This window comes from Hemicordylus capensis, chromosome 3 (assembly GCF_027244095.1).
Source record: "Hemicordylus capensis ecotype Gifberg chromosome 3, rHemCap1.1.pri, whole genome shotgun sequence".
Lineage (NCBI taxonomy): Eukaryota > Metazoa > Chordata > Lepidosauria > Squamata > Cordylidae > Hemicordylus > Hemicordylus capensis.
This window is the reverse complement of record NC_069659.1, coordinates 283,921,048-284,208,520: the sequence shown is the minus strand read 5'-3', so window position 1 is coordinate 284,208,520 and position 287,473 is coordinate 283,921,048. Positions and strand designations below refer to the sequence as shown.

At 45.3% G+C, this 287,473-nt stretch overlaps 4 protein-coding genes across 13 annotated transcripts; 2 read left to right on the top strand and 2 right to left on the bottom strand.

Moving 5' to 3' along the window:
- Positions 1–65,984: 65,984 nt before the first annotated feature.
- Positions 65,985–67,444, bottom strand: C3H10orf95 (chromosome 3 C10orf95 homolog). Its single transcript, XM_053310024.1, has one exon. The coding sequence runs from the start codon at positions 67,363–67,365 to the stop codon at positions 66,718–66,720; it is 648 nt and encodes a 215-aa protein (XP_053165999.1). The 5' UTR covers positions 67,366–67,444; the 3' UTR covers positions 65,985–66,717.
- A 20,666-nt stretch (positions 67,445–88,110) lies between these two features.
- On the top strand, positions 88,111–112,590 carry MFSD13A (major facilitator superfamily domain containing 13A). Of its 5 annotated transcripts, none has more exons than XM_053310019.1 (10): positions 88,111–88,261; positions 93,713–93,818; positions 98,807–99,078; positions 101,268–101,347; positions 103,865–104,314; positions 105,720–105,837; positions 107,264–107,360; positions 108,096–108,267; positions 109,098–109,291; positions 110,365–112,590. In XM_053310019.1, exons 3-10 carry the CDS (start codon positions 98,914–98,916, stop codon positions 110,616–110,618), a joined length of 1,530 nt encoding a protein of 509 aa, XP_053165994.1. In that variant the 5' UTR covers positions 88,111–88,261; positions 93,713–93,818; positions 98,807–98,913; the 3' UTR covers positions 110,619–112,590. The 5 variants fall into 5 exon arrangements, with proteins under 5 accessions (XP_053165994.1, XP_053165997.1, XP_053165998.1 ...); XM_053310022.1 differs by having other exon boundaries at positions 98,792–99,078; XM_053310020.1 differs by lacking the exon at positions 88,111–88,261 and adding an exon at positions 88,513–88,658.
- Positions 112,591–115,000: 2,410 nt separating this feature from the next.
- On the bottom strand, positions 115,001–136,871 carry ACTR1A (actin related protein 1A). 4 transcript variants are annotated; one of them, XM_053312339.1, is made up of 13 exons: positions 136,397–136,871; positions 135,603–135,813; positions 132,571–132,984; positions 129,152–129,216; positions 127,972–128,047; positions 126,283–126,408; positions 124,226–124,350; positions 123,108–123,324; positions 122,319–122,411; positions 121,645–121,819; positions 120,749–120,810; positions 120,021–120,061; positions 115,001–119,200 (listed from the first exon to the last, which is right to left on the bottom strand). In XM_053312339.1, the coding sequence occupies exons 3-13, from the start codon at positions 132,616–132,618 to the stop codon at positions 119,098–119,100; spliced, it is 1,131 nt and encodes a 376-aa protein (XP_053168314.1). In that variant the 5' UTR covers positions 132,619–132,984; positions 135,603–135,813; positions 136,397–136,871; the 3' UTR covers positions 115,001–119,097. The 4 variants fall into 4 exon arrangements, with proteins under 4 accessions (XP_053168314.1, XP_053168316.1, XP_053168315.1 ...); XM_053312341.1 differs by lacking the exons at positions 132,571–132,984; positions 135,603–135,813; positions 136,397–136,871 and adding an exon at positions 131,793–131,890; XM_053312340.1 differs by lacking the exons at positions 132,571–132,984; positions 135,603–135,813; positions 136,397–136,871 and adding an exon at positions 129,578–129,628.
- A 50-nt stretch (positions 136,872–136,921) lies between these two features.
- SUFU (SUFU negative regulator of hedgehog signaling) lies at positions 136,922–234,775 on the top strand. Of its 3 annotated transcripts, none has more exons than XM_053312337.1 (12): positions 136,922–137,364; positions 150,625–150,759; positions 167,945–168,081; positions 175,414–175,556; positions 179,091–179,176; positions 182,308–182,380; positions 183,676–183,829; positions 187,317–187,428; positions 204,524–204,658; positions 205,260–205,398; positions 223,360–223,428; positions 228,566–234,775. In XM_053312337.1, the coding sequence occupies exons 1-12, from the start codon at positions 137,210–137,212 to the stop codon at positions 228,653–228,655; spliced, it is 1,428 nt and encodes a 475-aa protein (XP_053168312.1). In that variant the 5' UTR covers positions 136,922–137,209; the 3' UTR covers positions 228,656–234,775. The 3 variants fall into 3 exon arrangements, with proteins under 3 accessions (XP_053168312.1, XP_053168311.1, XP_053168313.1); XM_053312336.1 differs by having other exon boundaries at positions 183,673–183,829; XM_053312338.1 differs by lacking the exon at positions 136,922–137,364 and adding an exon at positions 138,051–138,085 and having other exon boundaries at positions 183,673–183,829.
- The last annotated feature ends 52,698 nt before the right edge of the window (positions 234,776–287,473 follow it).

Genomic DNA, 287,473 nt, shown 5'->3' with positions numbered 1-287,473 from the left:
GCTGGGGAGCTGAGCTGAGCTGAGCTGCTGGGGTCCTGAGCTCTGCTGCTGAGCTGCTCGGGTGCTGAGCTGCTGGGGTGCTGAGCTGAGTTGCTGAGCTGAGGTGCTGAGCTCTGCTGCTGAGGTGCTGAGCTCTGCTGCTGAGGTGCTGAGCTCTGCAGAGTTGAGCTGAGCTCTGCAGAGTTGAGCTGAGCTCTGCAGAGTTGAGCTGAGCTCTGCAGAGTTGAGCTGAGCTCTGCAGAGCTGAGCTGTGCTGAGCTCTGCAGAGCTGAGCTGTGCTGAGCTCTGCAGAGCTGAGCTGAGCTGAGCTCTGCAGAGCTGAGCTGAGCTGAGCTCTGCAGAGCTGAGTTGCGCTGAGCTCTGCAGAGCTGAGTTGCGCTGAGCTCTGCAGAGCTGAGTTGCGCTGAGCTCTGCTGAGCTGAGCTGCGCTGAGCTCTGCTGAGCTGAGCTGAGCTGAGCTGCTGAGGTGCTGAACTCTGCTGCTGAGGTGCTGAGCTCTGCTGCTTAACTCTGCAGAGTTGAGCTGAGCTTTGCAGAATTGAGCTGAGCTGAGCTCTGTAGAGCTAAGCTGAGCTGAGATGAGCTGCTGAGGTGCTGAACTCTGCTGCTGAGGTGCTGGGTTGCTGAGCTGCTGGGGTGCTGAGCTGAGTTGCTGAGCTGAGGTGCTGAGCTCTGCTGCTGAGTTGAGCTGAGCTCTGCAGAGTTGCGCTGAGCTGAGCTCTGCAGAGTTGCGCTGAGCTGAGCTCTGCAGAGTTGCGCTGAGCTGAGCTCTGCAGAGTTGCGCTGAGCTGAGCTCTGCAGAGTTGCGCTGAGCTGAGCTCTGCAGAGTTGCGCTGAGCTGAGCTCTGCAGAGTTGCGCTGAGCTGAGCTCTGCAGAGTTGCGCTGAGCTGAGCTCTGCAGAGTTGCGCTGAGCTGAGCTCTGCAGAGTTGCGCTGAGCTGAGCTCTGCAGAGTTGCGCTGAGCTGAGCTCTGCAGAGCTGCGCTGAGCTGAGCTCTGCAGAGCTGCGCTGAGCTGAGCTCTGCAGAGCTGCGCTGAGCAGAGCTCTGCAGAGCTGCGCTGAGCAGAGCTCTGCAGAGTTGAGCTGAGCTCTGCAGAGCTGAGCTCTGCAGAGCTGAGCTTTGCTGAGCTCTGCAGAGCTCTGCTGAGCGGAGCTGCTGGGGAGATGAGGTGAGCTGAGCTGCTGGGGAGCTGAGGTGAGCTGAGCTGCTGGGGAGCTGAGCTGAGCTGCTGGGGTCCTGAGCTCTGCTGCTGAGCTGCTGGGTTGTTGAGCTGCTGGGGTGCTGAGCTGAGTTGCTGAGCTGAGGTGCTGAGCTCTGCAGAGTTGAGCTGAGCTCTGCAGAGCTGAGCTTTGCTGAGCTCTGCTGAGCTCTGCTGAGCTCAGATGAGCTCTGCTGAGCTGAGCTGAGCTCTGCTGAGCTGAGCTGAGCTCTGCTGAGCTGAGCTGAGCTCTGCTGAACTGAGCTGAGCTCTGCTGAACTGAGCTGAGCTCTGCTGAGCTGAGCTGAGCTCTGCTGAGCTGAGCTGAGCTCCGCTGAGCTGAGCTCCGCTGAGCTCCGCTGAGCTCCGCTGAGCTGAGCTGAGCTGAGATGAGCTGCTGGGGAGCTGAGCTGCTGGGGAGCTGAGCTGAGCTGAGCTGCTGGGGAGCTGAGCTGAGCTGCTGGGGTCCTGAGCTCTGCTGCTGAGCTGCTCGGGTGCTGAGCTGCTGTGGTGCTGAGCTGAGTTGCTGAGCTGAGGTGCTGAGCTCTGCTGCTGAGGTGCTGAGCTCTGCAGAGTTGTGCTGAGCTGAGCTCTGCAGAGTTGAGCTGAGCTGAGCTCTGCAGAGTTGAGCTGAGCTGAGCTCTGCAGAGTTGAGCTGAGCTGAGCTCTGCAGAGTTGAGCTGAGCTGAGCTCTGCAGAGCTGAGCTGAGCTGAGCTCTGCAGAGTTGAGCTGAGCTGAGCTGAGCTGAGCTCTGCACAGCTGAGCTGAGCTGAGCTCTGCTGAGCTGAGCTGCTGAGGTGCTGAACTCTGCTGCTGAGGTGCTGAGCTCTGCTGCTTAACTCTGCAGAGTTGAGCTGAGCTTTGCAGAATTGAGCTTAGCTGAGCTCTGCAGAGCTGAGCTGAGCTGAACTGAGCTGAGCTGAGCTGCTGAGGTGCTGAACTCTGCTGCTGAGGTGCTGAGCTCTGCCGAGCTGAGCTCTGCTGATCTCTGCTGAGCTGAGCTGAGCTGAGCTCTGCCGAGCTGAGCTCTGCTGATCTCTGCTGAGCTGAGCTGAGCTGAGCTGAGCTCTGCTGAGCTGAGCTGAGCTGAGCTGAGTTCAGCTCTGCTGAGCTGAGCTGAGCTGAGTTATGCTGAGCTCTGCTGAGCTGAGCTATGCTGAGCTGAGCTCTGCTGAGCTCTGCTGAGCTGAGCTCCGCTGAGCTCTGCTGAGCTCTGCTGAGCTCCACTGAGCTGAGCTCCGCTGAGCTGAGCTGAGCTCCGCTGAGCTGAGCTGAGCTCCGCTGAGCTGAGCTGAGCTCCGCTGAGCTGAGGTGAGGTGAGGTGAGCTGAGCTGAGCTGCTGGGGAGCTGAGCTGAGCTTCTGGGGTCCTGAGCTCTGCTGCTGAGCTGCTGGGGAGCTGAGCTGAGCTGAGCTGCTGGGGAGCTGAGCTGAGCTGAGCTGCTGGGGAGCTGAGCTGAGCTGAGCTGCTGGGGAGCTGAGCTGAGCTTCTGGGGTCCTGAGCTCTGCTGCTGAGCTGCTGGGGAGCTGAGCTGAGCTGCTGGGGAGCTGAGTTGAGCTGCTGGGGTCCTGAGCTCTGCTGCTGAGCTGCTGGGTTGCTGAGCTGCTGGGGTGCTGAGCTGAGTTGCTGAGCTGAGGTGCTGAGCTCTGCTGCTGAGTTGAGCTGAGCTCTGCAGAGTTGAGCTGAGCTCTGCAGAGTTGAGCTGAGCTGAGCTCTGCAGAGTTGAGCTGAGCTGAGCTCTGCAGAGTTGAGCTGAGCTGAGCTCTGCAGAGTTGAGCTGAGCTGAGCTCTGCAGAGTTGAGCTGAGCTGAGCTCTGCAGAGTTGAGCTGAGCTGAGCTCTGCAGAGTTGAGCTGAGCTGAGCTCTGCAGAGTTGAGCTGAGCTGAGCTCTGCAGAGTTGAGCTGAGCTGAGCTCTGCAGAGTTGAGCTGAGCTGAGCTCTGCAGAGTTGAGCTGAGCTGAGCTCTGCAGAGTTGAGCTGAGCTGAGCTCTGCAGAGTTGAGCTGAGCTGAGCTCTGCAGAGTTGAGCTGAGCTGAGCTCTGCAGAGCTGAGCTGAGCTGAGCTGAGCTCTGCAGAGCTGAGCTGAGCTGAGCTGAGCTCTGCAGAGCTCCGCAGAGCTGAGCTGAGCTCTGCAGAGCTCCGCAGAGCTGAGCTGAGCTGACCTCTGCAGAGCTGAGCTGAGCTGACCTCTGCAGAGCTCCGCTGAGCTCTGCTGAGCTGAGCTAAGCTGAGCTCCGCTGAGCTGAGCTGAGCTCCGCTGAGCTGAGCTGAGCTCCGCTGAGCTGAGCTGAGCTCCGCTGAGCTGAGCTGAGCTCCGCTGAGCTGAGCTCCGCTGAGCTCCGCTGAGCTGAGCTCCGCTGAGCTGAGCTGAGCTGAGCTGCTGGGGAGCTGAGCTGAGCTGAGCTGCTGGGGAGCTGAGCTGAGCTGAGCTGCTGGGGAGCTGAGCTGAGCTGAGCTGCTGGGGTCCTGAGCTCTGCTGCTGAGCTGCTCGGGTGCTGAGCTGCTGGGGTGCTGAGCTGAGTTGCTGAGCTGAGGTGCTGAGCTCTGCTGCTAAGGTGCTGAGCTCTGCAGAGTTGAGCTGAGCTCTGCAGAGTTGAGCTGAGCTCTGCAGAGTTGAGCTGAGCTCTGCAGAGCTGAGCTGTGCTGAGCTCTGCAGAGCTGAGCTGTGCTGAGCTCTGCAGAGCTGAGCTGTGCTGAGCTCTGCAGAGCTGAGCTGAGCTCTGCAGAGCTGAGCTGAGCTGAGCTCTGCAGAGCTGAGCTGAGCTGAGCTCTGCAGAGCTGAGCTGAGCTGAGCTCTGCAGAGCTGAGCTGAGCTGAGCTCTGCAGAGCTGAGCTGCGCTGAGCTCTGCAGAGCTGAGCTGCGCTGAGCTCTGCAGAGCTGAGTTGCGCTGAGCTCTGCAGAGCTGAGTTGCGCTGAGCTCTGCTGAGCTGAGTTGCGCTGAGCTCTGCTGAGCTGAGCTGAGCTGAGCTGCTGAGGTGCTGAACTCTGCTGCTGAGGTGCTGAGCTCTGCTGCTTAACTCTGCAGAGTTGAGCTGAGCTTTGCAGAATTGAGCTGAGCTGAGCTCTGTAGAGCTAAGCTGAGCTGAGCTGAGCTGAGCTGCTGAGGTGCTGAACTCTGCTGCTGAGGTGCTGGGTTGCTGAGCTGCTGGGGTGCTGAGCTGAGTTGCTGAGCTGAGGTGCTGAGCTCTGCTGCTGAGTTGAGCTGAGCTCTGCAGAGTTGCGCTGAGCTGAGCTCTGCAGAGTTGCGCTGAGCTGAGCTCTGCAGAGTTGCGCTGAGCTGAGCTCTGCAGAGTTGCGCTGAGCTGAGCTCTGCAGAGCTCCGCAGAGCTGAGCTGAGCTGACCTCTGCAGAGCTCTGCTGAGCTCTGCTGAGCTGAGCTGAGCTGAGCTCCGCTGAGCTGAGCTGAGCTCCGCTGAGCTGAGCTGAGCTCCGCTGAGCTGAGCTGAGCTCCGCTGAGCTGAGCTGAGCTGAGCTCCGCTGAGCTGAGCTGCTGGGGAGCTGAGCTGAGCTGAGCTGCTGGAGAGCTGAGCTGAGCTGAGCTGCTGGGGAGCTGAGCTGAGCTGCTGGGGTCCTGAGCTCTGCTGCTGAGCTGCTCGGGTGCTGAGCTGCTGGGGTGCTGAGCTGAGTTGCTGAGCTGAGGTGCTGAGCTCTGCTGCTGAGGTGCTGAGCTCTGCAGAGTTGAGCTGAGCTCTGCAGAGTTGAGCTGAGCTCTGCAGAGTTGAGCTGAGCTCTGCAGAGCTGAGCTGTGCTGAGCTCTGCAGAGCTGAGCTGTGCTGAGCTCTGCAGAGCTGAGCTGTGCTGAGCTCTGCAGAGCTGAGCTGTGCTGAGCTCTGCAGAGCTGAGCTGTGCTGAGCTCTGCAGAGCTGAGCTGTGCTGAGCTCTGCAGAGCTGAGCTGAGCTGAGCTCTGCAGAGCTGAGTTGCGGTGAGCTCTGCAGAGCTGAGTTGCGCTGAGCTCTGCAGAGCTGAGTTGCGCTGAGCTCTGCAGAGCTGAGTTGCGCTGAGCTCTGCAGAGCTGAGTTGCGCTGAGCTCTGCTGAGCTGAGCTGCGCTGAGCTCTGCTGAGCTGAGCTGAGCTGAGCTGCTGAGGTGCTGAACTCTGCTGCTGAGGTGCTGAGCTCTGCTGCTTAACTCTGCAGAGTTGAGCTGAGCTTTGCAGAATTGAGCTGAGCTGAGCTCTGTAGAGCTAAGCTGAGCTGAGCTGAGCTGCTGAGGTGCTGAACTCTGCTGCTGAGGTGCTGGGTTGCTGAGCTGCTGGGGTGCTGAGCTGAGTTGCTGAGCTGAGGTGCTGAGCTCTGCTGTTGAGTTGAGCTGAGCTCTGCAGAGTTGCGCTGAGCTGAGCTCTGCAGAGTTGCGCTGAGCTGAGCTCTGCAGAGTTGCGCTGAGCTGAGCTCTGCAGAGTTGCGCTGAGCTGAGCTCTGCAGAGCTGCGCTGAGCTGAGCTCTGCAGAGCTGCGCTGAGCTGAGCTCTGCAGAGCTGCGCTGAGCAGAGCTCTGCAGAGCTGCGCTGAGCAGAGCTCTGCAGAGCTGCGCTGAGCAGAGCTCTGCAGAGCTGCGCTGAGCAGAGCTCTGCAGAGTTGAGCTGAGCTCTGCAGAGCTGAGCTCTGCAGAGCTGAGCTTTGCTGAGCTCTGCAGAGCTCTGCTGAGCGGAGCTGCTGGGGAGATGAGGTGAGCTGAGCTGCTGGGGAGCTGAGGTGAGCTGAGCTGCTGGGGAGCTGAGCTGAGCTGCTGGGGTCCTGAGCTCTGCTGCTGAGCTGCTGGGTTGCTGAGCTGCTGGGGTGCTGAGCTGAGTTGCTGAGCTGAGGTGCTGAGCTCTGCAGAGTTGAGCTGAGCTCTGCAGAGCTGAGCTTTGCTGAGCTCTGCTGAGCTCTGCTGAGCTCAGATGAGCTCTGCTGAGCTGAGCTGAGCTCTGCTGAACTGAGCTGAGCTCTGCTGAACTGAGCTGAGCTCTGCTGAACTGAGCTGAGCTCTGCTGAGCTGAGCTGAGCTCTGCTGAGCTGAGCTGAGCTCTGCTGAGCTGAGCTGAGCTCCGCTGAGCTGAGCTCCGCTGAGCTCCGCTGAGCTCCGCTGAGCTGAGCTGAGCTGAGCTGAGCTGCTGGGGAGCTGAGCTGCTGGGGAGCTGAGCTGAGCTGAGCTGCTGGGGAGCTGAGCTGAGCTGCTGGGGTCCTGAGCTCTGCTGCTGAGCTGCTCGGGTGCTGAGCTGCTGTGGTGCTGAGCTGAGTTGCTGAGCTGAGGTGCTGAGCTCTGCTGCTGAGGTGCTGAGCTCTGCAGAGTTGTGCTGAGCTGAGCTCTGCAGAGTTGAGCTGAGCTGAGCTCTGCAGAGTTGAGCTGAGCTGAGCTCTGCAGAGTTGAGCTGAGCTGAGCTCTGCAGAGTTGAGCTGAGCTGAGCTCTGCAGAGTTGAGCTGAGCTGAGCTGAGCTGAGCTGAGCTCTGCACAGCTGAGCTGAGCTGAGCTCTGCTGAGCTGAGCTGCTGAGGTGCTGAACTCTGCTGCTGAGGTGCTGAGCTCTGCTGCTTAACTCTGCAGAGTTGAGCTGAGCTTTGCAGAATTGAGCTTAGCTGAGCTCTGCAGAGCTGAGCTGAGCTGAACTGAGCTGAGCTGAGCTGCTGAGGTGCTGAACTCTGCTGCTGAGGTGCTGAGCTCTGCCGAGCTGAGCTCTGCTGATCTCTGCTGAGCTGAGCTGAGCTGAGCTGAGCTGAGCTGAGCTCTGCTGAGCTGAGCTCTGCTGAGCTGAGCTGAGCTGAGCTCTGCTGAGCTGAGCTGAGCTGAGCTGAGTTCAGCTCTGCTGAGCTGAGCTGAGCTGAGTTATGCTGAGCTCTGCTGAGCTGAGCTATGCTGAGCTGAGCTCTGCTGAGCTCTGCTGAGCTGAGCTCCGCTGAGCTCTGCTGAGCTCTGCTGAGCTCCACTGAGCTTAGCTCCGCTGAGCTGAGCTGAGCTCCGCTGAGCTGAGCTGAGCTCCGCTGAGCTGAGCTGAGCTCCGCTGAGCTGAGCTGAGGTGAGGTGAGCTGAGCTGAGCTGCTGGGGAGCTGAGCTGAGCTTCTGGGGTCCTGAGCTCTGCTGCTGAGCTGCTGGGGAGCTGAGCTGAGCTGAGCTGCTGGGGAGCTGAGCTGAGCTGAGCTGCTGGGGAGCTGAGCTGAGCTTCTGGGGTCCTGAGCTCTGCTGCTGAGCTGCTGGGGAGCTGAGCTGAGCTGCTGGGGAGCTGAGTTGAGCTGCTGGGGTCCTGAGCTCTGCTGCTGAGCTGCTGGGTTGCTGAGCTGCTGGGGTGCTGAGCTGAGTTGCTGAGCTGAGGTGCTGAGCTCTGCTGCTGAGTTGAGCTGAGCTCTGCAGAGTTGAGCTGAGCTCTGCAGAGTTGAGCTGAGCTGAGCTCTGCAGAGTTGAGCTGAGCTGAGCTCTGCAGAGTTGAGCTGAGCTGAGCTCTGCAGAGTTGAGCTGAGCTGAGCTCTGCAGAGTTGAGCTGAGCTGAGCTCTGCAGAGTTGAGCTGAGCTGAGCTCTGCAGAGTTGAGCTGAGCTGAGCTCTGCAGAGTTGAGCTGAGCTGAGCTCTGCAGAGTTGAGCTGAGCTGAGCTCTGCAGAGTTGAGCTGAGCTGAGCTCTGCAGAGTTGAGCTGAGCTGAGCTCTGCAGAGTTGAGCTGAGCTGAGCTCTGCAGAGTTGAGCTGAGCTGAGCTCTGCAGAGTTGAGCTGAGCTGAGCTCTGCAGAGTTGAGCTGAGCTGAGCTCTGCTGAGCTCTGCTGAGCTCTGCTGAGCTCTGCTGAGCTCTGCTGAGCTGAGCTGAGCTCTGCTGAGCTGAGCTGAGCTCTGCTGAGCTGAGCTGAGCTCTGCTGAGCTGAGCTGAGCTCTGCTGAGCTGAGCTGAGCTCCGCTGAGCTGAGCTCCGCTGAGCTGAGCTCCGCTGATCTCCGCTGAGCTGAGCTCCGCTGATCTCCGCTGAGCTGAGCTCCGCTGAGCTGAGCTGAGGTGAGGTGAGCTGAGCTGAGCTGCTGGGGAGTTGAGCTGAGCTTCTGGGGTCCTGAGCTCTGCTGCTGAGCTGCTGGGGAGCTGAGCTGAGCTGAGCTGCTGGGGAGCTGAGCTGAGCTGAGCTGCTGGGGAGCTGAGCTGAGCTGAGCTGCTGGGGAGCTGAGCTGAGCTTCTGGGGTCCTGAGCTCTGCTGCTGAGCTGCTGGGGAGCTGAGCTGAGCTGCTGGGGAGCTGAGTTGAGCTGCTGGGGTCCTGAGCTCTGCTGCTGAGCTGCTGGGTTGCTGAGCTGCTGGGGTGCTGAGCTGAGTTGCTGAGCTGAGGTGCTGAGCTCTGCTGCTGAGTTGAGCTGAGCTCTGCAGAGTTGAGCTGAGCTCTGCAGAGTTGAGCTGAGCTCTGCAGAGTTGAGCTGAGCTGAGCTCTGCAGAGTTGAGCTGAGCTGAGCTCTGCAGAGTTGAGCTGAGCTGAGCTCTGCAGAGTTGAGCTGAGCTGAGCTCTGCAGAGTTGAGCTGAGCTGAGCTCTGCAGAGTTGAGCTGAGCTGAGCTCTGCAGAGTTGAGCTGAGCTGAGCTCTGCAGAGTTGAGCTGAGCTGAGCTCTGCAGAGTTGAGCTGAGCTGAGCTCTGCAGAGTTGAGCTGAGCTGAGCTCTGCAGAGTTGAGCTGAGCTGAGCTCTGCAGAGTTGAGCTGAGCTGAGCTCTGCAGAGCTGAGCTGAGCTGAGCTGAGCTCTGCAGAGCTGAGCTGAGCTGAGCTGAGCTCTGCAGAGCTGAGCTGAGCTGAGCTGAGCTCTGCAGAGCTCCGCAGAGCTGAGCTGAGCTCTGCAGAGCTCCGCAGAGCTGAGCTGAGCTGACCTCTGCAGAGCTGAGCTGAGCTGACCTCTGCAGAGCTCCGCTGAGCTCTGCTGAGCTGAGCTAAGCTGAGCTCCGCTGAGCTGAGCTGAGCTCCGCTGAGCTGAGCTGAGCTCCGCTGAGCTGAGCTGAGCTCCGCTGAGCTGAGCTCCGCTGAGCTCCGCTGAGCTGAGCTCCGCTGAGCTGAGCTGAGCTGAGCTGCTGGGGAGCTGAGCTGAGCTGAGCTGCTGGGGAGCTGAGCTGAGCTGAGCTGCTGGGGAGCTGAGCTGAGCTGAGCTGCTGGGGTCCTGAGCTCTGCTGCTGAGCTGCTCGGGTGCTGAGCTGCTGGGGTGCTGAGCTGAGTTGCTGAGCTGAGGTGCTGAGCTCTGCTGCTAAGGTGCTGAGCTCTGCAGAGTTGAGCTGAGCTCTGCAGAGTTGAGCTGAGCTCTGCAGAGTTGAGCTGAGCTCTGCAGAGCTGAGCTGTGCTGAGCTCTGCAGAGCTGAGCTGTGCTGAGCTCTGCAGAGCTGAGCTGAGCTGAGCTCTGCAGAGCTGAGCTGAGCTGAGCTCTGCAGAGCTGAGCTGAGCTGAGCTCTGCAGAGCTGAGCTGAGCTGAGCTCTGCAGAGCTGAGCTGAGCTGAGCTCTGCAGAGCTGAGCTGCGCTGAGCTCTGCAGAGCTGAGTTTCGCTGAGCTCTGCTGAGCTGAGTTGCGCTGAGCTCTGCTGAGCTGAGCTGAGCTGAGCTGCTGAGGTGCTGAACTCTGCTGCTGAGGTGCTGAGCTCTGCTGCTTAACTCTGCAGAGTTGAGCTGAGCTTTGCAGAATTGAGCTGAGCTGAGCTCTGTAGAGCTAAGCTGAGCTGAGCTGAGCTGCTGAGGTGCTGAACTCTGCTGCTGAGGTGCTGGGTTGCTGAGCTGCTGGGGTGCTGAGCTGAGTTGCTGAGCTGAGGTGCTGAGCTCTGCTGCTGAGTTGAGCTGAGCTCTGCAGAGTTGCGCTGAGCTGAGCTCTGCAGAGTTGCGCTGAGCTGAGCTCTGCAGAGTTGCGCTGAGCTGAGCTCTGCAGAGTTGCGCTGAGCTGAGCTCTGCAGAGTTGCGCTGAGCTGAGCTCTGCAGAGCTCCGCAGAGCTGAGCTGAGCTGACCTCTGCAGAGCTCTGCTGAGCTCTGCTGAGCTGAGCTGAGCTGAGCTCCGCTGAGCTGAGCTGAGCTCCGCTGAGCTGAGCTCCGCTGAGCTGAGCTGAGCTGAGCTCCGCTGAGCTGAGCTGCTGGGGAGCTGAGCTGAGCTGAGCTGCTGGAGAGCTGAGCTGAGCTGAGCTGCTGGGGAGCTGAGCTGAGCTGAGCTGCTGGGGTCCTGAGCTCTGCTGCTGAGCTGCTCGGGTGCTGAGCTGCTGGGGTGCTGAGCTGAGTTGCTGAGCTGAGGTGCTGAGCTCTGCTGCTGAGGTGCTGAGCTCTGCAGAGTTGAGCTGAGCTCTGCAGAGTTGAGCTGAGCTCTGCAGAGTTGAGCTGAGCTCTGCAGAGCTGAGCTGTGCTGAGCTCTGCAGAGCTGAGCTGTGCTGAGCTCTGCAGAGCTGAGCTGTGCTGAGCTCTGCAGAGCTGAGCTGTGCTGAGCTCTGCAGAGCTGAGCTGTGCTGAGCTCTGCAGAGCTGAGCTGAGCTGAGCTCTGCAGAGCTGAGTTGCGCTGAGCTCTGCAGAGCTGAGTTGCGCTGAGCTCTGCAGAGCTGAGTTGCGCTGAGCTCTGCAGAGCTGAGTTGCGCTGAGCTCTGCAGAGCTGAGTTGCGCTGAGCTCTGCTGAGCTGAGCTGCGCTGAGCTCTGCTGAGCTGAGCTGAGCTGAGCTGCTGAGGTGCTGAACTCTGCTGCTGAGGTGCTGAGCTCTGCTGCTTAACTCTGCAGAGTTGAGCTGAGCTTTGCAGAATTGAGCTGAGCTGAGCTCTGTAGAGCTAAGCTGAGCTGAGCTGAGCTGCTGAGGTGCTGAACTCTGCTGCTGAGGTGCTGGGTTGCTGAGCTGCTGGGGTGCTGAGCTGAGTTGCTGAGCTGAGGTGCTGAGCTCTGCTGTTGAGTTGAGCTGAGCTCTGCAGAGTTGCGCTGAGCTGAGCTCTGCAGAGTTGCGCTGAGCTGAGCTCTGCAGAGTTGCGCTGAGCTGAGCTCTGCAGAGTTGCGCTGAGCTGAGCTCTGCAGAGTTGCGCTGAGCTGAGCTCTGCAGAGTTGCGCTGAGCTGAGCTCTGCAGAGTTGCGCTGAGCTGAGCTCTGCAGAGTTGCGCTGAGCTGAGCTCTGCAGAGTTGCGCTGAGCTGAGCTCTGCAGAGTTGCGCTGAGCTGAGCTCTGCAGAGTTGCGCTGAGCTGAGCTCTGCAGAGTTGCGCTGAGCTGAGCTCTGCAGAGTTGCGCTGAGCTGAGCTCTGCAGAGCTGCGCTGAGCTGAGCTCTGCAGAGCTGCGCTGAGCTGAGCTCTGCAGAGCTGCGCTGAGCTGAGCTCTGCAGAGCTGCGCTGAGCTGAGCTCTGCAGAGCTGCGCTGAGCAGAGCTCTGCAGAGCTGCGCTGAGCAGAGCTCTGCAGAGCTGCGCTGAGCAGAGCTCTGCAGAGTTGAGCTGAGCTCTGCAGAGCTGAGCTCTGCAGAGCTGAGCTTTGCTGAGCTCTGCAGAGCTCTGCTGAGCGGAGCTGCTGGGGAGATGAGGTGAGCTGAGCTGCTGGGGAGCTGAGGTGAGCTGAGCTGCTGGGGAGCTGAGCTGAGCTGCTGGGGTCCTGAGCTCTGCTGCTGAGCTGCTGGGTTGCTGAGCTGCTGGGGTGCTGAGCTGAGTTGCTGAGCTGAGGTGCTGAGCTCTGCAGAGTTGAGCTGAGCTCTGCAGAGCTGAGCTTTGCTGAGCTCTGCTGAGCTCTGCTGAGCTCAGATGAGCTCTGCTGAGCTGAGCTGAGCTCTGCTGAACTGAGCTGAGCTCTGCTGAACTGAGCTGAGCTCTGCTGAACTGAGCTGAGCTCTGCTGAGCTGAGCTGAGCTCTGCTGAGCTGAGCTGAGCTCCGCTGAGCTGAGCTCCGCTGAGCTCCGCTGAGCTCCGCTGAGCTGAGCTGAGCTGAGATGAGCTGCTGGGGAGCTGAGCTGCTGGGGAGCTGAGCTGAGCTGAGCTGCTGGGGAGCTGAGCTGAGCTGCTGGGGTCCTGAGCTCTGCTGCTGAGCTGCTCGGGTGCTGAGCTGCTGTGGTGCTGAGCTGAGTTGCTGAGCTGAGGTGCTGAGCTCTGCTGCTGAGGTGCTGAGCTCTGCAGAGTTGTGCTGAGCTGAGCTCTGCAGAGTTGTGCTGAGCTGAGCTCTGCAGAGTTGTGCTGAGCTGAGCTCTGCAGAGTTGAGCTGAGCTGAGCTCTGCAGAGTTGAGCTGAGCTGAGCTCTGCAGAGTTGAGCTGAGCTGAGCTCTGCAGAGTTGAGCTGAGCTGAGCTGAGCTGAGCTGAGCTCTGCACAGCTGAGCTGAGCTGAGCTCTGCTGAGCTGAGCTGCTGAGGTGCTGAACTCTGCTGCTGAGGTGCTGAGCTCTGCTGCTTAACTCTGCAGAGTTGAGCTGAGCTTTGCAGAATTGAGCTTAGCTGAGCTCTGCAGAGCTGAGCTGAGCTGAACTGAGCTGAGCTGAGCTGCTGAGGTGCTGAACTCTGCTGCTGAGGTGCTGAGCTCTGCCGAGCTGAGCTCTGCTGATCTCTGCTGAGCTGAGCTGAGCTGAGCTGAGCTGAGCTCTGCTGAGCTGAGCTCTGCTGAGCTGAGCTGAGCTGAGCTCTGCTGAGCTGAGCTGAGCTGAGCTGAGTTCAGCTCTGCTGAGCTGAGCTGAGCTGAGTTATGCTGAGCTCTGCTGAGCTGAGCTATGCTGAGCTGAGCTCTGCTGAGCTCTGCTGAGCTGAGCTCCGCTGAGCTCTGCTGAGCTCTGCTGAGCTCCACTGAGCTGAGCTCCGCTGAGCTGAGCTGAGCTCCGCTGAGCTGAGCTGAGCTCCGCTGAGCTGAGCTGAGCTCCGCTGAGCTGAGCTGAGGTGAGGTGAGCTGAGCTGAGCTGCTGGGGAGCTGAGCTGAGCTTCTGGGGTCCTGAGCTCTGCTGCTGAGCTGCTGGGGAGCTGAGCTGAGCTGAGCTGCTGGGGAGCTGAGCTGAGCTGAGCTGCTGGGGAGCTGAGCTGAGCTGAGCTGCTGGGGAGCTGAGCTGAGCTTCTGGGGTCCTGAGCTCTGCTGCTGAGCTGCTGGGGAGCTGAGCTGAGCTGCTGGGGAGCTGAGTTGAGCTGCTGGGGTCCTGAGCTCTGCTGCTGAGCTGCTGGGTTGCTGAGCTGCTGGGGTGCTGAGCTGAGTTGCTGAGCTGAGGTGCTGAGCTCTGCTGCTGAGTTGAGCTGAGCTCTGCAGAGTTGAGCTGAGCTCTGCAGAGTTGAGCTGAGCTGAGCTCTGCAGAGTTGAGCTGAGCTGAGCTCTGCAGAGTTGAGCTGAGCTGAGCTCTGCAGAGTTGAGCTGAGCTGAGCTCTGCAGAGTTGAGCTGAGCTGAGCTCTGCAGAGTTGAGCTGAGCTGAGCTCTGCAGAGTTGAGCTGAGCTGAGCTCTGCAGAGTTGAGCTGAGCTGAGCTCTGCAGAGTTGAGCTGAGCTGAGCTCTGCAGAGTTGAGCTGAGCTGAGCTCTGCAGAGTTGAGCTGAGCTGAGCTCTGCAGAGTTGAGCTGAGCTGAGCTCTGCAGAGTTGAGCTGAGCTGAGCTCTGCAGAGTTGAGCTGAGCTGAGCTCTGCAGAGTTGAGCTGAGCTGAGCTCTGCAGAGTTGAGCTGAGCTGAGCTCTGCAGAGTTGAGCTGAGCTGAGCTCTGCAGAGTTGAGCTGAGCTGAGCTCTGCAGAGTTGAGCTGAGCTGAGCTCTGCAGAGTTGAGCTGAGCTGAGCTCTGCAGAGTTGAGCTGAGCTGAGCTCTGCAGAGTTGAGCTGAGCTGAGCTCTGCTGAGCTCTGCTGAGCTCTGCTGAGCTCTGCTGAGCTGAGCTGAGCTCTGCTGAGCTGAGCTGAGCTCTGCTGAGCTGAGCTGAGCTCTGCTGAGCTGAGCTGAGCTCTGCTGAGCTGAGCTGAGCTCTGCTGAGCTGAGCTGAGCTCTGCTGAGCTGAGCTGAGCTCTGCTGAGCTGAGCTGAGCTCCGCTGAGCTGAGCTCCGCTGAGCTGAGCTCCGCTGATCTCCGCTGAGCTGAGCTCCGCTGATCTCCGCTGAGCTGAGCTCCGCTGAGCTGCTGGGGAGCTGAGCTGAACTGAGCTGCTGGGGAGCTGAGCTGAGCTTCTGGGGTCCTGAGCTCTGCTGCTGAGCTGCTGGGGAGCTGAGCTGAGCTGAGCTGCTGGGGAGCTGAGCTGAGCTGAGCTGCTGGGGAGCTGAGCTGAGCTGAGCTGCTGGGGAGCTGAGCTGAGCTTCTGGGGTCCTGAGCTCTGCTGCTGAGCTGCTGGGGAGCTGAGCTGAGCTGCTGGGGAGCTGAGTTGAGCTGCTGGGGTCCTGAGCTCTGCTGCTGAGCTGCTGGGTTGCTGAGCTGCTGGGGTGCTGAGCTGAGTTGCTGAGCTGAGGTGCTGAGCTCTGCTGCTGAGTTGAGCTGAGCTCTGCAGAGTTGAGCTGAGCTCTGCAGAGTTGAGCTGAGCTGAGCTCTGCAGAGTTGAGCTGAGCTGAGCTCTGCAGAGTTGAGCTGAGCTGAGCTCTGCAGAGTTGAGCTGAGCTGAGCTCTGCAGAGTTGAGCTGAGCTGAGCTCTGCAGAGTTGAGCTGAGCTGAGCTCTGCAGAGTTGAGCTGAGCTGAGCTCTGCAGAGTTGAGCTGAGCTGAGCTCTGCAGAGTTGAGCTGAGCTGAGCTCTGCAGAGTTGAGCTGAGCTGAGCTCTGCAGAGTTGAGCTGAGCTGAGCTCTGCAGAGTTGAGCTGAGCTGAGCTCTGCAGAGTTGAGCTGAGCTGAGCTCTGCAGAGTTGAGCTGAGCTGAGCTCTGCAGAGTTGAGCTGAGCTGAGCTCTGCAGAGTTGAGCTGAGCTGAGCTCTGCAGAGTTGAGCTGAGCTGAGCTCTGCAGAGTTGAGCTGAGCTGAGCTCTGCAGAGTTGTGCTGAGCTGAGCTCTGCTGAGCTCTGCTGAGCTCTGCTGAGCTGAGCTGAGCTGAGCTGAGCTCCGCTGAGCTGAGCTCCGCTGATCTCCGCTGAGCTGAGCTCCGCTGATCTCCGCTGAGCTGAGCTCCGCTGAGCTGCTGGGGAGCTGAGCTGAACTGAGCTGCTGGGGAGCTGAGCTGAGCTGCTGGGGTCCTGAGCTCTGCTGCTGAGCTGCTCGGGTGCTGAGCTGCTGGGGTGCTGAGCTGAGTTGCTGAGCTGAGGTGCTGAGCTCTGCTGCTGAGGTGCTGAGCTCTGCAGAGTTGAGCTGAGCTCTGCAGAGTTCAGCTATGCTGAACTCTTCAGAGTTGAGCTGTGCTGAGCTCTGCAGAGCTGTGCTGAGCTCTGCAGAGCTGTGCTGAGCTCTGCAGAGCTGTGCTGAGCTCTGCAGAGTTGAGCTGAGCTCTGCAGAGCTGTGCTGAGCTCTGCAGAGTTGAGCTGTGCTGAGCTCTGCAGAGTTGAGCAGAGCAGAGCTCTGCAGAGTTGAGCAGAGCAGAGCTCTGCAGAGTTGAGCAGAGCAGAGCTCTGCAGAGTTGAGCAGAGCAGAGCTCTGCAGAGTTGAGCAGAGCAGAGCTCTGCAGAGTTGAGCTGAGCTGAGCTCTGGAGAGTTGAGCTGAGCTGAGCTGAGCTCTGCAGAGTTGAGCTGAGCTGAGCTGCTGAGGTGCTGAACTCTGCTGCTTAGGTGCTGAGCTCTGCTGCTTAGCTCTGCAGAGTTGAGCTGAGCTTTGCAGAGTTGAGCTGAGCTGAGCTCTGCAGAGCTGAGCTGAGCTCTGCAGAGCTGAGCTGAGCTCTGCAGAGCTGAGCTGAGCTGAGCTGAGCTGCTGAGGTGCTGAACTCTGCTGCTGAGGTGCTGAGCTCTGCTGAGCTGAGCTGAGCTGAGCTCTGCTGAGCTGAGCTGAGCTGAGCTGAGCTCTGCTGAGCTGAGCTGAGCTCTGCTGAGCTGAGCTGAGCTCTGCTGAGCTGAGCTGAGCTGAGCTGAGCTGAGCTCTGCTGAGCTGAGCTGAGCTGAGCTCTGCTGAGCTGAGCTGAGCTGAGCTCTGCTGAGCTGAGCTGAGCTGAGCTCTGCTGAGCTGAGCTGAGCTGAGCTCTGCTGAGCTGAGCTGAGCTGAGCTCTGCTGAGCTGAGCTATGCTGAGTTATGCTGAGCTCTGCTGAGCTGAGCTATGCTGAGCTGAGCTCTGCTGAGCTTTGCTGAGCTGAGCTCCGCTGAGCTCTGCTGAGCTCTGCTGAGCTCCACTGAGCTGAGCTCCGCTGAGCTGAGCTGAGCTGAGCTCCGCTGAGCTGAGCTGAGCTCCGCTGAGCTGAGCTGAGGTGAGCTGAGGTGAGGTGAGGTGAGGTGAGCTGAGCTGAGCTCCGCTGAAGTGAGCTGAGCTGAGCTCCACTGAGTTGAGCTGCTGGGGAGCTGAGCTGAGCTGAGCTGCTGGGGAGCTGAGCTGAGCTGAGCTGCTGGGGAGCTGAGCTGAGCTGAGCTGCTGGGGAGCTGAGCTGAGCTGAGCTGCTGGGGAGCTGAGCTGAGCTTCTGGGGTCCTGAGCTCTGCTGCTGAGCTGCTGGGGAGCTGAGCTGAGCTGCTGGGGTCCTGAGCTCTGTTGCTGAGCTGCTGGTGTCCTGAGCTCTGCTGCTGAGCTGCTGGGTTGCTGAGCTGCTGGGGTGCTGAGCTGAGTTGCTGAGCTGAGGTGCTGAGCTCTGCTGCTGAGTTGAGCTGAGCTCTGCAGAGTTGAGCTGAGCTCTGCAGAGTTGAGCTGAGCTGAGCTCTGCAGAGTTGAGCTGAGCTGAGCTCTGCAGAGTTGAGCTGAGCTGAGCTCTGCAGAGTTGAGCTGAGCTGAGCTCTGCAGAGTTGAGCTGAGCTGAGCTCTGCAGAGTTGAGCTGAGCTGAGCTCTGCAGAGTTGAGCTGAGCTGAGCTCTGCAGAGTTGAGCTGAGCTGAGCTCTGCAGAGTTGAGCTGAGCTGAGCTCTGCAGAGTTGAGCTGAGCTGAGCTCTGCAGAGCTGAGCTGAGCTCTGCAGAGCTCTGCAGAGCTGAGCTGAGCTGAGCTCTGCAGAGCTCTGCTGAGCTTTGCTGAGCTCTGCTGAGCTCAGATGAGCTCTGCTGAGCTGAGCTGAGCTCCGCTGAGCTGAGCTCCGCTGAGCTGAGCTCCTCTGAGCTCCGCTGAGCTGAGCTCCGCTGAGCTCCGCTGAGCTGAGCTCTCCTGAGCTGCTGGGGAGCTGAGCTGAGCTGAGCTGCTGGGGAGCTGAGCTGAACTGAGCTGCTGGGGAGCTGAGCTGAGCTGCTGGGGTCCTGAGCTCTGCTGCTGAGCTGCTCGGGTGCTGAGCTGCTGGGGTGCTGAGCTGAGTTGCTGAGCTGAGGTGCTGAGCTCTGCTGCTGAGGTGCTGAGCTCTGCAGAGTTGCGCTGAGCTCTGCAGAGTTGAGCTGTGCTGAGCTCTGCAGAGTTGAGCTGTGCTGAGCTCTGCAGAGTTGAGCTGTGCTGAGCTCTGCAGAGTTGAGCTGTGCTGAGCTCTGCAGAGTTGAGCTGTGCTGAGCTCTGCAGAGTTGAGCTGTGCTGAGCTCTGCAGAGTTGAGCTGTGCTGAGCTCTGCAGAGTTGAGCTGTGCTGAGCTCTGCAGAGTTGAGCTGTGCTGAGCTCTGCAGAGTTGAGCTGTGCTGAGCTCTGCAGAGTTGAGCTGTGCTGAGCTCTGCAGAGTTGAGCTGAGCTGAGCTCTGCAGAGTTGAGCTGAGCTGAGCTCTGCAGAGTTGAGCTGAGCTGAGCTCTGCAGAGTTGAGCTGAGCTGAGCTCTGCAGAGTTGAGCTGAGCTGAGCTCTGCAGAGTTGAGCTGAGCTGAGCTCTGCAGAGTTGAGCTGAGCTGAGCTCTGCAGAGTTGAGCTGAGCTGAGCTCTGCAGAGTTGAGCTGAGCTGAGCTCTGCAGAGTTGAGCTGAGCTGAGCTCTGCAGAGTTGAGCTGAGCTGAGCTCTGCAGAGTTGAGCTGAGCTGAGCTGAGCTCTGCAGAGCTGAGCTGAGCTGAGCTGAGCTCTGCAGAGCTGAGCTGAGCTGCTGAGGTGCTGAACTCTGCTGCTGAGGTGCTGGGCTCTGCTGCTTAACTCTGCAGAGTTGAGCTGAGCTTTGCAGAATTGAGCTGAGCTGAGCTCTGCAGAGCTGAGCTGAGCTGAGCTGAGCTGCTGAGGTGCTGAACTCTGCTGAGCTGAGCTGAGCTGAGCTCTGCTGAGCTGAGCTGAGCTCTGCTGAGCTGAGCTGAGCTCTGCTGAGCTGAGCTGAGCTGAGCTGAGCTCTGCTGAGCTGAGCTGAGTTATGCTGAGCTCTGCTCAGCTGAGCTATGCTGAGCTGAGCTCCGCTGAGCTATGCTGAGCTGAGCTCCGCTGAGCTCTGCTGAGCTGAGCTCCGCTGAGCTGAGCTCCGCTGAGCTCTGCTGAGCTGAGCTCCGCTGAGCTCTGCTGAGCTCTGCTGAGCTCCGCTGAGCTACACTGAGCTGAGCTGAGCTGAGCTGAGGTGAGCTGAGCTGAGCTGAGGTGAGCTGAGCTGAGGTGAGCTGAGCTGAGCTCTGCTGAGGTGAGCTGAGCTGAGCTCCGCTGAGGTGAGCTGAGCTGAGCTCTGCTGAGCTGAGCTCCGCTGAGCTGAGCTGAGCTCCGCTGAGCTCCGCTGAGCTGAGCTCACTGAGTTGAGCTGCTGGGGAGCTGAGGTGAGCTGAGCTGCTGGGGAGCTGAGCTGAGCTGAGCTGAGCTGCTGGGGAGCTGAGCTGAGCTGCTGGGGTCCTGAGCTCTGCTGCTGAGCTGCTGGGGAGCTGAGCTGAGCTGCTGGGGAGCTGAGCTTAGCTGCTGGGGTCCTGAGCTCTGCTGCTGAGCTGCTGGGTTTCTGAGCTGCTGGGGTGCTGAGCTGAGTTGCTGAGGTGCTGAGCTCTGCTGCTGAGGTGCTGAGCTCTCCTGCTGAGCTGCTGGGGAGCTGAGCTGAGCTGCTGGGGAGTTGAGCTCTGCTGCTGAGGTGCTGAGCTCTGCTGCTGAGGTGCTGAGCTCTCCTGCTGAGCTCTGCTGAGCTGAGGTGAGCTCTGCTGAGCAGAGCTGAGGTGAGCTCTGCTGAGCAGAGCTGAGGTGAGCTCTGCTGAGCAGAGCTGAGCTGAGGTGAGCTCTGCTGAGCTGAGCTGAGCTGAGCTCTGTTAATATGAGCTGAGCTCTGCTGAGGTGCTGAGCTGAGCTGCTGAGCTCTGCTGCTGAGTTGCTGGGCTGAGGGGCTGAGCTCTGCTGCTGAGGTGCTGAGCTGTGCTCTGCTGAGCTGAGCTGTGCTCTGCTGAGCTGAGCTGTGCTCTGCTGAGCTGAGCTGAGCTGTGCTCTGCTGAGCTGAGCTGAGCTGTGCTCTGCTGCTGAGCTGAGCTGAGCTGTGCTCTGCTGCTGAGCTGAGCTGAGCTGTGCTCTGCTGCTGAGCTGAGCTGAGCTGTGCTCTGCTGCTGAGCTGAGCTGAGCTGTGCTCTGCTGCTGAGTTGAGCTGAGCTCTGCTCTGCTGCTGAGTTGAGCTGAGCTCTGCTCTGCTGCTGAGTTGAGCTGAGCTCTGCTCTGCTGCTGAGTTGAGCTGAGCTGAGGTCTGCAGAGTTGAGCTGAGCTGAGGTCTGCAGAGTTGAGCTGAGCTGAGCTCTGTCGCTGAGCTGAGCTGTTGAGGTGCTGATCTGAGGTGCTGAGCTCTCCTGCTGAGCTGCTGAGCGGGGGTGCTGAGCTGAGGTGCTGAGCTCTGTTGCTGAGCTGCTGAGGTGCTGATCTGAGCTGCTGAGGTGGTGAGTTCTGCTGCTGAGCTGCTGAGCTGCTGGGGTTTTGAGCTGAGTTGCTGAGATGAGGTGCTGAGCTCTGCTGCTGAGGTGCTGAGCTCTGGTGCTGAGCTCTGGTGCTGAGCTCTGCAGAGCTGAGCTGAGCTCTGCAGAGCTTTGCTGAGCTCTGCTGAGCTGAGCTCTGCTGTGCTGAGCTCTGCTGTGCTGAGCTGAGCTGAGCTGAGCTGAGCTCTGCTGTGCTGAGCTCTGCTGTGCTGAGCTGAGCTGAGCTGAGCTGAGCTGAGCTCTGCTGAGCTGAGCTGAGCTGAGCTCTGCTGAGCTGAGCTGAGCTGCTGAGGTGCTGAGCTCTGCTGCTGAGCTGAGCTGCTGAGGTGCTCAGCTCTGCTGCTTAGCTGCTGAGCTGAGCTGCTGGGGTGCTGAGCTGAGGTGCTGAGGTGAGGTGCTGAGCTCTGCTGCTGAGTTGCTGGGCTGAGCTGCTGAGCTCTGCTGCTGAGGTGCCGAGCTCTGCGGAGCCGAGCCGCGCCGAGCTCTGCGGAGCCGAGCCGCGCCGAGCTCTGCGGAGCCGAGCCGCGCCGAGCTCTGCGGAGCCGAGCCGCGCCGAGCTCTGCGGAGCCGAGCCGCGCCGAGCTCTGCGGAGCCGAGCCGCGCCGAGCTCTGCGGAGCTGCGCCGAGCCGCGCCGAGCCGAGCCGAGCTCTGCTGAGCTCCGCCGTGCCGAGCTCTGCTGAGCTCCGCCGCGCCGAGCTCTGCTGAGCTCCGCCGAGCCGAGCTTCTGAGCTACATACAAAGCCAGTCCCACATTGCAAAATTCGAGCCTGGAGGTTATCACCTAATGCACGACTGTTTTGATATCATTCTCTTCAAGGAATGGATGCAGCTGTTGAATCAGCCAAAGTTGAATCAGCTAAAGTTGAATCAGCTGTTGAATCAGCCAAAGTGCTCCTGGCCATAGCCTCCACCTGAGATACCAGGGTGATGTCTGGGTCCAGGAGTATCTCCCAAGTTGTGCACCTGCTATTTCCAGGGGAGTGTAAGCCCATTCAGCACAGGAAGATCTTACTCATCCCCCAGATTCTGAGTCCCTACAATGAGCACTTCTGTTTTGCTTGGATTCAACTTCAATTTATTCTCTCTCATCCAGCCCATTAATGCCTGTAGGCAGGCATTTAGGGAGTGAATGCCATTTCCTGATGATGATAAGGAGAAATAGATTTGGGTGTCATCAGCATACTGATAACACCCTGCACCAAATCTCCTGATGTCTTAACCCAGTGGTTTCATGTAGATGTTAAAAAGCATTGGTGACAGACTGGAGCCCTGAGGGACTCCATATAATGGCTCCCGTTTCGATGAGCAACTGTCTTCAAGCTCCACCATCTGGAATCTGCCTGAGATAGGAGTAGAACCATTGAAAAGCACTACTTCCTATCCCCAACTCCCGCTGAGCTGAGCTGAGCTGAGCTCCGCTGAGCTGAGCTGAGCTGAGGTGAGCTGAGCTGAGTTCCGCTGAGCTGAGCTGAGCTGAGCTGAGTTGAGCTCTGCTGCTGAGGTGCTGAGCTCTGCTGCTGAGGTGCTGAGCTCTGCTGCTGAGCTCTGCTGAGCTGAGGTGAGCTCTGCTGAGCAGAGTTGAGGTGAGCTCTGCTGAGCAGAGTTGAGGTGAGCTCTGCTGAGCAGAGCTGAGGTGAGCTCTGCTGAGCAGAGCTGAGGTGAGCTCTGCTGAGCACAGCTGAGCTCTGCTGAGCTGAGCTCTGCTGAGCTGAGCTGAGCTGAGCTGAGCTGTGCTCTGCTGAGCTGAGCTGAGCTGTGCTCTGCTGAGCTGAGCTGAGCTGTGCTCTGCTGAGCTGAGCTGAGCTGTGCTCTGCTGAGCTGAGCTGAGCTGTGCTCTGCTGAGCTGAGCTGAGCTGTGCTCTGCTGAGCTGAGCTGAGCTGTGCTCTGCTGAGCTGAGCTCTGCTCTGCTGCTGAGTTGAGCTGAGCTCTGCTCTGCTGCTGAGTTGAGCTGAGCTCTGCTCTGCTGCTGAGTTGAGCTGAGCTGAGGTCTGCAGAGTTGAGCTGAGCTGTTGAGGTGCTGAGCTGAGGTGCTGAGCTCTCCTGCTGAGCTGCTGAGCGGGGGTGCTGAGCTGAGGTGCTGAGCTCTGCTGCTGAGCTGCTGAGGTGCTGATCTGAGCTGCTGAGGTGGTGAGTTCTGCTGCTGAGCTGCTGAGCTGAGCTGCTGGGGTTTTGAGCTGAGTTGCTGAGATGAGGTGCTGAGCTCTGCTGCTGAGGTGCTGAGCTCTGCTGCTGAGGTGCTGAGCTCTGGTGCTGAGCTCTGCAGAGCTGAGCTGAGCTCTGCTGTGCTGAGCTGAGCTGAGCTGAGCTGAGCTCTGCTGAGCTGAGCTCTGCTGAGCTGAGCTGAGCTGAGCTCTGCTGAGCTGAGCTGAGCTGCTGAGGTGCTGAGCTCTGCTGCTGAGCTGAGCTGCTGAGGTGCTGAGCTCTGCTGCTTAGCTGAGCTGCTGAGGTGCTGAGCTCTGCTGCTTAGCTGCTGAGCTGAGCTGAGCTGCTGGGGTGCTGAGGTGAGGTGCTGAGGTGAGGTGCTGAGGTGAGGTGCTGAGCTCTGCTGCTGAGTTGCTGGGCTGAGCTGCTGAGCTCTGCTGCTGAGGTGCCGAGCTCTGCGGAGCCGCGCCGCGCCGAGCTCTGCGGAGCCGCGCCGCGCCGAGCTCTGCGGAGCCGCGCCGCGCCGAGCTCTGCGGAGCCGCGCCGCGCCGAGCTCTGCGGAGCCGCGCCGCGCCGAGCTCTGCGGAGCCGCGCCGCGCCGAGCTCTGCGGAGCCGCGCCGCGCCGAGCTCTGCGGAGCCGAGCCGCGCCGAGCTCTGCGGAGCCGAGCCGAGCCGCGCCGCGCCGCGCCGAGCTCTGCTGAGCTCCGCCGTGCCGAGCTCTGCTGAGCTCCGCCGTGCCGAGCTCTGCTGAGCTCCGCCGTGCCGAGCTCTGCTGAGTTCCGCCGCGCCGAGCTCTGCTGAGGTCCGCCGAGCCGAGCTTCTGAGCTACATACAAAGCCAGTCCCACATTGCAAAATTCGAGCCTGGAGGTTACCACCTAATGCACGACTGTTTTGATATCATTCTCTTCAAGGAATGGATGCAGCTGTTGAATCAGCCAAAGTTGAATCAGCTGTTGAATCAGCCAAAGTGCTCCTGGCCATAGCCTCCACCTGAGATACCAGGGTGATGTCTGGGTCCAGGAGTATCCCCCAAGTTGTGCACCTGCTATTTCCAGGGGAGTGTAAGCCCATTCAGCACAGGAAGATCTTACTCATCCCCCAGATTCTGAGTCCCTACAATGAGCACTTCTGTTTTGCTTGGATTCAACTTCAATTTATTCTCCCTCATCCAGCCCATTACTGCCTGTAGGCAGGCATTTAGGGAGTGAATGCCATTTCCTGATGATGATAAGGAGAAATAGATTTGGGTGTCATCAGCATACTGATAACACCCTGCACCAAATCTCCTGATGTCTTAACCCAGTGGTTTCATGTAGATGTTAAAAAGCATTGGTGACAGACTGGAGCCCTGAGGGACTCCATATAATGGCTCCCGTTTCGATGAGCAACTGTCTTCAAGCTCCACCATCTGGAATCTGCCTGAGATAGGAGTAGAACCATTGAAAAGCACTACTTCCTATCCCCAACTCCCCCAGGCGAGCCAGAAGGATACCATGGTAGATGGTATCGGCCAACGAGAGTGCCAAAAGAACCAACAGAGTTACAGTCCCCCGTCAGCTCTTTGGTAAAGGTCATCCATCAGGTTGAACAAGGCAGACTCAACCCCATAGCCCATTCTAAAGCCAGTTTGAAATTGTTCTTGCTAATCGGTTTCCTTCAAAACTGCCTGGAGCTGCTTAGCCAACACTCTTTCAATCACCTTGCCCAACCATGGGAGACTGGAGCCTATAACTATCCATCACTGAGGGATCTAGGGAAGGCTTCTTAAGAAGTAGTCTAATCATTGTCTCCTTCAAACAAGGAGGCATCCTACCCTCCCTCAGCGATGAGTTAATTATATTAACTAAGCCATCTCCAACAATCTTTCTGCTAGAAAGAAGCAGCCAAGTCAGGCAAGTATCCAGAGAACAAGTGGTAGGCTGCACTGCTCCAAGCAGCTTGTCCACGTCAATAGGCATTACAGATTGAAATTGATGCAATCTAATACTGCATGAGGGCTTCCTGGACACCACCTTAATAGACTATGCAGAAACAGTGGAGTCCAAGTCAGCCCGAATACAAGATATTTTGTCTGCAAAGAACCCATTAAAAGCATCACAGCAGAACATAGTCTTCGGGGACTGGTTCAAAATGGAAGGAGCCTGAAGCAAACTCCTCACAACCCAGGACAACTCTGCTGAATGTGAACCTGCAGAAGCAATGCATGCAGACCAGAGTTGGGTTTTTGCCGCATGCACTGCTTAATAACCTTCGAGTGGGCTCTATGATGTGTCCTGTCACATTCAATCTTGGTTCTCCTCAACTTGCGTTCCAGTCGCTTACTTTGCTGCTTCAGCCCCTGCAACTCCTGTGTATACCACCATTTTTATAGCAGGTCGGAAGGGACGCTTATGAATGATCATGTCTACTGCCCTGGTGAGTTCACTGTTCCAGATTTCCACCAAGGCCTCGACAGAAGCACTGGCAGCACCAACATTAAAACTCTCCAAGGATTTTTGGAATCCTACTGGGTCCAGCAGCCATCTTGGGCGGACCATCTTAATAGGTCCTCCACCCCTGTAGGGCTGGGTTGTGGCTGTGAAACCAACCTTAACCAGATAGTGGTCCATTCATGACAATGGGGAAACCACAGGATTCCCCCATCCACAGAATACCTCCCTGATCTGAACAAAAGACCAAATTGAGTGTGTGGCTAGCAACATGAGTTGGTCCTGAAACTATCTGAGATAGGTCGATTGTTGTCATGGCCACTATGAACTCCTGAGCTGCACCAGACAAGTCAGCCTCACAATGAATGTTGAAGTCCCCCAGCACTAAGAGTCTGGGTGACTCAGAGACCAGCTCCGTCAGCTCAGTTAGGGAGTTAGTTGGGCAGCGGGGTGGATGGTACACCAACAGAATCCCCCCACACAATATCAATCAACTGTCTCACAGGGACCCTGTCAAGGGGAATAGTATTCGTATGGACCACAGCCACTCCACATCCCCGCCCGCTTCCCCTAGCCTGCTGCACAACAGAGTAACCTGGTGGGAGAAGCTGGGCCCAAACTGGGCCACTAGCATCCCCCATCCAGTTCTCAGTTATACAAGCCAGGATTTTCCTAGCCCAATTTTTGTGATCGTAAGAATAGCCCCAGAATCTACCTCCCTCTCCAACCTTCCACTGTTGCATAGTTTGTCATAAAGCTGTGGTCATTCATATGGCCACCCATAACAATGTGTTTTCCCAGAAGGGACTGTTAATATTGTTATTAAGACTTGCTCTCCTACTACCCCATTTTGGGCCAATGGGGTCATGGGGGACAATGACATGATGAGATACTTTTTCTTTCTTTTTTGCTTTTTTCTTGGTGGCTTTGCGCAAAGCCATCTGCAGGGGGAGCAGTCTTTTCTAGCTTGGGCAAACTTAATTATTCCTTGCCATGGCTGATAATTAGTTTTTTAAATTAACAAACTCACTGGCAGAGGCTGAAACGGGAAAGGAAGAACAGAAAGAAACAACCACAGAAATATAAAAACAAATATAATCACAATAGGTTTAACATTAACAGAGGAGGGGGAGGAGCGAAAAGCAAATAAAAAGGAAATTGCACTGTTGCACAAGAACACCCAGGAATTATTTTTTTAAAGGATCACTTCAAAAGCTGAGAGGATAAGATACTGAAACGTCAAATTGCTGAATGAACTCTCCACATTACACAGTGGAATCAGCAAGACAGCCCTCCTAAAATGGGAAAATATAGCTATTTTTTTGAATATACTGTACATGCAACGTTGTTACACTAAATCGTAATGATAAAACCCAGAAGAAGGCTTCCAATGTGTGAATGACACCTTGCTGTCATCACACAGATGGCGGTGTCAAAACACAGTTAGTACGGCAGGGCTGCCAAGCGCTGGTTTGGGCCCCGGTGAAAAGATTTGTGGGGGGGGGGCAGCAAGGGCAGAGCAGCTATAAACTACTCTTCCATCATCAAAAGGATGACTTCAACACATTCTCCAGTGCAACCTTTAGCTTCTACAAAATTACCCAAGGTGATGGCTGCAAGTACCTACAGATTTACAGGTGAAACTCGGAAAATTAGAATAGGTCCAATATTGTTCTATTCTTCAATCCTTGTCTTCTTGGTTCCTTGTAATATTCTAATTTTCTGGGATTGTGGATTTGGGGTTCTCATGAGCTGTACGCCATGATCATCACAATTATAACAAATTAAGGCTTGACTTATCTCGCTTTGCATGTAATGCGTCTGTCTCATATATCAGTTTCACCTTTTAATTTGCATTACTGAAATTAATGGACTTTTGCACGATATTCTAATTTTCCGAGTTTCACCTGTATTTGTTTGGCAAGGGAATACATATGTTGCCGCTGATTATTTTTGCGAATATATCAAATTAAGCACCCCATCTGTGTTTGGACTACAACTCCCATAATTTCCAGGCACCGTGGCCAATAGCCAGGGATTATGGGAGTTCTAGGCCAACGTCTATAGGAGGGCCGAAGTTGAGCAACCCTGCTGTAGCAGGTTCTTGTACTGAGCAGGAGGTTAACCAGAAGCCCTCCAAGGTCCCTTCCGACTCTAAAAGTCTATTACACTAAGAACATTTGGGTACATAATGGTCACTGCTGGTGCACATGCAGGAGGCCTTAAGAACATAACAGCCCTGCTGCATCAGGCCGGCCCCCATCCCAGGCCTATCTAGTCCAGCATCCTGTTATACACAGATGCCTCTGGGGTGCCCACAGGCAAGAGGCATGTGCATGCCCTCTCTCCTGCTTTTGCTCCCTGCACTGGTATTCAGAGGCATCTTGCTCTGAGGCTGGAGGTGGCCTAAAGCCACCAGACTAGTAGCCATTGATAGACCTGTTCTCCATGAATTTGTCTAAGCCCCTTTTAAAGCTATCCGCACTGGTGGCCATCTCCACATCCCATGGCAGAGAAATCCATAGGTTAATTATGTGTTGTGTGAAGAAGTACTTCCTTTTGTCGGTCCTAAATTTCCTGGCTTTCAGTTTTATGTAATGACCCCTGGTTCTAGTGTTGTGAAAGAGGGAGAAGAATTTGTCTCCGTCCACTCTCCCCATTCATGCATAATTCTGTACCCCTCTATGTCTCCCTGTAGCCTCTTTTCCAAACTAAAAAGCCCCAGATGCTGTAGCCTTGCCTCCTAAGGAAGGTGTTCCAGGCCTCTGACCATCTTGGTTGCCCTCTTCTGCAGCTCTTCCAGTTCTACCATGTCCTTCTTAAGATACACTAACCAGAACTGCAGCAGTACTCTAAATGTGGCCGCACCATAGCTTTGCTGGTAGTCTGCTTGGTACAGGAAGGATAAGAATTTTATTGCTTCTGTACTTCTTGGAGGTCTGCCTGGAAAGGACCTAAAGATACATGGGGACAGTAATGAGGAATGTTTAGCAGATGCAACATAGAGTGCCTCTGGACAGATGCTCGGCAGGTGGTAGTGAGCAAGTGAGGGAGACAGAGTGACATCATCTCCCAGGCACTTGGCCTCTTGGCATCCCTCTGCCATCCATGGAAATCTATTTGTTCAGGGTAATCATTGCAACAATTCTTGCCCAACCCATGTAAAGAGTAGCAGCGGCATGCTGCTGGCAATTTGTTTTTGCTCCATGTTCCAAAGCTCTGTTCTTTAAAAGGTCGTCAGGAAGTGGTTGGCAGGAGTGGAGGACCTGGTATTATTCACTAGCAGAGATTTTACTTGCATGTGTGGACTCGTAGTAGCCACCAGCCCTGTGGGACTCTCCTATATCTGAGACACTGCTACTATTCATTGAGGGTGGAAGGACTGTTTAGCCAAAGCACTGTTTCACCATTGCAGAGAGAAATTTGCAACAGCTGTATTGCATGGTATTCCCCACCACCACTTAATTAACTGTGCAGGGTGTGTAGTCCTTGCATCCTCAGTTGGAGAAGTGGAGTTGAGGTCCCTTTTGAGTGTCCCTACCTAGAATTCTGAGGCAGGGCACCTGGTTGGATTCTTAGAAGAAGCATTACAATTTGCTCTATCAGGATTTGCTCAGACCCAGGCTAAGGTTCACTGCTACACGAGGTAGCGTGGTGAGCTGTCCGCCAGCACACTGAGCCCCACCAATGTCTCCTCCCTGCACCCTCAATCTCGTACTTCCCAGAGCTCTGTCTCTTTAAATCCCTTGGCATGCATGCCATCATCCAGTTTCCAGCCTCCCGCAGCTCTCATCTCTCCCCCAAGCCCACTTCCTTCAGTTCTGCCCCCCAACCCCATGTCTGTCTTGTCTGTATGTAGAGTTAGTTTAGTTAGTTTGTGTATGTATATACTGTCCCAAACTTGTGTATCTGGGCAGTTCGCAATAAAATAACATAACTTAAAACATTAAAGATTAAAACAATTACAGATTCTATGCATCTAATTAAAAGTCTGGATTAATAAATTGTCTTCACAGCCCTTGTAAAAGTTGTCAGAGATGGGGAGGCATTTGTTTCTGCAGTGAGTGCGTTGTGTGGTGTTTTTGGTTAACCCATTCCTTGATACAGGCCAGGCAGCTTTTGAATGGGGCATTTGCAGGGGCGTAGCTATAATTGGGCGAACAGGTTCAAAGAACCCGAGCCGTGCCCAACCAGGAGCCGCCATTAGTGGCCCTGACACGCCCCCCGTGTCTGATGTCAGACACGGGGGTGGGAGTTTAGCTCCTGAGCAGGGGGCCGCGCGGCCCCTTCGAGAGCTAAACAAAGGCTGGTGCTGCGTTTGCAGCATCAGCCTAACTAGCTCCTGAAGTGGCCGCCCGGCCCCTTCAGGAGCTAAGACTAGTGCTGCATTCGCAACGCAGCCCAGAAGCGGCTCTTTCCTGCAGGGAAGAGCCGCTCCTGGGCTGTGCTGCGGCCTTTGTTTAACTGCCGAAGGGGCCACATGCGTCTGACGTCAGATGCAGGGGGCGGGGCTATTGGGGCGCCTGCCGTGGTTGCACACAGGCCACCGGCGGCCTAGCTACGCCCCTGGGCATTAGTTATCTATATTCCAGTCCTGGAGATGGGAGCTAACAAATAGCCATCAGCAAGAGCACTAAAGGCAGCCTCTCTGTACATAATATGTATTTCAGTCAACTGTTAATATTCCTGATTCAACTTCACTGCCTTCTCCTTGCATACCACAACTCTTTCCCTTGGATTCTACATGTTGCAAAACCTCAAGGCAGCAAAGGAAAAGGCCCATCCCTGAGTAGCCACCAGACAAGCTGATGACGACTCTGAAATATCCTGGGCCTAAGCTGTTTAGAGCTTTTTATCTGGTGTTTGGCAGTGGCAGCCATTATGGCTCAAGCTCTTCTCTTCCTTCCCATCCTGGCACTCACGGTGGTCCTGCTTTACCTGCCTTTTCAAAAGGCAGGGGCAGGAAATAGAGCAGTAGCAAGTGTGAACCCACATTTCCTATTGCTCTGTTCTCTGCTCCTTAGGCAGGGAGAGCAAGACCAGCAGAGGAGAAGCAGGAAAAAGGAGGACAGGCCCAAGCTGTGATGCTGCTACTGCTAGATCAAGCAGAGTGAGGTGCCACTACCTCCTCCAGTCGGCTGCCTGAGGAAGTCACCTCATTGGGACATATGGGTGGGTCAGCCCTTACAGGGCTTATCTCCTGTGCAAAGTGCCCTTTCACTATCACCAAAGTTTCCCTTGTGTGGTCTAAATAACTTCAGTCATTATTTTCCAGCTTAACCTACTCCACAATATTGTTGTGGGGCTAATCTTGTATGCCGCTCTGTGCGCCTTGAAAATAGAATGGGATCAAAACGTAATAAATAATGATAGCTCCGTGCTATGTGCCTGTCAGGAACAACTTGTGTAAAAGTTGGGAATCTGAGAACCTGCATACTGCTGCCCCATGTGGCAGCCAGCTGAACTGCAGCAGCAGCCTTGCCAGGAGCATCAAGTTTTCTGGCCCTGCTTGCCCAGGCAGACTGAAGGATATACAGGCTTCCTGCCTAAGCTTCTGTCTTAGTTGTAAAGTCCTGGTTAGGTCTGTTTGTGGATCCTGAGTCCTGCTCAGCTTGGCTCTGGCTTGTCTCATGATTCTGGTTTGTCTGCTTAACCTTGATTCCTGGCTTGCATCCTGGCCCCTGCTGTGGTCTTGTTCTCTGCTGGGCCCTCCTATACCTGACTTCAGGCTCTGATCTACCCTCCAGTGGCTACCCCCCATGACCTGGCGTGGTTTGCAGGATTGTCCCTAGGGCAGGGGTGTAGCTATAATTGAGGAGATGTGTTCAAAGAACCCGGGGGGTCCAACTCCACCCCCCTCTTCTTAATTATCTCCCTCATTCTAAGGGGCCACCGAGGAGAGGGGCAACACCTAGCTCCCCTAGCTACATCCCTGCCCTATGCATTTATGCAGAGAAGTAAACCAAGCCTTCTGCTTGGAGAGGCCCTGTAATGTGCTGGCCTGCCCACGGGGCTGGAGGCCACTGCTCGCTCTTGCTAGCCTTCCCCTCCTGGTGCTTATGCTCTCCCACCACTGCTCTTGAAGTAGCAGTAGTAGTGTGCATCTGTTGGTTGCTTAGCCCGCTTGGGGTCTGTGTATTGCAGCTTGCCTCAGCACTGCACTTGTACAGCTTTGCTTCCTTCATTCCAGCATCCCACTGTCCTTTCTTCCGTGGAATGGATGGAATGAAGCAAGTGCACTCCTGGGGAGAACAATGGAGCGACAACGGGAGAGTGAGTTACTGCTGCTGGAGCAGCCAGGGGTGATGAGTCAGATGGACCCCATGCAGGTAAAGCAGTTAGATGTACACACTGCTACAGCTAGAGCAGTGCCCAGAAGGAGGGGGAGGCTGGTGAAAGGGAAGTGGGGTGGCATCAGTGGCCTCCAGCCAATGAAGCTGAAGCAGGGGGGGATATTTTTAATTGTATGCAAAGGGCTGATTTGTCTTGGGTCCTGTAGGGACAGCTCTGGTGGGACAGCTCTGGTGGACAATGACCTATCATTTGTCATGGGTGCTTTGGCAGGGGTTTAGATACTGCTGTGGTTGGCTGCAGGATTGATCGGAATCCTGTGCTTCATAGTGGCTGTGTAGGCTGAGTGGGTGGGGACCATGACTTTTGGTTATTGGTTAACTTTATTGCTTTCCAGGTGGGGGGTTATAACAACTGGACTCCAGTCACAGTTGCTGGTTGTTGTTGTGGGTTGATGATTGGCCCTCCAACCTGCAAATACCAGCAATGAAAAAGTAGTAGTTCTGCAGGGTTGTGAGAAGGTATTGTGAAACATTGAGGGTGTGGGGATTGCCAGTGTGTGCTACCCCTTTTGTGGCTGTAGAACTCTGCTATCATTTGAGGCAGGTCTGAGGGAGTTTAGGATTCCAAATAAGTGCCATTCTGCCCCAGATGCCACCCACCTTTTGCTTCTGAACGGGTGGTATTGCCCTGCTGTTGGGATTACATTATTGTAACCCTGGTAATATGCCATGCTTGACTTTAGGCTATTGTATCTTCCAGATCTGCTGACTTCATTGGAATCCTACAGTTCTCTAGCCAGCATAAATGAGGCATAGATTTACAGAGTAAATATCTGTTTAAAAGTAATGTCAGCTTTTTTGTGGCTTTAAGGAATGTGATGGGAATTGTGCTTAAACCAATCATATCTTCTGGAAATATCTGTGTGTCTACTTTATTCTGTAAGTTGCCTGGGATAATTTTCTAAGGTTAATTAATGTTATGGTTCTATAATCTCATCAGCATAATGGTAGGTAGAAGCTTCTACCTTTTGGCTTGGCCACTAGAGAGTGGTATAATGCTATATAGAAACAAATTTCAAAAAATTAAGCAATTATAGCAACTTCCCCCTTAATTCTACCAAGGCAGTAACTAATGGGCAGTGGGAGCTTAATAATAATACCAGCATAACTTCTATTAATCTTATGGATGGTTTTTCTATAAAATGTAAAATAAAACATCTTTTACAATACATTAAGAGCAGCAGTCATAAAATACCCATTTTAAAATCAGATTTACTTCTGCCTTCCTTGTAAAATTCCTTCCTAAAAAAAAAAGTGCAGTACTTTAGTTTTCTTTTGAAACTTTATTTTTTGATTTTAATGGTCTTTTCACTTATTTTACTTTTCAGTATTATAGCATGTTCTTTCTTATTTTGAGTTTGACTATCGGATAATGTAATCAATATTTCTGGTGTTTTTTTCCCGTTTTTTCTTTCTTTTTTCTTTCTTGAATACTTTATTGTTTATATTTTATTGTTTAATTATTTTGGATGTTTTCGTCTGTTTTCTCTATTTCTTCCTATTTTACTAATTCTTGTATGAGGGTTTTTCTTTTATACTTTGACATAATTTTATTACTTTGTTATTTGGGAGTTTGGCGACATGATGGCTTTGTAATTCTTAATGTCATTCTGTAATACTATATGCAGTCAAGGTAACTTGGAAATTCTGGATTTAATCATGTTTTATTTTAATTTCCTATTTAAAAAAACATTCTAATAATAATTTTTTTAAAGTGCTGTAGAGAAAGTGCTCTAAAGTGCTGTAAAGAAAAGATTACAGGAATGGAGGTTGGCAAATGTATTGGGACAGAAAATACTGTAGGGAGGGTGCCACAACCATGTGAGTCATATTCTGGCCCATCTTCTAACTTGAGTAAAGGTGAGAATGGGGAGTGGTCAGAAGGGAGTGTTGAAGTGATTAAAAAGACCTCTTGCTGAACTGCAGTGGCTTCCCCTAATTTCATATGAGTCTATGACATGTTGAAATTTACTATGCCAGAAGTTGCTTGTGATCAGGTCTAATCATAGGAAGTTGCCTTCTACCAAGTCAAATAATTGGTCCATCTAGTTCAATACTGTCTACAGTGACTGGCAGTGACTCTCCAAGGTATTAGCCAGAAGTCTTTCCCAGCCCAACCTGGAGATGACAAGAAGTGAACCTGGGTTCTTCTGTATGCAAGAAGATGCTCTACCACTGAGCTACAGCCCCATCCCTTAAGCGGAATATCTCACAGCAGGCAGCACTCACATGTTGTCACACATCCAAATGCAAACCAAGGCATACCTTGTTTTGCAAAGGGGACAATACTGTTGGAAGTTAAAGGGTGTTTGCGCTGTCTCTTGTCTCAGACAGTGGAGGACAGACTAGTAAGTCAAAGGGCTAGAAGGTCAAGACATTGGTCACCCCTTCTCCACTGCTCTGACACTATCCCTTTGAAATGTAGATTGCTACTCTTAGGGATTAACTTCCTTCCTCTCCTCTCTTCCCTACCTGCCCTTCTACCTTGCAACATGGCAAGCCTCTCTCCCTGCACCATATGTGCAGAGAAGATGCAGAATCCATCTACATCCAGCTAGATAGATAGATTAGAGATCCTAACTCCTCACTTTCCTATCTAGAATGGAGTTCCTTAATAAATGCCTTATATATTGATTTGAAACTATGAATTGGCTCCAAGTTACTTTACTCTCAGCATACACGCATGCCTAACTAAATTCCGCTGTGTTGTGCCTCTGTGCACTCTGCTATAATGAGAAAGGGATTTTCTCACCACAGAGAATTTCCAAAAATACAGGCTACCACAAGACTGGGTTATCATCCCAATGCAAAGGAAAGTTTTAAAAGGCAGGATATAATTTTTTAATAAATGTCCTGGAAAGCAGAGGATGTTCCATTCAAAGAAAAATGAATTCTTTCTTTAAAAGACGATTGAACACAGCTTGAGATTATTATTTAATTACTATTGAAAACAGCTTGGAAGAGAGAAACTGAATGTTGTAACCCAGGGTTATGTGTGCATATCAATTTGTGCATGAAACAGCATGAACAAGTTTTTGAGAGATCGGTTTATTTCCAAGTTAACCAGCCTTCTGTACTGACAGTTTCCAAACTGGTGGACACACATACATGTCAGTATGATGGAGTTCTTTTAATGGGCTTTATTATAGCACTGAACAAAGTCCCAAACAGAAAAAAGGCGAAGTGTGGCAATTTCTGACAACTAGAAAACCAGGATTCAGTGGAATGATTCTGTTGGCCTATTCAGAAGTAATTGGCAGACACCAACCACTACAAGGGTCAACAGATTTATCTTATTTTGACCATAGCTTGTAGCAAAGGCAAAATATCATTTTTAAACAAATGTAAAATGAATATTCATAGGATTACTTTCTTAATTTTCATACAAAAACAAAATCTTTCTGCTTTTCACCTCAGTGCATTCTCTTTTGGTTGTTGTGCTTGCTGTCCAATGAACAGGTGGGCACACGTGAAAAATCTAGAAGCTAGACAATCACCTATGCCATCAAGGACCTTTAGCAGCTGCCCTCCAGGACAGCAGGGTCTCCCTAGTCTGAGGCCAACAAGAAATAGTTTTTCTTATTTTCAGAATATTTAGGCTAACTGGCTTTCTCCTCCAGAATCGAATTTTAAAATTGCATATGAGCTGCCAATGAATTGGAACAATGAAACAAATGAGGAACATCCTCTCCATAATTATTATCATAAAGGCAGAGGTGAAAGTCATAAGGTATTTCCCTGAAATGGCCAATACCCACTATAAACACCTAGAGGTCTGCTGGGCATTTTTCACACGGCAGGCTTTACTGCAAATTTAGTGCAAGGCTTTACAGTGAGTTCGAAGTTGCCCCCCCAAACTGATGCCATTCAAAAAGGTTTTTTTTTAATCCTGGATATAAATTGGGCTACACTCTAATGCGCAATGAAAAACCCAAATCATTTGAAGTGCTCCCCGATAGCGACCAAGGAGTACGAGGTAAATCTGGCCAATATGTGAATGCACACTCTCCATTCCAGAGGAGGTGCGAATTAAAAGCCCTGTGTGGAAAAATGCCCTCCAGTATTCTACCAAAGACAACCGGGGCGCACCAAGCAATTCGGATGCCCGGACTGCCCAGTTGCGGGGCCCCCAAGATCTCCTTGGGGGGGCCTGCCCTGCCAAAGTTCCGCCTTTTTTAAATGCTTACCATGGCTAAGGGGTGGCTGCAGAGGGGAGCGGAGCAGTCTTTCTTCCTCCTCCCCTCCCCCGGCTGCAGCAACGGCAACCAGGAGAGACACTGGACCCATCCGTTTGGCCAGCATCTTTAAGAAACTGCAAGGCATGCCTGCACAGAGGAGATCATCGCAACTTGTGACACTCTCCTCTGCGCAGGCGTGCCTCGCAGTTTCTTAAAGTTGCTGGCCTGAACGGATGGGTCCAGTATCTCTCCTGATTGCTGTTGCCGGGGGAGGGAGAAGGACTGCTCCACAGCCACCCCTCAGCCACAGTAAGATTTTTTTTTTTTTAATGGAGCTTTGGTGGGCGCGGGGCGGCTTCCAGAAGCCCCCAGCCATTTGGAGGCTCCCCACCAGACCTTGGAGGACCAGACCTGGTTCCCAAGGTCCCGGGGTTAGTGCGCCTCTGAAGACAACCACAGGGCTCTGTGGTCATCAGGAGTCGACACCGACTTGATGGCACACTTTACCTTTACCTAAACTGCAGAGCAATAGCTGATGATTGCTGCAAGGCAAACAGTTCTGGTGTTCTTGTGGAAGCAGCTCTTAATCTTCATTAAGATGCAATGGCTTAGTAAGATATTTGTGGACCGAAATGGATCTTGACCAGTGTTCCTCCTAATTTTTTTCATCTGTGCGTAGAATGAGTTTTCTGCATCATCAAGGCAGTGTGTGCACATGTGTATTCAGAATGGGGACTTCCTGATTCAACCTGAGCGGGATCTAGAGTGAATCTCTAAGTAACTTACACTACTTTATGAGTAAGATTATATTTTGCTTTGCTACTTTTCTGTGACATCTTCAGGTGGCACCATCATAGTGTTCAAGTTTGTGTGTTATTAAATCCTCCCCTTCAGAAAATCTAGAAACAATTTTTCACTGAAGTGGCCCAGCTAACCACACCTTGGCTCTTTCTCCTGACAGCTGACTTATGTTTTGGTCTTCTTGAGTCTGACACATGTTTGTACTTCCTAGTCCTGTACATAGTTCACCTAAAGTAGGGGCGTACAACTTTGGCCCGCCAGTTAGATGACAACTCCTATCATCCCTAGCCACAGCAACCAATAGAGATATTGGGAGTTGTAGTCCAACAGCACCTGGAGGGCCAAAGTTGTGTAGTCTTGAATTAAAGGGATGTTGTGGAAGAGGTTAGTTAGAAAAAGCTTCCAAATGTGGGCATATCAATCCACCTTGAGAGGAAGATCTATACCTGTCACTGGCTGGAGTGATCTTGCACTCCCAGGGCTGGGACCCTCCTGGATTTCAGCAAGGCTGGGCCTCTTCCAGCAAGAAGGAGGAATCTGAGGGATTAGATGAAATGGTGATTTGGCAAAGGAAGTCAGGATCAAGCCCATGCAGATCTAGAGAGAGAAGTAGGTAGTAGGATTAGCAGATATGGGGAAGTGGAGAGGAGAGCTTACACAGCCATTACAATTGCAGTGCAAGTCTTCTAGGTGTGAAGTGATGTGGTGCAGCTTCCTATATTCACCTTTAGCCTATTTAACCATTAATCATTTTTGATGAGCTATATATCCACCCCACCCAATACAATCCATTTCTTTAATTTTCCTCAAACAAAACAAAGCCCTACTGCAAGCTGCCTTGTGCTATCTGTGGTGTGCACACACTACTTTTGGAAGGTGTGAAAAAGACATCATTCTTTCCATGTTGCATTAGGAATAACAATGCCAATAGGGGTTCTTATGGGAAAGGAGTAGGTAGATATGTTTCCTAGAAGATGTGGTAGCCAGGAGATCAAAAGAGAGAGGAGTTTTTCCTGTAAAATTTTAACAATTTAAAAATGTACCATTTGTGCACAACTGTGCCCTTTGCATGTGGGTAAAAAAATTGTCATATGTTGTGCTATAGGTCGTACACTGCCTTGAGGCTGCTGAATGAAAGGTGGTTTATAAGGGCAACTATAAATAAATAAAACTTCTTCCCTCCTGGAGCAGCAGAACTTTTTTACAAAGAAACAGGGGGCAAAAGGAATTCCCTGAGCAGCAGTGGAAAAGGGTCATCACTGTGGATAGGTTGTGTAATTCTCCCCCTCTCCCCACCCCCTTCCGCCATTGTTGTGGTTTGGAAGCACCCCAAATCCTCTTATATAAAGAGGCAATTCATATTTAGAGACAGGAAAGGCCAGTGGCCATTCCCAACGCATGGGTTGCAGCCAGGGACGAAGCGAAGTTGCAGTGGGCCCTGGGACTAAAAGTGAAGATGGGCCCCTCTCCTCTGCCTTTTTCAGAGAGGTGGCCGGGAGCGGAAGAGCAAAGAGCAGGCTGTCCTCCGGCCAGGGGTGTAGCTATAATTGAGCTGATGGGTTCAAAGAACCCGTCAGCTCCTGAGGGGCCCCCAGCTCCACCCCTCCCTATTTTATTCATTATCTGCCTCACTCTGAGGGGCCACTGGGGAGAGGGGCGAACACAGGCCCCCTCTCCCCTAGCTATGCCCCTGCAGTGGGCCTCACCTCAAGAGGCCCAAGGACCTCTGAGCAAGACGAGGGACAAGTGTAGCCACACTCCTGACTCCAGGAAGGTAAAGGAGAAGGACTAGTAATCTAAGGTCTTTTCAGGAAGATGCAGATCCTCAAAGACTGCATTTGCAGCTCGCCTCCACTTCTTGGAGGCCTGCAGTTTGAGTCAGCTTCTTGTTAACCTCTTGGTGGCACTTGGCAGCTACAAGTCATGTTGATCCAGTAGAGACAAATCCAGTTACCACAGGAGAGAAATGAAACACCTTTATTAAAACCAGCTAAAAGTCAGAGCCGTGAGTGAGCTTGAGAGTTCTCCAGGCTGGGTGTGAAGCAAAAAAGGTGTTGGTGGGAAAAGAAGATGAGCATGCTCTTGAAGCCCCAAAGTTTGCTAGGTACAGAATAGATTCCATGTGGCACTGAGGGCTGCTGAAACACAAAATGACTGTTCCCCCATTTTTTAAAAAACACATTGAATTATTGCATTTTTAAAAAACACATTGCATTGAATTATTTATCTCCGTCCATCACTAAGCAGAACACACGACTCCCTTGTGATACAGAGAGCAGAAGTAGAGGGAAATCTGGTAGTCTAAATAAAGACTCAGTGTTCTGGAGAACTCAAAAGCTTGCTCACTACTTTGTGACGTTTTGGTATTATCCTGCTATGACTCAGAAGTTTAATGTGCCTTAAAACCACTCTACATTTTATGTTAAAGCTGGGGAAAGTGTATATATGATTGTCAAAGCAAAAGTGTTTTTTCTGTAATGCAGAAAGTACTTCTTGCTATAAAAAGCAAGCATGACAACTATAGTTCTATTTAGACACGATGTACAAGTGTACAGATGTTTGTACACACACCTTTTGTGTGTGTTAATAACTGTAGGTCTATTCACATGTTATGTTCAACACTTGTACAAGTGTACAGCATCTATCTATATATTTAATTCTCTAAGGAATACCCATGGCTAATCCCATGTGTGGCAGCTCTCGTGAAAGTTTGCGAGCAACTGCCAGATAGCTGAAGGTACACCACCAAGCACCATTGCTGGTCTGGCCAGTGGCAAGGGAAAGCACCAGCCAGGCCTGCGGGTGGGGAAGAAAAGCGCTGGGCGTTGGCCAGGCCAACAGGTGGGAAGGGAAAGCAGCCTGGGAGGGAGAGAATGGACTGGGGTTGAAGGCGGGGGGAGGACGGACTGGGGCTGAAGGGAGGAAGGAGAGACAGGGAGGACTAGAGGCGGAGATGCTCTGCGCCAGGTCTGCTAGTACAACAATAATTAATATGTTATGCTGAAGGTACAGAAGTACACTTCCTATCTGTACCATGCATTTGAAAGGCCTGTATCCAGGTTCACATCTAAAATGAACATAGGTACAGTAATTAAGACAAACATATGCACGAGTGTATAGACATCTGTACACTTGTACAGCATAATATCTGAATCATGAGGCCCATTCACATGTTATATTTGACCAGGGGTGGAAGCCACTATTGAGCGGTAGGGTTTAAAGAACCCAGGATGCCAATCAAAAGAGCAATGCAAGCCCTCCTTGCCCACCTGAGCCCTCTGGAGTGCGTTTCCAGCCAGTGTTTGCTGGCTGGGTGCATTTCTTTCCCTTTCTTTCCTTTGCTGGAGGGAGAGGAATGGAAATAAATGCACCCAGCCAGCAAATGTTGGTTGGAAATGAGCTCTGGAGAGCTCACACGGGCTTTCTGGATCCTGGGCCATGCCCCTTTTGTATGTGAGACGTCCTGTGGGTGTGGCCTGGGCTCCAGAGAGCCTGTGCAAGCTCTCCAGAGCTCATTTCCAGCCAGTGAATCCATGTTGTTAACAATCATGATTGGGGAACCAGATTGGTTCTGAGATTAGGCATTATCAGAGTACAAAGAGATTTATTTCTGATCATGGTGTAAAAATCTTTATACCCCTTTTGAAATTCTGCAGAACAAAGATTGTTCCTAGACTTGCTTGTCTCAGCAGTGGGTTGGCTTCAGTCTGCTGTGCCTGTAGTTGAGGCTTGGCAGAGCTTTGGATGGCTCAGGCAGGCCCTCCTGTAGAGGCATATCTAGGGAAAATAGCGCCTAGGGCAAGCACTGAAATTATGCCCCCTGTCCAAACATCTGACACCCATCTTTCAGATAACTTTACCATAATATCAGCTCAAAAAAACAATTCAAGCTCATTAATCTTCTAATATTTCAAAAAACTTTCAGCAGTGGATGTAGCCAGACCAAAAAATGCTAGAAAACTACAAATGTCAGTATGCTGGGGCTCCTAAAAAAAAATTACCTGTAGCCCCTTTGGGCAGCTTCCTAAAGGCCATGGGGGGGGGGGCTGCAAAGGTTCCCCCTCCCCCTACCGGCTTCTTAATTCACCACCGCAGCCCATCCCAGGCTGATTTCCGGGCCTGTTTGGGCCTGCAAAGATTGGCATGGCGGCCATTTTGGAGGCCACCATGCATGCATGCTCAAATGTTCTCTGTGTGGCCTGGCAAGGCCTACAGCCTCACAGGGACCATTTGAGCATGTGTATTGGCCATTTTAAAAAATATATATTTTAAAAATGGCTGCCAAAACCAAAATGGCTGCTGCACATGCTCAAATGGCTTCTGCGAGGCCTGGCATGGGATAGGGCCTTGCAGAGGCCATTTGAGCATGCATGGTGGCCATTTTGTTTTTGGCAGCCATCCATTTTTAAAAAAAGAAATTAATTGTAAAAAAATGGTGCCCCCCCTTCAAGTGGCACCTGGGGCATGTGCCCTGCCTGCCCTACCATAGATATGCCCCTGTGGCCTCCTGTGATTGGGCCATGCCCACATGCACGTGATGTCATGCACACGGAGTATCACTGGTGTGTGCAGCCGCCGCCAGCAGGGCTGAATATGTGCCGCCATTCCCCTGGCTCCACCACTGTGTTCAACACTTGTACAATAAATGTACACAGGTACAGATCTGTACACAGGTGTAGCCATTCACATATTATGCTAAACGCAGGTACAGAAGTACACTTCCTATCTGTACCATGCATTTGAAGGGCCTGTATCCAGGTTCACTTTTAAAATGAACACAGGTACAGTCATTCACACAAACCCATGTACAAGTGTTCAGACATCTGTACATTCATACAGCATAATGTCCGAATTGGGCTGTGATTGTACCTACATTCATTTAAAAAGTGAATCTGGGTTCAAGTCCCTGAAATGCATGGTACAGATAGGAAGTCTATTGCTGTACTTGCATTCAAAATAACATGTGAATAACTGTACCTGTGTAGAAATCTGTACACGGTATACTCTTACGGTGTTCAACATAATGGCTGAATAGGGTTTTGGCATTCAGCTATCAAATCGTTATGGATAGCTTTGCCATCAGCTGAAGACAGCATCGTTCAGAAAACAAATAATTGTGAAAAACATTCATTTTAAACTTGTAGGTGATGTCAATCATATCCCATCTTGTTGCTGCCTGTAAATATTCTGGTTCTGTAAGGCTGTGACAAACGCAGACCATCATCTTGAAGCAAGAGCATCACTCCACAACATCTAACAGACCCTCCCTTCACCAATTAGCTAATCTTATCTGACACAGGAGATAGGGCCACTTTGCATCTCACCACCCAGAGGGGAGGAAATTAGAATACCTTTTGATCTACGGACAGAGGATGACAGACAGGTGTGAGACCCACAGTTGCCTGGACCCAGCTCACGCCCTCCATAATTGCTTTAAAGCTGGAGGACAAAGGCCTGGCTGGTGCTCACCCTTTTCCCTCTGCAAATGGGTTCTCCATGGGAGAAGCTGTAGAGATTAGCTCTCTCAGTCAAGGACCTGCCTACTGATAGACTAAGGTAAAACTCAGTGCTAGTCAGTTAGTAAATGCTTTTTGCATTTTCTTTTGAATTCCTGTGTGCCTTTCTTTACTTCTAGTTTCAACCTATTTCCCCCCAATTCCTTATTCTGTGTGCAACCCTTGTTTCTCAATAAAGTTAATATACTTAGAAGTGGCTTCAATCTGATTCAACAGGTTCTGGAGGATTACTTGCAAAACTCTTTCCCATGTGCCTCATAAGGTCATTTGCTACTGTTGAGTTGTTTTCAAAATAATATCTTGTCTAGAGCAGGGTTGTGTGGACTCCGGCTATACAGTGCCTGTAAGTCCCAAGTCAGACAGTTCTAGGTTGTTGAAGCCATGTCTAGGTCTGGTCATTGGCGTTAGATCAGTCTTCAGCTGGTTGCAGCCTACCTTGAAGGAGCAGTGTGCTCCTAGATTTGGGATCAGAGCAATCTCTCTACTGAGGGTAGATCCCAGGAAAGCATAGAGTCACCTCTGTTTTGTCACAAATGCTGATGGTATCTGGATCAGTTGCAAGTTGTGCCTTACAGAGTGCTTGCACTCAGAAATAATGTGCCTTAGGAACAAAAATCTAGGCAGCTTTCAAAACAGAGTTATGTGCAACCAGTGATTGAAACTGCAGTCTAGTCACATAATTGACCCACGTGGAGGAGGAAGGAAATAAGTCAACGGTTAGAATGTGTCCCAATTGAGACTCTCCTTCCCTGAGACTTGTTTATGTTACTTGCCTCATGACATGATGTCTTGTAAAAGGTTTATTTGTAATTCCTTCCAGAACGATGACCTGGAATGTTCACTGTTGTGGTTTCCTTTCCATTAATTTTTACAGTTCATTATTGGTTCTTACGAATTCCTAGTCTGCTCTTTGTAATGGTGGGTGGTATACTATTGACCATGGCCACATCAGAGGTCAGGATTCGTGAGACTGCTATATAGTGTTCAGTATAACTTTACCCTGACTCATTTAAAAAATGAAAAGCAGCTGTTAAGACACTGCAATCTGGAGAAGAGGAAGGGTGTGTGGGGAGGGTGTTTGACCTTGCTGGTCATTTTCCTTTGGCTGCTCCCGATTGCAGTCTCCAAGAGCTGCTTTTCACTTTTTCAAAACAGAAGTTACACAGAACTCCATGTATAATGTGCAGTTCTCTTTAGGACTAAGGTCCATTTAATCCAGTGTCCATTTACAACAAAGCAGGGGTGTAGTACAGTTGGAGTGGGCCTTGGCCTGGGACAAAAAGATAATAGGGCCCCCTTTTGCCCACCACTCCCTCCTGCTGCCTTCAGAAGTGTGTGTGTGTGTGTGTGTGTGTGTGTGTGTGTGTTTGAAGAGGGTAGCAGGGCTTCTCTTTCACACAGACCCAGAGATATTTGTGTCTCCTCCCTGCTCCCTTTGTTCAATAATAGCTACATCTGCCTCTGTAACAGAGGCCAGAGCAAGGTATACACAAAAGTTAATATCCCTCCCCCACGTCCTTGTGCTGTGTGAAGATCCAGGGCCTAGTGCTAGTCAAGTTCTTATTTTCTTTGGAGAAGAAAGTGCTGAAGACTGGTTTTATTTACCAAGCGTATGGGGGGTGGGGGGAGCAGTATGCATGTTCCTAGCTAGGGATGTGCAGAACAGTTTGATCACGAACCAGACATACACAAACTGGGCTGGTTCAAGTGGTTCAGTCTCAAACTGGTTCAAGCTGGTTCGCCGAACTGACCAGCCAGGCCAATCAGTTCATCTGATCCGGTTCGCATACCAACAGTTTGGTCCATATTCAAACCGAATTTGGACTGAACTGTGCCAAGCAGTCGGTGCACACTCCTACTCCCAGCAGCCACCACAACTGCCTCCTCCGAGAGAGGGACCCCACATTGGCCCACAAGGCTACTTCACTCACCATTCTCTTTCACACACACACACACACACACACACACACACACACACACACACACACACACACCCTCTCCTCTGGCTAGGATATGTCATCTTCCACAATCTATGATAGCTTTCCTGTTCCAAATAGAATGATCACGTATCAAATCATGTTCCAATAACTGTTTGCCATAAAGTGACATCAACCAACTTTCCTGGACCATTAGCTACTGAGCTACCTGACAAAGGAATGGGTGTCCATTACCTATTGGTCCTATTTATCGATCACAGCTAATAAACACTGACTGTACGGAGGGCATATCTCTAGCCTTTCATAGGCTCCAGTAATCAATCATCAATTATAAATAGAAACTTGAATACAACATTCCTTGACACGTAATCCCCTGTGAGAGTAGGGAATTCCTGTACCCATCTTTCAGAGTTAGCAGCTAAGAAATGTAGAAAGTGTGTCATTTCTTTACCTAATCATCATAGAACTGTAGAGTTTGAAGGGAATTTGCGGGTCTTCTAATCCAGTGTTTCTCAATGTTTTTGGAGTCATGGACCAGTACATTATTAATGCGCAGTTTCCCAGACCAGCAATTAGTAAGGGGGTTGCCCCTCTCACCTCCATCACACACACACCCCAGGGCCCCCCCCCCCCCAAAAGCAATTTCAGGCTGCTCTCCGGAGCTCATTTCTAGGCAGCCCTCATTGCTGGACAATGTTCATTTCAAGGAAGCAAAATGAACGTTATCCAGCAATGAGGGCTTCCTGGAAATGAACTCCGGAGATCTCCTGCTGGCTTGAAATTGTTTTTTGTAGGGGCTGATTTTTATTAGTGATGTCTCACGGACCGGCACCGGTCCACAGACCGGTGGTTGAAAAACACCGTTCTAATCCGACCTCTGCTGTTACAGCATCCCTGACAAATGGTGGTCCAGCTTCTGTTTGAAAACTTCCAGGGAAGGAGAGCCTCCCTCTGCACAAGGTCAACTGCTCTACAACTCTTACAAGTAGGAAATGCTTCCTAACATCTAGCCTACATTTGCTTCCTTATAATTTCAAGGAATTGTAATTTCATTGGTTCTAGTCATCCCTCAGGAGCAACAAGAACAAGTCTGTTCTATTGAAGGAATGGAATATTCCATCACTATAGTCGACTACAGGAAATGCGTCCATCACTACACAAATATATTGTTTACAGGAGGTTTTACATATATTAAAGTGCAGAAGAGAACTCATGAGAAAGAGGCAGAAACTTCACAAAGGGAACCTGAATAAAAGCAAGATAGACATTTTGGTACTTGAAGCAGAAAATTAAAATGGCACCCTCCCCCCACCACTTATTAGAGCTTAGGAAGCTCCCTTATACCGAATTGGACAATTGGTCCATCTAGCACAATATTGTCTACACTTTTTTTGCTTTTTATTTCAATTTATTTACATGATGATATAACTGTAGTGATCAAACTCCCCCCCCCCCCCGCCCTAAAGAGTTAACAGGGAGTGAACCCTTGTCTTGACTGACACACTCGTGAACTCCAGGGCAGCCAATCAGTATACCAGGTACGTGGGAACTAGAGAGCGGTTGCTGGGAATTCAGGGAACAGTCTTTGTTGGAGAGAAGCGTGTGTGGAAAGGCTTAGTGAGGGGCAATGGAATTTTCTCATGGTCGAAGCCAGCATGGAGGTTGGTGCAATCACATTCTCAAACAACTAGAAGCTATCAGTTTTCTCACCACATACTTGCCCAAGAGCAAAATAAAGAGAGTTTTCCCTGGGATACCACCCCAAGCCCAGGGAGGTTCAAGCTCTGTCGATAAGAGAGGTGGTGGCAGCATTTAAAACCTACTGGGGATATAGAATAGTTTGTTTTAGGAGAAGCCTAGCCAGGAAGCTCAAGCAGGGATGATTCAGCATTTCTTTCCCTCGTGAGCTTGCTCTGAGACAAAGGTTTTAATCTGCTACAATAACCAAGAATAGGAAATACATATAAGTTATGAAAGAAGGGGGTGGGAATAAAAAATAAGAAATCCCTTGAACATTGACATTGATGTGATAAACTATTTGCCAAAAGGAAAGAGAGAGGAAATCTTTATGAGGATATATTTCTTCAAAATAGGGACAATTCATTAACATTGGGCCAAATTGCTGAAAATTCTTCTTCATGACCATTCCATCAAAAAACCTCAGTCTAAATGCTGACAGGGAACACATATAGGTTATCCAAAGCTTTAACTCAGAAGTAAATTTGTCCTTTCAGTGCTGTATTATGATCCTTTTGGCAACTGCCCATGCATGAAGAATCTATAATTTTTGATGTAGCGCTAGATTCATTTGCTGAGGATCATGTACCCCAAAAGAACATCCTAGACAAGCAATTATTGCTGCAAAGCCATGTTAACACTCTTATGGATTTCAAGCCAAAATTGAACAATAACTGTACAAAAATAAACCATATGTGTGTTTCTTCATATAAATTACACCTCCAATATCTAGGAGTCTGCAAGCAACCCTTATTAAACATTATCTGAAGTGCCCAATAAGCATGAAATAAAATTTTCTGCTGTATTAGCCTCATTTTAAGATCCAAAGAGGCATGTGTCACTGCATTCAATGCTACCCATCATTGATTTAATATAATGTGGTATTCAAGATCATTATTCCAAAGATCGTGGATGTAATACATAATTATAATAAATTATAATAAATTATTATAATTAATAATTAATGAAGATATATACTATCTTCAGTTCACTTCAGTGGGCTTGCTCTGGGTCAGATTGGTTTGTCTTCCACGTTGATTTTTTCAAAGGTAAAGTGTGCCATCGGGTCAGTGTCGACTCCTGGTGACCACAGAGCCCTGTGGTTGTCTTTGGTTTTTTTGACAACCCAAATGCGCTGCTTTTAATGGCTTCTAAGATCTGCTGCTTAAGGCGTTCTTACAGCAGGGTCAGCTGTGGAGGAAACGAAATTATATTAAGAATTCACAAAATCTTCATAGGTTCACATGACCAAGTCTATGATCACCCCAAATGAAAGACATGTAAGCAGAGAGCTGCGAAGACCAATCCCTTTCCCTATTACTTTTGGTAAACAGTAACCCTTCTTAGTTTAGAGATATTCATTAAGCCAGGGGTTCCCAACCTTGAGTCTCCAGATGTTGTTGACCTATAACTCCCATGATCATCCCCAGCCACAATGGCCTTGATAGTAATCCAACAAGGTCTGGGGACCTAAGGTTGTCGATCCCTGCATTTAGCCTTAACTGAGTTTCATGTGTGTTTCTCTTCAGCTACAGCATGTCCGGACCTCGCTCAGTATTGCTTCTTCATAAACTGAAATAAAAGCAACCATAACAGGAAAAAATGGGCACTTCTGCTTTTTGTTTTTAATCTGTGGGTGAAAATGTAGCATCAGAAAGATACTAGGAAAGCCCCCATTCTTCCCCTTCTGCTCAATGCAGAGTGTAATCTTTGCAGTAAATGTCCTGTAACCTTCTGCTTGTTGCGGCAAGGACTAATTCTGTAAGCCATTTCCTTTCAAGATGTCAAGAATCTCCTTTTCCACAGAATAAGGACAATCATCTTGGTAGCTAGTGATGCTAATCCTACAAAACAAGTGAAGTCATATTATTCTGAATTAGGTTGTGCAATGATATCCTCTCATTGATTAAAGTTTGCATAATGGCATTGGTAATCAACTGTGACTAACTGAGTACCGGATCCTGGCAGTATTTCCTCAAAAATCTCCTTCCAATAGGGCTATCACGTATGCACATTTAGGATTAAAACCTTTAAACAATAGGTTGACATGCAGAAATCTTGCAGGTGAAACTCCCCCCCCCCATGCATGCTATTAAAATTCAAACCTGATTATTTTCTAAGTATCAAGCTGCATTTAAAAGCATAGCAGCAAGGCCAATTTAAAACAACAGAAGTGGCAATCCTAGCTACACCAGAAGCTCTAGTATCATAATGAGTTAGAGAGGGATATCTACATTGGAACAGAGAGCAATATGGTCCCTTCAAGACAGAAGTCCAGGGCCTCCACACCCCCTGGAAGGGCCCCAAATCTTCTTTAGTCTGTCCTGGGTAGTGTGGTCGGCACACCGCACCGCACCGACGGCTGAGTGTGACCGCTGCTTTAGACACAAAGCAGGGAGTGGGGAAAGAAATATGTGGGATGGGATCAGTTGTGTGTTGAAATGTTTCCACTGATGCATATTTGCATAAATTTACCTGTTTTATATTTGTTCTTTCTTGTGAATTCAGTTGCCTTTTGAGCCCTCAAGAACCCATATGTTACAAATAGTGTATGTGTGTGTGTAGGGGGATGATGCTTAACTTGCAGTAGGGTGGCGTGCCGGGTGGTGGCGGCTCCAAAGGCCTTTAGGTCCAGGCTCCAAAATTACCTAGGTGCACCTCTGTATATACTATGGATATATATGCTATACAGCAACTGGATACTGGGGAGATAATATTCCCTGGGGAAAGTGATAAGATTCAAGCAGCAGATTTACACACTCCTCAAGCACTGTTACATACTCCTCACTTCTGAACAGTGAAGTTTCAGGACAGCATTACATTCATACAAATATGTACAGACGTACAGACATCTGGAGCCCCTGGTGGCGCAGTGGTAAAACTGCCGCCCTGTAACCAGAAGGTTACAAGTTCGATCCTGACCAAGGGCTCAAGGTTGACTCAGCCTTCCATCCTTCCGAGGTCGGTAAAATGAGTACCCAGAATGTTGGGGGGCAATATGTTAAATCATTGTAAACTGCTTAGAGAGCTTCCAGCTATAGAGTGGTATATAAATGTAAGTGCTATTGCTATCTGAATGCAGGTATAACAATGTCTGGATAGGAGTAGTGCCTCTGTGATTTTTCCTTTTTCCTTTTTCTTTTTTTTCCTTCTTTTTTTTTTTTTTTTTTTTGCAGATATACACGCAGAACATGTTGGAAGCAAATAGGCACTCAATTAGAAGGCAGCAGATCCGGAAAGAGCAGCTTGTGCAACCCCCTACCCATACCCATGGCACACACCCTGCTTCCACCTAGACACTCATTGCCCACTGAAAGCTATAAGAATAAAACCCCTGATTTTTCTGCTTCTTCTCTTCTCTGATGGCCATCTGATTCAAAACACAAAGATTGATCTCCCCACTTATCAGAAGACCATCTCCTAAGCATTAGCTCCCACTGATACCTCAACTGTCTCTTTTGGACTACAGTATTACCTAGCAATCTTAAGAAAATAAGAACATAAGAACAGCCCTACTGGATCAGGCCCAAGGCCCATCTAGTCCAGCATCCTGTTTTGCACAGTGGCCCACCAGATGCCGCTGGAAGCCTACAGGCAGGAGTTCAGGACATGCCTCTCTCCTGCTGTTACTCCCCTGCAACTGGTACTCAGAGGCATCCTGCCTTTGAGGCTGGAGGTGGCCTACAGCCCTCCGACTAGTAGCCATCGACTGACCTCTCCTCCCTGAAGTTATCCATACCCTTCTTAAAGCCATCCAGGTTGTTGGCTGTCACCACATCTTGTGGCAGAGATTTCCTCAAGTGGATTATGCGTTGTGTGGAAAAAGTACTTTCGTTTGTTGGTCCTAGATTTACCGGCAACCAATTTCATGGGATGACGCCTGGTTCTAGTGTTATGTGAGAGGGAGAAGAATTTCTCTCTATCCACTTTCTCCACACCATGCATGATTTTATAGACCTCTATCATGTCTCCCCGTAGTCATCTTTTTCTAAACAAAAAAGCCCCAGGTGTTGTAGCCAAGCCTCATAAGAAAGGTGCTCTAGGCCCCTGATTATCTTAGTTGCCCTCTTCTGCAGATTTTCCAGTTCTACAATGTCCTTTATTAGATGTGGTGACCAGAATTGTACACAGTACTCCAAGTATGGTCGCACCATAGTTTGTATAAGGGCATTATAATATTAGCCGTTTTATTTTCAGTCCCCTTTCTGATGATCCCTAGCATGGAATTGGCCTTTTTCACAGCTGCTGCACATTGAGTCGACACTTTCAACAAGCTGTCCACCACGACCCCAAGATCCCTCTCCTGGTCCGTCACCAACAGCTTGGATCCCATCAGCATATACTTGAAGTTGGGGTTTTTCGTTTCAATGTGCATCACTTTACACTTGCCAACATTGAACTGTATTTGCCACTTTGTCGCCCACTCCTCCAGTTTGGAGAGATCCTTTTGGAGCTCCTCACAATCCCTTTTGGATTTCACTACCTGAAAGAGTTTGGTATCATCTGCAAATTGGGCCACCTCGCTGCTTACCCCTCCTTCTAGATCATTTATGAATAAATTAAAAAGCACCAGTCCCAGTACAGATCCCTGGGGGACCCCACTTCTTACTTCCCTCCATTGTGAAAACTCTCCATTTATACCTACCCTCTGTTTCCTGTCTTTCAACCAGTTAGCAATCCACACATGTACTTGTCCCCTTATCCCATGACTGCTAAGTTTCCTCAGGAGTCTTTGATGAGGATCTTTGTCAAAAGCTTTTTGGAAGTCCAGGTATACGATGTCAACTGGATCACCTTGATCCACATACTTGTTGACACTCTCAAAGAACGCCAAAAGGTTGGTGAGGCAAGATTTACCTTTGCGGAAGCCATGCTGGCTCACTCCCAGCAGGGCCTGTTCTTCTATGTGCTTTACAATTTTATCCTTGAGGATGCTTTCCATCAATTTGCCTGGAACTGACATTAAGCTAACTGGCCTGTAATTTCCCAGATCACCCCTGGATCCCTTTTTTAAAATCGGTGTTACATTTGATACTCTCCAGTCCTCTGGTACAGAGCCCAATTTCAGGGATAAGTTATATATTTTAGCAAGGAGGTTGGCAATTTCACATTTGAGTTCTTTGAGGACTCTTGGATGGATGCCATCTGGCCCTGGCGATTTGTTAGTTTTAAGTTTTTCCAGACAGTTTAGATCATCTCTTGTCACTTCTATCTGACTCAGTTCTTTAGCCTCCATCTCTAAAAAGCCTGGTTCAGGAACAAGTATATGCTCAGTATCCTCTGCTGTGAAGACGGATGCAAAGAACTCATTTAGCTTCTCTGCAACCTCCATATCCTCCTTAATAATCCCTTTCACTCCCTCATTGTTTAATGGTCCAACCGCCTCCCTGGCAAGTTTCCTGCTTCTGATGTATTTAGTTTTTGTTATTCCCCTTGATACTTTTGGCTAAATGTTCCTCAAACTCTTTTTGCCTCCTTTATTGTCATCTTACATTTCTTTTGCCAGAGTTTGTGTTCTTTTCTGTTATTTTCATTTGGACAGACATTCCAATTTCGGAAGGAAGTCTTCTTCCCTTTTATAGCTTCCTTGATGGTACCCGTTAGCCATGCTGGCATCCTCCTGGACTTAGTGGTACCTTTCCTCCTTTTGGGTATACAATCTAACTGGGCTTCTAGTATTGTGGCTTTGAGTAAGCTCCATGCACTCTGGAGCGAAGTGACTCTCCTGATTTTCCCTTTAAACTTTCTTTTCACCATACTCCTCATTCTGGAGAAGTTTCTTCTTCTAAAATTCAAAGTGTCTGTGTTAGACTTCCATGGTGATTCTCTCCCCGCATGTATGCTGAATTTGATGGCATTATGGTCACTGTTCCCTAAAGGGTCGATGACACTGACATCACGCACCAGGTCCTGGGTGCCAATCAGAATTATGTCCAAGGTCGCCTTCTCCCTAGTTGGTTCCAAGACCAACTGTTCTAGGGCACAGTCATTTAGCGTATCTAAAAATTTGACCTCTTGGTCCTGACCTGACTGTGAATTTACCCAGTCTATGTGTGGGTAATTGAAGTCACCCATTATTACAGCCCTGCCTCTCAGGTGCGTAACTATAATAGGGCAAGGGGAGACAGTTGTCTGGGGGCCCACTGCCTTGGGGGCCCCCCCAGAGGCAAGACACACGACTGACTCCCCCAGCCCACACCCACCTGGGCTTTCTTCGGTTGTATTCATCCTCCGAAATTGATGTGAGTGTTAAGACCTGGAGCTACCAGAACAGCATGTCTTTCTCTAGTACCATTAAATGACTTGCATCATCCACAATTTACAAAACCTTTAAAAAAATTATTTAGGATGATGTTCTATTGTGGCACATAGGTTATATATATTTATACACACACACACACACACACACACACACTTTTTTTAAAACTATGTTTATTCAGCCTCATTTAAGATTTCTTTATTTCATGAGCTGAGCTTCAGTGAGAGGGGGGCCCATTTTAAAATCTGGTCTCTGGGCCCACTCCAACCTTGCTACACCCCTGCTGCCTCTCCTTGAGGCCTCCCTGATTTCCTGCTGCAACTCCCAGTCACTGTTAGCATTTTGATCCGGAGGGCGATAGCACGTCCCGAGTAGCACATTCCCTTTCAGGCCTTGTATTGTCACCCACAGGGTTTCTGTGGAGAACTCCAGTCCACCTAGGTTTTCTAGCTTGTTAGATTCTATCCCTTCTTTAACATACAGTGCTACTCCACCTCCAAGGCACCCCTCCCTGTCCTTTCTATAGAGTTTATATCCAGGGAGAACAGTGTCCCACTGGTTCTCACTGTTCCACCATGTTTCTGTTATGCCCACTATATCTATTTCTGTGTTAGCAACCAAGCACTCCAGCTCACCCATTTTGGCTTGGAGGCTTCTGGCATTGGCATATAAGCACCTATACACTGAATCTCTCACCTGATGTATGCTATCTTTCTTTTGACTCTTTGGCCAACTGGCACAGGCTCCTGTCTGCTCCTTATGTGGTTCTGCTCTGCCCCCTTCTGTTTTATCTGAATCCTTTGCACCCTCACACTTTAAAGAATGGCTTTTGCCAAACGGGATACTGCCCAGCTCCCATCGGCTGTTCCCCGGGCATCATTTTAAAAGCTGCTCTGCAACCTTTTTTATTTTAAGCACCAGCAGTCTGGTTCCATCTTGGTTCAAGTGCAGCCTGTCCCTTTTGTACAGGCCTTGCTTGCCCCAAAATGTGTCCCAGTGCCTAACAAATCTAAACCCCTCCTCCCGGCACCAACATCTCATCCACGCATTGAAACCCCTCAGCTCTGCCTGTCTCACTGTACTTGCGCATGGAACAGGTAGCATTTCTGAGAATGCTACCTTGGGGGTCCTGGACTTCAATATGCCACCTATCAGCCTAAATTTGGCTTCCAGAACCTCCCAACTACATTTCCCCACATCGTTGGTGCAGATGTGCACCATGACAGCTGTCTCCTCTCCCGCACTGCCTAAGAGCCTATCTAGACGCTGCATGATGTCCACAACCTTCACACCAGGCAATAAAGTCACCGTGCGGTCAACACGCGGGTCACAAACCCATCTCTCTATCCCCCTAATGATCGAATCACCCACTACAATCTTCCTAAACAAGGAATGATCTGTCAATTGTATCAACATATTTGTTTGTTCTTTTTTTACACCATGATGTGGGTACCATTTGTTTTTTCTACCTCGGGTATCACTATGGTTTGGACCATCCCTGAATGCTCACCACAAAAATATTTCCAAACTGCCTTTCACCTGAAAATGTTTCATAACCTCGTGGCAATATAGCAAATGATACAGTATTGGCTCTGCAGTGAGCTACCTTGAGACCGTATGCAGGTGTGGGAAGAGATAGAAAAGGACCGAAGTGAGAAGTAAAGATGCAGCAGTGCAGAAAACAGTTTATATAAATGTGGAAGGGGTTGGGAAAGAGAGTCTGCTGCATCTGATGAAGTGGCAGGAGTGTAGCAAAGTTAGAATGGATCTTGGGACAAGAAGTGGAGATAGGCCCTCCTCCACCACCTTCTTCTCCTCTCCCTCCCCACCCAGGGGCGGAGCCACCATTGGGCGAACAGGTTTGAAGAACCTGGGCTGCCACCAATCAGGGGCCTCAAGCACCGCCCCAGACATGCCCCCTACATCTGACGTCAGATGTAGGCTCATTATTTCGGTCCCCAACAGGGCTGTGCGGCCCCGTTTTGAGCCGAAATTGGCCTGCACTGCATTGGCAGCACAGCTGGAGTGACTCTCCCTGCCTTAAAGGCAGAGAGAGCCGCTCCTGGTCTCGCTGCCAGCGCAACAAGGTTGATCGATCTCCCTCCCAAACAGGGCCCAACGCAGCGTGGGCCGATCTCCTTTCCAAATGGGGCCATGAGGCCCCATTTGGAAGGGAAGCCACGCCCCCACATATGACGTCAGACGCTGGGACGTGGCTCGCCAGGAGCATCTGACGTGGGGCCAGGGGGCTGCAGCGGCCGCACATGGACTGCCGTCAGCCTCGCTCTGCTCCTGCCCCCGCCCCTCCATCCTTGCTGCAGAAGAATATTTGGCATGAAATGTCTTTTGCTCCTATGCAAATAACAACGCACTCCCCGTGCACACAGACACTTTCACACATACACTTGCATGCATGCATGTTCCTGGTTCAGAAACATTTGTTTAAACATATATACCTACTACAATCACCTCATATATTCATACAACATCAATAGATGCTGAAAAGCAAACTATGACCCAGCCGGTGGGCCCTGCACCCTTAGAGGCCCAGGGACATTTGTCCGCTCCCCCCGTTCAATTATAGCTGTGTCCCTGTGGAACATAGGAAGTCAGACCATTCCATGTAGTTCAGTGTGGCCTGCATTGTAAATGCACTGATCTATAAGGTCCCGTTTTGTTATTTTTGCAGCAACAGATTAATAACATGGCTACCTCTGTGGAAGCAGCACAACTACATTTCACCGGAGATTTCACAGTTTTTGTTCTAAAAAATATTCCTCTAATATAATAATTCAGCCTATCTGGATGTGATTGTGCAGATCTGTCAAACCCACACCTCCATTATCAGAACCACGATACAGACTGCTATGAGGCCTCTGCGTAAGGGGGGGGGGACGACTGCCATTTACATCTCCATTTGTCTCTGGAAAATCATAGCAGAGGTGCAAGGGACAATATTATTTCTAGCATAAACATCATTGCAGAACACCAGAGCTCACTCTCTCTGGAGGAACAGCTCTTCCGTCGATCTGCCAACCCATTATGAACTCCTCCTCTCTCCATTCAAACTGCTTTTGCACTTCCTCCTAGCCAGATTCCAGGAAATTTCTGGCTTCCCTTTCTTGATAAACAGTGAGCTATTGTGCTTCCTGAGGGAGGCTATGCAAGGGGATTCTTTTTGCCGTGGCTGGAGAAGGAATGATTGATAGGTGTTCAGGAATTAAAAATAAGAGATTGACCAGCAAACAGACTAACAGTCCTGGAGTCGAGTCCTGTTTGTAATACTTTACTTTTGGCAGCAATTAAATTTGCAAGCAAGTGGCTGAATAATCTAGCCAGATAAGAGGGCTAGAAGTGTAATGCTGAGGTTGAGACTCCATTATATATGGGCCTCACTGAGTAGCTTTGAGCAGGTCATTCAATTGGTGACTGGAAAGCAGAGTGATAAACAGATTGTAGACATTTTGACGGCAGTTAAGTATTTAGTAGATTTATATGCTGCCATTTCTCAGGATGGGCACACAATATTCTCAGGAAGGGCACACAAGAAGACAAAACCAATAACAGGATACAACATTAGTACTAATTTTGTTTTTAAATTGCCTATATTTATACCCAGAAGAAAAAGCTAAAGCAGACATGTGAAGGAACTAGTCTAATTCTATTTCAAGCAAAAAGTACACATTTTTATTTATTTATTTTTACATTTATATCCCGCTCTTCCTCCAAGGAGCCCAGAGCAGTGTACTACATACTTGAGTTTCTCTTTCACAACAACCCTGTGAAGTAGGTTAGGCTGAGAGAGAAGTGACTGGCCCAGAGTCACCCAGCTAGTTTCATGGCTGAATGAGAATTTGAACTCGGGTCTCCCCAGTCCTAGTCCAGCACTCTAACCACTACACCACACTGGCTCCTAACTGTGGACTTCTTAAGTTTCCACTCTACACCGCAACACTTTGAATGCTACAGTCAGTATGGAACAGCTACATGCAGGAATGTAGCTATAATTGAATGGGGGGTGGGCAATGTCCCTTGGCCTGAGGGAGGGGGTTAGTCCCTCTAGGGCAGGGCTGCTCAACTTTGGCCATCCTGCCAATGTTGGCCTACAACTCCCATAATCCCTGGCTCTTGGCCACTGTATCTGGGGATTATAGGAGTTGTAGTCCAAAAACAGCTGGAAGGCATAAGCCGAGCTGGCCTGCTCTAGGGATTTCCAGATGTTGTTGATGACAACTCCCAGAATCCCCAGCTGTAATGGCTTTTGCTTGAGGATTATGGGAGTTGTGGTCAACAACATCTGGAAATCCCTGTTGGAGGGAACACTGGAGGGGGCCCCACCAGCTGAGTGACAGCTTGCTCTTTGCAGTCCTCCTCCCATTTCTTTGAAGAAGGCAGGGAGGTGCGGAGGGCAGGGGCCCATCTTCACTTCCAGGGCTCACTCCAGACAGCTACATGGGCAGCGGACATTCAACAGATGCAGCTTTCTTCCTCCGCTGCATCCCCATGTCAAAAAAGGCGGCGAGTGTCAAATTTCTTCCTCTGATGAAGCTGTTAAAGCCACAGCAAAGCAAAAAGATAGCAGCCCTTGTTTCTATGTGAAAAAGATCCATGGCTGTAATATATCTCAATATGACACTGGTACAGTATAATGTAGTAGGTGATCATGACCTTTGTGCATCCACATAGTACTCACAATTGTGGTATTATTATCCAGGATACTGCATGTTGTGCAATTCTGCATTTTAACAAGTATAAATATTGTATTGTTCTCAGAGTGCTGGAAAAATGTAACATTTCCATTATGACAAAAGTGACCGTTTTAGAAGATTTAAGGACACCCCACCACAGATGTGTAACAACAGCAGGTCTGGTTTTGAAAAAACCATCTCCTAGAACAGTATGTGAGATGAGAATAAATATGTTAAGATGGAAGATGCCTCTTCTGTGTGTGAGACAGTTACATATCTTTCTGCAATTATGTCTATAGAGGTGTACATACCTGAGCAAGAAACTGCCCAGAGATGTAAGTTGTGGGCAGTATAAAAATATGTTAAATAAATTTTTAAAAGATGGTGAAAAGTAGATATGTGAAGGCCAGGGGTGGGGGATGATGACACCCGGGGGGGGACAGGGTTCCCCCCCAGAAAAAAGGGGGGAGCTCTCGCCTGCCCTGTCCCGCCTCCCCGCCGGCTTTCACATCTCTAGTGAGGAGTCTGGAAACCAGGTCCTGTGAGGAATGGTTGAAGGAGCTGGGTATGTTTAGCCTGCAGAAGACAGGACTAAGGGGCGATATAATGGCCATCTTCAAATATCTGAAGGGCTGCGACCTAGGAGAAGGAGACAACTTGTTCCCTGTTGCTCCTGAGGGCAGAACTAGAACTAATGGGTTGAAATTACAATACAAGGGAGCAGATTCAGGCTAGACATTAGGAGGAATTGCCTAACTGCAAGAGTTGTTTGATAGTGGAACAGTCTGCCTTTGATGGTGGTGGACTCTCCTTCTCTGGGGGCTTTGAGACAGAGGCTGGACACAGCCATCTGTCAGGGATGTTGTAGCAGTTTTCCATACCGAGCATAGGATTGGACTAGAAGACCTCCAAGGCCCCGCCCAACTCTAATATGCTATGTTTCAATGTCATATGTTTGCATCTGCTTATGGGATCCACTTCCTGCAAGCATGAATTGCCCCCTTTGCTAAGCAGGGCCTGCCCTAGTTTGCATTTGAATGGGAGACTACATGTGAGCACTGTAAGATATTCCCCTTAGTGAATGGGGCCGTTCTGAGAAAAGCACCTGCATGCTTGCATGCCGAAAGGTCCAAGTTCCTGCCATGGCAGCTCCTAGATAGGGCTGAGAGAGACTCCTGCCTGCAACCTTGGAGAAGCCGCTGCCAGTCTGTGTAGACAGTACTGAGCTGGATAGACTAAGGGTCTGACTCGGTAGAAGGCAGCTTCTTATGTTCCATTATAGTGGCAACTGCTGTTTGCCATCAAGCAGGGGCGTAGCAAGGTTGGAGTGGGCCCAGAGACAAGATTTTAAAATGGGCCCCCCCCCAAAGTCCAGGGCCTCCGCACACCCCAGGCCCCCAAGGATTTAAGTCTGATATTCCAAAATAAGTATGCTGCCTGCAAATACATTTCACTGAATACACACAGACACATCACAATATATAGTGATATACATTGAGTACTATACATTTGTATTACTTTTAATGCCTAGAACACACTAGAAAGATGAATTATTAAAATGGGCCCCTCGCTGCAGATTAGCAAAGGAGACTTTCACCCATGCAGGGTGAACCTATGTTTGTTTTCTCAGAATTCTGAACAAATTCAGTCAAGTTTGATTGCAGGAGGTTTTTCACAGGAGGCTTTTAAAGCCCTTTAAGACACATCTCCTCTGGAATGGAGGTGCTGCATTCACATGTTGGCCAGATTTACCCTGAAGTCCCTGCAAGTTATTGGGGAGCAGTTCACACACAAGAAAAATAAAATAAAAGCACCACACATGCTTCACAGTTCTCACTCAGACCTTCTGGGTTGCAAAACAACTTGAACATAAGTGCATTTATAAATGAATGAATGAATAAATAAAATTAATAAAATACTGTTCCAGAAGTTTTTGCAATTTTCTGCCATGAAACAAGCCACTTATAGGACTTTTTAGATAGTTTTTTTTAAGTCAGCAAATTTTCCAAGCTGTTTCAAAATAAATATTCAGAGACTTCTCAGTCCCTCCCCCCCCCCATATCCAAGCCCTATGGCAAGCAGATCCCTATATATGGGGGGGGGGCGGGAAAGGTAACCACAAAAAGGAGTTCACACTCTACCTGGCAAATGCTGGTCTGGGTTAAGCAGGGCAGCAAGGGGTCTTCTGCTGCAGAGAACACTCTGGCTGCCTCCTCCTTCCTGGCTTGCTTGGGCCCTACTCGAGTTCAGGCTTCACTGCGGCCTACACGGAGGCCTCCGTGGAAGCCCCGCCCACCCGCCGATCAGCTGAGAGGCGGGAGAAAAGGAGCTCTTGGCAGCTTGCCTGCTGCTTCGATTGCGGGCCAGCAGAACAAGCAGGAGAGACGGCAAAGAGGGCAAGTGGCTGAGAGTCTATGGGGCTGGGCAGGGGGCAATGGGGAGTCACATGAGGTGCCTCTGGGGTGCCCCTCCAGGCAGTGGGGCCCCCAGACAACTGTCTCCCCTTGCCCTATCATTGTTACGGGCCTGCCATCAAGTGTACAGACAAGGGCAGGGGGAGGCGGGAGGCTAAGCTCAGTTGCCTGATAAGTATATCTCTGAAAGATAGACATGTTTACAGAGGTGTTTGGAAGGAACCTCTCTATTTTCACAACAGGAAAATAGGAAGTAGAAAATAGTGTAGGAAGCTTGTAAATTGCCATATGCACTAATGCCATGTTCTAAGAGGTCATTTCCTTTTATGTGTTTGTATATAATAAGTACGTGATTAAAATATAATGTGTGAAGTAATCTCAGCTTCGAGGACCGATTCACACGATCACTGCGTGAGCTTGTCTTACTGGGCAGACTTGTTATATTCAAGCCTCCTGGTCTATGACAAAGAACATGTGTGAATCTGTCGTGAAAAGCGATTTGTCACAAGAAGCAGCGACATCATACCTGGGATGAGCTGTGTAGATCCACCCCACCTACCCAAGTATCTAGGAGTCTAAACAAGACCCAGAGTACCAAAGCAGTACACAAGAAGTGTTCTCTATAGTCATGGCTGGCCCTAGAATAAATAGCACCCTGGGTGAGGAGTGCTTCCAGCAACACCATCGGCCCATGGTTAGTTTCAGTATTGTCACTTTTTGTGGCTTGTACAAGCTCAGCTAGGCACCCTGGGTGACCGCCTGCCTCACCCACCACTACGGCTGATTCTGCATGTACCAGGCAATAAGGAATATAAGCATAGCATTCTGCAAACACTGCTAAATTCTGAAGGAAGAATGCCCTGACTGCAGAATCCATCAGATTTCGCTTCATCTATTTTTCCAGTCAAGCACAGCAGGCAAAAATGCAGCCTGGGGCAGCAGTGGGTCCTTGTCCTCCTGCTCACCTTTCTGTTTCAAGCGTGCTGCTCTCCTTTTTCTGGGAAGAGGCAGCTGCAATGACAGGTCCAGGGAATTTCTTGAGAACTGGATCTTGGCAGACTCTCTTTTGCGGGATGCTTGACTTGCCCTCCCACGCTTTCCTCATTTCTCAGAAAAGCCTGGAAACCAAAAGGTTGAGAGGAGGAGGCAGTGGAAACTGCTCAGACCATGTGCATGCCTCAGCAGTCCAGGAAGAGAAGTGAGTAAGGAGCCTGTCACATTTTAAATGCTTCTGACTGTGTCCCCTGTGCAGGCTGGGAACAAATCGCTGGAGCTTCTGAAGACAACAGTTGATAGGTAAGTGACTGTTTTCATAGCACTCTTTGTAATGATGTGTTGAGATCCATCTTTGGGACAAGAGGCAGGCACCCCAGGGGGAAAAAAAGCCCTGTACTATGAACATCGATCTTTCTAATCTTATATGAACCAGATTTTTTCCTGTGTTTAAAATCTGAAATGTCCTTAAATGTAAACTTTAGCAAGTAATCCCTCTGCTAGCTTACATTCCTTCAAACTGAAGCAACATACAAAGAACAATTGTGGTTGTGCAAAAGTTAGACCAGCTTGCAAGGCTCAGAGGAAGATATGAGAGAGTTAGTTGGGTGTGAGAAAGGATCTCTAATTTCAAACTGCTAATATTTCTGTGTATTTTCCTTTGTTGTGTTTTTAGTCAAGGATGTGTTTGAGTAACAGAGATCTATTATTCCCCGTGGGCAGTAAAGGAAGGGCAAGAAGTGATTTGTTTAAGATGTAGGAAGATGGAAAGTCTAGGTTAATTGGCGGGTGGGGTGAAGGGTGGGGGGAGAAACTTCCTGGCTATAGAAATAGTTAGACAGTGGCATAATTCATGAATGACGATGCAGTGATTTGTATAAAACTACTAACTGGGAATATCTTGGATATAAGTAAACCCTTGCTTATTGTAGGATGTAAGTAGAGCCTAGTGGGAAGAGGGATATGGACTTGGTTCAGAGTTCAAATCCACACGTACAGAGGAATTGACTAGGTTTGTGTCAGTAAGCCACTCCCTAGTCTCAACTGCCTATCTGTAAAGGGTGTGTGTGTGTGATTATAAATTAAGTTCTCCACAAAAGGATAAATAATAATTTTTATTTATTTAATTTATATACTGCCTGACTAATCTAGGCGGTTCACAAAAATAAACACAACAAAAACAAAATAAAACAAGCTGTTAACATCTTTGAGTATTTTAAATTGTTTTATCTTCTAACCTGGAGATCCTTTAATTTGCACATAGATCTATTACATATATAGGGTTAGGTGGTTATGCAAATGGAACTGCTAAGAGTATTCTCTTTTACTACAACATACTGTATATAGCTTTGCTGGCTTGAATATTTGGGTCCTCCTAAAATGCTGAAAGGCATCATCTCAGACTGCATGGGAGATGGCAATGGCAAACTCCTCCTGTATTCTACCAAAGACAACCACAGGGCTCTGTGGTCGCCAGGAGTCAACACCGACTCGGCGGCACACTTTACCTTCTAATTTTAATCTTTATGGGTTACTAGAGGGAGGATATTGGGGTGAGGTTATTCTCAATAAACCAAACAAGATTTCTTTGAAAGGATGCCCCAACCCCTTTATTCTTGTGCTCCAGTTCAGCAAGGGATGTGGGGATACTGCGAAGGAAGAGGTAACTCTAGTGTAGAGCTGCTGTGTAGAGGCAAGTCGTTAGTAAACTGAGGAAGTGTACTTCCTCAGTATGATCTTAATAGACTTGGAACTAGCACCAATACAAGGAAAATGTCTTTGATCTGCTGCACACTCTCTTCTCCAACTCACAAAATGGGCCTCTTTCACAAAGCGGTTTGGGCCTCTTTCACAAAGCTGCAGCCATACTTGAGCTGCTTCTGAATGATGCCCACCACATCTGTATGGAATAGTATGTGTGCATACCACAGCCACATAGGCTGGAATATATATGTGTTTTTCCCATGCAGTTGGCTCTGGAGGAAAGACCCAGACAATCAGTCTTGCCCATACAATTGCAATATTCACATACATGCTACAGAAAAGTGGCGCCTGTATGACAGCAGATGTGCAAGAACAAGAAGGGGGCCTTAGTCTGCACTTGAAAGCACTAGACCCCATCCATATTTTAGGTTAGCAACCAGAGGTGCACCTAGGTAATTTTGGAGCCTGGACCACAAACAAACAAACATTCATTTATATACCACTTTTCAACAAAAGTTTCCAAAGCGGTTTACATAGAGAAATAAAAAATAAAATGGAGGTCTTTGGAGCCCGCCCCCCCCCCCCCGCCCACTCCCCACTGCAAGTTATTCTTATTCTCTACATTTTATATCCCGCTCTTCCTCCAAGGAGCCCAGAGCGGTGTACTACATACTTAAGTTTCTCCTCACAACAACCCTGTGAAGTAGGTTAGGCTGAGAGAGACGTGACTGGCCCAGAGTCACCCCATCATGGCTGAATGGGGATTTGAACTCAGGTCTCCCCGGTCCTAGTCCAGCACTCTAACCACAGGTTCCCTTTTAAGCATCATTTAACAGATAGGTTCTTGAGAGTAGAAACCACACCACACATGGTAGACTAAAGAGGATTTGGGGGCCCCAGGGGGTGTGGAGGCCCTGGACTTTGACCCCAGAGTCCAGGGGTAAGAGCGCCTCTGCTGGCAACTTCCAAGTGCTTAACCTGATATGCCAGACTGGACCGAACTAAGCATTTGATCTAAAGATGCCCTTCCACATTCATCTCCCCCCCCCCCATATCTATATATTTAATTCTCTAAGGCATACTTGTGGCTAATCCCACGCATGGCAGCTCGCATGAGAGTTTGAAGAGCTGCCGGATAGGCTAGCCACAGGATGGGTGGGAGGGGAAAAAGTGGCAGCCGTGGCCAGGCAGCTGGGGCGGGGGGTGGGAACGGCACCAAGAAAATGGCGATGGCGGGTGGAAGGAGGCAGCAGTGGGTGGGCGGAAGAATGAGGTGGCAGCAAGTGAGAGGAAGAAGGAGGCGACAATGGCTGGTCAGGGAAAGACGGAGGTGGCAACAGGAAGGTGACAAAATGGTGATGTGGGGGCCCGCGGCAACAGGCAACAAACTAGAGGCGCAGATGCTCTGCGCCCAGCCTAGCTAATTTATCATATTTAATATGAAGAACCTGTCTTCTGCTCATGGAAGGGCTGCTTTCTATTTGGCTCTAGAACAGGGGTTCTCACCCTTGTGTCCCCCAATGTTTTTGGATTACAATTCCCATCATCACCATAGATAACATTGCACAAGGAAAGCAAAACTAAATCTCAAGATGCTGTTTTGTTTGCAAAAGAACTCTCACAAGCTGAATCATGAAAAGTACAATGGTTCTTAAGTGATTTAGCACTCCATGAACTCTTGTGCAAGCTCTGGTACAAATGTTTGCAGAACAGCACTAGAAGGGCTTTTTTCTTTTTCTTTTTCTTTTTCTTTTTCTTTTGTTAAGGACTTGCGATTGTTCTGATCTAGCCTTATGCTTGTAAGGCAGTTCCTCTGAGTAGTGTATGACCTCAATAATAAACTGAATGCCACCAGATGAACTTACTAGTAAATCTTGACAGTTTCAGTTTGGAAGGTAGGGATTGCCTGTCCTAATACAACATAGCAAAATGAAAGGAACATTGCTATAGACTTTAGTCATGCTCTTGCATACATGTATGTCCTTAGACTCATCCTCCTAGACTCACCAAGGCCAAGCCACCTTCCTAACTCTTCCATCATAATCTATTGTACTGAATAGGTTTAGACCCTACCATCCAGCTGTTAACAAAATTTACCATGCATGTGTGTGCATGCGTATCACTGAATCCAAAGTATCCCTTTGGCAAAAAGAGAGAATCCTTCCTCACAATACTTCAACACAGCTGAAAGAAGAGCTGTTCAGGCAGAGAGACTAAAAGAACAAAACTCCCATGGTTCCATTATTTTCTGAAGTATCCTGGTGAACCTGGAAATTTGTTTCTGCACTCTGCCACCAAGACAATTTCCATCTTGGAATTATGCTTCATAAACCCCATCCCAGGCCCTCCTCTACTTGTTTTTGAATTTCTTGGGAACATGTGTGGGTCTATGGAGGATGGCTGCTGGAAGTTCTGGTAGCTGGTGGAGCGGGGACCCTTTAGTGTCACAACAATAGTCCTGTTCAGGTGCTGGGTGCAGAGGGTACAGTAGCTAATGTTCTGGATCACAGGGAGAAACTTTGTCCAGATACAACATTTGTCTGCAGAGACAAACCCTATATGTAAGGAAAGCCAGGGGCGGAGGAGGGGGGATGACCGGTTAACATACTCCCATTCCTCCTGTACCCAAAGTATACCACCACTTGAACAGGGCTTTGTAGTGATCATTACCGGACAAAGATTGAAATACAAAATCAGTATACATATGCTAGCTTTTAATACATTCGGTTGGAAAGGTTGTGCTGTTGAGTCACTGCTGACTCCTGGTGACCACAGAGCCATGTGGTTTTCTTGGTAGAATACAGGAGGGGTTTACCATTGCCTTCTCCCGTGTAGTATGAGATAGTGCCTTTCAGCACCTTCCTATATCGCTGTATATTAGTGCCTAATATACATGTTTCCCATATTCTGGGAAACACACCAGTGTGGATTTGAACCAACTGCTTCCTGTGCTCTAAGCAAGTTACTTTCCCACTGCACCATTAAGTGGCTTTTAATACATTACCTGTTCTTAAAGTACTGAGTAACATCTAGCTTTAACTAACTAGTGGTTTTCAGAATGCTTGCCAGCATTTCCTATATATTGCGCAAGAAGAGGTTCCCCCCACCCCCGGTCGACATGTTCAAACTTGGGACGTTATTGTATTTTTGCTTTCTCTGACAGATGGCAGTTTCAACCACAAGGAGTCCTACATGGCTGTTTGGCTCTGAGAACTGAATTCCATAGGCTTTGGAATCATTGAAACGCCCCGTGGATTCAGTTCTACAGCTAGACGGCAACTAAGCTCCAGGAAGCTGCCGAGTTTAGCCTCATGTATCCACACATCCCCAAGAGGACCCCTCAAGAGTGACTATTGTATAGATCCATCAATCGGGACATGTTCTTGCTATCCATCTTAAGCAACACCTGCTGCTCCTAAAACAGCTGAAGTGGCTCTCATCAAGCGGCTACCTGCACATAACAAGTCACTCCAGGCCTAGATAAGCCACTGTTCAACACTTGTACCCTTGGCACTAGTTTAGACTTTCTATAGAGAACCACCACCCATCTGGTTGTGGGAAGGTCAGGGCCAAATTCCAGTCTCCCTAGCCTCAGCCATGAAGTAAACTGTGTGGCCTTGAACGAGTCACTGCATTTCAGCATATCCCTGCCTCAAAGGGCTAATGTGAGAATAAGTGTGGTGGATTGTAAGTTACCTTGTACATTTTGATAAGGCAGGATTTTACCTTAGCAAATCAGCCCCAACTGAGCTGAATCACTGATCATACCTGCTTTATGAATCATGGAAGACACGTCTGTGTCGTGAACAGAACATAGTAGGAGACTGTCTGCATGTAAGTTAAGGCAGAAAACTAAGTGCCTAGAAAAGTGCCATTGTTCAATGAAGTAGCAGTACCTTGATGTGGAGATGAAGTGTTGGGGATTAGAAGTGGGCATACTACTGGTGCTTCAATGGCTTCTTGTGGTATAAATTGGTCATGACTGTCTAGCTCAACTCCACACTAGCTTATCCTGAACAGCATGTATGGACCTATATGCTTTTATAGAACAGGATAGAATTCAGGCTCTTGCATCTCCCTACATTCAGCACCACCACCAGTAATCTGAAGACTGTATTATGGCGGGCCCATTGGGGGCTTACAGACCTTGCCCACCTACACTGCCTCACCTCCAAGGTAGGCACAGCCACTACTGGAGAGAAATGTAAACATCTGTGCATGCCTAGGAGATGGGAGTGGTTCTTTTATAATTATATTTGCATAACCTCTGCTCTTTCAGCAAGGTGTAGAGTATACAGTCATGTCTTCTCTTATCCATCTGAACAAGGCGTTGTTCACATGGAATGCCTTACAACAATTGGAATGCCTTACAAAAATGTCTATTAAATGTCTAACAATTATAAAGGTAGTGCACCACATCATAGGTATCAATAGCTTCTATACCACACAGCTTTGTGACAGTCAGTATTAGCTACAGGTTGAGTATCCCTTATCCGGGCATCTGAAATCCGGAATGCTCCAAAATCTGGACACCATACTGTAACAAAAAACAAAACGCCTCAGCTCACTCGCAGATTTCCAGTCTTGCTGCTTTTAAACATGCAGTCAAAACATACTTATCTCAGAAGGCTGTTAGTGACAGGGGTTTTGTCTGTAATTCTCTCTAGTTGTGGCTCTATTTTTACTGTGAAGCTTTTTAATGTTTCTTCTGATGTTCTCGCTTTGGCACGAGAGGGAAAAGGGAAAGTCCCCTCCTCCACTCCCTGCACAGTTTGGCACCTGCTCTGTTGGCGTCTGTTTTGGCGCTCTAGATCCCATGCCCAAGATATCTCATTATGCAAATATCCCATAATCCAGAAAAATCCGAAATCCGGAACACTTCTGGTCCCAAGTAGTCTAGATAAGGGATACTCAACCTGTACTTCTAAAGACTTTAAACACACACATTCCTATTTGGGTCAAAAGTTATTTCCATCTCACATGCAAGAATTTTGCACATTAACATTCATACAGCAATACATGCTTGTTTTCCTTTATTTAAAATTCCACATTAGTTTGTGTACATACTAGCTGCAACCTGATGACCAAGCGCAACTTTGAGTTGGTTTCACTTGAGAACTAGCCAAGAACCAACAGCATAACGTGTTAGAAAGGGTGGAATGCACTGTAAATTTAATATCTGCTGATGTTAAAATATACTCTGGTCCCATGTTACAACCTTGTGTGTGAAATAACAGGTTCTCCATATACCACCACCTTATATTTTCACCTCAAGTTAAGTTTCTAAATAGTCCTTAGTGAGCACTCTCTCTTTTTTTTTAGAAGTAGTCAGTGTTCAGAAAGACAAGGGGCAGGGAGGATTTTTCTGCAAAGAGATTAAGGAGAATGTATATAGTGTTAAATTGTAAAGTGGGTGCCAACAATCTAGCACAGACTTGCATATACACATGTTGGCTGATCAGATGGAAAGGCCCTCTTGCTACTAATTTAGAGTCACTCAAAAGACTCGGGAGCTAACAGGGTGAACAACATTTCCTAGAGCACAAGAGAAGCCAAGTGCATATATTAGTAAGCTCCAATAACCTAGCTACTAAGGATCAAGTGTTTGGAAGCTATACAAAAATAAAATAAAAATACAAAACATCTTCTGGTTTTCTTTTTTGTGCTTATTGCCTAGTCTGCAGGCAATGAAGTCTAAAGACAGGAATGCTAGTTCAGTCTGTATTTTTTAGCCAGCTGCTTCATTTATTTGACTTCTTTTTCTTCTTCCTGTTCCGATCTTCACTGCTGTCCTCAGCTTCACTAGCAGTTGGGGTAGGCTCCTTTCTGATGATTCTCTTCTCTACCCTGTATTCTTGTTCTCCTACTCTAGGGTCCCCTTTCACAACAAACTCCCCATTGTGGTAGGTTATGGAAACATCAGTCCTTGGATAGGTGCCATAAACTCTTCGTAGATCATCTTTCACAAATTCTGGCAAGTCCCTCCTTGGTCCCACAACCCTCTCAAGCCTACCCCAGCGGAGCTCCCCTCTCAGGGTGAATCCCTCAGGCCACATATCCCAGCCAGGTCTTTGGTAGGCTGCATAAGGACGATAGTTAGCATAGGGATTGTACAAAGGAAGAGAGTTTACCGGAGGGAACTGCCAGAATGCATAAGGACTGAAGTAGGGGTTTACCCCATAGACATGGTGGTACTCCACTTGGTTTGCTGAACTGTCAGTGTAATGGTTGTTATGGTCCATGATCACAGCAAGAGGCCTGCTGTAGAAGCTGTGCATCTGGACAGGTGGGAACATGGTAGCATGTGGTGTTTCAGACACAGGACCTGGTCCAAAGGGCAAGTAGGTATAAGGGGAGGATTGCATCACGCTTGGATAGTATAGAGCCATAGTGGTGTATGATATTCAATACAGCTTCTCAGGCAAATATCACTGTCTCATGTAGCATCTCATATAGGTCTCTTCCAATCTGTGGAGGGAAGAAGGGAGAAAAAGAGACAGGAATTATGTGAAGGATATATATGCTCAAACCTATTGATCTAGACGAAAACTTCACCGCCATTGGCTTTAAAGCCAAAGAATGCATACCTCAACTTATGAACCTAAGAGCAGCCCTGCTGGATCAGGCCCAAGGCACATCTAATCCAACATCCTTTTTCACACTGTGGCCCACCAGATGCCTCCAGGAAGCTCACAAGCAGAAGATGGCAGAGAAGGAGAGGCAAGCCTTCTCTCCTGCAACTGGTATTCAGAGGCATCTTGCCTTTGAGCTTGGAGGCAGCCTATAGCCATCAAGACTAGTCGCCATCAATAGACCTGTCCTCCATGAATTTATCTAAGCCCCTTTTAAAGTCATCCAAGCTGGTGCCCATCACCACATCCCATGGCAAAAAATTCAATTGATGATGATGATTTATTTATTATATTTAAGAAGGGGAGAAAGGATGATCCTGTCAATTATCGGCCTGTTAGCTTGCTCATCATCAGTAAGCTATATTATTTATTTATTACATTTATAAACCATCCCATCCAGAGGCTCTGGGCAGTGTACAACAACTTTAAAGAGACATAAAAACACACAATTGAATTGTGTGGCCTTCCAAGGCTTGTAAAGTGTTGTTTTTAAAAAATATTTTAATTGTTTTAAATGGTTTTAATTGTTTTATATTGTTTTTAGCACTGTGTTTTGCAGTGCTAAAAACAATATAAAAACAATTAAAACCATTTAAAACAATTAAAATGTTTTTTAAAAACACCACCACTTTACAAGCCTTGGAAGGCCAGGCCAAACAAAGACATGTTTAGGGCTCTCTTAAAGACTGGCAGCGAGCCTAAACTGCAGATATCTGCCGGGAGTGTATTCCATAGACCAGGAACCACTACAGAAAAGGCCCGGCTCTGAGTTGCCAGCAGACATACCGATGGTAACTGGAGATGGACCTCTCCAGAGGACCTCAACGAGCGATGGGGGTCATACCGAAGAAGGCGCTCTCTAAGGTAGCCCAGACCCAAGCCGTTCAGAGCTTTAAAAGCTAATAACCAGCACTTTGTATTTCGCCGGGAAACATATCGGCAGCCAGTGCAGCTGCTTTAAGACAGGCATAATATGGTCTCTCCGGGTTACCCCAGAGACCAATCTGGCTGCCACATTTTGAACTAACTGAAGTTTCTGAACTACGTACAAAGGCAGCCCCATGTAGAGTGCATTGCAGCAGTCAAGCCTGGAGGTTACCAGCTGATGCACCACTGTTTTGAGATCATTATCCTCAAGGAATGGACACAGCTGTTGAATCAGCCGAAGCTGATAGAAAGCACTCCTAGCCATAGCCTCCACCTGAGATACTATGGTGAGGCCTGAATCCAAGAGCACTCCCAAGCTGCATACCTGTTCCTTCTGGGGGAGTGTAACCCCATCCAGTACAGGAAGATCTAACTCAACCCTTAAATTCTGATCCCCCACAATGAGCATCTCCGTTTTGCTTGGATTCAGCTTAAATTTGTTATTCCTCATCCAGCCCATTACTGCCTGTAGGTAGGCATTTAGGGAGTGAATGCCATTTCCTGATGATGAAGATGAAGATAAGGAGAAATAGATTTGGGTGTCATCAGCATACTGATAACACCCTGCACCAAATCTCCTGATGACTTCACCCAGCGGTTTCATGTAAATATTAAAAAGCATTGGTGACAGAATGGAGCCCTGAGGGACTCCATATAATGGCTCCCATTTTAAAGAGGAACTGTCACCAAGCTCCACCATGTGGAATCTGCCTGAGAGATAGGACCTCCTATCCCCAATTCCTCCAGGCGGTCCAGAAGGATACCATGGTTGATGATATTGAATGCCGCCAAGAGATCCAAAAGAAACAACAGAGTCACACTCCCTCTGTTGATTCCCCAGTAAAGGTCATCCATCAGGCCGACCAAGGCAGACTAAACCCCATAGCCCACTCTAAAGCCAGTTTGAAATGGGTCTAGATAATAGATTTCCTCCCAAGCCGCCTGTAGCTGGTTAGCAACCACTCTTTCAATCACCTTGCCCAACCATGGGAGATTAGAGACCAGCCTACATCACTAAGGGATCTAGGGAAGGCTTCTTAAGTAGTGGTCTAATCACTGCCTCCTTCAAACAAGGAGGCATCCTACCCTCCCTCAGCAATGAGTTAGTGATATTAACTAAGCCATCCCCAACAATCTCCCTGCTAGATAGAAGCAGCCACGTTGGGCAAGGATCCAGAGAAGCAGCTTGTCCACGTCATCTGGCATCACAGATTGAAACTGATCCAATCGAATACTGCAAGAGGGATTGCTGGACACCACCTTAATAGACCCTGCAGCAACAGTGGAGTCCAAGTCGGCCTGAATACAGGATATTTTGTCCACAAAGAACCAATTAAAAGCATTGCAGCAGAACAAGGTCCCCAGGGATTGGTTTGAATTGGAAGGAGCCTGAATCAAACTTCTCACAACCTGGGACAGCTCTGCTGGATAAAAACCTACAGAAGAAATGTGTGCAGACCAGAACTGTTTTGCCACACGCACCGCCTCCGCATAAACCTTCAAGTGGGCTCTATGATGTGTCCTGTCATGTTCAAGCTGAGTTCTCCTCCACTTGTGTTCCAGTTGCCTACCTTGCTGCTTCAGACCCCATAACTCCTCTGTATACCAAGGGGCCACTTTTAAAGCAGATTGGAAGGGATGCTGGCCTAAGATTTTTTTTAAAAAACTTTTCTCCTGCCTTATGTTCCCAATATGGGCTCACAACCAAGTTTTAAATACAGAATAATAATAATGACAACAACAACACAGACCACAACTGCATAGACTCCAACGGTCCCCATTTTCCAGGGATAGGCCATATTTTCTGGAACCTGTCTCTGTGACTCCTATCTTGTCCCCATTTATGCCTCTAAGGGATGCCTTGTTCAAATGTTTCCCACGCAAATCACTAGAATTGTCATTGTTCAGAAAGCAGCTCCCTCTCCGGAATCTCTAGAACAAAAAGCTCTAAGCAGGTGGATAGATACATTGTATCTCTAGTACACCATAATGGGAATGAGTGTGCAACACTAAGGCACTATGCAGAGCACAAAATACAGCAGATGGGATCCAGTCTTTTTCAGCAATGTTTAATAGTGTATGTGTGGGGAGCGGGGGGTGCTTGGGCAGTAACTGATTTTTACATTACCTACACGATTACAATAATGGGGTGCTTAGTATGAGAACTGGTTGTTACAAGTGCATCTCTATTTTTATTTGCAAAATGTTGGAGAGCTTTGGTTTGGCTCATCTGCTTTGGCAATCTGGAATAATGTGCTTTGCAGTCACCTATTTTCCATTTATGGCATGTTTGTAGTCATAACTGCATGCTGTGCCTCCCAGGGTGCTTGGCCACATTCCTTACACAGTTACAGACATGCCCTGTTTCTATTGATGAAACGTTAGAGGTTATGTAGCCATCAAAATCCTAATAGCAACAGAGACTGGAAATTCAAACACAAATGAAAAGCTTGACAGATCAGAAATGTGTTTTGCTGACCACTGAAATGCTGACACCTGTATGAGGACTAGGTCAAATGGGTCTCCCGAGGAAGGGAGAGATGCAATGCAGATACCGTGACATAGCCTGCATCCCAAACAAACCAACCTCTGGCAATGGGATGTGGTTCAGGGCCTCCAGTAACTAACATAGTGGGCAGACTGGCTACTATGAAAGATGTTAGGCTGGCCTTCACCTCCTTTGGCCCCAAGTCACTTAGGGCTCTATAGGCAGTAACCAACATTTTGTGAATGAACTGGAAAGCAAGTGCAGTTAAATGTCACTGGAGTAATGTGCTCCAAAAAGCACACTGACAATCTTTTGGCTGCAGTATTTCACACCAGCTGAAGTTTTATCCTTACTACTACTTATATACTGCTCTACAACTAAAGTTCTCAAAGCAGTTTACATAGAAAAATAAGATGGCCCCCTGTCCCCAAAGGGCTCGCAACTGAAAAACATACATAAGGCAGATACCAGCAACAGCCACTGAAGGGATGCTGTGCTGGGGTTGGATAGGGCCGGTTGCTCTAAGAGAATTGCTACTTTTAAAAGGTGTCTTTGCTCAGTTAGCAGGGATCCAGATGTAGCTCAGGATTGCATGTCCCTCTTTTGTGTCTCCAGAAGCCCAAGCCTTACCACTGTAAGATCTGGAGAAACCCTGCATGAAGAAGTTAGTTTTCTAAAGCAGCCTATCAGCCTTGAAATCTTGTTAAGTTTGATCAAGATTTACTCTAGATGCAAAACTCTCCACTTTTGCAAAGGGACTCTATGCAGGCTACACAAAGTGCAGAAAACCTCAAGCCAGAGGGAAGGAGAGACACACAAGCATGTGATCAGACCCATCTAGTTCCATGCCAATCTGCAATGATTGGCAACAGCTCTCCAGGACGCCAGTCAGGGTTCTTCAATCCTTAGCTTCTCCAGGCAGGACTGGGAAAGAACATGGGGTTCTCATACAAAGTATATACGCTACCATTTAGCTACATCTGGAGCTCCATGCAGATTCTTGAGAGGTTGAGATTTAAAGAAGCTGCTCAGTTTTGTTATGCCATCAGGTTTTACAGCAAGTGGCAGGATTCCCTAGATTCTCTAGCAAGTGGCTGGATTCCCTACTGATCATGAGGCCAAACATGTCTATTTCATCCCTAGAATGCCTGGCTCTTCTGAGTAGTAAGTAAAGTTGTGCCTTCGAGTCGGTGTCGACTCCTGGCAACCACAGAGCCATGTGGTTGTCTTAGGTAGAATACAGAAGGGAGTTACCATTGCCATCTCCCCCGCAGTATGAGATGATGCCTTTCAGCATCTTCCTATATTGCTGCTGCCTGATATAGGTGTTTTTGAACTAGCAACCTCTTGTTCCCTAGGCAAGTTACTTCCCCACTGAAGACAACAAAATTAAAGACTTTACCACAAACTGTCCCTCAGCAAAAGATCAGCTGTGTGTGAATAGAAAGGAGATTTCGCCTAAAGCCACACTAGCAAAGCTTATGATTTCAGTTCTTAACAAACAAGTATACACAGAATTATGTGCATGCCCCCCCCCCATGTTTTTCCCTCCTCAATAGTGCCCAGATGGTTGCAAAGATTTATTTGGGTGTGTGGGCTGAATTATTTCCAGTAGCCAGTGTTAGAGAAAATTACTTATATAGCAGAGTATTTCAAAGCTAACTCACTCCCATTACAGCAGAAGTTAACAGAGTCTCAAGGGCAACAGCTTGTAAATGATAAACATGGAGATGCATGTAAGGTTAAAACTAATCTACTGTATTGTGTTAAAATAGATTCTGCACCAAGGTGTCTCAGAGTTCATTCATTCAGTTCATATATAGAAAGTGTTTCTACATAGCAAATGGCATGTAACCCAAATGCACATAGGACTATGTAATTATCAGGGGCGGAGCAACCATTGGGCCAACGGGTTCAAAGAACCTGGGCCACCCCCAATCGGGCTGCCCCTCACTGCCCCGACACACACACACCCGCATCTGACATCAGACACGGGGGTGCTGGTTTAGCTCCCAAGCGGGAGCCGCACAGCCCCTTCGCGAGCTAAACTAAGGCTGGCGCTGCATTCACAGCACAGCCAGGAGTGGCTCTTCCCTGCCGCATGGCCCCTTCAGGAGCTAAAAGGCTGGCGCTGCATTCACAGTGCAAAAGCAACACCAGCCTTAGTTTAGCCTCAAGGCTCAGTTCGGGAGCCTGACCACGCCACCCGCATCTGACGTCAGACGCGGGGGGCGGAGCTGCCGCCACACACAAATCACCGTCAGTCAGGCTCTGCACCTGGCAATTATTGCCTACATAAGCATACAACAAAAAGAGTCTGTGTGCTAGAAAACCATAAGGAGCCACAGCTTCTTTCAGCATATTTATGCCACACTCACTTTAAAAAAAAGAAAGACCAAATCATGGTTTTCCATACAGCCTTATCCTGAACATGGGAACAAGTCCTGCTGAGTTCACTTGTACTTAGTACATCCCTCATGTTCCTCATCAAGCTAAGCGCTTGCTTGTTGACCTGCAGAAACCAACCTGTTGAACTGTGGCAAGCAAGCTTGCTGTTCTGCCAAGAATAAGATGCATGCCAGTATTTGTCACATGCTGGACCACAAAAGACTGAATGCTTCTTACAAATGGGGCTTTCACAACACCAACATGTGCCTTGGACAATACATTCCAATAGTCAAGTAGCTCTGGAAGCTGTTGAGACAAGCCTTGCTTACCCATTGTGGTGTTGCCTGATAAGCTTGCTAGTCTCTGCTATATAAAACATACTAGCTGAACCCACATAGAGTCTCTGTGTGGTAGTGCACTGAGCCTGTGGCATCTCTCCACAGCTCGCTTCGCTCGCGCGCCCCCCCCCCCAGCTTGCTTCGCTCGCCCAGCATGGCAACAGCCGCCTCCTCAACCCAACCCAGCCCCGCCGCCTCCTCCCACCTCCTCCCTCTTAAGGCCGGAAGGGCTTCTCCCCCTTGCCAGGCCACTTCTCCCCCTTTCCCTGCCAGGCCGCTTCTCCCCCGCCCACAGTTTCTGGCCGGCTTTCTCTCCTCTCCTGCCGCCACCTCTTTTCCTGGGGGCTCAGCTGCCTCCTCACCCCGCCGCCACCCTAATCTCCCCTCCCCCCACCTTCCCCTCCTGCCGCCGCTTCCTTTTCCTGGCGGCCCAGTCGCCTCCTCACCCCACCACCACCGCCTCTCCACCATGGCCAGGCTTCTGGTGGCTGTCCCCCACTTTACTGTGGTGGTGGATGCAGACTTCTTTCATCCTTAATGCGTCAGCAAAAACCAACTGTTGCCATCTACCATGTTCCCCCCTCCCAGAATGAACCTGGACCCAGCCTTGAGCATGTGCCACAGAATTACCATATCCTGATTCAACTTCCTTTTTGAAACGGGTGACAACAATCTTATTCTGTAATTGAGTCTATGTTCTCTGGTGTCTAAAATGCAGGTATCTATTTGCCTTGGCTTACATCAATCCTTGTATCCTGGCAAAGCAGGTGAATGTAAGTAGATTGCCTCAAACATATGTTTTATATAATAGAAATTAGTAAGCTTATTGGGAGGCTTCCCAGAGGCATCTGGTGGGCCACTGTGTGAAACAGGATGCTGGACTAGATAGGCCTTGCGCCTGATCCAGCAGGACTGTTATTATGCTTTTATAATGCCCCATGTAGAATCTCTCACCACTATTAAGAAGCAGTACATTCACCCAGTCAGCAGCTGTCAGTTGCTAGATGAGCTGTCTCCAGTGTGAGGCGGGGGTGTGGGTGTGGTGGGCAATGGGCCCTCAGCAGTTGCCCAAAGGTGTCTTATAGGGATGCTAAAAAAAGGCAGTTCCCATTAATCCCAGCAGTGGTGTCCCTCCTAGTCATTTGCTGATGGTGATGGTGTGTGCTTAAATATGGCTTCTTGTCCCAAAGGAGATAACAATCTTCTCATTTCATTGCTAGGTAAACTGCTTTAGAAACTCTGAGAAGTGGTATAATAATAGTTTCATTGAAAGCTCCTGTTGACTTTACCATAGCTCTTAATCATTGTACTACAGGATCATACCTGGGTTCTGCATCTGGAAGTAGCAGAGTAGAACTCCACCTCCTGGTACAAACAAGGATGGTCATCATAAACTAGGAAGTAGCTATGGGAAACACCTATATCGGGCAGCAGCGATATAGGAAGATGCTGAAAGGCATAATCTCATACTGCGTGGGAGGAGGCAATGGTAAACCCCCTCCTGTATTCTACCAAAGACAACCACAGGGCTCTGTGGGTGCCAGGAGTTGAAACCGACTTGACGGCACACTTTACTTTTCCTTAACATATTAATACAGCAGCAGCCTGGGAGCACAACATAGCTATGTTCTATCCTTCCATCTCTCTTTTTACAAAAAGATTTCAGATGAAGGACAAAGTTGCACAGAATCTTGTGGCAGCTTAAACTAAAGGCTTAACACATTTACTGTAGCATAAGTTTTTACGGACTACAGTCCATTTCATCAGAAACATGAAGTGTAAACTTCAGTAATCATGTATACATACACATGGGTATAGAGAAAACTGTGGACAGCAGAGCCAAAAGCCTCTTTCAAACAACAAACTTCAAAATATCCAAGATAAACATGGTGACAATGCACAATAGCAGTAAAAGAAGATTGCTAGGTGGTTAACTAACATGATTTCAGAAAACTCTGCTCCATTAAAGCCTGAAGAGATAGTGACAAGTCTAGTTATAAGTTCTCCAATTCTCCCTCTGGTCTTCCTTTGAGTTTTTTCAGTTGAAGAATTGTCATGTTAAGGTCTGCAGTAGAGTATCTGGCAGACTGAATTGGTTTCCATGTTTTGCTGTATCAAATATTTATTTTATTTATTTACTTATTTATCAAATTGGTAGACCGCCCCAAACTTCCATCTCTGGGCGGACACATATTAGATGTGTCCATTTATTCTTTTGCATAGAGACTGGCCCATTTGTCCCATGCAGATAACAGAAGGGCACCACTGACAGATAAAACATATTACAAAGCAGCACACATCATGCTTCTGGTTGTGTCCTGTAGTAGGTGAAACCCTGTAGTTGTACAGTGGCATTCAGAAAATGATCCTGCTCCATGGAGTAGTTCACATAGCTACCTGGTGGACTTAATCACCATTCTATACTGAAAACCCACTGACTGCTACCCATATCTGTATATAGGCCCTATGATACAATCACATTTATTCTAGCTCATCAGACATGAACCCACACCTGAAGGACTTTTAACTGGCATTTCAAGAACTAGAAATCTGCAATCTAATTTCCTTTTCCAACAAAGGAAGCTACCCACTCCAGTTACAGAGTAGACTGCAGAGTTTTGTTGCTGCAGTCATCTAAAGAACACACATGGAGACTGTAGTACAATCCAAACGAAATAGGCTTATTGATGAAGTACATTCTGGATGGTAACGACCTAACCCTGTCTAAAAGCTACATAATGGATAGATGGGGAGAGAGAGATGTTTCCCTCTGCACTCCAAGAGGAAAGGAAGTGGACTGACTCCTCACAGGAAATACCTGAGGAATCAAGGCAGGGGTCATAGAGTAGAGGTGAAGCAGGGAGAGATAATGAGACCCTCACTAACTGCTTCTACTCCCAACGCCCTTAGTGGTCATTAGGATAGTTGGTGCAAAAGATCAATGCACTGGAACACCATCTCCAACATACCTGCTGCCTCCCCTGTCTCTGGGCAGCTTCTTTCCCCACTCCCATGGCCTTGTCTCACATCCTTCCCCGAACAGCCACCTTTGCCATGGCTCAGGCTCTAGGAGCCATGGCAGCTTAAGTATTGCCTGGCCACTGCACACTATAAAGCCATCAAGGCCTGGTGCTTGTTGCTGGGCCATGATATCTTTGTAGGGTGCAGTGGCTGGAGCTTTAGGAGCTGCCACCATAGCTGAGGACATGAAGGTGGAGGCCCAGTGGCAGGAGAGGCATTAAGTGAGCCACTAGGTGGCTGGTGAGGAGGTGGTTGCAGGGCCTGGGGCAACAGAGGGAAAGGTGGCCGGTGGTGTGGCTGTTGCAGTGGCCACCAATTTTAGAACACAATCCACCACGAACGTAGTTACACCACTGACTACAATATTTACCCAGCCAAGTGAGAAGACAGATTAACAGGGCTAGACTAGAACCCAGGGACCGCCTACTACAGGACAGACCCAGAACTGAGAAAGTCAGAAAGCCATCTAAAACCACTCCAATGTATTTTCAGTGTCTTATGGCCAATCCTGAACAGAAATGTCATGGTCCACTGGAGGGCGACATTTCTCTCACAGGTCTTGGGTAGTAGGCCTGCCCTTGTTTACAGACAGTCCTCCAATTCAAAAAGACTATCCATCAATAGACTAAATAAGACAGAAACAGAGACCAGACACTACCACAGACAGATGCCAACTCTGCTCCCATATCTACTCAAGCAATACTGTTAACAAACCCAATAGCATCAACTGTGCTACTAGGGACTCGTTCACTTGGTCATCCTCCAGTACGATGCACATTATCTGCCAACAGTGCTCTTCTCCACTATATACATAGGTCTCTACAAAAAAGTATACATGACATACTAGTACATCTCATATCAGAAATGAGTGGGAGAACTTTTTAACCTTCTCGCACACACTGCTGCAGTTACAATTCTTGAACAGAAACATTTCAGAGGAAGACTAGAATGAGAATCAGAAAACAATTAGTCTTGACGCCATCTCCATAGGCTTGATTTAGCCTATGTAAAGTAATGACATTACCCAGTCACAGTGCTTGCAAAGGTGGCACACTAGCAGCCACTGAATTAAATGCTAGGGATGTGCACTAACCCTTTTACGGGCCTCTGAACAGGTTCGAACACTAGGAGGGTTCGAAGTTAGAAGGTGGCGGGGTCTCACTTTAAGCCTTCGCTGGCGAATGGTGTCAGTAAATGCAGTTGGGGTGACAATGTACTTCCTTGCCGCCCCTTCCCCCCTCCCCGATGTGCGCAAGCGTGTGCGCAACATGCCCGTGTGTGCCTGGTACTTTCGCCCAAAGAGGGGAAAGGGGCAACAGAGAGGTACACTGCTGCCCCAAAGGCTTTTACTGACACCAAGTGCCAGTAGGGAAAAAGCAGGGGGAGAGGTAAGTGCACCCTCCCCCACCCTTAAAGTGAGACCCCCCCCACCCCCTCAAGCCACCCCCGCCCGGTTCCGTGCACATCCGAATTCAATGCTTCCCTGGCATAGCAGGAGAAGTAGGCAATGAAACATAGTTGCCTGGCTCTGTAGGCCTAAACAGTTCCCATTTCCTGAAGCTCAGATTTCAATCTGTGAACAGGACACAGAAATGAATAGCAACCAGGTACAGCCTCTTGGATAAGTGAGGTTGTGGGGGGCAGGGGGGAGAACTGGTCCAACAGATTAAGTCCTAAGAGCGAGACTTACTCTGCTCCTCGTCTTTTCAAGTTGGAAGCTGGAGTCCTTGCTGTACATATTCAGACAAAATAACCCTAAGAAAAGGCAGGCTCTATTGTAGCAACGATTCCTAACTCCTCCCAACCCAGGCCATGATCCAAGAAGTATGGTTTCTAGGCAGAGAACAACAACCACAGGCTTGAGGAGGTACAGGCAGGCAGAGTTCGTTTTGCCTTTCCTCATCCACAGTTACTCAACTGCAAGCATCACCCTCTGTTAAACTACCACCCCCATAAAAGACAAGTGGAGAAACAGACTATCAATTCCAATGATTGCACTGAAGTTAACACACACCAAAAGGTGTCTTCACTTTCTCCTACTGCATCTTCCAGTCCAGAGAGAAAGCTTGTCCATTAATCAGTAAGCGAGACCTGTAAGCCTGAAGCCATACTATCTGTTCTGAAACGTCTTTCCCCTAGTCAGGGGTGCAGACAAGGGAAAGCTTGGGAAGCAGCTCCTCAGTTAATTTTAGTGCAGGGGGAGCAAATTGAAGCTGTGTTAGTCAATTTGGCGGGGGGGGGGGGGTTTCCAGTAAAATGGGGCAGATTCCTCAGGTTCTTAGGGGAATTTGCACCCCTGTCCCTGATGGAGATGGAGTTCCAGTGCATCAGCCTTTTGCACCAACTATCCTAATGACCACTAGGGGCATTAGGAGTAGAGGTAGTTAGTGAGGGTTTCCTTACCTATCCCTACTTGCCTCTACTCTATGCTCCCTGCCTTGACTTCTCAGGTACTTCCTGGGCTGATTCAGTCCTCTTCCTTTCCTCTTGGAGAATAGATGGAAACATCTCTCTCTACCCCCGCCCCCATCTATCCATTATGTAGCTTTTAAACAGGACTATGTCTTTCCTATCCAAAATGTAAAGGTAAAGTGTGCCATCGAGTTGGTGTTGACTCCTGCCAACCACAGAGCCCTGTGGTTTTTCTTTGGTAGAATACAGGAGGGGTTTACCATTGCCATCTCCCATGCAGTATGAGATGATGTCTTTCAGCATCTTCCTATATCACTGCTGCTCAATATAGTACCAGTGGGGATTCGAACTGGCAGCTTTCTGCTTGTTAATCAAGCATTTCCCTGCTGTGTACAACGATCTCCATATGTGTTCTTCAGATAACTGCAACAACATAACTCTGCACTCTGCCCTGTAACTGGAGTGGGTAGCTTCCTTTGTTGGCGCTTTGCTAAACAATTACAAACTCCAACAGTCCCTAGTTCCAGAGGTAAGCAAGGTTAGCTCAGAAGTACTATTTCTGCAATCCCCACCTGACACTTCATCTAGAACAGTGCTTTCTCAACGTTTTTGGAGTCATGGACCGGTACATCATTCATGCACAGTTTCCTGGACCAGCCGTTAGTAAGGGGGTTGCCCCCCTCGCCTCCACCCCCAGGCACCCCCCAAAAAACAACTGTGGGCAGCTCTCCGGAGCTCATTTCCAGGCGGCCCTCTCTGCTGGATAATGTTCATTTTGAGGAAGTGAAATGAATGTTATCCAGCAGCAAGGGCTGCCTGGAAATGAGCTCTGGAGAGCCCCCAGTGGCCCCCTCCGGCCCAAAAAAAATTTTTTTGGGGGGTATTTTTATTAGTGATGCCTCATGGACTGGTACCCAATGCTTCGCGGACCGGCACTGGTCCATGGACCAGTGGTTGAGAAACACTGATCTAGAACATGAGACCCCCTGGTTTTAATCTTGCTTCTTCCATGAACTAACATAGGAGGAGATATTGAATTAATTCTTATTGAGCAAGCAGCTACCTCTTGCATTTCCAAGGAATGTGGGTTCCTTCAGTTCACAGGGGTCCCTAACTCTGGCTCCCCAGATGTTGTTTGACTACATCCAACAACATCTAGTGTGGTCTAGCTCCCGAACGGGGACTCACAGCCCTGTTTGGGAGCTAGATCGGGGGCCAGGAGCCTCCTGGATGCAATGCGTACGCAGCGCTGGCCATTATAAGGCCTGAACGGGGCTGCACGGCTCCGTTCGGGAGCTAAACCACACCCTCGTGTCTGACGTCAGATGTGGAGGGTGTGTCAGGGCCACGAGGCACAGCCTCTGAGTGGCAGTGGCCTGGGTTCTTTGAACCCAGTCACCAAATGGTGGCTACGCCCCTGCTCTTTGCAAGCAGAGAACCTGCACAACTAGGAGAAATATTTCAGCCCAGTCTGTTGATTCCAGCACTAGTTTTCGACTTGCAGAGTGTGGTTTATGGTGGGGTTTGTGATTATTTAGCAGAGTACCAAGGAAGCTACCACTGCAGTTACAGAGTGCAGAGTTTACCTGTTGCAGATTTTAAAGTAATACACATGGAGATCACCGTAGAATCTAAACTAAATAGGTTTATTAGTGAAACACATTTGGGATAGGAAAGACCTCTCCTATCATCAGCTACATAATGAATAGGTAGGGAGAGAGAGAGGTTTCCATCTACTCTCTAGGAGGAAAGGAAGAAGACTGACTCACTACAGGAAGTACCTGAGGAGTCAATGTAGGGGTCACAGAGTAGAGGAAAGCAGGGACAGGTAAGGAGATCCTCACTAAGTACCTCTACTACCAATGCCCCTAGTGGTCATTAGGATAGTTGGTGCAAAAAGGTTGATGCACTGGAACTCCATCTCCAACAGTTTAATGCTGGGAAGTTGTCAAAAGTGGAATTCTTACCGAGTCTCAAGTGCTATAGTCCATTCTAACACCTCATTCTGCTGCAGGTATATAGACCAAGCTTGTGAGAAACATCTGCAAGGGATGGGTGTTGAGTCAGCGGGGGAAATTGTCCAGGGACATAGGAGCCTATGTTTGCCCCTCTCCCTGGCAGCCCCTCAGAATGAGGGAGATTATTATTATTATTATTATTAACATTTATATCCCGCTCCTCCTCCAAGGAGCCTAGAGCAGTGTACTACATACTTGAGTTTCTCTTTCACAACAACCCTGTGAAGTAGGTTAGGCTGAGAGAGAAGTGACTGGCCCAGAGTCACCCAGCTAGTTTCATGGCTGAATGGGGATTTGAACTCAGGTCTCCCCGGTCCTAGTCCAGCACTCTAGCCACTAAATGGGGAGCGGTGGATTTGGGGGAGCCCAAGTTCTTTGAACCCATCTTCTCAATTATAGCTACACACCTGGAATTGTCCTATATCCCACCATTTTAACACTGCTGTTGTACCAGCAGAGGCAGTACAAGCTCCCTCACACAAAACTTCTCTCTTGATTGAAGCCCCATGAGCTAATCATCTTCTCATGCAAACAGCCCCTGTAGCTTTCTGAGCTAGATACCTAGCACCATCCCTGCCTTTTTTTTTAAAATAAAGGTCTGTTCCACTAACATGAGGTACCTGTTACACTTATGCTGCTTCAAGCTGCTTTTTCTAAACTTAGCAAGACTTGCCTGACAGAGTTGTCACCAAACTCCTTCTCAGATGCCTAAGACGTTGCAAATACAGCAGCTTTGGTTATCAAAAAGGACTCCAGACAATACTTCCTGCTAGCTGGCAGGTGATGCTCATTTGGGTTTGCAGTTATCAGTTACGCAGAAATAAAGAGGCAAACCTGATAGCATACAAATATTACAAACAGCACTGTTAGGCACCTGGATGAGCAAAGTATACAATAACACAGCTAAATGGTTTCCAGAAGTAAGTTTTTTAAATGATGGCTTGTCAGAGCAATGGACCGAACAAGTCACAGAAGCATGCAAGAAGCTTCATCTGCTGAGGCAAAGAAAATAAAGAATGTGACCCAACATAAACAAGGGCTGCAGCCAAGGTTTAGCTCATAAGTGCCTATAAAAGGTAGAGGGGTGCATAATGAAGCAGAAGTAAAAGGGGCTGTCAAATAATTATAAGCTTCTATAAGCACTCACATGAAGCTCCATGTATTTGAAAACCTTGCCTTGCATGTTTCAAGCTGTAAAAGCTCTTCTTCAGAAGCAAACACAGTTGTGTTCGTATTATTTTCAAGCAATATATCACAATCCTTTGCCACTGAGGAAGAGATTTTTCAGCCCCAAACACATAAGGCAAGAGCTGTATATGAATGAATAAAAGCTTGTGGTTATTATATAGCACCTTGGTAGTCTCCCCCCCCCCCGCTTTCTTCTTTTGGCTTATTGGCAGGGGCATAGCTAGGGGAGAGGTGGCTGTGTTAACCCCTCTCCCTGGTGGCCCTCGGAGTGAGGGAGATAATGATGAAAGTAGGGAGGGGTGGAGCTGGGGCCCCCAGGTTTTTTGGACCCATCTGCTCAATAATAGCTACACTCCTGCTTATATTGGTGGTACATTAATTCCCCACTACCACATGTTTCTTCATATGGAATGAAACCAACAATCTCTAGCTCCTGACTCTAATCAGTTTTAGCAAAATCATGCCTTCCCCCATAGCTTTCTGAAAACATACAGCTGGGGGATCAGGCCTCTTCTATTCCCCTGAAATTTGAGCACGGCTCATTTCCCAGACGATGAGACAATGTCCTCCCCCTCACTATCCATTGCTCTCATCTCTGCCCAAGTTCCTAACCCCTAAACCCACCCCCAAAGTCTACCCTGCCCCATCAAAGTTCAAACCAACAATGGTACTTTTCCCTTGTCTTCTACTGTCCTCCATCTCTCTCTCTTCCCTACCCCTTTCCTGGTGGATGTACCACATCTGCCCCCAGCCCAGTACACGCTGTTAATGGTAAGACTTCACAGCAACAAGCACAATTCAAGATATATCTCACAGTATTAATGATATGCTGTTAAAGCAACAATGACCACAGCATATTTTATGAACAAAAAATTGGCTGGAAGTTTTTCCTCAAGAGACTGTCAAGACCTCTTGAGGGGAAACTTCCAGTAAATTGTTCTTCTGAAGATATGCTGTGATCATTGTAGCTACAACAGTATATCATTAATATTGTGAGACATATCTTGCATTGTCCAACAGGCATGTGCCGAAATATCTGCATAATTTAGCATGACGACAGATGCAAGGGCAGGAAAGAGGCAATATTTGCATAAGCTTATAAATTGCAGCTAAGGATGATGGGAGTTGTAGTCAACAACAGCTAGAGAGCCCCTGAGTCAGATAATCAGAGACTAAGGACAATAGGGTTCTTCTACCTTTAAAGGTTGTATGGAGTAGATAATGTCAGCAGAGGTAGCTTTTCTTTCTTTTGCAGGACAAGCAACACCCGTTTCTTCTTCCACACAGTTCATGTAGGAAACCACTTCTTCCTTATTTTTGGTTACCCTAGCATGAAAGTATTAACACAATATAGTTTCATAGTTAGTAGCTGGCATGTGTAACTTGAACCTTCAAGAATGAAATTCCTTGCCTCTTAGAATTGCAGATAACTGAAAAAGAAACAGAAGCCAGGACACTTTTAAAAATACTTGTCTATTTAATTAGTAAGTATGGGCTAAACTTTGGTTGCTAGTTTTCCCCCTTGGCTAGAGACACCTGTACTTTTAGCATCTAAGTGACAGAAATCCAACAGGCTAAGTTCTCTTTATCACTACATCTACTATCAGAAAAAGTTGCATCTACTGAATATTGGGCTGTATACTCGTGAGACAAATGGGCTGTAACCCAAAATTTGGCTTTAAAAAAGCCAAATCTGACAACAGAGCCTTAAAAGTCATTAAGAGTCCTTGTTAGGAGAGGAGTTAGTAGTCTAGCTATACTATTATAAGGTAGGGAAACCTGATTGCAAAATCCAGCTCGGAAGTGGGGTCTCTGGGTAACCACAGGCAGAGGTGCACTTAGGTAATTTTGGAGCCTGGACCTAAAGGCCTTTGGAGATCCTCCCCTCCCCTGTAGATTAAGCATAGTCATGCTCCGACAGGTGACCACCATGACAAGCCAAAGAGGAATTGGGGGCCCCCAGGGTTTGTGGAGGCCCTGGACTTTGGCCCAGAAATCCCGGGGTAAGAATGCCTCTGACCACAGGCAAGTCACTGTCTCAGTACAATTTCTAGCCTCAAGGCATTACCAGTCAGAGACCATTTTGTATATTTAAGATGTTCATAATGAATAAAACTGTCAACTATAATATACTTGTTATAACTTGAAACATAATCCATAGCTATATACAGCTTAAAGAGACTTACCACTATATTAAAACTAACTGGCTTTTAAAACTTCAAATCTCAGTGCTTTTATCATAGCTAATAACCATTGTTGGTTTTAACTTTACAATGACTAGCTAGTATTTGTAACCACCTTCTGCTCTTCCATTTGCTACTTTTATCTAAGTGATGCCCGTTAGCTAATTTTAACAACCACCATATTAAACACTTGAGATAATTTAGCTATCTATAATTAACTATTATTCAAAGAAGGCACCAATGAATATATAAATGAAGCTCAAGTTAAGGCAAAACATTCCGGCTTGTGACACTTATTTGGTTCATGTTTGCATTTAACTGCTGACTTCCCACTATTCTTTCATGTTACCTTTTGGACTCTGTACATAGTGTGTACAAACTTGTCCTGTTAGCACTGATGCAAATAAATAAAGCTCATATCTTGCAAAGCAAAATGGTATCTATGCTGCAATAGAGAAAGGCAAATATCAGAGTATATACACGTTTGCAGGCTTTAATTGTAGAATGCCTCAGTGGTTATGTGATTCTCCTACTCCAATATTTGCTGGTTAAAGTGTGTGAATTGCTTAGTATAACAAGTCTGGAGATCTTTTGGAGAATACTAAATACGTTTCAGGGTGCAATTTTGGAACCTTGCAATCAAGGATCCTGAAAGATTTCCAAGTAGCCATGCATAGGATTGTGCTGCCAATGCATTAATATTGGGTCTCCAACATCAGAGAAACTGTAGCGTAGTGGACCCTATGGTGCTCCGTAATGTGTATCGTATGGAGAGAGGGAGAGAGAGTGTGTGTGTGTGTGTGTGTACTTCATTTGCATATAGTGTATATATGCATTGCTTTGATAGCTACTACACAGTTGTTTCTACCACTATGAACAGGAAACAATCACATGTTATTCCTGCTTGAGCAAGTGGAATATTTGAGTCATCTGTTAATGGTAACAATAGTACAGACAAAATTCTAAATATATATATTCATGGATTCAAAAGAATAATCATCTTCCTCTGACTCATGTATGATGCTGAGTTATCAGGAAGGCCAATAAACATACGAAAGGGTTGTCTGACCACTGCTATTTCCTTTACCATGGCCTCCCATTCTTTTCAGACTATTTTGGTTTTGAGACATAGTCCCACTGCCATAAATAGGATTTCATACAGGATATTTTAGAGTGATTCAAGAATACAGTTCAGACTTCAGAGCACCTTTTGTTTATGACAAGTTGACAAGTAACACTGGAAACACTTTACACTACATCTGCATTCTCACAGCATTCAACTGTAGGCCTCAAATAACCTGCACTAGATTAAGTAGGCAGTTGCAGTCCTGGAAAGGTCTTCAGGTTGACATCAATTCCTCACAAAAAGCCAGGAACAGCAGCTGGACTGCTGGAGGAATTGCAGACAGTTGGATAAAATATTTGATTCCTCTGAAGCATTTAAGAGGAACTTTTTCCAAACCTGAAAAGTGATATATTAATAGCATATTTGCAAACAGAAAATAATGTCTAGCCATTGCTATTATTTTGCCTTTGGATCTGTGGAGCTCAATGACAATTGATACAGTAATGTCATATGTTTTGATTATGTTCAAGAACAAAGCAAATTGTGGTGGAATCTTTCTCTAACTAAAAATGGAAAGATAGAAGAAAACATTGAGCAACAAAGGGAGCAGCTAGTTCATTCAGAGCTAAGCCAAATAAAGGAGGGTGCAAAATTAATAAGAATGTTTGTCTCTGTGGAGATAACAAAGAGCCTGGACACCATGTGGAGCTGAAACAGAAACTAATTTGTAACTTCCCTTTCCTAACCTTCCCTTTCTCCTCACACAGTGCCACCTAGTGGCCCTGAAAAATATACAACTATTACCACACTCTCCACCCACCTTATCGATTTTTATTTTATTTTATTTTATTTTGCTCTCAGGGGAGAAAATGTGTTAGCAGCATGTTCTGATGCAACCAGGCAGCGTTACCTATCTTCTTCTTCTGAACTTGCATGCAGTGAAATGCATACAGTGCACACAATCAGGAAAACATCCAACCTGGCAATCTTTCTTTTTTCCTCCATTCAGACTGACCGCCGAAAAAGTCCTTGCTTTGTTAACAGTCTGACAGAAGTGGGGAGAAAGGTTTCCTGGAGGAATATTTATTTATTTATTTGTTCATTTATTTATCAAATTTGTACACCGCCCCAAACTTTCATCTCTGGGTGGTTAACAATAGCATAAAACAAGTTTAAAAGATATATTTTAAAAACTTAAAATAATTTAACAATTTAAAAATAAACCAGAGATTAAAACCTTAAAAAATGTAGGAAGCTGAGAAAGCTTGGGCGAAAAGATATGAAACTGCTACATGTCTTTAATCTCTGCCTGGACATTTACTATAGTATATAGCATTAAGGGGAAGAATTGTGCCTTGTAGAGATGCATCAGACAGAAATCCATCAGATGTAACTGTAGAAAGTGATTGTGACTAGTTTAGGGACCTATTGAATATTTGGCTGAATGGTTACAATATAGGTTAGATTTTGGGAAAGCCCTTTGCATCAGAGAGCAAAGATGCATCAGGCAGAAATTCACCATGGGTGCCTCTAGCAAGTGATTGGGGAAGCTGCATCTGTTGAATGCCTGCCTGGATGCATGTTCCTCAATTCAGATTTGAGCTGAAAGACCAAGGTAAAGTGTGGATATATGGAGCCTCATTTGTAAAGTCAGCATAATATATGAGAATGTACCAAAGACAACCACAGGGCTCTGTGGTCGCCAGGAGTCAACACTGACTTGACGGCACACTTTACCTTTACAAAGTCTTTACATCTTTTATGGTGCAGCAATTAAAATGGGCATCTAAATGTGCAATTTCCATACTTTTAAGAGCACGAATGAAAATGGAAATCATCTTAATATTTACCTTAAACTGAAGGTTTCTGGATTACTAAATATATGCTAGGATCCAGTTTGGTGAATTTAGTGTGGCCTTTTTATTTTGAAGGGCTGTTTTCTAGTACTGTGTTTGGAATGATTTTGGAGGATCACTGCTTGGGGTTGGAAAAGGGGTAGAGACTGGATTAACAGCAGTGCAGACAAATAATGAAAACCACACAAAATCTTTGTCTAATCTTAACCAGGATAAAAATAACCTGCCCCCTGGTGCTGCATTGGAACCACTAGGTGACGAATGAATGAAACGAAATGAAATACAAAGCTTTATTTATCCTACATGGCTGCTTTTTACTTTAAAAAAAGTAACATTCCTTTATAATTCATATGTGTATGACAGCCCCACAGTTTATTTTAGAAATTTTGATACGACCTTCTTTAAATTTAGGAACATGTGCAAAAATGATTTCCATCCATGCGCCTTCATAAACTAAAAAAGCAGCTGTAAAATTATCAACACTGGGCTAAGATTCTGAGGACTGGAAAAGAAAGACATCCTAGGAATTTGAGCCAAGCCAATAAGCACCTCTTTCGCAGAAGGACCTGCCCAGCTCCGCTGCGCGGTTTTCTGCAGTGCCCATATCTAAGATGGCATCCAAGGGAGGATGCATTCAGGGTCAAAGATGGCCGCCAAGTGGGCGTCACTAGACGCTCTATGGGAGGACGAGCTGGAGGAAGGGAGGGAAGTACGGCTGCGCAAGGCTGACCATGAAGCTGGCGGTGACTCGGGCCGGGGAAGATACAGGTAAGATGGGCTGATGCTTCGGGGTGTTTGTGTGCTTGCACGCGCGGCAGCGCCTTTCTTCTATCGTGAGAGGGGGCTCGCTCTCCATTGCTCTCCTATTTGCAATTATCCGCCCATTTAAAAGCTTGGTTGGGCTGTCTCTTCTTCTTTCCTCGCCTCCCATTGGTAGACTGGGGGTTTCCCATCCATTTCATTCTAATGGTCTGTTACTCCGTAGAGCTGCACTTCGGCTGACGTCGAGTGTCCGACCTCCGCCCGCGCTCGTTCCTTTGAGAACGGTTTTTTTGCCGGTTGACGGATCGTTCCCTTCGCCTACTATCACTTGCCGGGTTATAAGGCACCCGCCCTTTGGAGTGCATAAGTGTGCACACTTGTGCCCTCGTTTCCTCTTGTCTAGGTGTGTCCAGTATGCTGAATAGTGGGCGGGGGAAGGCTTTCCCACTTCACGACCCCAGACAGTAGCATCGGATGAAGAAGTTCAGGGCAGCGTATGCCACACAAGTAAACTGTTCGACTTTCAGTTTCAGGTGCCCCAAGGCTCTTTTGCAACTAAGAGCGTCCTGCGTTCGCTCCCACTTTTATGCCTCTGTGGAGAGCACGGATGCGCGGCGGGGGCAAGCTGGCTGCTGCTGGTGTGTCCGCACATTTGCCCTCTGATTCTCATTCTTCTCCATCAAAGTCTTCCCGGTCCCCTCGAGTTTCTTACGCCTTATGTTAGCAGCCTTTGTATGGGGAGCCATTGCAGGGAAAGTCCTTTGATCTGGCAATTCAGGGTGTTTGCCTGGCAGTGAAAAATTAGAATTCCCCCCCCCCCCTTGACGTTTTCAGGGGAGTGAGAAACAAGAGGTGAGGCCCTAAAGGGGGAAATGGCTATATCGGGCTGGGCCGTGTAAAATATGTTTCTATGGCCCCATACTTCATGTCTACTTTATTAGACTTTTAATATATTTTAATAACTTTGCATGCCTTATCATTTACTTTTGGGCATGCTTTACCCCATTCCCAGACTCCCATGTGATGAGAAGTCCAGGGCTCTTCCAGTAGGTTTAGTTTCTGTTGAGCACTGGAGACTTAAATATCCTTATAGCATTTTCAGAGGTGTGTCTGTGGCAGTCAGACCCCCTCCCCCTGCCCTAAGACTGCACTCAGTACTTGGCTATATCGTCCCACCTAATAGCCCTCAGCTCCCTGACACTGGTTTCCCCCCTGTATAGACGTTTCCCCTCTAAGGCGGGCGCATGTGTGCACACATATTTTTTTATATCCTCTCACTTAATTTTAGATCCTGCTCAGGTTGACTCTAATCTGAAAGCCCCATTCCTAATGCATGAACGCGCACACTGCCCTTCATACTGTCACTCAGAACAAAACTCATTTCTCACACAAAAAAGTTAGAGGGAACACTGATAGACAGTAATCATTTACTCAGATATTACTGTGAATTAATATGACTTTGCTGTTAAACTATATTGAAGTCCCATTCCCTGTCCCCTCCTTTTCATCCCATTTTTTTCTCTAACTGCCTTTGGAAAGTCAGGATGGTTAGGTTTAAAGCACAGTCCTGTGTTGTATGGTCAGACTAGCACAACTATATCATTTGGAGGATTGGACAATGATGCAATTAGCTATGTAGCTGGTGATGGAAATAAAAATAATTTTAAGAGTAATGGGGAAACTGTAGTGCTGGCATTGGCAACCCAAGTGGGGACTGGAAGAGACACATTGAGAGCAGTGTTCCCTCTGACAGGGATTCCCAGATGTTGATGACTACAACTCCCATAATCCCCAAGCAAAAGCCATTGCAGCGGGGATTCTGGGAGTTGTAGTCAACAACAGTTGGGAATCCCTGTTAGAGGGAACACTGATTGAGAGAAGGGGAAATAATATAGGTTTATTCCTTTTAATTGAAATGTCACCTGTTCTTGTCACCTCTCATGCAAGGGAAACACAAGCACATACTCAGGAGTGGGAGCCAAATGCCAGTTCTCTTCCCTGACAGTCTGTTCCTTTGAGAGTGGTCCCTCTGATATCCTGGTTAGATGCAGGGTAGTAGTTGCTAGGCTGGGTTGCCTGTGAATCCGCTTACCCATCAGGTTCTAGGCAAGCACATCTTATGATCAGCTGTGCAATGAATAGCACGAAACATAACTGATGTGCAAAGAAGAACCCTTGCCTGACTTTTACTCTAATTCAAAATTTCCATTTGTGTTTTTGCCATGTACTCACATTGGCAGGTCCATCTAGGAACTTACCATAAAGGTAGATTAGATTGATAATTAAGGAAAACATCCCAGATTTTTTTAACTCCCATGCCCCAAGGAGGAAATATAATCTAATTACCCCAGACCTATTAGCAAGGATGAAACACTCAAGTACTGTTCTAGTTATTTCTGCCACAACATTTCAAATACTGTGCAAATGCAACTTTACCATGTGTGTATAGTGTTACTGTTCTCATCTGTTTTTACAGATCAGAACCTTGATACATTGTAGGGAGATGGCTAAGAAAATAGCAAGAATGTTGTTATTGATTTAGTGCCATTGGATGCCTCAGAATAACATAGCCAAAAATCAGACAAAAAGCTTGAAATTCAGAACAAACAATGGGAGAAACAAGTTAGCAATAAAACTGGTTGCAGCATCCTTATCTTTGCATGAAAATGCTTCTTTCTAAATTCAAATTCCATCAGAGGTTTAGTTATTAAGCATTTAAACCAGCAAACTTTGTTATGTGCTTCCTTCTAGGCTTACTAAATGCAGAGGGTTCATTAATCTCTTAGTGCACAACTGGGTTTCTATTCAAGCTGCAAAACGTCTGCCTTAACAGTGTGGAAGCATAGTTTTGATTCTTAATAATTTAAACAGCTTTTAACTAGTGGCTGCATAGGCAGCGATGGCTGCTTATAGTATTAGTCAAGGTTGTGACTTTGCTTTCTTGTATGAGGAAATGCTTGCAAATATGCTGAAACAAACCTGGTGACACTGTTGAGAAATAAAGGAAACTTTTCCTTTTGTTTCAGTTTGGGACATCTCAGTAAACTCTTCAAATGGCTGTAATCTCTAGGCAATGCTTCAGTGTGTGGAAAATCCAATTATGCATGCAACATGCTTTAAATATATCAGGAAATATATTCTAAAGCTTCTTTCCCTTTCTTACCATTGGCACTGGCTGCCAGTTTATCTCTAGGTTTAATTCAGGGTGTTGGTTATCACCTTTTAAAGCTCTAAACAGTTGGACAATAGATATCTTAAGGACCACCTGCTCCTATGTGAATCTACTCACTTTACAGTGCTTACTGGGATGACCCTGCTTTCTGTACTGACACTTCTGGTGAGGCAGAACTCAGGCTTGCGCTGGTCAAGAAATGGTTAAAGAGTCTACAAGTTGTTAATTGTAGCTTGCTAAAGTCATAAATCTTGCTGGCCTGGCTGGAATGTGAAAAGAGGCCCCTCTTCTTGTATCTCCGATAGCCAAGCCTGCAAACTAACATTTTCAAGGGCACAGCTGGACAAGAGTAAAGATAGCTTGCTTATCAATAGGTAGTAGAAAAGGCTCGATTGTAATAGAGGAATTTTGTCTAATTAGCAATGATTATAATATTTGTAATATGACGATTAAATGATGCTGACCAATGAGGATTATATCTACTGAATGTAATTGAGTTGTATATAAAGCTGGAACCACGATGTAATCGGGATCTTGGGTTTTGGGAATCTATTTCCACCGAGATCTAATTGCCTGGCAATAAATCTGCTTTGTTTCAACTGGTGTCAATCCTTAATTTTTGAACTCGGGCTGGGGAATTCTGCTACACTGGAGGCTCAGTTGTTGTGCATGCATGACATGGCCTTCTCAGTGGTTGCCCCCAGACTTTGGAATTCCCTCCCTGGGGAGATCTGCTATCTTATCTCCTGTTTTTTGTTTTGTTTTGTTTTCCAGGCAGCTCCAGACTGACTTTTACATTTGGGCTGTAAGGGGTAACCTAACTAGGCCTTGTATAGCTCTTCCCTGAGTTTTAACTTCTCCTGGGGGTGTGTGTGTGTTTAGCATCTTTATATATTACAATAAAACACAGATTAAACAATGACTAATTCTATAAATTAAAAGCCTAGATGAATAAATGCATCTCAACAGCCCTTTTTAAAGCTGTCAGAGATGGGGAGGCTTATTTCAGCAGGGAGCACATTCAGTGTATTTGCAAGCTAACTTGGCAAAGAGGCAACTTTTAATGTGGTGATTCTCTTTATTTAGCAGGGGTAGAGTGACTGGCCCTATCCACCCCAGCACAGTACCTCCAGTGACTGTTGCTGCTGTCTATCTGATGTTTCTTTTTAGATTGTGAGCCCTTTGGGGACAGGGATCCATCTTAATTATATATTATTTCTCTGTGTAAACCGCCCTGAGCCATTTTTGGAAGGGTTGTATAGAAATCGAATTAATAATAATAATTAATAAATTCAGAAGTGCAGGCACTCTCCATGGCACACCCATAGCCACATCCACTCTGATAGCCATGCCCACCCCAATGGATGTCTGTTCAGCCTCCTGCCTGAAACCATGGAGAGCTGCTGCCTATCAGTGTAAACCAGAGATTCCCAACCTGTGGCACTCCAGATGTTGTTGAATTACCACTTCCAGCATCCCCAATTAACATTTATTGTGGATGGGGACGTATGGAGTTGTAGGCAAGCAACATCTGGAGTATCATAGGTTGGGAATCCCTGGTATAGACAATACTGAGCTAGATGGACCAGTGATCTGACTCAGTAGTTCCTATGTCCCTAAGACAAGAAGAATGGTAATAAAGAGTTGAAATAGCAAGAGCAGCACATTATTTCCATGTAGAAAGCCAAGGGCTTTGTGTCCCTGCTGAGACCCTGTAGAGGGAAAAGTACTGGGACTGTGTCCCTGCCTATCCCTTTAGCACTACGCCACTGACTCCAAAGCCTGGAGTGGCAATGAAGAAGGCTTGTCCCTGAGCAACTGTAGATGGACCTCTCCCGGAGGATCTCAATAGGTGGTTGGCTCATAATGGAGGAAGCATTCTCTTAAATGGAATTCACTGTTTTGCTTTGTTTTTAAATTGTGCTATAATTATTTTAAGTTTGTTGTGAACTGCCTTGAAGGGTGGTTCCTTTTTGTGTGTGCACGCAAAAGATAGCATAAAAATGTAAAAATTAATTAAGTCTTGGGCCTTGATTTTGAATTCACATTTATTACGTTTCTCACAGCTCAGCTTCAATCCCTGCAATCTTCAGGTAGGGCTGGAAATACCCTTCCTAAAACCCTGAAGAGCTGCTGCTTAATTAGTGTAATTTAATTCCTTTCAGACCATGATGATTAGATTAAATTAAATATGTGTGGATGGTTTTAGGATTGTGTGCCCACCTCTGGATATCCAAGTTGCCATGCAGTGTATGAATTTGTGTGTGTATTTTCTTTCTTTCCAGTTTTAATGATGTTACATGCTATGTCTTCAAGCTAAGGCAATTGCCTTATAGATGTACCATTTGAACTGCTGCATGAGTTTCCCCGTCAGTGTGTCCTTTCCACAAGGTATTGTAATTCAACCATTCACTTTTATTTGATGTTATTGTTTAGGCATAAGCGTTTTGCTGAAAAGAGGCTTAAAAATACTTGTTCACTTCTTCAATTCTCCAAGTAAGAATTCCATCCAGGTGGCCAGAAAAGACAGAGGCGTGCATGTGCAGTTTCCCTGAAGTTCTGGAAGCAACACCTGGGGCTGCCTCTCTTCCCTGTTCCCTCCAGGAAAGGGGAGAGAAACCATTACGTGTGCCACCTCTGAAACAAATTCCCTTTGCTGCATTTTCCCCCTTTCCTGAAGGGCAGAGAGGTAGGCAAGACTCGGTTTCACATGCTGCTTTTTGAATGGAGCTCTGTATTATAGTGCTCTATTTGGAAGAATTTGCCCTGGCTGGCTGGACTCTTTCCACCTCTTATTTCTGTCCCTCTTCCAGAGAGAAACAGAGATGGAAAGAAATAATCAGTCCAGTTGACTCCACTGTGGTTGCCCACCAGGGCAAATGGAGTATATTTGACTGACTGTATTCTCTCTGGGAGTGAATGAGTGCGTGCTCTGTCAGTTTCCGTGATTCTACTATAGAGGCTGTTCATAGGCTGAAATTCTTCTACCTGCCCAGACTTAGAGCTTTTAGCTCTAAATCTGGAAGGGAGAGTGAACAGCCGTCAGCTAATTGGCTCCTTTTTAGGAGATGCTAGCAGTCATTAGTTCAGGCAGTGGCTTATTGTGAGCCCAGTCATGTCTAGTGTAGCCTCAAAAAATGCTGGTAGTGATCTGGTTGTCTGAACTGACGAGCAGGGTATTTGCAAGAGCACCAGCCCTTCAGAATGAAGCAATGAAATTAAATAATTGTATTAAACATAGTGGCTGAGAAACTGAGGGAAATCACTCAAAGTAGTCCCATTGGAATTAAGAAGACAAGTTAAGATATTCTTAGCTTGTCCTCTTAATTCCAATGGGACTATTTTCCAGATTTAGAGCTAAAGGTTTTAAGTCTTGGAATGCAGAAGAACTTCAGCCTACAGACAATCTCTTATAATATCATAATGGAGGCGGACTGAGCATAGACTCATTCAATCACAGACAATTCAATTCTTAACTTGTCATTTGAATTGTAATGGGATTATTTTTCCCTCAGTATATCAGCCATAGAATACAGGAAAACCTCCATATTTGCAGACTCACCGTCCATGGTTCCATGTATCCACAGTCAGATGATTGACATCTGACCTCAGCATACACAGGGGGGAAGACCAGCCCACAAGTGATTAATTTTGCAAGGTCATTTCTGGCCACCATTTTGTGAAATGGAGCTATTCTGTGGCTCCTTTAAGTTTATAACTCTATGAAAAATCACAGAAAAATACTCCCCAAAAATGACTATTCCAGACTTCCGGGGTGGGGGTGGGATTGGTGGTGGTTGCTGGATCGCTAGAGGCCCACAGAACATGGTAGGGCACTTTATTTTGCCCTTTTAACCCCTTTTGGGGCATTTTTGGGTAATTTTCGGGCCTCCGGAGACCTAACCCCTGCCATCCAGTTGCCCCAGTGATTCAGTATTCTTGGTTTTCATATCCGCGGTAATTGCGGAGAAAGGGGCCCCTGCAAATACTGAGGTTTTCCTGTACTCTTCTTTGGGCATTGGAATTGAGGAGAGATAATATGGGATAAAATTTAGTTATTATATCACCACTGTTCCCTAGAATTGCTCTGAGAACATAGGAGCTTATGGGCCGTTGATTCCACTGCATTGCATTCAACACACTCTATCTATCTATCTATCTATCTATCTATCTATCTATCTATCTTTTATTTAACATATTTTTATACCACCCAAAACTTACGTCTCTGGGTGGTTTACAACAATATAAAGCAACATTAAAATATTAGTTAAAAACAAAAACAAGAAATTTAAAAAATGACAATTTAAATTTTTTAAAACAATATTCTAAAACATTAAAAACAATCAAAATAGTATCAGTTAAAAACTTGGGTGAACAGGTGCGTCTTTAAAAACTTTTTCAAAATTGTCAGAGATGGGGAGGTTGTTATTTCACTAGGGAGCACATTCCAAAGCCTTGGGGCAGCAACGGAGAAGGCCTGTCCCCGAGTAGCCACCAGATGAGCCAGTGGCAAATGCAGACAGACCTCTCCTGATGATCTCAATGGGCGTTGGGGTTCATAATGAAGAAGATGTTCTCTTAAATACCAGGGCCCAAGCTGTTTAGGGCTTTATAGGTTATAACTAACACCTTGTATTTTGCCCAGAAACATATCGGCAGCCAGTGTAACTCCTTCAATACAGGAGTAATATGGTCTCTCTGAGATGACCCAGAGACCAGCCTGGCTGCCGCATTCTGAACCAACTGTAGTTTCCAGACTACATACAAGGGCAGCCCCACATAGAGCGCATTGCAGTAATCCAGTCTGGAGGTTACCAGCAGATGTACCAGTGTTTTGAGGTCATCTGTCTCAAGAAACAGACGCAGCTGGCGTATCAGCTGAAGCTGATAGAAGGCACCTCTGGCCACTGCCTCAACCTGGGAGACCAGGGAGAGACTTGGATCCAGAAGTACCCCCAGACTGCGTACCTGTTCCTTCTGGGGAAGTGTGACTCCATCCAGAACAGACAGATCAAAATTGTCGAGTTCTGACCCCGCACAATGAGTACGTCCGTCTTATCTGGATTCAGTCTCAGTTTGTTATCCCTCATCCAGCCCATTACCAACTCCAGGCAGGCATTTAGGGAGGTTATGCCCTCTCCCGATGATGTTGACATGGAGAAATTGATTTGGGTGTCATCAGCATACTGATAACACCCTGAACCAAATCTCCTGATGATCTCTCCCAGCGGTTTCATGTAGATGTTAAACAACATCAGAGACAATGCGGAGCCCTGAGAGACACTAGATTGCTAGTTCCTCAAAAGTGGTGGCTTTAAAAACTAGAATGACCAATAATGGAGTTAGGTATCTCTATCAGGATATGTTTAATAAAGATATTTGACCTGCTCTATCAAAAGCAATTAGGCATGATGACTCAATGGGACTGCCATGTGCAGAAGCAGAATACTCCTGAGTAAAAGATGGTGGCAATGAATGGGGGATAACCATAACCATCATGCCCTGCTTGTGAGAATCCAAAGACATCTGGCTGACCACTGTTGGACTAGATAAATATTGGGCCACTCCAGCAAGGCTGTTCTTATAGTTTCCCTCAGGGCAAGCTGGAAAATAACCTTTTAGGTGGTCACTGGACCTTCTAATTCCCTGCTTCCTTTTCAGCTGGATTTCTTTGAGTCCCCAGATATTGTTGGACTATAAAAGAGCTTGACAAATCTCAGGCATCAGGGAGCTGTGGTGCCTAGAAATGTAACTATGGTGCTTAATTAGGATATTCAGAGGTAGAGTTATTTAATAAAATATTTATTTGTCCCAGGTAGCCCTTGTTTTGTTCTAAGTATATTACTTGTGAAGGTGGTAAAGAAAACTCTAATTACCCTCCCCCGCTACAATGTCTGTCATTAAGTCCAGTGATTTGTGTGAAGTTTCCATTGTCTGGCTTCTAGATTTTTGGGCTGATTCCTAGATCCAAAGAGAATTTGTCAAGGCCTGGGCTACAACTCCTAATGTCATCTGGCCGACTACTGTTGGAAACAGAACACTGAGTTAGATCAATCTTGGATTAGTGCAGCAAGGCTAATGTTATTAATGTTATAAGCTAAGACTTACCTTGGAGCATTTGGCTATTGTGGCTGGGAATTATAGGAGTTTTAGTTCAACAATGTCTAGGTACCCAAGGTTGGGAACCCAAGTACCCAAGGTACCTTGCCTTACAGAACTACAGTTCCCAGGTTATCTTGGGAAGCATGACAAATAAAAGTACTCTGTAATTGCAGTATGGTTGTACTCTGAATTAGGTTGTGAATGATTAGTGCTGCACCTTTCTGGTAAATAGTTTTTCCCCTCCCTTCCTTAGCCTCAGACATTCACAAACTAGAAAAGCATGTTTGTATCCTATGTGATCTCGGTTTTGCCAGAGTACAAAATAACTCCTGGTCCCTGAGCACAATGGCAGGAGTTTGGTGTGGCCTTGTGAGTGTATGACTAGGTATGTGTGGTAGCCCAAGCCCATTTCCTGAATCTGACTTCTTCCCATAATGTGGGTGTGAGATGTAGCTTTTTTGTTTGTTTGTTTGTTTGGAAGGTGGTATGACTTGGAATGCATGCTGTGTGAGGCAGTTTTCACTCTAACAGGAATTCCCAGATGTTGTTGACTACAACTCCCAGCATCCTCAGCTGCAATAGCCTTTGCTTGGGGATTATGGGAGTTGTAGTCAACAACATCTGGGAATCCCTGTTAGAGGGAACTCTGGTGTGAGGAGCTCTTTCAGTTGTGTGTAGAGAACTCACTATGTCCCTTAGATCAGTCCCAAACATCCTCCCAAACCTTTTGGCAGTTTAAGCTCATCTGTGTGCCTTCCACTACAGTAGAGTTTGCCTCCTGCCATCAGATCTGTAAATGAAGCTGCAGGATTACTTCCAGTTTCGGTGGTAACATTCTTTCCAGACATTTCACAGGAACCAGGATATACTGTTCTGTTTGCTGAAAGCGGAATCTCCACATCAGTCTATTAATCACGCTTCACCTTAATGCTCTCGCCTGAGACTATGTATACAGTTAGTCTGGTCTCAAGCAGATAGGCAAGTGCATTAAAGGCGTATACAAAAGCACAGTAGGCACTCCTTCCAGTGAACAGTGCTACCCTGGAGAGCTCTCAGTCTGGTCAGAAGGCTGTTACAGCATGAAGCTTTGGCTCAACAAAGCAATTTTGCTACTGTAACATAGCCTTAGCCTTTTCAATCCGGTTATAAATCTCCTTTTGAACCACAGAGCAAAACTGTCTGCTGTTGGATTTCTTATTGCAGCCTAGATGGATCTGTTTCTTTGTGGGGGGAAATGCATCAAATCTAACTGTCTAATTCAGCTGTCTCTCTGACAGGGATAATGATGGTTTGGTCCCAGCAACAAACTAGCAGGTGCTGGAGGAAGAGGCCCCATTGGAACTGGAGGTGATGCAAGCATCCAAAGGACTCTGAAGAAACCACTATGGGTTTTAGGCTACTGCACTGTCTCTTCCACTTGCCCATTGCAGTTGTCTATGGGTCTTTATCACTCTTTATTTCAATTTTGCACAACGTGTTTCTCCTCTACTATGTGGATACCTTTGTCTCCATATACAAGATTGATAAACTTTCTTTTTGGATTGGGGAGGTAGGTTATACAACTTTGAGAATAAATGTGATTGCTCCTTTCTGTACTGATTTATCAGAACTAGACAATAAGTTCTGTAACTTGAAATGAAGTCTGTACCTGGACGTATTGAACACGGGGCTACTGTTAAGAAAATGTTTTCTCTAGTAGGAACTTCAGGGGTATCTGCTTTCATCTAAGGCAGACCAGTTGCTTAGAAGATTGTGATTTACCTGGACTACCATATTTGCCCAAATCAAAGATGACTGAATTTAAGATGACCCCCTTAAAGTGGAGGTTAAATACAGGTTTTACTTGCGTTTACTCAAAAGGAACAGGATTCTGAATTTAAGACAACATCCCAATTTCTAATATCAAAAAACCTGGAAAAAAACTAGTCTTGTTTGTATTCAGGTAAATACAGTATCGCTGAATAACAGTATAATGTTCATGCCACGTAGGCAAGTTAAAGTTCAATGGCTGGCAAGTTAAAGTTCAAAGACATGTTTGACTTATCCTGCAATAAGATGAGCTATATTCAGATGTGCAAACCCTTGAACGAATTACTGGAATAAAAATTCTTATAATAAATAATGGCTGACATTCTGCATAATGCACATGCATAAAGACGAATTGTGAGGATGTAACGGGAGCTTGCACACAACTCCCCAAGCCCTCTGCAGACACACTGTTGAACAAGCAGGCAAAACTTCCTCGCTCTGCCTATGTTCCAGGAATACTCTGGAAGACAGGAAATGCCTCGCTGATCCTTAGAGGCTTGTTTTCTCTCTACCAGCGTGCTTCTGCAGCACAGAGTAGATACATTTCATCTACTTGTGCAACAGTATGCACATAAACCGATTGGGAGTGTTGTGGGCAGGACCCAGTCACATCCCTGCAGTCCATTTTATTTATGTTTGTTTTTCTTTACTTTTAGAATTTTGTTTGGAAAATGGTATACAGGTGGCCCTCATTATCTGCGTTTTCACGTATCTGTATCTGTGGACAGGTCTTAGAGACCCGGTTTCTTTATCTGTGGTATAGAAATAGGCTAAAATTCGCCTATTCATGGGTTTGAGTGACTATAAATGACCCAGAAATGGCTTCTAATGTCATTCCTGGCCATCATTTTACAGTGCAGAGCCATTTTGTGACTCTAAAAAAATTCCCTGTGATCTTTCTTGGAAAATCAGAGGAATTGGGATATTGAGGGGCATAGATGGAGAGCAAGGTACAGTACTCCCCCCCCCATTTCTGCCTTCTCCCTGCTTTTTTTTTTTAAGCCCTTTTGTGAGTGTAGGAACCTAACCCCTGGGTTTCCATGGGGTAAAGTTTTGTTATTCACAGTTTTTGTGTTTGCGTCTATAGGCAAGAATGGAACCCTCACGAATAACAAGGGCCACCTGTATAAAAATGTGTAGTAGTAACAACAGCAAATATTTATATACCACTTTTCAACAAAAGTTTCCAAAGCGGTTTACATAGAGAAATAATAAATTAATAAGATGGCTTCCTGTCTCTGAAGGGCTCACAATCTAAAAAGTAGTCCCTCTTTACACATGTACTTTATGAGTTAGTATGTCAGCCAGTGAAATTAAAAACAAAATAAAAGTAATTGATTTGGGTTCCTTCTTATGTGGCTCTGGGTTTTGTTTTGTTTTAGCCTTTAGCATTTTAGAAGTATCCCTTATTAAAGAATCATAACAATACTGTAAAAGTGTCAACTCTTGGCAACCACAGAGCCCTGTGGTTGTCTTTGGTAGAATACAGGAGGGGTTTACCATTGCCTCCTCCCATGCAGTATGAGATGGTGCCTTTCAGCATCTTCCTAGATATAGGTGTTTTCCATAGTCTGGGAAACACACCAGCAGGGATTCAAACTGTCAACCTCTGGCTTGTTAGTCAAGCCATTTCCCCGCTGTGCCATTAGGTGGCTAACAATACTGTATTCTCCACTATTTTGTTACCAAGGATAATGGGTTATATTGCCCACTTGTGTTGTAGATTTGCCTGTCACAAAACCTATACACAACCTGCTTCAGAGCTTGAAGGAATCTGGCAGTAGGCACAGAGAAGCTGTTTTTACAGATGGCCATTTTAGTTATTGCTTGCTGTGGTTTCCAAAGTGGACGTTGTTATCTAGCAGTTGTGTATGTAGCAGGAGATAGATGGTGAAGTATTTGACTGAGTATCCTGTATTTTTCCTCTAGACTGTGTTTCTAATCTGGAACAGCCTCAACGATCCTCTCTTTGGCTGGCTTAGTGACCAGGCTTTCCTTAGCACACAACAGTAAGTAGAGTTTCATTTATACACTGCATCAAACATTGATAGCTTAATATGTACAAGCCGACCCCCGCACAGAGCATCTGTGCGCTCTTTGGGGCCGGCTACCTCCCCCCCTCCCCCAGTTTCCGGCGGGGCCGAGTGCCGCCGCCACGACTGCCAGTGGGCCAAGTGCCGCCACCTGTTGGGCCCGCTGAGAGCCACCCGCCGCCGCCAGCAGGCCGAGTGCCGCCGCCAGCAGCCGCCGCCGCCAGTGGGCCGAGTGCCGCGGCCACTGCCGCCAGTCTTTGGGGCCGGCCGGCCTCTTTGGGGCCGGCCACCTCTCCCCCCACCCCCACCCCCTGCCCCAGTATCGGAGCCCACTGCCGCTTCCTCGTCCCTCAGCTGGTCCTCCTCCTTGCCCCTCCCACCACCTGTCACCATAGCCCACGACCCGCCGCGGCTTGGTCCACTACTGCTGCCGCGCCGGGCCCACCACTTCGTCTCGCTTCCGCAGCTGTCCGGCAAGCCAATTCTCCCGCCGCCGCGGCCTGGCCCACTACTGCTGCCGTGCCGGGCCTGCCGCCTTTCCTCCGCAGCCGCCCAGCCAGCCAATTCTCCTGGGTGCGCCAGCCAATCAGGCGCCTCCGCAGCCCAGCCAATCACCTGGGCTGCCGGGACGCATTTTCCCTGGGCACACCCAGGAGAATTATATATATAGATGGATAGGATTTTAGAAAAATCAAACTAACATGTTCAAAAGGAACTGACTGTTAAAATAAACTGATGGCAAAGCAGATGCTAGTGGTTCAAGGATCCTCAAATCATCCTAACACACATCTTTTAATGAATTTGGTGCTACCAACTAACATTGATATTAAGACTGTTGGGGTACCTTCTATAAAAAGAGCCAGATGAGACAACAAGAACAATAATAATAAAATAACCTACTTTAACTAGAATAGTTTCAAGCTCATTTGTAGCAAGGATCCAATATGGCATGAGTAGGGTGAGGATTAATTCCCCAAGCATAGGTTTGTAGTAATAAAAAGTAAAATTATTTTTGTTTAAGGGAACCATGGTTTACAAGCATTTGCAAGATGAAAAGTTAAAAATATAACTAAATTATATGATAAATTAAATTATAACTTCTTGCTACCTGATTCCATGATGTTGTTTGGACCAGGAGCCTTTAGTTCTTAGCGGCATAATAAAATAGTTCCAAGTTCAAACTATCTTTAAGGAAAATTAACAGTGGAACAAGGTAGGAGGAATTTTCTCATGAAGATCTGGGCCAGGGAGGACGTTCTCTATGGTACACAAAGAACTCTGATTATTTACTTGCCTAGACAGAGGTAAGTTAGACCCCATGGAACTTAACTCTGCTTATTTTCACTTGTTTATCTTTTGAACACAACCACTCCTATTTAATAGAAAAACCCAGCTAGAAACTGTTCTAGTCAAAGTAGTTTAGGTAACCAGAAGGAACAATACCGCTACGGCAGGCGAATCAATCGGAGATGCCCAGGAAGATAGGCATTTAAGCTCCTCTACAAGGAAGGAATCTAGCCCTTCCTATAACTAATATCACCTAGTTGATAAGAAAAAACAAATGAGACAGAGTGCCAGTATGGCAGATTCCAGTTCACACAGGATCATTTACGTGCTCACATGCATGCACATGGATCTAGGCGAGCAAGGTGTGTCCAAGGAAAAACTGAAATGGTCAGTTGATAAGTACTTTCCATGGCATTAAAGAAGTTAAAGATAATTCCTTTATAGCTGCTTGCATCCCACAAACATATTATTCTGGATATGATTAGTGCTGCTTTCATTCAGTTGCACATTCCTTGATTGTAAGCTTACTAGCCTTCATTGTGTTTAATTTTTGTACAGCACCTAGAAAGATGAGGTGTTATATAAATTAATAATGTTCATCCAGACTGGCATTCTTCTCACATTTCTTCTTGTTTGTTCCTTCCTGTCTGGGAAGGATGTTGGGCATTTCCTGTACATGTGCATTTCCTTGTCTTGGAATTGTGGGGATGGGACTTGATTCTCCCCCAACCCCTTAGATAATGCTGACTTGCCAATTTAAGATGAGATTCTAAGTAACCAGGTTTGAGAAGAGGAATTTAGTGAATGTGTGCAAATGTACAATGACAAGAGTTTTAGCATTTAAAAAATAATGGAAAGAGAGACAATGGAAAAGTTTTTGGCCAACATCTACAAGGAGGGAGACAGATGTTTTACTGGACTATTTGTGGGAAGAGGTTTTCTGTTGTTAAAACGTAAAAAATAAATATAAAATGTAAAAATAAATAAAATGTAAATAATAACAATAAGGTGTAAGCTTGTATGCAAAAAAAATCAGGAAGTAGAGCACTAAACTGTGAAGGATGAGAGGGAACAAAGCACAAAGATGGATGAGTTGCATAAGGGTCGGGAGGCAGGAAAAGCAAGAAATGGGAGCTAGTGTTGCATTTCAGATGGAGGAATGAGGCTCTTCCAATTTTCATGAGAAACCTTTTGCTTCTCTTTTAGGTCTGGAGTAGAGATCTCCACTGTAGAAGTTGTTTCAAAAAGACTCAAGGCCCTAAGCCGCAACGGCCCCCTCTTTGCTTTGTCATTTCTGGCTTTCTGGATTGCATGGGCCCACCCAGGTTTGCAGTTCCTCATCTGTCTCTGCCTGTATGACAGCTTCCTCACGGTGGTGGATCTCAACCAGAATGCCTTGCTTGCTGACCTTGCTGTCTCTGCAAGGGACAGGACTGGTCTCAACTTCTACTCTTCACTCTTCAGTGCCATTGGCTCCCTCTCAGTCTTCATGTCCTATGCTGTGTGGAACAAGGAGGACTTCTTCTCCTTCCGAATATTTTGTGTGATACTGGCTTTCAGCTCGGCACTTGGCTTTACCTTGGCCACATGGCTGTTGAGGCAGAGGTTTCAGAATGAGGGACGAATGAAGTGGGATGAACATGCAGTTTTAAAAGAGTGAGTGGTGTTTGGTTGCATAATTCTCTCCTTTTAAGTATACTGCCTGATAAGCATACAATGCCATTCGTAGGTGGAGACCTGCCACTTTCTCAGTGTGCACCTGCACAGCATTGTTATTGATCCCATCTCTCTTCTGTGGGAGACTTGTTGAACAACTTTTGAAACAGAAATCATGGAAGTTTCAAAGTTTGGAGAGACAGATTATAAAGAATGTGTGTGCAGTTTTCTTGAAAGAGCATGGTCAATGGGAAGAAGCCAGCATCTCCCACTATGGTGGAGTGCTTTTCCATTGTTGAATTACCAACTATAGGTATACATGAATATGGTTTTAGTAAAATGTGTATGCAGCTGTGCTAATCGGTTTTCATACTTGAACTCTCTGGATGTGATTAGCTTGGTAGGGTTGCCTGACAAGTGTGTGCAGAATAAGCCGGTTGTGTTTGGCCCTCAAGAAGAGCCTTGCTGCATACTCTTACCCACTGCAAAATATCATCTGCAGGGACTAGGAGCAGAGCCTTCATTGGCCTGAGAAGCAGCTGACCAATGCCCAACACTTTTAGCCTTTTGGAGGCGAGTCAAATGTTTTGTCCTGAAGGCCTTCCAGAAAACTCTTCTTCATCCTTTAAACTATTAACTCTTTTAATTTAGCAGTTGCTTGTTGTACTTTCAGAATCTAAGTATTTGTTTAATATTTGCAAAGTGATTTTAATTTTAATCTAAAGAGAGGTGGGATCAATAACAAATATTCAATAAAGAAGGACTCAGGTGGGCTACAGGCCTTAATAAGATTTAATGTATTTAGTGCTGACTGTCTCTTCTTATGGTCTGTCCCCCTTTCTATGGAAGTGTTCGTGTCACTATTTGGAGATACAGAATGAGGAAAGAGGATATTGGCATCCATTATGTATATAGACCTCAACCCTGGGTGTTGAATGCCAGCAGCAAACATTGGGTACAAAATACAGTCTTCTATAGTGCATCTTAGGCTTTGCCAAAGCTGCCTCTCTTTCACAAATATTGTCTATAATCGATACAGCAACAGAACACAAAGGGCTTTATCCTAGTCCCTTTTAAAGCAAACACAGTTATAGTCTTGGGTCAAACACAACTTGACCCAAAACACACTTTCCTGTGAAGGGTGTAAAGGCAGACTCTCCTAAGTGAGGAACATTTGTTTGTTCACTGCATTTGTATCCTGTTCCTCTAAGGAACTTCACATTGACATTCATGAGATTCACAAAAACCCAGTAAGGTTCGTTTGGCTGACAGGTAGTGACTAACACAAGATCACCCAGTGAGCTTCATAGCTGAGTGAGAATTCAAACTTGGGACCCCACCCAGTCAAAACCCAACACTATCCACTTTGAGGTTGTTTTAAAATGTGGCCATTTTGTTCCTCCAGACTGTATATTGACCAGCCTTCTATGCATCAAGAGAAGAGGATCACTCTGGCCGAGTACCTCAAACAGCTCTCTAGGCATCGCAACTTTCTCTGGTTTGTCTCTATGAACCTTATACAGGTATGTATAGCAGCCTCGGCCCTCTGTAGCCCAAAGGTTTTAGCTGGTGCAGTTTAAGTGGGAGCATGCTGACTATAGCAACCCCATCCAGCAAAATCTAAAATAAGCCAAAACAAGTCTCTGTTGACCCTGAGGTTACCATTCTGTCCACTGTGGCCAATGAACATTTGATAGGGTGTGGATTAGACAACATTTATTTTGCAAACATCCAAATTAATTTTGCCAGTCAATAATAGGAATGAAATCAACTATAAGGAAGTCTCATGCTACGCTTATTGTGGCCCCATGAAAGTAGAATTTTCTGCCTGAGCCCCATATGTCTTAAAGAATTATTTGTATGCTGTGTGCCTGTGATGGTCAGAACTTTCTGAGAACTCAGAGAGCTCTTGTGATTTCATGCACAACAAAGCAAGGCCTACTGTTTCAGACAGTCTATACTGGTTTGTTTGTTTTTCATCAGGAGGAGGATTGAAGCCTGCCTTTCAGAGGCGATGGAGAACAGTCATTCTTTTCACCCTCTATCAGTGTAGCTCTGATGCAGGAGGAAAAGTTAGATAATTGCATTTTAAAACTCTGGATTGTGTGTGCAGTAAGCAGCATCAACTCTGCTTTTGGCTGACTGCATATGTTGACGGAGTAATTGTGCCACTTGGCAGTGCAAATCCCATTGCCTAGTTACGTGTTCACAGACTAACGTTAAGTCAGTCACTGGTGTGATGTAGACCGTGTGTGGTGAAATCACACAGCTGACTGGTGCTTCTGCAGCTGCACCCTAAATTATTGTTATTACATGTTTATTCCACTCTTCCAAGGAGCTCAGAATGGTTGTCTCTCCATCAATTTCTTTCCCTAACTACAATGCTGTAAGGTAGGTTAGCCTGAGAACAGGTAATTGGCCCAAGGTCATCAGTGAGCTTCCTGGCTGAGTGGGGATTTGAACCTGTCTCCCCAGTCCTAGTCAGATGCTTCCACTACATCACACTGGCTATTTAATTGCTGGAGCATAGCCTCTTTCAGTGGTTTGAAAGGGTGTGATATCAAAGCCTGTGAAAGTTCATGCACATATAATAGATCTGCTTTGTGCAACTCTGATCCACTTGGCACAAGATTCACTGCTTTGGCACTCTCTCTGGGACAGATTTTATTGTGCACAGTAATGTGCAATCTTACTGAACTGGCCTGATCCTCTTGCTGAGTTAACGGAAGTATCTGTTGGTAATACCAAGAGCTAGATAGTCTCTTGGCCTACAATGTGTGTTTGGAGAAATGCTTCCCTAATCCACACATTCTGTGAAGCAGCTGGCACTTATGTGACCAATGTGTGTGACCAGCATCAGGCTTCCTGTTCATGACTTGTTTTTAATAATTATTTATTGTCCTGCTATTTGCCATTTTTATTCCATTTCATAAATGTCACTTTTCACAGGTTTTTCACTGCCACTTTAACAGCAACTTCTTCCCTTTGTTTCTGGAGCATCTGCTATCTGATCGTATATCACTCTCCATGGGATCATTCCTACTAGGTGAGTTCACGGTGGGGACAGGAGAATGAATCAGCACTGGATTCTTGCTTTTTAGACATTGACTAGAGAGGATGCCACTCCTTTTCAGTGTTAAGACTCCAGCACACAACTCCAGCACACTTGGCCACTGCTGTGCAGCTGTCCTTGTGTGGTGTCTTCCAGAGATTATGGCTCTTCACATGAGACACAAGCTAGTGGTTTGAAACAGCCCTGACCTTTTTCACGTTTATGGCTGACTAGCAGGGTGGTCATTGGAAAGCAGGGCCATATTTATTCTGCATGTTTGAAATGCATTGCTGTATGAGAGTAGCCTGATTAACACCAAGTGGAGCCAAGCTGGCATGAAGTCTGATTTCCCCTACCCCACCCCAACATTTTTTCCACTCTCCTCAAGTAGAGTACATCCAAATAGCGTAAAACCGAACAAACTCAGGTTTTTCTGGATGTAGATCAGAGATTCTGAATCTCCAAAGAAAAATGCTTCTTTAAGCATTTTGTGTACATTTCAGAAGGAAGGAAGGGCATTTACCTTGTAGGAGTGGATTAAAATACATCAGGGAGTGTGTGGAGGATGGTCTGGCCTATAACAAGCTTGAATAGATGTCTATTTCCCTGGGGTTGGTTGTTTTTTTGTTCTTTTTTGTTTTGCTGTGAATCCCTCATTGGTACCTTGTGACTACTACTAAACACTGCTGGGCGCTTATCTTCTTTGAACTGCTTTTCCTTCCTCCTCAGGTGTTTCTTATGTGGCTCCTCATCTCAACAACCTCTACTTCCTGTCTCTCTGCCAAAGGTGGGGTGTGTATGCTGTGGTGCGGGGGCTCTTCTTCCTGAAGCTGCTACTGAGTGTGATGATGCTCCTGGCTGGGCCAGATTGGATCTACTTGCTCTGTTTCTTTATAGCCAGGTATACCACTTGACTCGGGGCCCTGGAGAATTGGACTGGGTGTGGGCTGCAGGCCATGCCTCTTGTCACTGCATACTTGACGAAGCCTCTGTCAGTTGTAGAGCCCAAGCTAAAGTCTAGTCTTGATTCTTGGCTGTGTGCTCAGCTGTTTGTATTTGCCGAGAAATATGCTCTCTTGGGACTATCCAGAGAGACCAACCACTGGCAGCTAGTAAGTCCTTTTATATTCAGAGCAGGGTTAGGTGTTCACGTGGCCCTATGGTTGGCTAAAATCCTGAAAAAACCAAGGTTTGCTTTTAAAAAAAAAATCTAGCTTTTATGAATTTGAGGAATAAACATTGAAAAAATGTGCTAATGTTGCAAAAGGTTTGGCCACCAGGGGTGCTGGTGGCATTTGAGGGAGAAGTTCAGTAGTCAAAAATCAGACCTGTTTCTTGATGTAGCTCCAGTACTAGTACTGTTGTAAAGTATAAATTTAATTACCTTTTCTGTATATATTATTTTAACTCCATTTGTTTCTTGCACTGAGTTAAACCATCTTTAATCTGCAAATCCTCCAGGAGCTTGGAGACAGGCTGTGAGCCAGTGACAGAGCATCTGCTTTGCATGCAGAAGATCTTGGGTTTCCCCCCTGGCATTACCAGAGCTGGGAAAGATCGGCGTGTGGCCCTCTAGACCAGCTGCCCGTCAGTGTAGATAATACTGAGCTAGATGGACCAGTGGTCTGGTTTAGTAGACGTCAGCTGTATATGCTCATGTGAGTTCCTCTTAGCTCAGTGCTTTGAGTGCCTGCACTCCCCTTAATCTGCCCATCTCTACTCTCCCCCTAGTAACCGTGTGTTTACTGAAGGGACATGCAAGTTGCTGAACCTGGTGGTCACCGACCTAGTGGATGAAGACTTGGTGCTGAATCGGAGGCAGCAGGCTGCCTCAGCTCTCTTGTTTGGCATGGTTGCCTTGGTAACCAAGCCAGGCCAGACCTTTGCCCCTTTGATTGGTACCTGGCTGCTGTGTTCTTACACAGGTAGGTGATGGGCAGGGTGCATTCTTTATTATTTGAATGAGGCTTGAGATAGGGATCATTGCTAACTTTTTTTTTTAATCCGAGAGGGTGGGCAGGTAACTGCTAGTAAAGTAGAGGAGGATGCACATTTATTTAACTTTGAGTTTATTTGCAGCCACTGTTTTCCCTGAGAGCTGTGCCGGGAATAGCTGGCATAGTCTTTATGGTGTCTTTGATTAGGATTCCACTTCTTGGGGCACAGTCTTATGTTGATCCAGGCTGGCAGGAAAGCAGGAATCCTAGATCCAAATGGTGTGCACACTCCTGATTTGTGTCACACTCCTGATTTGTGTCATGAGAACCCAGAAATGCAAGACTTGCAACTGCACCAAGCTCAAATCAGCCCCAGATCGGTGGTCTAGGATTTGATCTGTGATGGCTGCTGTGGAGTCGATACAAGCCTTACATTTTCAGGTTCTTGTGACACAAAATTGGGAGTGTGCATGCTGCTTGAATCCAGGATTTCCACTTTCCTGCCAGCCTGGATCATCATGAGAACTCGTTCTTGGTTTTGTTGCTGAGATGTGAGTGTCTCATGAAGGAGGCCCTCCCTTCCATAATATCTTGTTCCTTGCTTTGTCTGTCTAAACATTATATTGGGAGCAACAAGCTTGCCATTTGAAACTGTAAGCTAGGATGCTTACTTGTGAATGGATCTAGTCACTTGGTCGGTGACCCAGTCTGCCATCTCCAAGATGATACTCTTTCTGCCGCTGAATCTGCTTGAAAGGGAGGAGTTCAGCCTGTTTCAAGCATGAAATTCTTCCTCTCAAGCAGCTTCTGACTGACTCCATGTCCATCTTTTAAAGGGTGCAGTGTTTCCTTTACAAGTGAAATTAACTAAGATCTGCTTGCAAAGAAAGGAGAGGAGACACTTGTCTTTGGGGCTAATATAATGGAGTGAAGGAACAAAAGGTTTTGAACAGAGATAAATTCTTCTTGCAATAAGAAATAGCATGGTCAAAATCAGACTTGTACTTCCCTCAGAGCATAAACAAGTTTTTCATCACACTTAATCTCTGCCTTTGTCCCAGGTTATGACATTTTCCAGCGAGATCCCCTGAGCAACACAGTGAGTGCCCAGCCAAAGCTGGCTTCCAGCGCAGCCTGGGAACCAACTCTACGCCTGGGCTGCTTCTATCTCCTTGTTTTTGTCCCCATCACGTGTGCGTTGCTGCAGCTCCTCAGCTGGTCACAGTTCAGCCTACATGGGAAGCGTCTCCAGACAGTAAAATCTCAGCGTCAAACTTTAACCGAGAGTCAGTCCCAAGAAATCAAAACTATTTAATTGCTAGTGTGGGTAAGCAGTTTGGCATCTCCACGGTGGACTCTGCATAATCAATTCAATAAGTGGGCAGGAGTTCCAGATGTTATCCAAGGGACTTAAAGTTATGATAGGTTTTGGTATACAGGGTTATTTTCTCTCTTCACTCTTGAGTAAGAGGGGAAAGGGCAAATAAAGACCCCCTTATTAGGCCAGTGTTGGTTAGTGAAAGAAGCTTTTGAGTTACCTTGAATCCTCTGCAAGGCAGGTCTAGACAAGATCAGCCTTGAAGAGTTTTTGGGAAATCAAAAACATGTATTTCCTGTCATCGACTAAAGTTGGCCCAGGAAAAAAGTCATCACATTACCCTTTTCTCTTTCTTTCAACAATGACTTGTTCACAGTGTCAGTATTTATTCCCCTCTAGAGGCAGCTGACTTGGAAGAGCCGTGGCAGATAGCTGGCAAGGGAGCATATCATGCATAATGGGACTGGGGTGTCAGTTAAGTCAGCTGTGTCCTGGTCCTTGAACCCATCCTTTCCAGAACTGTTTCCGTACAGCCTTGACCTGGAGGGTAGGATCCAAGTTTCCCCCTTTGCACTGAACTTGAGTCCTTGGCATACTTCCATTACCTTGTCAGTGCTTGCCGAACAGGCCTGACAAATGAAGAAACTGAGCTCATACCATGTGTTGAGGGAACCATTCTTTTCAAGAAAATGAGCTCACTGCAGCTATGTAGGAATTGGTGCTGAACAGGATGCAGGGCTGTGTTGCTGGGCGGGGGTCATGCTGTGAAGGATCCCTGGCAATGTCGAGTTCTGATGTAACAACCTGGCTAGATCTGAGGTTCATTTTGGGGAACTATTAGAATTACTTTCAAGGGAGAAAGGCTGCCACCCTTTCCGAGTGGCTGCTAATCTTGGTTTTTCTGCTGAACCAGAACTCATGGGTGTGTAATTCTGAGAAACCATTTATCTTGCTTACTGACTTGGAGAGTTCCAAGTTATCTCAGTAATAGTGATTTGAAAGACAACGTGCTTGTGATTTGAGGTACGGTTCTCCCACATGTGTGGGATGATCTGAGCCCATGCCAGTCTCTTGCTTGTTCACAGAACTTAATAGGATGATAGCACAGCCAATTTATTGCTCTTAGCATTGGAGTGAAAAAAAGTACCTGCCTTTTCTTGAGAAATGTGCTGCATTGAAACAAGAAAATGGGCAGCTGTTAAGTGGAAATGCCTGCAGAGTATTAGGCAGAGAAACTAGCCTGTCATCTAGGAATAGAGCTGCTAAACCTTAGATTAGGTCTAAGGGATGGGGGAGAGGCTAATTGCGTAACTTCTCCAGGGTATTCGAGCTACTAGTGGAGGTCTTGCTCCACCTCTGCATACCAGGAAGGGCAAAGAATAATCCCTGGTCCTGTTCTGCTTCCCGACTCTTGTCTTTTCTGATGCGTCATGGTTGAGGCTGGGGGAATGCCCGGCTTCCTTGAAGTGATCCTAAAGCCCATGTTTTGACTCTAGGGAGTAGAAACCACATCCTGTTGTCAACAAGCAGTTAATCAGTAAGGCAGCAGGATGCAAAGTTCAGGGTTGTGAGCAATGCGCAGTGAATTGGAGTTCACTGGATGTTTCACACTGCATATCTCTGTTTGGAACTGGAGATGAGTAGGGGAAGAGAAAAATGTGGCCATGCCAAAAGTTCTCTCTTTGGTCTGGGCCCCCCTTGGCTCCTGCTGTAGCAAAGAAATTACTAAGAGCTCCTTGGGCCCCAGTTGTATCTTCCTCCTTGGGTGCTGAAGCAGATTCCACCAAAGGCTTTTCCAAACAGTCAAGCTAAGTCACTGTAATGGCCATTTTGCCTTTGGATTGGGAGGAGGAATGATAACATGTTTACCATCCAAAGTCTTTTGTATTTGACCAATTGTAATTTATTCCTCTAACTTAACAAGCCATGGATATCTGCATTTCATTAAAATATATTCTTTTTAAAACTATTTTTCCTGTGTGGTGGTTTGGGAATATATCTAGTGGTAAACACTGAAGACTGTTTCTAAAGGGCTGATAGGAGCATAGGAAGCTTCCACATACTGAGTCAGACCATTGGTCTATCTAGCTCAGTATTATCTTCACAGACTGGCAGCGGCTTCTCCAAGGCTGTAGGCAGGAATCTCTCTCAGCCCTATCTTGGAGATGCTGCCAGGGAGGGAACTTGGAACCTTCTGCATGCAAGCATGCTGAGCAGCCTGATCTTAGTGCTCACATGTAGTCTCCCATTCAAATGCAAACCAGGGTGGACCCTGCTTAGCAAAGGGGACAGTTCATGCTTGCTACCACAAGACCAGCTCTCTTGAAAATTAGATCCCCTCCTGAAAGCCAGTTATGTGTAGTCATTCTCTTGCCCTTCACCATAATGTCTAGTACAGCTTTCTGCTTGAATCCTCCTGATTGTGTTGAGTTCCCATACCCATGTTAGATGTCTCTGGAAGTATGGTATGGAAACTCCAGTCTGAACAAGCCACACCACATGCTGCATTAAGCACTGCAGCAGAAGGCAAGGGGCACAGAATAGTCTTCCTAGGAGAAATAGGTTTCATGAAAATTGACCCTAAATGTTTTTCTAAAGCACCAGCAGGACAGGAAACTCTGGCTTTTAAAATAATTTGACTGAAGGACATGTAGCGGGAAAGTTAATAAACTATACTGGTTATCAGACCGTAACTGCACCTTCTGTGAGAAGCAGAAATATGTACAACCACTCTCTTCTGCTCCTGTTTAATTATTGTGGTGCTAATACTACTTGACCCAGTGCGAAAGCACAATGCATCTGTGGCCAACAAGGGCCAAAATGACAATTATATTAGTAAGTACAGTTTGGCCCTGAATGCTTTAAAAAAAGTGGAAACTACTGTTGGCAAGTGGAGTCTGGGTTGCAACCAAATTGTGGTGGGGTGGGGGTGGGCGGGGAGGGGATGCCTTAACCTTTTGATCTGGATAGGAATCCAACGACACTCAACTAGTGGGTTCTGTGCCTGCGCAGACCGCTTTGGGTTAAACTTGTTGGCTCCTTCAGACCCTGCCCCCAACCGCCTGCTGCGTGTGCTCCGCATCCCTCCCACCTGTTTAAGCAAATTGGAGCTTTCCTACTGGAGCTAACAGCAGCTGAGTGAGCCCTGAGATTTGGATCAAGAGTGCAAGTGAGGGCAAAGGGTTAAAGCTCCCATCCCTGTGCCATCTCAATCATGACTGGGTCCTAGGAACAAAGGAAGCTGCCTTTTACCAAGTCAGATCATTGGTCTATCTAACTCAGTATTGTCTACACTGAATAGCAACAGATCTCCAACGTTTAAGACAGGAATCCTTTTCAGCCCTACCTTGAGATGTCAAGAATTGAACCTGGGACCTTCTGAATGCAAAGCAGATGTTCTACCACTGAACTGTAGCCACATCCTCTAAAAACAAATAGCTGGTTAACTAGATTCTGAATTCACAATAGGTCACTCCACAATCAAAAACTGTGTTCTAGCCTGCTCCTGTGTGGAAGCAAGGTAGGAGGAAAACCAGGGCAGCTTTTCCTCCTACCTTGCTTCCACATAACTGAAAAAATTGGGAGCACATGCAGCTCCCAAACCCTGCTAAAACACAGCTTTTGATTGTGTGGATGATCTCAATCAGTTCCACTTAGCTCACTAATCCTGATTTATATTTTAACCAGGTTACTTGTGATTACATGAATGCATCCTCCATTTTTTAAGCTGCAACTCCTACACATATAATTTTTGTACAATACTCTTCTTGGCTACCAGTTAACCTTCCCCAACTTGCAGGTCTCAACTACTTTAAAGAGCCATATCTATGCCCCATCTCTGTGTGTATCATACTGTAGGTATTAAACAATGGTGTAGCAGTGGAAGCAAATTAGATTGCTGGAAAATATGGGTCCTTGTCGAGTATCTACATAGATTTGTCAAGCTTCCAGCATAAACTAGGCTGGGGATATCCTTGCCAGTGCCAAAGCATACTGCACCTACCTATAGCTACAAATCTCTGCCTGCAGAACAGAGTGAGAAAGTAAAGTATGTCAATGCTTAGTTTTTGTCCCCACATTTGTTGTTTAAGAACTGAAGCTATTCATTCTATTTCATTAGAAACCTGCATTTAGGTTTTCTTACAGAGTGTGCCCTAGTATTTAGGAGATGTAATTAAGATTTAGAACCAACTAGTATTTGTGCTAAAAAGATGGATAAGCTTAACATTGGCACCTAACAGCAGGAGCATCACCTCCACGGAGTGTAGCAAGCATTAGAAGAGCAGTGATGAGAAGTTTGGAGGTTCAAAATCAAAGGAAAATAATCCCATGCTTCTTGTTTCAGGGCCTGTTCTGAGATCCCATTAAACAGATACCACTTTGTATATTAACAACTTTATTTTAAGTATGTTGGGCAGCACCCAGCAATGGTCTGCACACATGTGCAAGTGTCAGGCTGATCAAACCAATGCTAGATTGTAGAAAGCACCTGTTTGTTCAATATGTAACATTGCTGCTTCTGATAACCGATGTCAAAACAAGAAAAAAGTCACAAGGAATGAAAAGGGCAGGAGCTATCTTGGGAATTATCATACACATCCCTCTATCCTCCCATACATACTTCCCTACATGGACTATGCTAGGAGTCACTCACTGTCAGTTATACCAGTACAAGCTGCCATACTGGCTCTCACTATGACTAACTATTCCCCCATTATTGTAATGACCGTGTTTCTTTAAAAATCAAGTTCTGTGGTTTTCAAGCAATTACTAGGGAGCCTAACAGCTCTACTCCAAGTGGAACTCAAGCATGAATCAAGGCCTCTATAGTAACAACCTGCAGCGGGCATGCATGTCAGACAAGAGGCAGCTCAAAACAAAATAAGACATTCTTATAGCATAAGGCAAGAAGTATGGGCCAGTCTCCCTGAACCTAGGGCAGAAGGCCAGTAACACAGCCCTTCATAGAAGATCCCAGGCTACCCAGATGGACGGTATGTTTTGCAACTTATCCCTTTGGTAACTGATCCACTGAAGTTGTTACCTTTAGTCCCAGTCATGTCATTCTTGACCAAAATTTCACACCGCATAGAACTACAGGTTGTTGCCAAACGTGTGTGACATGACAAAGGAAATAATTTGCTGCCCAGCTTCTCAAAGTCTCACTCAGGGTTGTCACAAGCAAGCTGCAGTTGGTTAAAGCAGGATCTGGACTCCATTCATATAGTTCTCCTCCAGGAGAAATTTCATTTCACTTTGAATGAAATGACTAATGTCCAAATGAGATGAGATGCCTATCATGGATTTGGGCCTGCGTGCTTGATTTTCCAAATGTAACCAGGGGCTGCACAGGGCTCCAATACAGAAAAGGATGGCGGGGGGGGGGGGGAGTGTGTGTGTGTGTGAGAGAGTGTGTGTCTTATGTGTGTAAGTAACTTTAACCCTTTGCCTCTTTCAAGGTCCCAATCTGGATTAGGGCTTCCTGCAGGTGCTATTGGACAAGGGAAAGAGATTTCTATTAGAACCAACAAGATTTTTCTTCCTCTTCCCCCGGGCAATATCAGCCATAGGGTAAAGCTATTTACATTTGAAAAATCAAGCATGCAGACCCCAATCACTCCATAGGTACATTTCAACTAGCTTGGCCCCGAGTGACTTATTCCATGAAGAAGCATTAACACAACTGCAGCTGCTGGAGCCGAAGGCAACTGTCTAAAGTCACAAGAGAGGGTTTGCTCTCCTGGCAGTGCAAGATGATATAGGTGCTCAGGGTACATACTGTAAGAGATGACCAAATCCATCACAGGTAATTGATGAGGAAATTATAAATACATACGTTCATAAGTACTGAGGAGGGTTTGGGTTTTTTTAAGAGCTCATGGAGTGTTACTACAGAGTAGCTTCATGCCGACTATCAGTGCTTAAATAATTCATTTCCCCCCGCACACTCCAATACCACTGCCCTGTGCTATCTTTGTGTGGCTAAGTCATGACACAGTAGTGCTGAAGAATCATGGTGTCAACATTGCCCCTACATCAGCTGCTTGGCAGAAGCTCCCCAAGTCCTGTTTTCAAAGGCTTCACAATGCATCACCTATGGGCCACATTATTTAAAACCAAAAGGGAAGAGAACACTGTCAGAATCCTCAGCAGTGCTCATCAACGGCATGTTGGCACTCAGTCTCTAAGGCAGAGGTTCTCAGACTTGGGTCCCCAGATGATGATGAACCAACTCCCATCATCCCCAGTGTGGCTGGAGTTGATGTGAGTCATAGGCCAACATCATCTGGAGACCCAAATTTGAGCACGCCTGCTTTAAGGGCATCCTCCTTGAAGGAAGAAACATGCATAAGAGTACTAAACATCTCTCACTGAGCATGTGAGAGAAGATACATGTCCCCCTTCTTTCCCCCAAGTTCCAGCCAGTTCTCCTACCACAAAGTCCGAGAATTCCAGTATGATACCTGACTCTTCCAAGGGCACATCTGCCCTTACTCTAGGAAGAGACTAAGTGACAAGGAAAGCTTAGTGACACGGCTTTAATCTCACATTTTCATTTGCAAGATTGTGCATCTTAAATACTGTCCGGGATGTTGCAAGACACACAAGAGTGCACTGCACAGGATGGACTACCTACCAACCCTCTAATCTGCAGGAACGGCTATGAGATTTTCCTCCTCCTTTAGGCTAGGCAGCCCATCCTGTTGTAAACACTGAAACAAAGGTAGGGTACTACTAAAGATCCACTTGCCTACTTCAGTCCTGGAGGCATCTTCTGAGAATGCTGACAACCCAGAGAGCAAAGCAGAAGTTTGTAACCAACACTCAATCGGACTAGACTACATCCAAACTACACTGCCAGTAGCAGAGGGCAATGTTTTGCCCCCGTCTTGGGTAGCTTGAGTCCCTTCCATCTATTGCTCTCCTTCTGCTAATATTTGGCGATTGGTCGACATAAGGCTAGTCATCTGCTGCCTCATCATCTAATACTTTAAGTGGCCAAGAATGTAAAATATTTGGTTTTCAGCAGCAGCATTAAAAAAAAAAGCTTTTAAAAGAAGAAGCACCGCCAACATGTGTCTATTAAAAAGAAATCTACAGAAAACAAAAACAACAACTGTCAAATCAAAACAGATGTGTGGACTTCCCATTCTGTAACATTGCAGAAGCAGCTACAGGGGTTAATACAACTCTGGAATGACAAACCTACCTAAGGAGGTGACTACTCAACTCCCTATGTATTGTAATCGAGTTTATTGTTCCCTCGTGTGGTGCACTCATGGAAAATTACCACTCCAAAAGTAACAGGATCTTCTATGGAGTGGGGATAGTTGCCCAGCTGACCTGACAGTGCTATGCAAGTATGTGGTCAAATGTTAGTGCTAGTGTTAAATAATAGTACAGCAGGACCTAGAAAGTGAGAATGACGGGATGGGGGGCGGGGACTCATGTCGGGCCCAATCAGTAATTCAGTTACCCCTCTAACTTTTCAATAAATAAAATAACTCTAAAAACAGGTATGTAGTGTCCCAGTCATGGTGGCTGAACATGCCCTGGTCATAACCCCTGCACAAGGGGCTAAAGCTTCTGCTTTTACAGAAAGGATCAACATTGTAAACTTTGAGAACACACACAAGATGAAATGGGGTGGGAGGAGAAGGGAATGGGCCAGGACACACTCTGGAGTCACCTTGGGCCCTTGGCTGTGTTAACAGGTGACTCTCACTACTGGATGGCAAGACAAGTACCATCTAGATTAGAAGGAAAGGAAGGTATTTCTGTTCTACACCATGCATTACAAACTAGATCCTAAAATTAATTGTTCTAACTGTCCTGTTGTGGTCCAGATGCTCACATACCAGCCAAAGGATTTTTTTACACGTGCGCATGCACGTGCAGGCGCACACGCACACACACAGGGCATTAAATGAGTTTTTAACTGTTCAGTGTGTGCTTATTTTGTGCTTTTAAAAAATGGGGTGGGAGAGAAGAGATGACCTGGCCATCTAAAAGACAACTGCTGAGCAACTGAGAAGAATTGGATGGCAGACAGGCTTTTGTGCTCATTGTTTTCATGACAGACCTGCATTCTTAAGACAATCCACTTGGAACCCAAACACTGGCTGGTTTCCAGCACTCTCATTTCCATCCTACTAAGCTGCTCAGTTTCTTAGCCATTCTTTCCGTCTCCAGTGTCAAATGCACTCTTTTTCTCCCCCAAAAGTTCACAGGTCAATAGAAAAAGGAGCACTGCTTTCCAACAGGGTTCACTTGCCTCCCACAAGACCAATCAGAAGTCAAGTCAGAACCCTGGCCTTCCTTTTTCCTCCAGGAAAGCCCAGGGCAGGCTGGCAACCAACCAACCATCCACCCATACGCAAACACACAAATGAGGAGCTCCTCAGAAACCCAAGACTCAGAAAAGTGAGTTGAGAACAACACTGAATCTTCAAGGAGACCCCAGAATGCTCTTGGGCTAGAAGGTTTTCCGGTGGATTGCCCGGGAACTGTCTTCCTCGTATTCTTTCTTGGAAACCCACATTTTCTTAAAGGTGTCCAGCGAAGCCAGGATGGAGCCACTGCAGAGGAACCAAACAGCAGGTTAGCCAAATGGCTGGGGGCGGGGGGGCGCTAGCTTTTTTCTCTTATAGCTATTACTAGAGTAGTGGTTTGCAAACTGTATTCTGGCAGACTCTGAGCCTCCCTGGAAGCATATCAGTGATTTCCCAACAAAATTTTCCCCAAAGGTCAGCTTGAGGACCTCCAAGATCATCTCATGTAATGCACTAGGGCAGGGATGCATAACTTCAGCCCTCCAGCTGTTATTGGACTACAGCTCCCATCATCCCCAGCCACAGTAGCCAATACTGAGGGATGATGGGAGTTGTGGTCCCTCAACAGCTGAAGGGCTGGCGTTGTGCAGCACTGCACTAGAGAGTGTTCCAGGGTTCCACATGGGCACCAGTGAGTTCTGGTAAGCCCAGCATGAACCGATTGCACCGTACTACAACATGTCTCCACGTCTTCTACCATGAAGAGGAATGCTGTAACAGGCATGCCAAATACAGAAGGGGTGCCTTGAAAGTGGGAAGCATGAAGACCACTGTGCTAGAGAAACAGCTGCCTACCCTGTTAGGAAAACACCTACATTCTACTCAGGCTCCAAGCCTCTGTCTCTTCCAGGACAGCACCATCAAGGTGTAGCATTACTTAGCCCTCCTTCCGAGGGTCTCCACAACCTTTGGCTACAATAATCTGTACTAGCTATGCCAGAAACTGTTACTGCCCAAATTCTCCTCTTGCACTCAGACAAGACTCCAGTGATCTGGATTAATGGGAATATATCTACGAAAAGATAAACAGGACTAGAATTTCTGTTGTAGGGAATGCTGTACATACCCAATCCATGTAGAATATAATCTCTCTTGAGGAGCAGATATCTGAAAGGGAAAAAAGGGAGGGGAGATCATTCGTTCTCCATATACCAAGCTCAAGCCTGTCACCAAAACCTGAACCAAAGACAAAACTCAACTTCAATATAAAGCCAATAGCTAAGATTCAGCTTTCTCAGTATGTTACTGGGTCCGCTTCCTGTCAACCCCACAGCCGCACACTATCCATCTGGTTTGGTGAGGAAAGAGTTACATGATCACCTGTCATCCAATGAGATGCCTCTCTAAAGCTTATATAAGTTTCATTTTGAACACAGCCTCTCAGAGGAAACCTTGTTACTTTGCATCGGACAAAGTGGACTCCAGCCCATCAAAATTTACACCACCACAATGTGCGAGTCTTTAAGATGGTACAAGACTCTAAGGTTTGCTGCAGCGGAAACCACACACACAGCTCTCCCACCCGGGAACATGTCATTTGGGAAATGTTTTGGTGGACTGACACACAGTGCAGCACCATGTTTTTTACATATGACTGGGTAAGTGACTGCGAATAGTTGCTTAAAGAGACAAATATGGAGAAGCATGTTCTACAGAAGGGGCTGGACTGAGGCAATTGTCTGTACTGGACAAATCAAGATATCCATTCTATAGAAGACACTATCTTTTGCAGGGTCTCAATTCTGCTCGATAAATTTTAAAAAAACAAACCAACCCAGAGAGAGCTCTACCTACCCTGATTTTGACATCCTTGGGGGCCAATTTCTTCACTTCACTCAGAAGCCTGTCACCAAAACCTGGACCAAAGACAAAACTCAGCTTCAGTATAAAGCCAACAGCTAAGATCCAGCTTCTTTTTTTGACTTGATGAAGGTGATGCACGATCTCCTGAAACTCTCTGGGGTTTTCTTTTTTAGGGGCGGGGAAGAGAAGTCTCCCTCTTCTTTATCACTTATCTGCTCCATCCCTTCCCTGGCCTGTTTGTGGTGAAAAGGAGGCTCATGCCTGTACTCTGGCTTGCGCAAGGCTGCTTCTCTTTTCCTTGCTCCCCATTCTAGGAATACCTAAACAAGTCCAACAAGAAGATACACTACGTTGCTGACAAACTGAGGAAAACTACCTGAAGTAGTCCCACTGAAATTAAAAGGACAAGTTAGATGTTCTTGTCTTTTTAATTTCAATGGGGCAGCTTTGAGTAATCCCCCTCAGTCTGTCAGCCACTACCCTGGAAAATGAAAGACAAGTGGAAGAGCTCTGTCGTATTACTGCATGGTACGGTGTGGTATTCTAGATCTCCCTATTTCAGGTAAGGGAAACAACAGAGGGAAATAAACCATTTAAGTAGGGCACACATGGCAAGAGTGTCTCAGCCGTGTTGTTCAGAAAGTATGACTAGGAACCATCACTCAGCTCTCCAGCCTGCCTGTCCAGTACGTCAAACCGTATTTTGAGCGAAAGCCCCATTGCCTCCACGGGGCTAGCTGGAACAAGCATCTTCCTGGCAGCTCTCTTGCCCTGCCCTGCAAGAAAAGGGGGTCTTCCAATCATTTCCAGGGACTAAATGGCAATGTCACCAGCTAGGAATACCCAGCATCTAATTGGCCTGAAGGCAAAAGAGCAAGACAAGGAACCTTTGAAGAGTGTTGAGCCTCCAGAGAGCACAATGTTAGAGAAGAGCGTTCGCCGCAAATCCATATCGGACTTCTGAATGGCAAAGACCAAGACTTCGTGCAGCCCCTCGCACTCCTCCCCAATCAGGTCTGGCCGGAACAGTAGCTCAGGGGCCCGGAATCGGGCGGGGCCAACCTGGAAACAGCACAAGAGAGCGTCAGCCTTCTTGCTGCCACATACAAAAGATCTCTATACGCTTGGAGCAAGGGAATGGTGCATCAAGCTTTTCAGTGGACGGCCCTAAAGGAACACTAAAACTTTCTCGCCTAGGCAATGTCAATGGGGCAGAAAGCACACCATGGGGATTTGCAGGGAGTTCAGTACTGCCCTAAGGAGTGAGAAGTACCAGCCTTTAGGTAAGGTCAAGGACTTGGTCTACTGAAAGCTCTGGACCAAGCCCAGCAACTTGATCTCCTTGCCAAGGACAGCCAATTCAGCTTACGTGAGCTTTTAAACAAGTCATGTACAGCCAGGGCTATGTGTGCACTATAAATGAAGAAAATAAAGCTTGGCAACACAGGCACATTTTGCAGAGGAGCACCCAGTCAGTTTCATGGCTGAATGGGGATTTGAACTCGGGTCCTCCCCCGTCCTAGTCCAACTTAAACAACATCTGGGCCTAGTCTTCACAAACCTCAATAGTGCTTCCATCTGGAAGATAGTACTGAGCTTTCTCGGTTTCTAACGTCTCATCCTTCTGTGGGTTTATGGACAGGTAACATGCCCGCTGCAGAGGAATGACAAGCAAAGTCATTTCATGCTGATCTTTTTGTAAAGAAGACATAGATACTTCTTGACATTCCCCACCACCAATTCTTTTTGCCAGTCTCCCTCCCAGCCACAGTATACTGCAATCGATGTAATATCACAATAATGACTTTTCTTATGGTAAAAGATGAGTGAGACTTAATCCCAGGGAAGCACATACAGGATGCAGCCAAAGTCTGAGATTTCTTGGCCCAGTCACAGTGTCGCTGTGTGAATATGGAACTGGTGACTGGAGGTCTGCCCAATATGCAAAACAGAGGGCAAATTGTCACCAATGACAATCATGCATCTCACTAACATTTATGAGCTAATGTACATGTTTGGAAGAGTCATGTGATGAAGCCTTCCTGGATCTCTACCACTCCAGAGATGGTGGTGAAGATGAAATGTTTGAATGTTCCCTCTACTGAAAGAGAGAGAAAGGAAATTTCCTGTCCACGGAAAGCTGGTATATCAGCGAGAAGGGTCCCATGATAGTTTCTCAGAGGTGGTGGTCTCTGCCACAGGGAAGCATTCAAAATTGCTATCTCACACCTACTTTCTAAAGAGCAGCCATCTAAAAAGGGCTGTACCAGAAAATTTCTTAATATATTAACTGGTCTTCAGTTCCTGCCTGAGAAGCAGATCTGGGATTCAGGGAAGACACTACAGGTACCTCTTTGATGGTTTTGACAATCTCAAACTCAGATGATGTATGGAAGTCATAGCCTTCCTTCCGGAGATAAAGGCGAAGGAAACGAGAGACATCACGGCCAGCTATGTCAATCCGCATAATGGAGTGGGGCATGGCGAACCCTTCGTAAATAGGAACTGCATGGGTGACCCCATCCCCAGAGTCCAAGACCACTCCTGTGGTTCGCCCTGTTGCATAACTACAGAAAGGAAACACATTTCAGAACACACACAAAACAATTTGCAAAAACCAGTATTACCTGATGGGCACACAACAACACTTGCAAAGATAACTATGGGCCAGTTCAAATGTAATGCAGAGCCAGGGTTAAACCACAGTACCAAATAAACCAGGATTTGAACCTAGAATACAGTCTCAGATTCAGATCCTGGTATATTTCAGAACTCTGGTTAGGAAGAGCCAAATTGCTCAGTTTGGACAAAAGAAGCAACCCTGGCTTGTTCTTAACCAGAACTGGAACTATTTCAAGTCTCCATATGAAAGGCACGTGCTCTCAAGACTCAGGGGATGACACATTACGCCAGGATTTGACCCAGCTCTGCATTATGTCTAAACTGGTCCAATCATTTCAGGATAACCCAATTTATTCTGATTGATCTAGAAATAACTAAATGCAATCTTGTTAAAACAGTGATGGCAATTGCTAATTGGATCTGGTAGCAAAAAAGGTTAATGTAGATCCATGGAAAAGGTGCGATGCTGGCTAAATACAAGCAAGTAGAATTCATACAGAAATAACAGGAAGGAACAGTGTCTGCTAGTATGCATGCATCAGTGATCAGTTCCGATCTTGAGATGAACCCAAGTGTCTATTTAGTCACCACATGCAGAATGCCTTAGGAAAAAATGCATTATAAGAGGCAGGCTGCACTCAAACATACTCAGTGGGAAGTAAGCCCCATTGAACACAATGGGATAACTGCCAAGGAAACATATACAGGACTGCACTGTCAATCTTCTATGAGTGAGACCCGTCACACAGGCAACCCCCTGCAAACTAGCGCTGTGCATTGCAGAAGAGGGCTCCTCCTCCATGGTGAGGTCGAAGAAAGCAAGAGGGGGTGAAGAAAAATACTCACAGGCTAAGCACAGCTTGCATGGAGATAAACAGGGCTGGCACGTTAAAGGTCTCAAAGAAAACCTCAGCTGCTCGTTCGCGGTTCTTCCGTGGGTTTAATGGAGCCTCCGTCAGGAGCACAGGATGCTGGGGGTTAGGAACAGAAAAGACTCAGCTGGACTGAACTCCACCAGGGCCCACAGGGACTTTTCCACTCTTCCCAGAGCACGCAAAGAGCACCTCCAGGACTACAATTATAACAATACATTTAACTACTGCTTTTCAGCAACAAAATTCTCAAAGTGGGTTACGTAGCAGAAGGACTGAGAAGATGGTTCCCTGTCGTAAAGAACCTCACAATCTAAAACATCTGACTTTGGAATTAGGCACCTAATACAACAGGAAGAATCCTTTCTGGAACGGAGGGCCATCCAATGAAATGGACTGGACACAGGACAGGCAAACAAAAGTACTGCTTCACACAATGCCTAAGCAATGCATGGAATTCACTGTCATAACCGACAGCTCCTGGCCTACTGTGGCTTGAAAAGGAGATGAGCCGTTCGTGGAGGACAGGCTTAGCAACAACAGCGAGGGAGGACTACTGCCTCCATGCCCTGCTTGTGGGTTTCTCAGAGGGAAATAGAGAGGCTCTTCTCACGATCCGTGAGAAGAGCCATGAGGGGGTTTGCGAGGAGAGTGGGCCAAGCCCACTCTCCCCACAGACGAGCAGTCAGTCTGCTCTGGGCAGCCACAGCGGCCGTCCACATGACTGCCGGCTCCGTCATGGAGTTGGAAGGGGCTGGGGAGTTCGGGGAACACGCGGCCCCCGGAAGCTCCAGCATGCCCTGCATGAGTGCGCAGGGCATGCCGGAGAGACCCCCGAGCCGGGAGGCTGCTTTTCAGCCTTCCGGTTGGGGGTCTCCTCGTGAGTTGCCGTGGCACAGAGACGCGCCACGGCAACTCACGAGCAGAAAAGCTGGGTTTAACTGCCGGGCTACTTAAGCGGGTGACCCGCTTAAGACCCACCAGGCTCGCAGCCAAGCCCGGTGGTTCTCATGATGGGAAGAGATCGGGCTAGTCTCCGCTAGCCTGATCTCCTCCCATCATGTGAATAGCCTCAGAATGTTGTAGTAGATGGCCCTTTGATTGGGTCTAGCAGAGCTCTTCTCCTGCCTTCTCAATGAAAAGTGAACAGGTGGCAAAGCAGCAGCACCAAACTCAATAAGAACATAGGAAGCTACCATATACTGAGTCAGACAGACCCTTGGTCCATCTAGCTCACTATTGTCTAGCAGAGCTGCACAACTGAAATGCCCTAGTGGGCTAGAGCCATCCACAGCTTGGCGTGCAGGGGCCGAGGTCAATTTTTAGCACATTATTACACTAAAATTAATTTAAAATGTTATTAGTTACTTGTGGATCTATTCCCCTTGTCAATGGACTCATAGTTTTAACCAAGGATAGTGGCCAGAAAATAGGTCCTGTCACTGCTCAATCAGTGGGGCCCCTGGAAGGCCTGCCAGCCCCCAACAAATGCCAAGTCCTCTCCTCTCCCTAAATGGCCGTTGCTTTCAGGCTGCCATCCTCAGCATGCTCACATGGGAGTGAGCCTCACTGGGTACACCATGGAACATCTTTCTGAGAAAGCTTGCCTAGGATGGTGCTATAAGGCAGTTTCCAGCACCTGGGTTGCTGTAGAAGACCTGGGGGCCAGTAAAATAGTCCCTGTGCACCAAATCTGGCCTTATGTTGTGCAGGCCCGGTCTACACAGATTGGCAGCGGCTTCTCCAATCTCCAAGGCTGCAGACAGGAGTCTCTCTCAGCCCTGTCTTGGAGATGCCAGGGAAGGAACTTGGAACCTCAGATGCTCTTCCCAAAGTGGCCCCACCCCTTAAGGGGAGTATCTTACAGTGCTCACACATGCAGTCTCCCATACAAATGCAAACCAAGGTGGACGCTGCTTAGCAAAGGGGGCAAGTCATGCTTGCCACCCACAAGACCAGCTCTCCTCTCCAGGAATATAGGAGGCTCTTCTGTTTGGTTTTCTGGCACTTGTGGGTGGAGTGTCAGCTCACCTCCTCGGAGAAGGTCTGAAGTTGGTCTTTTGAATAGACATACTGCCAAATGCGCTCCATGTCGTTCCAGTCCTTTACTATGCCGTGCTCCATAGGGTAGCGTATGGAAAGAAGGCCTCTGTGCTCCTAGCCAAAGGGGACAAACAAGGCAGCAAGTCACTCAGAAAGATCACCTGCCCTGCCCATTTGGAAACTTCGTTCCCCATCCCTCAGAATGTATTCACTTTCTAGGTACTCCCCTGAGTAATACTCTGCTTCCATTTTTCATTTAAAAAGCAGTGCTAATCTTTCCCTGCAAGGAAGGAGGAATTTTTGACAGAGCAGGAAACATTCATTAATGTCAACCTCTTTTCTCCCGTGTAGGAATAAGAACATGATGATCATTCACCTCACTTAACTTTGAATATTCAAGGTCGAGCATACAGCAGGAACACTCCAGTGGCAAATGGGAATGTGTACAACATCGCAGGAATTGTGACTAGAACACAACTTTTCTCCTCAGCTTTTCAAAGTGTGTGTAAATTTTATTTATTTTTATTTATAGCCCCCTCCCCAACCTAAAGCCTTAGAAAAGATTGCAAAAGCAAATGAACAGAAAAGTTCCAACAAATTGTGGAGCGGGGAGAGAATCCACTTTTTGCTTATTTAACCTAGACTCCAGCTCCAACAGGGAAGTCTAACAATGCTTCCAGAAGATGCTCAGACGTGGACTTTGGCAAGCACAAACATATGATGATAAAACATAAACGGATGTCTTGATTTACTGACAAGCACCTTCTAGGCTCCCTATGAACAACAACTACTGGGTTTGTGTTGGACACATGCAACGTATCAGAATTATGTGCTATAATGTAACCAATTTATGCACATATTACACCAGCTATACTATGCACAAAAGAGACATTCAGATTAGATGAAGGCCTCCAATTCATGCGATATTTCTAATGTAGGCCACCATCTGTTGTCCCACCCTGGGTATGAGGCCAGAGCTCTGTAGCAGCATATATGCTTTATATGCAGAAGATGAGAAAGACTCCTGTTGAAACCCTGGATGTGCACGGAACTGGCGGGGGCCGGTTCAAAGGCGGCAGGGTGGGTGGGGGACACCTTTAAGGGCGGGGGAGGGTGCACTTACATACAACCCCTGCCGCGTTTCCCCTGCCGGCACCCTCTTAAAAACCAGTCCAGTGGGGCAGCAGCGTAACCCCCTGTCGCCCCATTCCCTCCTCAGTCCGGAAGTATTATGCGTGCGCGCGTCAGGGTGCGCATGTGCGTGGGGTGCTTCCAGTAACTTCTGACCGAGGATGGGATGGGGCGGCAGGGAGGTACACTGTTGCCCCACCGGACCAGTTTTTAAGAGAGCGCCAGTGGGGGTTAGGGTAAAGTGGACCCTCCCCTGCCCTTAAAAGGTGTCCCCCCCCACCTTCCAACGGGCTGAACTGCCGGCTGTTTGAACAGTAGGTTTGTGCCCATCCCCAGTGGAGAGCTGCTGCCAGTCAGTGTGGGCAACACGGAGCTAAAGAGACCAAGGGTCTGCCTCAGGATAAGGCAGCTTCCTAGGTTTTCCTAATTGTGGACTTGTTAAGAGGAACCACATGGATGGCAAAAGATGATGGTCAAAGGCCTGGACTCGAAGCATAGGTCTCAGTCACTCTGAAAGTAGAGGATGATCAATACAATTTTCCTTACCTCAGCTTTTGGCCCAATGAAAATATCACCTTCCAAAGCTCCCGCCATAACGCGAACATGCTTTGGTCTGCCCACACTGAAACAGAGGGTGCAAAAAATGAATGCTTCTCTCACTACATAAAGTACAGATCAGGGATGTGCATGAACCAGTTCAGCATTCTAGGAATAGAACACCAAACCAGCCCAGAAACCAGCGTTCAAACAGGTTTGAACGTGGGAGTGGGGAGGGTGCCCTGCCGTGTTTCCCCTGCTGGCGCTGCTGCCAAAAACTCTGGCACGGGGCAGCTGAGTACCATCTTGCCACCCCGGTCAGTGATAACGAAGTGGCCGGTGCACGTGCGCATGACACACACATGCACAGGGGATTCGCACATGTGTGTGCTGTCTGCATGTGCGCCGGCCACTTCCATTATCATGTTGACCGAGGTGGTAAGGAAGTATTCAGCCACCCCGCACCAGCATTTTTGGCAGCAGTGCCGGCGGGGCGGGGGAAACGTGGCAGGGGAGGTAAGGGCACCCTCCCCACTCCTTAAAGGAGCCCCCCATCTGCCTTCCAGGAGTGCACAGATCCGGTTCCATGAACATCCCTGTACAGCTCTAATAGCGCAATGCTTCTCTGACTTCACTAGTGACAGTAAAGTTGTGCCGTCGAGTCGATGTCAACTCCTGGCAGCCACAGAGCCCTGTGGTTGTCTTTGGTAGAATACAGGAGGGGCTTACCATTGCCATCTTCCACGCAGTACAAGATGATGCCTTTCAGCATCTGCCTATATCGCTGCTGCCAATTTGAACCAGCAACCTATTGCTCCCTAGGCAAGTTACTTCCCCACTGCGCCATTAGGTGGCAAAGGCATAATAAAGAACATTTTACAGGGTTGTGAGATAAGAAGTTGAGAGGTTGCCGTTTGCTTGCCTCTTTTAAGAATCTCCCCAAATTCCAAAACCCACAGGGAGATTCATGAGGATTCCAAAGCCCTTCTTGTTCAGAAATTCTGCTCCACTGCATCCTAGTACACCATGCATTAGCCTAGCCGATCAGTATGGAAAGCTAAAGGTTTCAATTCCCAGGCCAATTCCCAGCATGTATCCAAAGACCCACTCTTCCCCACACATAGATACTACAATTAAATATGGGATTCATGGAGCATCCTAACATCCTCCAAATTATCAGAATACTTACTAGTTTGGAAAACAATACTTGGGTATTTGATCACCAGCAAAGCCAGCTTTAATCATGCCAGAACCCTATGGAGGGAGAAAATTGAAGACAATTGTGTAAAAACAAGCCATTATTGACTATAAGGCACTTCATTCCCTGTAGCACTACTCCAACAATGAAAGCAAATTCAAAAGAAGTAATGGCCTAGCACAAGTAGTCTTCTCTCTATCCATCCCAATGCAAAAACCCCACCCAACAAATATCAGGATGAAAGATGTGTGCCATGGAATGTCAGTGACTTCATGTGACCACTAGAGGGAGCAAATACTAGTCTCCACTCTTCTCCAAGCCCTAGACCACACAAGCGGAAGGGTTCCCCCTACACAGCAGAAAAAAACCCAAAGAAATTCTGTTAGCTGCTTCACAGGCGCAGGAAAGGCTTCACACCGAAAGCACATGTGGCAGAGGAGGTGCAAAGAACAAAAATAACCCAGGAGATAAGAGCCAGATGTAGGAGTCATTGCTCTGAGGCAGATTATGTTGCTTTATAGCTAATGGAACACAGACCCAGAGCTTCCCTTTCCCCTCCCTCACCGGAAATACTTCCACTTTTGCAAAGCCCTTGGAAAGTTGCACGCAAAGCACTATAGGGATGTCCACACACCGGCTTGAAGGCCCTTTTCTGGAGGGCAGAAGTTTGGCAGTCCGGCCAGTTCGGCGGTGGGTGTTTACCTTTAAGCAGGACGGAGAGTGCTCTCCCCACACCGTGTTTCCCCCACCAGTGCTATGCCAAAAATTGCTGGCACAGGGTAGCAGCATACCCTCTTGCCACGCCAGTCAGCCAGTGGCAATTTTCAGCACAGTGCCAGTGGGGGGAAACGCCGGGGCAGGGGGGAGAAGAGCACCCTCCCTCCTGCTTAAAAGGTACCCCCCCCCGGCTCCGCTGTCTGCCGGCTTGCACATATCCCTAAATCACTATAGCAAGTAGACCAATCATTTGTTCCTTGAACAGTTTTCATTTGCCACTGCTGCTCCCCAGCAGTCACCTCTATGGCACCAGAGCTGCAACATCACTGCAGAGCTTCAACATGAATCTCTGCCAGGGGGAAAAATATGCTGATCTCAGAAGTCACTTGATTAGCTCTTTAAATATTGAAGAAGATAGTCATAGTCTAAACTGATTTTGACTATATAGTAAGTGGAGGCTTTACAGCATGCATCTCCAAAAAGGTTGGGGTGGGTGGTGGGTGGGCACCATGAAGACAGAACATTACTAACAAATGCTGCTGCGTTTGTCTAAGGTTTCAGAGCATTTTGCCTAAGAGAGTGAATGGGAAATAACTAATGTCCGTTAAGCCTAGTTTCTAAATATGAGGGGACTGAAGTTGACAACACTGGTGAATACTACCTGAAGATTGGCAGAAGGGTGAAAATGAGGAAGATACACACAACAACAAATCATTTAGAATGACACATTTCCCAATTAAGCATTTCTAGCTGTGGGGGCAGAATAGTGTGTGTTTGTCAGCCTCCTTGGATCATCTTGACAAGAAAAGAGGGTTATAAATCATTTAAAATAAAATCCATAAATTTGTGAGCAGAGCCAATTCTGAAAACTTGCATTATTAATTATTATTATTATTAACATATTATATCCTGCTCTTCCTCCAAGGAGCCCAGAGCAGTGTACTACATACTTAGGCTTCTCCTCACAACAACCTTGTGAAGTAGGTTAGGCTGAGAGAGAAGTAGCTGGCCCAGAGTCACTCAGCAAGTCTCATGGCTGAATGGGGATTTGAACTCGGGTCTCCCAGTCCTAGTCCAGCACTCTAGCCACTACACCACGCTGGCTCTCATGAATATATAATGAAATATTACTATATAATTAGGATATCCTTCAAATTTGTACAATCAACCACGTCTTTAATGCGGGGGGGATTTGATGAAAGAAGCTGAGACCCATAAAGATGTTTAGAGGAAAGGGAGAGAACCCATCCTAAGCCCTCTCCCCCACTCCACCATCTCTTTAAGGAGGAAGTCCCTTTACTTGCTAAAAGGATGGTGGTGAGGGAGGAAGGTATATAAAGAACAGAGATGTGCACAAAATGGCAGACGGCCACTTTGGCGTGGGTTACCTTTAAGGAATAAGAAGGATGCTCGCTCTCTCTCACACACACCCCAGTCCTTAAAAGGTAACCCTACGCTGCTGAACTGGTTTGGAGAACCAGAAAAGAAAATACACTCACTGTTAACCACACATTACTTTGCCAAAGAAAAGGGAAGGACAGGAAGAATCTTATAACCAAGATGCAAATCAGAGCTGGTCTTGTGGTAGCAAGCATGACTTGTCCCATTAGCTAAGCAGGGTCTGCCCCCTAGTTGTATATGAAAAGGAGACTAGAAGTGTGAGCACTGTAAGATATTCCGCTCAGCGGATGCCACTCTGGGAAGAGCAGAAGGTCCCAAGTTGCCTCCCTGGCATCTCCAAGATAGGGCTGAGAGAGATTCCTGCCTGCAACCTTGGAGAAGCCGCTGCCAGTCTGTGAAGACAATACTGAGCTAGATAGACCAATGGTCTGACTCAGTATGTGACAGCTTCCTATGCTCCTATGTTCTATTTTAAAACATTCTTCAATTATCCAGAAACTAAAGGAGACATAACTCATTGCACCAGCTTTGGAAGCAGCCTCGTTTAACTCTCCTTTTGTAGCCTATGAAGAATCATATTGTTTAAATAAAAGTACAGCAACAAACTGCTTGAGGAAGATCAGCCAAGCGCATTTAAAAAGTATTCAGGAAGACAGGAAAACATAGCATTGGTTTCAAAATGCATGATAGGGGAACAGACATCTATTCCGATCCCAGAGAAAGGCAAGGCACATATACGCTCACAAGATCATTTGGGCTCAGTGTAGCCACACATCCAAGCCACGCCTTCTCTCACCTTTTCATGTCTGACCAATCACAACAGATATACCAACTAGGTGGAGTATAAGGGTCAAGAAGACAACATGCACTCCAGGATCCAATCACCACAAAAGACCTCCAAAAAAAGGTTGGACAAACTGCATCCAGACAGGCGGCTGGATAACCTCAAGCGAATGGGGGCAGAATAAGCCAATCAGAGGACGAGAGGCCCTCGATTAGCGAGCACCGTTCTTCAGAACGCGCCGTTCCGTGACAGACTGACAAGTGAGTTAGCCAATAAGAGCGAGAGCTTGGTCATCGAGAAGGAGAAAAGAGGAACCAGGTTCGGCGGGCCGGTGACGGCGGCTGAAAGCACCGAATGAAATAGGGGAGGGACATCTGGACAGGAGGAGCCGCCGATTGGGCTGTAAGAGCAGCAAACGGCCACAGTTCACAGCGATCACATCTGTACGTCCCCTCCCCCACCTCCTCGCAGGGCCGGGCCTGAGGCGCCCAGTCAGGGCTGGACTCACGTTATCAATCACCACCGGCTGGTTCGCAATCACATCGTAGGACTCCATGGCGAGCGCCCGTGCGCCGCCGCCGCCGCCGCCTCAGTCACTTCCCAGTAAGCGACAGCTCAGACGGTTAAGCGCATGCTCCGAACAAGGGATAGGTCGTGCCGGGAAAACGAGTCTCTGCTGCAGAAAACACAAACTCCTCCCACTTGCTTGTCGGGAGTCTGGGTCATTCCCAAGTCTACTTGCAGTGTGTGCTGGGAAGCATTTTCGCGGTGGATTATGGGAATTGTAGTTCTATACTGTGGACGCTTTGAGCGTAGTCTCCTTTGTGAAAACAGCTAGGTCAAACCTTCCTCCTCGCCCGTAATAGGCCGTTGGTGTGTCTCTCCCTTCCTTATTGTTTGACATTCATTTGTGAGTGGATTTCTAAGAGAAGCACAGAATTTCAAGTTTAGCTGTATGTTATTCTGACTACCCTATTCGCACCACACACTTCTAATGTGGAAGATGTTTTCCCTAGTTCTAGATATATGGTTGGCTGTGATTGCAATCGCCACTCACATAATAAGGAGTACTCTGCACATGGTCAGAGGTTATGATAGGGTGAATATTTATATATATCGCTTTTCAACAAAAGGTTCCCAAAGTGGTTTACATAGATATAAATAAATTTTAAAAATGGCTCCCTGTCCCCAGAGGGCTCGCAGTCTAGAAACATAAGACAGACACCAGCAACAGCCACTGGAAGGGTTATGACGCCACATTTCCAGTACTGAGCTACAGTGCAGGATTATGCATATTTACTATTTGGAATCATGATAATCTATTAACAGACTTTGCAAACCATTGCTAAGGCTTGTAGTGCCTCCCCAATCACCACTCCCCAATAGGAGGCAATGCCTTCTCCCATCAAGGCTGGCTCATCAGTTTGGCTGTATATTCCTGTTCTAGTGGTTGATAATCTGTTTTCTGCTGGCTGCTGCAGGAAATAGGAGAAATTCTAATATTCATTCTAATATTAATTTGATTTTAAATTAGTAATAGAGCAGAAAGCATTCATAACATGATGGGAACTGTAGTTTCACAGTAGCTTGAACAGTGCTTCAGTTCCCATCATGTTATGAATGCTTTCTGCTCTACTACTAATTTAAAATCAAATTAATATTAGAATGAGTATTACAATTTGTAGTTTCCCAGCATTTTTTGGTCTGGCTACGTCCACTGCTAAATAGTTTTTGAAATATTAAAAGATTAACGAGCTTGACTTGTATTTTTCAGCTGATATTATGGTAAAGTTATCTGAAAGATGGGTGTCAGATGTTTGGACAGGGGGCGCAATTTCAGTGCTTGCTCTAGGCACAATTTTCCCTAGTTACGCCTCTGTGTAAGATATTCCCCTTAGGGGATGGAGCCACTCTGGGAAGAGCATCTAGGTTTCAAGTTCCCTCCCTGGCTTCTCCACAATAGGGCTGAGATAGATTCCTCCCTGCAACCATGGAGAAGCTGCTGCCAGCCTGTGTAGATAATATTGAGCTAGATGGACCAATGGTCTGACTCAGTATATGGCAGCTTCCTATGTTCCTATGCCTTTTCTCTAGGTTGCATTTCTACTGGGGCAATATTGCACATTCATACTACAATATTTTGTTGCTAGAAAAATGCTATTTCTCTTCAAGGCTGCTCACATGAGCAGCCCAGGGGCATAACTACTATTAGGCAAGGGGAGGCGGCTGCCTGGGGGCCCCCACGCCTCGAGGGGCCCCCCAGAGGCAAGTCACATGACTATATATTGTGAAGTGTGTGTGTGTGTGTGTGTGTGTGTGTGTGTGTGTGTGTGTGTGTGTGTCAGCAAGGGGCCCATTTTAAAATTTTGTCTCTGGGCCCACTCCAGCCTTGTTACGCCCCTGGAGCAGCCCTAACTAGGCTTTGGCAGCCCTACCTGGGTAGGGCTGCTCGTGTGAAGTGCTGAGATTGAGGGCAATCCTGGTGCTGCCTCCCTCGGTACCCTGGGAATTTTACCCAAACATTTACATAGGTATAGGGTTGTGTGTTTGCTCAGGCTGCATGCAGCCCAAGCAGACAGAGCTGGGTGCCTAGAGTGCCCAACTCATGGCAGAATCCCTCAATGCACCACACTTATCACGCAGTACATTTTCCCAGCCTCCAGAATGGTGTGTGCCTCCTGGCAGCGCTGGTTATGTGGGTGTGTGAGCCATGTGGGTGTGTGAGCCATGTGGGTGTGTGAGCCATGAGGCTGTGATCGCCGCTGGATCATCTGGGGGGAAGGTACGTGCCATCCTGCCTTCCGCCTGCCCACCCTCCCTGGCCCAGCAAAAGGTCATGTGAATGACCTTTTCTTCTTCTTTCCAACACAGCTGTAGATCCAGGACCACCTCAAGGCTGCAAATCTGTGTGCTTTCAGAAATTGCATGCCACTTATCATGGGAATCCTTGTTCTGCATAGGTCACAAGGCCATCCATAGATCATCCATAGATTATCGGGGAGGCTGAACTCCACTGATGATTATAGGAATCCAATCCCCTACCTCCTTAGGTTTCAAGGCTGGCTAACCACTATTATCTCTTTGTCCAGATTAATCCTGAATCAGCTTGCCTGCTTTCAGTCTTCAATCACAGCCACACACAGTGTAATGACTAGGACCATAGAACTTGATTAAAAGGAACTTGAGAAATATTTTACTGTCAGTATACTGTTGACACTGAACACTGTTTGTATACAGTTTTGCTTAGTGGCCTCGTTGACACTAAACGAGAGTGGGGGCATTGTGGGAGAGCAGACCTGAACCTTGTAGGACACCACATAAAATATTCCAGTCACTGATCTATTGCCAATTGTTACATTTGATGCCAGGAATGAAATCACTCTATGAACATATGCCACATCCTACCTAGTTGTGTCATCAGCATTACAGGGAATACTGTTCCCTCTTTGAGATGCTCAGACATGCTGGTTTCTAACAACCTTGTTTCTGTTTATTTGCTAAGGGTTTGTTTCTATGCCTGAAAGGTGATGTGTACATTACCTTTGAAGAAAGCAGTTCTCAAGAAATCCCAGCAACAGAACCAAGGCTGCAAACCTACACATAGTTAACAGGGAGAAAGCCCTCTGTCAGTGGATCTCCATGCAGAGCAAACATGCACACATGTTGTCAGTAAGGGCCAATACACTGTCCAGTCTCTACAGCCATATTTGTCCTGTTCACAACGATGGAAGTTCAACTCCTGCAAAGACTCCTGTAAAGATGTATAATGAGCATCAGGTTTGCAGTGAATCAAACATACATCATTGTGGAATTACACCTTCTAATGAATATAAACTTATCCTGAAAGAACAGTCTCATGTCCAACTTTCAGATAAGAAGCCACAAAAAAAGTTTCCAAAGAGTAAAAACTATGGAATGCAAACAATATGCAATCCTATGAATGCTCAATTAGGAGTAAGTCCCATTGAATAATGTAGCCTTTACTTCCAAAAAAACTGCAAACACCAAACAATCAATTAAGCAACACCAATTAAAATCAGTCAATACTGCAATTAAAAAATCTTCCAAACAGAATAACCAAAAGGTGTTAACTGTTCAGTATCCATCTACAAATGGATGCAGTTTAGGTGCCACCACAAAAAACGCCCTGCCCCCAAGAGATGCCAACTTTGACTGAAGCTATCCCTGAAGATTTCCCCCTCCTCCCAATATTTTTCACAATACCAAGCCACCAAAATCCAAAGGATTGCTTTCAATCATTCCCTGGAGATTGATGCTGATTCCTGGAGACCACAGGCCAGTTCTGGAGGGTTGGCAACTTTATGTCATGGTACCTGAAGGCCAGAGAGCAATCTCTCAGCAATGGATTTCAAGGCAGAAGCAGGTTCCTGTCGAGGTTATTATGAGACTTATGTCCATATAGCAACTGAAGGACCACCACCACCTTGTGAGTGAGTAAGCACTAGCAGGAAAATGTCTTTCTTCCTAACACCTGGATATTTCAAGTCAATGAGTGAGAGTGGATGCTGCGATTTATGTCCTCTTCCCTCACTTCTTTTTAATCTTCTTAGGGTATGGGACTGTAGCTCAGTGGCTGGGTATGCAGAAGATCCCAGTTTCAATCCCTGACATCTCCAGTTAGGACGGGGAAAGACTCCTTCTTGAAGCCCTGGTGACGCTGCGACCAGTCTGTGTAGACCATACTGAGCTAGACAGACGAATCGTCTGACTCGCAAAAGGCCGGTTCTTATTTTTCCCCGTCTGGCCTTCGCAACGGGACAAGGAGGCTCATCTTAGGGCAAGGCTCTTAACCCCGCCTCCGCCTCCGGGCCGGAAAGAACGCGGGATGGCAGGTCGGCGTCGCTAGGTGTCAGGCGTGAGCCTCTGTAAGGGGTTAACGCCGAACAGAGACGAAGGAGGGCTTGCGTCGGGCCCATCCTCCAGTATGCTCCAATTGGCTTAGTCGCCTGCCGCTCAAAACAGGAGGGGGGCCGCCGCCGCCCCCGCTCTTGCTGCCTGGGCCGGGCCGGGGTCTCGAAGGGAGTTTGGAGCGACGTTTTGGAGTGTGCGGGCGAGGTTGGGTCTGCTCGCCCACCCGCCCAGGCGAGCGCAGCCCCGTCCCCTCCCCGTTCTTCGCAGGCTCCCTCATGGAGACCGCCGCCCCCGCTCCCCCTCCTGGCCCCACGGCGGGCCCCTTCCCCCCACTCTTCCCCCCGGGGCTGCACGGCATCTATGGTGAGTGCCGGCGACTGTACCCAGAGCAGCCCAACCCCCTGCAGGTCACCGCCATCCTCAAGTACTGGTGAGTGGAGCCTGGAGGTTTGGGCAGATGATGGCTTAGGGGTTTGGGGTTAGGGACGCTGCTTTCCAGAGGCCCTTTGGGGCCTGGGTGAGGGGGAGAGAGGGGGTAAGAGAGGCTCTCTGTGTGGGGTGGGGGCGCTGGGTGTGGTAACGGGGGTAGGAACCTGGCAGGGAAGGTCTGTAGGCTCGGTGCCCGTGGGAGTAGCCTCGGTAGGTGTGGGGTTGGTAGGATGGCGAGGGTGTTCGTGGGGAGGGCCTGTTGGGGCTGTCTAGGTGATCGGTGGGGTTATTGATGGCTGTGGTTCCTGACTTGGAGGTGGGGGAGGGGGTCTTAGGTAGCATGGAAGGAGCTGATTCATCAGAGGACTGGGAGTAAGTAGTGGGTTGCACTGGGAGAGAGGTGTCTTTCTTTGTGAGTAGGAGTGTAGCTGCCTAGGCAGAGAACTGTCTACGGCTTTGGTTGGGTCTGATTTGGAAAAGAGAATTGAAGAGCTGGCTGTATTTTGTGATCTGGTGTGTGTGTGTGTGTGAGATAAGTGTGGCATGTGAGCTGTGTTTGCTAGGAAGTCGTTTGGGCTCTACAGGGACTGGTTGATAGGGTGAGATTGTGCATGTGAGGTAGACTGAAAGAGCAATCTTTCTTAAACTTGCTGTGAGTAGCCTCCTTAGAAGTGCAGAAGAAACTGTTACAGGTGCTCTAGCATGACTGTTCAACAGATAGAGTTAGTTGAAGATCTTTATTAGGTCTCCACCCCTCCCCTCTCTGTTCTGATGCAGTTCTTCTCAGATGGGAGCACATGTTTTAAGGAGGCACTATATATGGGGCAAAAGTCCACAAATAACTTTGTGACGTGTTTGTGTTGTACCATCTTGGTGTTTCTTTTTATCTGTGTAGTCTAACTTTTTCCCTGTGCTACTTCGTTTTTCTTTACTGACTTAATTTTTACTTGTCTCTGAGTAGTCTTGTGTGCACACACACACACACACACACACACACTCTCTCTCTCTCTCTCTCTCTCTCTCTCTCTCTCTTTCTGCAGTCAAGGTAAAGAGTTTTCACACATGCAGTGAACATGAGCTTGGCAACATGTGCTTGGAGAGGAGAACTGGTCTTGTGGTAGCAAGCATGACTTGTCCCCATAGCTAAGCAGGGTCTGCCCTGGTTGCATCTGATTGGGAGACTTGATGTGTGAGCACTGCAAGATATTCCCCTCAGGGGACGAAGCCGCTCTGGGAAGAGCAGAAGGTTTCAAGTTCCCTCCCTGGCTTCTCCAAGATAGGGCTGAGAGAAATTCCTGCCCTCAACCTTGGAGAAGCCGCTGCCAGTCTGTGAAGACAATACTGAGCTAGATAGACCAATGGTCTGACTCAGTATATGGCAGTTTCCTATGTTCCTATGTAACTGTTTCCACATGAGTATGTAATGCATGTCATCACATATGCTGATACTTCTTCTTATTATTATTATTATTACATTTATATCCCTCTCTTTCTCCAAGGAGCCCAGTACTACATACTTGAGTTTCAAGTACTACATATTTGAGTTTCTCTTTCACAACAACCCTGTGAAGTAGGTTAGGCTGAGGGAGAAGTGACTGGCCCAGAGTCACCCAGCTAGTTTCATGGCTGAATGGGAATTTGAATTCGGGTCTCCCCAGTACTAGTCCAGCACTCTAACCACTATACCACGCTGGACCTCCTTAGCAAGAGCATAAGCACCCACATACTTACAGTGTTCTTTTTTGCTCCAGTCTGCACACGCAGTTCACCTTCTCCTTTCCACCAGTATCTCAGCTTGCCTCCTATACATACTGTTTTCTTGTGACCTGGCTTGCCTTGCTCCCCCAGTCGGCAGCTAGTGATCTTACTTTGTTCATAGCTATGCATGCAGGCTGGATTGACTGGTGTGCTGGTACTCATACTTTCCTGTGAGATGCAAACAAAGAGAAAGGGAAAACTTGGTGTGTATGTGTACATGTCAAGTACTGGAGTTTGTGGGTGCATACCATATCGACTGGATAAGGATTTGTTTCTGTATGCAGGTGATGAGGGTGCATCCAGGGGGCATGTGCCAGAAGTCCTTACCTCTCCGTAGACTGCAGAAAGCATATATATGTATTAGCCTACAGAAGTCATGTGCATGTGTAAGACAAAGTTGGGCATGCCCCATAGCATACTTTGAAGGGGTGGGATGCACAGAGATTGCTTCTTCTAGCAGTCACCTGCTCTTCTGTAGGGAGGCCACTGGAAAAAACTGTGAGAACAGAGAAATGTGAGGGATTGGTTGGAAGAGAGGCAAGAGTTGATTGGTTTTGGGGATAGGTATGTTTCATTCATGCAGCTTAGATGAGGCGGGTGCCAATATATATGGGTGATATGGGTAACAAGTTTTTGAATTCTAGCTTGTAAGGGTTCTGGCGTGTACATTCAAAGGGTTTATTTTAGTATCTTGGTTGAAATATGTAGAAATCCCTTTGTAGGATTTTGTCCAACGATACCAAACAAGTACATAGAAAGACTTGGTAAGGGGCACTACTTAATCAGGCATGCAGGGAGAGGGAAACACTGGCTTCATCTGTTTGCATATGTATGTACTCCTGGCTGGGTTTTAAGATAAGTAGGTGTTAATAGGAAGTTTAATTGTAATAAAGTTTCTGAGTTGGGACAGTTCTGTGGATGAAGTGTTGGGAGAGCTGTGAGGTGTTCAGGACAAGCTAGTACTGAGGGCAGAGTGAAGGCTTCAGGCCAGTAGTCTGGTTCCATGGAGGGCAGGCCTTCTGGCTTCCTTCATCGACAAGTTACCCAGACAGAGGGAAGGCAATGGACCAGGGATTGGCTGATGTCACCTGACTTTCTAGATCCAGGGGATTAGCTGGAATTGCCCCCTATTCCCTTCCTTGAGCAGCAGCCTTGATGACATAGGGAGCCGATGTATAATTGACAGAGTTCTTGGTTTGAGTCTGTTCTGTTTCTAATAGATAGAATTTCTTTATTTGCAACTGGTAGTGAGACCATTGAGCCTTTAGGAAACCTTACTAGACCAATGATCTAATTTAGCATCTTGTTTCTTACGGTGGCAGAATATAATACAACCAGTGTATATGAACACAGCATAATATATTGCAGTACTGAAGAATGATGTGGTGGTCCTTAGCTTGCTTGTTTCCAATTTGTTTTTTGCAACTCCTGTTTGGGGCACCAGAATATGGAAATCTGTGCTGTAAACTCTTCAGCTACTTTTAATGTAATTAGTTAATCCGTATTGAATGCAGTTTATTATCAAGTCTTGTGATAATGAGTACCACAGATATGGTACACTGTATTGACGTTTCCAGTAAACTAACCTACCGTACATCTTTTATCAAGACTACTAGTCTAAAATTGGCTTGTACTCTGGAGAAGTCCTTTGAAAAGATTGTAATGTTTTGCCAAGCTTTAGATGAATTTAAATAATTCCATAACCTAGATTCCTTGTTAAGTTTATATATAAACTTAATATTTTTTACATTTTATATCCCGCCCTTCCTCCAAGGAGCCCAGAGCGGTGCACGACATACTTAGGTTTCTCCTCACAACAACCCTGTGAAGTAGGTTAGGCTGAGAGAGAAGTGACTGGCCCAGAATCACCCAGCAAGTATCATGGCTGAATGGGGATTTGAACTCGTGTCTCCCAACCCCTAGTCCAGCACTCTAACCACTACACCATGCTGGCTCTAGGAATCTAGGTTATGGAATTATATATATAGGCAACTCACATGAAAGTGTTAATTATAAAAATCTAAGGTAATCTAAGGATTACATTCACCTGAACATAGGTAAACAAACAGCATTAGTTTTGGTGATTCTGTAAGTCATGCCTTATTTCTCTACTTTATTTATTTATTTAAATAATTTATACACCGTCCCTCCAGTGCACAACTGCTCGGGGTGGCTCACAATAAGATAGATACAGGATACAATAAAACTAAATTAAACAAAAAAGTTGTCAGATTAAAAACCACAATCATTATTAGGTTCAAATTAAAGGTGGTTTTAAAAGCTAAGAACGGAAAATTATAAAAAGCTAAAGAACCTACCAGATATAACAAAAATTAAAAATTAAAAATGGAGCATTAAAAAGCCTCCTTAGAAAGGTGTGTTAAGATGCTTTTTAAAAACACTGAGGGAGGGAGCATGGTGAAGCTCTTCAGGGAGGGTGTTCCAAAGCCGAGGGGCCACAGCCGAAAAGGCCCTGTCTCTAGTCCCTGCCAACTGGATCTCTGTTAGTGGCAGGGCCATGAGCAGGGCATAAGATGATGAGTGGAGGGCCCTGGCAGATTCATATGAGTGAATGTGGTCCGACAAGTACCCTGGCCCCAAGTTGTATAGGGCTTTAAAGGTCAATACCAGCACCTTGAATCTAGCCTGGAAGCGGACCAGTAGCCAATGAAGCTGACGCAGGATGGGTGTAATACTCGTGAAGCGACTTGCACCCACGAGCATCCTTGCGGCAGCATTCTGAACCAACTGAAGCTTCCGAATAGTCTTCAAGGGCAGCCCCATGTAGAGCGCATTACTTCTCACCGATGTTCTAGTAATAGGGTATGTAGTGTTGTGTTTTTCCTCATGGATTCATTAATGTCATGTGGCGATTTTGGAAATTTCTGTTGGTAGCAGAATAATGTGCAAAACAAAAACATGCCTATTTCAGTAGAAGTAAGAGGTAGTATAGCTGCCTTGGCATAGAGTAGTATGTTTCCCTCCTTTGTCCTCTATAGAATTGCCTATGCTTCTTCTCCTGTGCACTGAGAAACACTGTAAGGAGGTGGCCTGCAGCAAGCAGACTGCTTGCCCAGAAATAGTTGTGAAATAGATATCAGGTGGCCCAAATGACACTGTTCAAAACTTATTTGAGAATGTTCATCTCCTTCAAACTTGCAGGGGTGTGTGTATATATGTGTATGTGTCTCCCTGTACTTTCCACAAAGTTATTTTTCTCATAACCACTGTTTTGTTTTCCTATGTGAAAGTAGGAAAATGCTTAGGCAGCTAGTATCCTAGACCTAGTGCGTATCCTGCTATTGTCATACTGTTTCTTGTATTCCCTTATCTGTCTTCCTGTTGTAGTTTAGCTTGTACTTGGGTTTGGGGTATGAACTGATTTTTGGTTGTGGAGGAAGACTGTCAGGCATATGCTGCTTCATAGGGCCATGTCTACATCTAACACCATTCATATACAGAAGGCACTTGCATATGCTGGGAAGCCATAATTTGTTGCCACTTCCAAATGATGTCAACTGTCAGAAAAAGACTGCATATGTATTTATTACTCATGGCTATCTAGATGAAGGTTCCATACTCTTTCTAACTCCACCCCCGGCACACAATATCCCTCCAGTGACTGTTGCTGGTGTCTATCTTGTGTTTCTTTTTAGATTGTGGGCCCTTTGGGGACAGGGATCCATCTTATTTATCTATGTAAACTGCTTTGGAAGCTTCTGTTGAAAAGTGATATATAAATATTTGTTGTTGTAACTTGTAAAACAAGTAACAAGTATCTGATAGGTGGGAGCCCAATGCCTCAATTTCAGGGCTGGGCAGGTTTGGATGGTTGTCCAAGTGTTAGGTATATCTGACATTCAGCCCTTACAAAAACTTGTATGAGGTGCACATTAGTTTGAGCCATGACCAAGTTTGTTAAGCATGGGGAAACGTCTTTGCATAAAAGTTGGAAATAGGGATTGGAATATATGTAGACACAAACTTCAGATATGCTGTCCATTGACTCTCAGGTCATTTGCTGCCAGAGGAAGCAAGGAATTCAAGGACTCCACTGCTTCAGCCACATTATCTTTCCTCTGCCTACAGTTTGAGTGGGTGGAAGGGTGGTAACTTCTGCCTCTACATGCTTCTTATGGCAGCAGTTGCCTATATGAGTTCCTTCTTGTTCTCCTTGCAGGACCAGTCCAAGTAGGCTCTAGGCCAGTTACCTTCATTTTTCATTCAGGGGACACTTTGGCTAACAAAGAAAAAACCTCTAAGAGCCGTTTCCCACTGTACTGTGCTTTGCTTTTCCCAGCGCTGGGAGCCCCTTTAAGAAAAATGGATCCCATTGAGTTCCAGCACCAGCTTGGAATGTCTGCATGGAGTCCTGGGAAGAGCATTTCCACATAGGGCACAGCACTGGGAATGGTTGCCATCACGTACTGTGGGGAGCTATGTGGAGTTTTCAGCTTTGGCCCAAGTTTCCCATAGGCCTAATAAACAATTAGCCAAGGAGCCACACTTAAGGTAACTGGGTGCACTTTTTCCATCCCTGGTTTAAGTACAATATCACTGGGGAAAACATGATTCAGGGTATTTTTACTCGAGCAGGACAGCTTCAGTATTGAAAAAGTTGGTTGGAATCCAAAGGATAGCACAAATAATTCAGCATGTCCAAGGAGACTTGTATTTCTTAAACAGCAGCCCCCATTCTGGATGGCTGACTGCTTTTGAAACGGGAGAGTATTTTCAAAAATGGATCGTGTTGTTGGAATCTGCAGTTCAAATTACAGGCAGTTTAGCAGCAAGCTGGGGTTCTTAGATTTTTACCACATTTCCTGACAGACCAAATTACCTCTTACAGCTAAAGACTCACCCCCACCCCAAGTTTTTGTATTCCTCCTCTTTCACACAGTAAAATCTACGGTAACAAAGGCCAATATAACAATGTGCCATATGTGGACAGGACCTGTCCTGAGACTGGAGACCTGTCCCCAGAGGATATCTCCTCAGATTTTCCTTTGAAAGGATTTCAGGCTGATATTGCTGATTTTTGTCATTAAATTATGACCTGTCACATTAAAAGTAGCTCAGTTTGTTGCTCAAGCTGCCAAAACTGGATCTGAATTTGGATACTAATATTCAAAACTGTAGGAGAGGTGAATGCTTAAATGGAAGATTTGGTATTCTATTAGACTGTGTAGTGAGTGTTTCTTTACCAGGTTTTTTGAAGGGGCAGCAGTAGTCTTCTGTGTTGACTGATTTTGTTACACAAGAAAATTGACAGAATAAAGTAAAACAGTTTCACTGTGAATGCCATAGACGCTCTGTGGATCCCTGCCATTGAGTTCTTATGCGATGCTGACTAGAGTTTTCTGTATGTTGGCTAGTCTGATCAGAACAAGAAATAAACTAAAAGTTATTCCTAAGCATCTCCCCTTCACTTGCTCTGACAGACTTATCTTCCTTTGTCTTTGATTCCCCACCACCTTAGGATCACTTGTTTTCTGAGAATCTGTTTGTGTCACTTTGGTTCAGCAGGATAGATTCTCTGATCCAATGATAACCAACTGGTAGCCTGTGGGCTGGATGTGGACCCAATTTTATCTTGCTCTTCTTTGTGTCATTACAACTTCTGATTGGTGTGTGATTAAAAGCATAATCTTGGCCTTACTTAAAAGGAGGAAAAAAGTTAATTAGATATATTTCACACTTCATTTGGATTTTGTATGTTGTATGCCTGAGTACATGAGCTCTATAATTTGGAACAGGGGCCCACCAATTTTGTTTCACTTAGTGGGGACCTATCTTCCTGTTGTAATGCAAGTATGGAGGTGAGCCTCCCCTCTATTGTCCTTGTTGCCTTTGATGCTAGTCCACTCGAAAAGGAATAAAATCTCTGATTTCCTTTTTTAAAAAAAATTAAGTTTTTTATTATTACGGGGGGCAGGGGGGGAGGAAATCCATCTCTTGAAATCAAAACATACAAAATTTGTTTATACCAGAAATCAATTACCAGAATAAAGTGTATAGGAAAAAAAGGAACCACAACAACAAAAGGTAACCTCCACCAGCTGAACTAAATCGTAACAATCATGGAACCAGAAATCACAGATCAAAACCAGATCTCAGAAATAAGCAATTACCTTGTTGAACATTATATTTTATAAAAGGTCCCCAAATCAATAAAAAGGACTCGGAAGAAGAATTATTCACATATGCCAAAAATATCTCTGATTTCTAAGTTTCTCTGAGATCTAGTACAAGGTTTATTAATTATTATTATTATTAAAACTTTTATACTGCCCTTCCAAAAGGCTCAGGGCGGTTTACGTTAAAACACCTTAAAATCAGTTAATAATTAAAATAAAAATTATAAAACATAACAATGATTAACAATTAAAAACATCATAAAACTACAATTAAACAATCAAACAATTTAAAAACAAATTTTTAAAAAGCTGAGAAAGCCTGGCTGAAGAGATGTGTTTTCAGGTGTTTTCTGAAAATTGCAAGAGATGCGGAGGATCGTATCTCAGCAGGAAGTGCATTCCACAATCTCGGGGCAGCAGCCGAAAAGGCCCGTCTCTGTGTAGCCACCAAACGAGTTGGTGGCAACTGGAGACGGACCTCCTCAAGTGACCTCAGCGGCCGGTGGGGCTCATAGCGAAGAAGACGCTCTCTTAGATACCTGGGGCCTAAGCCGTTTAGGGCTTTATAAGTAATAACTAGCACTTTGTATTTTGCCCGGAAACCTACTGGCAGCCAGTGTAACTCCATCAACAAAGGAGTAATGTGGTCTCTCCGAGATGACCCAGAGACCAACCTGGCTGCCGCATTCTGGACCAACTGAAGTTTCCGGACTACGTACAAAGGAAGCCCCACGTAGAGCGCATTACAGAAGTCCAGTCTGGAGGTTATCAACAAATGTACCACTGTTTTGAGGTCACTGATCTCGAGAAACGGGCCCAGCTGGCGTATCAGCCGAAGCTGATAGAAGGCACTCCTGGCCACCGCCTCAGCCTGAGAAACCAAGGAGAGACGTTGATCCAGAAGTACTCCCAGACTGCGAACCTGTTCCTTTTGGGGAAGTGTGACCCCGTCTAGAACAGGCAGATCAAAATCGTCTCTAGAGTTCTGACCCCGCACAATAAGTACCTCCGTCTTATCTGGATTCAGCTTCAGTTTATTCTCCCTCATCCAGCCCATTACTGCTTCCAGGCAGGCATTTAGGGAGGATATGCCAACTCCTGAAGAAGTTGACATGGAGAAGTAGATCTGGGTGTCATCAGCATACTGGGTGTCATCAGCATACTGGTAAGAGCTTCTACCCTTCTCCAGCGAGAAGGTCAAGAGCTCTGACCATATTAAAATGTGTGTTCTCCAGTGGTGGTGCATTGGACTCCTGACTGGGAAACCCTTACTAGATAGCACCCACTTTGCATTGATCCTGTACCTGTGAAAGAACTGGGTTGTGCAACAAAACAGACTTTTGGCCCTCAGACTCTGATTTGGAGAACAGAGGCTCTACAAATATGGTCTAAAAAGCACAACTGTTACTGCTGTGATTGATGATCCCATAATGTATCAAATATTTGCTAAGCACAGTATCTGAGTAGGAGGTCAATCAAATGGTTCAGCAAAATGACCAACAGATGGTGTGTTTTTTGGAGGCTAGATACAGTAAACAACATGATGGGCCTAAAATATATTCTGAAGATCTTAACGGAGTACAAGTTTTGTACCCTGAGTAGATTGCATTGTTGGCAGATTGCATCAATATTGACTTGTATGACAATAATTAAGTGGGATGGAAACCTAGATGTGTGAGAAACCAATTTGGTGAGCGGGAGTTCTAGTCAGTCTTCAACTTAGGAAGGAAAGTTAAACAGGAAAAATTAGCTTTCATTGCCATATAGGCTTTTGCAAAATACTGCTCCTATTACACCTCTTTGATAATGTTAGTTTAACTTCTTTGACAGTTCTGGTGTAACGATTAGTATTTTACGTCAGTCAACGGCATTTGGAGATATTCCGTAATATTGAAGGGCAGTATTTATTTCCATTTATACTGCCCTTCAAATCACCTTCTTTTACATGGGCTTTAAACAGTCTGCTTGCAACTTTTCTTAGCCCTAGGTAGACGTTTATCTATATATTTAATTATCTTACGGCCGACTGAGTAGGGAACTGCGTGGGGATGCGGGGATGCGTCTGGATGCCTGCTGGAACTCTCCGAGGTCCTGCAAGAGTTCCAACCATTGCCTGGGAAGGGAACGGCAGCCAGGGAGGCAGACGGGAGAGAGGAGGAAGAAGCAGAATTGGAGGGGAATCGGCAGAGTCAGGGGAAGGGAAGAAGAAAGGAGGAAACCTGACCTGTTGCCTTGGGAGGGAACGGCATCGAAGGCGGCAAGCCACCAGGCATCCACCCTCAAACCACCCGCCAAGAAGTACGGCCACTTTGGGAGCAGCGCGGATGGAAGATAAATAATGGTGGTGGCAGTGGTGAGAAAGAAGAGAATGGGCCAGAAGGCGGGGGGCCAAGGAGACTGGGGCAGAAGGGGGTGGGTGAGAAATAATAGTGGCCGAGCGGGTGGGCAGGAGATAAATAATGGTGGTGGCAAGAAAGCAGAGGAGACTGGAGCAGAAGGGGCGGGGGGGGAGACTGAGCGGTGCAGGCAGGAGATAAATAATGGCGGCAGTGATAAAGAAGAGGAGATGGGGGCAGAAGGGGGCGGGGGCCGAGGAGATGGGGGCAGAAGGGGGCGGGGGCCGAGGAGACTGAACGGCATGGGCAGGAGATAAATAATGGCAGTAGCGAGAAAGCAGAGGAGAATGGGCCAGAAAGCGGGGGGCTGAGGAGACTGGGGCAGAAGGGGGTGGGGGAGAGGAGCAGGCGGGCGAGAAATAATGGTGGCCGAGCAGGCAGGCGGGAGATAAGTAATGGCGGCAGCAAGAAAGAGGAGACTGGGGCAGAAGGGGTGTGGGAAAGAAGAGACTGAGCTGCGCAGGCAGGAGATAAATAATGGTGGCGGCGAGAAAGCAGAGGATGAATGGGCCAGAAGGAGGAGGGCCAAGGAGACTGGGGCAGAAGGGGGCGGGGTGAGTGGAGACTGGGGCAGAAGGGAGTGGGGGAGAGGAGCAGGCGGGTGAGAAATAATGGTGGCTGAGCAGGCGGGCAGGAAATAAATAATGGTGGTGGCGGCGGCGAGAAAACTGAGGAGACCGGGGCAGGGGAGAGAGGAAACTGAACGGCACGGGCAGCAGATAAATAAAGGTGGCGGCGGTGGCGAGAAAGCAGAGGAAAATGGGCCTGAAGGTGGGGGGCCGAGGAGACTGGGGCAGAAGGGTGCGGGGGGGAGGAGCGGGGGGTGAGAAATAATGGTGGCTGGGTGGGCGGGAGATAAATAATGGCGGTAGCGAGAAAGCAGAGGAGACTGGGGCAGAAGGGGGCAGAGAGGAGACTGAGGCACAATGGGTCGGGGGGAGAGGAAACTGGGGCAGAAGGTGGGGGAGTGTATTCCTGTACAGATGCTCTGTGCAGGTTCAGCTAGTTCCTATAAATTTCCTTCTTATGTGCAGTAGATGGTAATTTCATACTGGTATCCAACTGTAGGCAAACACCATCTTAAGAAGAAGCATTCTCCTTTTCTCGTGTATTAGAAGGAATGCTTCTTCTAAGATGATGTATGTCTGTGTCACAGTGACAGAATAAAAACAGTCTGTTGCTTGCTTCAGGAGGGTTGTTTATCCATATGACAATTTTATCATATGAATTAAATCCTAAATGGGTCTTAATTGGGTGAAAGCTATAATAAGTATTTTATGAAGTTGAATATTCTAATGTTTTTTCATGGTAGCAGAAGTGTTGGGATTTGTTTTTATTAACTTTGTTAGGGCCTGTAGTATATGTATATAACTGTAGTGATTAGCCACCCCTCCCTCTAAAGCAGGGATCATCAACGTTGGGCCCCCAGATGTTCTTGGACTTCAACTCCCATAATCCCCAGGCCCAGTGGCCTTTGGCTGGGGATTATGGGAGTTGAAGTCCAAGAACATCTGGGGGCCCAACACTGAGGATCCCTGCTCTAAAGAGTTAACCGGAAGTGAACCCTGTCTTGACTGACAGACTGGTGAACTGGTGACAGGACTCAGCCAATCAGCACACCAAGTGGGTGGGACCTAGAAAGCTGTTGCCAGGAAGAATGGACTTCTTTCTTCGAAGAAGCTAGGTGGGAGGGGCAGAGGAGGACCTGTGGCCATGGAGGTTGGCTGCAGGAGGATAACTGCAGCTCTTAGAAGATAGGACTGCAGGGGCTTGATTCTCAACTGGAGTTTGGTGAGTTCAAGAAAAAAGGAAGCCAAGGCTAGTGGCTTTGGAAGTTTAGGGTAGGAGAAAATGGTTAGTCAGAGTTTGTTAGAATTTCTATTTATTTGGAGTGTGTGTTTTTGCATATTCCTGATATTGTTCTATTATGGTTTACCTGTGATGTAATTAAAATAAGAAACGCTAGCCTATGGCCATCCTACCTAGGGCATTGCAAAAGTCTATAAACATTTAAGCGTGCATTAAGATAACCTATTTTTGTAAACTTACCAAGTATGCTTAGCTGAGAAAGCCTCAGACAGAAGCAGTCTGTAGTAACTGAATAAAACTTTGATTTAGTTCTTTTCTTTCTACAAGCTTCGCCGAGTTGGTTTTTAACTCAGGAAAAAGGGGGAGGGGCAAAGGGAATTTACTCTGGTGCTAACATGTGCTCAGGTGTTCAGGAGCTATCATTTTGTGGAAGACTTTTGTAATTGTCCAAGAGTCAAATTAAGAGAGTTTTTTCTTTCTGGGTTATCTCACTGCAAGCCCAGAGAGTTTCTGTAGACAAAGGGGGTGGCGGTGGTGGCAGCCTTTGAACCTACCTATAATACAGAAGAGTTCTAGGAGAAGCCTAGTTAGGCAGCTCAGCAAGGATGATTCAGCATTTCTTTCTCTCCGGTGAACCTGATCTGAGACAAAGGCTTTAATCTGCTACAATAACACTTGGATTTTTCTGTGCATTTGTTTTATATATTTATGGGTTGCTTCAGACAAATGATGTGTTTTTGAGAAACTTTAACATGTAATAAATGTTCTTATTCAGGCTTTGTGATCTTCTTAGCTGGTATTCTTGCATAGTATTGAAGGTCTGATATGCAAATTTTAATTCCTATTGCTTGCTGTGGTGAAAAGGAAGCACTTGTTTCATGAGCTATTCCAGCACCTTTGCAGGCTTGTCTTTCACTTGGTGTTTAAACAAAGGAAAACACATGAAGTGCTGTTTTAAAGGCAAAGCAGTGCAGAATTGCAAGACCTATGACAACAACAATGTAGTTGTGATGACACAGGGCAGAGTTCTTGCATGGCTTCACTGAGTGATTTCAGAAGGCTTTAATGATGCTGAATGAAATGGTGGCTTATGCTTTGATTTAAAACAAATCTGCTTGTTTCACAATACTGAGCTGCAATTTCCTCTTGTTTTTTTTATAGGTTAGGTGGACCTGATCCCCTGGACTACGTCAGCATGTATAGGAACATGGGAAATCCCACCCAAAATGTTCCTGAGCACTGGCACTATGTAAGCTTTGGATTAAGTGATTTGTATGGTGACAACAGAGTGCATGAGTAAGTCCTTCCTTTCAGTTTACTGAGGACTGTAACTTTCTGTAGCATTCAGGAATGTGGTAGTAAGAAACTTGCATGTACAATATGAAAAGTAGTTCTATGGAGCAGATATCAGAAGAGGGGCTATCTCCTAGGATGCTCTGCTGCTGACCTAAAAGTCACAATGTGTTTTTGTTTTTTTGTTTTTTGACAAAGAAACCTCAAGGGGAGATTCTAGGGGTGAAATTGTTAAACTGTCTTATCCTCCTTTTGCTATGTAAACCACTTTGTGAACTTTGTTGAAATGTGGTATGTTAATATCCTTTTCTTCTTCATTAACTTGAATATATCAGTAAGTTAAATTCTAGCCACGCCATAGCTGAGAGTAGGACCAACTCCAGGATAAGCTTGAGGCAGCTCGAGGCAAACTGCCTTCAGTATATGTGTACACACACACACCACTCACAAGGAGCAGGGAGGGGGCAGCAAGTGATGAAAGTACTGATGTCAGCAGGAGGAATAGAGGCAAAAGTGCCAGGCAGCTAACACATGGTGCTTTTGCTGTTCCCTTCGCTTCACCACAGGAGGCAGTAAGAGAATAAGTTGGTAAAAGCATTTGGTGGCAACTGTTAGGCACCTTCACCACCTTCTTGTTGTTGTCCTCACTGGCTGTCGCAGAAACGGGGAAGGTGAAATTGCTGGGCAGCTGGGGCATGTGTTCACAAATTGACTGGCACTTCCACCTCTTCCTTCTGGTACCCTCTGAAGGTGCTGGGAGGACAAGAGGGTGGTGAAAATGCATGGTAGCTGTCACTAAACACTCTGTGGGTTACTGTCTTTTGCTGCCTCTGCCTCTGTGTGGGGAGAGTGCCAAGGTAGGTGCCAGGGAAGTGAGAGGTGGGGAGGCATCAGGAGAGAGAGAGAGAGAGAGAGAGAGAGAGAGTGAGTGTGTGTGTGTGTGTGTGTGTGTGTGTGTGTGTGTGTGTGTGTGTGTGTGATTCCACCTGACAAGCATGTGGCCTGAGGATGCCACATGCTGACAAAAGGCCAAGATGAGACAGTTTCCTCTCCTGCTAAGGTGTAAAACAAACAAAAGTTAAAGCTAGTAAGATGGTGTGGTGTTGTGAGTGGTGACTACCGTGTTTCCCCGAAAATAAGACAGTGTCTTATATTAATTTTAGCCCCAAAAAATGCACTAGGGCAATTAGCGGTACATCAGAAATTACTGCTAGGTCTTACTTTCAGGGTAGGTCTTACTTTCGGGGAAACAGGGTATACATGTATACACTTGAGCTTTACACAGAAATGTCAGACTGTAGCTCTTGCATTTTATGACTGCTGGCCCCCATGTTTACATTTCTTCCCCTACCACAAACCAGAACAGCTTACAAATGGTGGATGGTGTATTCTGATTCTTGCTAAGTGCTTGTCCATACTTATAGAATAAACCAAATTTATATTTAGTCTTGAACTATCCTAGGGTGAATTCAAACAGTGCAAAAGTGTTCTACAAGTCCTATTTAAATATGCAACATGTTTCTGCTACTTAAACAAATGGCTTTAGTTGTTAAATGCATTAAGTTCATTTTTTCCAAGTACAACATGAAAAAACTTGTAATAACAAACTGGTCAGTTCCTGCCTGATCTGTTGCTAGTGGCTTCCAACTCTGAAGACTTCCTTCTGCATTTGTTGCAGCAGAAGACTAATTCATTTTCAGGTCCTTTAATACTTTCTTGTTGATTCTTGCTTCTTGTTCTGCATTTCAGCAAAAAAGTTCTCAAAGTGATAAACACAGCAAAAGGAGTGAGAAGATGGTTTCATGCCCCAAAGGGGCTCACACATAAGATCAGCAGTCCACAATTTGTGCCTGTGCTGGATAGCCAATAATTTTTTCTATCCAGTGGGAATTTACTAGAAGTGTCTGAGTGCAGAAAATGCAGGGTACTGCTCACTTTCCATGACCAAGCGTCTTCTGCCCACTCAGAACTAAGGAGAAAGGCTTAGGAGCAGATGAAATTGTACCTCCAGAAGCCTGAGTCCCTGTGCATCTCTTTCTAGAAATTACTCCACCTCTACCTCTTTAGCAAGTGGTGTATACATAGTAGTAAGCAAGTGTACTATACGTAACTAGAAAATGCACATTCCTTCTCCTCCCACCTCCAAAATCCAGTCCTGATATTTTCCAACACTCATCTAGCAGCTCTTTGCAATTACAACATTGCTTCCCCTCTCCCCTAACTCCAACTCTATTACCATAGGCAGGCTCTTCATTTATTTTTATTTTTTTGCACCCTTCTAGACATAGGGCTTCATTTGTGCCGCGCCCGCAACATAGTCCAGCAAGATCTGTTTTTCATCACCACCACTAAAGAAACTAGAGAGCACAGTTTTCCCCTCCACAAAAGAAGTCCCCTCCATGGTTTTCTTGCCACCACCTTCCAAATAGTTCCCTTCTTCAAGGCTTTTTCTTTCTTTCATCAGACCTGGGAGGACAACATGGAGGGAACTGATTCAAAATCTGGTTCCCTGCTACATGTTTTAGGTTGGAAAATTTGCTGCAGAGAGCCTAGTTTCTCATTCATCAACTCAGAAGTTCACATGATCCCATCCACAAGAAACCTCTTTCTACTCAGTTAAATTTGGCTTCCTATAAAGAAATTCTACCCACTCACTTGGCTTTTGTGTTTTCTCCTTTGTGTATACATTTGGAATGGAAATTGGGGGAGAGATTAGGATTGCCTGGCAACATCAGAGTGGAAGGGCGAGGAGGAACACTAAATATCAAACCTATTCACCCATCCTGGAAGCAGCCTTCCAGCACCTCCTGTGAATCTGCCAATTTGGAGACACAGGAGAGAGAGAGAATGATGCCAACTCTGAGGAAAGCCATATGTTTCTGTGGTGCCAAATTATGGAGGGGCTGATGGAGGACAAACAGGCATATAGGAAGACATGTAAATGAAATGGAGCAAAAATGTTGAGCTTTGCTCTGGTTCTACCTTTGCCCTAGCCTGAGTAAGGGAAACCCCTCTTTCTTTCCTTCACCTAATTGTCTGTGAAGGAAAGGAGAGGAGGTTTCTCTTTCCCTCTGGCTATGTTTTTGCAGGTGAACCCATAACATAGTTAGAAAACACAAACTGCTTCCTCTTCTCTTTTCCCTCCCCCCACAACCCAGTCCTGGTTTTCCCATCTAGCATCAGTGAGTAGGATATTTTAATCACCAGAGAGGGGAGGGATTTTTGCCAGGGTGAGGAAGCAAGTGGGTTTATTGAAGCCCAAAGGAGGCACCAGAAACAGACATCCTGAGCTGAATAGGGACAGTTGCTCTCCTCTTTCTAAATATAAGAGCCATTGCTGTATAAGCTGCCTCTTTGTCTAGTTAACAGGGGGTATAATTAATATAAATATGGTGTGCCATGTTTCATTTTGTCCAGTGGGCAGCTGCTGCCTCTTGGGATGGGGGGGGGAAGAGCCGGGGTAACCATAGGTAGGGCCAATACATAGTTTCTTGTACGTAGTCGGGAAACTGCAGTTAGTACAGAATGTAGCAGCTAAGTTGGTCTCCGGTGTTGCCCAAAGAGATCACGTTGCATCTATTCTAAAATAACTGCACTGGCTGCCAATACATTTCTGGTGAAATACAAAGTGCTGGTTATCTTCTCTAATAAAACGCTTGGTGTCCGTCTGTGGACGGACACCAAGTGTGTGTTCGTGCCTTCCTTGGCGGTTCTGGGCATGCGCGAAGCGCATGCCCAGAACAGGCCGTGGCAGAAACGAAGGCAGGGAAAAGGCGGCCATGTTGGGCGGCCAGAAGCGGCCGCCCCGAAGAAGCCAGTGAAGCCCGGCCGAGGTGGCGGCGGAGCCGCCAACACGGACGGGCGCCTGGGAGACCTTGGGGCACTTGCCACAGCCGATAACTGCCCTCCCAGCTGCCCGACTTCCCCTTCCCCACACCCCCCAAGGATTAAGGGCTTCCGCGGCCGCTGCCACAGACGATAACTGCCCTCCCGCCCTCCCAGCTGCCAGACCTCCCCTTCCCCGCACCCCTCCCAAAGGATTAAGGGCCACCGCCACTGCAGCCGAAAACCGCCCTCCCAGCTGCCCGAGCCCTCCTCACCCGAGTCAGCCCGCGTCAGCCGGGCGAAGTGAAAGCATGTTTTCCACAGGTGAAGAGGAGCTCGCGAACAGAGCTCCTCTCTGTGCTAAGCCTCTTCCCGAATTGGTGCTTGGGCGCCCAAACACTAGTTTCCTTTCTTTTCACAAATATACACATACAGTACACACTTCTTTTAAAACAAGCCTAATTTCTTCCTTTCTCACAATATCAACATTTCTGCGATAGGTTCCTGGGCTGCAATCATATGCACACAGCAGTTATTTGGGAGTAAGTCCCAATTAGTTCATTAAGACTTTATTTGAAATAAAATTTGTAGAATTGGCTGCAGTTCTATGCAACACTTACTTGAGATAATCCTTTGTCAGATTTGAAATTTAAACCATCTAAATCACAAGCCTGACAAAGAACTTATGCTGAGGACTTTTCCTTTTTCCATGGTATAGGGAGGTCATCCTCAACGTCATGCTCCAAGATAGGACCAATCAAATTTCAGGCAGGCTAGTAGCTAGGTTAGGTAGCTGTCGCTCAATCACCAGTTCCAGTCCTGTCTTGCTCTGTTAGACAGTCTGTGAAGACAATACTGAGCTAGATAGACCAATAGTCTGACTCAGTGTATGGCAGTTTCCTATGTTCCTATGACAGCTCTTGGTTTGAACTCTTGCTCTACCTGCTATTTTCAGGCTAGTTCTTTCCTTTATTGTTTTAATTAGAATTTACTAAAGTGATTTTTAATTTATTAATTGGTAACACACACAAATACCAACTTACAGCAAACACAAACTGGCATAAGAACTATAGAGTGGTGGAGGTTTTGGACTGGCCTGGTTTCCAAGCTATGCCTGTTAGGTTGCCCATGAAGAGAAGGTAATAATCGCAGTTCTTTAATATATATTTCTGTATTAAAGACACATTTCAAGCAGGATAAGTTTGGAGTTGTCCAGTTAGTAATTTCAGTTAAAATACTTGATTTTAACTGAAATGATTTTAATTGTAAACTGCCCAGAGACGCAAGTTTTGGACGGTATAGAAATAAAATAAATAAAATTGCTTAAATAAATCATTGTTTTCAATTGCTTACAACAATGCTTAAATTGTTTTATTTGGAAGTCATTACCCCCCCCCTTTTGCCCTCGAGAGATGAGAGGAAGATAAGGGAGCTAGTAAGAGGCTTTGCTTAAAGTACCAGAACAAGAGGGGGGGGTGCTGCTTGTTTGTTTGCCTGTTAGTAAAAGAACTACTTAGAGGAAGTGTCAGTCCACCATATCTCTCACTTCCCTGCTCATTCTCTAGATATCTGAATGTTGCCAAGATTTGCCAGTGGCATTTTTAAAAAAGGAAAAGAGAACTTCAGGCAAATGCTGGAGAAATCCAGTGTCTCCTGAGGGCTTGGTCAGGGTACTGAGAGAAGAGAAAAGGGCTTTCTAGAGAAAGGGAGACTGAAAAAAGGTAGCCACGGCTCCTACCTGTTCTGAACTCCATTTGCCTGTCCAAAAGAGTTGGGTACCTCCACCACTCTCCAGCTCCCATTTTGCACAAAGATCTCCAAAAGGTCTGCTCAGCCTGCCTATAAGGACCCGGGGAAATCAGATTACTGAGCTGGCTTTGTTTGCTGGCTATTGGTCAGAGTAGGTGTCTGTAAGACATTCTGACTTCTGATTGGTTGGGGACAGGGCTAGCCCCTGCCCACACTTGGGGAGGGGGGAGAAAAGAAAGGCAGATCCTGATTGGTGCTGGGGCACTAAATATGCAGTTTGGGTAGTGACTAAGTATGATAATTACTTCATTTGGAGGCAATGGATCCCACTGAACAACCTAAGAGGGAGGAAATGTCTTTATAAGGAATTTACAAAAAAGACCAAGAGCCAGTGCCATCTACTGCAAGCAGCAGAAATGCAACGTTCAAGCAAGAGAGACAGAAAGAGGGGAAGAAATTGTATGTTTGAGATAATGCGGGGTCGGGGGGGACTGGCAAGAATTTGGGGCAGACAAGGAGGAGGCAATGCCCCTATCTGCCCCAAATGAGTAGTCTCCATTGATTTTGGCCCTGTGACTTAACAGATAATTGAAATGGATGAGTGTTTTTCTTTCTCTATGGACTTATTCTACCTCACCTTTAAACATTTATCTATGGTTGAATATACGCTGAATTGAAAGAAAAACGTGCTAGGTACACCAGTCACAGAATAAGCTAGCTATAGCAACCAGTTTAGTGGCGGCACAGACTCTTTATCTGAATGCAGTTGCCTACATAGCACACTGTAAGCCTCTGGGTTACATCCTAATTTTCCGTACATATAATAATAAAACCTGCCCCCACCTCCACAAAACCAAACTCATTCCTCTGCCATCAGTTGTAGCCCCTCAGTGTCCAGTTTCTGTGGAATGGACAGATTCATGTTTGCTACACAATGCAATGCTAGCTCACGGGTTTTTGACATGAGTGTCTAGTTGGAATTAGGGTCCCTGTTTTAATAATGGAATTGCTAAGAAATGTAGATAGTGAGATGTGAATGTTAACTTTCATTTTGTGATTTAACATAAAGATGGAAATGTAGCCCACCCTGTGCTTGCTTGTTGACAGATTTATTTCCAATTAGATGTGTGTGGTTTCCATCCTTAGCTTAAGCGGTGGTTATTTGCTTGCAAAACAAACATATTGAATGAGCCCTAGAATAGCGTGGAAGAATTCTTGATGGTAGGTGTCCATTTCATTTAACAATACTTTAACAGGTTATTTGGGTAACAACTAATCTTGGGGTTGTAAACCGCCTTGGGGTTGTCTTTTAACGAAAGGCGGTATATAAATGCAACAATAAATAAATAAATAAAATAATCTGCCTACTTCCCTTTCACTATAATCTTAATTGATAATTACCATCCTCACAAGTTAGCCCACTTCAGCCTTAAATGTTCATACATCCACCATCTTGAACTGGGATAGATGACATCATCTCAAACTACGCTGTCGAGGTGTCCCTATGTGTCACTTACTACTACTGAAGCAAATTTGGTTCAAATCGGTTAGGAGGTTTACAAGTTAGCTGACTTGCACTTCAACTGTTTACTTGTCTGGCATCTTGAATCAGGATGGTTGGCATCATAACAAACTATGCCATTGAGGTGTCCCTATAATGGCACCCAATGTGGTTCATATTGGTCCAGGCATTGGGAAGTTGATGGGGACTCTCTCTCTCTTCCTCCCCCCTCCGGTGATCGCATAAGCTTACTTTCCTACACTTTATGCTGTGGTGACAAACATTACACAAGATTCAGACTTGAACATTCTCAAATCAGTACACCTGTGAGGTTGGAGTCCGCAGCTGTGGAATAAATCTTGTTAAAAGTTAATTATTTGGTTAAGTGTGTTAGGAGGAGACATTATTTGTAGTCTTGATTACAGTATTATGCTTAAGGATAATATCTGCCATAAAAAGGGGAATCTTGAATGCCCCTTCGATTTATAACCCAAAATATATTAGCCAGTATTCCACTCCTTTTCCTATATTTGTCTTTCTTCTTATATGTAAGAAGGGGAAAGAGTGAGAGATAGTAACTAGTCACCCATAGTCTGTCACTACTGAGTGTTCCCAGTTCTTATATATTTGCTTAGGGCAGTTTTATAAATCTTAAACATTCTGACACATACCTCATGTACATAGTATTCTGCCTCGTTCCTGAGCAGCATCAAGGCACTTTTTCATACTTCCTATTCTCCCTTGGTGGTAGACCTCCCCTGAAGCCATGGCCACCTCATGGAATGTATGTGTGTGTGTTTGGCTTTAAAATGTCATTTGTTTAAGGTAGTTAATGTAAGAGACGGGCCACCTACAGAGAGGCTGCCTTGCACTGTTTAAACTCACACAGAGTCCCTGGAACTAAAACACATCCTTATTGTTAAAGATTTCAGAATTAAATACTTCCCCACCCCCACCCTGTCTTTTTTTTTCAAGTGTGGAGGGAGACTTGTTTTATGTTTACAGCACAGTAGTTGAACTTACAAGGAGGGCTGCTTTTAATAAAAGGAATGTAGTGAAGTTTGGCTTGGGGCAAAGCCAGTCTGCAGCATATCTGTGTATGCATCCTTGGAGAATAAGCTTCTCTGCTTTCTAGTGTAAAATATTTTCCCAGCACACAGCAATAGTAATGGGGGTTAGGAGAGGGGGCTGGCTGTCAAGAATAGTAAAGCTGGCAAATGTCTGGGGAAATTATCTTCTTCTTGAATAGCAGATATAGGGCTGGTTCAGATGAATAACTGCTGCTACATGTGAGGAGGATGGGGTCACCCTGAGAGCATGCCTGTCCTGACGCCATTAAAGGACATGCCAACGAGTTCTCTGCACATCATTTAATTGCATGAGAGGGTGTTCATCTGGATCACCCCTCTACACACACTACAAAGCCCTATTTTAAAAGGGTGGGCACACTCTCAGCATGACCCCATCCTCCCCACGTGTAGCAGCCGTTTATCTGAACCGACCCATAGACATATTGGCGCTCTTACTACTGCTAAAAATATTTATAGACTGCCTTTCAACAAAACTTCTCAAAACAGTTCACATAGAAAAATAGGTAAATAAGATGGCTTCCTATGCCAAAAGGGCTCATAAGCTAAAATCATTTTGCTACCTTCATGATCTCCTTAAATAGTTCTCTTCTGGCTTTTTTGCTGTTCTCCTAGAAACTGCCAGCATTCCGACTATGGCAGGACTAATAAAGTCTAAATTAGAACTAGAAATTGCAGTTCTTCCCTTTTGCTAAGTTTATCAGGGGCTTGAGAGATCTGGGTGCTGTGTGTGGCCTCTCCTTCCACATGCTACCGCCCATCCCATCACTCCTTCTAATTACTCCACCTCTGCATTGCAAGGACTAAGCTGGTTCCCTGCTTGTTTCCCCCATAGCTACAGTGTGCTGAGCCTCCAACGCTGCTAATCGCATGCCTGTTTCCTAACTGATTAATTTGTGTCCATTTATAGGCGCTCTAGGAATGGAAAAAAATCCTGTTTCTTCTTGTAACAGGTCACTGAGCTGACTAGTTGCAGCATTCTCAGTGAGGCCCAGGACGGAAGTTGTATCCAGTCTCATGCTCTCTCCTTTGACAATCCTGGGAACAAACAAACAAAACCAAATAAAGTAAATGGAACAAATGTTGCCTTGTATAAAATTTATAAGTTTTTGTACATTTCATGAAGATGGTGTTAGTATTACTTTTATACAGTGCAATCATACTTAAGAAAAATATTAGTAATATCGACTAGTTTGAGAACAGTCGAGCATTGTCTGATCTTGGACATGGAATTGTAAAATAGGTGGTATATAATTGTGGATGAAGAATTGTAACACAGATGGTGTTGCACCCATGATAAAATTGATTTTTCTGTGACCCAATGGAAACACCTAGATTTAAAGTCACAAGCCCAGATCAAGAGTATAGTATAGAAAATTAATCATGAGGATTGTGAGTAAAAAAGCAGGCTCAATGCTAAAACAGTTATACGTAAACATATGCTTCCTTCAAAGCTGTCTTTTCTTTTGATCTGCTAGCAGCATAAGAGCGCTGCTTGATCAGACCAAGGGTTTATCAAGGCCAGTAGTGACGAGCCAGATGCTGCTAGCTACAAGCAGGGCATGAAGGTATCAGCTCTCCTCTGTCTCCAGCATCTGGTATATGGAGATAAAGTGGCCTTATTCAGACATTCAAACAAAGAACACAGCACATGCTTACAAGTGCTGAAAGCGGGTCAAAAGTCCTGCCCTAGCATGTCACTCGCCTGCCTCCTGGCACTGCTTGTGGAAATAGCAGTGTTTGTCTGGAGTGGGAAGTGCCGTAAACATGATGGCAGATGCCATCCAGGCTGCCAACCACAGAAGCGCCTGCCATCACGGTTACAGCACTTCCCACTCCAGACAAATGCTGCCGGTCCCATTAGCAGCTCAATAAGGGAGGTGAGTGACATGCCAGGGTGGGACTTCAAACCCACTTTTGGTCAGCACTTGTAAGCGTGTTGAGTGACATTCTTTTGCATGTCTGAATAGAACTTCTGTCTCTGGATGTTCATTTAGCTGTCATGGCTAATAGCCATTGATAGACCTGTCCTCCATGAATTTGCCTTATTTGTAGCATGTTGCATGTAGTTCTATTAATACTAATTGGCTCCAGCTCACAAAATAATGTTGCATGTTGCAAATAATTGGTTTTCATCAGAGTTGGTGACCACAATTGCTCTATCATCTATTATAATCTCTCTCTAATACTAAATGTACTCTAAATGTGACCTAATTTGCAGATGACACTAAACCAGGGTTTCTTAACCTTGGGCCCCCAGATGCTGATGGACTACAACTCCCATAATTCCCAGCCACAATGGACATGGCTGGGGATGATGGGAGTTGTAGTCCATCAACATCTGGGGGCTCAAGCTTAAGAAATGCTGGACTAAACTATTTAGGGTAGAGAAATCCAAAACAGATTGTGAGAAGCTCCAAAAATATCTCTCCAATCTGGGGGAGTGGTGGTTCAGTGCAAGCAAGTGTAAAGTGATGCATATTGGGTAAAAAACCCTAACTTTACATATACACTGATGTGGTCTGAGCTGCCAGTGATGACCAGGAGAGATATCTTGGGGTTGTGGTGGACGCTTGTTGAAAGTGTTAACTTGGTGTGCGGCAGCTGTGAAAAAGGCAAATTCCATGCTAGGGATCATTAGGAAGGGGACTGAAAATGAAAATGCTAATATTATAATACCCTTATACAAATCTATGGTGTGACCATATTTGGGGTACTGCGTACAGTTCTGATCTGTAGAACTGGAAAAGGTGCAGAAAAGGGCAACCAAGATGGCCAGGGGCCTGAGCGCTTTCCTTATGAGGCAAGGCTACAACATCTGGGGCTTTTTAGTCTGGAAAAGAGGTGACTACGAGGAACATGGTTGAGGTGCATAAAATTATGCATGGAGTAGAGAGAGTGTAAAACGCCTTGGAATGCCTTATGAAAGGCGATGATAATGGGCTGGATGAGGGATAACAAACTGAAGTTAAATCTAAATAAGATGGAGGTACAAATGGCTTGACTACCAAGCCAGAGGTTGCCAGTTCAAATCCCCACTGATATGTTTCCCAGACTATGTGGGACACCTATATTGGGCAGCAACGATATAGGAAGATGCTGAAAGGCATCATCTCATCCTGCGCAGGTGGAGGCAATGGTAAATCCCTCCTGAATTCTGCCAAAGACAACCACAGGGCTCTGTGGTCGCCAGGAGTTGACACCAACTCGACAGCACACTTTAACCTTTACTGACTGTGGGGGATTGGGACCCGAGAGATGATTTAGATCTGCCTGTTCTGGATGGGGTTACACTCCCCCTGAAAGATCAGGTATGTAGCTTGGGAGTGCTCCTGGACCCAAAGCTCTCCCTAGTTTCTTAGGGTGAGGCAGTGGCAGGGGTATAGCAAGGGGAGAGTGGGGTTGTGTATGCCCCTCACCCCAGCGGCCCCTCAGAGTAAGGGAAATAATGAAGAAAATAGGGAGGGGTAGAACTGGAGGGCCCTCAGGAGCTGGGGGACCCAGGTTCTTTGAACCCATCTGCTCAATTATAGCTACACCCCTGGACAGTGGCCAGGAGTGCTTTTTATCAGCTTTGTCTGATACGTCGGCTACATCCATTTCTAGAGGTGAATGACCTTAAAACAGTGGTACGTATGCTAGTAACCTCCAGGCTTGACTACTGCAATGCACCCTACGTGGGGCTGCCTTTGTACGTAGTCCAGAAACTACAATTGGTACAGAATGTGGCAGCCATATTAGTCTCTGGGACAACACGAAGGGACCACATAATTCTGGTTTTAAAAGAACTGCACTGGCTGCCGATATGTTTCTGGGTGAAATACAAAGTGCTGGTTATTCCCTATAAAGCCCTTAACGGCTTGGGTCCAGGCTATCTAAGAGAGCGCCTCCTCTGTCATAAACCCTGTTGCCTGTTACAGTCTTCTGGAGAGGTCCGGTTACGGTTGACACCAGCTTGTTTGGTGGCAACCCAGGACCAGGTTTTCTCTGTAGCTGCCCCAGAGCTTTGGAATATGCTCCCTACTGAAATAAGAGCATATCATTCTCTGATTGTTTTCAGGAAGACCCTCAAAACTCTCCTGTTCTCGCAGGCTTTTAATTAGAATTAATTTAATAATTTGTTTTAATAACAGTTTTATGCTATTTTATTGTATTGTGTGTTTTAATCTGTGTTGACTTTTAACTATTTTAAATTTTGTACACCACCTAGAGATGTACATATCAGATGGAATAAAAATAGTAATATGATAGATAAAAGAACCATATCAAACAACTGCAGGTCTAAAAACAGGGCAGAAATATATAAACTGCAGATTTAAGCCTGTTTGGACCATATCAAAAGACCCAAAAACAAGGCAGTTGTACAACAGAAAATTTAAACCTGAAAATGACCATATCAAGAGACCATAGGTTTAAAATAAACACTGTGATTGACAAGAATATTTTAGACAAAATAAGAATATTTAAAACTAGAAACAAAATGGGTTTAAAATAAGGCTATAAGACAGGAGAATTTAAAACAAAACAAGAATACTTAAAACAATTAAAGTGTGATATTAAAATGTGATATTAAAAGGGAACATTCAAACTCCCTGGAGAGAAGCCCCCACGTTCTGGAGTAGCCATAACAATTAACCCCAATCAGTTTCAAGTAATGTTCTCTTAGCTGTGAGGCCTTAATGGCACAGGAAGCCACTCTTTCTCTTACATATTGATTTGTTTCATGCAACAAATCAGTCAAATTTGCTTTGAAATTCCAGTATTTAATTTTCTTTTTTAAAAGGGTCTAGATACTGCTCTCTAGTTCTGATGTAAAGTTGGCATTTGAGTATGTAGTGGGCACATAAAGAAATAGCTTGGAGAGGGTGTCTTTGGTTAGAGATGTGAAGGCCTAGGGGAAAATGGGGGGGGGAATTCCTCATTTTTTTTCTGGGGGGGAATGTTTTGCTTTTTCCCCTCCGCTGGCCTTCACATCTCTAACTTTGACCGGAGGGAAAATGATCTCTTTGCTTTCTCTCCTTTTTATCTGAGTTACAGCCTGTGCCATGCCACTCCAGGTTTTAAAAAACACACACACACTGCAGAGGGAGCAAAGTATTGTGTAGAGTTTGAAGATTCTTTCCTCTGCAGTGCTGTCTATATTTAAACACACACACACACACACACACACACCCCTAAAGAAGCATGACCCAGAGAACATGAGCCTAAGACAGCAAAAGTAAATGTCTAAAATTATTGGTTTCCTGTAATTTGGCAGTGTGACAGGACTTACTTAATTTTTAGTTTCAGTGTCCTAGCAGCAGATTGTATATTGCTCATTTTCAGTATTATTGGGGGGAAATCTAACCTGGGCTGCAATTCTGTGTATACGTCCTTGAGAGTAAGCCCCATTGAACTCCATAGGTCTTGCTTCTGAGAAAACATGCATTGAACTGCTCTCTTTTAAATATTATTTAGATTTCTTTAAAACCCATATTAACATGTTAAGCAAATCTGGCTCAGTCATTCCTGCTTTGGTCTTCCTAAAATGTAGGCATTTCCTTTTAACTTAAAAAGGCAACTAAGTTTGACTGTCTTCTCTTGTTCTATGGGAAATCAAGATACTGTGGTACCCTAGCATGCAAAGAAACAGTAGACATAACTGACTGAAATCTGATTGGCTGATTGAAACGGCCCCTTAACCTGTTTTGAAAGCCATCAGTGGTGTGTATGTTGGCACAGTGCTAGCCTCTGAAAACAAAGTTCAAATTGCACTAAAAATTAGCTTAAAGTGCTGCTTGTACCTTACTCATTGGAATTGCAGTAGAGTTACCAGTCACAAACACTATGTTTTCCAGGTATTGATGTGCATAAACATGTTTACACACAAGAATTCGTTTCTTAAAAAGTAAATGCACAGTACAGTCTTCTCCTTGTCCAGTGCAGAATAGTGTTCTCATCTTGCTTTCTGTGATCCAGTTCATCTTGCACTGGAATGCTGGGGAAATTGCTTAAGTGAGAATGTAAGCATTTGGCAGTGAGCTTTGATTTGAACTAGCTCTGAAAAATGGAGGCTTGTTAATGCAAATGACTAGCTTGACTTTTGATGTTCTGCTCTCCTTAAGATAATTTGTAGGGAGGAAATATCCAGGATGCCCCAGGAGAGAATGGGGAAAAAAAGTTTCATTTTTCCATATGGACCTTCTGTAAATGTTTTGGCAGAGCACTGAGTGGTACAGGATTTAAAGAAACTGACCATATTCTCAAAACCAAAGAATATTTTTTTTCTATGGAGGAAGCTGGAGACAGCAATGACTACAAATTTTCTCCTTTGACAGTGCAACCTATGCATATTTTCTCAGAAGTAAGTCTCACTATGTTCAGGGGTCTTATACCCAGATAAGTGTGCATAGGATTGAAGCCTAAAAGCACATGTTAGACATCTACTGAAGTACTGTGAAGGCAATATGTGATGTGGTCTTGTTGCTGGGCAAATGTAGGGAGTACTTAGTATGGTACGTAGTTGTATATAGCTTTGGGTTTCAGAGGATTTATTTTTATGTGGGTAACAAAATAATATTAGAACATCTATATGGCTTTAATTTGGCAGATTGAAAGATCTTCCATTACCACTGCAGTCAAAATATAAAAAAGCTGGTGTGTGGCAATGTAGATGCCAAGAATCCTCTCCCTCCCCATCGGTGTATTTTGTTTTTAAGAGGAAATAGGTTGGCTGTTTCAAAGTTAGCACTGTTGTAAAGGTAACAAACTGACTGTGTTGGGGTGGGGGGAACTAAAGTAATTACCTCTGTAAAATTAGTTCTTTCTTTTCTTTTATATATTATTTCTCTGTGTGTGGTCTTTTGGCATATAAGGAAAAAAATTAGAAGGTAGGCCAACAGTTAACTTCTTTCCGTCTCTTAAAATGCTTTTCTCTTTGTAGTGCATACTTCAGTGGTAATAAAACATAAACCAAAAGTATTTAGATCTGTTAGTACAGGAAAATTAGGTAACTTAGTATGTGCTTAATACAGGCTTTGCTTACAAACAATACGTATATTTCCTTTGAAGGTGCTGATAAATGTATTTGTCACATTTGATGTGTCTACTTTAAAACTACAGGTAGCTTATGTTCACCAGAGGTGCCCTAAGCAATTAACAATTAAGATCAGTAAATATAGATGTTCAATAAATATTATGCAAATATCATAATAGTCTGAGCAGCAACTATGTCTCGAGTCATATCTCTGTACTAAGATGATAGAAATAATTTGGTATTGGCACGAGTACTGGCATGGATCACAAGTGACTATTATGTGAACTTTAGAAACATATGGTGACTTCTGGTTTGACATAAAACATGTAGACTGACATCCAGACTAATGTTGCATATGTCTCATAATGTTTCACACATGCAAAGGGAGAGGAGTAATTCTCACCAGTCCCTCCTTCCACTGTTCCTTCTAAGGCGTGTGCATGTGCACGCGCTCACAAGTTTTTGGATATCCACTCAGTTCATTTTCGATCCTGCTCAGGTTGAATCAGGAAGACCCCATTCTAAATGCACTTGTGTGCACACTGCCTTGATAGTGCCTCCCAGAACAAAACTCATTCCATACAGAGATGAAAAAAATTAGAGCGACCACTGCCTCCTTCCTTCTGAGCTTCCCAAAAATATGTCCTTGAGAGTCCCACAACCGTCAGGGAACATAATTTCAGGAGGCAAAGAGGGCTGCAGAGAAAAGGGGAGGGCTGGTAAACATTCCCCTTCCTCATTGTGTGCATATAATTTTAGTCATACTTGAGTCGTGTAACTTCTTACCTTCTTTGTACTTTATTTTTAATGGAAAGTATTGGAAACCAAGATGGAATGAAACTAAATTAATGATAGAATTATTCCCAGAACAGATCAATTCCTGTGCAAAGATTTTCAGCAGGGAAAGTTAGCCCAAATACTACACTTAGAATGAACTGAAACTCATGCAGGATTGTATGAGTTTTCACAGAATTTGGAATATCTTGAAGATTAACTAGGTAAACAACAAAACAGAAGAGGTACTTTGTGTTAGTTTGGAACACCAGGAGGCTTTGTAAGGCATAGAAGCCTCATGCCTTAACTACACAAAATTTGGATAACCCTGATTCCCACTGGTTTCTGAATAGATGGCACCTCAGTAGATGTGTTGACTATCTGGGCTCTATCTTTCTCAAACCCCAGATTCTCACATGGTCTTTGGAAAGTGTTTTGACCAACTTCATGATGCTGTTAGTGCTTAATGGAGCAGAACTTGACAATGGAATTGGAAAACGTGTTTCTGTCCACATTCTGCAGATGCATGTGTTTTAGCAGTGGGCAGTTACATTTCATGAAGGTTAGAAAAGTCATGAAATCAGTGGCAGAGGCCTAGAACCAGATAAGCACACAATTGCACCTCTTTACTCTGGATTACTATAGAATTAACTACTAGGCTCCAGTTCTTTTCTAATTCATAAAAATTTGTATTCTCTCAATTTATGTGGACTTCTGAGTGGTTTCTAGGCTATGCCGGCCTGCTGTATTGTTCCTTGCTTACCATGTGGAAGTTCTGTTTTTCTACTTGCCTTGCCATTTCAGCAACTGATGTGTGGACTTTCATACCATGATAATTGGTAGAACCCAGTATAAAAATTTTAAGCCAGTTAATTAAAATGTGTACTGTAAAACTCGAACAGAATAAGAAGCCTGTACTTCAGTCTATCTGTTACCTTTCCCTGATCGATTTTGTACCTACACATCAATTCCATAATATAGTGAGCATGGGATACTTTTTAACATTTCAGTTGGGGAATACAGGTTTAGCTTACTGGTGTTAATTTGGACTGAAATTGTATTAACTCTTGTTCCCGAGTCAGATCTGCCAAAGTGTGTTTACTGAAACATTGTATCTCACTATCTTACATTGCACAAGAAAACAAATGGCATACTGGCACTTAGAAACATGTCCAGCATTCTTGTCTGCTTCTAATGCTGCATTATTTTTTAATTATGCATTTTAACTTCCTCTAGGTTTACTGGACCAGATGGGCCAAGTGGTTTTGGATTTGAACTAACATTTAGACTTAAGCGTGAAACAGGAGAATCTGCACCACCCACATGGCCAGCAGAGTTAATGCAAGGCTTAGCAAGATATGTCTTCCAATCAGGTATTGTTTACGTGGTTTGTGTTGTGTTTAATTCCTCACCTGATTGTTAGGGGACTGGGCAATACATTTTTTCAATGACTACTTTCTTTCCTTTCCTTAACTCCTAACTACTTTCGTTGGGAGCTTTTCTGTGAACTATAGTCCAAATACATTTTATTTTCTGAGAGGAAAAAAGATTGCCATATTTATACAGGTGAGGCTTTGCAAGGCTGTAAAATAACTCACAAAATCAGTTAACATTTTTTTTAAAATAATAGAACAGTACTGCAATGCTGTACAACTAAAGAGCACTACTACTGTGAACAGCAACAGAGCATAAGAAAATAGCAGTTTTCTGACTATTTATTACTAAAGCAAAGTGTCTGGCTTCAGTCAACCATATATATACACATTTGGAAGCAAAGAGTTCATTTTTTAGGGAGCATTTAGAAACTTTCTAACTAGGTAAATTCAAATATACTTTATTCCCCATGCTGCTAACTGGTGGAGGCATAAGCCGTGAGTATTGGATTACGTGATGACATTTGCTTCTTCAAGCATGGGTTATCAAGGTTATTGTGTGTGCAAGGAAGATCCTCCCCATCTCTGTCAATGAATGAATGAATGAATGAAATAAAACTTCAAGCAGAAGCTGTTCAAAAGCTTGCTGGGCAACAACAGGCAGAGACAGATATGCATCATAGTCTTTTGGAATTGCACCCCTCCACTGCTATATTACACAGACTGGTAAAAGAAGTTGGAATTTCCACTTTGCACTAAGGTTTTTTCACATTTGCATTAATCCTGGGAAGTGATTTGGGTTTGATTATGTGTGTTGACAGTACTTGGCATCTTTCCTCAAACAAATAGTATAGAGAATGCAGAAGATAGAAGGATGGACCAGGGGAAAGGGAAAGTAGTTGGTATAACGAGTAGTGCATCCGCTCCTGTTAGTACAGAAGAGCCAGTATAGAATGAGTTTATTTTTCCATGGCTTTTTGTTTGCAAAATACCTCCAGCTGCACTAAGCAGTTATGCACATTAGCAGACAGCTGTATTCCTCTCAAAATGGGGTGGAGAGAAAGTGAGTTGCTGCTGCTTCCTCTCTTCTATCCACTCCTCCTATTGTGTGTCAGTTTCTGGTGGTGAGACGTCAGGAAGGGAATTGTATCTTTTAAAATCTGTTCCACAGCACCCAGTAACTTTAGGTACTTTTACAAATAAAGTACAAGAGTAATGCTTGCAGTTTTGATGCCCTTCGTACCTTTGATTGCTTGTAGGAATTGTATAAATGTTGGTGTTTCTCATAAAGATAATTATTTATAGTCTTCAGCTTCTGCCTCTTTATAAATAAGGATATACAGAAAAGGAAATCCAAAAGAGAGTACATTTTCTGCTCTTTATATAATTGCCCTCAGTTTAATCTGGCATACCCTCCCCACTGCATATAAACACAGTGGGTACACCAGGGAAAGCTGCCACATACTTTGCTCTTAAGAGATCTTGGCTGAGCCGAAAACTGAGTCTTGGCTAAGGGGTTAAACTGGAGTCTTTATTGCTGTGCTTCGTCTGATGGTGAGAGCTCACATAACGAAATACTCCCTCACAAAAAAAGTCTTAAATATTGAAAATTATCTTGGTAAGTAGAATACTAGGCTGGAACCTTTCTCCCTTATACTTAGTTTTCTGTGTAAAGATAACTTCTGATACAGAAACGCATGCAGTCATGTGAGTGCATACCGGCACTCACTGTTTTAGTGTAGGTATGCACTATACTATTTGAGCATGTCTTTCTGCTCAAATCATGTTTTCTCCTTCCAGTACTCCTACTTTGGGGCACTCAATGGCCAGTACTCTTACAACTCCTCTCCTCTTGTAAAGTAACTCTCTCTCTCTCTCTCTCTCTCTCTCTCTCTCTTTTGTTGGGGTAAGGTAAAGTATGTTATCGAGTCAGTGTTGACTCCTGGTGACCACAGAGCCCTGTGGGTTTTTTTGGTAGAATACAGGAGGGGTGTACCATTGCCTCCTCCCACGCAGTATGAGATAATGCTTTTCATCATTTCCCTATATTGTGCTGCCCGGTATAGGTCTTTTCCCATAGTCTGGGAAACATACCAGCAGGGATTCAAACGGGCAACCTCATGCTTGCTAGGCAACTCTTTTTTCCACTGTGCCATTAGGTGGCTCTCAGGTTGGGGATAGTAGTGGAATAGAATGAGGCAGATGGAGTCCATTTCCCCTTCAGTCAAGACCTGGATGAGTTCAGTTCCCCCTACTGGAGAATTCTCAAAGATCCACATGGGATTTGTGAGAATGCCTGTGTCCCTACTGTCCCATCATCCCAACCAGATTTAGAAAGAAGAAAGCAGAGGAAGAACGGTTAATTTGTGTTAGATTCTGGTGGTGGTTTAGGAGGAGGTCTTCTAATACCATTGTTGGAGTAATACCCTGATCCACAGGCCTTTGTAATCAGCTGCACATTAGAATCTCTACACGTCCATCTGTAGAACTTGGTGGGGCCCCAAAGCAGAGTAAGTTCAGAAGGGGGAGGCCAAGTTCAAAAAGTTTCCAAAATTACAGTACCTTAGATTTGAGCTATCTAGTTGCTCAACTGTAACATTTCAAAATTGGAATAGAATTATATTAATTAGCCTTAATGCATGGAAGTACAGCACACTTGAAATACATTTGCTTTTAAAACAATTAGCTGTGCAATCTTCATTAAAATTGATATTAGGATATTTGTCCTGGGGTTCTTAACTTACTATTTTATTATTTCTTAAAATATACTACTACTACTATCACTACTTCTACTATTTTTTATTTTATTATAGAATATACATACATTTATTCTGGTAGTAAGGTCTCTTGGAGAGGAGCTCTGTGTTTTGATTTTCAAATGTTAGCAGGCATGAATGATTAAACCTAGTCTATGACACTGATATAGGACATTTGTTACCTTCTCCAGTCCTGACTGCCCTTAATTGGCTAAAGCAAAAGAGGATAAGCTTGCTAGACAGAGTCCCTGTTGTGTTCTGAGATCCACTTTGCTCCAGTCTTTCCATATCATTGTTCATACAGTCTGTACAGAATTTTGGTAGATGTTGCCTTGAATTCAGAAGTCACAAGCTCATGCAATTTTTAATTGTAGAGTTCATGGGGAAATAGTATTAACTGTTGCTATTTTGATAACAGGGTAGAATCCTGCTTTTATTACATGTGTGTTCAGTTTTGTTGATAAACTCAGAGAGTTTCGTGGTAAAGAAAGCCTTCTTAATTGTAACTTTGTCTAGGTATTGTTGGGATCTTCATTGAAAGACTGATCTTGCATGCCACTGTATGGTGAGTTAAGGACTGGCTTTCAAGCTTTAACACTGGATTTACTGGCTCTGAGAGATTTAAATTGGCCTTCATATCATTTTTCACATGGGTGGTTTTCTGTAGTTTAATTGAGCAGTCAGTGTGAATTTTGTGGTTTGTGTGAGGAGGAGAGACATTTTTTTAAGTAGTCCATACCGAATAGACACAAACAGGTGGGTCTCCAGCAGAGGCATTAGCATTTGAAAACAAGCTCCAAATGGCTGGGATTTCCCAGGAGAAGGAGTCTGGGCAGCAAAAGCAGGGATCGATTAGCATAGAATTGAGTGAACATTTGACATGCAGAATATTGTGACAGAAAGACAGGCCTCAAGAATGAGAGCTTTTGTGGCTTTGTTTCATTTTGGAGAACTGTGACTGTGAGGCTTATACATCATTAAAACATTTAGTTAATCAGCAGACTCTTGGGTGATAGTCTCTCTGACCTAAGAAATATTGGGAGTTGAAATTGTGGGGACTTTAAGTTGGATTTGAATGCTTTCAGTTTCAGCCTTCATGGTTCTTATTACGAAGTCCTTGAACTTTGCAGCTTGTTAAAAGCCTGTGGCTAAGCACTAACTCTAGTTCTACCTGTTGCAGAATATGAACAATTATCATATTCATTGTTGAACAACCTCTTATCTGAAACTTGTATTTTCCACATCTGCCTGTTATATGAGACATTTCCTTTGCTTATATCAACACTCTGGTTTCCCACACCCAACCCTTAAGCTAAGCTGCTCATGTATGGCAGTGATAAAACATGAGACAGGCCTTCCTGAGGAGACAAGGAGTTGCCAAATCAGAAATTTTCCCTGACCCATCTCCTGCATCTGTCTTAAGTGGGTTTTGTTTTTTTTAAATGTTTTATTCTGTGTGTTTTATTTCAATGTAACCCGCTCTGGGCCACTTTAGGAAGGGCAGTATACACATGAATAAATAAAAGTGGGCCTGGAGATCAAATGTCATTATTTAATTTCCACCCCCATGGATCATGAGGCAGTACAGGTATGTGCCCCAGCCCTTGTGCTAATAGTAGGATCAGAGGCCTAACAAGGTTGGAGTGGACCCTGGGAGAAAAAGTGAAGATGGGCCCCTATATGAGGCATGAGAAGGAGAGCCAAGAGCAAGCTGTCACCCAGCCAGTACCCTCCCCCTCCTTCAGGGGTCCAGGGACATTTGTCCCTGCTCCCATCTTGTTCAATTGTAGTTTTCTCTGTGCCTAGATACTCCCCATTCCCTGCTGTTACATTAGCTGCTTCCAGTAGTGAACACTTCCATGCAAGCTGTTGGTCTTTGTTTTTACTTAATTTTTTTGCCCAGTTTTTTCCTTTTTAGTTCAGGCTTACTGGGGCAAGGCTTGAGATCTTCATAGAAGTCTTTTATTAAGTCTTCATAAAAAAATAAAAAGCAAAATTGTACACACATGATCATGATATAGTCTGGTGGGTGACCAGAGTTATCACAAGAAGCTTGCTAGGTTGAGTCTCCTAATTTGCACCTGCTGAACAGAGTTTAAGAACACTTTTTTTTGCCCCAAGGCTATAACATTGGTTAAAATAGTTGATCTATGCAAAAAGCCCCAATTTACACTGAAAAACTGATGGTTTACAAGCTCAGTATCTTATGGTGTTAGGCAAAATTCATTATATTCAGAATTTGGTTGGCAATTTTGAGAATAACTGGTGAATGCTTTAAAAAATAATCCTGTTATGAGTGTTTTAGGGTACTTTTTGTACATGTGCACTTCCTTTCTGGGATACATACACATTCTCACATTGCTACTTGGGAATTATAGTGCAGGGGCAGAGAAAGATGGCACACTAACAAGGTAACACACACACACACACACCCAGCCAACAGTCCAACTAGTGAATTGCTTTTAATTCATTTACATGCTGTGTGTTCTTGGGACATATCAAGCCAAAGTGACTGTTCAGAGCGCCTATTCAGTCTGATGAATGCAGACTATGCAGGTACAAAATTGGTGCATAAACTTGAAACAATTGATCTAAATTTTGAACAAGAGGAAGAATTCCAGGGCAAGAGAGCTCTTTTCAAAATACAACTTGGCAAAACTTGTTGATTTTGGTGGAATAGGGTATTTTAAAGAAGGACCTTGTATGGTGCATCTCCTCTAACTCTACTGGCATAGCATGGGGTAATGGAAGGAGTAGTACTACCACCAATGCAGGAATATATGACAGTTAATACAAGGAGTGAACTGCAGAACTTCCTGATTTTTGGAAATCTGAAGGTCCTCTAATCCAGCCAGCTTCCTGAACTAAAATACGATCCTCCATAATCAAACTATAACAGGAATGCTGGAAACAGTTATTCAAATTACAGTATTTCTCTCTCCCTTCCCTTGTCTGATTACAAGTTGGTGCTGGAGGGAAGAGGGAGGGGAAGAACTGCTGTTGGTGCAGGGACAGTGCAGAGGAGAACCAAAAGGAGGAGCAGGAGGAACACTGCCTGGTGTTGTGCACACCTTCTGACTGTGTGTGCAGCAGCTATGAGGCACAGAAGGTTTATAGGGTATCTTGCCTTTGATATTTAAAAAAATAAAACCATCTGAAGAAAGAGCTGCTGGACTGGCTGTAAATCACAATTTTGAAACTGTTCTTTCTGATACTACTCTTAGAGGTCCCACCCCATTCCAAATCCTCACAGAATGACAGTTCTTACGGAATTGCATCCAGGGTGACAAGATAGAAGAGGAGCAGGCAGTGCCTGGGTTGCCTAAGGAGGTGGGGGTGGAGCTAGAGAGAAGGTAGGGCTATGTCAGTGCCAAGTGGGGGAAATCAAAGATAGAGTGGTGGGTAGGGCAGGGTGCCCACACTCTCCATCACTCTGTGCACTTGTCAACTCATCTGATCTGATGGAGGGAGTTGTCCCTGGCGATGATGATTATTGTGGCTGATTTTGAATTATTCTATAGTTGTTCTGGCTCCACCCCTAGTTTGTGACTAGGGCTCATTTCAGTTGTAACTCTAAACCATGCTTTAAAGTAAAGTTGTGCCGTTGAGTTGGTGTCGACTCCTGGTGACCCAGAGCCATGTGGTTGTCTTTGGTAGAATACAGGAGGGGTTTACCATTGACATCTCCTATGCAGTATGAGATGGTGCCTTTCAGGATCTTGCTATATCGCTGCTGCCCAATATAGGTGTTTCCCATAGTCTGAGGACCAGCGGGGATTCGAACCGGCAACCTCTTGCTCCCTAGGCGTTACTTCCCCACTGTGCCATTAGGTGACTTAAACCATGGTTTAGTGCTATGTAAATGAGTCTAAAGGAGCTGTGAGCCTCCCTTCCCCTCTTGCACATGAGAGGAGGAGACTGAAAAATTTTCCTTGCACTGTAGAACAAACCACAGTTTCCCATTCTGTGCAAACCTGGGGAACTTTAGCCTATTAACTTATTAGAACTAAACAAACCATTATATCAAACCATAGTTTGACCCTCACTTACTGTAACTCTAGTTAGTTCACAAATCATTTCCTGTGTTCAAATGGAACACAGAACTGCAGTTTGTTCTAAAGTAGAAGCAAACATGTTTTGTTTCCTTCTCTCTTGCACAAGAGTTTGGAAGCACAGGAGCCCGTGGCCCCCTTAGGCTCATTCATGTATACTAAGAACTTCAAATCTTGAAAAAGTTCAAAATGCCAAGGTGGTTGTTAGGAAGGACTGGCTCATACATTATATAGATCATTATTTATTCATGTTATACAGATCATTGTATGTATTCATTGTGTACTCTTGCAAAGTCTGAGCTGAATATATGTGTCTCTTTGTCGTGTGTACATGAAGTAGGGCACCAGTATAAATATTTTATTTGTCTTTAGCTATATCAGCTGTTCATACTCTCTGTAATTCTTGTTCTGGAGATTTCTCAGTGTTGCTAAGACTCCTCCTGCAGGTTACTCTTTTGGAAGCAGGTAGAAATATTGAATAGTTCATTCATGTTTTCCCCTCCACCCACTTTCTCCCCTAACAGAAAATACATTTTGTAGTGGTGACCATGTATCGTGGCACAGCCCATTGGACAACAGTGAGTCTAGGATCCAGCATATGTTGCTGACTGAAGATCCTCAAATGCAGCCAGTTCAGACACCATTTGGGATTGTTACTTTCCTCCAGGTATGGTACAGATCCGTTAGTTGGGTCCTCACCTTCAAGAAACTAATATCCTGCTGATTTACTTAAATCAGCAACAACCTTGAAGCTAAGACAATGTATGTTGCTCTTAGATATTCAAAAATATACATAATCTGAGACTATATACTTTTCTTATAGTAGAAACTATGGAGATACTTGAAAACAGGTGTGTGTTTGTCGTGGATAAAGTCAAAACTCCCATCATGCATTATTGCAGTGTTTTAGGTCTAGTAGTCTCCTTCATTTTTATCCATGTGTACATCTAATGCAGGCTTAGTTCCTTCTCTCTCTTGAAGCCAGGTAGAAACCATCTATTAGGCTTGTGCCCGAAACGTTTCGGCGGCCATTGAAAAGGCCGCCGAAATGTTTTGGGTGTCGGGGCAGATTCGGCGATTCGGCGCCGGTGGGGGTAGGGCTTTAAGGGCGGGGGAGAGTGTACTCACACACTCCCGCTGCATTTCCCCCGCCGGCGCTCTCCGAATTTGAAGCCCCTCGGGGCGGCAGCGTTCCTCCTTGCCGCCCCGTTTGCCCCATCGGCTGGAAGTGGCCAGAAGTTCCAAGCGCGCGTGTGCCCATTGTGCGCCTGCCCGCCCACCGTGCGCACGCACGCTCGGAACTTACGGCCACTTCCGGCCGACGGGGCAAACGGGGCGGCGGCCACTTCCGGCCGACGGGGCAAACGGGGCGGCAAGGAGAAACGCTGTCGCCCCGAGGGGCTTCAAATTCGGAGAGCGCCGGCGGGGGAAACACGGCGGGGGGGTGAGTACACTCTCCCCCGCCCTTAAAGCCCTACCCCCGCCGGCGCTGATAAATATCGTGCACATCCCTACCATCTATAGGAATGAAGAAAGAGAAGAACTACATAATTTTAGGCCCAATATGGTTTGAAAAAACCTGATTTGAACAAATACGAACTATTTTTGCAACAGAGCTGTAGAGATCAGAGTGTCTTTTTTTCCTACAGTTTTCTATATTTTTATCATGGCCCTACTGAAAATCTATTGAAATGTGTTGGCCCTAATAAATGATTATTTATGTGCCTAGACATTCTGTTTTCTTCATTCCCATGTGAGTGCCTTTCCTCCTTTCCCCAAAACTATCCATAGACCTGAGTAAATGCAGATCTAGATTGTAATCCGTTGCATTCATAAGGAATGGGTTCTGCGCCTGCGCAGGGACCTCACGGATCAATTAGCTAGCTCCTCGCGCTGGCCCAAACTGCCACGCACGTGACTGTGCTTCCGTTATCCTAGGCAGTTTGGGCGCGCTTCAGTCAGTTTCTGTTTGACCGCCGTTGCGTCAACACCTTGGATTGTATAGCTCCTCGGAATTACTTCTTTTAACTTGAAAACAACTTGGACCGGACGACAACAAAGGATGGGACATGACTTTGGACTGGAAAAGAGGACTTGGCTCAGAAGACTCTTTAGATTAAGCATTTCAATGGCAGAGATATGTAAGGTGGTGACATGGTCGTCGGACCAGCCATTCATTAAGCACTATGCTATTGATTTGAGGCAAACGAGGGAAGGAGAGTTCGGACGTGCAGTCCTGAAGCATATCCTACCTTGATCATTTGAGAACCTGTGGACCTACCGCCTAGGGGAGTTCTCAGCTGGCTAGTCACCCATTCCTTATGAATGCAACGGATTACAATCCAGATAAACAGGTTGCTTACCTGTAACAGATGATCTGGAAGTAATCCGTTGTATTCATAAAACCCGCCCGACCTCCCCGCAGGGATGGAAAGGCAGGATATGGAGATAGATAGATAGATAGATAGATAGATAGATAGATAGATAAAAAACAAACTAGTCATGGAAGGCAACTGCCAGTCTGCCAGAAACTGACTGAAGCACACCCAAACTGCCTAGGATAATGGAAGCACGGTCACGTGCGTGGCAGTTTGGGCCAGCGCGAAGAGCTAGTTAATTGATCTGTGAAGTCCCTCCGCAGGCGCAGAACCCATTTCTTATGAATGCAACGGATTACTTCCAGATCATCTGTTACAGGTAAGCAACCTGTTTTTGTGTAGAAAATACCTTGCATTGCTTGGTCTGCTAAACTATATTGTATGCTACCTTGTGTCAATTAGGGAGTTCAGCTTCTTCAATTTTGTTTCCCAGGGCCTTTTTCTTGATTAATAGCCTGTGCTACTGAGTTTTTGCCTTAAGTATTATAGGGAGATGGTTCCAGTGATAGAAGGCTGTTTCAAAAACCTCAGGGCTACATGGCGATGCAGATAAAGACCAGTGCGTGACAGCAACTTCTGTATAATTTAAGTATGTCTTGCTATGAAGCAGCTATTACTGTGGCTTGTTAATAAGGCCTTATAGCGTTTTTCTTCCTATAAGGTCTTATTAGCAAGCCACAATAATAGTTACATGATAGCTTTGTAGCAAGATGTACAACTACATCAAAACTTTCAAGTACATTATCTTTTCTTGTTACAAACAAAATCTTGTACAAGCTAGACAGTAATGAAGGAGACTGAAGAACTGTTTGACTAGGGTTAGTTAGTTAGTCTGTATTGGTTAGTTAGTTAGTCTGTATTGGTTAGTTAGTTAGTCTATAGGTTAGTCTGTATTGCCCACTTGAGGATTTCTTGTTTTAATCTCTAAGGCATGTTCATGGATCTGGCCTAGCTTGGTATTCCCACATTGCAGTGCAAACGAGTTTCGAAGTGGTGTATTGGCTTTCACTGCAGCAGTGAATGCATCACTTCATATAGCGTTAGAGGCATATTTCTAGATGCAAACTGAAGCAAAGGTTTGCAGTCCCAGATTGTTGCTTCATCACAGTGGCTCTGTTGAAAGGAGCTCAATATGCCAAAACAAATGAGGAGGATTGGTGTATGCCCTTGTCCTTATTAGTCATCTTAACAGATAAAACATCCTAAAGGTCTGATGGGAAGTCTGGGAATGTGACATACATTTGCATGTTCTCTCATCTCCCTTCTGTCTCCCTCCTCCATTGATGAGTTTTCTCTAACTATAGTTTGCTGTCTGAATCAGGCAAAGTATGGTTATTGCTAACCAAAATGTGCTTTGCAAATCCACTTCAAATGGTTTTCATAGCTTGTCCAGTTCCAGCTTGTGGCTGGAGGAAATAGAGGAAGTAATTAGCACATGAGAGAAGAAGAGAGAGGAGAATATGAGCCTGTGTCACGTTCTTAATTCTCCAAACCCTGGTGTTGAAGGATCATCTGAACTAAGCCTTTGTCTCTGCTACATGGCCTGCCCTAGAGAGGGATCATGCTGAACACCAAACTTCCTTGAATATTTAAGCATTTTGTTCACTTTGGGTACAGTAGGCTGAAATCTGTAGTAAGAATAGTGAGCTGAATTTTCAAGTTCTCTAGTGTTGGAGTCTGAAGTGATGGTTAACCTATCTGCTGCACAAACCCTCATTCATAGTTTAATTGATCATATGTTGAAGAAATAACAAATTTTTATGGACCGAGACCAATATAGAACCTGGTCCTGATGGATGTTTGCTCTCTTCTTTTTGCTTTAGATTGTTGGGGTCTGCACAGAGGAACTTCATGCTGCTCAGCAATGGAATGGACAGGGTATATTAGAACTGCTTCGGACTGTTCCTGTGTAAGTACAGTACCTGCATCTAACTTAAAAACCAAGTTGAGCATTCTTTACAAAATATGTTCTCATATATATTTTTAAACACAGTTGATATAAATTATGGAACTTGGCATTTCTGTCTGCATCAACATGCTTGATTCTTATTTCACAGTAGCTGCATTCATATCAATGCATACCAGTGAGCAAAGAGGCACCTTTTAATGTGATGATTCTCTTTATTTAGCAGGGGGAGAGTAACTGGCCCTGTCCACCCGCAGCACAGTACCTCCAGTGACTGTTGCAGATGTCTATCTTATGTTTCTTTGATAGATTATGAGCCCTTTGGGGACAGGGATCCATCTTATTTATTTGTTATTTCTCTATGTAAACCGCCCTGAGCCATTTTTGGAAGGCAGTATAGAAATTGAATTAATAATAATAATAATATCTAATGATAAACCATGGTTGGTTGATTTGTGAGAATTAACTATGACAAGTTGTGGGCTTTTATGTTCCTCTCTCCCATTCTCCTTTTGTTGAATAAAAAGGGAGAGGGAGGGGAGGGGAGTTTCAGTTCTTAATTTTTCTCAAACCAGGGTTTCAAACCTGGACCAAACCATAGTTAGGGATCTTGGTTTTATTGCATATCATGGTTTGTGCAAACCATAGTTAGCCTCACTCAGATGAAATGGAAAATCATAGTTTGGTGCAAATTTGAAGAAATTTCTAATCTCTTCCTCATGTGTTCAAAGATGGGGTGGGTAGGGAAGGAGAGGAAGGAGCAAGCAGGCCCAAGACTTTGTGAGGCTTGTTTGCATAACCATGGTGATGCAATAATGAAATTGCACCTGAATTTCATTAGTCTCTCTTGAGTGTGCATTTGTTGGTCACGTTTATGGAACTTGTTGAGGGCTAATAAAGATCTGCAAGATGAGAATGAAGTAAATAAAATGAGTCTAAGGTGAGAGGCGGGGTATATTGGATTATGACAGTTAAAGTAAAGAGGAAACATAATTTTGACTGTTGAGACTTATTTAAGGTTAGAAATGACTTAGTTATTTCTGCTTGGCTAATTGTGTTTCCTGTCTTTCAAAGCAAATTGTTACTTTTTTTTTAACCACTTACTTTGGGAAAGCACTAACATCTTCTTTTATATATAATATAAAATATTGATGAGATCATCTGAGGAGGTTCTGCTCCGGGTGCCAACAATGAGGGAGGCTCGGTTGTTGTGCACATGGGACAGGGCCTTCTCTGTTGCTGTCCCCAGACTTTGGAATGCTCTCCCAGTGGCCATTCGCTCCTCGGACTCCATCACAGTTTTAAGAAAGCTTGTTAAATCTTGGCTTTTTATCCAGGCCTTTACATGATTGTTTTATTGCTGCTTCTGTGTGTTTTTATCCATGTACAGTTTTTGTGTTTGTGTATTATATATTTTAAATCAGATTTGTTTTTATAGTTTTAGCTTAATATTAACTGTCATTTTTATTATATGTTTTTTAACTTTTGTAAACCTCCTTGGGATTGTTTTTCATGAAAGGAGGTAGATAGATAGATAGATAGATAGATAGATAGAATTGAATGATTCGCTAAGGCATGCCCATGGCTAATCCTATGTGTGGCAGCTCTCGTGAGAGTTCGGAAAGCTGCTTGATAGCAATGAGGACAGGTGGGGGGAAGAAAATGGCGGTGGCCATCCAGCTGGTGGGCTGGGGAGATGGCGGCAGCGGCAGCAGCAGCAGGCGGCAAACAATGGTGCTGGTGGGTGTGAAGAGAAGGCAGGGGCAGCCGGCCAGTGAGAGAAGGCAGGGGCAGGCAGGAGAAGGTGGGGTGGGAGAAAGCAGCGGCAGCGATGGGGAGGGCGGGCGGGGGAGGAAATAGTGGCGAGGAGAACTAGAAAGCTCCAGCCGGGCCGGCCAGCAAGGAAAAATTCTGTCGGCGGGTGGGGTGGGAAAGTGCCAGCCAGGCCGGCCAGCGAGGGAAAGCAGATTGGGAGGGGGAGAACAAACTGGGGCTAAAGCGAGGGGGGAATGAAGATGGAGAGGAGAGATAGGGAGAATTAGGGGCGTAGATGCTCTGTGCCAGATCAACTAGTTTCCTAATAATCATTTAAGTGTAAGTGTGTGTCTCACACATGTGCGCACACACACACAATTCTCAGCGTTAAGCTCCATAGCTGTTGCAAGAAAAGCTCCCTATGAAGATAATTTGAAGAAGGCTGATTGGTCATCTATCAGGCATGGTTTAAATCTAGAGAGTCCTACATTTACAAGCAGTTTGAATACATCATTTGTAATGTTTCTCCAGTTCTCCACCTATACACTTGGACTCAAAGGCCTGATTCAGATGATGGATGAATGAGCCAACAAATCCACATGCACCTATCTGAATTGAATCCTGGTTTCTTAAAGTGTGGTTTCCCATGGTGTCTGAACTGGGGAACTGTGGTTTCAAGTGATCTCAACAAACATGGTTTTAAAAAACTAGGCAGCTGGGTGCACAAGGGGAGGAGGAAGTGGAGGATGGTGCATTGGTTTGTCACCTTGTTCACAATCTGTAAACTATAGTATGAACTGGCCCAATGAGACTTTAATTGCACTCTGTTCTAAATGCAAATTTGGGATCCATTTATACGTTTAAAGATGCAAGTACTGTATAGTCAGGTCTAATTTACTCCTTTCTCTCTTCCTGATGCTAGAAGTAATTTTTTTCTTTTTCTGTTGTAAGTCTCAGTCTTTGCAGAAATCTGGGGGAAAATTGTTCATTTTGAACATATGAAGCTGCCTACCATTGGTCCATCTAGTGCAGTATTGCATGCACTGATTTGGCAGAACCTCTCCTGTAGTCTTTCCCAACCTCCCTGGAGATGTCAAGGATTGAACTTGGCACCTTCTGCTTGCAAAGTGTGTGCTCTGCCACTGAACTAATTATAGTACATATGGGAACACTGTAGGTTACCATCCTGTACTAAACTGTGAATTTTTCTTTATTTGACTTGGAGGCTTAATAGTAATCCAGGAAAAACCCCATATTTTTTCCTCCTATCTGGCCCATGTTGTACCCATATGAAACATCAGTGAAAATACAGGACTATTGTAGTAATAAGTTACATTTTCACATTTTTCTCTGTTTTTGTTTTTGTTTTGTGCTCATAGAGCAGGTGGCCCATGGTTAATAACAGATATGCGACGTGGAGAGACCATCTTTGAAATAGATCCACACTTGCAAGTATGTGTTTAGCTACTCAGACTGTTGTTTTTTAGTAATAACTAAAGGTTGATCTTTTTTTCATGTCACACAGCTCATTCCTGGAATTTTCTCAAAAGAGTAATATCTCTGTCGCTTGCCTAGAGGTAATGCTTTCAGACCACCAGTGGCTTGGCTTGGACTGATTGGCCTTAGGCATATTGCACAAGCTTATATTGAGCAGTGCTTACAAGCTGCCCAGTCTCCTCTACAAACCTATCTGCTCCATCTTGCCTCTGCTAGCCCTGTTTCTAGTGCACATGCCTGTTTCTAGTAGCTTTGGCTGCTAGAAAAATCTCAAGCAGCTAGGGTATATTCTCTACCTATGGGAAGCTTCAGTGTGTGTGTGGGAGGGGAGAGTAAGGGAGAGAGTCATTTCCTTCTGGAATATTGTTTTGCAAGATTAGAGTCTCTACCAGCAATATGGGGCAGTGATCCTGTGCCTTTAATATGCAGAAGTTTGGCATATGAAGCTTTTTGCTGCAGTAGTGGGAAAAGCCAAACCTGCCAGAATTGGCCCAGACAACCGTTAAAGGTGCAGGAACCTTGGGACAGCGTGAGAACCTGGTAGCCAAGTGAAATCTCCCTGCAGCATGCCAGTTGAGCGTATTAGATCACTACAATCCAAGAAGACTTTTCTTAAGTGTTGCTCCAAATGTGTGTGTTTGTGTGTTTGCATGTGAAAATGACTTGAGTATGTGAATGCTCTTCTCAGTTTTTATCTTGTCTGGTATAGCACTGTAAAAAACCATGAGATTTAGTTTAACAGCATCCTCTGGTGGTGAATGTTGGAAGCTGAGACAAACAAGTAACTTTCCTCAATTGCTATAGTGACATCTGAGATGGTTTTTAATGTGATGCAGGAATGGTATAATCTGTACAGTCAATATACAGTTCATTCTTTTTACTTCACAGTCAGGGCTGAGCCCTGTTCAGATAAAGAGGATTTCTAGTGATTGATTAGAAGAACTAAAGCCTGTTGGAATAAAAAACTCTGTGTGGCTAATTTAAAACTTGTTCTTGTGTCAGCATTTTTTGAAGCTTTAGGTTTGCATTAGAAGCAGTGTGGCTCAGTCAGTACACAGTAATGATGACCAGTTCTCATATTCCATTCCCTTTGGTGCAATTTAGGAAAGTATTAACAGATCTTCATTTTTTAGAAGTGCTACTTCTAATAAAATATAGAAAAACAGACTTCAGGACTCTCTGTTGGCTGTAGTGTCAGAGATGGGAACCGTGTCCTCAAAAGGCTTGGCTCTTTTGATCTTTTTAAGCAGGACAGAGTTGATAAAGGGATCGAGACAGATGGCTCCAACCTGAGTGGCGTCAGTGCTAAATGTGCCTGGGATGACCTTAGCAGGCCACCAGAGGATGATGAAGACAGTAGAAGTATCTGTATTGGCACACATCCCCGGCGCTTGTCTGGGAAAGGTAAGAGGGAACATGGTCATGCCGTTTGGGAGTGAGTTTTCTCCACACCAGAACCAAGTTTACACATAGTAGGGCTAGTTTCCTTTGAAGTCAAATGCAGAGTTGAGACTTGGAGTACATTGTAGCCTGTATCTCTTAATGTTGTCACAGGAAAGTTAGTATCTTCATTCCAGGTAAAAATGAAAGTAGATTTTTTTTCACATGTATTCTAGTGCTGTAGCACACATCTTAGGCAGAAATTGATTTATTTTATTATTCTGTTTAAACCATTTGTAACTTCCTTTCCTACTGCAAGGTCTTCAATGCAAGCAAAACAGCAATGAGCAAAATAGGCTCTCTCTTCTACTGGATTTGTCATGATCATAAAAACTGGGTACCACACTGTAGATTTTTGAAAGCTGTACAGATTACTCAGAAACTGAGATTTAAATGAGAGTATCTTCCTATGATCACTTTAATGTTTTCTTCTTGAGTTCTCAAGTAGCTTAAAACGTGCCATTAATTCCAAATAGTTACATTTAGTAACTATTTGCAAGATTAGTTGCAAAGATTATTTAGTTTAAAATATTTGCAGGATTTCTCTATTATCTCCATGTTTCCTCCTCATCCTCATCTTGATCCTTGTTACTCAGACATAATATTGGGGACAACTATAATAAATATGGTTTTTTAAAACTGTATATGAAGGGTTTAACCGTTATTCTTATCACTTTAAAAGGGGGTTTGATGGCTTACTTAAAAGTTAATAGTTTTAGTCCAACCAAAATTGCTAGGTAATGAGGAGACTGAAGGATTGTATCTGGCTGTGTATTAGGTCAGCAGGAAATCAGGCATTGATTTGAGGATGACGTTTCTGGTCTAAATTCTGTTTAATTGGATTATTTCATAGACAGGCTTATCTTATGCGAAGCTTGAGAAATTGTTTACTATGTCAAGTTAAATCCAATGTGAAAAAGACAGGTTTCACGTCTGGTAAAATAGTAACTTTCTCTTTAGACGTTTAAGGTTACAGTCTCATGCAGAAAAGTGGGAAGGGGAGCACTTTGAAAAAAAAATTACCCCTTCTAGACGGTGTGGGCAACACCACTGGCTGGTGCTAAAGCCTGAATGTCCTGTGTTAAATTTGGCTATAAAAATCTTCTTTTCATGATAGAACCACAAAAACTAACTATATAGTAAGTCGGGGTGTCTTTCTCCCTTGGTGGTACCGGTATGGAAAGCATTGCTTTTGGACAGATACAAAAGGATAATAATAAACTTTGTTAGCTGCCCCATAACAAATTGTTCTCTGGGCAGCTCACAACACAACATTAAAACATCCAATAAAAACACACAAATCTCAAATCGTACCACACACACACACACACACACACACACACACACACACACTCTTACAAAATAAGTACAAAACAATTTTAAAACGTGTATTTTAAGACAATTTTTTAAATCAAAATTTAAAAGCCTGAGTGAACAGAAATATTTTAACCTTGCATCTGTAACCTGTAATGCGCTCTACCTAGGGATGCCTTTGAAAATGATTCAGAAGCATTAAACTAGTCCAGAATGCAACAGCCTGCCTCCTCATGGGTGGCCATAGATTTGATAGTGTTACGCCTCTTTTATGGTCGCTGCACTGTTCGCTTATGGTTGCTTGTTCGCTTCCAGGACAGGTCCGCTCTAAAGTGCTGGTTCTCACCTACAAAACCCTTATGAGCTTAACACCTGTATGTCTCCAGGATTGCTTCTCTTGGCCAGTTGTATCCCATCCTGTGAGGTCTTCTCAGTTGGCCCTCCTTAGTGTCCCAGGCCCTGGTGTAGTGTGTGGTGCCTGGGCCCATAGGAGGGTCTTCTCTGTGGCTGCCTCTCTTCTTTGGAACACCCTTCCCCCCAGATTTGTTCAGCCCCCTCTTTAGTGGCTTCTAAGGCCCTTCTTAAAACCTACCTTTTTTGCCAGGCTTTTGCCCTTCAATTTAAATATATATATATTGCCTTTGTTGCTGTTCACTGCCTAGAGTCTTGGGAGGAGGTAATATACAAGAAATTTTTAATCAATCAATCAAAAAGAATAAAGTGATGGTGCCAGGTGAACCTCACTGGGAAGGCTGTTCCCAGGTGAACCTCACTGGGAAGGCTGTTCCATAAATGTGATGCAGCCACCGAAAAGGCACTCTCCCTAGTAGCAACCACCTCACCTCTTTTGGCAGGGGCAGTTGGAGCAGGGCCTCCAAAGAAAGTCTGAGTTGGGCTATATGGGGCAAGATGCTATCTCAGGCAACCTGGTCTCAAGCCATCGTGGCGTAGTGGTTAGAGTGTTGGATTGGACTGGGGAGACCTGAGTTCAAATCCCCACTCAGCCATGATACTCACTGGGTGACTCTGGGCCAGTCACATATCTGTCAGCCTAACCTACCTCACAGGGTTGTTGTAAACACAAACATAACCATGTACACTGTTCTGGGCTTTTTGGAGGAAGAGTAGGATATAAACATAATAAATAAATATATAAATTTTAGAGCTTTAAAGGTTAAAACCAGCACTTTGAATTGAGCCCTGAAATGGACTGGGAACCAGTGCAGCTGACAAAGTACTGGTGTAATATGATCAAAATGGCCAGTCTCCGTTAATAATCCTGCAGCCCTATTTTGTACCAGCTGCAAAATACGTTTTCAAGGCAGCCCCACATACAATGCATTGCAGTAATCTAAGCAAGAGGTTATGAGTACATGAGTATCTGTGGGCCAAGCTATCTCTATCCAGTAAGTATCACAGTTGGCATATTAGCCAAAACTGGTAAAAGGTGCTCCGAGCCACAGAGGCCATTTGAGCCTTTAGTGATAGTGCTGGATTAATGAGTATCCCCAGGCTGCGAACCTGGTCCTTTAGGAGGAGTGCAAGCCCATCTAGAACAGGCTGAATATCATTCACCTGAACCACCGACCAACTGTACTGTCTTGTCTGGATTGAGTCTCTGCTTGTTCATCCTCATCCAGTCCATTACTGCGTCCAGGCACTGATTCAGGACAGTCACTGCCTCACCTGCATCTGATTAAAAAGAGATACAACTGAGTATCATCCACATACTGATGACACCTCAGGCCAAATCTCCTGAGCTTTGATGACCTCTCCCAGCAGTTTAATGTAGAACTTAAACAGCATAGGTGAATAAATGGAACCTGCGTAACTCCAAAGCACAACTGCCAAGCAGTCGTCCCCCAGCACCCACCTCTTGGAAACAGGCCTCAAGGTATTTATGGAACACCTCCAAGCAGTGCCTCCCACACCCAACTTAGCCAGCCTATCCAAAAGGATAGCATAGTCAGTGGTATTGAAAGCCACTGAGAGATCCAAGAGAATTGACCAGGTTGCACTCCCCCGTGTCTTTCTACAGGTCATCCCATGGGGCAACCAAAGCAGTTTCTGTTCCAAAGCTGTTTGGAGGATCATTTGAATTGGATTTAACTCTGTTCTTAAATTCTTGTCATTTCAGATACTGAGCAAATCCGAGAAACTCTGCGGAGAGGTCTTGAGATTAACAGTAAACCTGTTCTGCCACCAATCAATGCTCAGAAACAGAATGGATTGAACAACGACAAAGCACCGTAAGTTTAGTTTTGTCTTTGGATCTTGAGATGAAGGAGGCCAGAGCTATGCTTCAATGCAGGGAAGACAGATCCTGTGCACAGGCTCATGATCTAGGGAAGAGACTGTGACACAGGAGTAGGGCACCATGCATGCCAATGTACTTTAGGCCTGTTCAGAATGTTTTGGGCTTTTGCCCAAAATTTAATAATCCTAGGTATGCATTGGGTATCCAAGACATTATCAGACTGGCAAAGCATAACTAAGAACTAAAACTCAGGCCAGACAGGAGCATAGTTACAAGTGGCTTAGCTAAATGGGTTAAACAAACAGGCTCTCTGCAGAGCATCACTAGGAGATCTTATCAGTGGGCAGGCTGGATATATCCATGTCTAATTACAGGCTGCAGTCCAGTGGAAGAAGGAAGTGAGTGCATTTGTGATCTGTCATTGTTTCAGTTATAAATTGTATTTGACATGTTTTATATTCTTCTTGCTTTTTGTCAGTTATATACATGACATTAAACCAGCATAAGATGCTATTTAGAACATTTTGGAAACTCTGATGTAAAGGAAGGATTTGAAATACTGAGCCCACTCAGTGAAGAACAGTTACTTTATAAAGTTCCACCGGGGCTGCCTTTGTTTGCATTGTCAGGGGCCATGCCACTGCAAGAATTAGCAGTATCTTTCTCTTGCAAGAGGCTGACTCTCCTATTTAGTGATAGAACCAGGAAACGTGGTTTTACTCAATACCTTTGATCCACAAGAGAGGAGCTGGTTCACCCTCCAGCATTGGGATCTCTTTGTGTTTAACAAGTTTGTCCTCATCAAGTCCTAGATGTATCGTTGCCAGAAATGTTGCCCTGCTTGAATGGCTTATGTCCTTAGAGCTGAAAAAAGAGTACCTTCACATTACAATCAAAGACCATGTGAAGTTTCAGCTCTGTACTGTTGTGCTTCACTCTTGGCATTGAGCACTTTCTCAGAATTCATGGTAGTGATGCTATGGCTCATCTACAGCAGCTGCAAAACATTGATATTTTCCTTTCTTTAGATGTATGACTCCTGCAGGCCCATGAGTCTTAGTCTGAACTCTAGATGCACAAATCTCAGCTCCTACATCAATCCCACCTGGAAAAAAAATGCAAAGATTCCATTGTATCAGGTCTCTGCTGGATTCCTGATGTGGAAGTACATTTTCCTCTTATTGGACTTTGACCTTCAGAGGAATATGAGTCACTGTCCATAAGACTGGCCTGTCCTATGCAGAAATAATTGATGCTTATGGCCACCCTGCCTCTGTTGCAGTTTTACATACAATGTTGCATACATGCCTGTTCAACTTGTGGTTTATACCCCCTCACACAGATACCCTGGTATCATTGTTGTGGATCCCACAAGGAGTCTGCATCCCTTCAGAGGTTGGCAGGATCTGGGGCATGTCCAAATGCCTCACCATTCCATTCAGAACAGCCACAAGTGGCTCTAATAAGAAATCTGTGAGAATGCAGGGTGCCCATTACAGAGGCAGCTGTGCCTTGCGGGGCTCTGAAATCTTAAGATAGCTTTCTGAAGCTAAGAGCTGTGAGGTGAACGTTGAGGCCTTTGAACCAATTCCACAAATACATTGTACATTGGTGGTAGTCTACAATACAATGAAAATACTCTGTCTGAACAAGCAAGGAGATGTGGGAGGCTATGGTGAAATGGGTTGTAAGAGTCCAAGAAGTGTGCCTTCTTTCCATTACATGCTCTTTCCACACTGCATTTTTGTTGAGCCTTTATTTTGCATGGACCAGTAGCACAGATTATTGGAAGAATTACCAGCTCTTCGATTGGTTTTGCCAGTAGCAAGAAAGTATCCAGTACCTTGTCAGACTGTCTGCTCCCAGTAAAAGTGCACTCGGTGCAAGTCAGAACATCTTCTGTTGCTTCCTCCTAAGGCAAACGCCTATGCCTAACAGACATTTCAGGGAAGCAGCACAGTTGTCTGCCTTGATCTTAAGGCACTACACTGTAGTCCTCTGTGCCTAAATAGGATACAGCAGTAGAAAAGGCAACTATTTTACTGACACATTCCTCTTTGTAAACCAGATTGCTAGTCTTCCATATCTAAGATTGCACTTGGATCATAAAGAAAACGACTTATCTGCAGTTTTCTTTGCCTGAATTAGAATTCTGTACACTTGTTTCCACCCACCTTCCTGTAGGAACGTAGCTGGCTTGACCTGAATCAAAGCTCACTGACTTTGGGAAGCCGTTGTCCTCTCTCATCTTGTGTCCCTAAACAAGTGTGGGATGTACGTGTGTGTGGACTCGGTGCAATTGTGATCCTTTGTGTGTGTGACTGCACAAAATACTATTCAGAGAACCGCCCCCCCTCCTGCTTTCCTAAAGTAGTCTTAGATCGCCATCTGTTGTTTGATTAATAAACTGCAGGGTATTCTGGTTTGGGCTGGAGATGGCTAATTTGAGTGCATGGGTTGTTGATTCTTCAGATGTTCAAAGAGCTTCCTCTAAATTGAGGGTTGTTACTTTTGCCATCTGGCTTGTATATTTTTCTGACTGCTTTGATAGTAGCACTAATGCTTAAAACAGTCCTGTAAGAGGGGCCAGTATTACAAATAGTGGTGGGCAGCTGAGAAATAGTGGCTTGTTTCAGGCCACCCAGGTAGAACATGGCTGAGTTGAGACTTGATCTGTGAATTTCTAGTTTATAGAATTACCTATTTTATGCTAGCTCTTCTAGTCTGCTAAGCAGGAACATTTCACTTGGTGCTTTCTTTCTTTCTTTCTTTCTTTCTTTCTTTCTTTCTTTCTTTCTTTCTTTCTTTCTTTCTTTCTTCTTTGCCAAGCTGGTTCAGAGTTTGTTTAGGTAATGCATGCAAGATAACAGTATTGTGCAGTTGTGAAAATAAAAAGGGTGGTGGCTAGAGTAGATGTGGATCTAAGAAACCTGGATTTGAGTCTTGCCTCTAATATTGACTTAATTTGTGATCTCGGGCAAGACCTGCTCTATGTCTCAACTTCCTGTCTGATGGATGGGGATCATAATATAGCCTTGTAACTTACTACTCATCAAAGTAGTAAGTGCCTCAGTCAGAGGCAGTTCCTCTTGGGTGAGGAAGAACTGGCAAGCTATAGGAAAGTCAAGTAAGCTTTGCATTAAGTCAGCTGGAATCAGAACTTGAGAGAAAGGCCAGACTGGCCACTGCTTTGTTGGGTGCTGCATCAGTCCTTTTATATTCATTCTGCCTTTAAATACTACTGGCCTCTTAAGGCAGAAGGAAGTCAGTGGTGGCATGATGATTTTTGCTATTTCTCCTGGTGCTGAAGGAAATGACAGAGAATCCTTCTCTATGCCCATTTTCCTGCAACTGGAAGCACAGGAATAGTTTCACTGCCACTTTCCCTGGAGCCAAGGCAGACCGATTGGGAAATCTTTTCCTCAGCTCAGCATGGCTTTCCATGGCAGCTAGAGACCCAGCAGACAGATCCACTTCTTTGCACCCATGAGGAAGGGGAGGCTCTGTTCAGTGGGCAGCTGAGCATGAAGATGGATCTTTCTGCCCCTTTCTTTGAACCTGGGGTTCTTTTACATGTGAGGGAGTAGATGGCTGGAGAAGAGCAAAAGACTGGAGCCAAGGGTGGTTCAATCAACTCTTGAATAATTTGTTTCAGGGCTATAGCCTATGAAGATAGGCTATGGTGGCCTATCTTCTTGCAGTATTATGTAAAATGCCTTATAAGAAGTGCTGTATGAAAGACAAAGAGACTGTCTAGACAAGGCAAGTGATATATGGATTAACATGTGCACTAAAATTTATACAGCTAATCAGTTACCAATCAATTGAGTTTATCTCAAAAGAAAGTTCTTAAAAGGAACAGACTTGTCTGAGTACTTTCACTGCATCACTTGAGTAAAGAAGCTTCTGGTATCCTCATTTTTTAATTATTTAAAAGTGTGTGTCTTCTGCAATTTCTCATACACTTGATCTGAAGCATCTGGTGCTCTGCCATAGTGTGCTGGACCTGACCTTTTGGGTTGGCCCAACCTAGTAGTATAGGTATTGGGTCTATAAACTTCAAGCTGACTACAGGATCACCACTGGAGAACTATATATTATGTTGTGTGTGGTCCTAAACCCTTCAAAGCGTATTAAGGTACAAAGGATTATTGCAGTCTCTGAAAAGGCATGGTTATTGCTGCCTCTGATGTAGCGTCTTCTCTCGCCTAATAATTGGAAACACTGCCCGTGGACATGTTTCCCAAAATTACATTTTTGTTCATAGGCCCCCTTGATTTGGTATGTATGCCTGCAGGCAAAGGGTGTGTCTAGCTAACGTGCAGGAAGCGGAGGCAGATTGGCCACAGGGAAGAGTAAGTACTTTTATTAACAACCTAGAATAGGAATTCTTAAACGGTGTTATGTTAAGCCTCCCAAATAGCTTGATCCCGAGCTTATTTCACTAGCAAATAAGTGTTTGAGATGGGGCATATGCACTTCTTCCAGTGCAGCATCACAAACATGATTTGTCAATGTTGCAAAACCAGCACCGACATTTAGAACTGGGATCTCATTAAGGGAAATAATATTTGAGCCTACTCAAATGCAGTTAGAACAAATAGCTTAGGTGGCCATGCATACCTTAGAAGCTTGCTCATGGAACACCAAACAGGCCTACAGTGTAAAAATGCAAAATGTATAATATTGGGGGTGAAAATAAAATTTTAGTTAGGTGAAAGATTTTATCCAAAGAGACCAATGATAGAAACACAAAATCTGTTTGACCTATTCATTGTGTCCTTAATGTAAAGTTGCTCTTTCTAGACTACCTGTTTACTCCTGAAAGCTATAAAGGCTCTGCAATGAATGCCATGTACGAAGCAGTTACTGTGAATTTGGCTTTTCTTTTACAAGAATTGAATACTTACATTTTGTGCAGGAAACAGCTGTTGGAATCTCTCCAGGAGCCCTGAGAATTGATACTAATTGGCATCAAATGATACAGATTACAGCCACGCAACTCTAATGTGGCAAGAGGACCAAAGGTAGTTGCAGGTGTGTGCATGTGACCATGGTATGCTTTGACCAGTCGCTTCCTCAGGCGTTTTGTCCTATAGTAAAGATGAGATAAGGCTGCAGTTTGTGGTTTTGCTGCAGATTACTGGTTTGGCCAACGCTGCTGCACAAGCCCAGCTTTTGAAATCTAATATAGCTGCAGCTAACAGCACTGCGGCTAACAGCGCTGTTGTTCATCTCAATTCACAAGATTTAGAAACCAATTCAGCCTGTTGGTAAGAACAGAAGATGGGGGAAGAAATAGTTGAAAGTCAGCAAAAGTCACCTTGGTAACTGCTGCATTACACTTGCTCAGAATGAAGAGACTTCAAACATGACTACAAACAGCTTTAAAGAAACAAAAAGAATTTAATCATCTAAAGAATTAATCTGACAACTGCCCACACTTACACCTCCCACAATCCTTCAATCACTTGGGAGTGAGCTTTAATCTCAGATTCCCCTCCAGTTCCATAAAATGCTAGATTTGCAGTCTTCAAACTGGGGCATTTCCGGCACACTGCTCTCATTCAAATGCTCTCCCTCTCCTAACACAGCAGCCCTGGCTTTTGTCAGTTTTTTGTTTTTTTTTTCCTGGATGCAAACTGAGAAGCATGAATTATTTGTGTTGGTTGGATAAAGCATTCAGCCTTTTGGAGATGTTTGCAACATCTTTATGTGCTAGTTAGTAAAACCTTAACCATAAAAATGAAAACTTACACCACTTTTTGCTAAAGGTTAAGGGAGAGGTGAAAAAAGACAAGATGAAAAATGACCACAAACATGAAAATACAGATACTTAGAAACAATAGCCTCTAAGCTGTCCTTTACATCTACACTTTGCAGACAAAAGAAGGGTGTGTGTGTGTATGAGAGAGGGTGGGGAGAGAGAGGGAGGGAGAGAGAGAAGAAAGAGAGGGAGGGAGGGAGTGTGTGGGGGTGGGGGAGAGTAGACGGGCCAGGAATTCCATCATTCCCTCATGTTGGTTGTCCTTTCCAAGGGCTTGACATGCTGCAGGAATGTGAAAATCTCCTGCAAGCTTGGTTCTTTATTCAACTAAGCAAAGGTTATTAAAAATCTAATATGTGGGTGGCCCTGCCAGTCCCCTCCCATTCTTTAGAGTTGGCAAGGCAAAGGGAAGAGCTTGTATTCCAGACACAAAGTAGATGGAGAGCTTTAAGTTTCCAGGGTCACATAGTAAAGAAAATCTCCCGGTGTTGAGAACCAGAGCCAGCAGGCTTGGTTGTAGGTGAGTTTACAGGAACTCATTCCAAGGCCTTTACATAATCTTGTCTGGAGAAGACACTCAGCAGGATGTATGTGGTCAAGCCAGGAAATGAGGCAGGATGAAGTTCAGGGTAGAGGAACAGAATCCTGGAATAGCAGACCAAGCAAGACTTGGAACAGGAAATCGGGGCGGCAGCAAGAGAAGCAAAAGACTCGAAGGCTCAATCCATTTAAATCTGGAACTGCTTTGGTCATTGTTCTGAGGAAGCAGCTACGTAATATCCTTGCTTACACTAACAGTCTTTTTTTGTAAAATCTGAGAATCAACTTGGGGGGTTAACTATATTTTTAGATCATGATCAAATATGGGGCGGGGGGTGGGGCGGAGCACCACTGTTGGTACCTGTGCAGCCTTACTATTGTTAAGCTGTCTTCTGGTCCTGCAAAGGCACTTTTATACAATATGCTATCAACATAGGATATTTTGTGGTCCCATTTCTAGCTAATCTTGACCCACAGCACCTCCCTTCTTGACAAGATGGCATTTGCATTGCCAGTCACTGCTCCTTGTGTCCATTTATGCAGTACCACTCTTGCAAAAACTGTGTAGCAAATTATTGATTCTAGAATTGACAGAGAAGGGGGCTGTTAACACTAGTGCCATCTATGTTGAGAACAATTCATTCTGGGGTGTTTGGGTGGCAAAATAAGGTGGTCTGGCAAGCTCAAATAAAAAGGTCTGGCCATAAATGAGCACAGTTATTTCCTCTGTGGTCTAAAATTCTAGCAATAGATTCGGGTTCTTTCAGCAGCAAATCACAAGCAAAATCATAATGAAGATACACTCTTCCTTAATCATAAGAACATTGCAATAGACCTATCATGTACTACTACTGCTTTAAGAATACAACTATACAGGTCGCATCCTTTTTGCACTATTGTAAAGGCCCAGAGTATAGGCATGAATTTTGCTGCCTCATTTTTAATATTATGACTACCTTCTCTCATTGTTAATGTGTGGCTTGGTAGTCTAGGAATATGATTACGGCTTAAGTTGCAAGAAGTTCCAGGTTCCAGATAAGTCCTTAAGGAAAAATTGGGTGATGACGTGAAAGTGACAGGAGCCTTGGGGGAAAGTGGCCACATCATCTTGTAGTTCATTATCAGAGAGTGGGAAAACAAGGGGACCTCAGATATGTACCCTGGATTTCAGGAAGGTTGTCTTTAATGAGCCTGAAGAGAAATTAGGTAGGTTCCAATGGCTAGAAATTCTAAAGGCGAAAAGAGTCAGAGAGATGAGAGATTCTAGAAAGTGAGACATTGAAATAAACATGGTAGACCTCTAAAGAAATAAGTGTGGATACTTTGGTTGCTTTCTAGATAGCCGAGAAGCAAAAAGGAAATGTATAGGAAATGGAAGGAGGGGCATATAACCAAGGAAGAGTATAGAAGGATGGCCCAATTATTTATGGGTGGTGTCAGGAAAATTAAAGCTCAGAATGAACTGAGGTTTTTGGGGGATGCCAAAAATAATACTAAAAATGGATTTTACAGATATGTCCAGAACAAGAGGAAGGTCAAGAAAGTGGTGGTAGGACTTTTGCTTGAAGAAGGTGGTACGATAGTAACAGATGACAGAAGGAAGACAGAGTGACTTAACACCGATTTTGCATTTGTCTTTTCTCACAAGGGAATTGTGGTTAAAGTAGGCAACAGATGCATTCATGGAGAGGAAGGAATCGTGCCTCAGTATATGTAAAGAGAGAGAGTACCCTGCTACTTTAAATGAACCCTGCTATCTGGAACGTCTGAAGTCGTAGAACATGCATAAAGTGTCAGAAGACTGGAGACAGGGACATTATTTGCTTTTCTGCAAGAAGGGGGAAAAGGAGGAGCTGGGTACAGATAGGCCAGGTTGACATCTATACCTGGAAATCCTAGGACAGATTATTAAACAGTTGTTCTGTAAGTGCTTTAAAAAGAACTTGGTGATTTCTAGGAGCCAGTATACGTTTGTCAAGAGCAAGTCTGCCAAACTAATCTTATTTCCTTTTTGGCTAGAGATATTAGTTCAGTAGATCATGGGAACACCATGGACATGACATACCTTGATTTCAGCAAAGCATTTGACTAAGTCTCCCATTATATCCTTGTTGACATAAAATGCAGGCTAGGTGACACCACTGACAGGTGAATTCACAGTTGGTTAAAATACTGTACCCAATGGATGCTCATTAATGGGATCAAGTGGAGTGTCACATGGTTTTTGTCCTGGGCCCTGTGCTGTTCAACGCTGTAATAAATGACCTGGATGGAGGATTAGAGGGATGTTTATCAAATTTGTAGACAACACGAAATTGAGAGGGATAGCTAACAACTTAGAAGACAATCAGTATTTAAAATGATGTGAACAGACTCAAACATTGGGTCAAAACCAATAAGACTCAGCAGAGTCCTAATAAGAGATGGTTGAAGGAGTTGAGTTTATTTAGCCTAGAGAAGAGAAAACTTAAGCCATGGAATATCATAGCAGTCTTCAAATATCTGAAGGGCTGTCACACTGAAAATGGTATCTTCTTGTTCTCTTTTGCATCTGAGGGCAGCAGTTGAAATTACAAGGAACCAGATTTGGGCTAGATAATAATTTCCTGATTGTAAGAGCAATTTCACAATGGAACAGTAAGCCTTGTGCAGTGCTGGGCTTTCCTTCTCCAGGGGTTTTCATCCATTAGGGATGTTGTAGCAGTTTCCCACACTGAGCAGGAACTAGACTAGGAGGCCTCTAACCTCCCTTCTGATTCTGAATTTCTGTGACTAAATTGCAGAGTAAAGGCTACTTGGCTAATTTCCTTCTGAACTTATAACTTGTGAATGTACACTTTGATATTCTTCTAGTGACAATTCCCATGGCTTTAGAAGTTTGGTATCAATTTGTGGGTGGCAAGTTAATTTTTCTGTAGCTTAAAGTAAATGAAAGATGAAGCAAGGTTCATTTAAAAGCCAATTGTACATACATCTTTTGGTCTAAAGGAACTGGACTGTAAAATGCATTCATCAGAGTCTGCTCCGCAACATTTTTTCCTAGGCCCTCAGCTATGCAGCTCTGAGTCCTATCTTGATGGGAACATTTGAGGAAAGTAAAAAATGCATTTGCAACTTGCCTTTGTATGTGTGGAGGAAAGATCAACCTAAATTGTCCTATGACCCATATAACAGCAGTTCTGTGACTCACTGGTTAATTGGTTCCAGCCCACCATTTCAGAAGACTTCTAAGGGTGGTTCCCTTCCGCTGCACTCCTGGCCAGGGTTCCCTCAGATGAAATCTGTTGGGTTTCTGTCCAGATTATTCCTTACCATTTGTGGGGGAGATCTCGTCCTCTCTAAAGTGACAGCCTTCAACAACTGAGAGAAGGAAGAACAGAGAGAAGGTTCTTAAAGCAAGCAATCTGCTTGAAATGGAGACCAATTAATGTTCAATCTTATGTTACAAGACCTGCAATCTGGTTCTAAATTCTGTAAGACCAGAGCCCTGGGAGGAGAGTTGTGCTAGCGAGCATGAATTGTCCCCTTTGCTAAGCAGGGTCTATCTGATTCGCATTTGGATGGGTGACTACATATGACTGCTGTAAGATATTCTCCTTAGGGAATGGGGCCATAGCTGAGTGGAAGAGTCTCTGCTTGCATGCAAAAGGTCCCAGGTTGCCAAGCCATCCCCAGGTTGGGCTGGGAGAGACTCGAGCCTGTAACCTTGGGAGCCACTGCCAATTATTGCAGACAATACTGAACTAGATGACCAATGGTCTGACTTCGTATAAGGCAGTTTCCTATGTTCCCAGTTCAAACATTGCTGTTGAATTATCTCTGGGCATGTTTGCATATGTTTAACTTCCACATTTTAGTGTGGCTGCAAAGTGTGACCCCTTTTTTACTTTGTTTCTTTTCCTTGTTGCATCAAGCAAATGAGTTCTGTGTGTTTTGGTGGTGATGGCTTGTTTTTGGTTTTGTTACAAAACTGAGCAAGTTGGATGGTAATTAGACCATGTGAGGTGACAAATAGAGGTCTGTGGCCAGCAAAGGCTGCTTGGAATTTACATTGACATATCCGTTGATTCATCCAACCCCACTCCAAGCACTTAAGACTCCACTAAGAGACATTTTAGTTTCTGTTTAGTAGAAACGGCCTTCATTATCTGAGATTGTGTATTCGTTAAGATTGAACTTTGATGACAGTCTCAAACTCTCAGTTTTTCCAGTTCCACAGAAATAATTGTTTCTAACTTGAAAATCAGTATTCTGGTGCAGTTACATCCATTGCATAGGATACAAATTCAGTATTCTGATGCAGTTGCATAGGATGGATGGACACATACGCACACCCTTCTGGTCTTGGTTGCATTTAAACGTTATTTTGCTTTTTGCTTCTTTTCCGTAATGTTTTAATTCCTTCCATTTTGTAGGTTATTAGGAGAATATAATTATGAGCCAGAATTGCCCATCAATATAAATTATGACTTGCTGGAATATGAGGGTGAAAAGATTTAGATCGAGATCCATAAGAATGGGTAATGTGCCTGTGCAGAACCCATGTGGCAGCATGCTGCAACTCGAGGCAACCAAGCCCTGCCTACACACCTTCAGCATGCTATTTAAAGGTGGGCTGGGCACCATGTTCTTCAGTTCTTTTTCAACCGCCATTGCGTGCAGTCCTCAGGCTGTCGCTCCTTGTCAGATTAGTTCTTCTTTTTCTAAGTTTATCTGCAAAATATTTAATGGAGGGATTATTGGCTTTGATACGGCTCTCATAATACTCTGGTGTTAATTGTGTGGAATGGCTTTCGAACTTCCCTGTCATTATTTCTGAAATAGGAACAGACTTAGACAATGGATTAGATCACCCCTAAAACAGCTGAGGAGAAACAGACCTTCAAGAGATGCACTGGCTGTAACGCCATTCTCCCTTCAAAGGATTTCCACGACTTGTGCTTAATCTGCTTGGGGGAAGAGCACAATGTTGCCTAATGCCATATTTGCCTGTCCTTCTCTAAACAAATGAGGAAAAACCAGGCTTTACAGCTTCGTGCTGCTATTTATGATGAGGTGCTAAGTCCCTCAAAGTCAATGGAACCCTGCCCTTCAGCCTCGACCTCAAAGACTTCGACTCCAATGCATTCTCATACAAGGCCTCAATCTTCAACATCAAGTTCTGCATTGGCTTCTTACCAGATACCGAAACTCTCATTGAAGACCACACCGGAAAGTTTGAAAGCAAGAGAAAACACTCATGCTTGGAAGACCCTCATTCTACCCATAAATAACAAAAATCTAAGACAGTAGATCTGATAAAGGAAAGAACACCATCTCCTTCTGAGCTCCAACACCTACCTTTGAGACCATCCACAGTCGAACTTGAAAGCAACAAACATCATTGGACATCGAAGGCTTCGACTTCAAAGGATACTGAACGTTCAAAAACCATCGACACCCAGACTGTTGACGTCGAGAGCCCGCTCTCTTTTTCCTGCACTGACACCGATAGATTCATCCCCTCCATCAGCGCCTGCTGATCAACACTGAGAGAAGCCATCAATATTGACTCAAGCTACTACAACACTGAAAACTTGACCTCTTGGGTCGTTGTTGAATGCATCTGTTCTGTCGGCATTGAGGCTAGTGACCCTTAGATGCCAGACAGAAATGCCAACCTTCGACATCGAAGAAGAAGACGACAGAGAGGCAGTGTTGTATACTACAAAAGCACACACTTTACTGTCGATCTTAGATTCTAACTCCAGAACCCCCTCAGTTTCGACATTCAAGAGTTTTCCTCAAACTTCAGAAATAGGGACCCCGAGGGAATCAACAACTAGGCAACCCCTGACCCAAAGGGCAACGGATACACTCACAGCAGCACACTTGGCATCCTCACCATGGCATACCTGCGGTTTTACACATTCCTCTGCTGCAGGGGAATTGGGAACTAGGTCCCCTGGCTTCCCCTATGAGTTCCAAAAAGAGCTACCTTGGAAATAATGTCAAACAAGATCTTGCTCTCTGCCAGCTATGGTGATAGCCCCAATTCAGGCCATGCCTGTGCCTTGCCTGTACTTCCAGTCATCACTAGAGTGGCACTATGGAAGGAGTTACAGAACTCTATGGATGTCCTCTCCCCTGAAGAATTTAAAAGAAAGTCCCAAGAGACTCTGGCTAAGTCAGCTGCACTTACCAGACAACAATTAAGTTTGGCCAAACAGTTGGCTGAGTCGGAGTCCCACTCTTTGATAGCAGGCACACATAGCTTTGCTCGACAAATCTATATGGAGACATGAAAGAACAGATTGAGGGGTTACTTTTCGACAGGAAAGCTTATTCAGTGAAAATATAGACTCCACCATCAAGAAGATGAAAAAGTCAAAATTCACAGCTAAAACCTTTACTACGACACCCACCTCTTCCTATGGCTCCAGATACCACCAGTACTTGAAACAAAAATCCACATTCAAACAACAAGAGTGTCAGGATTTTAGGAGACAGTATCAGCCCTACAAAGGTCCTTTCCATGGCAAGGGAAAGCAAAACCAGTCTCAATGCACTAAACAACCTGAACCTCAGAAGCACCTTTTGAGGGTTGGGACCACCCATTGTCCCTACTAGACTACTCCCTTCTTTCGTCATCAGGGGCCACAACACCTTGGCAAGTGAGCAACCATCTCTCTCCCTCTCCCACTCTATCCTCCTACCAACATCAAAGTGGCACGCCATGCCCTCGCATGGCACAACATAACATCGGACCACTGGGTTCTGAAGATCATATCCTCCTGTATTGAAGGAGTTACACTGGCTGCCAATATGTTTCTGGGCAAAATACAAGGTGTTAGTTATAACCTATAAAGCCCTAAACAGCTTGGGCCCTGGGCATTTAAAAGAACGTCTTCCCCACCGCCCATTGAACCCCACCGCCCATTGAGATCATCAGGAGAGGTCTGTCTGCATTTGCCACCGGCTTGTCTGGTGATTACTCAAGGACGGGCCTTCTCCGTTGCTGCCCGGAGGCTTTGGAATGCGCTCCCTAGTGAAATAAGAGCCTCCCCATCTCTAACAATTAAGAATAAGAGCCTCCCCCATCTCTGACAATTTTTTAAAAGTCTTAAAGATAAAGATGTTCACCCAGGCTTTTAACTGATACTGTTTTGATGTTGCTTTAGAATATTGTTTTAAAATTTTTAAATTGTCATATTTTAAATTTCTTGTTTTTTGTTTTTAACTAATGTTTTAATTTTGTTTTTATTTTGTTGTAAACCACCCAGAGATGTAAGTTTGGGGCGGTATAAAAATATGTTAAATAAATAAATAAATATCTTCAGATTATGCAACAGAGTTCAGAACAACCCTGAAGTTTACATGGATGAGGTTCACACAACACCCCCAAGCATTATTGGAAGAAGTGAAGGAACTCCTAGCCAAATGGGCTATTGCCCCAGTACAGTGGGTGCATAGACAGAAAGGTTTCTACTCCCGGTATTTCTTGATCCCGAAGAGAGGTGGCGACATACTGCCTATTATGGATCTTTTTTACCTGGACAAATTAATCCATGTGAGAAAATTCCACATGATAGTGTTACAAGAAAACCTACCTCTTCTATATCAAGAGAACTGGCTGGTGACACTGGATCTCAAGGATGCTTATTTCCACGTTGGCATCAGGGAACATTACAAAGTATCTCAGGTTTGCAGTAGGAAGTCAAGTGGGACTTGACAGTAGGACACACAGTAGGACACACAGTCTTACCCTTCAGACTTGCCACTGCCCATGGGGTATTTACAAAATACCACGGGGTATTTACAAAAATGCAGTGATAGCTTACCTTCAGACACAAGGTATATTGGTCTATGCTTACCTGGACGACTGCCTTCTGACTTACTACATTGGAGCTGTCCTAGACACAAAACCCAAAAAGGCATACTTACCTCAAGAATGCTTCCAGTGTGTCAGGGACTTGGTTCTCCATGTCCAGCAGCATCCATCTCAATTGGCCCAACTCATTCAAAGACTTCTAGGTCTGATGGTATCCTGTTACACACTGGTGCGATATGCTCGGTTAAAGATGCGCAAATTGCAACTATGGTTTCTGTCGGACTTCCACCCAAAAGTTGGTCGACAGAACCTACGGCAAGTGATCCCAGATCAAATCCTTCACGCACTTACCTGCTGTTCAATGAGCAGGAATCTGCTGGAAGGGGTTTCTTTCCAAATAATGACTCTTTCTATCTGGCTAACAATGGATGCCCCTCTGCTAGGCTTAGGGGCCCATTGTGGAACTCATCAGATTCAGGGCAAGTGACCTCCCTCCCTCTTCTATAGGAAAAAGTGGTGCAAGTGCAGTTGGACAATGTAGCTCTGGCCTACATCAACCGTCCGGGAGGGACTGTGTCTCAGAGTCTCTGTGCACTCAGCCTGCAACTTTGGCATTGGTACATCCGGCATCAAGTCTACCTATTGGCCATACACATAAAGGGCCTGGACAACATCTTGGAAGATGACTTGAGTTGGATTTTCCTACAACAGCAACAGCACGAGTGGGAAATCAAGATGGATTGCATCACGCCTCTCTTTTCAAGCTGGATGCAACCAACCATAGATCTGTTTGCCACTGCAGAGAACAAAAAATGCACCCGCTTCTGCTCCAAGGCAGTAAACAACCCATTATCACTGGGTGGGGGGACACCTTCCAACTGAACTGGCAAAAGGAAACCCCTTATGTTTCTACTGCAACCCCTGATCAGCCGAGTAGTCGCCTGTCTTCTGGTTACTCCTACATCCTGTATCCTGGTGACTCTATGGTGGCCAAGGCAACCATGGTTTCCGCAGGTACTCAAACTTTCAGGGAACCACTACCACAAATAGTGGATCTGACTTTGGTCAAAGGCAAGGTGCTACATCCAGATGTTCTAATGCTCCACCTAACAGCTTGGCAAATCGACTCCTGAATAAGATCCTCCTCAACCAGACAAAATCTTCTACCAGATGCAATTACAGGAGCAAATGGTTCAGTTTTAGATTTTATGAAGCCACAGAGATGTGCTTCTTTACCTATCAGATCTGAAATCTCAAGGTTTAGCCAACATATCTCTGAGTACACTTAGCTGCATTATTCTCTAAACATCTAAACTTAGAAGGAAATACTCTTTTCACATCCAGAGAGTAAGGCTTTCCTAAAAGGCCTTTTAAACCTGTATCCACCTCTTCACAAACCTGTTGAGCCATGTAGCATATCCCTAGTCCTTTCAACACTAAGAGAAACCCCATTTGAACCTATGAGTCTTGCCTCCATCAGACTGGTGACTTTGAAAACTGCTTTTCTGCTAGCAATAACCACGACTAAATGTGTAAGAGAATTGACGGCTTTGCAGATAGACTTGCCATACCCTAGGATCTATCCCAATAAAGTGCTAATATGAATGGACCCAGATTTTCTTCCTAAAGTACTGTCCAGCTTCCACTTCAACCAGGACATTGTTTTCCCTATATTCTTCAAAGACCCATCAACTCCATTAGAATGGGCAATGCACTCCTTAGATATGTGAAGAGCACTGTTGTACTACTTGGATCGCACTAAGCATTTCAGGTCCACCAAACGCCTCTTTGTTGCATACAAAGGCTCTGTAAAAGGCTCCTGTATTTCTAGACAGAGAATGTCCAGATGGCTAGTGGAACTCATCCTGCTAGCATACAAGACACAGAATGTTCAACCACCAGAAGCAATCAAGGCTCACTTCTTCTTTGCCTATGCTTCTTCAGTTGCACACCTGTTGGGGGTAACCTTCACGGATGTTTGTAAAGCAGCAACTTGGTCCACTGAGTTACCTTTCGTCAAGCATTATGCCATAGACGTGCATCCTACTGCTGAGGTGAGCTTCGGGAGAAGTGTTTTAAAGCGAGTGTTGCAATAGCTACTACTGCACTCCCCTTTACTACTGCACAGCTGCACTCCAGGGGGAGCTAAACACCCATATTTATGGATCTCTATCCAGATAAACAGATTGCTCACCTGTAACTATTGATCTGGCAGAGATCTGTCGATATCCATAACACCCTCCCGGACCACTACTCTTTAGTAGTGCTACGCTATGTGTGTATTGAGTGTATAAGCTATTCTCCTTGGATGATAAACTCACCTGATTCCGGATGATGGTCCTCCATGGCCAGCGTGGTGTAGTGGTTAGAGTGCTGGACTAGGACCAGGGAGACCCGAGTTCAAATCCCCATTCAGCCATGAGACTAGCTGGGTGACTCTGGGCCAGTCACTTCTCTCTCAGCCTAACCTACTTCACAGGATTGTTGTGAGGAGAAACCTAAGTATGTAATACACCGCTCTGGGCTCCTTGGAGGAAGAGCGGAATATAATAGATAGATAGATAGGTGGTCGTCCAAGAACTGAAGAACATGGTGCCCAGCCCATCTTTAAATAGCATGCTGAAGTCATCTAAGCAGGGCTTTGTCACCTTGATGAGCTGCAGCATGCTACTGCGTGGGTCCTACGCAGGCGCATTACCCATTCTTATGGATATCAACAGATCTCTACTAGATCAATAGTTACAGGTGAGCAACCTGTTTATGTGCACACTTAGCAAGAATGGCTGCTTATCAGCCATGTATTTCTGTGCCACTGGTGAAGTGTGGTGGTTTTCTCCTTCCAAGAATGACCAAGCCTTTTTGCTTAGCCATTGTAACTCATGACTGAATATTCTTATTTTCACAGAGTGAATGTAAAACAGGATATTGGTCTTAGGCCCTAAATACACACTACACTTTTCTTTTCCTTAGGAGTCGCAAGGACAGTTTAGAAAGTGAGAGCTCCGCTGCAATTATTCCTCATGAGTTGATTCGTACAAGACAGCTTGAGAGCGTACACCTGAAGTTCAACCAGGAATCAGGAGCATTAATTCCACTTTGTTTAAGGTGAGATAAACTTATACTCTTCTGTAAGTACTATAGTATTGGAGCTGTGTCTCTGAATGTTGTTTCTTCAAGAAAATGACCATTAGATTTGAAAATGCTAGAATGAATATATGTAAAAAGGCGTGTATCTGTTTATCACCACCACCATCCCATCCCTGTCCCAAGGGGCTCACAGTCTAAAAATAAATACAAGGGAAATAGTAGGAACAGCCACTGAGAAGGATGCTATGCTGGGATGAATAGAGGCAATTGCTCCCACCACTTTAAAAAGTGACTCTTTGCTCAGGTAGCCAAGATCCACATGACATTCACATGTCCAACAGATGTAATATGATAGTGCATATGAATACCAACACCACATGTGCAGGGTCCATCTCATCCTACCCAGGGCTTTAATAATCAAGGACCTTAATCACACATGACCTTGGTCATGTTCAGTTCACCTATCCATGCCTTTCTTTTTACAGACTGTGAATTTGTAGTGATGTGCATGTTATGCGACTTGAGGAATTACGTACCTGTGTTGTGGCAGAGAACCATGTGGGGAAGATAGTGTGGAATGACAAATCACATTTGCATGTGTCTGTATTTACTCTACCAGGGGCAGACTGTTACATGGACGGCACTTTACATACAAAAGTATTACAGGGGATACTGCAATCACGTTTGTATCAACAGGAGTTGAAGGGGCCTTTGCTACAGAGGAGCATCCTTATGCAGCACATGGACCCTGGTTACAAGTAAGAGCCTCTCCCCCGCCCCCATTTGTTTCCTTGCTGTGGTTACTCCTTCCTCTTTAGGTCTTCCCAAAAGCATAATCTTTGCTTGGTTTTGCCATATTATTTTTAGACCAAGGAAGCCTTTGCATTCTTCTCCAGTTTCTTTGAAGAGTTTAGGGAAGGGGATTTTAAGCCAAAATGTAATGGCAGTTTCTAATACTCTTTTCTGTGTAAACAGCAATTTTCTCTCCCAGGATCCCAGAACATTTTACAAACTCTGCATCCTCTAATTCCTTCTCTTACCACTGCAATGCAGCTTCCTTTGTAGTCACAGTTGCTTTTGAACAGCATACTGCAGCTTGGGAAACAAAGTTACAGTACTTGAACCCATGGAAAACTCAAAAGGAAAATCACAAATGTAGAGGTAGGAACAATGCAAAATAATTTTAGCCAAAAACACTGTGGTGAAGAGGCCTGGTGTTTGAGGACAGAACTATAGGATCTCTCTTTCTTTCACAAGAAAAAGCAATAACAGAATCTTGATTTAGCAATCTGCTACAGCATCCCCTCATGCAACTGTTGATCAAAGTATTGCTAACCTGAATTGCCAACTTCATATTGAGTACTGAGTATCTTCTTGGGATTTCCAGTCCATGAATTCCTAGTCCCTCTACATACTAGGTATGTTGTTCGGCCATTTTCTAAAAGTCTGCCATCATGACTGTGTGCTGCTCCTACCAGTAGCTAATGATGTCAGGAAATAAAATTGAAATGCCTCAATCAGATGAAAGAAGAAGAAAATGAAAACTGAGAAATATAGAGTAGCTTTTCAAAAGGGAGTGATGGAGCCACCAAGCAATCTGTAGAGGAACTATTTGAAGTAGCTGGTACGTGATGGAAGCAATGGAACCTTATGTGGCTTATGTGTCTCATAAGGGCCCATGGTTAGGGGTGGATTCTTTCTTTACTAGAAACGCTCACAAAGACTGCAAAGTACTGTGTATATACTCTACATTGCCTAGTTCTAGTAGGTTAGCACAAGAAAGGACAAGAACCTTCACTGTGCAGCCATTTCTACCTCCACACATTTTCTAAGACTTGTTTTCCTTAGAGACCTTCCTTCCTTTGCTCCTGCAGGTGTCACAGTTGGGCTAGGTATAAGCCAGTGTTTATCACCTTGGATGAATGAAGTGGTTCATGCTTTCAGAACTCTTTATAGGAGTGGATCTTGTTGAAAGTCCTTGTCAGCTTGTTTTCTGAGAAACTTCAGTTTCTCAGCAAATGTTAATGACTTGGGGAAGACAGTCCAGATGATTGTCTCTATATGCACTGTACTTTAAGGGTTTGTGATTGCTGGCTCCAGACACAGCTGTTCAGAAGTGTGTGGAAATCGATTGTAGAGCACCAAGGTAGCTTCTAGAGTAATAATTAGGCTGCATCTTAGAAATTGCTGTTCTGAATTATTACCTGTAGACTAAAAAGTGAGTTGTTAGAGCAGAGGAGGTATTGTCTTCATTTACTAGGTGTGGGTGTTGCAATCCTGGAAGCAGTCTTACCCAGTTTCATGCACCTCTAGCCATCTTCCTTGCTACTATCTTCCCTATAATTTAAGCATAATTGACAGAGGCAGGCAGGTTTGCTTGAAAGGTTAGGGCCTACTAGAAAACAGTTTAGGAATTGGACTGGTAATTGTAGAATAAAAATAGAATGTTTGAGGCATATTTTTACATCTTGAAAGAAACAGTAGGTTGTCAAATGAATACAGATCATGTTTCAGGGGAGAAGAGAGAACGAAAGACCAAACTATAAAAGCAAATGCTGACAGCAGTACCTGTTCTCCCCAGCCAGACGAGGAAAGCCCCAGTCATACTTAATCTTTGTGTGATAAGCCTCAATTAAATAAGGGATAAGTATTAACCATTATATCTCTTCCTATTTTTCTCCCTCTCTCACAACACTAGAACCAGCCCCATGAAACTGAAGGTCAGGAAATTTATGATCCGACAAGAGGAAGTACTTTTTCACACAGCACACAATTAATATATGGAATTCTTTGCCATGGGATGTGGTGATGGCCATCAGCTTGGATGACTTTAAAAAGGGCTCAATTCATGGTGGACAGGTCTATCAATGGCTACTAGTCTGGTGGCTGTGGGCCATCTCCAGCCTCAGAGGCATGATGCCTCTCAATACCAGTTGCAGGGGAGCAACAGCAGGAGAGATGGCATGCACATACCTCTTGCCTACGGGCTCCCAGAGGCATCTGGTGGGCCACTGTGTGAAACAAGATGCTGATTTAGATGGGCCTTGTGCCTGATCCAGCAGGGCTGTTCTTATGTTCTTATTCCACTTGCAGCCTCTAAACTTCATCTAGATGCCTTCTAATAGGCAGTAAAAAATTAAGGCAAAGCACCTGTTTAGTAAATTAGTGCTTTGCCTTAGTCTTTCACTGCCTATTAGAAGCATAAAGTATTTGATTTCCGCTCTGGGCTCCTCGGAGGAAGAGCAGGATATAAATTAAATAAATAGATAGATAAATAAATAAATGCTGCCCACATTTTGGATCACTGTAACGGAAGAGGAAGATAGTAAGATGTGAGGTTTGTCCTACCTACTTCAAGGAATAGGAGAGAACAACCAGAAAATGTTAATAAGAGTTCACATACATGAAGATGGGAATACTGGTTCAGTTGTTCCCTTGATTAGCTGAGTGAGATTGTTGGCATACTGGTACCTTCATAAAATTATATGTATGTGCTTGCCACAAGCACTAGAATTGAGGCTAAGCTGAAATGTGTTCTGTTTGGTTGGCACACATATGAGAAATCCTCTATGAAATACTTACCAACTCGAGGAGACCTAAAATTCATCTGAATAAGAAGAAACACAAGGCATGATTGGACTAAGGAAGAGTTCAGTGGGGACTAATTTGGTTTCAGTATACCCTGAACATGCTAAAACAAAGGCGTAAAGCTATAGACTAAATATACATTATATCCTTATAGCAGGAGTAGGCATTGGTAGTTCTCCAGCTGTTGCTGAACTACAACTGCCATCATCCCCAATCAGAATAAATTTTGGATGGGGATGATGGGAGTTTTAAAGCCTTATAGGAAGGTCTTTGGCTCTAAGTCAGCAAGCTGTACTCTCCAAATCTTGACACATTGAGCAAACCAGCCCTTCACAGGCCTTCTTGGGAAGAAGGAACTAGTGTTTCCAGATCACTTCTTCATCTTTTCATTTTATTACCAACTTTCAGAACACAGGCTGCCAAAAACCCTTAGGGCCATGCCTGTGTTACAGGAACAAGGGTGTGTTTACCAAGAGCTGATTAGCTCCAGCTCAACTACTAATCTAGCCAAGGGGAACTTGAGTTTAAAATTGAGCAAGAAAAGCTAGCCCAACCCTTTCTTTAGTCCCTATATAAAAAGTTGAAGTTGAACTCAAGCTACCCTGTCTACAGTGGGAGCTCCAGTGAGCTAGTTCAAGCTATAGTCTTCATACAGTCTTCATACAGTCTTATAGTACATTCCTTGTGAAGACTTGCCCCTAAGCAGAAGGTTCGCCATCTACTTAATTGGAAAACAGAGTTTATTAATGAAGTGTGACTGAATCGTCTGTCTCTATATTTCTGAACTCCATAGAAAACTTAGAAGGCTGTCCTCCAAAGTGTCTTGGTCACATAGCAGACCATGTTTCAGCATTCCAGCTCTGTTCTCCATAACAAAGCATATATTTAGGGATGTGATGAGGAAGTTACTAGTTCATAAGATTTGGGTTTATTTAGAAAAACAATTGAAAGAGGAATAAATGCAGACAAGTTTGATGTAGAAGTCAAGTGGCCAAGCACTGTGGACTAGCTTGATGCTGTTGGCAGACCACCTGTGAATGAGTCCTTAATGACCTATTTATGTTGTGCATGTGATAGTTAACTCCCAAAGCGTTGCCTAATTTATGGAAGGAGAAAAAAGTGTGCTCCATGTGTTTATTTTTGAGAGTTATACTTCACCGTTGACCTGAGTGTCCTCATGATGACTTCCAAACAACTCAGCATTAAAAATATATCAACATTAAAAATAAAACCACAATAAAAGAGGCAGGGTTTTTTTTAAGGGTCTTTGGTGATATTAAACAGAAGCAAACCAGATGGATCTTGCCTGGCAAAGAGAAGAGTGATGGAGTAGGTCAGGCCTGCTCAACTTCGGCCCTCCTGCAGATGTTGGCCTACAATTCCCATAATCCCTGGCTATTGGCCTCTGTGGCTGAGAATTATGGGAGTTGTAGTCCAAAAACAGCTGGGGGGCCTAAGTTGAGCAGGCCTGAGCTAGGTGAACATGCTTGGGGAGAGAATTCCATAATTTGGGCTCCACCACAAGAGGGGCCTTGCTCTGGTAGCTGCCCACTTAACTTCTGAAGGAAGGGACACATGGAGAAGGGTTTCTGCATGATCTCAGTTTGTGGGCAAGATCACATGAGAGAAGGTTGTTCTTCAGATACTCTGGTTCTAGGTTATTCAGGTCTTAAAAAGTTAAACTCAAACTTTAAAAGTTGAGCTCAGAAACTAGCCACAAGGCAGTGAAGACTTTTTAACACTGGAATAATATGTTCATTGTGATCAGTACCAGTTGCGCCTGTCTGCCGTGTTCTGCACCTGTTTAAGTTTTTCAATGTGACCCCCAAACAATGCTTTACTGCAGGGTTAGGCAACCATGACTTTCCTAGCTGTTGCTGAACTACAACTTCCAGCATCCCCAGCCACAATAAATTTTGGCTGGGCATGATGAAACTTGCAGTTCAACAACAGCTGAAGAGCCAAGGTCACCTATCCCTGCTTTACAGTAGTCACTAGAATGTGTGCAGCTGTGGCCAGGTGATCTTTCTGCAAGAAGAGAGATGTCACACAAACCTTAATTAAGGAAAGATACTTCAAGCTTTAGATGTCACCTGCACATCCATCAGCAAAGTTGGATCTAAAAGTCTCTGAAACAATGAATCTGATCTTTAAGAGGACATGTAACCCTATTTACATATATCATACCATAATAACACCTAATAATAATAATAAATACTGTACCATAATGTAATAAACCATGAGGCAGCAATAATAATACTATTGTCATCTTGTCTGAATTGAGCTTTAGTCTCTTATCCTTCATCCATTATTAACTTGCATTATTATTGTCATCTTGTCTGAACTGAGCTTTATTCTCTTATCCTTATCCATTATTAACTTGCCATTCAGATATTCAAAAGATCCAAAAAGAGGAGAAAGATAGTAAGATATCAGCAAAGTACTGATGGCACCCAGCTTCAACATTCCACATAACACCTATCCTAATAGGTTTTGTGTAGATGCTAAATAGCATGGGAGACCAGATGAACCCTGTGGAATGCCATAGCACAAATGCCGTGAAGATGGACACTATTAGTCCCTCAGGACCACTCTGGAATTTGCTTGCCAGATAAAAGCAGAACCATTGAAATACAATGCCCCCAACATCAATTACAGATGGAGAATCCAGAAATATACTATGACTGATGGATACTATGGTTGAAGATTCTTGGTTCAGGAGAATCACTTCTTCCCTGTCTCTCTCTCCCCCCATGTAGATCATCCACTAGGGTAACCAAAGCTATTTTAGTCCCAAAACCCACCTGGAAATGAGTCTAGAAAGTAAATATCATCCAGGAATTCCTGGAGGTGGTGTACCACCAGCTTAATACCTTGTCCAAAAGAACAGTTGCCACCAGCCATAGTTGGTCAGATCATTAGGCTTCATGAAGTGTTATCAGCCACTCTGATGAGAAAAGGTCAAGCGTATAGCTGGATGGCCACACCTCTTGAAACACTTTGTCCACTTGTTTGGCCTGCAGTAATTTGGATTTATCCAAGCAGCTGTAACCAGACACGGCTTTAGAATTAACCTGCACTTGTCCTGTGTCTGATGTGGAATCCAGATCAGAGTAGAAGTGAATGACTTTATTGACAATGTGCTTGGCAAATATGTAACAGCAGGTTTCTGAGGACTGTATCTAACTATCTTGAAGGCCATGATGAAAAACTACCTTTTACTATTTGGAAAAACACAGCACTCCAGACATCATGGTGGCAGAGAAGTAAGTTGCCATCACTGGTACCAATTAGATCTTCAAATGGACTTAATCTGTTCTGCTGGAATTAGTTCCAAATTTATCTCCATCAGTATTCTACTCATCTTCTTAATTCCTTTATTGCCTCAGTCTCATGGTACTCATCACAGAGAGAGGATGTGTATTAGCAATTATGTCAAATGCCCAAGCTTTCTTTATATTCCGGATATCTACCTGGGTAGTTCCTTAGACACTGAAGGTAGATCAACCAAACTGGTCCTTCACCTCTGTGAAGGTTAGGAACCACCAATAGCTTAATCACACCAGACAATCAATAACAAGCTTAATCACACCAGGCAATAGTGGTATTGACCGCTCCTCCACATTCAGATATTGACAAGAAATCAAAACAAGCCCACATATGTCGGTCTCCAAATATTCTGGGATAACCCCATTAAGTTCCAAGGTATTCCAGTCAGAGAGGCCTCAGCATGGATACTGAAGCTCCCCTTAACAGAATAATTGGAGGTTCTCAACCATATACATCTCTATTGGCTCAGCTAAGGAGACAGTTATGCAATGAGATAAATGGGGCATGCCAGCAGAATACCTAATCTGTCCTGAGAGCCCAACGCCAGTTTGTGTTGTTTTTTTTAAATAGGCATTTTAAAAAATGAAATAGGCATTCTCTTGAGGTAGGAAGATAATAGACTGGCAGATTATGACACCACCTCCCCAGCCATCAAGTCTAGACGTGTGTTTCACTGAGAATGTGACTGGACACAATTGGGAGAGATTGATGCCTCCCCCATTATCCAGCCAGATGTGTGATACAATTCAGGTCAGTGCTCTCATCCAGGAACAGATTTTGTTTGGCAGTTGTTTTTAAGTTCACGAACCTGGCATTCAGCAACAAGAACCTCAGATCTGATGGTTTGCTCCATATCTGAGTGTTCTGGCAAATGGATAAGCTTTGTAGCCTTCCATTTTAGCTTCTCTGTGCAAAAACACCTTGAGGTTATTCACACAGTCAAAAACTGTGTTCCACCTGGGTTGGGGAGCTGTGAGTGCTCCTAAATTTTGGTTGTGTGGAAGCAAGGTAGGAGGAAAATCTGGGTAGCTTTTCCTCCTACCTTGCTCCCACACAATCACTTCTACCCAGGTTTTCCTCCTACCTTGCTTCCACACAACCAAAAATTGGGAGCACACACAGCTCCAAACCCAGACTGAACACAGTTTTTGATTGTGTGAATTATCTCCTTCTCTCAACAGTCACTTGAAAATCACATCCATCCAATAATATGGGACATACATTGATCAGAGGTGCTCTCAGCTCAGTTCACAACCATCCTCAGGTCTCCTTATCTCCATCTCCTTTGTTATACATGTTTCTTTCTCCACTTGCTTTGCTACATCCAGTCTCTTTATCTTGGGTTCCTAACAGTAATTTTGAACACACAGTTTCAGATTGTTCAAGAACCTGCTCCTCCTCACCAGTCTTAAACAGAATAAATAATGCAAATTCATCTTATACAATTTTCATAATGTATTCTCATAGCAAAGTTCACGGATTTTTGGCCACAGACAAGGATTTTATTTTTATTTATTTTTTTGCATTAAATTCTGGAGCCCCTGAAGTTGGTTGTTTTCATAAACTCTAAAAAAAAATAAAAAAATTATACCTGCTGATCAATTACACAAAGTTGAAACTTCAGAATTCCTTATGTCAGCCCAGCTTAATTTCTTAACGCTTTCCACTGTCTCCAGTATTGTTCAATAAGAAAATCACTTTGAGCCACAAAGGTGCAAACGTAAGCAAGAAGTCTCATTTGTTAGCACTAAGCTTCTGTTTGTGTGTTAGTTACCGTGGCAGTGTCTGTGGTGTATAACACTCATACTAATGCTGTACATGATCAAAGGCTTCCAGCAACGGTTTCACCTCCTCTGGAATAATGACTGCCAAAAGCATCAGCAACTCTTTCTGAAGATAATGCTATGGCAAACCTCTTTATGGGAGCAAAGAAAATGCTTCAGGTGAGCATAAAAACAACCATCTTGGGTCAGACAAATAGCCGGACCAGTACAATGGCCTCTCTTTCACAGTGACCACTTCTGGATGCCAGAGACAGCTCTGTCCTTAGGGCATGGCAAGCGGGGTGACTGCCCTGGGCCCTGCTCTTTTAACCCCCCATTAGAATTAACTGGAAGGGGGCCCCACACTGGCTGATTTGCCCTGGGCCCTGCACCCCACCAGGGCTCTCTAAGGACAGCCCTGGCCAAAGAAAGTTTAAAAAAAAAAATAGCATTGGACCTATTAAATGGAATAGCATATTCCATTCCTTGCTGCTCACTCCCAGCTTCTGTTAGGAATATTCCAGTGATCGAGAAGTTAAATGAGACTTTGCATGTAGGTTTCCCCTTCTCTAAGTAATCCAACAGTCACTTCACATGTTATGTGACAATATGCACACAGTTGCTTAACACTTGTAAATACAGCAGTGAACTACACCTGTCTTTGCTCCTTGATATATTTATCTGTATAATACAGGCATTTGCATGCCAAATTTGAATTTTCATATATACTTCTCATAAAGTGATGTATGAAGAGGCCCTTCATGTACTCACTTTGAATAACCTGTCTACTCCTTTTCGTAACAGTTTTCTTATTGTTCCATTACTGTGCTGCTGCTGACAAAGGTTCCACAACTAAGGGACAAACGACATGTGACAACAGCAGGCCACTTTTTAAAAAACTGTTTTTAAAACTGTTACGAAAAGGAGTAGACAGGTTATTCAAAGTGAGTACATGAAGGGCCTCTTCATACATCACTTTGTGAGAAGTATATATAAAAATTAAAATCCCCTGCTAACTGAGCAAAGAGGCACCTTTTACCGTGGAGATTCTCTTTATTTAGCCAGGGAGAGAGTAACTGGCCCTATCCAGCCCCAGCACAGCATCCCTCCAGTGGCTGTTGCTGGTGTGTTTCTTTTTAGAATGTGAGCCCTTTGGGGACAGGGGGCCATCTTAGTTATTTATTTATTATTTCTTTGTGTAAACTGCCCTGAGCCATTTTTGGAAGGGCGGTATAGAAATTGAAATAATAATTAATAATAATAATAATAATAATAATAATGTCGTGTTTAATAACAGTTGCAGGCTCCATAAATCTGGTTGGGACCATAGTTCAAGGAGAAAGGGTTAATGTTCCCTCCCCAGTGCTGCATTTACCTGATAAAAATTCCCACCCCTCCCCTCCTCCAGCTGCCACAGGGAAAGACATACAAGTACTGTATGATACCTGTATGTTTTGCACCACACTGCAAATAGCTGGTTTGAGGAGGTAGGTTTCAACAAGGGCATGATGTGGGGCAAAGGTGTGTGTGCTTTAAAAATTAAAAATCTGCCCTCCCAGCACTATGCTCCCAATTGGATTGTCCCCCCACTCCTAATTGCTCTTACACTGTTAAAACAGTGTTGTGCCTAGTTGCTTCCTGTTCTGAGCAATATGAAAAATCTTCTGGGTTTTTTTTAAAGCTGGGGACTGTGTCTTCTAATTCTATTATCTGTCAGAACAATTCCTGCTTTTTGAGTTTTAGCTATACAGCCTGTTACCAGTCTTTTTTCCTGAGCTGAAGAATCCTTTAAAATAGCTTTCTTCATAGGGATAGCTGCCATGCCCTTGTTTTGTTACTTTTTTTCACAGTTGTAATGTTTACACGCACACTCCTGGTTTATTCAGGAGCATTAATTTTGTGTGTGTGTGTGTGTGTGTGAATTTATTTAGTATTTATTTAGCTTTTCCAGATAAAATGTAGCAACAAATAAAAATCTGTGTCATGGGGGATAGCTCTTTTTGTGGCTATTGGCCATAATAGTTAAAGCAGAACCTTCATTTTGAAAGGCAGTGTGCCCCTGGGCCAGTTCAGACAATACCACCCACACAATTAGAAAGGGGAGGACATGCCAAGTGTGTGCCTGTCGGGATGTCTTCTGTGCAAAACATTCTGACACCTTCCCAGCACATCCTTTTATTGCATGGGGGTGGGCTTTTCGTCCGAATGGCTGCTCTTGGTACATTCCCTTTCTAATCATGTGAGCCAGTAAGGTATCTTTTGCCTGAACCCGCCCAGTGCATATGAGTTGGGAGGGAGGGATGTTGCCTTCATGCTCTGCTTGTAGGCTTTCTAAAAGAACCTGAGAGGCCATGTGAGAAACAGAATGCTGAACTCGATGGACCTTTGATCTTGTCCATAAGAGATATCTTTGTATTGATTTTGGCTATGGCATATTCACATAGCATTTTGAGGAAGTCAGCCACAATGATACAGATATCTGTAAGTGGTAACAGCTAATTCTGTATTGGTTGTTTATATGTAGTTGCATATTTGAATGCTGGCCACAAGAAGAGAAACTTCTTATAGTAATGCAGGAAATTCAGACATGCACCACGGCTTCCCAATTCTCATAACAGCAGCTGTTCAAATTGCATGGAAATTGCTTTCCAAACACCCCTGGGGTTTGGTTAGTAGAGGCACTCTTACCCCCAGACTTTGGGGACCCGTTCCATGGCCTCCAACGTCCAGGGGGGCCTCCTGCTGCTGCCCCACCCCGCCACTGCCCCACCCTGCCACTGTCCTGCGGCACTGAACAAGAATTTAAGCCTCCATGTGTGCGGGCAGTGAAGGGGGTGAGCCAAGCAGGCCTCCTCCATCCCCATGGTGGTGGCATTGGCGGGCAGATGAGGAGTGACTGCTGGGCCTGACCGTTCTGCCCAGCAGCCATTGAGAACATCACGGCCTTGCGACACTCTATTATAAATGTGCAGGTGCGCTGTAGCTTCCTCGCCATTCAATTTACAGCAACCACATAGATAGATTCTCTCCAGGATGATCTGTCTTTAACTTGGCCTCTAAGGTCTCTCTGTGGTGCATTCATTGCTATCGTAATCAAGTCCAACCACCTTGCTGCTGGTCGTCCTCTTCTTCTCTTTTCTTCAACTTTACCTAGGATTGTGGACTTCTCAGGGGAGTTGGGTCTTTGCATAATGTGTCCGAAGAATGATAGTTTGAGCCTGGTCATTTGTGCCTCGAGTGAAAATTCTGGATTGATTTGTTCTATGATCCATTTATTTTTTTCTTGGCTGTCCATGGTATCCTCAAAAGTCTTTTCCAGCACCAACATTCAGAAACATCAATGCTTCTTCTATCTTGCTTCTTCAAAGTCCAGCTTTCGCATCCATAAGTGTCACAGGAAAAACCATTGTCCGAATGATTCTAGTCTTTGTAGGTATAGACACATCACGACCCCGAAATATCCTTTCCAAGACCCTTATTGCAACTCTACCAAGTGCTAGTTTGCAGCATATTTCTTGACTGCCTGATCCTTTACTGTTGATGATCGATCCTAAAAGGCAGAAGCTATCCACCATTTCAAAGTCTTCATTGTTAATTTTGAGGCTGGTTGCTGTACCCATTGACATTAGTTTAGTTTTCTTTACATTTAGTTGTAGACCCATTTTTATTACTGTGCTTCTTGACTTTCATTACTAGAGCTTGCAGATCATCCACATTCTCAGCTATCAGAGTGGTTTCATCAGCGTAGTGCAGGTTATTGATGTTTCTTCCTCCCTAAAATTTGTCTTCCATAATTATGGTTTCTCTATCCATGTATCTCACAGGAAAGTTGGACTTTCTGGCGTATGATTTTCAGGATCATCTCATGAGTGAGTGAGAGAGAATGTGTGTGTTAAGCAAGAAAATAATGATGAGTGATAACAGTTTTTTACTTAATTTCCCAAGGCTGTGTGGCATGCTGCTAATACCAATACATGCTAGAGGTTTGTGGAGGGAGCACATTGGGCTGTGTGTATCATTTCCTCATAAATCTCCCTTGTGTGATTAACCTTACGGGGAAGCGTGGTGGTGATGACAAACACATTCCACTTCTACCATTACCAGCACACACCACATAGTCCTTGCTTGAAAAAACAGAATTAACTTAACTTGTTTTACAATTGCCCTCTTCCAGTAAGGATCTCTGGAGATTAATGTTCAGCAATTTATGGTTTTCCTGGGATCGGTGAATGCATACACACAGTACTCTGTGCACAGCACAAACATACCCCACGTTTGATCAAGCAAAAGAGACACTGCAGAATTATATTGGTCACTCCTCACCAGGGACTAGCACAGAACTGACTCTACATCTTATCTCCTCTCCAGTCTAAACCTGAACAGTTTTATCTGCACTAGCCCATTTCTTAGCAAGAGTAGGAGTAGAAGCTGAAGTTTGTCCCTATTTGTCCCAGTAAGTATAGGTTGCTGTTAGCACAGGTAGGTCCACTAGAAGTGACTGACATCAGCCTGCTAGTTCACACCGCATGCCACTGCACTTCATGGAAAGCAGATCCACTTGTAAGGAAAGGCATAATCAACTTGTGGAATTCTCTGCCACAGGATGTGGTGACAGCCAACAACCTGGATGGCTTTAAGAGGGGTTTGGATAACTTCAGGGAGGAGAGGTCTATCGTCGGCTACCAGTTGGAGGGCTATAGGCCACCTGCAGCCTCAAAGGCAGGATGCCTCTGAGTACCAGTTGTAGGGGAGTAACAGCAGGAGAGAGGGCATGCCCTCAACTCCTGCCTGTGGCTTCCAGCGGTATCTGGTGGGCCACTGTGTGAAACAGGATGCTGGACTAGATGGGCCTTGGGCCTGATCCAGCAGGGCTGTTCTTAATGGCTGTACTCTGCCATGTAGTGGAGCTTTCCCCCACCAGTAGATGTGCACAAAAGGAGGCTGTAGCATGCATTCTGTGTTGTGAAGCAAAACATTTCTGCCCTCCTTTTCCTGGGTAGATAGCTAGAAGGAGGGAGACAATGTGTTTTTGTTTTTGTTTTTTTGCAATGTCTGTCTAGACCTCACTAAGAATATTGCAGGGGAAGTGAGTACCTCTTTAATGAGGCACTTGTTTTCCTGGGGTGGGGTGGGGAGGAGGCGGGAAGCTGGAAAAGGAATCTGAGAGCAGCTCCCAGAGTGAAACGAAGTCTGCCCCAACTATTCCCAGAACACATTCTGGAAAAAACAGCTGATACAGATGAACCCTGAGTATTCACAGCTTAGCGTATTTCATTGCCAGAAAATAGCTTGCTGCCCAGCCAAGTGTGTCTATCTGATGTTGGCCTTTTATACTAATAAACAGAACGTCATCCTAGGGAATTTCTCCTTGTTTCTTGGTACTGACAACCAGACCTATGGAGTGAGCTTATCTCCTTCTAAACCTTCAGTGTCCTTGCACCAAGCTGTAGTAACTCTGTCCGAGAGATGAAACAAGGGTTGTGAGTTAGGCATTCCAGTCATACCATCACTTCCTTTTAAATGTGTTTGGAAAAGAAGCTTAAACTTTCACATTATTTGTCCTTGTTGAACATGGAAAGCATTCACTGTAAACAAGGGAGAGCTGCATAAGGAAAAACTATCTCAGTCAATGGAAGAGAGATTCATTTTCCTAACCACTACTCCTACTGTGTGGGGAAATTTTTCCTCAAAACATGAATAATTTTTTTTAAAAAATCTTTTTGAGCCTCTCTCATATTTCCTAATGTACTACATGTCTTTATTTTAAAATTAATTGCCTCTACAGCAATAATTTGCCCTCTTTGTCCCCTTTCCCAGGTAAATATGTATTGCAGATGGAAAATAAATAATTGGTGAGAGAAGGCTATTGATGGCTAGTGATGAAAGTGGGCATTATAGCTGATTAATAGGTGAAGCCTGTCATTGGGGCAGTCTGAATGGGGAGAGTGGCTATTTAAACTTTAGACCTCCTTTGTGCATCAGCTGAGAAGTATGGGGAGGTGTAAAGTTTAAATAGCCACTCTTCCCACTTCTCAGCTGACATGCTTAAAGAGCAGTACAAGAGGTGGGAGTGGATGGAGCAGCACCCTGTGGCTCTGTGCTACTTATTTAAATCTCCCCACACGCCAACTGAGAAGCAGGGAGAGTGCCCATTTAAACTGTATACAAGTTTATTTGGGGGGCGGAGGAAACTGTGGATAACCAAAACCATCACCCTCCCCCATGCATAACTAAATACAGGGTGGTGGGCTGTGAATGGGCAAAACTGCTATTCAGGGGCCACCTGTATAAGTCATAGAATTTTGTATTAATGTGCTTGCAAAAGGGAAGTAAAAGAACAGTTTGGAATGTGTAGGATTTCAACTTCAAACATTATTCATTTTATTGAATAAGGACCATGTACAGTACATTTGAAACAGTAAATTTGAATCTGAGAAAGATTTTCTTTGGCTCTTGGGCATGTCATTTTGGAATTTTTTGATCTGATTTTTGAGTTTTTAAAACCTGTTTGGAACAAAAACAGTTAAAATATTATTATATTCAGAATTTCATCTTTGAAAAATACCTCCACAAAACGTGTAAACCTTTTGGCAAGCATATTCTGGTATAAAAAGTAGTGCAGTCAGCTCATTTCAGTGCCAGGTTTGTGTATGCAAAATTTGGTATCTGTAGCTTATTGGGAAGTATGCGAGAGAACTTGCGTTTTGGGCGGTATAGAAATGTGTTAAATAAGTAAGTAAGTGTGACTTATTTTACACAAACATACATTTTCCAAAATACATAATAGATAGAGCTACTACTGAACATGCCCAGTTGCAATATAGCCCTTCTGATTTGCAAAGTGTTTTGCAGTCTTTATTACATTTGCCTCACAACTATCTTTTCAGCTGGATCATTTTGCTTTCGGCTGATATTTCATTTTCAGATGGCAGGAATGGTCCTGAGCTCTCTGAAGTACACAATGAATTCCAGTAAAAAGTCAAATCATTTTTTAAAAATTTATACATTTATATCCTGTTCTTCCTCCAATGAATCATAAACATATATGGTGATGTTTATCTTTACAATAACCCTTTGAGGTAGGTTAGGCTGAGTCATAAGTGCTTGCCCAGAGTTGCCCAGTAGGTTTCATGGATGAATGGAAATTTGAACTTGGGTCTCCCCAGTTCTAGTCCAGCACTCTCACCACTACACCATGCTAGTTCATAGAGTATATCTATGAAATCATAAAACTCAAAATCTGACTTTGTGTGCTCCCCTTCAGTGTCCCAGGCATTGCTCCTGCAGTTGATTTAACATTAGGCACCAAGTAACACGGAATATGAACGCTATTAGGGCACACTGACTTTGTAGAAATGTCTGAATACACATTGATGAGAAGAAAGATCTTCTCATCAATGTGTATGCAGCATTATGGTCACATGGTGCAAAAAATAGCCAGTACTGAATCCAGTAAAACAATAACTTTCAAATTACAGTATCTACAAGAGTTTTAATTTAACTTGCAGAGTGAGGAGAGGGATGAGTTTCATGCAAAAGGAAGTTCTACCTCCTGAATTCTTTAGAATTACTTGGGAGTGTTATCATACAAGCAATGGAGATCTGTTAGATATTATATACTTGGACTCCCAAAAGCCATTTGATAGAATCCTTCAATCATGGCTCCTGAATAAAACTCAGCAGTCACAGAATGACAGGATGGGGAACTGGTTAAAGAATAGGAAGCAGAGAGTAGGATTATACAAACTGTTTGCACAGTGAAAGGAGGTAAATAGTGGGTTCCTCTCAAGGGTATATATTTGGACCAGTGCTGTTTAACTTTTTCACAAATTACCTGGAATCAGGCATAAGCAATGTGGAGTGGCCAGATTTGCAGATGACACCAAATTATTCAGGATGGTGAGAGTCAAAGCAGGTTGTTAAGAGCAAGGGATCTCTCCAAATTGAGTAAATAGGAAACAAAATGGCACATGAGGTTCAATGTACGTTTTGTAATTTGGAGCAAAAGAACTTTATCATACATACACTGATGTGACCTTAAGTAGTGCTGATTATCCAAAAAAGAGATTTTAGGGTCAGGATGGACAGCTTAATGAAAACATTGACTAATAAACTGTGGTAATGAAGAAATCAAATGCCATGCTGGGGATTATTAGGAATAGGACTGAAAACAAAATTACTAGTCTATAGAAATGCCCTTGTATAAATCAATGGTGTGGCCATATCTGGAATTCTCTGTGCTGTCCTGTTCTCTATCTCAAAAAGGACATATATGGCAGCTTGATATGCTAACATAGATGCTCTTCTAGGCTCTACAGCAAAACTGTATAGAGTAACATTCCACCGTGCCTTTTCCTCATCTGGTCACTGTACTTTAGCTGGATTTCAGGGACTTGTTCTTCCCTAACCTGTTTTATTAGCAGCATACAATCATGCTAGGGGTTCCCAAAGTGAGAGCCTCCAGATGTTGCTGAACTACAACCCCCATCAGCCCCAGCTACAATTTATTGTGGCTGAGGATTATGGGAGCTGTAGTTCAGCAACATTTGGAGGCTCCCAGTTTGGGAACCACTGAACCATGCTATCTGTAATCACTATTCCTAACCCAAGTATTTGGAATGTATCATGCCCCATGTGAAAATCTTAGCTTTGGTATTTGAATTGCTAAAGGTGTGTGTGTGTGTGTGTGTGTGTGTGTGTGTGTGTGTGTGTGTGTGTGTTTTGCAACAGTCTTCCATACAAAGGCAGAGCCATGCCCCAACATGAGAAACTAGTTACAGCAGGCTGGCAGGGTGGGAACTATTTGCACAATGCTGCCAGAACTATGGAAGTGTTAGGTCCTTTCAAAAGCCCCATAGTAAATGCCATCTGATACTCTAGGACCTATTTGTCGCCTTAGTTGCAGCTAAAAGATTTCCTGGGAAAAAAGGGTCTCTTTGGATGCGAGTTTTGAATGTGCTCAAAACAATTTAACTTGGCCTCTGTATATTACAGGATTTCCCCATTGTTGCCTCACGGAGAATATTTTTCTTAGGGAAATAAATCAGCTATTCTCTTTCCAGTCTCCTCACAGTATCATGTTGATAAGAGCTCTTAAATATTCGCAAAAGATGGCGCTCAGTTCAAGTTGAAATTTTTCAAAGAACAGAGCCTATTTGTTCAATTTCAACTTCTAAGCTTCTAAATCCCAGAAGAAATTAAATGAGGCGCCTAGAGCTATGACAGCCTGTGATGTTGATTTGCTGCAGATGTCACCTTTAATATCATGCACATCAAATGGATGTGATTTCTAGTGTAATGTGGTGCCTTCACTGCAGGAGCAATTCTGAATTTAGGGAAAACTGTGAAAAAGGTATGGTGGGTAATAGCTTGCATTCAGTCTCATTAAACACCAAGTGTGAAGTTATAGGCAGGAGATATGGGGCTTGTATTGCTATGCCTTAAATGCCCTTGTGTATTTGGTTGATCTGACCCTTACAGGAGAAATCTTATTGGAGCTTTGGGTAGGTGTGGGTGCATCCTTTGCCTCTGTATTCTCATCAGCAGTTGGTTTTGCCTCAGTACTATGGGCTAGGTTTAACAAAGAAGGTTCTGTGAAGAAGGTTAGATTGTTCAATCTATTTGATAGGGAAGGTGTTTTAAAGCTAATAGCAGCTGCTCTTCTTCCTCCTATCAGCCCATTGATGCATAAGGCTAGCTTTTGGTGTGTCGGATAAAAGCATCTCCTTTCTCTTGTTGCTTCCCTTTTCAGATAATATGATCTCTCTTCACCATTCTTCCTTTCTTTACTTTTCTGAATCAAAGCCTTTAGTTTTTGACACAGGAAGAGAATTGATGATGCAACTAGATGCCTTTATAATTGTAGTATTTTCTAGGTATTGGGGAGGAAGCAAAGCGACCCACGAGGCCTTTTGTGAATTGCTGGATGAACAACATAGTACAGTTCCTTCTCTGTGTGCTAGGAAGGAGTCCGTTGCTTGGCAATTAGGTAAAGCTTGGAGCATAAAAGAATAAAACTACTGTCTCTCCCTCTTACAGATCCTGCTGACTGAAGAGTTTGTGGAAAGAATGCTGGAAGACCTAGAAGATCTGAATTCTCCAGAGGAAGTAAGTCTAATACCCAAGGGGACTCTTTCTATATTTAGCTGCTTAATTTGCTTAGGTTTTTGGTTTGATGGCCTGATTTCTTGGCTATAAATTCAGGACTCAGTTTTTTCTGCTATTGTTGCCCAGGCCCTGAAAGTCCTTTGTAGGACAGGGTGACCACTCCCGGATTAGGGAAGTGCACAAAGTGCTTTGGCACCTCTATTCCAAAGTGCCGAAACTCGTCAAGCTTCCCCCACTGAATCGTTTCAGTGGGAGCAAGCCAACATTTTAAGAGGAGGAAAGTAAGTTTTACCTGCTCCTCCATGCCCCCGCCCCCAGCTTCCCCAGCATGGCGCTGTCAGGAGTAAACAACCCGCTGGCAGCTGCAGGGCTGCTCCCAGCAGCCCGCGAGAAGGGTCGGCACAGAAATAGTGTCTGAGCATGGTGTTGCTGACCACTCCAGATGACATCCACACATGTTCAGACACAATTTCCATGCTGACCCTGCCTGTGGGCTGCTGGGAGCAGCCCCGCTGCTGCAGGCAGGTTTTTTAATCCCGTCAGTGCCATACAGGGGCAGCAGAGGGGCCATGGAGGAGCAGGTAAGACCTGCTTTCCTCTTCTTAAAGCACTCACTCTCCACCTTCTGGGATATGTACAAAACACTTTGTGCACATCCCTACCCAGGATTATGTGGCCAGAGCAACTGAGGTTGGCAAAGCTGTTTTTGCATTGATGTACATCACTTTACACATTATTTACACTGATCCTTATGTTGCATATTGTCTCTTTTTCATCCAAGTAGGGGGCACACAAAAGATATTTGCAAAAGTCTACCACTCCCCATCAGGCTGGTTTTGAGCTTCCAGGGAACTGTGCAGTCCCTCAGCTAGCTCACAAAACTTTGGAGCTGTCTTACCCCTGAACTTGTGTGACCAAGCTCATGTAAGCTTCCCACTGAGACTGAATAAAGCTTAGGCACAGTCCCTTTTACATCCATTTTGTAAGCCGCACCTCCCCATCATATGACTGTAGTTAAGGCTGGGGTCAGGGGCGGAGCCATCATTGTGCAAATAGGTTCAAAGAATCTGGGCCACCAATGGAAAGGACTGCTGAAGCCCGCAGGGGTGTGTGGCTTGGTCTTCAGAAGAGCCCGGAGTGCATTCCCCCTGCCCACACCCAGTCTTCAGAGAGTCCTGACCAAGCTCTTGGAGTTCACTCGGGGCTAGCCATGAATGTCACTGGAGATGCTACTGGGTGGGGCCGGACCCAGGCTGCTGTTCGGCTGGCTCCACGCCTGACTGGGGTGAAGCTAGAGTGGAGCTTTGTAATGTGAACAAGGGGGAGAACTTAAGAGTATATAGAAAACTCTGCCTATGCTTTATCTCATGTAGGTCAGATAACCTTTTCACACTAGCAGACGGATAGCAGAGCTCCTTGGCTCCTAAGACCAAGTTGGGACCAAGGCACAACGTTCCTGAGGGTTAGCTCAGAGATTGCACAGTTCCCTGGAGGCTTCTAACCAGCCTTTTTAGGGGCTTTTGCACACTTCTTTCTCTTGTCCAGAACTTGGACAAAATTAGACAGCATTTCAAGGGGCAGTCCAAAGCTCACCCAAGAATGACGGTGCTTTTTGATGACGACAAAAATGAAAACAAAACTAAAAAGACTTGTTTTAGTCAGCACTGACACTTAACCCACTGAAGTTGTTAACCATTGCAAAACAAAACATTCTTGTCATGCCCTTTTGCTCCTATGCATAGTATCGTGCACACATTAAGTATGCAAACATTTTCACACATACACTTGAGTCCATGCGCATTCCCCTGGCTCAGAAATATTTGTTAACAATTATATCTACTACAATCACTTAATATATTCATACAGCATCCACAAGGCTTCTTCGATCTTGCTTATTCACCTGTGTTCGTTTGCGTGTGCGCGCTCTCTCGCTCTCCCTCTCCCTCTCCCTCTCTTACGTTCCCACTCACACTCCACAGAAAACATAGTCCCAGGTTTCACCCCTGGATTTAAGGGCAAACTGAATCCATTTGCTAGAGAATGTTGAGGAGGGGAGGCAGAGGGGAGGAGTATTATGGTTTTACCTTGTTCTTTTTAATGAAGGATGGATTTATTTATTTATTTATTAAAGCTCCTTTAACTGAAGATCTCTTCAGCTCTGTTTCAGTTGGGGGCGGAGGGCAACAGGTAGCAACTTTCTCTCCTTGTGACTAGGTGGCTTATGCTCAGCGATGTTTCCCTTGCTGTTGAGTCTGTCCAGTCAGGCTAAGGTAGGGGTAGGCTGGATCTCATCACTGGCCAGCCAATCAGGAGGAGAGGAGGAATGTTGCCTGATACACCTTGCCCCTCCTCTCTTGGAGAGGACCCATCTTGTGTGAAACTGAGAAGAGTTTTCTAATCGGCCAACAACATGCCAGGGAGGTGGGAGGAAGAGAGCACAGAGTGAGCTGTTGCCCAGCCAGCAGGCCCTCCCTCAGAGGCCCAGAGACTCTTGTGTCCCGTGTACCCCCACAGCCACCTTTGTTCATTATAGCTTACCCTGAGCTCAAAATCACCCTTTGAGTTTGGGGCAGAGAGGTCCTTGGACGTTTCTGGCCTGCTATTTTTGCCTGCAGTGACTTTGTGGGAGGAGTTTATTCCTATTTTGTTTTCTTGTTTGACTACCCTCTTTCACATGTGCGGCACCACTACCTCCAATAGGATGTTTCTATAGTTTTTATATCCAGGAACAAACATATCCCAGGAAGTGTTCCCTCTAAAGCATGCGTGATCACAAGTGCTTTTTATGTCCACTCAGTTAATTTTAGATCCCACTCAGGCTAAATTGGGAGGGTCCCACTCTGAACGCACATGCATACACACTGCCTTGATACTGCCACCAAGAACAAAACTAATTCTGCACAGAGATTTTAAAAAAATTAGAGAGGACACTGATCCTAGGTGCTCTATTCACCTAGCTCCTTGGGTTTTTCCATAAAGCTTTGTTGCTACGGTTTCCTTGTGCTTTCAGAACTCTCTCTGAGCTACTGCAACATATGTTACATGGAGCTGCTCTTGAAAAGTGTCAGGAAACTTCAGGAGGTGCAGAATGCAGCCATTAAGTGGCTGCTGTTCTCTTACACCATATAACACCAGTATTGCCCCATCTGCACTGACTGCCAATACGTTTCCAGGCTCATTTTAAAATGCTGGTCATAACCTTTACAATTCTAAATGACTTTGACCCAGGATACCCACTTTCTAAGATCATCTGGAGAGGCTCTCCTGCATGTTCCACCACCAGCTGAAGTATGGCTGAGGCACCTTCTCTGTGGCATGTGGAGTTCATTGCCTGGGAGATCTGTCTATACACTACTCCTGCCACAGAATTATTTTTACTCCATCTGGAAACATATCTGTTCAGGTTGACTTTAATCTTGGCTGATGCTTTTATGGCTTTGTTTTTCATACTTCACTTTTAGGAATGTGTGTGATTCCTTTGTGTTGAATAATATGATTATACAGGTGAAACTCGGAAAATTAGAATATCGTGCAAAAGTCCATTAATTTCAGTAATGCAAATTAAAAGGTGAAACTGATATATGAGACAGACGCATTACATGCAAAGCGAGATAAGTCAAGCCTTAATTTGTTATAATTGTGATGATCATGGCGTACAGCTCATGAAAACCCCAAATCCACAATCCCAGAAAATTAGAATAATACATGGAACCAAGAAGACAAGGATTGTAGAATAGAACAGTATCGGACCTCTGAAAAGTATAAGCATGCATATGTATTCAGTACTTGGTTTGGGCCCCTTTTGCAGCAATTACTGCCTCAGTGCGGCGTGGCATGGATGCTATCAGCCTGTGGCACTGCTGAGGTGTTATGGAAGACCAGGATGCTTCAATAGCGGCCTTCAGCTCTTCTGCATTGTTTGGTCACATGTCTCTCATCCCTCTCTTGGCAATGCCCCATAGATTCTCTATGGGGTCAGGTCAGGCGAGTTTGCTGGCCAATCAAGCACAGTACACTGTATACTTTTCAGAGGTCCGATATTGTTCTATTTTACAATCCTTGTCTTCTTGGTTCCATGTAATATTCTAATTTTCTGGGATTGTGGATTTGGGGTTTTCATGAGCTGTACACCATGATCATCACAATTATAACAAATTAAGGCTTGACTTATCTCGCTTTGCATGTAATGCGTCTGTCTCATATATCAGTTTCACCTTTTAATTTGCATTACTGAAATTAATGGACTTTTGCACGATATTCTAATTTTCCGAGTTTCACCTGTATGTACTTTTTAAAACTAATTATTAGTGTTTGGCTGCTTTGTTAGCTGTCCTGAATGCTTTCAGAAAGATGGGATATACGTTTTTATACAGATACCTAAAATATATATTTGTTTTAATTGTTTTTATGTTATTGTTAACCGCCCAGAGATGAAAGTTTGGGCAGTATACAAGTTAGATAAATAATATATAAGCTCTTTCACTCTGAATTTTCAGCATCTTGTGAACTTTGCACATGTGGCAGCACCTGAAGCCTTGTGTACATGACACAGTGAGGGTAGAAAAAGTCTCTAAATCCATTCTCTTATCCTATTTAAGCAAGCACAAAATAATTTGAGCGGAGTTAGGTGAAGTAGGAGGAGAACTAAGTAGGAGATGGAATATGAAGGGCATGTGGTAGAAATAAGAATAATACTTGGGTAATCTTCTGGCCCACAGCAACTTGTTGAAAAGATGTGCTTATTTCCTGTTAACCCAAAAACCTGGCTTGTCTTTAACAGTATTCTTTCATTTACTTTGCATGTACTTAGCCCATGTGCTTTGTCTAAGCCCATGTGCTTTGCATGGGTTTAGACAAATTCATGGAGGACAGATCTATCAATGACTACTAGTCTGGTGGCTATAGGCCACCTCCAGCCTCAAAGGCAAGATGCCGCTATATACCAGTTGCAGGGGAGCCACTGCAGGAGAGCATGCCCTCACCTCTTACCTGTGGGCTTCTCAAAAGCATCTGATGGGCCAGTGTGTGTGAAACAGGATGCTGGACTAGATAAGCCTTGGGCCTGATCCAGCAGGGCTGTTCTTATGATGTTAATCTTAGTGAGGCATGTTAACCAACTATCTTCATTGCCTTTTAGTTCAAACTTCCAAAGGAGTATAGTTGGCCTGAAAAGAAACTGAAAGTCTCCATCTTGCCTGATGCTGTGTTTGACAACCCACTCCATTAAAGCCAACTGACACCCGCAAGCAACAACTTACTGTATGCTTCCCAGTGACTCATGGGATAATTAATGCAGTAAAAGCTCTTCCTGCAAAAGAGATGTTGCTGCATAACCACTGCAAACAGAGAAGGGGTTACTCAACAGCAGTCCCACCAGAACTGATCTTCGGGTACCTGGCTTTCTCCTTTTCATCACAGCTGAACTTTGAAAACTCTGCATATGAATGAATGTGTGAGAGACAAAGAGAGAGTGAGAGAGAAGTATTTAACTATGAATTGTTATTTCCCAAATTAGCTGGCTCCAGACCTCCCTGCTGCCTTTGCTCAGGGTTAATGTGCCTCATCTGCCTTCTTTCACCACACATTTTTTAGGTGTAAACATACAATCCACTGATTTGAAGTGTGGTCTTTAACTCCAGAATTCATTTGTTAGTCAGACTTCTTATGATATAGCATTTCCCCTCTTTCCCCACCCCACACTTAAACTGAGGAAATATTGATCTGCTGTGATGTTATGTACTGGGACCTGTGTCATCAGGAGAGTCATGGTCTCTTTGACTGCCATTGGCTGAGCTACTGTGATGTCATGGAGGGACTGTCCTACCTTGGGCCAGATTAGTTCTGAGGCCTATGATTATTCAATTTGAGATCAAACCCCTCAGTTGACTCACCCTAGAGAAGAAATGACTCATGACCGAAGTACTGTTTAAGTGCAGTGTTGCAAAAAAGCCTGATCCTATGCATAATTACTCAAAAGGAAGTCCATCTCTTTTCATTGGCACTCACTGCCAGGTAAGTGTGCATAGGATTGTAGCTATAAGCACACCTGCATATGTCATGGGACTATGGGTCAAAAAGAAGAGAAAAGCCCTCTTCTATGATAAGATTAAAAATAAGTAATCTCTCACATGGCCACCAGGTAACTGGGTGATCCGATTTTATAGGTTTTTCTCCTTGGGCTATGGCAGAAAGCCATCCTTTCATACAGATATAGAGGAATTATTGGACTTATTTTTTTTTCTTGGTACAGCCATTGTGTCCGTTTTCTTATAAACAGGAAAAGATCCCTAAGTTAAGAGATCTAACAATCCGTAAGTTAAGAGAGCCCGCTATTTTCAAGGCTGTTTTCAGATAAGGCTTTAATTTTATCATGAGCAGGGGATCCAATACAGAGAAACCTTTCCTGCACTTGTTTTCCAGATCAAAGGCTTTGAGCAAAAATAGCAGCTTTGCTAACACCGCTTTTAAAAATGAGGAGCCATTCCAAACCCCAAATATTTAGCTGTCCTCGTGTATCATATCAGCCAAAACAAGGGTGCTTTTTTTTTTTTAACTTTTTATTCCTTAAGATAATTGGCATCCTTGGCCTACATGCTTCCAAGGAATTGAGCCACTGGTGATGCCCTTGAAACAAAAGGCTGGAGCAAGTGTAGGCATATATGCATTGGACGCCTTTTATAGAGCCCCTCCCCAAGGGAGTATGCTGTCTTCCACAAACTCCCTATCCAAATCCTAGGAGTCTCATCTTTTACTTGAAAGTAAGATTTGGGCTGGCATGGTACCCCAGTTCTGATATTTAGGGATCACAAGGCAAAATGATTTTGCAAGTCACACATAGATTATTACATTTTGGAAGGTTATTATGAGACTGTAGTAAGTACAATACAAAGTATATGCTAATGTCTGCAGAATTGACTGATTACTAATGTCAAATTGACTAAGCGCGGAACATTGCAAAGTTCAAGTGGGCCTAACCTCTGCATGCCCCAGTGGAACTGTAAAGGGAGGTTCTGTTTATGACAGAAATCTTTTAGCAGTCCCTTGGTGTGCTCTCATTCACATGTTACTGCCAGATACCATGCATATTTTCCCCACCATAGTCATCCTATTGGGCCTAGTTTTCACAAACAGCAGTGAAAGCAGTAAAACTGTTTCTCAATTGTACTGTTTTCAGACTGCAGTGGAATCCTGCATGATTGAATGGTCCTCCGTACCCACAAAAACAAATACCTGCACATAGAAACCTGGCGTGTCAGGAATATGACTAGGTTAGAACCCTTCTGTACAGGGAGGTGGTTGTATGGAGGAGCATTCAGCCATGTGGGCCTTTAAGATTTGCTCCCAGCAACTAAAATCCCTCAGAGCCTGTGGAACTGTTTTGGGGACAGTTTATCTTGCAAATTGTGGGCTCTGTTGTCGTCCTCTAGATCAGGGATTCTCAACATTGTGTCTCCAGTTGTTATTGGACTTCAACTCCCATAATCCCCAGTCCCAGTGGCCTTTGGTTGGGGATTATGGGAGTTGAAGTCCAATATCATCTGAGGACCCAACATTGAGAATCCCTGCTCTAGATACCCTAGTGAGGCTTTATGCAGCCACACTGTGCCATCCTTCTTTCTGGTTGACCTCTCAGTCCCTTTTCAGACAGAATGTGATGCTGAACTACAAAATCATTGTGGATTTCTCAGGAAGGATTTGTGAGCTGGAGACCAGGCCGGTGTCTACTGAAGCTTATGATAGTTTGCTGCAAAATCCACATGGACTCTGCCATAATGGTTTTTAATGTTTTGTCCTGCATGATAATTCCTTTGTGGAGGAAAACAATTGGCCTTAAGTGTCTTTATTTAAACTTTAAAAATGACTCTCATGTGACTTGCAGAGAGACCATTCAGGTTTAATATCTGCCTGAAACTATCCACAAATGAATGTTTTGGCAAATCAAAGGTAAGGTGCCTGATGTGTATTTGTTTAATAAGTAACACTTTATGGCGGGTTCTGCTGGAATCTCTTATTTTCAGCTACCCAGAGGAAACTCTCTCTCTTACTGTATATCAGTGTGTATATATAGTATATCAGTAACTTTTCATGGGCAAGATCTCGGGCACTGCGGGCAGTTGTGCTAACTGTTTGCTTTTTCCCCTAAGAGGAGAAAGGAAAAGTTTGCTTTGCATTCTTGCTCTCTGCCTTCTAGTTACTGAAGGGGTTTACAGGAAACTGGAGCTTTGACTGCTCTTTGGTTGGTCTGCACCTGCTGCTTAATCCCTTCAGCACCTGGAGCTGTAAACACCCTTCCTGGGTTGCCGCAACAATTATTAACTTTCAGTGCAGCTGTTGCACTAGTCATGTGCCAGGATGGTCCTAACCCAGCCACCAAACCAAATGGCCCCAAAAGGGCCATTCCAGAGGATTTGCTATCAAAGTCTGAAACAGACAGTAAGTGAGCATAATACAGAGGGGCCGTGCAAGTCTGAATGAGAACCTTGATCAGGTGGAGCGCAAGCTCTAAGTATAGGAAGAAAAACGCAATCCTTCTGCTGCATGTGGCTGCGCTCAGAAGAGCTGAGCCCTCTAAAAGCAATGTATATAATACAAAGAGCTCTAGCTTTACTCCTTGGGATCTTCCCACAGGATTGGAACTCAAGGTTCCTCCACGGCACTGGAATGCAAACCTACATAAACACAGGAGCCTCTCTGCTCTGAAAAGTGCATTCACTGTGCAGTCTGATGCACAAATTCGGGGAGAACAAGTTTTGCCACTTTGAAGCAGAAGGGGCTGCACAGAATACTGTTTGGTTAGGCACAGCCCAGCAGAAACATGAAGGAAAGAAAGGGAAGAACCAAACTTTCCAGGAATTCGGCATTTGCTGCTGAGTCATGTAGATGTATCATTTGAAGAGTGATGGTAGGAGGAAGCTACACTCACCTCGTAGGACAAAAATATTGTGCTGGCTCCTGCTTTTGTGTCTGTAAGCAGCCTGTACTACACACAACCTCATGTGTTTTTCTGTGTAAATCTGAACCTGGTTTCTTTATCAAGTCAGAAAGTGGTGGACAAAGGCTCTGTAGCATGTTGTGTACTGCACTTGAACAATCCTTTTGGATTGTATATGGTGGAAGTATAAGGGTACCCCTTTTGGCAGATGAAACCCTGGGTTTCAATCGGCATAGTTGCCGTTAGACTTCAGTGGTGCTATAGGGATTATTCCGTCATCCCATCCCACTCTGTTTTTCCAGCAATACGAGAAAGCCTTAAACTGCTTTAAAGGAAAATCCTTTACACATGATCCATACACATGAAAGCAAGGGAAGTAAGGGTCAGGGAGCAAATGTAGTTGCAGAAGCTTTTTAATGCCTTATGGCAAAAATGTGTTAGTATTTAACATTGTTCCCTACCCCTAGCACCATTGTAATGTATAGGAAGAGAGAGAATAGCTTCATATTATGGAAGTCCTATCTTGCGATGGTGTTTCTTTCCCCATCTTTCCTTGTTCTGCTTTTCCAAATGCTCTTTTGGTGAGCATCCAAAATATCAAAAAGTAAATGAGCCTGTAGCTAACGTAAGTTTTAAAAAGATCCCTTGCTGACCTGCCTTTCAGGCAGCAACTAACCTTATGGGCATTATGCACTTTGCTGCCTCTTCATTTAATATAAATCTTCTCAAATTGCTTACAGTCCATAAAATCATAATAAGTGGTACATTAGTTTTGTAGCATCATTCCAAGGCTGCCATAGAGGTGCACCTTTCCTCCTTTCAGCCAACCAGCAAATAAGAATGTTGGAGAAATATTTCCCAAAAACCCTTTTCAATCTTCCTCCTTCATGATTCACTGCTGAAATTTTAAGTCTCTGATAACAGAATAATATAATACAATGAAAGCCAGTGTGTAGATTAAATGTTTAAGGGCTCCATCAGATGCATTTTAATTTCAGTAAACTAAAAGCTCTATCATAGAATTTAACCACCAGTGAATATGGTACTGCAAACATTTTCTTCTCCTCTCTGATGTTTCCCATCATCTTTCCTAGTGAGGGTGGAAATCAACATGGCTACTATTGTTTTCTTCCCCCAAGGCCTTGATGGCAAAGGTCTGAATTCATCACTGCTCTTCTACATAATGGAGAGTGGGGAGGATGATAGGGTGGGCCCTACTGAGGATGTTAGGATAGTGTAGGCCCTGCAGTAAGTGAGGATGGCTGCTGTCAGCCCTGATTAATATTCTGGGAAGACACAGGCATGTGCAACTGTCTTACAGGGCTTGTTGGCTCAGGTTTAAGTTGAGTATCCCTTTCACTAGTTTCTCTTCTCCATACAGAACAGAATCTCAATTCTGTATAAAAACTTCACCTACCTTCGGGAAAACAAAACCTATTTAAGTGATAGAACCAGTGAGTTAATTCAAAAGGTCCTGTGCTCTGATTGCTGATTAACTCCGCAGTGCGAGACCTTGCCCAGTCTTTTATCCTGGCTTTCCCGGAACAGCATTTTACAATTTAAACGGTACCAAACTGCCATTATGAAAAGAAAGCAACCCAAAATCATGAGCTTCATGGCCTAAGCCCCATCCTTAGCACTTGTTTTATGTGCTGGACCCTGGGGAAGAGCGTGAGACGAATGCAGTACTAGCATTCCATTCTAGCAGATCTGAAAGTCGCTGTAGCTAAAAACAGTAGACGAGAGTTTTAAATTGAATAAACTCATATGGTATCACACTCCAAACAGAAGGACCACCTTTCTTTCTTTCAGCTGTTTTATTTCCATAGGAACCAGAGTTCACTGTTGAAGCAGGGGATTTTACTAACTGCTTTTGTTTTTTAAGGGATGCAGCAGCTCTTGTTGGTTGTTACTATAGTTCTATATTTTGGATGGCTGTAGTGCTAGCAAACTTTGGACAAAATGAGTTATCTTTGGAGAAGCTACTCCTTAGACCTGCTCAACTTTTAACTCTGACTGCTGAGGCTGCTTTGACCAAGCTTCAGCTGAGATGAACTGTTTCTGCAGGTCATCTGTGTGTGTGCGTGTGTGTGTGCGATTCTTGTTCCTTTACAAAAATGTTACGGACACTGCAGAAACTGTCTGAAAAAGGCTTGCCATTCCTGCAGTCAGATTTTCAGTACTTTGTAGTATGCCTTTTTTCTACCCAAAAAAAAAAAAAACCCCAACCCAATTGAAACCTAAACTAGCAGAGGTTTTTAAAATATTTTATATTAGTTTCTAATGTGTATATTCTTACATTATCACAGTGCTGGTATGTTCACCTGCACAAAACTACTTTTTGTAATATTTTTGTGAATCACAAAACGTTTTTTCCCTCCTGTGTATTCAAAGTGCATTAAACTTGTTTGCATAGTTGCGTCTTGTGTGCATTTATGGAGTGATTGCAGAACTGATAAATGAGGCCTTATTCTCTCACTCTTGTTTAACTTTCTCGTTCCAGCCGTTCTTTACAAGTTGCAGCCAGGCTGAGGGGGAGGGGAGCTTTGTGTACACACATAACTGAAGAGGCCAGGCCCCAACATTTCCTTATCAACAGCCCTCTGATGTGGTCTGTTCTCTTTTTCACACAGTGTGATCTGCCTCAGGAAAAGGTTTGCATTATTAATTGCCATAGCATTACTCCCACCCACCCACCCAAAGTGCTTTGCAGTCTTTGTCACTTTCATCCTCACAGCCACCCTTGCTGCTATGCATATTTTTTAGTATGCATTTATCCCACTTTGGCAGGTGTAGTTTGTAAAATAATAGGGACCCTCTGTTTCCCAGCTGTGGTAATGACCACTTATACTGTAATCAGAGTATGATTGGATGTTAGAGCTTGATAGTGACTTGTCTAAAGCCAAAAGGGTGTGCGGGTGTGTCATATATTTATTTTATTAATTCTATTTATCATCTGTATATGTATCCCTAGGCAGTGTACATAATTTAAAATACAAGTATAAAAGAAGAACAATGTTTACAAAATAAAAGAAGCAGTTTTTAAATTAACTAAAAGCTTGAGAAAACCGTTATGTCTTAAGGGACTCTTTAAAAGCAGCCAGAGATGGAGAAGCTCTTACTTTGACAGGGAGTCCATTCCAAAGCCCTAGGACAGTCACAGAGAAGGCCCGATCCTGAGTAGCCACCAAACAAGCCAGTGGCAACTGTAACCAGACTTCCCCGTTGTGTTCAAATCATATATAATGTATGTGTGTACAGATCTGTACAGTTATTTATACATTAAGTTGAATGCACATACAGCAGTACACTTCCTATACATACCATACATTTGAGGGACCTGTACCCAGGTTCACTCTAAAATGAATGCATGTACAGCCATTCACACAAAAACATGTATATATGTACAGACATCTGCATGCATGTTCAGCTTAATGTCTGAATAGGACTACACTTCTTGTGCATAGCTATTACTGCTATTTTTCCCTCTGTAGAAAAGGAGTGCCAAAAAGAGTGAAGGTGAGTACTATGAAATTTATAGGACCAAGTTCTCTTGTAAAATATCTGCTGAGTGCTTTAGGCTTTATAGAGTTTTGTTGTTATGATCACAGAAAAACCCTGATCTTCATACACTATAAAGTTGACACTCTGTGTAAACAAAAGCCTCTTGTTCAACAGCATATCAATTAAAATTAGGTCTTGAGGTTATCGGATAAGATTATCTGGGGCAGGCGGGGGGGCGGCATGATGAACATTTGCTAAAATATTGCTGAAATAACAATGCAGTAATTTTTCCACCAATACCCAACAACATTTGAATATTTTATAGAAATAAATTATTCTAAGATCCCAGAAAGGATTTATTGAATACAGTACTGTGAATAAGTAGTGAAGGAATGGATGGACTTGTATGTCACCTAACTATTTGGGGTTACAGACGTTCACTGTGACCTGTTCCTCTTCCTGCTCTGGAGAGAGCCTATCCCACAGCTAAGCTTCCTTTTTTCACTCTTACTGTCTGCTATAATGATCAAATGCAACAGAGGTAATTGCCCCAACATAAAAACTTACTTTGGGTTCAAGTGAAGCAGGTATGTACTACACTGCATTTATATTATGCATATACCCAGGTATGCCAGGAAGAAGACCATATTTTGCTGCCATTGGCCACAGATTTTTTGTGTAATGTATGGACTGTATTGTGCCACACTTCAGATAAACCAATGGCCCATCTATATGGATCCTTCTGTTTATCCCTTCCTTGCCTAGAATCGCTGTAGTTCCTCATCAAAACCAATCTCTCACTTTATTACACCCATTGCTTTCTGTTGATGAAAGTGTGCCTAGAGTGTGTTTTACGAGTGCCTTTGAAGGCCATCCTGCTCCCAGATGTTATGCACAAAGTCAATATCTAAAGCACCTGCTTTCACATTATTTTTGCAATGAAACAATATACCAGCCTGGTCTGCCCAATAGTGTCATTTTGATGACAACTTAAAATGACATTATTGCAGTGTCAACTAGAGCACAGTGTCTTCCAGTGTTTCTGGTTTGTACAGAAGATTCATCTGTGTTCCCAACAAGTTTCAGAAACCCAGTTGCCAGCCAGATCTGTAGTTACAGAAGAGCGGGATATAAATGTAATAATAATAATAATAATAATAATAATAATATAATATCATCCAAATTCTGAGCCTATGAATTGCAGCCTAGTGGGTTTGAAAGCTGAAAAAAGCTTGCCTGGAGGTGGATGGTTTTGCAGTTAACATGAGAAGTCACAAAGAAGTGCCTCTTGAGCTGCAATCCAGTGCATACCTGCGTAGGAGTAAGCCATATTGGACACAGTGGAACTTCTGAATAATGCATAAGACTGGACTGCTTTATGGTCATCTAAAGGAGATGAACAAGAGTGAGCTACTCTGTGCATTTGTAAGTACATGTAAATTGATGTTAGTCATCTGTGTCTCCAGTTTGAATCAACCAACTGCTGCTAGGCTGTAGCATGCACATGCTGGGGATTAGAGTCGGAGGATGATAGAGAGCCCATCCCACACACAGAGCTCCTTTTTTAACATTCAGAATGGAGGCAATGTTGCAAGTAAGTATTCAATACACTATCTGGGTTTGAGTCAGCATCCTCAAATTCACAAATTTAAGTGCTTTTTAAGATGAAAGTTTCCAGTCCAGGATGTGGAAGAGATCTTCACCTAGATGTTTCGCCAAGAGCTCTGTTTGTGGCTTTAGTCAATCCATTTTGTCAGACATCTGTAAAATGTCCTTGCCCTTACTGCTCATCTCTCCCCAATTTCCATTCCTTTCCCCTTTCCACTCACCAGGTAGTTCCCTAAAATTCCAAGTAAGATGCATAAAAATGTGAGTGGGGCCTTGCTAGCTCACACCAAAAGTCCAGCCTTCCATTCCTCACCCAGTGGCCAACCAAATGCTTCTGAGAAGCAAGACTCTGGGAATGCCCTCCCCTACTGCTCTTCCAGAGGTAGAATGCCTCTGACCATGGAGGTTCCATACAGTCACCATACCTAATATGAACTCTACATTAATTTAACCCCTTTTAAAGCCATCTTAGGTGGTGACCACACAAACATCCCTTGGCAGTGAATTCCATAAGTCAGGCATTATTAAATCCTTTCTCTTGTCTGTTAAGAATCTCTGGCAGTAAATTTGATTAATCTTTGACAGTCATTGGATGTCTCCAAGTTCCTGTATTATGAGAGGGAGAGAAACATTTCCACATTCTGCATTATATGTGTAATATTGTAAACCTCTATCCTTAGTCACCTTTCTTTCTTAAGCTAAAGAGTGCTTTTTAAGATGAAGTGCTTTAGCCCTTTCCTCATAGGGATTTTTTAATTATAGGACTAATAAAAACAGGCTAAACAGTATACAGGGCACAAATATATGTAGATTTGCTTCATTTGGATTAAGAGTTCTGTAACCAGAATAAATTTCATTTTGGTGCAAATTTGGAGGGGTGGGGATTTTGGGTGAACTCCAAGAATTTTCATATGCCACACAATATAATAGGTGGATACAGAAAGGGAGGCAGAATGTAAAAGGAAAAATGGAACAGTGATTTACAACTAATGTAATCTTGGGCTGCATTAAAAGAGGCATAGTGTCCAGATCACAAGAGATAATAGTTCCACTCTGTTCTGCACTGACCAGGCCTCACTTGCAATGCCATGTCCAGTTCTGGGCAACACATTTTAGGGATGTTGATGCACTGGAACAGGGTTGGAGAAGGACAGCAAAGATGATGAGGGCTCTGGAAACCGAGTCCTATATAGAATAGTTAAAGGAGTTGGGTATGTTTAGCTTAGAGAAGAGATGACTAAGAACCAGTTCAGATGAACACTGCCCAGCACACACAAGGCTGGGGATTCCTCAAGAGCATGCCTGGCCCGACATCACTGCAGGATATCCTGGCACATTATTGGGACATCCTTTAATCAGGCAGGATGTTCATCCGCATCACCCCCTTACTCGCACTCCAAAACGTCCTGCAGTGATGCCATAGGAACATAGGAAGCTGCCATATACTGAGTCAGACCATAGGTCCATCTAGCTCAGTATTATCTACACAGACTGGCAGCGGCTTCTCCAAGGTTGCAGGCAGGAATCTCTCTCAGCCCTTTCTTGGAGATGCCAGGGAAGGAACTTGGAACCTAGATGCTCTTCCCAGAGCGGTTCCATCCCCTGGGGGGAATATCTTACTGTGCTCACACATCAAGTCTCCCATATGCTACCAGGGCAGACCCTGCTTAGCTAAGGGGGAAAGTCATGCTTGCTGCCACAAGACCAGCTCTCCTCTCCAGTGTGGGCATGCCCTCAGGGTATCCCTGGCCTTATATGTCAGGCTGGACATGCTCTCAGGGTTTCCCTAGCTTTATGTATCCTGGGCAGCAGTTAATATTAATCTGAACTCGCCCCAAGAGTGGGGCTATGATAGACATCTTCAAATATGCGAAGGACTGTCACATAGATGGAGAAGTGGACTTGTTTTCTGTTGCTCCTAAGAGCAGGAGTGGAACCAGTGGGTTGAAGTTACAAAGAAGCCGATTTAGGCTAGACATTAGGCGGCATGTCCTAGCTGTAAGATCTCTTTGAAAGTAGAGCGGTCTGCCACATATAGTGATGGGCTCCCAATCTCTAGAGGTTTTCAAACAGAGGCTGAATGGCCATTTGCCAGGGATGCTGTAGCACAGGGTTTCTTAACCTTGGGCCCCCAGATTATGATGGACTACAACTCCCATCATCCCCACCCATGTCCATTGTGGCTGGGGGCAATGGGAGTTGTAGTCCATCAACATGTGGGGGCCCACGGTTAAGAAACCCTGCTGTAGCAGTTTCCTGCACTGAGCAACAGCTGGACTCAAAGGCCTCCAAGATCTCTTCCAACTCGAATATTCTATTATTTACTCAGCCATTTAAAAAGATGGTTCCACGCTTGATACCCCCAGGCACTGTGCATCTGGCCTGTGGCAGACAGTTAATATTTCAACTGCTCTGAGGTTGGGCTGAATGCCTAATAATCACTGAGGCTGGAGAAGGCCTGAGGCAGTTTCTTGGGCCTGGCTATATACAGCCAACACTTCAGGCAGCAGCCAGCTAGTACTGAGGCTGAGATTGCTCCCCTACCCAATTGCTAATCTTTTCCCATTACCCCATCGTTGATCCTCGTTCTTGACCACTTCATCTGAGTTCCCACAAAGCCTTTTTCTCAAGGCCCTGGGCATTCACAATGCTGGGATTTGCTTCTGTGCAGAGCTTCATTTGGAACATTTTAGAGTTTAGCGGTAGCCTAATAACTTTGACACAACCCCATGGAATGAGAATGTATATCTAAGCAAGCATGGCCTGGGCTGTCCCCCTCAGTTCTTCTTTGACCCTTACCACAGAAAAAGACCTTTTTTGTCTGCAAACCCTGCTAACTGAGCAAAAAGACACCTTTTTTAAAATGGCGATTCTCTTTATTTAACAGGGGGAGAGCAACTGGTGTTTTCTCTCCAGTGGCTGTTACTGGTGTCTATCTTACTTACGTTTATTTTTTAGATTGTGAGCCCTTTGGGGACAGTGAGCCATACAGATATATAAACTGCTTTGGAAATGTTTGTTGAAAAGTGATATATAAATATATTTGAATTATATATTAATATAATTCAGATTAAATACATATAATATAAATGTTCATAGTATTCATAGTAAACCCTTGCTACCAAGCACATTTGGCCTTCCTATAGTTAAAGGGCATGGTGTCTTTTTTCCCTTCTGTTTACTCTCCAATAGTGCATGAGGAAAAGGAGACAATGTCATCGGGTGGCTTCCTGCCCTGTTGCATTCTAGGGTGGGATAGTGGAGGAAGAGGTGGCCATTTGAAATGCCACCACTGCAGCTGCAGTCACGTTCTTTGGGAACAGTTGGGTCTGCGAGACAGGGAAGCCTCTCCATTCTCCAATAATATTAAAAGTAATGCTGATATAATGCAGCATTGCATCAAATTTATATAAGAGACATTTTTAATCGAAATAGTTTCTGGTGAAAAATGCCCTGATAAGGATTTTATTATTCTGATTCAATGCATAGCCCTACTACTCAATCTATTTTTCCCCTGGCACAAGGTCAGTTATAAGGCACATTAAATGAAGACGAAAACCCATAGTATGCATTCAGTTATTGATCCCAACATCAACTGTAATTCCAGATCAGAGAAAAGGTGTTCCCTGTTGTGGGGGTTAAAGTGACCACCACTGAATTAGTAGCTGTGTCACCAAGGCTGGTCTTGCTAACTCATCTGGAGAGCCAATAAGGTGTAGTATAGTAGTTAGAGCAGGTCTGTCTTTATAGAGCCTTGGGAGGTGCAGGGTCTTAGACAAATCAACCAGTGCAGGGCCCCCTTCCAGTTAATATTAATGGGGTGGAATAGAGTGGGGCCCTGCTTGCCTTGCCTGTCCCAGAGTGTTGGCCTAGGAGTAGGGAGATTCAGATTCAACTCCCCACTTAGCAAGGAAGCCCACTGGGTGGCGATGTGCCAGTCACTCTTGGGTTTCTCCCATGCTCCCTCAGATTACAAATACCTAAAGGACACTTTGGGCTGGTCCAGACAATACTACTCTGATTGGTCCAGTCACATTGATAAGGGTGTTGTGTGCCATCTGTGCCCTCATCCTTTCACCACCGCCCTTCACAGAGTGCTGGTACATCTTCCCTCCCCTAATCGCATGGTGTGGGGTGGGGTGTTGAACCACTCCTCCATATGCACTACAGTAACTCCTTTAAACTAATATTTGCAGCCCACATGAAGGAGCAGGCCTCATTGGGCCAGTTCACAGGATTGTTAGTTGGGTAGGACAAGCATCTGGCCTACCCAGCTTTGGGAGCTGTGCGCACACTCAGGTTGTTGACAAGGTGTGAGTAAAAAAACTAGATAGGAGGAGGGAGAAGTGATCGTTTGGGAGCCTCGAGCTGGGTAGTAGGGCAGCTCTTCCTTCATTAAATAGCTGGGTACAGGTGCTGGGTAATAACAGCGCCACCCTGCCCGCCGTGAGGCTCCCACACAATCACTTCTCTTCCTTCCACCTCAGTTTTTACTTGCACGAGATCCAAAATTAGAAGTGTGCCCAGCTCCTGAGGTTGAGTAGGACACTTGTTATACTGACTTTATGGCTGCGAGAACTGTGTGCCGGAGTCAGTGAGAAAAGTATCATCCAAGCCAGCCCTATGTGATACCAATGGACCTGGTTTTCTGATGCCTTACCAGCAAATCCCTGGGAATTCTTCATGGTGTTTAATAGTATGTTGTAACTTCTTGTCTACAAGGCAAAGCACAGCTGATAAAAGCTGTGGGAATGAGCAAGGAGGACTTGCTTGACCTTTCACACCCAGTGGCACTCCCAGGTCATTTGGGAACCCGGACACAAAACCCATTGCTGCATGGCAGTGGCACTAGCTGGCGGGGGGGGCGGGGGCAAGGGGGAAGAGTTCCCCTTTACTGAGATATTTACCCAGAGGGAGGGTGGGATGGGGCATGGCGGTGGTGGTTGCAGGGAGGGGAGAATGGACAGCCTCTCGAGCCAGGTGGAGGAAGCAGAGAGGCCTATCCAGTCACTTGTGAGGAGGGAGCAGAGCTGGAAGGAGGTCGGCACCTACCATCCTGGATGGTAACAGGGGGAATTCTCCTCTCCTCTAGCCATCCCCCATCCCTGGATTTTAAGCATGTCTCCCAGATTGCTTAGCCCACCCAGATTCCCCCTGGATTTCAGCTTTCATTTAAAGGAACAAGACAGAAACTAAGCTTTAGCCCTTGTAGAAGTGGAGTTATGGAGCAAAACGTGCAGTCACTATTCTGCTCAATCTCTGGACTTGGATTAAGGCAGGTAAAGCACAGGAGGCTGGCTGGGAGAGATTAACAATAAATAATCCCCTGAGGAATGTTGCCTTTGTTTTTGATCAGCAGGGGATCTCGGACAGGCAGATTTTGATGCAAATCATTGTTTTCCTACCAGGCTGTGTATTGTAATGTTTAAGGACTTTGGCTTGACATTCTATGCATGCCTACTTAGAAGTAAGCACCCTTAGTTTGAACCAGACATCGACTCAAGTAAGTGGTTACAGAATTGCAGCCTTAACTGAAAAGCTGTGCTTTTGTGCTGGGGGATGGGGTTTCTATTGCTGCTATTAATATGTCAAGAGAAATGGTCAGGCAAAGAGATCTTCCCCAACTATTGTTGGTAGATATCCAGAGTAAATACAAGTCAACTGGAAAGTGCAGCTGCTAATTTCCATAATATGCAAATTATTTACAAGCCAACCCACATAATATGCAAATTAGGGTGCCCAGATTTGGCGAGCCAGACTATGGCAACGCTACCCTCCTCACCCCACAACCCTCGCGACAACCGCCACCGCTGAACCCCATCCCACCCTTTCCTCCAGGTAATGATCTCGGTAAAGGGGGACTCTCCCCTCTGCGTCCCCTACTCTCCCTGCAGCTAGTGCCACTGCCGCACAGCGGTGGTTGTTTTTTTTTAAAGGCGCGCAGGGGCAGGGCAGTGGCAGGGTGGCTGCAGGAGGCACCCTTCCTCCGGACCTAGGAGACTATGGGCAAGTGCTCCATGGTCCAGAGGTAAGAGTGCCTCTGTTCACACCTGCCCAAGGGGTCTACCCTGTCCTTTGTAGCTACGCAAGCCCACTCAGGTCTCCTGTCTGTCTTCTTTCATCTTCCCCCTCTAGTTTTATCAAAAACACAGGCACCAAAATTGTGCACTTCGATATGAGGATATATTTAATCTGGTATAACTGCCTGTTCAGATATTATTTTGTACTTGTGTTCAGATATCTGTACACTAGTACATGTTTTTGTGTAAATGATTGTGCCTGCATTAATTTTAAACGTAAACCTGGGTACAGGACCCTCATATGCAGGGTACAGATAGGAAATATAGTGCTGTATACTGCATAGCATGTGAATAATGGTACCTGTGTACAGATCTGTACACACTGTGCACACAGGGGCAGAGCCACTGTTGAGCCGATGGGTTCAGAGCCCTCTAGAGTTCATTCCCAGCCAGCATTTGCTGGCTGGTTTTAATTTATTTCCCTTCCTCTCCAGTGAGGGAGAGAGAGGGAAATCTGGAGGGCTCATGCAGGCTCTTGGACAATCGGGTCACAACCATGTGCATGTGACGTCATGTGCAATGGGCATCACTGGTACACACGTGTGCGCACACTGGGGCCTCCGGGGATGGGACAGAACCCGTGCCACCATTCCCCGGCTCTGCCACTGTGTGCACAGTTTGCATGAGTACTGAACATAACACATGAAAAGGGTTTAATTTGTTCACAAAGTGTGTGCGAGAACCTTCTTAAGGGAAGTTATTGTTGGAGATGCAGCTCCTGATGACATTGATTCTTAGCACCAGCAGCCTATTGACCACTAGGGGCATTAGGTGTAGCCACAGCTGGTAAGGGCATACCCTCTCTGACTAAGCTTTCTCTACTTCCCCTTTGTTAGATTGATAGTCTCAGGTTCCATTCTCTCACCTGGAGAGGGAGACTTTCTCCTTCTCCCTCCCCTCTTCCTGTATAGCTAGCAGCAAGGCATGAAGGCCTTCTCTATCTCCCTGATGGATTCCCTAAATAAACTACTTTATTTAGAACTTTAATGCCATGTCTCCAGACAATATCAATTGGTAGTGCTCTCTCCACTGCAGCCGAGGTCAATAAAGAAATCTCCCCTCCAAGCTCTCTGACAGATTAGCTCAGGAGCCATCATCATTGACCCAGTGCCACCTTACGTGGAAAAAGCTTAAGTTATAGACATTTATATGATTGAATCATGCTGGAAGTGGGGAGCTGGATACTGGCTTTTTTATGCCTTTGGGCCTTAGCACCATCAGGATCAGTATGCATCTTCAGTTGCAAGGTCCTAATTAAAAACATAAGAATAGCCCTGCTGGATCAGGCCAAGGCCTATCTAGTCTAGTATCCTGTTCCACACAGTGGCCCACCAGATGTCTCTAAGAAGCCCACAGGCAAGAGGTGAGGGCATGTCCTCTCTCCTGCTGTTGCTCCCCTGCAACTGGTATTTAAAGGGTACTTGCCTCTGAGGCTAGAGGTGGCTTATAGCCACCAGACTAGTAGCCATTGATAGACCTGTCCTCTATGAATTTAAGCCCCTTCTAAAGCCATCCAAGCTAGTGGCCATCACCACATCCTGTGGCAGAGAATTCCATAGATTAATTATGTGCTGTGTGAAAAAGCTGTTGCTGTTCCTAAATTTCCTGGCCTTCAGTTACATGGGATGACTTCCTGCTTCTAGTGTTGTGAGAAAGGGAGAAGAATTTATCTCTGTCCGCTCTTGCCACTCCATGCATAGTTTTATACACCTCGATCATGTCTCCCCATAGTCACCTTTTTTTCCAAACCAAAAAGCCCCAGATGCTGTAGCCTTGCCTCATAAGGAAGTTGCTTCAGGCCCTTGACCATCTTGGTTGCTCTCTTCTACACCTTTTCCAGTTCTGCAATATTCTCCTTAAGATACAGTGACCAGAACCGTATGTAGTACTCCAAATGTGGCCACACCATAGATCTTTATAAGGGCATTATAATATTAGTATTTTTATGTTCAATCCCCTTCCTAATGAATCCCTAGCATGGAATTTATCTTTTTAACAACTGCCGCGCAGTGGCATAGAGAAGTTAGAGTGGGCCCAGAGACAAGAGTTTACAATGCCGCCGCCCCCTCACTGAAGCTCAGCTCCTGAAGTAAAGAAATCTTACATGAGGCTGAATAGTGGTAACAAAAAGCATAGTGAAATTTATATATATATACAACCTATGTGCCACAATAGAACATCATCCTCGATTATTTTTTTAAAGGTTTTGTAAATTGTGGATGATGCAAGCCATTTAATGGTACTAGAGAAAGACATGCTGTTCTGGTAGCTCCAGGTCTTAACACTCACATAAATTTTGGAGAATGAATACAACTGAAGGAAGTCCGGGTGGGTGCACGACTGGGGGAGTCAGTCGTGTTACTTGCCTCAGCCCCCCCTGGCATTGCCCCCCCAGACAACTGTCTCCCCTTGCCCTATTATAGTTACGCCCCTGCTGCCGTGCACTGAGTCAACGCTTTCAATTAGCTGTCCACCATCCCTCTCCTGGTCACTCACTGACAACTTAGACCTCATCACTGTATATGTGAAGTTGGGGGGGTCCCCCCCCCAAAAAAACCCCTGTACACTTGCTTACATGGAACTGCATTTGCCATTTTGTCGCCCACTCCCTCAGTCTGGAGAGATCCTTTTGGAGCTCCTCACAATCAGTTTTTGATTTCACTACCCTAAATATTATTGTATCATCTGCAGATTTGGCCACTTTGCTGCTTCCCCAAATTCTAGTTCTTTTATGGACAAGCCAAAGAGCACTGGTCCCAGTACAGATCCCTGCGGGACTTCCCTTTGTACTTCCCTCCATCGTGAAAACTGACCATTTATCCCGACCCTCTTTTTCCTGTCCTTCAATCACTCACCAATCCACACATGAACCTGTCCCCTTATCCCATGACTGCTAAATGTACTCATTGCATTAGCTCTTTTTCTCCCTCTATCCAGACTGCCTGTGCCACGTGGCTGTTTTCTCAACTCTGCCTACACAAGTTGTGTTTGTGAGGGCTTAGCCAGATTACTAAGTAACACTTCCTGGAACTTGCCATAAGTATTTGCTTGGCCCCCACACAATCTTTGGTTTCCTGCTTAGGCTAATCTGAAACCCATTAGGAGCTTTTACATGCAGATTCTTCTGTTTAAAGAAAAACAAGGCTGCTTTTCTCTCTTCCTCTCTTCCTCAGTGTCAGGGTCACAGTCTTGGTTGAGAAAGATAGAAATGGAAGATGTTTCTTTTCAGCATCTTTCAGCTATAATGGGCCAAGATACAGACTGGCCATTTGAAAAGCAATTCTCCTTGATGTAGTAGTCTCTGGCTGATAACCTATTCACATGGCCATTGGGATTAATGAGGACAATGAGGAAAGCATTCCCAAGTCTTGCACACAGCAACTCCCAGGATATGGCCACTATTATGCACATTATGTTCATTATGTTCACACTATTATATTCATTCAATTACACATGGAAAAGCTTCATTTGTAGTAGCATGACAAAAGCTGAATTCTGTACATGGCAACATAGGAAGCTGCCTTCTACCGAGTCAGATCATTGGTCCATCTAGCTCAAGATGGTCTACACTGACTGGCAGCAGCTTTCCAAGGTTGCAGGCAGGAATTTCTCCCAGCCTGATCTGGAAATGCCAGGGAGTTAAGCTGGGACTTTCTGCATGCAAGCATGAAGATGCTCTTCCACTGAGCAATGCACCCGTCCCCTAAGGGGACTATATCTCATAGCAAACAGTGCTCACATGTAGTCACCCATCCAAACGCAAACCAGCTTAGCAAAGGGGACAATTAATGTCCACTACTGCAAGATCAGTTATTCCTTCTTAACAACATATGATAGTGGGTTAGAAGTTGAAATGTGTGAGTGTTTCCTGCAGCTACTATGAGCTAAAGCAATTGTGAACAGGCCCTCAGGGTGCTTTGGAGAGAGGAGCTGTAAGTGTGAGGAGCTGAGGCCCAGCCCAAAGCTGGGAGTTCCCATTGCCAAGCCACAAATTATATCTACTGCAGAGCAGAGGAATGAATGCTGCTGGTATCTACAACCCCTGGACTACATTGCAATTACAGCTTACCAAAAGATTCTCAAGCTACAAACATGTTAACTTTTCTGGTCTTTCTCTCTGCCTGATTTATCACAAAAGCTGAAAGTTGGCCTTGTCATTTTCTGGTAACATTACATTCCTTCCCTTTATGCCCGCCATCCATCCACCCACCCACCCACTCATTTTGCTTCCCCTTGGATTTCATAATGAGAATTCTTCGTCCTTTTTCATCTTCAATGGGCTTAGCAAGCGTTCCCTAATTAACCTAGAGGTTAAGCCTAAACTTTAGTTAATTCAGGTTTGGAAAGCAGGTTGGTGTGTGTGTGTGTGTGTGTGAGAGAGAGAGAGAGAGAGAGTGTGTAAAAATGTAAGAGGGGAGAAAGATGGAGGAGAGAACATGCCTTCCCCTGCCTTCATGAGTGGCTAGCTTGAACTCCTTGGAGCAATTTGCTGTATACACAACTTTGTACAGTGTGCCTGCTCCTCTCTGCTAGTGACATTACAATTATTTGGCTCAGGTAAGTTGATGGAGCAGGTAATGGGCTGTGGGCAACCCTGTGTAGATCTAACTTTTGCTCCTCTTTATCAGGAGCTTGGGCTCAGAGCAAGCAAGTACCTCTGATGAAGGCAGGCTTCACAGGTCAGAGACCGGCAGAATGAAAGCAAGAAACCTGAAAGTAAACAAAGAATCTGGGAGACCCAAGGTTAAAAAATGCTGTGGTCAAACCATTCCATCCTGTAAGAACATGAGGAATTTTTATTATGTTTATTTTTATTTTTAACATATTATATCCCACTCTTCCTCCAAGGAGCCCAGAGTGGTATATGACATACTTCGGTTTATCCTCACAACAACCCTGTGAAGTGGATTAGGCTGAGAGAGAAGTGACTGGCCCAGAGTCACCCAGCAAGTCTCATGGCTGAATGGGGATTTAACTCGGGTCTCCCCGATCCTAGTCCAGCACTCTAACCACTACACCGGCTCTATATAATTGCTCTATATTGGGATATGCAGAGGTTTCTTAAGATGAGGCCTGAAATATATGCAAGGAGTGTACAATTGCTTTTCTGCAAGACGGAATGGCTTGGGCTCTGCCACTTTAACTACAATGCATTTAATCCGTTAAGCAAACTGTGTTGTACAGTGGCAAGAGTGTCTGGGTTGGATGTGGAAGCGCCAGGCCCAAAGTTCTTCTCAGCTGCACAGCTCAGTGGGTGGCCTTCAACAAGTTGTGCTTGCACTCTCTTCCAGCCTAACTCCCTTTCAGGCTTGCTGTGAGAGTAAGTGAGGTCAGAACTGCAGAGAACTTCACACTCTGTAAAGTGTCAAGTAGGTAAGGTGGATTTCCTTTTGGACTTCAAAGGCAATGCTAGCTCGGTGGTAGGGCACACATTTTGAATGCTTATGGCCTCTGGGTTGGTCCCTTCCAGTAATGTTTTTAGAAGAGAGATTGCATTGTGGGACTGGGAAACGTCTGAGGCTTTCTGAGGTTGGAGACTGCATAGTGGAACTGTTGCTCTGAGGCTTGCCAAAGTTAGGGGCTGACATCCAGAGCAACAAACCACTTGTGGAAGGATGTGCTATTGCAAAACTGTTGGAGCTTGCGCATCAGGCCAGTGTTGTGCTACTGCAAGCATGCCTCATTTGTTTTAATGAGGATATTTGCACAAGAGCGCAATTCTGCAAATGCCTGTACTTTTTAGTGCAACTAAGCTAACTTTTTGCACCAGTGCAGATTTACTTACTCCACCTACAGTTGGCTAGGGTAGGAGTTGATGACACATTCTGGAGGGAGCGGAGCCTTGGCTCAGCATAAGGCCACTTGTTATAGCCTTAAATAGGGTTACAGACATATGTAGGAGAGCCAATCGGGATGAGGAGATTTTACTGGTTCTGGGTGGGGTTGCACTCCCCTTGAAGGAGCAAGTACACAGCTTGGGGGTATTACTGGACCCAGCTCTGCTTTTGGAAGCTTAGGTGGAGGCAGTGGCCAGTGCCTTTGCACGGCTTCAGCTAGTGCACCAGCTGCGTCCCTTTCTCGAGAAGGCAGATATGGCCACAGTTACCCATGCCTTAGTCACGTCACGGCTGGATTACTGTAACACACTCTATGTGGGGCTGGCCTTGAAGAATATCCAGAAACTGCAGCTAGTGCAAAATGCGGCAGCTAGGGTTTTCTCTGGAGCTGCCCAGTGGGAGCACATCACACCCATTTTGAAAGAGCTGCACTGGATGCCAGTTCATTTCAGGGTCCAATTCAAGGTGCTGGTTTTGACCTTTAAAGCCCTTAACAGTTTGGGCCCGGGGTACCTGAGGGACCGCCTGCTCCCAAGGGTTGCTGCCTGCTTGACGAGGTCATCTGAGGGGGTTCTGCTCCGGGTGCCGACAATGAGGGAGGCTCGGTTGTTGTGCACGCAGGACAGGGCCTTCTCTGTTGCTGCCCCCAGACTCTGGAATGCTCTCCCAGTGGTTATCTTCTCCTCAGTCTCCATCACAGTTTTTAGAAAGCATGTCAAATAATGGCTTTTTACCCAGGCTTTTATATAATTGTCTCCACTGCTGCTTCTTGTATTTTGTACTGTTTTTATGCTTGTTTTAATTTTTTAAAATCAGATTTGTTTTTATACTTTTTAGCTCAATATTTTAATGTGTCTTTTTTAGAATCGTATTTTTAAATTTTATTGTGAGCCGCCTTGGGATTTTCTTAATGAAAGGTGGGGTATGAATTTAACAATAAATAAATAAATAAAATACATTTGCCTATAGCAGGACTGCATAATTTCAGTCCTCCTGCAGACATTGGCCTACAATTCCCATCATCCCTGACTATTGGCCACTGTGACTGGGGATGATGGGAGCTGTAGTCCAACAGCAGCTGGAGGGCCAAAGTTATGCAGCCTCAGTCTGTAGCAGTATCCACTTCAATGCATTTCTGCCCAGGGAAGTGGACCTCCCCTCAGCCTATTGAATGAAGCAGCAAGAAACAGTACATTTTCTTCTACTATAACCATGAATGTGGCACAGTAACAATCATTGATTATTTTCATGGGCACACACCATTGATGGATGCTGGTATATGGGCTCTGACAAGGAATGGCTGAAGAAGAACCAGTAGGGATATACCTGAATTGAAATATTACAGAAGCCAAGTTTAGATGTACTGGGAAACTGGAGGTTCCTTCACCTCCGCCTCCGGTTTCCAAAGCTGCACGTCCAAACTCAGCAAACTGGCATTAAGGACAAAAAGGGACCTGCAGTTTCCCTTGCCAAACTCCACTCTGTACCTTCAGTAATGCTTAATTCTGGTTTAGCTGGGACTGCAGTTAGGGATTCTATGGGACTGGAGTTGAGGGAAGAAGCTCCAATTGGCTGTGTGGCTCATTTGGCTGTGTGGGAGGTCCTTCTGTCAAGAAGCAAGCCTACTCAGCCCCCACCACTCTGCAGTCTCGCTGACTGCAGAGGCCCCTCTCCCCAACATTCACATGCAATTAGGAGAGTGGGGGTGGGGTGAGGGATGGGGGAGAGACCGCAGGTCCATTGGACCTGCGGTTCCATGCTGCATCTGAACCCGGCCCTTGTCAAGCTTTGGGTGTGGCTGCCAGTTTACTCAGAAACGGCAAATGGAGGATGAGTTCTAGAACTCCTTGATACAATCCCAGTAGCCTAGAGAATGTATGCAGAAAAGGGCTTTGTTGCTTTGCTGAGAGCTGGTGCTGGGTAAAGGGATCAACTTATTTTTTTTAGACAGTATTAATGTGTTGCTAATGATCTGGGATTTTTAATGGGTGGCCTAGATGAAAGAGCTAATCCTGCAGTGCTTGACCCTTCCCAGACAGTGACCCCATGCCACCAAAGGAAAGATTTGGGGATAGCCGCTCCCTCCTTCCATTTCTGTTTAGGAAAGGTCACAACCTCCCCCTACCCATTTGTGATCCCCCAAGGGTCATGACCCTGAGAGCGACTGTGTTGGCCAGGGGAATGAGAACGCCGGATGTTGGCAGGGCTAGAGAAATGCTAAAGAGGAGAGAATATTTTATTCTTTCTCATCTTAATTAGTCTGCCTTGATTGACTAAATTCTGGGCATCCAAAAGGGCCTTAGTTTTGTAAGAGCCCTCAAGAAGAAATACGTTCTCATCAGGGACATACAGTTCTGCAGCCCCAACTCCAAGCCCTTTAGTTAAAGCAAGGACTGAGCTATTGTCTAAGATCCATTGAGCAGAAGGGAATATATGAGTCACGTCATTCTCCAACAACTGGGAAAGCTCTGTGGAGATTGGGACTGGAGAGCCTTGCGGAAAAGTGCTGGATGTGACCCCAGGCAGAGGTCGTTGGTGTGCCTGAAAGATTCCGCCTGGGCTGACAGTGTCTAATTGCTTTTCATGAATTGTGACACAGAGTGAATGGTAGGGGCATTATGAGCACGTTGGGGGTGTTGCATGAGTCTCTGACGCCCTTTCCTGCCAGTCTTTTCTGTAAGGAGCTCTGTGCCTTGCTTGTTGCTCAGTAAGATGCCTAGAACAGGTGATATCCTCCTTTAGGGAACAGGGTTGCCAACCCCCCCAGGACTGATCTGGAATCTCTAGGAATTGGCATTAATCTCCAGGGAGTTCTCCACACAGCAGGCTTTACTGTGAGTTTTCTGCAAGGCTGTGAACTGCTATCTAAAAAAAACTGATGCAAAAAGTGGATTTGTTTACCCTGGATATAAAATTGGGTTGAACTCTAAGGAGCAGTGAAAAACCCAAATCCTGTGTGAAGTGCTCCCTGATAGCTCTCAGGGACTTGGGGGTAAATCTGCCGAATACGCGCCTGCTCCATTCTGGAGGAGATGCGGCCGGGTGTGGAAAACTTCCTAGTGGTTAATGAAAGCAATCCTGGAGGTATAATGATTGGATATTACAAAAAAAGTAGCAGGAAAATATTGGCAGCGGGACAGCCGCAGGGAACCTCTAATAATAATGTCACTCAGAGCTGGCAACCCTGTTGGGTAAGCTTTTGGTGGTGCATGGATATGTAATCTTTTAAGCTGCAGTGTGTGTGTGTGTGTATATTATTATTTACATTTTCTATCCTGCTCTTCCTCCAAGGAGCCCAGAGCGGTGTACTACATACTTAAGTTTCTCCTCACAACAACCCTGTGAAGTAGGTTAGGCTGAGAGCGAAGTGACTGGCCCAGAGTCACCCAGCAAGTATCATGGCTGAATGGGGATTTGAACTCAGGTCTCCCTGGTCCTAGTCCAACACTCTAACTACATTAGTCAGAATAAAATGGCCACAGCTCCCTTTCTATGTCAAACAAAACTGGATACAAATGGTGCCATTTTATCAAGCTACCAATATATTGCGTCTCAGTCCTAAGAAGTTTTGCAAAACATGTAATAAGTCAGTGAACAGGAGAGGAACTGTGGTTCTTTCTGCAAGGTCCCGATTCAAACCATTGTCTACTCTGTACAGAAATTATTGCTAATAATGATTAAAAATGTATTTGAAATATTTGTTTACTGCTTTTGAACAAGAACAACAAAATTTTCAAAGTGGTTCGTTTAGCAAAAGGAAGATGAAAATGGTTCCCTGTCTTAAAATGGCTATTTAATACTTGTTTAAATAGTTTCTTTTATTAATAACAAATAAACCGTTTAAAATGTAATAAAATGTGTTAATCCTCTGTTGTGAGCCGTCCAGAGAACAATTTGTTATGGGGCAGCTAACAAATAAAGATGATGATGATTAAAATACAATACAATAAAAACAAAACAGGAGACACCAGCAGCAGCCATTGGAGAGATGCCGTGCTGGACTGTGTGGAGAAAGTTGCTCTTCTACTGCTAAAGAAAAGAGAACTATATTTAAAAAGTGCCTCTTTGCTCAGAAGGCAGGGATATGCATTTTAGTTCCCAAGTATGTCTGTCTTTGTAGGACTAAGAGTAGTCATTAGGGGGAAATTTTAACTCAGAGGTTAGTCTATATTTATTATGAACTATTAATGTCCATAATATATGTATTTATCACATTTATATACCAGCCACTACCAAAGTCTCTAAGCGGGTTACAACAACAAAACAAATAAAAAATAATAATAAATTTAAAACATGCATAAATTTTAAAGTCAAGACAATCAATAAAATTCAACTAAGAACATCAGCATAATAGTCTGTGGACCTTAAATTGTCCATAGACTCGGGGGAGTAACTATAATAGGGCAAGAGGAGACAGTTGCCTGGGGGCCCACTGCCTTGGGGGGGGGGTGAGGCGTCACATGACTGACTCCCCCAGCCACGCACCCACCTGGGCTTCCTTCAATTGTATTCATCCTCCAAAATTGATGTGAGTGTTAAGACCTGGAGCTACCAGAACAGCATGTCTTTCTCTGGTACCATTAAATGACTTGCATTGTCCACAATTTACAAAACCTTTTAAAAAATAATGTAGGATGATGTTCTATTGTGGCACATAGGATATATATAGATATAGATATAGATATAGATAGATATATAGATATATAGAGATAGATAGATAGATAGATAGATAGATAGATAGATAGATAGATATAATGCTTTTTGTTACCACTGTTCAGCCTCATTTAAGATTTCTTTACTTCACGAGCTGAGCTTCAGTGAGGGGTCACACATTTTAAAATCTTGTCTCTAGGCCCACTCCAACCTTGTTATGCCCCTGCACAGACTATTAATGTCCTTTAAGACCAACTTGATGTTGCTAACATTGAGAGAGAGAGAGAGAGAGAGAGAGAGAGAGAGAGAGAGAGAGAGAGAAATATAACCTATTGGTCACTTGGATAGGGCCAATGGCTGACATTATTTATGTATTTATCTATCAAATTTCTATACCGCCCAAACTTTAGTTTCTGGGCGGTTAACATAAAACAATTAAAACACATATATAAAAAGATAGAACAATTCAACAATTTTAAATCAATCATAAAATTAAAACAGACAATTTTAAAACGTTGGGAAAGCTTGGGTGAAAAGATGGGTTTTCAGATGTTTTTTAAAACTTGCCAGAGATGGGGAGGATCGTATCTCAACAGGGAGCGCATTCCACAATCTTGGGGCAGTAACCGAGAAGGCCCGTCTCCATGTGGCCACCAGACGAGTTGGCAGTAACTGGAGACGGACCTCCTCAGATGACCTCAATAGGCAGTGTGGCTCATAGTGCAGAAGACGCTCTCTTAAATACCGAGGACCTAAGCTGTTTAGGGCTTTATAAGTTATAACTAGCACTTTGTATTTTGCCCAGAAACCAATTGGTAGCCAGTGAAGCTCCATCAGCAAAGGAGTAGTGTGGTCTCTCCGAGATGACCCGGAGACCAACCTGGGTGCTGCATTCTGAACCAACAGAAGTTTCCGGACTACATATAAAGGCAGCCCCACGTAGCGTGCATTACAAAAGTCAAGTCTGGAAGTTACCAACAAATGTACCACTGACATGATGAGGAGAATTACTTAAAGCAGTCACAATGAAATTAAAAGGACAAATTAGGCAATGCATAATCTCCCTCATCAGGTCAGCCAATGTTTGTAACTCCAGCAGTTTTAATTCTGTTGCTGTGACCCAGTGGTGGTTGCTGTGTAGTGACAAAGTGGGCACAGACCTCCTAAAGCTCTCTAGCTGCTGATATGTTACTCATCTAACTGACATGTTAATCATCTGAGTTGCCCCCCCCCCAATTATGCAAAAAGTGGATTTTTTTTAACTCCTTATATAAATCAGGCTATACTCTAATGTGGGATGAAAATCCCGAATTGTGTGTGAAGTACTCCCTGATAGCTCGCAGGGACTTTGGGGTAAATTTGGCCAACATGTGAACATACATCTCCATTCCAGAGGAGATGAGATGCGATGCGAACCAAAAGCCGAGTGTGAAAAACTTCATGGGGAGGAGAGGGCTGAGATTGCAAGGAGGGGGAGAAATTGAGGCAATGCTGATAGAAGATGCAGCAGCGTAGGGAGGCTGGCGGCGGCCTGTGTGTGGCCACTGCTGCGGCACCGCCCCCTGCATCTGACATCAGACACCGGGGCCCGGCTAGCCACACCCCCGCATCGGACACAGGGGCCTGGCTAGCCACTCCCCCGCGTCTGCTGTCAGACATGGGGGAGGTGGTCTTCCTCCAAAATGGGGCTGCGTGGCCCTGTTGGGAAGGGAGATCAGCCTGTGCTGCATTGGGCAGCAGGGGCTGGAGCAACTCTCTCCTGCCTTAAAGGCAGGGAGAGCCGTTCCGGCTGCGCTGCCAATCTCTCTCCTAAATGGGGCCGTGCAGCCCCGTTTCGGAGGGAGATCGATCAGCTCCACTGTATTGGCAGCGAGACCAGGAGCAGCTCTCACTCCGGCCGCACTGCCAACACAGTGTGGGCTGATTTGGGCTCCAAATGGGGCCCCGTGGCCCCGTTTGGGACCAAAATAACTCCCCTGTATCTGATGTCAGATGCTGGGGCAGTGTCTGGGGCCATGCTTGTGGTCCCTGATTGGTGGCAGCCCAGGTTCTTTGAACCTCTTTGCCCAATGGTGGCTCTGCCCCTGAGAAGATGAGATGGAGCTACTGAAGAGAAGAACAGGCGAGGGGAGGGGCATTGCTACTTTCCATATTGACACCCACAGACAACCAGTCTAAATCCTTGATTGCTTTTCTTGCAGCCAACCGAGGGAGAAATTTAGCACTAAATAGCCAGCTGCCAAGCGCTGGTGTGACTGATGGAGATTTTGGTTGAGACAAGTAAATAATTGTTGAGACTGGAGAAAAAAATGGGCTGGCGATTTGCCCTTCCACTTCTTTTTAACGTGCCTAATCTTAACCCCCATCACGTTACGTGGCGCAGCAGGGAAATGCTTGACTAACAAGGGCTCTGTGGGCCCCAGGAGTCAAAATCGACTTGATAGCACACTTTACCTTTAATCTTAGTCCCACCTTTGGTCAACCCTCTGCATCCTCCAGCCCCAACAGGCAGCAGCGGCCACAGCTGTACCCGTACCATTTGAAAAGGGTAAACTACTTTGACCACAAAATATTGGAAAGAGTTGCTGGCAGTGTTCCCACTAATTGTTTCATTTGTGTGCCCAATTAGTTTTGTTCTAGGCGGCAGTATCAAGGCAGTTTGTGCGCACATGTATTCAGAATGGGACCTTCCTGATTCAACCTGAGCGGGATCTATAATTAACTGAGCGGACATTTAAAAACTGGTGAGTGTGTGCACATGCTCATACCTTAGAGGGAACATTGTCAGTTTCACTGATGGAAAGAGGACTGAGTTGCAGGTCCAGCCAATCAGCAGCCTTCTCCCTTACATGGTATGCAACCCCAGCATTCCAAGGGACATGTTTTGATGTTTTCTCTCAGGGGTGTCCCTTTAAAGAAGCGCTGTGTGGAAAATCCATGTCTACAGCAATTCCATTTTTTAAACAGATTGATGTCAGGGCTGAGCCACCTAATGGCGCAGCAGGGAAGTAACTTGCCTAGGGTGCAAGAGGTTTCTGGTTCGAATCCCTGCTAGTATGCTTGCTGAAACACCTCTATTGGGCAGCAGCAACATAGGAAGATGTGGAAAGGCATCATCTCATACTGCACGGGAGATAGTAATGTAAACCCCTCCCACCAAAGAAAACCACAGGGCTTGTGGTCGCCCAGACTTTACTTTATGTTGGGGCTCATCTTTGTCCTGGAAACTCTGCCCCTCCATCTCAGATGTGTGTGGGCTTGCAGTGAGGTTAAAGTGCTCTGGGCTGGTTCACAGAACTGTGACAATGTCTGTTAAACAAAACTGAGAGGCCCCAGCAACACACAAGCTCCTGCGAAGCATGTCGTATGAACTCTGAATTTTCCCACCAATATCTGGGTGGCACTGCAAAAACCCAATATTTAAACCAAGATAATTAATTTAGGATTTTATCTTGGGTTTTAAGTGTTGGCTTAATGTCAGTTTTTTTTATTTTATGTGTGTAGAGGCATGATATTCATACACACATTTCAAGGTCTGACCCAAACAAAGCAGTGCATGTTCTGAGGTACCAACAACCCCGCACTGCTGCTTTATGTGTAGTTCTGCAGGTAGAAAATGGTGGTGTTGTCCCAGATATTCTAAACAGACTCACAGCTTTGGAGATCCTTTGGATCTGCTGCTCAACAGACATTGGAAAGAACACCCTCCTCCACTTGGTTTCGTACTGAAAACTTCTTGGGCACAGCTGTTGCTCTCTGAGTAGTACAGCCAAACTAATGCAACTGCTGCCATAGAAAACATGATGGTGTCCAACAGCCAATAGATGCAACGTGCATCTATCTCCTTGCCCAAAGGTTATTAATCTGCAGGTAACAGCTTGTTCCCCAGCCCCAAATCCATTTGCAATCTGTCACGTAGGTTAGAAAGCAGCCCTGGAGCTGATGGCTGTTCCTCCTATATTATAATGCTGGGACAGCCTGAATAGCCCCCAAATGTTTCCTACAATATTGCTTCCCATTAGAACCCGTTCCGCTCCTTGAGTTGCAAGAGCCGTTGTGCCCTGTTGCCCTGCAGCTGATGCCCAGAGCCATGCTTTCCCCCTTGTATTAACAATCATGTAAATACTGAGTATTTATTTAGAGAGTGCTTCACACACACATCAACTCAGCAATCCTTGCAATAACTCTGTAAGAGAGATCAGTATTTTGCCATGTTGTAGGTTTTGGGGGTAGGGAGTGGTGTCCCCTCTAACAAGGATTCCCAGATCATGTTGACTACAACTCCCAGAATCCCCAGCTGCAATGGCTTTTGCTTGGGGATTATGGGAGTTGTAGTCAACAACATCTGGGAATCCCTGTTAGAGGGAACACTGGTGGGGAGCTGAGAGAGAGAGAGAGAGAGAGGTGGCCTTAGCCTATGAAGTGTAGACATCGGATAGGGACGTCTTGTTAGTGGTGCCCAGACTGTGGAACTCTCGATCCAGGAGACACCACTGAGTGCTTTATGGTGGCAGGCCCCAACAATTTTTTTTAGGCACACTGGTGTTGAGGAGGTTTGCTAGCTTTGACTGGTGCTAGTTTGTTGACTTGGCAGCTCTTTTAGCTTTTTGCTGCTGGTAATCAGTTTTGTATGAAAGTAGTTTTATTAAGTTGTGTTGTTTGTTTTGCTTACTTGAATTGTATGCTACCCTGAGAATTGCACTGGGGATTTTCTTAGTCACTTACACCACACTATTCTCTGCTTTCATATTATCCCCACATTCTGTATATAGAATATATTCTGCAAATGTTCCTTAATTTGTATACTTGTTTAAATGTCAAAACTTGGATTTGAGAGAAGAATGTTAATCTTTTGATAAGGATTTGCTGGGGGAGGGGAGAAGAGTAAAGACTAAAAGTTACAGACAGATTACCATGGGAGCTGTGCAGAAAACAATAGATCTTCCTTTCACTTGCTGCCTCGCCAAGGCATTTTTGTCTCTTTAGAACTGACACCACGAGGACTAGAAACTCCTTTTAACAGGAATAGGAAGAATGAAAACATAATAAGATTCTGGAAACTGAAACTATGCAAACACAGTATTGATTTTGGTGCCTGTGAAATATATTGTGTCTGACAAACAGGATTTTGATTACAAGGCTGCTCTGTTTTGTAAAGGAAGAATCTGCTTTCATATTCAACATAGAGGGGGGGACATGGAGATATTGAGTATATAGGGAATCCTTAGGTGGTGGAGATAGACTGGAAGTTTTCCATCCTCCTCAGACTAAATGCAGACCAGCCTGGATTGTATGCTGCGTCTACAGGATTCATAGCAGTTGTTGTCTCCCCGTCATCGTATCCTGCACCTCATTGAATTATATTCTCTGCTGCAGGAGAGAGAGCTACCTAAGATCTGTGGGAAAGCAGTAGAGGGCAGCTCCTGTGGTCCCCCCTCCCATCTGAATTTCATTAAGAACAGCTTCTGGCTAACCGGTTTCTCATTAATAATGGAATAGTTCAGAGCAGGTGCTCATCTGGGTGTCCTGGGTGTTTATGTGAGGGGTGATTGTTGTATTTCTCTTTACTGTAGTCAGAAAACTATGCATTTCTATGGGATGGCCAGAAGTCATTAATGTGGTATTGCAGGAGGGATGGGCTTTCCCCCCCACCTTTTCTTTTTCTTTTGAGGCTATTGGCACGCCTAAGTGTGTAAAAGAGTAGACAGGTCCCTTTTGGTAACACTTGCAAAACTGGAACTTTTAAAAATTGCATGTTTCTTGCCCTCAGGATGGAATAGAACATATTTAAAAGATGTGCAAGTGTTTTGTCAAGCTCAGAAAAGAAGAGACCAGAGGGGGACTTCTGCACTCCGTACTGAGCTATTCCATGCTGTAGTCCTTGGGCTGTGCCTTTTCTCACTTTGCCCTCCACACCTAACAACTTCCCAGCCCTAAGAAGGTAAATGCATCATCAAAGGGGATGATGGCAGAGTGGGAGTCTCTCTTTTCCTCTTGCGAACTCGTAGATTGGGTAAATGCAGATATGCATACTATATCCTGATTTATATATAATGTACCCAATGTTGTACACTTGCAGAACTTGGAGTTTTAAATACAGAATTCTAGAAACATGAATATAGTGTGTGCACCATTTAGCCATGTTCATCTTTTTACTTTGAGCACTGCTCATTAGATCTACTCCTACAGATAAAGGTTTAACCACAACACTAACTACCATATAGTATGGAAAACATGAAAGACATAAAAGCAGCTGCTGTGGTATAACTAGGCTGGTGATCCAGATAGGCTGACTGTCTCTCTTGCCCTGATGTTTGGGTGCTGTTATATTTTTCTGCTACTCAGAACATGGTGGTTGTTGCCTTTATAATGTGATGGGGGGCAAAAGCCAGTTCACAGTCTGAGAGAGGAGGCATACAATATCCCAGCCTGCTCAACATATTCAGGGAATTGGATGGGCAGATGGAATGGAGAGACTGCTTCTGCTTGAGTATTTCTGTACCTGATTGCTGACAGAAAGGGGAATACATTACAGAGGACTTTAGTAATGCTTACCTGAAACTAGCCTAAGTCACTAGCCAGGCTATGAGGCTTTCCACCCCAGTATCCTGTGTCCCATAGCTGGATGCTTCGAAAAGAGCTAAAAGGTAACTGCTTGTCCTGCTTGTCCTCCACCACCAGTCTCTTCCCATCAGAGACACCACCTTGACCACCATCATGGTGACGATGATAGGCCTATACAATTGTCTGATACTTTTTGGACCAATTTATATTGTTGGCATTCACATCTCATTGCAAGGGATTCCCAGGTAGTGTATTTATTTAATCAAGAAAAACGGGTGTTTCCTCATCTGCAACACTCACAATGTCAATCAGTTCTCTAAATTTTTAATGTTTTAATTTGTGGATGTTTTTTAAATTGTTAAATTGTTTTAAGTTTCTGTATATATTTTAACTTGTTTCATGCTATTGTTAACTGCCCAGAGATGAAAGTTTGGGGCGGTGTACAAATGTGATTAATAAATAAGTAAATAAATTTAAAATCACATCCTCTCCAGCACTTTCCTAAAAAAAAAGAAGAAGAAGAAGAAAGAAAATCCACAGTGCTATACTTTCGTTCTGATATTAAAAGTATGCAATACCACTGGTTCTTTTTTTTAGTCCACGTCTATACCAATTTATTTTTATTAGCTGGTGATGTATCTATATCTGCTTCCATAGCTACAAAAGAAGACAAATATTATTTGTTTGCATGTTTGTACAATCCCAAACAAGTTTCTAGCTCACACACTGTGAAGTGAACATATGAAGCTGCCTTATGCAGAGTCTGACCTTTGATTCATTTAGCTCAATATTGTCTCCTCTGGCTGGCAGCAGGCCTGCAAGGTCCCAAGCAGAAGTCTTTCCCAGTCTTGCTGCCTGAGATTTGTTTGTTTTTAACTGGAGGGGCTAGGGACTGAACCGGGAGCAGTCTGCATCCAAAGTAAGTCTTTTACCACTGAGCTTATAGTTCCTTACACTATATCCTTGTGTATTTTCCCTTCGCTTACTTAACTGTAGTGAATCTTCAGATCAACTTGACTATATCAATCACCTCCCATACTTTTTAACCAGTTTGAAATTTCAGATATTATTTCCTCTCCCCCTTAAGTTTCTTCCTAATGATGATGTAGTGGTAATAGGCTCCCTCAGATATGTATGTTTTAAACAAAAAGAGAGAGAGAACATTGGGCAGCAGCCAGACTAAATAACTCACAAGTAGTCCTATTGAAATTAAATAGTCCTTTAGAGTAACAGTCTGGATGCTGCTTACTACTTTTTAATAATGTCTCAACTATATTACAATGGGGTACAAAGAGTATTTTGACTTCATGTCAGAATACAAACATATTTTAATATAGTATGCTTTTCTTTCTTTCTTGCAAAATCACTGAGCATGAATGGACTCTCTTCCCTGCCTCAACTTCTCTAGCATATATAATGTTTAAATGTTTTGTTGAGTTTTGCCCGTGGATAGTGCCATTAGGGCATTTTAAAACAATCTTGATAACCATATCCTGATAATCAGCACTTCTGAAGACAGCAGTGCCAACTAATCCTCCTTCCCTTTCCCACTCCCCCACCACCTCCATGGAGAACTTTATTCCATTTAAGAGATTACTGGCTCCAGAAAGGCAGTTGTGTGGCTGACTCAAGCCTGAGGAGAGAGCCGGTGGGCATGTGGATTAGCACTAAAGCTGGGAGTGAACTTTTCCCTAGAAATAGATGCCTTCACGACAAATTTGGCCAATGTTTGTCATAAGGCTCTCTCTCTCTCTCTCTCTCTCCTCTCTCTCTTTTGAGGAAGGTTTTTAAGGTCATAATTGGTTGCACAAGAAAGATTGTCTAAATATTTAAAACTTCATTTGAATTATAATTTATGAAATAAAAAAGCCCAGTTGGTGCCTCTCATCTCTTTTGCTTTTGGCCACTGTTGATTTCAAAACTACAACAAGCTGTGTTTGGACATTTCCCATCACTTTTTATCACCATGTTTTGCCTTGTGCTGAAATCTTCAGAAACTCAGATATCAGATTTGGAATAATGCATGCAAAGTGAGTAACCTGGTGCAAACAGAAGCAGTTTGTAATTTGATCTTCACAGCCTGTTTTGAATGCAGGATTGTTGACAAACTGTCTGTCTGTCTTGTCTGTCTCTGTGTGTTAAGAGGCGGGCTGGTAAATACAAAGTGTGAACAATTCTGATCAAAGTATTAACAATCTGGTTCCTCCTGATGTTCTCAACTTTCAACAGATTCAAGTTTAGGGACACCCCACTATCTCCCATTCATTACTAATATTCTCCACCATTACCAATATGAATATGATGAATATGTATATACTGCTTTTCAACAAAAGTTCCCAAAGGGGTTTACATAGATATAAATATCTATTAAATAAATCAATAGGGCTCCCTGTCCCCAAAAAGCTCACAAACTAAACATGAAGCAGAAGATTAATGAGACCCAGCGTGGTGTAGTGGTTAGAGTGCTGGACTAGGACTGGGTAGACCCGAGTTCAAATCCCCACTCAGCCATGATACTTGCTGGGTGACTCTGGGCCAGCCACTTCTCTCTCTCAGCCTAACCTACTTCAAACTTAAGTATGTGGTACACTGCTCTGGGCTCCTTGGAAGAAGAGCGGGATATAAAATGTAAAAAAACAAAAAGGGAAAAAAAGATAGACACCAGGAATAGCCACTGGAGGGATGCTGTGCTGGGGATGGATAGGGCCAGTTGCTCTTCCCCTGCTTAATAAAGAGACTCACCACTTTGAAAAAGGTTCCTCTTTGCTCAGTTAGCAGGGGATCATGCTTAATAGTCCTTTACACAGTCATCATGGTTAATAGTCATGTATGTTCTTGTCTGCTGTACATTAGCACATACTAAGGTAGTTCACATAATCTTATTTTTTATTTTATTTTATTCTGTTTAACATATTTTAATACCGTCCTGTAGTGATCAGACCTTCCTCTCCCCTAAAGAGTAAACCGGAAGGGAACCATATGCTGACTGACAGGCTGGTGACCTCCAGGGCTCAGCCAGTAAGCACACCAGGTGGGTTGGAGTAGGGAGGAAGAGAAGGAGCTCTTAGACAGGAGTAGGGAGGAAGAGAAGGAGCTCTTTGTTAAGATAAGCACTTAGGCTGAAGGTGAGAGAGGCACAGGCAGAAGGCTTAGTGAGGAGCAATGGAGTTTTGCTGCCTCGTGGTTAAAAGCTAGCCTGGAGAATTATCTCATGGAAGGACCTCTGCAGATCCTTGAGAGCCAGGATTGCAGGAAGCTTGACTCTCATCAGGTGTTGGGTAAGTTCGTAAGGAAAAGGGGATCCAGTCTAGGGAACAGCTTGTTAGTCAGATTTTGCATTAGAAACGTATAGTTCTTTCGTGTGCTCTGTATATCTCTGAACCTCTTCTATTGTTTATCTTTAATGCAAATAAGCTAAGAAAAACTGAGTCTGTGTCCATCCAACTAGGGCAAGCTTTTAAATGTACTTTTGTGTTTTCTTACGTCCATGTTCTTTGCAACGAAAGGTAAAGGAAATGTGTGCCATCAAGTCGATTTCGACGCCTGGCACCCACAGAGCCCTATGGCTTTCTTTGGTAGAATACAGGAGGGGTTTACCACTGCCTCCTCCCGCACAGTAAGAGATTATGCCTTTCAGCATCTTCCTATATCGCTACTGCCCAGTATAGTACTAGCGGGGATTTGAACCGGCAATCCTTCTGCTTGTTAGTCGAGCATTTCCCTGCTGTGCCACTTAAGGTGACATTCCTTGCAACTGGGTAACCACAATTTTTAAAGTGTGCTGCCCCAATATCATCTGGGGTGCTTTTTTAAGTATTGTTGTAACCTACTGAGTATCTTCTTTTACCTGTAATTAAAAACTGAGAGAGCCTCAGACTGAAGAAGTCATTAGCATTTGAATCAAGCATTTATTTTTCTTCTTGTTCTTTGCAATTTTAACAAGCCTTTTGGAGTGGATTTTAACTTGAGGTGTGGGGCTGGAAAGGGTTTTTATCTGGTGCAACATGTCTTATTACATTCAGCAACTCTACCAGTTTTCTTACCACGTGTAAGCTTACACATGGAAGGTTTTTATACTTTTCCAATAGTAAGAGAAGGCGAGTTTCCCTGGAATTTCACCTAAGATGGTAGTGGTGGGGTTAAACTCTGTTGATAATTGGTTGTGGTGGCAGTGAATGAACTATCGAAATAAAGGCAACTTTGGGGGAGAAGCTTTAGCTTGGAAAGCATGGAGGGGATGATTCAGCATTTGTCTTCCCCTCAAGTGGGCTTGCTCTGAGACAAAGGCTTGGTAATCTGCTACACACCCCATATGCATGTCCTTAGGCAGTTAACAATCTAAAAACACAACAATTAAAACATTAACACAATTAAAACATAAGAACACAAGAACAGCCCTGTTGGATCAGGCCCAAGGCCCATCTAGTCCAGCATCCTGTTTCACACAGTGGCCCACCAGAAACTGCTGGAAGCTCACAAGCAGGAGCTGAAGGCATGCCCTCTCTCTTGCTGTTACTCTCCTGCAACTGGTATTCAGAGGCATCCTGCCTCTGAGGCTGGAGGTAGCCTATATCCCTCAGACTAGTAGCTGTTGATAGACCTCTCTTCCATGAAGTTATCCAAACCCCTCTTAAAGCCATCCAGGTTGTTGGCTGTCACCACATCTTATGGCAGAGAATTCCACAAGTTTAAAATACAGATGAAAACTCTAAAACTTTAAAGTTTAAAACTACAAACTAAAAGCCTGACTAAACAAGTATGTTTCCAGGTCCTTTTAAAAAACATCCAGAGAAGGGGAGGCTCTAATTTCATTAGGAAGCATGTTCCAAAGTCCCTGGACAAAAAAGGCCCAATTTCTAGTCGCCACCAACCAAGCTGGTGGCAACTGGACCTCCCCTGATGATCTTAAATAGGTAGCGTGGTTCATGAAGAAGAAGGCATTCTCATAAGTACCTTGGACCCAAGCCATTCAGGGCTTTATAGGTAATAACCAGCATTTTGTATTTTGCCCAGAAACGTATTGGCAGCCAGTGTTGTTCTTTTAAAATGGGTGTAATATTTCTTTGGGTAACCTCAGAGGCCAACGTGGCTGCTACATTCTGTACCAACTGTAGTTTCTGGACTACGTACAAAGGCAAGCCAATATAGAGCACATAGTAGTAGTTAAGTCTGGATGTTACCAGCTTATGTACCAGAAATCTTTTATCTCCAGAAATGAACGTTGCTGGCATATCAGCCAAAACCAATAGAAAGCCCTCCTGGACAATGCCTCAGACTGAGAGACCAGGGAGAGGTTTGGATCCAGGAGTACTCCCAGACTACATTCCTAATTACGTATGGAATTAGAGTTGAGAAACCTCCTACACTAATTCGGGAACTTGGCATGCCCATGTTTGCCAACTGTGTGTTAGAGAAAAGCAAGGTTGGAGGCAGGGAGCTTGTTTGGCTGTCGGGTTTTTCCCCTTGTACTTCATTCTGAAGTGGGGGACAGAATCTCGGTAGGCCATGTTCACCCTACTCAACTGGGGCTTGACAGACAAGCAAGCATTCTGCCTCCAACCTTGCTTTTCTCTAACACACAATCATATATCAAGAGTGCATACAGCTCCTGAACTAGGGTAAGAGGCTTCTTCTGCTCTAGTTCCACTAACTTCAGACAGAACACAAGACTATGGTTTCCCTCTGCAAGAAGGCCCTTGGAGAGCTGCAGGGTCACACAATCTTTCCCCCTCCTTTGCACATACAAGGGAGAAAATGAAGCCCTTTGCTTGCACTTTAAGAATTAATAGCTTGGGAGTGGACCCAGGCCTCACTCTGGTTTCTCAGGCTGAGGCTATGGCCAGAAGTGTTTTCTATCAACTTTGGTTGATACGACAGCTGTGCCTGTTCCTTGATGATAGTGATCTCAGAACTGTGATGCACTCTCTGGTAAGCTCTGGGCTTGACTACTGTAATGTGCTCTATTTAGGGCTGCCTTTGTATGTGGTTCGGAAACTTCAGTTTGTTCAAAATGCGGCAGCTAGATTGGTCTTCTTGGAGAGACCAATTGCATTGGCTGCCAATATCTTTCCAGGCGAATTACAAAGTGCTGTTGATTACCTTTAAAGCATGCCGTCCCTTGGTGGGTGTGGGGCAAAGGGGCCTGCCCCCTGCATCTGATGTCAGATGCAGCAGAGGGCGTAACCTCGCTCTGAAACGAGGCCACATGCCCCCTTTCAGAGCAAACACCAGCCAGCGTTGCATTCGCAACGTGGCCAGGAGCTGCTCTCCCTGCCTTACATCAGACGTAGGGGGTACGGGGCCTGCCTCCCCCCCCCCCCGGAAAGCACACATGGTGGTGGCAAGTGACTGCCGCCAGGAGCTGAGGCAGGTGCACAGGCAGCCTATGAGGCTGCCCACCGCTCGCTGGCACCGCGGGGCCTCTCCAGACCATCCCAGTCGGCCCATCCTAAAGACGAGCCTGCTTTTAAAGCCCTATACAGCCTAGGACCAAGTTACCTGGGAGAGCACCGTCTTCTGAATGATCACCCTGCACATTAAAGTCCTCGAGACAGGTCTGTCTCTGGATGCCACCAGTTTGCCTGGTGGTGAATAGGGAGCAGGCCTTCTCTGCATTTGCTCCTGTGCTCTGGAATGCACTCCCTATACCCTCTGTGATTGAAACATCTTTACCCGCCTTTAAAAGAGCCTTTAAGATGCATATTTTTAGCCTGACTTTTAGTAATCTGTTAATGTTTTAAATTGTTCTGCTTTTATTGTATTTACTTTTGTGAACTGCCTAGAGCCTTTGCAGACAGGCAGTATATAAATAAAATAGAAGATGCATGTGAAACAATGGAGCGGTTGGCAGAACCTGAGAATTCAAGTGGTAGCAAAGCATGCTTTCTGCTCTTACCCCCAGTCCGGGCATGTAGAGAAGGCAGCCCATTTCCCCCCAACCCTTGCAATTCACATTGTTTTAGTTTTGTTAAATTTTTAGACCACTTTTCCCTCAACAACCAAAGTAATGTACAAGATAACCATCAATTACCCACTGTGACGTGTTTAATGAATTCTTTGTGGGGAAAATCTCTTCAGGCCGATTTAGACTCAGTCTCTACAATTACTTCAGTGTCTGATGTGGAAGTGTCCAGCAACTCCGCTTGTGTGGTTCGGTAGGATCAGTCCCAGTTTGTGACTCCTGGATCTGGATCGAGATCCGTCGATACCCATAAGAATGGGTTCTGCGCCTGCGCAGGAGTCACGCGGTAGCCATGCCTGAGCTTGTCGAAGCGCCGAAGCCACGCCCCCACGCTGAGCGTTCTATATAAGGCGTGTCTTTGGCGCGAAGTCCCTCAGTTCTTTTCCGACCGCCTTTGCGTTTGGACCTCGGTCTGCCACCTCAGCTGTTGGAAAAGTTCCTCTCTACATTAAGAACGAGTTCATCCTCTACTGACTGATTTTTGGTTTTGACGACGGACTGGAAAGCGACCTTTGTTTGGAATTTGACTCGGACTGACTTCTCGGTTTTCCCGGTTCTCGACGCGGACTGACTGACGACGATCCCGGCTCTTCGACCTCGGAACGGACTCCACTACGAGTGTGAATATGACTGAGGAGAAAAGATCTTTTAAATGGTGTGAAGGCTGCAGGGCGAAACTCCCCTCCAAAGACCTTCACGACCTTTGCTTATTATGCCTCGGTGAGGAACATAATGTCGCCTCCTGCAAGATTTGCCTCTCTTTCTCGAAGCAAACGAGAAAAAACCGAGCGCTACGCCTTCGGGCCGCTATTTATGACGAGGTTCTGAGCCCCTCCACTCCGGGTACTCCTCGTCCCTCGACATCGACTTCGTCTTCAAAATTGCCCCCGAGGGCGGAGTCGGCACCTCCATCAACGTCGAGCCGCCACCGAAAGTCTTCCTCAGCATCGAAGAGAGTTGATTCTTCGAAGCCTACTTCGATACCGAAGAAACATTCTAAGTCGAAGGAATCTCCAGCTCCTTCGCGTGTATCCAAGTTATCCACATCGACATCGAAACCGGTAAAGTCAACATCGACGCCGTGTACATCTTCTTCATCTTCCCCATCGAGACCGGATCTTCGTTCAAGTGGACGTAACGACTCTCCTTCTGGGCGTCGAAACATGGATCGGCATAGTTCTCCACCTAGAAAACGTCGAAGATCCCCAGACCTGCCTCCTCGTACTCCATCTCCACCAAGAGTATCGAAGTCGTCAGCTTTACCATCAACATCGGGGATTCCATCGACCACTGCAGTGCCACCAATGACGACTGATCAGTCGGCGCTACCTGCTCCCTCGATGTCGACAGCTCAGTCGATGCCGACAAATCCTTCGATGTCGACGGCTCCTTCAGCATCGACAGTTGCCTCGATATTGACTCCTGCTGTTCAACCGGTGCTTGCCTCGACGTCGATTTCGATGCCGATTGCTCGAGCTCTATCGCCAGCTCCGACCCCACTACACTCGGCTTCGCCATCTACACCGTCGGTCGGTCTTCGAGATACTGTACTGCACACCCCGGTCCTCACTTCTCAGGTGACGCCACGCTGCCCACCTCCTGCTTTCGAGATCATAGACGTAGATGCCGAGGATATTCTACCATCAGCGACTCGCTCACTGCTTTCGCTATTGGACTCAACGTCGAGTAGACGGACAACCTCTACCTTTAAGGGTTTCTTGCCAACAGATGCAGGCCCATCTCAACCTTCAGTCTCCACAGCACACTCCTCCAGACCTCAATCCGCCAGCCAAGGACGCTCCCCGCTAACATGGCACACCTGTGAATACCCCCAGGATCCCATGGGTACAACTTCACCTGGAGAACCATATGTGTTTGATGACACCGGGTCTCAACGATTGCCACTGCGTTCTGTGTCTACTGTATCTACCCAGACGCAGTGCCCAGAACTATTTCACCGTGCTTCACAGACTTTTCCTATGAGCACAAGGTCTGCCTCCATTCAGACAGATGTCCTGCCACACTCATCTGTCAGCACTGAAGAGACACAAACCATTGCTCAAACTAATGGAAATGAACCGTCTCCTTGCTCCCCCTCTGAACATTATGGTTCGTCCGATTTTGAGTCGGATTCGGATGAGGACAGTAATATTGCGGATCCTCCAGTGGATGTGGCTCCACCCACGTATGTATCTCCGAATGATGAGCTAAAAGCTTACCACAAGCACATTCGTGCGATGGCGGATTCCCTGGGGCTGGACATTCGCTCTCCTTTGGCGACAATAGATGATCCGGTATACAACTTTATGCTTCAGTCTCAATCTACCGCTCCAGTGGCACTCCCTATGCTACCAGTGATCACTAGGGCGGCTAAGTGCGCTTGGGAAGTACTCCACACCTCCACGCCAACTTCCAAGAAACTTGAGAGCCTCTACCGGGTACAAGATAAGGACAATGAATATTTGTTGAAGCATCCGGCGCCCAATTCTCTTGTTATTGATTGCGCCACTTCTTCTAAGTCAGGCAAACGCCATACAGTTCCTCCGGATAAAGAGGGCAGAAAACTAGACCTTTTAGGCAGGAAGGTGTATTCGACTTCGTGCCTTTCGATCAAAGTGGCCAACTATGCGGCCTGCACGGCCAAATACACACATGGCCTCTGGGAACTTTTGGAAAAAGACCTGGAATCTTTACCTATACATGAGTTTAGGGCTAAGTTCCGCCAGACCTTGGAAAACACTGGGGATTTGACTCGTCGCCAGCTAAGCATTTCTAAACACCTAGCGGAAAGTGAGTCCAGGGCCATGACAGCAGCTATCACTCTACGCAGGCATGCTTGGTTGCGGTCCACTAATCTCCAGATGGACATGAAAGAAAAGATCGAAGGCCTCCCTTTCGATGGCTCCGGTCTTTTCAGCACCACCACAGACGCCACAATGGAACAGTTAAAAAAATCCAAGTTCACGGCAAAAACCTTCACTGCTGCCCAATCATCCTCCGGGCAGTCATCAAGATACCGACCCAATTATGGAAAATACAGGCCCAACTATCGAACCCAAGATCGCCGGGATTTCAGAAAGCCATATACCCCATATCAAAAGCGAGCCTACCAGCAGAGGCATAAAGCTTCTCAACCCCAGCGTTCCAAGACGCAGGACAACCAAAAGCGTCTTTGAAAATTGCAATTGCCCATTGACACCTCCTCCTCTCTCCCTTTCCCAGCCAGCGCGGGTACCGTCCTCACCACCGACTATTCTGTCCCAGCCAACCATCAGGCTGGCCAGCCATGTCCCCGCATGGCACCACATAACATCAGACAAATGGGTCCTGAAGATTGTGAGCTCAGGCTATGCACTCGAATTCAAGACCATTCCTCGTTTTATGGGGATGAAGCTCACTCCTGCATCGGATCTCCTGAGGGAAGAGGTGAAGGATCTTCTTTGCAAAGGGGCAATATCCCCGGTGTCATGGGCAGACAGGCTAGACGGGTTCTACTCCCGTTACTTCCAAATTCCCAAACGGGATGGGGGTATACGACCCATTATGGATCTCCGTCGCCTGAACAAATTCATTCACGTCCGAAAATTCCGCATGATGGCGTTACAGCACATCCTACCTCTCCTTCAGGGAGAAGAGTGGCTTGCAACGCTGGACCTCAAGGACGCCTATTTTCATATAAGTATTCGACCTTGCCACCGAAAGTACTTACGTTTCACCGTCGGACGGGAAGTGTACCAATACAATGTATTGCCCTTCGGACTGTCTACCGCACCGAGGGTCTTTACAAAATGCATGGCTGTGGTGATTGCACACCTACATACCAGAGGGATTGCTATCTATCCATACCTAGACGACTGGCTTCTGGCAGCAAAGACCAAAGAAGAGTTACTTTCGCATATCCGTTATGTGATAGATCTTCTCCACGACCTAGGTGTTCAAATCAATTGGAAAAAGTCACATCTACAACCGGTTCCGGTTATCTCCTACATAGGAGCAGTTTTGGACACCAGAGTGCAGAAAGCGTTCTTACCAGAGGACAGGTTCAACTGTATTGGAGACCTGATTCGTCTCTTCCAGCAACAACCAACCCAACCAGCCCTTGCCGTCCAACGCCTTTTAGGGCTGATGGCTTCGTGCAATGCGATTATACACTTCGCTCGCCTAAAAATGCGCAAGCTTCAACTATGGTTTCTTTCTGTCTTTCACCCATGCAGGGACAATCAAGACAAACGCTTACTAATGCCTCCTCAAGTCCTTCGTTCTCTAACGTGGTGGACGCGCCGAAACAATCTGCTCAGTGGGGTCCCCTTTCAAAATCCCTCCCCTACTGTCTGGCTGACCACAGATGCATCTCTACAGGGTTGGGGTGCACATTGCAACGGGCACAAGATCCAAGGCAGGTGGTCTCCTCAACAAGCCCTACTACACATAAATTTCCTAGAGCTACTAGCAGTTTTTCTGGCTCTGCGAGCTTTTCTTCCAATCATACAAGGCCAGATTGTTCAAGTCCAGCTCGACAACACGACTGCACAAGCATACATCAACCGTCAGGGCGGAACGGTGTCCCGGAGCCTGTGTGCCCTCAGCGTCCAGCTGTGGCACTGGTGCATCCAACACCAGATTGCCCCTGCAGCAGTACACATCAAAGGCCTGGAGAATGTATTAGCCGACGACCTCAGTCGGGTCTTTTTGAAAGATCACCAACACGAATGGGAACTACATTCAGAAGTCTTGACCCCGCTCTTCGACCAATGGATATTTCCCTCCATAGATCTCTTTGCTTGCTCCACGAATACAAAATGTTCCCGTTACTGCTCGAGAGCGGGCCACGATGCTCGTTCTCTAGGGGATGCTTTTCAGCTGAACTGGTCCGAAGAGACTCCGTACATGTTTCCCCCACTCCCACTGATACCCAGGGTAGTGGCACGTCTGCTGTCTCAACCGACCGACGGGATCTTGATTACCCCTTGGTGGCCAAGACAACCTTGGTTTCCGCGGCTACGCAGACTGTCCAAGAACTGTTACCACCACTTACCTCAGCGCCTGGATCTGCTGACACAAGACGACGGCCAGATCTTGCACCCAGACGTACTCACCCTTCATCTGACCGCCTGGCGGATACTCTCCTAGGACGAATTTTGCTCAACCAATGGAAGGCATCCACTCGTAAGAATTATCAGAGCAAATGGCACCGTTTTAAAATATATGCAAGGTCTAGAGGGTTCTTACCCAAGCAGGCTTCGATCAAGGAAGTCTTACGTTACCTAACGATACTAAAAACTCAAGGTCTTGCAAATGTCTCCCTTAAGGTCCATCTGGCTGCCCTCTCCGCACAACACCCGGGCAGTGATGGAAAGACTTTGTTTTCCCATCCGTTGAGTAAGGCCTTTCTAAAAGGTCTCTCGAATGTGTACCCGCCAGTTAAGCCTCCTGTAGAACCATGGAGCCTATCTCTGGTTCTTTCATCCCTCACTCAGCCTCCTTTCGAGCCCATGGCCACATGTTCATTGAAACTGGTCTCCTGGAAGACTGCCTTTTTGATAGCAATTACTACTGCTAGACGAGTCAGTGAACTCACAGCACTCAGAGTAGACTCCCCTTATACTATCTTTTATCCAGACAAAGTCCGAATGCGTCTGGATCCTTCTTTTTTACCTAAAGTAGTGTCTTCCTTCCACCTCAATCAGGATATAATCCTGCCTACGTTTTTCAGACTTCCTTCCACTTCCTTGGAGAGATCCTTGCACACTATGGATGTACGCCGTGCTCTGCTGTTCTATATGTCCAGAACACAAGACTTTAGAGCCTCCAAACGTCTCTTCGTGTCTTACCAGGGCTCTTCCAAAGGTTCCCCAGTCTCCAGACAACGACTGTCGAGATGGTTGGTGCAGGTGATATTGTTCACATACAAACTACAAAACAAAGCACCTCCAGAAGCTATACGGGCCCACTCCATTAGAGCCCACGCTTCCTCGGCTGCACACCTAGCAGGGGTTTCTTTCACGGACATCTGCAAAGCAGCTACATGGTCCTCTGAGTCCCCATTTATCAAACACTATGCCATAGATGTACGTTCTGCTGCAGAGGCTTCATTCGGGAGAAGCATCTTGAAAAGGGTGCTGCCTTAATTCCTACTGCTCCCCTCCTCCTTTTTTGGAGCTCGCTAGACACCCATTCTTATGGGTATCGACGGATCTCGATCCAGATAAACAGGTTGCTTACCTGTAACTGATGATCTGGTAGAGATCCGTCGATATCCATAAGACCCTCCCGACCTCCCCTCTGCAGTAGGACTACCTTTATGTGCATTGCGGTGTGCAGCCCTTTGCAACGTCCTTTATTGAGCACTTACCTTGGATGAACTCACCTTCGTCTTCTGGATGGTCGTCCTCCACGGCGGTCGTCCAAGAACTGAGGGACTTCGCGCCAAAGACACGCCTTATATAGAACGCTCAGCGTGGGGGCGTGGCTTCGGCGCTTCGACAAGCTCAGGCATGGCTACCGCGTGACTCCTGCGCAGGCGCAGAACCCATTCTTATGGATATCGACGGATCTCTACCAGATCATCAGTTACAGGTAAGCAACCTGTTTATCCGGGCCTCTCCCTGGTGTCCCAGGTTGAGGCGGTGGCCAGAGGTGCCTTTTATCAGCTTCAGCTGATACGCCAGTTGCATCCGTTTCTTGAGATTAACGACCTCAGAACAGTGGTACATCTGCTGGTAACCTCCAGAGTGGATTACTGTAATGCGCTCAATTTGGGGCTGCCTTTGTATGTAGTCTGGAAAGTACAGCTGGTTCAGAATGTGGTAGCCCGGTTGGTCTCCGGGTCATCTCGGAGAGACCATATTACTCCTGTATTGATAGAGCTACACTGGCTGCTGATAAGTTTCCGGGCAAAATACAAAATACAAAACCTATAAAGCCCTAAATGGCTTGGGCCCTGGGTATTTAAGAGAACGTCTTCTTCGTCATGAACCCCACCACCTATTGAGATCATGAGGAGAGGTCCGTCTGCAGTTGCCACCAGCTCGTCTGGTGGCTACTTGGGGACGGACCTTCTCAGTTGCTGCCCAATGCTTTGGAACACGCTCCTTGCTGAAATAAGAGCCTCCCCATCTCTGACTATTTTTAAAAAATCTTTAAAGACACATTTGTTCACCCAGGCTTTTAATTAATTACCATTTTAATAGTTTTAACATTATTTTTTAAATTTTTTTTAAAGTTTTAAACTGTTGTAATGTTTTAACTTTTTGTTGACATGTATTTTAACCAATGTTTTAATTTCTTTGTTGTCATTTATCTGTTTTAACTAATGTCTTAACTTTTCTGTTTTTATTGTAGACCTCCCAGAGACGTAAGTTTGGGGCGGTAGAAAAATATGTTAAATAAATAAATAAATAACCAACAAAACAGAGAAGAATAAAAAATGGACATGATTAACAGAGAGAAGAGCAGCTTACAAATCTCACATACCCAGTGGAAAAGGAAAGTCTTTAAGACTTGTTGAAACAATGGGAGGGATGGAGCAGTGTGAACTGAGGGAGGGCCAATGCTTGGGTACAGTCACCAAGAAGTCTTACATGTTCAACAAATTGACTCCTGCAGATTACGTTGTTATTCTTCAGGATCACTTATACTTCTAGTCAACTCAATGGTTCTACAATTGCTTATTGATATAATAAACTGAACTAGCTGGGCTGGATGCAGAATATCTGCGCCTCTGGAGACCCACCCACCCAACACTGCCTTTTTCTCCTCCACCAGGCTGCTTCTTCTTTCCCCCACCCACTTCCTGGCCCTCCCCGGCACTTTTTGGCTGGTTGGCCGGCTGGCCAGCCCACTTCTTCTCCCCCCCCCCCCGCCCGGCCGAAAGGGCTTTCTGGCCAGCTACTTCTCAGCCATCTGCCCTTCCTCCAACCGGCCGTCAACCACCGCTGCCTTCTCTGCCTGACCACCAGAGCTGTCGTCATCTCCTGCTTCTTCTTCCCCACCCCCCCGGGCCAGCTGACTGGGCTTTCCGACCAGCTGCTTCTCAGCTTCCCACCCACCCTCCCACCCTCCAGCCACCCTCCCTCCCTCCCTCTGGCCACCCGCCAGCCACCCCTGTCTTTTCCTCCTGACCGCTAGAGCCATTGTCATTTCCCCAGCCGGCCATTGGCCATCCACTGATGTTAACTCCTGGGTCCGCCTGCTAGCTGCCGCCATTTTATTTTCCCCACCCATCCCCGTCGCTATCTGGCAACTCTCTGAACTCTCGCTAGAGCTGCCACACATGGGATTAGCGATGGGTACGTTTAAGAGAATTAAATATATAGATAGATGAGTATGTGTAGCAGAAGCAAAAATCCCTTTGCCTAAAAAAATGCGGCAACCAAACTGTTTTGATATCATTGCTACAGTTATCATGAGTGGTCTATTTAAAACAAAAAGGTAGTCTAATGCACATGATGCAGCAGCCTTTTTAAAACTAGGTATGTCTGGGTCTGGCCAGTGTCTGAATGGGAGACTGCCTAGGAACCAGCCACCTTAAGCTCCATGATGGAAGAAAGGCAGGATATAAATGTAATACTATTATTATTATTTATGAACCACAACAAATGAGTTTAAAATACATTGTTTGTGTTGCTATTTTTAGCAATTTAACCTTAAATAGATCCACAAGCAGGCCTTTGAACTTTGCTGAGAGTCTTTCCCCCCACCGAAATAGCTCTCTCTTGAGTGCGCACACACACACTTACACACACTAAAGCCTAGTGACTGGGATCAGGAGCAGCTCCAAGTTTCATTTACATCTTTGCTGAAGTTTCCAACCATGAGGCTAGGTCTATGCAAAGGGAACCTAATAAGTTAGATTCCCAGAGCAACTATGCAAAACTGGGAATGCACATATTCCTCCAGGTATATGGATACAGATCTGTGAGTTTTATTTACTTTACAAAATTTTGCCCTATTTCCCTCTCTTCCCTTTTGCTTTAGAACCTTGCTGCTTGCTTTGAACATTCAAATAGCAAGCAACACGGGGGTGACCTGCAACACAGCTGGAGCCCCTCTGAAAGCATCAGCTTTGCATATGAAATACCCAGTCTCTCTCTGCTCCCTTCCTGCTCTGCTCCTGAGGCTGTCTTAACACTTAGAATAGACTGATATGCCCAAAAGCGACATGGCAGTTTCAGATTCTCTGAATATCTTTCATAACAACGTTTCTATGTCCAGTGAACTTTGCATTGGAGAGAAAATTGGCCCAACAGCACTTCAGCAGTCGCTCCCACTCCAGCACAAACACAGCGCCAGAGCAACAGGAGCTGAAGCTGCTCTGTTCTGTGTTCTTTGCTTCCTGCCACGTGCACAGCCACCGCCACGATTTCTGCCGACCCTTTTTAAAGATGGCAGATGGAATGGCCTGGCTGATACAGTGCTTAGATGATGGAAACAAAACCCTGAACCAAGCAGAGAGTGTTGCTAGTGCTGAATTGTGAGAGGGCTCCGGATGCCTTTTCAGAGTGGCATGTGAGGTTTGTGGCTTGTGGAACTTTGCTTACTCAGACCCTCTTCAGACTTAAAGGGACAGTGCATGGTTTGTTGCACCTCCATACAACACCCAAGGGGTAATTTAACTAAGTATGGCGTTCTCTGGACATTGTGAGGGGTTCAGCTGTACATGGTGTAATGTTCCCTTCTGTACAGAGGTTATGTAGAAAGCTGCCTTATACCATCTAGCTCAGAATTGTCTATACTGACTCCTAGTAGTGGTTTGTGGCCTTCCAGAGTTTCAGGCAGGGTCCTGCCGGGGCTTTCTGTATTCAAAGCAGGTGCTCTTCTGGGGTCCTTCCCAATAAATAGGCCACTTGAGCTAAGCTGCAGCTCTTGAAGGTACAGGAGCCCATAGAGATCCATTCCCTTTTACAGCCCAGATTCTTCTGTTCAGATATCCCTGATTTCTCCTGCTTGAGAGTTATACTGACAATAATACCTATGAGATAGATATGTTTATAAAATTATACAGTCCTGGCGGTGATCAATTATATTGCTGTTTAGTTAAGTTTATGGGGCTATGGTTAGTTTCTGTGGTTATGGGGCTGCGGTTAGTCCCCACTGAGTTTAACTCCCTGGCATGCTGAGACTTTTCGTACTCAAAGGTGTGAGTCTTTTTGCTTGAAGGTAATGTTGCTTATGCTTGTGTCGAGTGCTGTATTCCTCATTCCAGAAAGTTGGTTGACACCAACCTTCATCCCTTGGCTGTTGCTGCAGATTTAATCTTGTTTTCTTCTGCGACATGCTAATGATGAGAGTGAGTTTGCAAGCCGGGGAATGTTATTCTGTAATTGCTTAATTCAAGCCAATGTCCTTGCTTTGAGCAGGCAGCAGCGGGATCTTTTGGAAGCTGACCAGCTACGTGCTAGACTGAATCTTTGATAATATGATTGCAGAGATACGGCCTGCATAGGGCTTACCTGCAGGGAAGTGGGCCTGAGCTGTTTTTATATGCTTAGTAGCAGGCTGTGTGTGGGAGGGAGGAAGGGAGGGAGATGGACTCTCTGCTTCCTGCAGTGTTAATTTTTGTCATTTTAACAGGTCTGCCAAGAGTTGGTGTGGTTGCAGATGAAGAGATGAAGTAACCTAGAGGTATCTTTGCTACTTATTAGCAAAGCTTCAGCACTCTGTTCTTTTTAAAGCTTGCAATTATAAATGAAGCTGTTAGAAGTGAGAATTCTAAAGCACTGTTCTTATCGCTGCAGTAACCTCTTCTGGCCACTAGAGGCATGAGGAGTGATGTTAATAGGTCTCTAAGCCAGTTAGAACTGTTCAGTTGTTGACGGTTAGTGCCTGTTTGGGTATGTTGTTCAGTCTCTCTCTCTCTCTCTCAGTATGTAATGTTTAGTTTCTTAATAAATCTTTGTTTTTTGAACTCAACCTAATGTCTCCAGATAATCTCTTGGGTTGAACTTCTTTACCACCAGAGCACATTCTGCTGTGTGAGGACTTTGATGTTTCTCCTCACACCCCTCATCAGAAGCAGCTCAGGCAGCCTGCATGCTAAGAGCCAAGTGGTGTTTTGGAAGGAAATGATGACAGTTTAACCAATGAAGACGTGAAGAAACAAAAAGCACATTTAGAAGGCTATATTGTTGGGGTCCCGTTATGCTGCTTGTGGTGATTCTTGTGGGACTGGCATGGACTGTGCAGGCTATGATGCAACCTCCCCACAACAAAGGGATCGGCACTGCTGATTGGCATTGACAACTTTCTCTGTTGCTCCCTTTCTGCTGCCATCTTTTCACTTTTCAGCTTAACAAAGTGACAGATACGTGCTAGTGGCCACATACAGGCTATGTGTGTGTGTGTGTGTGCGCTCGCGCATGTGCACACACACATGCCAATTAAAAATAATAATAATGTTTTATCTCAAATATTCTAATTTTTTGGGGGGGAGGCATTGTAATCTGAGAAGGAAACTTTTAAGAGGCCATGAAAACAGATGTTGCTTTCACTGCCCTTGTTTTTTAGGGGTGGGTAGGGGGTAAGTGGGAACCATTCCACTTTGGCAAAGTCACTGAGAGTTTTCTGCCTTGTATAGAGTGCAGGAAGGAATTCATCAAATATATGAAAAATAATTTAATAGTGCATTTTTGGGATGGGATGCAGTGTCCCATTCTATTCAGCCTGGGCAGGGGTGGGTGGGGGAAGCAAGTGACTGATATCCATTCCAGTCAACGTCAGATCAAGCCAATCAAGAATCTGCTTCCAAAAACCACAGACTGCGGGACAGTAACCCAAGGGCTTTAGGAAAATACATGGTGGTGGAATTCCAGCCTGTTGTGCTTTAAAAAGAGGGTGTTGAAGGCAGGGCTCCTTCCTGCTGTTTGCTTAGTGATCAATGTCTGTATCACAAACAAGAGTGGTCCCTGAGCAGGGGCGGATTAAGCTTTTTGCCGCCCATAGACAAGAAGGCTTTGCCTTGTTTGTTTAAGGTAAAAGGGGGGACTTTCTCCTTGCTAACTCCACCTTTGCTACAGCTGCCACTGCCCAGAGAAGGACAGCAACATTTGAGGAGGGGCAAAATTTGCTGCTCCTCAAATTTTGCCACCTTAGACAGATGCCTACTCTGCCTCTCCATTAATCCACCACTGTCCCTGAGGCATTCAGGATGGCTGTCCTCTGTGCCATGCTATTGTGCGTTGGTGTGTGTTGAGATGACACTGGCAGTGGCACTCTTACCCCTGGACTTCAGGGCTGAAGTCCAGGGCCTCCACACCCCCGGCTGCCCCCAAATCCTCTTTAGTCTGTCCTGGGTGGTGTGGTTGCTAGGAGTGTGCACGGACTGGTCTGGGGCCATACAAAAGCCTTCCGGTCTGGAATTCAGCCGGTTCGGCAGAGCAGGGGAGTGTGTCTTTAAGGAGGCGGATAGCACTTACCCCCCCCCCCCCACCGCCTCTCTCCCCCCTCCGGCGCTGGACTTTCTTAAAACGTTTTTGGGGCGGCAGAGTTCCTCCCTGCCACCCCTGCCCCTGTTGTTGTCTTTAAAGTTAGCAAGCCGAAAAAGCTGGAGCCACACATGCACCCTTCACGGCGCGTGCACGCTCGTTGCCGCCGCTGGTGCACACGTGCCACATACATCATTGTGACGTATGCGGCACACACGCTGGCAGCGGCAACGAGCGTGCATGCGCCGCGAAGGGCGCATGTGTGGCTCCAGCTTTTTCGGCTTGCTAACTTTAAAGACGGGGGCAGGGGCAGGGGCAGGGGCGGCAGGGAGGAACTCTGCTGCCCCAAGAACTTTTAAAGAAAGTCCAGCGCCGGAGGGGGAAGAGCGGCGGGGGTGTGTGTAAGTGCTATCCCCCCCTTAAAGACATACTCCCCCCCAGTGCCGGACCACGCCTCCGTGGTTCCATGCACATCCCTAGGGGTTGCTGCTGTCCCATACTGCCCCGGGTTGCCAAGTGCGATTGTGACCTGTGCTGAGTGCTTTAGAGACAAAGTGGGGCGGGGGAGTGGGGATAGAAAAATGTGGGATGGGAATATGTTGTGTGTTGAAATGTTTTTGCTACTGCATATTTGCGTAAATATAATCCACATGTTAAAAAATACTGTTTGTCGTGTGTGTGTGTGTGTGTGTGTGTGTGTGTACTGTGTGTAGGGAGATGATGGGTTAACTTGGGAGGAGGGCCTCCAAAGGCCTTTAAGTCCAGACTCCAAAATTACCTATGGGCACCTTTGGACACTGGTTTGTGTGGAAGCTCTCCAGCACTGAGGTATCTTTAAGGCAGTGATCTTCACTATTTTTCAAGCAGGGGTATCACTGTCAGAGATACAGCTAGGTAATTTTGGACCCTGGACCTAATGAGCGTACAGGCCCCCAGCCCTGCAAAATAAGCATCCTCTCTGTGTATATACTTTTCACCGCAAACCCACAGGTCTGGGCCTTGGTGCATTTTGCAGGGAGATGACTATACAACCCCCAAAGTGTCTATGCTTCTTCTTTATCATTCACACAAACCCACAGATCTGAGCCAGAGTGCAGTTGCCAAAAATAAAAGACAAAAGACTACACAAGCCCCAGTGGATTTACATAGCTTCTTGACCATTCACAAACTAACTGGGACACAATGTGTGTCCCTTGATTCACAGTTCAAACACAAAACCAACTTGTACATGTATTGCATTCCTATAAACAAATTAAAATCACAACACATGTCCCTTGCTTCACTGTTCTCATGCAGACCTTTTGGATCATGAACCAACATGAGCATAGTGCATTTTGTTTACAAACAGAAAGTTTATTAAGCTGTAACAGTTCCACTTTCACTAGATGTGAAGTACCCTATAGATAGTGATAACTCTTTCTGGCAGCTTTACTGCAATAGGGAAAATGTCATTAAAATAATAGGATTAACTAATTTCCTTAAAATAAAAATACACAAACATATTTCTGTATGTATGTCTTGCCATCTTGGACTACACGTGTGCCCAGTTTCAGAACTCTAAGCCCAGCCATTCTGGAAATGTAAAGAATTGGGCAAAGCAGGGGCATGCAGCACTTTTTTATGAAGGCAAAGGGCTGATTCCTTCACATGGGAGTGGAATTATGGTTCAGGGGTGGGAGGCTTCAGTTCCAAAAATGTGTTTAATTTTCTGCCTTGAAGCAAATCACATAGGGTTCTGACTTTTTTGAAGTATTTTTAATATTAAAAATAATTAAAAATCAATGAATGGACCAATTCGCTTCAAAATCAATACACAGAGTCCTGCTAACCTGTCCTCCTTCTGAGCCTAATTTCAGAACTCTAGGCCAAGCCATTCTGGAAATATAGAAGGAGTGAAAGGGGGAGTGATTTTACCCTTTTTAAATGAAGGCAATGCGGGTGTGGAATGATGGTACAAGGGTGGGTGGGGTTCAGTTCTAAGTGTTTGTAGTTTTTTGCCATGAAATTTGTCAACTATAGGACTTATTTTAATATTTCAAATAAAATGTTTAAAAATAATTAAAAATTAATAGATTAACTGAACTGTTCAAAAATCAATACACAGAGTCCTGACAACCTATTCTACATCTGTGCCAAATTTCAGAACTCTAGGCCAAGCCATTCCAGAAATATAAAAGGAACCCTCTTTGCCCTGGGGGAAATCATGGGGCCCTTTAGGAGAAAGGACATGTGGACCTAGGTTCCCAGACCACTGTGGTAAAAATTCTTCAAGGTGAAAACCATTTCTCACTGTGCTGACCTCCTACAAATGAGAGGCTCCCTTAAAAGAGACGGTGCTCTATCTTAAGAGCTCTAGGGAAGGGCAACACTCCCAAGCACTCTGTGCATGCCTTCCAAGATGGCACAGGGGCCCAAGACCACTCTGTTTCCCTTAAAAGAGCCTCCCAGTGCAACAAAGTGCAGTATTGCACAAGGAGAATGATCACCTCTGCATGGTACTAGGGAGAATGTGCAGAGTAGTCAGCTTTGGCTGAAGCTTCACACAGGCCCAATAAGGGTGGGGGGGAGCGTGCTTAGTTGATGGGGGCTGCCTCTGACCCCCAGGCTTTACAATGAGGAACTCTGCTTTAAGTGATGCCAAATGCTGAACAACTCTGCTGGGCGAGGTTTCCACATGATTGTACTAGGAATGTTGAACTTGAAGAGAGAAGTCAGACATAACATATAAAGACGGGCAGAGACAATTTTATAGCACCTCTGCTGCTCTGAAGGCTGATCAAAAATCTGATGTGCTTGCTTCACAGGTGAAAAACCAGCTGTCACTGCTCGTAAGTCCTACAGCTGTTTTCCCCTACAGCACTAACTCCTTTAATGTTTTTCACCACTGATTTTTGAAATGTTTGTTGTTGACTGCAGCTTGACAAGCGCTTTTGACAAAGTGACCAGCAAAAACCTGCAGTCAAAGCATGAGAATGGCAATGCTTGAAGGGCAGATTGGTTGCTGCATGTTCCTGACTGTAAGGATGTCCCTTATTTTAAACTGTCCTCCTTTATTCTCAAGCATTAATTCCATAAAATGTAAAGGACATCCTTCTGAACTACAGACTCCACATCTTTTAACTAGAGCTTGTGAACCTTTGCTTTCTTTCCGTGCCTTGCTTTCAAAGCTGTCATTCAGCAAATATGCCTTTGATCTTATGGCCAGCCAACATCAATCTTAAATTAACACCTTTCTCCATTCCAGGGGATAGTGTTTGAATTGCACAGTTCAGGGCCCACACTGTGGGACTTTGGCTGGACTAGGCAGTAGGCCACAAACATATCTATAATGTGGCATGTGTGCTGATTTAAAAATATATATTTAGAAGAGTCTCTGTACTCTCCGATTAAACTTGATAAAATTAACCAGTGCAAGACATTTTGTATGGGGGTGGGTGCATGTGTGCTATATAATGAATATGTATGTCTGAACATATGCCAAGTTTTATTATTTCACTTATGTGTACTAATTTTATTAGTACTAATTTAATACTACTACTAATGTAATAATATGTGTACTAATTCTAGGATACGTCTATATGATCTCCTATTACCAATTTCCAGGAAGTTACTCCATAGGGATGCTGCCGTGCCATATCAGATGGGAATGTCTTCAGGCTCACTGAGTCATCCTGGAAATCAAAGTTGGTCCAAAAGCCTGCTCATACAATCCTAGGGTGTGGAAGGGATCTATGCAAACACAACTTCAGACAAATTGTATTCTGAGCATGCATGCATGTGGAAAGCAGTTATATCAGCCACTTTTATTAGAGATAAAAGAATCTATTGCTATGGAGAAGCAGATGTCTGTTTGTTTGTTTGTTTGTTTGTTTGTTTGTTTAACATATTTTTATACCGCCCAAAACTTATGTCTCTGGGCGGTTTACAAAATAAAAACAGAAAGGAAAACATTAGTTAAAACAAAAACAAAAAGTTCAAAACATTACAACAATTTAAATTTTTTAAAACAATATTTTAAAACAGCACTAAAACCATTAAAACAATATTAATTAAAAGCCTGGGTGAACAGATGTGCCTTTAAAGACATTTTAAAAGCTGTCAGAGATGGGGAGGTTCTTATTTCACTAGGGAGCACATTCCAAAGCCTTGGGGCAGCAACGGAGAAGGCCCGTCCCTGAGTAGCCGCCAGACGAGCTGGTGGCAAATGCAGACGGACCTCTCCTGATGATCTCAATGGGTGGTGGGGTTCATGATGAAGAAGACATTATCTTAAATACCCAGGGCCCAAGCTGTTTAGGGCTTTATAGGTTATAACCAACACCTTGTTTTATTTATTTATTTTATTTGATTTCTATACCATCCTTCCAAAAATGGCTCAGAGCAGTTTACACAGAGAAATAATAAATAAATAAGATGGATCCCTGTCCCCGAAGGGCTCACAATCTAAAAATAAACATCAATAGACACCAGCAACAGTCACTGGAGGTACTGTGCTGGGGGTGGATAGGGCCAGTTACTCTCCCCCTGCTAAATAAAGAGAATCACCACATTAAAAGGTGCCTCTTTGCCAAGTTAGCAGGGGTCATTTTGCCCGGAAACATATCGGCAGCCAGTGTAGCTCCTTCAAAACAGGAGTTATATGGTCTCTCTGAGATGACCCAGAGACCAACCTGGCCACTGCATTCCGTACCAACTGCAGTTTCTGGACTACATATAAGGGCAGCCCCACATAGAGCGCATTGCAGTAATCCAGTCTGGAGGTTACCAGCAGATGTACCACTGTTTTGAGGTCATTCATCTCAATAAATGGACGCAGCTGGTGTATCAGCCGAAGCTGATAGAAGTTCTGGCCACCGCATCAACCTGGGAGACCAGGGAGAGGCTCGGATCCAAAAGCACCCCTAGACTGCTTACCTGTTCTTTCTGGGGAATTGTGACCTCATCCAGAACAGGCAGATCAAAATTGTCTCTCGAGTTCCAACCCCACACAATGAGTACCTCCGTCTTATCTGGATTAAGTTTCAGTTTGTTATCCCTTATCCAGCCCATCACCTACTCCAGGCAGGCATTTAGGGAGGTTACGTTTGATTTTAATTACCTTGTTTCTTGTAAGAGGCAACCTTGACGGTATCATTGCTTTCTTGATCAGGGACCTAGAGCACCTTTCTTATGAGGCAAGGCTACAACACCTGAGGCTATTTAGTTTAGAAAAAAGAGGACTGCAGGAAGACATGATAGAAGTCTATAAAATCATACATGGTGTGGAGAAAGTGGATATAGAGAAAATATTCTCCCTTCACATAACACTAGAACCAGGAGTCATCCTATTAAATTGATTGCCAGGAAATTTAGGACCAACAAACAGAGGTACTTTTTCACACAACGCATAATCAACTTGTGTAATTCTCTGCCACAAGATGTGGTGACAGCCAACAACCTGGATGGCTTTAAGAGGGGTTTTGATAACTTCATGGAGGAGAGGTCTATCAATGGCTACTAGTTGGAAGGCTATAGGCCACCTCCAGCCTCAAAGGCATGATGCCTCTGAGCACCAGTTGCAGGGGAGTAACAGCAGGAGAAAGAGCATAACTCCTGCTTGTAGGCTTCCAGTGGCATCTGGTGGGCCACTGTGTGAAACAGGATGCTGGACTATATGGGCCTAGATGGGCCTGATCCAACTGGGCTGTTCTTATGTTCTTATGTTCTTGGCATCCAATGACAGTCTGGCAGAAGAATAGGCATGCTCTTTGGGAACCAAGAAATAGTCTTAACAGGTTGCAACCATCTGACTTCGTTGTATCTGGGAATTAACAGACAATGAAAAGAAAGCAGTTATGCACACAGAACATTTACCACCCTGCTGGGATAAAATATTGCAGACTAGGGGCGTATCTAGGGTAGTGCAGGCAGGGCACGTGCCCCGGGCGCCACTTGAAGGGGGGGGTGCCATTTTTAAAAATAAAAAAATAATAAAAAATGGCCACTGAAAACAAAATGGCCACCATGCATGCTCAAATGGCCTCTGTGAGGCCCTAGGCCATGTCAGGCTTCACAGTATGCACTGTGAGTATGCACGGTGGCCATTTTGTTTTTAGCGGCCATTTAAAAAAAAATTTTTTTTAAACGGCCACCGCACATGCTCAAATGGTCCCTGCGAGGCTCTAGAGGCCAGCAGGGGGGAGGGGGAACTTTTGCAGAACTCCGCCACAGCCTTTAGGAAGCCCCCTGAAGGGGCTACAGGTATTTTTTTTAAAAAATTAATATATATAAGTCACTGTACACATATTTAGTTTGGCACTATGTACAGAGAGGGTTTGTGAATACTGAGCTGAAGCTTATGAGCTAGGATTGTATTTATTTGCTCTTGCTTTGCTTCTTGTGATAAGTGAGTTAAGTGAGTCTTAGTAATATGGCTATTAATGGTGAGTTTGTCTTTGAATAAGTGTGAAATCCTTATTATTAAGGCCACTGGGAGTTTCTTGCTCTCTTTCTCTCATTTTAACTGTCTTTATGAAATACTAGAATATATTCCAAGCAGTGACACAGTTTACTCTGCATATCCTTTAATTATTTTCAGAGTATCTGGGAAAAGTCAAATTCTCCATTTATTTTTAAAACTTATGTAACAGTGATGCTACAATGCATAGTAGAGAATTAGACAGGCACTTCTGTTTAGTTTTCCAAGTATACCTCCACATAGTATTTGGGTATTTCATGAGCCCCAGCATTCTGAAATTTGTAGTTTTCCAGCATTTTTTGGTCTGGCTATGTCCACTGCTAAATATTTTTTGAAATATTAAAAGATTAAGGGGCTTGACTTGTATTTTTCAGCCGATATTATGGTAAAGTCATCTGAAAGATGGGTGTCAGATGTCTGGATGGGGGTGCAATTTCAGTGCTTGCCCTAGGCGCTATTTTCCCTAGATACGCCTCTGTTGCAGACAATATTGTGTGTGTATGTGTTTGAACAGATTTCAGCTGGTTGCACCCACTATGTAACTCATGACAATATGTAGCTAGGCTATAGATGTTTTGTGGTTGTGTCACCTTTAGAACTGTCAGCAACCACCTCTGGCCCATATTCCTGTGTGTAATCCATCTGAGACTTTATTGAAAAGGCATCCAGTGCAAAGGGTATCTCAAGCTAGCAGCTGAGTTGGCTTCAGGCTTTGATCTCTTTTTGCCAGTTCTTGCATGTTGCTGTTATCAGGTTGGGGCATTTTGTTAAGTACTGCTGTGTTTTAATCATTGTACCTGATTTCCTTTTCACCACTGGGGAGTGCGTGTGTGGGGGGATGCGAATGGGAATATTTTGCACCCAAACATTTCAAATGGTGTGAAAACACGAACATTGTACTAAATAATACAAGGAATATGTTCAGCTCTGAAAGTTAGTGGAAGTTATTCCAATTGTAAAGATGACATAACATTATTCATAGGTTATTCCCACACCTAAAATTGTGTAAATGTGTAGATCCAAATGT

What these genes read in the sequence shown, in the direction of transcription:
- MFSD13A (XM_053310019.1), top strand. Translation starts at nt 98,914, where the DNA reads ATGGGTTTTAGGCTACTGCACTGTCTCTTCCACTTGCCCATTGCAGTT. An exon ending in GAACATGCAGTTTTAAAAGA is followed by an intron (nt 104,315 to 105,719) that starts GTGAGTGGTGTT and finishes TTGTTCCTCCAG; the next exon opens with ACTGTATATTGACCAGCCTT. An exon ending in GCTGCTGTGTTCTTACACAG is followed by an intron (nt 109,292 to 110,364) that starts GTAGGTGATGGG and finishes CCTTTGTCCCAG; the next exon opens with GTTATGACATTTTCCAGCGA.
- C3H10orf95 (XM_053310024.1), bottom strand. Translation starts at nt 67,365, where the DNA reads ATGGCTCTATACTATCCAAGCGTGATGCAATCCTCCCCTTATACCTAC.
- ACTR1A (XM_053312339.1), bottom strand. Translation starts at nt 132,618, where the DNA reads ATGGAGTCCTACGATGTGATTGCGAACCAGCCGGTGGTGATTGATAAC. An exon ending in AGCCGGTGGTGATTGATAAC is followed by an intron (nt 129,217 to 132,570) that starts GTGAGTCCAGCC and finishes CTCCCTCCATAG; the next exon opens with GGTTCTGGCATGATTAAAGC. An exon ending in TTCAGACCTTCTCCGAGGAG is followed by an intron (nt 124,351 to 126,282) that starts GTGAGCTGACAC and finishes CCTAACCCCCAG; the next exon opens with CATCCTGTGCTCCTGACGGA.
- SUFU (XM_053312336.1), top strand. Translation starts at nt 137,210, where the DNA reads ATGGAGACCGCCGCCCCCGCTCCCCCTCCTGGCCCCACGGCGGGCCCC. An exon ending in ACCGCCATCCTCAAGTACTG is followed by an intron (nt 137,365 to 150,624) that starts GTGAGTGGAGCC and finishes TTTTTTTTATAG; the next exon opens with GTTAGGTGGACCTGATCCCC. An exon ending in CACATGGACCCTGGTTACAA is followed by an intron (nt 205,399 to 223,359) that starts GTAAGAGCCTCT and finishes TCCCTCTTACAG; the next exon opens with ATCCTGCTGACTGAAGAGTT.